We start from the raw sequence: 277,283 nt of genomic DNA on the forward strand, positions 1-277,283 counted from the left end.
CCTATGCTGTGTCAAATATTTAATCACAATCCAAATTCAGTGCTGTATCAAGCTTGAATGTTGTGTCCATACTTGCCCCAACTGTTCAGGGTTCGACCTCTGCGGTCGTATCAAGCTGCGCCCAGCGGAGCATTTTATTATTTTCTGTTGAGTGTGTTTAGCCTTCCTAATCACCTGAGATATCTATTCTTTTGTGTAGAGATCGGGTTACTCTTCTTTTATTTTTTTTAGGTCTGTTGAGTGTATGTACTCTTTCCGATCACCTGATTTCTCTGTTCTTTTTGTAGAGTTTGGGTTGCTCTAGACTAGCTTTAGTTTCTGTTGAATGTGTGTAGCCTCCCTGATCACTTGATGTATCTGTTCTTTATGTAGAGTTCGGGTTGCTTTATTTTTAGTTTCAGTTGAGTGTGTCACCTGTGGTATCTGTCCCTTTTTGTAGAGACGGGGTTGCTCTTTTTTTGAGGTTAGTTGAATGTATGTACCCTTCCTGATCACGTGAGGTATCTATTCTTTTTGTAGAGTTCGAGTTGCTCTGGTTTTAGTTTCTGTTGAGTGTGTGTACCCTTCCTGATCACTTGAGATATCTATTCTTTTTGTAGAGTTCGAGTTGCTCTGGTTTTAGTTTCTGTTGAGTGTGTGTACCCTTCCTGATCACTTGAGGTATCTATTCTTTTTGTAGAGTTCGAGTTGCTCTAGTTTTAGTTTCTGTTGAGTGTGTGTAGCCTTCCTGATCACTTGAGGTATCTATTCTTTTTGTAGAGTTCGAGTTGTTCTAGTTTTAGTTTCTGTTGAGTGTGTGTACCCTTCCTGATCCCTTGAGGTATCTATTCTTTTTGTAGAGTTCGAGTTGCTCTGGTTTTAGTTTCTGTTGGGTGTGTGTACCCTTCCTGATCACTTGAGGTATCGGATCTTTTTGTAGAGTTCGGTATGCTCTATTTTTAGTTTCTGTTGAGTGTGTGTAGCCTTCCTGATCACCTGAGGTATCTATTCTTTTTGTAGAGTTCGAGTTGCTCTGGTTTTAGTTTCTGTTGAGTGTGTGTACCCTTCCTGATCACTTGAGGTATCGGTTCTTTTTGTATAGTTCGGTATGCTCTATTTTTAGTTTCTGTTGAGTGTGTGTAACCTTCCTGATCACCTGAGGTATTCGTTCTTTTTTGTAGAGATTGGGTTGCTCTCTTCTTTTTTTTCTTTTTTTATGTCTGTTGAGTGTATGTACCCTTCCCGATCACCTGAGGTATCTGTTCTTTTAGTTCGGGTTACTGTATGTTTAGTTTCTGTTTGGTTTTTGTGTTCTGTGATTTGTCTGTTTTCTTTTGTCCATCATGTAGAAGTAAATCTACCGTAAATTATTTAAATAACAACTGTCTAATTAATAGAAATGATTAGGTAAACACGTATATTCATAAAACGATATAGTGCATGCTTAAAATACAACTGTACACATTATCTTTAAGAAATGAGATCAAATTCAGTTATTAATGATACAATCAAATAAAACAAAACAGTATTGTAAAAAAAAAACATGTCAAATGGTTGGCTAGAATAATTTTGCAGTGTTTAACTGATATGCAAGTAACATTTTAACAAGATTCTTAATTACTTATTTGATTTACAGGGTTTTAAAGGTGGAAGTACCACATTTTTAGGAAATTATACAGAGGAACGAGTTGAAGTTGTACCAAAAACAGGTACTTTTTTATAATAAAATCAAAACAAGAAAAGAAAAATGACAAAATTATATGATTATTCTTTTAAAACCAGCTTTTAATATTGTGCACCTGATATTCAGAGATATTTATTTTGAAACGTTAAAGCTAGACATACAGAACAGGGGTAGATACTGACCACAATCATCATTGGGGTATCTAACTGTAAAAAATGTGTCCGATGACCCCGCCTGCCAACCAAGATGGCTGAATGGCTAAAAATAGGACATAGGGGTAAAATGCAAGTTTTGTCTATCATTTTGAAAACTGTTATAAATTGAGAAAATCTGACATGGACGAAAATGTTCAGAATCATGAGCTCTACCAATTGTCTATATACGTCAAAACTATCAGACGACTTCTTATAGGAGTTATTTCCCTTGAATGACAAATTTTACCATTTTTGTTTATTTTTGCCTGTTATCTTGAACACTATATTAGATAGAGAGAAACTTTAAATTGCAAAAATGGTCAGCATAATAAGTTCTACAAATAAGATTGCACGGTCGAAATCATCAGTCGACTTCTCATTAGAGTTATAGCCCTTTGATGAGGATTTTTACCAATTTTTTGCGTTTTTGCCTTATATCTTAAAAATTATAATAGACAGATAGAAACTTAAATAAGCAAAAATGATCAGCAAGACAAGATCTATAATTTAGACGATATGGAGGAAATCGTTCAACGACTCCTTATTGGAATTATTGCCCTTTGATGACGATTTTTATAACTTTTTTTGCATTTAGCCTTATATGTTAAAAATTATGATAGATAATAGACACTTAAATCACAAAAAATGATCAACAAGGTAATTTTTACTAACAAGTCAAATTTTGCCGATATAGTTAGTAGACTGTCACTCTTTGTAGGAGTGATTGCCCTTAAATTAGGATTTTTTTTACCCTCTTTTGTGTTTTGAGCAAAAACTAAAGAAGAAAAAGGGACACTAAACAGACTAAATGATCAGCAATACAAGATCAACAAAACAGATTTTTGTCATGAATTCTGTTCTCATCTACAATGTTTAAAAGAGGGATGTTTTTTTCCTGTACGGCATATATATGAATACGAAGTCACGTCCGCCAAGAACCGGAACAATAAATCCAATGCCTTGTAGTTGTAAACGGAAAGTGCCAATCTCTTTGTATGCTAAAGAACCGTTTCAACAAATCATCGATTCGTAGGTGGCATAATGAAAGGTAAAATGTCCATCTCATACCTTTAATTGTGGCACTCGAATTTGCCAATCAATGGAATTTATTGTTAACTTGTTCCCTCCTGAATATGCATGACATATTTACAAAAAGACATTTATCGAAAACCCATGCATAATAAATCAATCCAAATGAACGATTATTTTGGCTGTGAACTGTATGTAATTTTGTACTTTTTATGTTCTGTCCTAGTTTTTGAACTGTATGCTATTTTTTTATTTTTTAGGTTCCGTGCTGGTTTTTGAACATCCTATACTACATGAAGGATCTGAACTTATTGCTGGAAGAAAATATGCAATAAGGACTGATGTAATGTATTCATCTAAAATATCAAAACCAAAGAAGGCAACGGATTCAGAGACAATCGCAAGCGAATCAGACACTCAGATTTCACAAAACACAGAGACTGTTCAATCAAGTGATAATACTAAAACGAAGTCAAATTTTCTCAGTGAACTATTTGGGTGAAATGTTTTTGACAGAAAGCTTCTGTGATTTTAAGATTCACCCTTCTTCTTGTTTCATTGGTTCAGTTTTGAGTTTGGTTAATATCTGAATCTTCTGGCGAAAGGGTATGCAGTACAAAAAAGCGGAAGTGATCAGAGACTTAATCTATTTTTTTATAATAGTTTATCTTTTCAAAGTATATTCATATTCTTTTCGTATCAGTGAAACTGTCTTGTATTCGTGTTTTTTTTTATGTTTTTTGCAATTGTATTTTTAATTGTGAATTGATAATCAATTCTGTGATGTTAGGTTTTTTTTAATGTTACTCATTGTTTATGATGTTGTTAATTTTAAGCTCAATGTTTGTTTTGTTATTTAATTAATTTATATATCCAATGTTATATTTAAGTACACATCTTTAAAAGTTGTTTCTATTACATTAGATAGAAGTAAGTGTATTGTCAACTTCGTTTTTATTGCTTTATATTAAAGTAAAAATTTGTGTAAACTTGTTTTATGTTCAATAGCGAGGCAGTTATGCACTTAGGTAGAGCTTATATCCACCTCTGCTGGTTGTTTGATAGTCACCAGTCCGGTTTTATTAATTTAAAAAAAAAAAACTTTCACATATTCTGCAACAACCGATTTGCTCTTTTCATTTTTATCAGACGAAAACAATAAGCAAAAAATATATATGAACCACATTAAATCTTCGATTTCTCTTTCTCTCAATTCAATTCGAAATATTAAAAACTGTTTCTGAAGTCCGTTTCACAAAAAAAACTTACGACTAAGATTGATCGTAAGTATACTGAATTGTTCATGACTTACGATCAATCTTAGTCGCAAGTATTTTTGTGAAACCGACCCCAGAATTGTAGACTATTTTACCCCCTCTAGGGTAAAATGAAATACATGTACATTTATTGTCCGTTTACAGTCCCATCCCTAAAATTACCACTATGCACATTGTCAACAGAATGGTACGTTTTAATGAATATTGAGATGTTTGATAGTATGATCTTTGATTCGTTCATGTGCCTTGCATATGTTAAATAAGAAAAATGCTCAACAATTGTTTGCCTAGCCTCCAGTAACAAATATTTCATGCATATTCAGGACGACAGCAAATTGACAATAAATTCAATAGGTAAGTTGAAAAGACCAGGATGAAATGCAAAAAGAGAGTGTTTTTTATAAGGATAGAAATTTTGCCTTGTAAAAGGGTATCTACAAACCCTTGAAAGAGTTTTTGCAACGGTTTACTTAAAAGATGAAGAGTGCGTAGTACTCTCCGTACATCAGGCATCGGATTTCGATCAGACATGGCAGTTTATTTGTACAACTTGCACAGCTAACCAATGTCCCCTCAGTATAGTTTTAAAAGTAACGGAATGTCCAGTTTTTCATATTTTTGTTTATCCAAGTCAAACATTGAGTTCTAAAATAGCTTAAGTTAAGTTTAGTCGAACTTGAAAATGGTTTAAAGTGACTGTTAGATATTGTTTTAAAACAAAATTATAAAAGAAAATAATTTCATAAAGAAATTTGAGCCTTTGGAATCGCTGAGATATAGAATGAAGAGATGAGAAAAGACGGAAATATTGTAGTACATGTAATATTAAGTTGTATACTAGTATGAGTTGCTATTTGTTTTGGCTGCCATGTATGTAAATAGTACCTTTGATGTACCATTATTCAAAACTGTGATAATAACGTATCATTTCACTGCTTTGTTTACAAATTTCCTTAAAAAAATACTTAACCGCAAGTTTGATGGTACAAGGGTGATTTGTATAGTTACCCTATACACTTAGGAAACATAAACATTGCTATTTTATGTATTGTATGCGATGGCTTCTCCATATTTGAGATATGTCAACATCTCGGTCAACATACGGATTCCAAGTTGTATGGATGCCAATGCCAACATTTTAACTTTTTTATCCTAAAGTATACTATTTTTTACGAAAATAACTGTTTAAATCACAGTGAAATGGTGTGAAGAATTATATTCATTTTTCTTCTGATTGTGGTGTTTTTCATTTACTCTCTCAGGACCATATGACAATTTATCAACAAATTTTACAGAGCTTTTTAAAACGGTTTCCGAACTTTTTGAATTTTCTTGAAGTCTAATTTTGATGCAATTAAGTCTTCAAGTTGCATTGGTGAGGCAATCAGATTTATGGTAGCTCCTACAGTTTCTTAGTTAATAGATGCAAATATTTTGCACAACCTATGTAGTTTAAATCGTACGAAGGGCTAATGACCGGAAAGTCGGAAATGAACATAGTGCATATAATCAATTTGCGGACTCCATTTATCCCTTTGTCAATCATATTTACAATGCCAAGATAAAATGCGTTTTTCAACAGACACAATTTTGCTAAAATCCCTGTACTACGTTGTAATATGCTGTTGTTTTTTTTTTCTAAATGGTGTTGATGATTCCACCAGTATGCTTTAATATGTATTTGATTTTTGATTGATCTATTTGCAATATCAAGAAATAAAGAAGAAGGACAATTATAACTGATTTTTATTCACACAAGCGGCATTTTAAAATAGTCATGCAAGCTTTAGTTTTCTAAAGTTCGATATGATAGAGTGTTGAGAGTTTATAACAACATTAATGTGATCTATATATCTTTCTGAACATATGACCACATTTTGAAAGCCTAGAGTGTAACATTTGGTTATGAATTTTTTCACAATTTTCATGTCGGGGCCTTTTATAGTCGACTATACGGTATGTGTATTTATCATTGTCGATGGCGTATAATTGCTTAAATCCACTTCATTTGAAATCTGGTGTGTACAAAATGGACTTGTCTCATTGGCAATCATTAAACATCTCTTTATTTTTATATGGTGGGTACAAAATGTAGTTGTCTCATTGGCAATGATTAAACATCGCCCTTATTTTTATAAAGTAGGCCAGTTTTAAACCGAAAATTTTCCGTCGTAGTATTTTTTATTCTCAAATGTCACAAATGTATTATGGGACAATTTCCAACAAAGCTGCGACTTTTCTTTTTCGTGTAATTTAATTACTCAAATGTGAGCGTTACTTTTACTTAATATACATACTATAAATTTTATGTTTTTTTCTGGATTTACCTTTAAACTAAAAAAAAATAATTTTGAAGCCTAGGTTGTATAAGTAGTTGAATACGTGAAGAGCTTATGACCAAAAGGCACCTTTAAGAATGGCCAAATTCATCTTAAGGCAACTTGCCTTAAGCAGTTGGAACCGCTGAGCCGGATTTTAACGTGCTAGTTCACAAGGTAACAGTCCGCAGGAAGACATGTCACTTTACCTGGACACATTATTCTGACTCCGAGCCGACCAGTCTTTGCTCTTACTCCTAAATGCCGCGTGCTTAGCGGAGAAGCAGCAAATACCAATTTTAAAGTCTTTGGTTTTACCCGTCCGGGGTTCAAACCCACGACCTACAGCACTCGAGGCGAACACGCTACCACGAGACCACCCAGGCGGTCTTGTTGTTCTAATCATAGCAAAAACCGGCATGTTCCGTGGATGGGGATTTTTGAATGAAATGTCAAGTTCGAATTGACTAGATAATTTCTACGATAGAAGAATTTTAAAATTGTTCAGGAGATTTGACGTACTTGAAATGATGACAAAAGCGCGTATACATATCTTTAAGCCATGTTGGGACCTAATATCCTAGAGCCAGGTGAGCAATTATAAATGTTTGAATATGAATGACTGCACATGACTTGTAACTAGATCCTTCTAGTTGACAAGGTCAACAAAGACGACATTATTTTTGTGATTTATATTGTACAGGGAAGTAAATTAAAGAAATGCAAATAATGTATTATCACTTGTGAAGGTATTTTTAATATTGGCTGATGTACCCGACCTAAACAGTGTTTCTGTGTAGGCGATTGTAAGGTATTATATATAGGATCGGTACATTCATAAAGTTTTATGTTAATTAGCAAAAAGTTATACATAATATATATAATTTAAATATGAAATATGGGGAAACATTTAGACTGTTTTTGGTTAACGTCCAAGGGGAAATATTTCATGTCTATTCAAGGCGAGAACAATTTAACAATGAATCTATTTGGCGGGCTCTGATAGTTGGGTCGACCGTTTCCGGTGTAACGTACAACACTGTTCAATGGTTATGAATATTATTTATACGAACAAATATCTAATGTAAGATGACAATCTTTGAGAACTAGAAACAAACAGATACACGTCAGATATCAGGTACATTTTTGTGGTCATTCGACCACATAAATCTTTACTCTATGAAGACAATGACGAAGATGAAGACGATGACGAAGGCGAAGAAGAAGAAAAAGGGTCTTCTTAAGAAGGGGAAGACGAGGGGTCTTCTTCTGATCGGCAATAAAACCCTTGCCAAAGTGGGGCGTCCGTTTGGCTGTGCGGGATGTACAAGCACACAGCCACGTCCGGTCATGATCAGAACGGGGACGTTAAATCCGATGCCTCTTTTAAAGAAAGCGCCACGCGCTCTGTACGTTAAGAACCCTTGCAACAACTCATAAGAGGTCCGTAGGTGGCTTGTTGCAAGGCAAAAAAAATTTCCCTATCCAGATCCAATTTACTTTCATTTTTCTAGTAGCAGTCCAAATTTCCCGACCTTCGTCTCGAACAGCCTCTATTACAGGACATACTTATTGTATTCATTGTTTATTTGTTCTAGTCCTGAGCATGCATGAAATATTTGCAACTGGAGGTTAAGCAACTAACAATTAACCAATCAATCAAGCTGGACAGCATACAGTGCAGAAGGCAGAAGTCGATAATTTGCATTCTCAGTGTGTTACAGACATTTAAAATCTGTTAAAAAGTTAAAAAATACAGGAGGGGCAATACAGTTCATGTTGAAAATAGCAACAACATGGAAAAAACAAAAAAGATGAAATACAAACATCATTCAACAAAACAGTACACAGAAAACTAAAGATTAAGCAGCACGAACCGCACCAAAATCTTGACAGAACTAGATAGCTGGAAGAAGAACACACAGTTTCTGCTTAACTTGTGTCATCCGTCTTAATTGGTGGTCATGGCAAGCGAAAATCCGGTGATAAAGTGAAAGTGATAACTTTATTCATTTTGTATTGGACTGCATTCTTATTTTTATTTCTCATCAGGAATGTTGCAGACCTGTCATGTTATAAGAAATCGAGTACAACGCTGCTCGTCGACTTTATTCAAGAGACTTACGACTCAACAAATAAAAAAGGAAGGTATAAATATACCTAGAGACTTCAGAGGCCATACTGCATTTGCATTGTATAATGTCCTAACACAAGAGGTATTTATTTTATAAATCTTTTTTTTTTGTTATTATATTAAAACATGCTATATTGAAAGGAAACGGGGAATGTGTCAAAGAGACAACAACACGACCAAAGAGCAGATCTAGAAAACAGCCCAAAGCCAACAATGGCTCTTCAACACAGCGAGAAAATCCTGTACCCGGAGACGGGCTTTAGCTGGCCCCTAAACAATTATGTAAACTACATGTGTAGTTCAGCGAAAATGGACGTCATACTAAACTCCGAAACAACATATTTCTGAAATTCCATATTGTATTAATCACACTCACAATCAGTTTGAAAAATAAATAAAAACAAAAATCTAAAAACATTATTCGAATGCAAGCTTTTTTTTATTGTTTGATGAACCTTAATAGCTTTTAATTACATAATATGTATGTTTCATAGGAATCCGTTCTTTTGATTGGCCGACAACAATCGCGATGCATTCCAAAATTAAATTTTATTACTCAATGAAATGCAACATTCATGACTGCACGGGTTTATGACAACGCCACAACAGTTCATAGGAAAACAAACGAAAAGCTTAATAATAAATAATATATAAAAGGTAAATTCGTGGTTGTAGCATATTCATGTAATTATAATAATTGAATGTTTCTTTTTGTAATTTTATAGGATTATAAAAGCGTTGATCGTGAGCTTCATACAGAATGTTCGTTGGTCAACGCTTTCAAACCTCAATAAAATTACACAAAGAAACATCCAATTCTTAAATACAGTTTTTTTATCATATAAGGTGTTCATGGAATTACATAACCGTGTTCTCTGTCTTAATTTTGTTATACCAGCAATATCAACAGAACTTATTTCGTGAGTATATAACTTTGTACCTCTTGTTTTATTATTTCATGTAGACTCAATTCAAGTTTCGAAATAATGACATATCTTTTATTTCTATTTAATCCTTTCCCTTAAATGTATTCCTGAAATTTGTCAAGGTTATTTTATCGTTATAAGTCGTCAAATTCCGTATTGTTTTCTACATTATTTAGATATAAAAATAAGAAGATGTGGTATGATTGCCAATGAGACAACTCTCCACAAGAGACCAAATAACACAGAAATTAACAACTATAGGTCACCGTACGGCCTTCAACAATGAGCAAAGCCCATACCGCATAGTCAGCTCTAAAAGGCTCCGAAATGACAAATGTAAAACAATTCAAACGAGAAAACTAACGGCCTAATTTATGTACAAAATAATGAAATCTAGATAGATATAAGGAAATGAGGTATGAGTGCCAATAAGACAACTCTCCATCCAAGTCACAATTTATAAATTTAAACCATTATAGGTCAAAGTACGGACTTCAACACGGAGCCTTGGCTCACACCGAACAGCAAGCTATAAAGATTTCTACTTTTAGGAATGTAATAAGTATATTAAAGTGTCAGAAGACATCGGATACGAAGCTGCCAAAGTCGGAAAAAAGTAAGGACAATTATTTTAACAACAGCAGACAGTTTTTTTTGTTGAAAAGACTATTTCTAGTCATATATTTAATTTATACAGGTCACAACCAACACCAACAACATTTTGACTGAGTACTTAAAATAGGAATTGGTGATCGCCAAAAAAGAGAGAAAAACAAATTTAAAAAGGATACCAAGGGGTAAAATAAATCATCATAAACAAATCATTAGACAGACAACACCATTGTTAAAAGAATAAAGAAAATAAAGTCCACAGAACATTATACATTTTCAATGAATTGACCACGAAAAAACACTTCATCCTACATAAGAAGTAGTAGGAACTATCCATATTGATGTTAATGTTGATGTAGGCGGTGTTTTGGAGTCGAAATCGATGATGATAATGCTATTTAACGTCCAGCGGCAAGTTAAATGCATATTCAGGACGACAACATGTTAAAGTAATATAAATATCAACCCTAATTTGTACTTAACCGATACGCTGAGCCGGATTTGTCACATGATAGTTCACAAGTTACAATCCGGAGGAAGACAGGTGTCACCCTTCCCGGACTCATTATTCTGACTATTTTTTGTACATTACAACGGTATCACACATATCCTTGTTATTTGAAACTGAGATGCTCACCGAAAGGGGCTGTTCCAAGTCAAAAGCGTTGCGGGAAGTCAGTTGCCGCTTGTCCGCCTACGAATCATTTAAAGCTTCCTCTTTTTGTTCGAATTTAGTTTTGCATGGTTACGGGACTCATACGCCAAACCCTTGAAAATTTTTTGAGTGGCCTTTTTTACTGACTTTATGAGCTTCTTTTTTTAATTTCCAATTTTATTCTTGCAACAAATTCAAAGCGCATACGACGCATCTTACGCAGCTGTTTATTTAATAATTTGTAGCGAAGAGCAATATTATTTATTTCATCCCTCATCTATGTAAATTTGTATATCTAAAAAAAAAATGAATGTAGAGCAGGAGAGTCGAATATTTTTTACTTAATGTATGTTTTAAATTGCAAGTCAGATAGTACTAACAGATGTTAGACAGAGCTCACGATGTTTATTGGATACATTTGAAGAGACAAATAAAATCTGGAACAGAATAAAGCCGTATATACCTGCAACATGGCAAAACCGGAAAGTAATAGGCTTGAATGAAAGGTAATTTAATGTACCACATTTCTAGTGGTAAAATATTAGATACAAGTTAAACAAGTTCGTTGTATGTACAGTATTTTATTAAAGTCAAATTTTATATAAGAAAAAAATATGATGATTTGCAATTTTAAATTATCATTGAAATGCACATAATATATAATATTTTAATTAATGTAAGATTAAAACAAAGGATACTAATTATTTTTTACTTAAATCTAGTGTATTCAGATTGCTGCAGTCAATGTATTTCTATTTCCTGATTCCTGATTTATCATCAAATGAAAATCGGAAATGGGAAACCACTTACTTGTAAATACTAGTATATCATTCTTTTAATTCATGAACATAGGGCTTGTGATATGCGATCTTGTTCACTTTGAATTCTCGGAATAATACCAGGAAAGGTATGTACATCATCTGGACTATTTAATAACCTATTGCGTTCCAATCTGTTCTTTAGCATAGAGAGAACGTGCTTTCCAAAAGGATAAGAGTATTAGGCTAACATTCGATGGCTTTGGCTATTGTTTTAGGTACCTGTCAGTTATGTACAATGTACTTCTCATTTAGGCAAGTACTGAAATAATGTATCTTTGGTCTTCAAATGCCTGCATTTGAGAGTTCCCGATGAAGTTAAATCCAGAAAAATGCTTAGGACGCATCAAGTTTATAAAGTATTATTTTAATATACAGGGTTGATACCGCAACTTTTGGGTGCACCGAACTTAAAAAGACTTAGTGTTATTTCTATTTTCAGTCCGATAGGGACAATTTTTAAATTGCAAGACGTGTTGTTGCTCGCGTCATGTTTCCTGAACATAGACGAACATTTGCAAGAGGTCCATAAAAGACTTGTTTTGTTCATTTGAACACCTTTTTTAGTGCCAGTAAATAATTAACAGCTCTCCCAGTCCTTATCCTATAGATGTATATCTTATATATACATGAAATGTTTGCAACCGGAGACGGAGAAGATTTTTCACTTTCGATGTGTGTCGATAGAAGTAGCTGCTCGTTTTGAAAGAAGCAGACGCTTTTCAGTCTCGTATTTTATTTGAGCTAATCTTGATAGATATAGATAAGTTTTTATTGCATGAAAAAAGTTTACACATTCCAATAAACAAAAGCGAACATTGAAGGAGTGGAATAGCAGCTCTTCTTTTTTAGTTATAAACCTTGAATAAAATATGACTCGGAGTAAATATATAATTTCGTTAGCAACTATACATGATACTAAGAATTGAATACTTCTTTTTGTAATTTTATTTGGGTGTAATATATTAAAAGGTGGCACGGTAGTATTTACATTCCGGAATTTAGGTTGCTCTTTTGTGTACCCAAGTCAATGTATCTGAACAGTGTGATTGAACAAAAAATACAGTATCTACTGAACATACTTTTCCAAACTGAGGGTTGAATCAGGTGTAGAAAAATATGAAATAATTTTACATATAGGTGAAAATGAATTTTTGAGATTTTTTTTAAATTTTGTATTCACTGCATGATAAAAGACATAAACGCACTAGTGGCCTTAGGTTAATAAAGATAGCAAAAAGAGTAAACGGTCATCATAAATATTCAAATTAATTTTTGAATATTATAATGAAAAATACTTCAGTTAACTGTGTATGTAGAATTTTGGGCAGTGTTAGAAAGGGTTGAACATTCTAAAAAGGCTATCATTATCCCTATGGGCCAGGAAATACTACCGTGCCACCCAATAGCGTTGACCGAAGTACATTTTTCCGCGCTTCATTCTAAAAATGTGCGCACAGTCAACGCTTTTACTAAAAGAAACATCCAATACATTTTTTTTGCTAGGATCATGGTTTTTCTTTTATTTACCTGTGCACTTTATTGTGGAAGCTCGTGTCATCAGGAATGTTACATTTCATTTTGAAATGAAGGTTAATTTCAGAATGACGCGAGATTATATATATTTATTCGAGATAAAAGGCATGAATTTTGACACAATAAATTAAAATGACATACAGATATAGCACTAGACATGAATAGTTACAGATACTAAAATGATTTACATGTTTACTAAACATTATGATTTAAAAAATAAAATTATGGAAATTGTCATGATATTTTAATATTAGACTAGATTTTAATAAGTAAATTTTATAGACTAGATTTTCACTGCAGATTGCTGTTACCCAATCAAAATAACGTATATAATGAAACATACATGTAATGTAATTATTTAAAAATAAATATAGTCCATATAAGTCGATAGACATCTATTTCATGTATATATGCATATGCATTGTTTCAGTTTATAAAATGTATGTAGATATAGGAAGATGTGGTATGAGTGCCAATGAGACAACTCTCCATCCAAGTAACAATTTATAAAAGTAAACCATTATAGGTCAAGGTACGGCCTTCAACACGGAGCATTGGCTCACACTGAACAGCAAGCTATAAAGGGCCCCAAAAAATTACTAGTGTAAAACCATTCAAACGGGAAAACCAACGGTCTAATTTATATAAAAACGAGAAACGAGAAACACGTATGAACTACATAAACAGACGACAACTACTGTACATCAGATTCCTGACCTAGGACAAGGGCAAACATTTGCAGCGGGATTAAACTTTTTAATTGTACCAAACCTTCTCCCTTTTCTGAAACAATAGTATAACATCACAACATAGAAAGACACACTATAAAATATCAATTGGAAGGCTTAACTCAATCAAAAAACGTAAATTAACACACAATGAACGAATAAATTTGATCTGTGATACCTGAATGCAAACACACAGTCAATAAAAATTATAAGGGACAAATGATTAATTAAGGTCAAAAGTAAATAAACAGGTTTAAACAAAGTCAAAGTATGATACCACTGTGAAATGCCAAACAATATTCAGAAAATCATCACTTTTGAAAAAACCTGCGTCATATTGTGTTTTTTTAGATTACGATTCCTTCGATATGATCCAGGGGAATATTTCAAACCTCACTATGATGGACGATATGAAAGGGAAACTGGAGAAAAAAGTTACTTTACTATACAGGTGTATCTCAATGAGGTATATAAACATTGTATTTAGATGGTTCAAAACAAAATACTAATATCTCGAATTTATGTATATCAATACAGAATCATTTAACAACACGGATTTTTAAATAGCTATACTAACTGAGGAACATGATTCTTTTTTCTGCTGTTCATCTTTTCATACGATACTTTATTGTTTCAACCCGAAATTTTTCGTACGATAAGACCCGTGCTGCGGGAGCGTCCGTTGAATTATGTTCAATGTACAAAATGGTAGTCACGACTGGTTGGAAAGAGACGTGATATGTCTTTGGAAAGGGCAAAGCTCTAGAAATGCTTAAAACAAACTGCAAAATCTGGTTGAGGGGACTGCAAGTGATCTGTAGCAAGTTAAAAATTTTGTTATTTCCAACATATCCTCCTTTTACGGCCAGTGATAGTCTGAAATTACCGCCATTCGTACCTACTTAATATACCGGTAAGTATTGGTCATTTTGTTCAAGTCCAGAATATACGTAACGCTCTTATGAATTGTTTGGTGAATTTTATCTCTTTTTAAATCCTTTTTTTGTGTGATAGCTATTTGTACTAAAACAATATTTGGTTCTTGACTTTGATCCGAAAATGAGCCTGGAGTTATTTTTTTTATTTTCAAATGAAGAATGTAACGATGATAATTCAATTTGGTTAGCATTTGTACAGCTATGCGTTTCTTTGCTTTTTTTTGAAATTTGATTTATTTGGTTTTTTTTTATCTTGACTTATGAATATACAAAATATGTTGTTCAGACTCACAAGCACTTGTCTCTGAACTTTTCCCACCTCCTATATATCTTAAAAAATAATTTCAGAGACAAGCGCCTGTGTCCAGACTTCCAAGTTTTTCTATTCATTTCACAGGGTTATAAGGGCGGCAGTACTAATTTTCTCAGCAGAAATAGGAAGGAAAAGATGGAATTTGTACCAAAGTTGGGTAAAGCATATTTCAATACGTACAATTTTGAAAGGAAATAAAAGAAGAATTACGGAAGTAATCACAAAGACATATACATATACTTAAAAACAATCACAGTTATTAGAAAGGACATTTCAAAAATAAAATAAAATCATTCCGATAAATCAATGTTTTACGTAAAAATTAACAATGTCCAATTAACAAAACAAATCACAAAAAAAACATCAAATGTTCTTTGGTAGTGTATACAAATATAATTCAGTTTCGATTTTTGATGACACATGCAAATACCGTCAATGACAATTAGCAATTTTTTACAAGCTCTAAGATTATTTTACGAGTATAAAATTCTGATACAAAAAACAGATGTAACAAAGTAAGAACTCGCATTTCCTATTTTCTAAAGACATATTCCAAACACACATATCTATATTGTTGACAGTATGATGACCATGCAATATTAGTCTTTTTTCGTGGTTTGCTTCGTTAGGTTGCTGTCTCATTGACGTTTTTACACCACATCTCTTTTTAATTTGTCTCTAATGAAAGTTATTGATTGAATTGGTCATAATTGATCGTGCACACATCTTTAGAATGAAGCGCCTTCATACAAAATGTGCTTCAGTCAACACTTTTACAACCCAATAAAATTACAAAAAGAAGGCTTTTAGCATTAATTTCTTAAATATTTAATAAGTATATATTTATATTCCAGGTTGCATTTTGGTTTTTCAACACGACATGCTTCACGAAGGTTCCGAACTAATTTCTGGTAGAAAATATACTATACGTACAGACATAATGTATAGTTCTATAACAATTTAATGTTTATAAAAGTACTTTAATTTTGATGCATTTTTATAGCATTGCAATGTTATTAATATGAATTTTTTGAAGCACTGAAATAAAGTGAATTATAGTATTTGAGTTGCAACTTCTGATATACAGAAAATTTTATGAGGCATTTTCCTTATTGTTATCTTTATTAGCGGTTTTTAAAAGTACTTAAAGCTTTTATTAAGATACTGAGAGCATTCTATGTATATTTTGTATATGTGTTGTTTAATTGATATTTTAGGTGACTTTTGGTTACTAGTAATTTTGTCTGGTTGCTGTCTCATTGACGTATAACCCACAACTCCTGTTACGTGTATTCATATTGATATTTATAAATTAAAGATAAAAATATATTACTAGTATTGAAGTCTTACTATATAAGATGGACGTTAAATTCTATGATTTGGGTAGGGAGAGTTCTACCTCCTGCGCAGGTTAAAATTACTCCTTGAAATAACTCTTTCAGGATTTGTATTAGGCCTGTTCTGCTGTCGCAAGGCAACATTTTCTGTCGCTATTCAACTACCCTTCTTTTTTAGTGGGAGTCCGAGTATCCTGTCCTTCATCTATGAACCAGGTCTGTAAAACCTACGCGTTATATTTATTCTAAACTGATATTGTCTTGAAAATGCCTGAAATAGTTGACACTGGACGTTGATTAAACAATCAACTAACCATTTAATCAATCGAGTTTGACACCGAAAAGAATAGCACAATGGATGGAAATGAATAACTGCTGTTTTCCTTAAAATGAACTAATGCCGCGGTGACAATGAAATATATATAAATTGTTTAGTGAGTGTCAGAATAGATAATAATGAGCAAAATTACAAAAGAAAAGGGCAAAAATAAAATAGAGAATAATTAGGTAATATATTATGAAGAACAGAAAATAATGGGCAAAATAAATTAAAAATGTCTAAAATATTAATGAAAAAAGAAATGAAGGACCACCATCCAGACCCTCTTAAGTGTCAGACATTATCTTTAATGTTTAATAATGTTATGTTATGTTGTGGTTTGTGTACTGTTGTTTGTCTTTTTCTTTTTTTAGCAATGAAGTTGTCAATATAAAAAAGAAGATGTGGTATGATTGCCAATGAGACAACTCTCCACAAGAGACCAAAATGACACAGAACTTAACAACTATAGGTCACCGTACAGCCTTCAGTTTATTTTCGACTTGTGAGTTTGAATGTCCCTTTGGTATCTTTCGCCTCTCTTTTATACTAAAGGAAATGTTATCTTGTACAGTCTTTAAGTTTGTTTAGTTTAGTGATGAATTTCAAAAGAGGTAAAACAGTAAATGTTCTGAACTCGGAATTGAAGTTAACGTCCATCACAAACAGTCATATTAATAATAAAATTGAGAATGGAAATGGGGAATGTGTCAAAGAGACAACAACCCGACCAAAGAGCAGAAAGCAGCCGAAGACCACCAATGGGTCTTCAACACAGCGAGAAAATCCCGCACCCGGAGGCCGGCTTCAGCTGGCCCCTAAACAAAAATGTGTACGAGTTCAGTGAAAATGGACGTCACACTAAACTCCAAAACATATAAATGAACTAAAATTAAAAAACATAGACGACTAACAAAGGCCAGAGGCTCCTGACTTGGGACAGGCGCAATATTAAACATGTTTTGTGAGATCTCAACCCTCCCCCTATACCTCTAGCCAATGTAGAATAAACAAACAAACAGCAATACGCACAGTAAAACTCAGTTTAAAAGAAGTCCGAGTCCGATGTCAGAATAGGTAACACAGTTTATACTAAAAATAAATAAAACTAATTAAAATTATTTCTCCGCACTCACTCATTTTTTATGCTTGGTCTCTGCATAGGAACATCGAGCAGGTATAAAAAAGAACAAGTGCGGGTAAGTCAAATTAAAAAAAATAGACTGTCATATTTATTTACCATAAATTCATTATACACAGATTTTTTAGTAAACAAGTCTTTGTTCAAAATTAAAAACAAAAAAGAACCATGATCAAAATAGGAATTTTCTACTTTATTTGTTTCACTCAAAGAGCAATACAGAAAGTTGTTTATAATAATAGTTTATTGAAAATAATGCACTATAATACTCCAAAGGGGTTGATGGCATACACGAAAACAAAATAACACATTACATAATACATCACAAAAATAATTAAAAAAAGACACAAATTATGTACATATCATGCAGTTGTTGAATCCACTCTCCTCAGTGACCAGGACTTTTTATTAAAACCGTACTGGAATTTGTGTATAACGAGCATATATATCAATATAGTTTATAAGACATTTTTTAACAATTTTACATTATTTAATTCCAAATAATCTAAATGTATATAAAAATCTTGTATTTTCTATATTATTCTTTAACAAAATATTATTATCCTATCTGTGTGTTTTGAATTGTATAAGTTTTAGTACTTTTTTGTTATTGAAAAAGTTAAGAGTAGTTAAAAAGCTTTGAATGTTTTTCTTTTTTTTTCTTTTTAATTGTTACCTTTTGATTTGTGAAATTGCTATATTTTAAGTATTGGGGTGCCCCTTGAGGGTCCATGATTGGTCATTTAATTCTTGAATCCTTCATCTCTTGTATCTTGATTTCACTTATTTGTTTATAAACTGTATACTGATAGACATTATATATTTTATTGATTGTAACGTTTGATTAATATTAATAAACAATTCATTAGTCATGCTCTACGGATACATAAACACTTTCACATCTTCAAATTTTTACGGTAATACCGGAATATGATACATGTCCATCGATATTTTATATATGTATTGACAGCTTCGATGAACCGAATGAAATGCTTCATATTGTGTGCTCCACTGCCCATGGAGAATGACCTGATAATCTTTCTCACGAACACAATACTATATAAGTAAACCTAGTTACCTACACAAGTTTAAGCTGAAAAAGATATATGAATGATAGCATGAATTAAAGAGGTAAGCATTTACGCAAATTGGATAAAGATGTGTAAGTTAACTATCTTGTTTGCCAAATTTAAGATAATATATACACATGTCATACTTAACGTTACATTACACTGGGAGTGGCAAGTGTAATTAGAAAAAAATGTAGCTGCTCGATTGAATTTATGCACATATAAGAATGAAAGAGATTTTAACATACAAAATTTTTTTAAAACTTGACAAAGCTTCAGCGTAGTTGTATCAAAAACAATTGAAATTTCCATTGCTATAAATACATGTATACATGAAACTGAAATCAGGGTGTCACTAAAGACCGGAACGCGTACCTGAAATGACCCCGGTGAAGTTCTATGAATAGATTTATTCAAATAACAAGAACGTTTTTATTTTTCATTCGTTCGTTTGGGAAAGTTAAATAAGTTATTAAAATGGAAAATAAAATAATGGAAAATATACCAAAACTCGGACCTGAATGGGGAGAATACGAAAAGCCCCGAATGAACTTAAACTTCTACGGTTAGATTCATTCAATTTTGAATATTTTTTGTTGTCGTATTTTACATTGAATTTCCTATTAATTTGGATAAAAAAAAATATCATCGTTTTATTAAATTTAAACATTTTATTTAAAAGAAAACATGTTTTGATGGAAAAACTTGGAAACGGACAAGGAATTGTAAGACAGGAATATACCTGAACTACGATAGATTTATTCAAACTGAAAGAAACAAAACAGAAATATTAATTTCGTTCTAATTTGGATTCTGCCAAGAAACGGACCCAACATTTGTTAGAATCATACAATTTTTGACTTAAAATATTGTTGATGACAAAACTTGAACCTGAAAAATAAAAAAAAAAAAAAACTGAAAAGACCTGAAATTCATATATAGAGTAATCAAGGTAAATAACTTTTTTCATGTGTTTTCTGTCTAAGGACAAGTATAAATAGTTAACCAGATTTTTTTTAATTTCTCAGTTTAGGTCCAAGTTTTGGCATCCACAAAAATTACTATTTTTCTTTCATTTTTATAAAATATGAATTAAATAGAATTAAGACTATGTGTCTAAAGAACACTATGCCAGGTGTCCTATAGCCATTTTTCCCCATGCTAATTTTTTCCGGGGGGAAGAACTGGATCGATCCACTTTTTTCCCCCGGAAAAATTGGCATAATCCCACTTTTCCCCCTCAGTGTGATAGGGGGAAAACCAGGATCAGGCCTATTCTTCCCCCCTAGTAACACGAGCAGCTCATTTCCCCCCCCCCCCCCCCCCCTTGTAGTAAAAGAGGGACGAAAGATACCAGAGGGACAGTCAAACTCATAGATCGAAAACAAACTGACAACGTCATGGCCAAAAATAAAAAGACAAACAGACAAATAATAGTACAGATGACACAACAAAGAAAACTAAAGACTAAGCAACACGAACCCCACCAAAAACTGGGGGTGATCTCAGGTGCTCCGGAAGGGTAATCGTGTTGCTTATGTTATTACAAATCCGGTAAATAGTCTAATTCGGTAAGTCACATTCGTGAAAAGGGAAGGGTATTGTAGTTACGACATAAGGAACATATCCGATATCATCTGTGAAACGGTTATTCCATAACGGTCAACCAACTCGTGATGGCGTCCGTAAAATTTACGAAGGGATGATTTCAACTTCACCGTTTGGAACTCTTGGCTTAATAGCTTCCTTGTGAGCAGCAATCCTCTATCAAGGAAATCATGATAGGAAACACAAGCCCGGGAATATCGTATCAATTGGGGGATATATACACTGTAAAAATTGTGCTTAGAGCCTAAACATTTCCTAAACATGTTTAAGTCTAAACATGATTAGGAAACTGTTCAAATGCTATGCACATATGATTCCATTATGTCATCAATCTAAACATGTTTAGAATTGCAACATGTAATGCCAAACATGCTTAGAGCCTAAACATGTCGTGACCTTTGCGATTCGAAAATATACCACGTGATTGAGAACGCCGCATGTTTCCGCCTGAAAATGCACAACAAAGGAATGAGGAATTCAAAATGGACCAGGAGAGCCGATTAAAAACACAACTGAAACAGGCATATATATATATGGTTATGACTTCTATTGTAAGTACAAATTGTGTATATATTATCAAAATATAACTGTTACCGTTATATACTTACGGTTTCAAAATTTTTTTACGTGATAAGGAATTTCACACTTAACCTTCCCCCTTTTTAAAGGATTCTTTCCAAAATATTACAAACAGAAAGCAAACTGTTGTATATACTTAAGATTTAGTGTTAAGTATAATAAATTGAAAATATTGTAGTAACGTCTGTGCTTTAAAACATTTACTAGGAACAAAGGTTTGAAAAAAAATATGAACTGATCACGTGATTTTCAAAATGGACAACGCCCCCCCCCCCCCTTTTTACAAACCTCAAATGTGCTCTGTCCAATAACATAAAATGAATAATGAAAGCAATAGTTTTCGTTTTATTTAAATAAGTTAGCATTCTTTATTTATTTCTCAAATTAATTAGTGTAGTTTTAATAATATTTCTGTAAATAATTTCAGAATACAGAAATGACAGATAGAGACATTACTTTTAGTTTGAATCTAGCTGGTGAACCAACAAATTACAGCACAATAGCCAAAGCAATACAAAAAAGTGCAGGGTAAGTTATTCTATATATTTTTTAGATACATGTAGTGCATTTTTTAATGTGTTATGTCTTTTGCAAAGGGAAGCTGTATTCTTTATCTTTTTCGTTCTTGATAATTTAAGACACACTTTTAGCTTCATATATTGATCACAGCCTATGAAAGCTGCTGTTTGGCAGAACAAAGAAAAAGTAAGTAGATACATATGTAGACCAAACAATTTTATTATTTCACAAAAACTGTGTTAGGAAATGTCCAGGACTTGAACACTGATTACTGAAAAGTGCCTATTTTAATATGTAGGATAGGCATGAATTTAAGGATAAAGGTGGGGCAGCAGGAAATATATGGCAATATTTATTTTCACACACAATAACGCTTTATGTCTTTTATACATTAAATGGATATGGTATGAAACAGAATGCATTGGTACAATTATTTAAGTGATGCATTTTCTATTTCAGTTTAGAAACTTAAACATGAGAAGACAGAAAGACACCTGAAAGATTATAGTGGAAACTGAAGCAAATTGATAAACAACTGCCACGGAATTGTGGAAGGATTGAAGATGGATTTAAGCCAGGACATTGATAACATCATTTTGAGACTCATCTTTTATTATAACGTATGGCAGTTATCCTATCCTAAGCAGTATCAAATTCTAGAACTTTTTAAAAGTACATTTTATAGAACATTATATGAATGCCATTTATGTAAATTGTAAAAAAGTAGAAGACATTACTATGAAGAATAACAAGATACATATATCAGATGTTTTTGTTTTTTAACTTGATGAATAAAATGTAAAGAAATCAAAATTGCTTATCTTATTTTTTTAAAATCTTTTTAAGTATGATTATTTAACATGATAGTTTACATTTATTGCATATACACGTTGTCTTGCATTGATGTAATGTGATGAAAGAAATATGGAAATACGAGGGAAAATAATGCATGTCAGACAATTTTCAAAGAGATAGAAGAATCCTACACAAATGCTTTAAAATCTTAAGTTTCAACAAAATTAAAATGAACTTAAAGTACAACTCAAAGAGGAGAACCCAGTGCCACCAGTGCTTTTACAGCAAAAGCTACAGTACAAATTTATGGAAACTATATGAATATATACATGATTTGCATTGAAAAAAGGCATGTATTGAATAATTTACATGTTTCAATTCTAAACATATTTAACCTAAACATGTCATCAGACTAAACACTTGAAGGACAAACACGTTTAGACTCTAAACACTTTCCTAAACATGTTTAGATATTAAGCATGTTTAGCCCCTAAACATGTAACCAATTCGTTAACATGAAATGTGCTTAGGAAAGTGTTTAGGCCCTAAACACAATTTTTACAGTGTACTCCGTATGCAGGCGCTGCTGGATTGTTGCTACATAGAAATGGAAAGTTCACAATTGGGAAGCTGAAATCATCTCTTTTGTCGTAAAGTTTTGTTTTCATCCGACCCTCATTGTCAATTTCTAGATGTAAGTCAAGATATGAGGCAGACTTAACTGTATCTGTAGTATCCTTTATTTCTAGTTCGATGGGATAGATTCGTTCAACATAGTCACCAAATTTTGTATTATTTAGTGAGAGAACATCATCTATATAGCGGAACGTAGAGTTAAAGGATATTGCTAACTTCTTATCTTTCTTCCTAAGAAGTTCCTGTATGAAGTCAGCCTCATAATAATAAAGAAACAAGTCGGCAAGAAGAGGGGCACAATTGGTTCCCATTGGAATTCCGACAGTCTGTTGAAAAACACGTCCTCCAAACGTAACAAATATGTTGTCAATCAAGACATCAAGCATCTTGATAATGTCAGTTTCAGATAATTTTTTGTTTGAAGAGTGATTCTTTACAAAGTAGGATTTATCCCTCCCCAAGACAAGATACTTGTATCTACGTTCGCCATTCTTTTTAATGAAACAAAGTGATACCAACTCTTACAATTTGTCTTTTAGTTTGGAATGGGGAATACTTGTGTAAAGTGTAGAAAAGTCAAATGTTTTAATACTATTGCAAGATGAGAGAGTCTTAGATTGTATGTACTCTAAAAGATCTTTGGATTTTTTTAGTATCCACATCTGATTCACGCCACCTCTAGAATAGGCAGTTTCACAATAACTTTGGAGCCCGGCTTTGATTGCTGATAAAATAGATGTTAATAATTTAGAAAGAGGTTTCGTGGAGCACTTTGAAAACCCAGCAATATACCGTTGTTTGTAAGGACACTTATGTAGTTTAGGTATCCAATACAGTGATGGAAGACCCAGTTCTTCATCTTTGGTTGAAATTCCAAAGGAACATAGAACAGACCTATGATTATCCAGGATTTCCTCTTTGGTAAGTGTCGTGAGGGTATATGTTGAGTTTCCAAGTAAATTGTCAATACCTAATTCATTTATCAAGCAGTTTATGTAATGATATTTACACACACAAACGATGTTGTTTGGGGCTTTATCTGCGGGGACAACAACATATTTGTCATGGAGGTAGGACAAGTGTTTTGCAACATTTGGGTCTTTAAAAATTGATGTAGCTTGGGTATTGATATGCCCATTTAGTTTCTTAATTCGGATTTGTATCAACGACCTCACAGCCTTAATCCATTCGGAAAGAGTATCTACGTCTTCTTTCTCGCGTTTAGCCCATTGCCTGGCATAATCCTCGACTGAATCCATCAGTATTTTGAAGTTGTATTTCCAATTGATGGATTTAGGCTCACGATATTTCGGACCGTTGGATAACAAATTTCGCAGGGAAGTGTTATTGACAATGTTGAGGTCTCCGGTAATAACGTGGCCAGCCGGATTATATGTGAATTGGGAACTAGCGCAGGTGCAATCAGGAGGTTTAGACTTGAAGTCGTCAATGTTGAGATCCTGCAAAACGTGTTTGTAATTGAAAATTTTAGTTGCAATTGGTTTGGTATAGGTAAAAGAAATTATTGGTACAGACTGATCTTTAAAATAAGGAGGTAGTTTCGACTGAACTAATTTATGATGAAGGATATTGCCTTAGTTGACGCCATCGAGACCTTTGTTGGCAAAGGAAAGTTTAAGAAAAGATCTTTTCTCTTTTTCATCTTTTCCAATGCGAACTGGTTTGAATGAGGGTTTGTAACAGTGGTTTCCAAACATAAATTGAACAGAGAATGAAGTTTTGAAAGGGGTAATGAATACAGTTTCGTAGTAACGTAGTAACGTCGGTGACGTCAGTTGGAAATTAATTATTCATTAAAAGATAGTAACCTTCTTTGATATAGTTTAGCGTTATCAAACAATCATCGTGAACACATAAACCGACCAGTGAACATATTGACAGACTGGTGGACCCATAAATAGACTAGTGGACACACACACAGACTGGTGGATGTGTAGAATTGCTGCATGTGGACCTTATATAGACTGGAGGATCTAGACAGACGTGTAGACATGTCGACAGATTAGTGGACACGTAGACAGACTGGCGGACACATAGATAGACTGGGGAACATGTCGAATGACTGGTTGAATCGCAGAGACAGACTGGTGAACATTTAGTGAGACTTGCGGAGACACACAAACTGGTGGACATGTAGACAAACTTGTAGGCATGTCGACAGACATCTGGTGATCATGTAAACGAATTTGTGGACATATACACAGATTGGTGGACATGCATTTTAACAGACTACTGGACATGAAGACAGACTAATGGACGTTTAGGCAGACGAGTAGCCATGCATAAATGAGCTTAGATTGGTGGATACTAGTATGTGATGACATCACCATTCTATCTGGCATGCACACGCCAGTGGACACAAACATAAAGTTCAATGTTTAATATAGGGTAACTCCTTTAAATAAGTTATATACATGTACCGATGTTCGTTCTTTCAGGATGTTAAATATATGAATGGATGGAAAATATTAACCTATCATATATTAATGGTTGGCAATTTTATTAAACAATACATCAATTTTCATGTAAGCCATACGAATAAATCGAATTTTTGGATAGAGTCAATATATGAATCGGGATATTTTCGAATGCAAACGGCACCCCTGTAACAAAATATAGATGACCCACCCCACTCCCCTGACCCCAGACATTTCTAGTGACACGCGTGTCACCAAAACGAACAGAGTTTGTACCAAACATTTCTTCTATGCAACCCAAGCCGAAAAACAGATTATTTTAGCATTCCAGGAATCAATCATTTCTTAAGAAAATACGAAAAATATTTGCAATAAATGGCAGAAGTTGATGTATTTATATATATATGGTGAAATCCATATTGTGGGGGAAATATTGGCATGGGGAAACGTTGCTATATGTATATGTATTGTCAAATTTCCGCGGGAGAAGAATGGCAATGATCAAAAATTTCCCTAGGGGGAAAATGATATCATGCCAATTTTTCCCCCGGGGGAAAAACTGGCATGGGGGGGGGGGGGATGAATGGCTATATAACACCGGCTCACACTATCACATTTCCATGTTCAATGGACCGTGAAATCAGTGTCATAACCCGAATTTGGCATTTATATTAAATATAAACATGTATACTACATTTAAGTTTTAAGTTCATATGACAAGGGCGGATCCAGGATTTTTTAAAAAGGGGAGGGGCGTAATTGAATAAAACGGATTATATACATGTACCACCAAGCGAAGCGATGCGAAAAATGTTTGGACGATTTTTATATACATTGTACATTGTTTTTTTATTTCAGAAAATGGAGAAAGTTAAATGTGAACCATGCAAAACCCGCGACAAAAACAACCAGTCAACTCATTGGTGTGTTATTTGTGAAGAGTCTTTTTGTTCAGACTGCACAGACAACCATCGTGCCCAGAAAATATCGCGAAATCATGAACTCATCGATATCAATAGAATGCCTATGCATACAATTATCGCAGACCAATGCTGTTTCGAACATGATAACTTGCCATTTGAGTATTTTTGTATCGATCATGATATTCTATCTTGCAAAGAATGTCTAGCAGAAAACCATCGTTCTTGTCAAAAAGTGATGTCTATTGATATAGCATGTAAAGGTGCGAAACAATCTCAGTCGTTTATAGATGCCATAGAACTTGTAGACCATGTTTTAGAAACAACACATGTAATAACCAAAGACAGACAGAGTTTTATTGAAAACATCGAAAAGGAAGCAAATTCAGTAAAAAATGCAATCAGGGAGTTGAAAGAAGAAGCGATTAGTCATATTGAATCACTAGAAAAGTCACTACTTTGTGATCTTGATCTTAAAAAAGACAAAATAATACAAAAATCAAAGGCAACAATTATTGAAACAGAAGATGTTGGAAAGATGGCAAAAGACAAAAAAGATGTCTTTGATCTTGTGGATAAACATGGTTCCGAGAAGCAAGCATTTCTTGCTGCGCATGCGTACAAACAAGATCTGACAGATCTGGAGGAAAAAATAACTGATATCACAGAAAAGTCGACAAATGCTACAATTAAACTGATTCCAGAGAGGTTACAGGAAGATATTAAATCTATCGGGTCAATAGAACTTAGCGAAGTACCTTCTGCCGTAAAATTTGTACAGAAGAAACAGAGTCAATCCCAAATGCCATTTGAGCAACATCAGAATTTGCCACACTTCATTTATAAACGAGATTTAAACATCAAGGACGATCGTACAAGTGTTAACGGAATGACAGTTAATGATGATGACGAAGTACTCATAGTTGACGGCACAAGAACTGGTGGAATATTAGTATATGATATTAATGATAGCTTCAAGTACCGAATCAATACCATATATAGACCATGGGATATTGCTATGATCCCAGGTACAAATGAAGGCGTTGTGACATCTCACCTAGACGATTTCTTACAGTTTGTCGACTTTAACGAAAAGAATATATCAAGAACCGTATCAGTTGATGGAGTTCACCAGGGAGGAGTTGCAGTCTCAAATGAAAAAATATTTGTTGGAACCAGAGGTAACATTAACATTCTGGATCTTCAAGGAAAATTTATTCGATCAGTAGAAGCACATTATAGGAAACTAACTTGGTTCATTACTTTGGATAAAATAGGAAACATCTATTACACCGACAGAGAAGTTCTGAGTTGTATTAGAAGCGATGGTACAGAAGTTTATACATACTCCACACCAGATAACGATACTCTGTGGAATTTAGCAGTTGATAACCATGGTTACATTTACGTTGGTGTAGATACGAAAGGTATATATAGACTGAAGCCGGATGGAACATTCATGGACGTCGTAGTAAAATATGAAAATACTCTTTCCTATACTGGAATTTGCTTTAATAGTGCCTGCACAAAAATGTTCCTCTGCCGAGGTGGAAGTGTTTCCGTTTTTAATCAGAAATAGAGAGACTATTTATTGGAAACTTAACAGATTCACATAATAATTCACCATAATTTGTCATTTATACAGTAGAGGAATTTGTATAAGTGACTAGTCACTTGTTTTCCAATTTTGTTTTAATTTGTATTTCTGTACATATTTATGAATTTGTTTTCATAAATAGTCTTGTAAAATCAAAAAGTTATTTTTATTGTCTATATCCGAAATGTTCGGATGACCATGGAGAAAGGTATCCATGCTAACAGTGCCAACTAAATTGACAAAAAGTGCAGCATTAATTCGATGATATATCATAATGGTACAATTGAGAAGGGCGTATTCAGGAGTTTCATTTGTTCACATTCACAAAATGTGTCTACTAGTTCCAGGTTTTTTTTTTGTACGAGTGATTTTAAAGTACGGACTAAGACATGATCTAGTCTACTGTCTGCATGATAATAATTTGGAATGGAATAACTTAGCTTTAGAAAGGGTTTGAGGGAGACCATCGAAACGAAAAATAGAAACATCTTTGGGAAGGTGACTCCAAAGTCAAACGGTTGATGCAAAAAACTATTCAAATAATTATAAATTATCATTGAATTTTAACTAATTATGTTTTTACTGGGTAACCAACCGACGAAAATATTCGAAAGGTACAGAAACACCTGCACAAAGTTTTATCCCTAAGATTGATTGATTGTTGCTTGCTTGATTATTTCATGCATATTCATGACGAGAAACAATTACGGACAAAAATGGATTGAAAAAAAATGGAAGATAATCAATACTCAGACTGGTTTATTTAGACAACAGTCAACTTGTAGCATCGAAAACGGACCAATTAAATGTCAATAACAGGATTTAATTATAAATTTTATTTCAATTCATAATTACCACTGGCATTGACCGGATAATTATATAAAACTGAGGAGCAACTTTAAATCTTTGAACTTCAACTTTTTGATTTACTACATTTTTTTTTGTATTTCACTCATACGCACAACTGACAATGAATGTTCCGTACAAGAATTGCTTTTATTAAATTCTGAAACCGGGAGTAGGTTCAAGTAGAAAACTGTAAGTAAATATCTTCTATCTTTTTTTTGGTTCAGAGTCAAAGTATGCCGATGGTGGGTTAATGGAAATCAAGCTTTCGTTTGTTTTGCTAGTACGTAAATAAAAGTTACATATTCATGGAATGAATGAAGAATTGAATGATGTATCATTATCAATCTACTTGAAAATGGATCTATAACGATTTCGAGAAACTTGCCTCTGGGTCGATACTTTTCATGTTTTCTATATGCTATAGAACCACTAATCATTGCTAATTGGGCCTGGTCTGAAAGAACAGTAGTACATATTTCAAACAAAATAGTTCCCCCAGCAGGCACTCAACGTTGATGCAACGTTGAAACAAGGTTGTTTCTCGACGTTGAAACAATGTCAAATTTATGTTTGATTTTGAAAATTGGAATTAACGTTGAAATTTCAACGTTGAAGTTTCAACATCCATTCAACGTTGATTCAAGGTTGAATAGTAGTTGAAAGTATATTAATAAAATTTATTATAAATCTACATACACATTTTTACCTGCTTTCCAAATTTGTGCTGTTGTTAGATGGTAGACAGGCAGCCTGACTGTACATGTTTTTTTTAATGTTTTTTTTTCTCCTCAAGACACATATGAACCAAATAGACAAGAGACATCTAAATAAATACATCAACTGCTACTGATACAACATTCCGTGTTTGTACAAAGTCAATAATCTAGACCAAAAACGTCATATCTTAAGATCCCGTTGGCTTCTGTGTTTCTCATATTCAAGTGTTAAATTTATTGAAACATGTGTATTTAGCTATTAAGAACAAGAAAAACTACAAGAAGGAATAGCTGAAATGATTGTGTGTGTCCACTTGTATTTAAAGATAACTATACATAATTATCTATATTGATATACAAGTGGACACCTACCATTTTTTGATATATTCTTAGTTGTAGTTTTTCTTGTTGTGAATAGCTATAAAAATACAAATCATTCAATGAATTTGATTACACAGTTTGCATAAAAATTATGACATACACTTTATTCCCACCACAGAAAGCATCACAAAACAGAAAGAAGATGTTGAATAGTTCTAAACAATTCTCACAAGTTCAAAGTAGTCCTAATTAAACGACTGACAAATGTTAAGCCCTTCTTAAAAGTAGTATATCCCAAGAAGAGTGAAGACATTATTAGATCCAACGTCTCTTCAGGATGATCGCAATACTTATGAAAATAAGAAGATGCTGCATGACTGCTAACCAGACAACTCTCCACAAATAAACAAATGTCCTTGATTATATATACATGTATATATATATATATTACCCTCACACCTATAATTGGTATAAACCATTAAATGAATACAAATTTACTGAGGAACAATATCAAATTTAGTAATACAATGATGTTTCGTTTGATACAAGATTTATTTTATAAATTCATTTGTTATCTTTGTCTCTTTTTGTCCTTTTTGCATGTCAACTTTCTTCCACCACTTCGAGATCTTTCTGCGGCAGACTTCAAGTTCAAGTCTTTATCAGATATGTGTTTCTCAGTGACATCTTTATACTTTTGCAGTATATTTAAACTCTGGAAAAGATAAGATGATAATAAATATAAATTGTATGTCCTGAAAAGATATCCTAAATTTGAGCCACTTTCAATTTGTTTCTAGAAGCAATAAAAATACAACAATAACGACAAAGCACATATAGTAATAAGGACTTTTTTATAAGGTAATCATTAATAAAAAAAATATACATCAATGTTTACTATTGGTACTTTTTGTTAATGAAGAAGCTTCTACCCTAAATTTGTAAGATTGCAGGTTTGACTATGTAATTGATAACCATGAAAACACTTTACCTATGATGTTTTTTATTGATGACTGCACAAGTCCATTAACACGAAATTGAGCTTTACTAGAATACTTTAGATAAGACAAACATAATATGGTATGTAAGATAAACAAAAATAAAATAAACAACAGATTAAACTTTGAACACAAATGATATATACAGACAAAAAAACTTACCTTTGATGATTTTATAGACTGGAATTCCCAAAACTGAATTTTGATTTTGCTCCACTTGATACATTTCAGCCATTGATTTGTTTGACAAGCTTCTGTAAAAAAAATAATACATGTTCACGATAATGGACTGCTAACATTCAGCCCAAGGTTAATTACACATTAAGGACCAGTACATGATAATGTTTTATGAGAAGGAAGTATATGAATTTTGAATGATAGTATTTACTGTGTACATGTATGTTCTCAATCATGCTAAACGCAATCTATGCTATGTCCTTAATACAGCTTATTCTCTTTGTTGTGTTATATGAGTAATAGTCTACCCTTCATAAATAATTGTCTTTGTCGAATAAACACATATTGTTGAATTTGTGTTTGCCTAGCATGTGATAATGCTATAATTTTTCTTAGTTAACTAATTGCTAAAAGTTTCTAATGTATGTCATAATGTCCTTTCAATGTTATTGTTTTCTTTTAAGTTGTGTCGTCTTTTTGTTTTTAATATTTCTATGAAGTTGTATGATGTTGTCATGTTGATTTTAGAGTAGTCATAATTGAATGTGCGCACATGGAGATGCTATGCTAACCTCATTTCTCGTATTACACAGAGATCACCTGAAGATCAGATAAGGGTCAGACTGACTTGTTTTAAAAATAGAATGACTTTTGTTGAAAGGTTAATTAGGTGAAAAGTTATCAATGAACATTCTATAGTTATCCTCTCATAGCAAGAAATAATACTATTTTGTTGAATTATTAATGTTATTGTAAAAATAGTATTATGATCGTTCAATACTTTATTGTCCAGTCGGAATTGATTGTTTATAATCGTCAAAAAGTATGTAGTTTACCAAGCCTTAAAGTTAAACCAAACAAGTACACATATATATAGTAAACACTTGGGGAAATTTACCTGATCACAGTAATGTGATCACAGTAATGTAAACGCTTGCGTATCCCCCCCCCCCTTTTTTTTCTTATTAAAATCTTTAAGAATATTAATGTTTCAATATTTACCTTAACTTTTAAATGAAAATAAATATGCTTTCCACATTAAATGCTCTTAAAAATAGTATAATTGGAGGAAATTATATATGATGATATATTGTTTATTATGGCCCTTCCATGTGTTCTGATCTGTTCTCTGGGCTACAATGTTGACGTTTTATTTTTCTCTAATTGTGCAATATTGATACCAATTCAGAGTTTCTAAATACAATTCATACATATGAAATACCGTGATAGCCACATATAAACATCTACATACCATAATGATACTTGATAAACGGAAGGTTTCTCCTCGACTTCGTTCTTTGTTGTTCTATCTTTTTAAAAACAGGAAAGGTGCGGGTTTAAATAATGCGCATGGGCAATCTTACTTCCTGTTCAAATCCCGCGAAAATATGAACAAAAATAATCGCGAGTTTTGTTAATAATTTACTATTTCAAATTTCTTTACATGTTATCTTTATGTTCAAAATATTCATTAATATTATGTGAAATAAACTAACGCATTCTTTTTCTTTTTCCCTAGAAATTCAGTATCAAACGATTTACCTCCCCCCACATACACACAACTTGAGATTAATAGTTGGTTCTATAAATAGGACCTTTTCAATGTAAAAATGTCATTATGAAATGCGGTCACTGTGTTTAGTGTGATCAGTTGTTGGCAAAAGGTATAAAACAACCCTAACTATTCGTGAATTAGAAGACCATGCATTAGCAGTCATCGACAATTATTTTTCAGTGACAATTTCAAAGAATTTTTATTTGAGATCTCATTTTATAATATTTTTGTAAAAACTGAAGCTCTATTTTATTCTTTTCTTTATTAATATATACTGCTACGGTTATGCATGTATTGCCTTCAGTTAATGATTTTTTTATAGGCCTCATATAGGCCTACCATGAGTAAATAAGTGAACGTTTATTCAATGTTGAATCAACGTTCCAATTTCAACGTTGAAATAATCAACGTTAATTCAACGTTGAATAGTTGTTTATTACTCAACGTTGAAAATGTAACGTTGTTTCAACGTTTAATACACGTTGATCACCATTTCAACCTCATTTCAACGTTTATTCAACGTTGAGTGCCTGCTGGGTCCTATGCATAGCTGTAACTTTTAAATTTGTTAAATATTTAGGTAATTTATTATCAAGTGAAAGCTGAATGACTGTGGATCATTGTAGAACCTTTGTTGAAAGATTAAATTATATTAAATAATAAAAAAGTTGTATGAAATTGAAACAGGAGGGCTTTATTGTCTGATTCTCAGATCTGAAGTACCTGTTTTTGTACTTCCGAACTTCAGGGAACCATTGCGATCTTATATGCAATTAAAGGTATGATGATTTTTCTAGCAAGGGTAACCAGAATGTATTGTTTTGACATGGAATGAGTGTCACTTTATTTGAACTTAAAACGAAAGAGCAATGAAAGCTTGAAATCAAGGAATTTAACATAGAAAGCAATGGGACCATTAATTAGTGGTTTTATTCCATATCATATATGGACTGCGCTCTGTCGTCGGACGTCAGAGCGATGTCAGACTAATTGTTTGCTATCATACCAGACTCAAGCTAGTGAACAATAAGATGAATCAAGCGAGAGAGTAATAAGCTAGCAAATAAAAAAACAACATCAAAAGCGCTACACTTATCCTGCACGAAAAACCGAAAGCTTACATGCAATTAGTGTGTTGTAAGTAAAAGCAATTAAATGCCAAATTGTAAAGGACACATTTTTGGAGTTATAATTTACTATTTTTTTTGTTTTGTACACAAAAAGTGTCATGTTTGTAATTGATGGACCTTAATGTTGACTATTTACTTCAAGTCATCATTATACACTTTTGTACCAAACAAAATTTTAATGCTCTTATATTGAAAGCATGATTCTTTGATTTCAGGATGACGGATTTGAGTAATACTTCACTACCCGGGACAAACACGCTGTTCTTTGATAATTTCCAAGTTGTGTAGAAGACAATTACAGTTGAACAAAAAAAAAGGAATTTGTATTCTATTATTCTACTAGCATAGAAAAATTGTGAAATTAATTACTGTTCTTATAGATACAGTGGAGATCACTTCTAACCTCTCATCAAATCTGTCAGAATCTGTCAGGAGAACTGTTCTAGGACAGTATGTAGAACTGTCAGCCTGACACCTTTTAGACAGTTCTAGCTAGAACAGTTCTAACCTAGAACTGATTTGGTAAGTTCTACCTAGAACTGATTTAGACAGTTCTACCTAGAACTGATCCTGACAGTTCTACCCTAGAACAGTTTTAGACAGTTCTACCTAGAACTGACCACATCTTTGGTCAGTTCTACGACTAGATGAGTTCTACGTCTAGAACAGTTCTACGACTAGAACAGTTCTACGATTAGAACTGATTTGGTCAATTCTACGGCTAGAATTGATTTAGTCGGTTCTAACCATAGAACAGTTTTAAGAACTCTTTGTCTTAAATATAAGGCAGTGGCTATTTAGCCGGCTCCAGCAAAATAGCATTCTTGGCGCTATTTTGCCGGCTCCGGCAACATAGCGATTTATATAGAGTTTTGCTATTTTGCCGGTCTTATTTCAGATTTTTAATCAAGACAACATGTTTAACCCCACCACATTCTGTATGTATGTGCCTGTCCCAAGTCAGGAGCCTGTAATTCAGTGGTTGTCTTTTGTTGATGTGTTAATATTTGTTTTTCGTTCATTTTTTGTACATAAATTAGGCCGTTAGTTTTCTCGTTTGAATTGTTTTACATTTGTCATTTCGGGGAGTCAGGATGACTCGTATAACAAAATTATTTGACCTCATTAACCAAATGTAATAACTTGTTTCCCAATCCACTATAAATAAATAATATGTTTAAACTAAAACTGACCATATTTGCACTTCATCAAGTAAATCTATATATGTAGCCGCACAGTAATTCAGTTATATTTTTAGGTCAGGATGGATTGTATAATACAAATGACAGCAAAATTGGAAAACAATGACTACAAAATTTTGTTTGCATCAATTTATAGTGCCAGCATGTCCTCTTTTTATTCAAAATATTGAATCGTAAACAAATATCAGTAGTTTTGATATATCAGACTGACTCGTTTAACAAAATTTTTTGACCGCATCAACCAAAACTGACCATATTTGCTCTTTTTTATGTAAATCTTATAGTCGCATAGTAAATCAGTAATATTTTCATGTAAGGATGGATTGTATAATACAAATGACAGCAATATTGGAACAGAATGACTACAAAATTTTGTCCGCATCAATCTAGAGTGCCATCATGTACTTTTTTTATTCAAAATATTGAATCGTTAAAAAATTTCAGTAGTTTTGATATCTCAGACTGACTCGTATAACAAAGTTATTTGTCCGCATCAACCAAAACTGACCATATTTGCACTTTAATATGTAAATCTTAATAGCCACATAGTAAATCATTTATATTTTTATATCAGGATGGATTGTATAATACAAATGACAGCAATATTGGAACACAATCACCAAAAATTTTTGCGCATCAATTTAGAGTACCAGCATGTCCTCTTTTTATTCAAAATATTGAATCGTAAACAAATTTCAGTAGTTTTCATACCTCAGACTGACTTGTATAACAAAATTATTTGTCCGCATCAACCAAAACTGACCATATTTGCACTATATTATGTAAACCTAATAGCCGCATAGTAAATTACTTATATTTTTATATCAGGATGGATTGTATAATACAAATGACAGCAATATTGGAAAACAATGACTACAAAATTATGTTCACATCAATTTATAGTGCCAGCATGTCCTCTTTTTGTTCAAAATATTGAATCGTAAACAAATTTCAGTAGTTTTGATATCTCAGACTGACTCATATAACAAAATTATTTGTCCGCATCAACCAATACAGACCATATTTGCACTTTATTATCTAAATCTTTTAGTCGCATAGTAAATCATTAATATTTTTATGTAAGGATGGATTGTATAATACAAATTATAGCAATATTGGAACACAATGACTACAAAATTTTGTTCGCATCAATTTAGAGTGCCAGCATGTCTTCTTTTTATTCAAAATATTGAATCATAAACAAATTTCAGTAGATTTGATATATCAGACTGACTCGTTTAACAAAATTATTTGACCGCATCAACCAAAACTGACCATATTTGACAGCATCAACAAAAACTGAATATATCTGAACTTTATCATGCAAAACTATACAGCTGCATAGTAAATGAGTTATATTTTGATGTCAGGATGAACTGTAGAATACAAATGATAGCAATATTGGAACACAATGACTATAGAATTTTGTTGGCATCAATTTAGAGTGCTAGCATGTCTTTTTTTTATTCAAAATATTGAATCGTTATCAAATGTCAGTAGTTTTCACATCTAAGACTGACTAGTGTAACAAAATTATTTGACCACATCAACCAAAACTGAACATATTTACACTTTATCATGTAAATATATATGGCCTCATTGTAAATCAATAATATATCTATGTCAGGACGGATTGTATGATAAAGATGACACCAATTTTGGAACACAATGACTACCATGACTACAAAATTTTGTCCACATCAATTTAGAGTGCCATTATTTCCTCTCTGTATCCATAATAATGAACCGTCACTAAAGTCAGTGGTTCGTGATGGTTTGTTTTTTAAACAAAACTATTTAACGGCATCATCCAACACTCACATGACTGATTCATATACTTTAAAAAATGAAAAGTATGAGAAGTTCTCTTTTTGGAATAGTATACTGTTAATAAATTTTGTCGAATGTTTGATTTTGTTTGTAGCATTACGTCCAGGGGCAAATATTTCATTCATGTTCAGATCGAGTATATTTTTCGGACGTCCCAGATATCATTTATAATCGTTATGGATAAGTCTGTCTAACAGGTCAGGAATAACCACCAATTGGTGGATTATACTTCAATTGACGTATAATCCACCAATTGACATATATTGGTATAGACCAATTGACGTATAATGCAAGTTTTTTGTTATAAAATGCTAGTGCGAGATAGGAGCATCATTTTGCAACTTACAACCTATTTTATGACCATTATTGAGTCCTCCGACAGTTTCAGTTTTGTCAAAGCCTGCTGCATCTCTTGAGAATGCATGTGTACAACAATTCTTTTGTTGAAACATCTGTACTATTGACCATGATTGACTTTTAATAATGAAAGTCAAGTATTAACAAAGAGCTCCATTCACCTGTGGAGTTGTACTCATAATCACATGACTACAGACAGTATTGATGTCTATTGACAGGTGACTAGTGGTAAATTTGCCAATCAAGAATTGACAAGATAACAATAGAAGAAACTTCAAATACAATTATTGATTAAATGCAATATGTTATGTCACTATACTAAACTAGGAATGTTTGACATGTTTTCATACAATAATATGGTTTTAAGAAAACAATGCTCCATTTTGGTTGAATAATTTGCTTTGAAAAACAAAGAATTATACGTCAATTGGTCTATACCATTATATGTCAATTGGTGGATTATACGTCAATTGAGGTATAATCCACCAATTGGTGGTTATTCCTGACCTGTCTAAATTGACGAGATGGTACAAATGTACATACTTATACAACACGTATTTCATTAATATCCCTATATATACACTGCACAATTTTCGTTTGAACATTTGGCAAAACAGAATCTTAAATCATGTAAATCCAAGGTAAACAAGGTGAATTACGATTAAAATTCCATGTATTAAATGCATAGAGTTATATTTAGGAAGAGACTGTTAAAAACGGGGAACGAAGCAACGTAAACCATGATGTTTATATCCCATCATATAAAAATATTTTCCGATGTGTTGGATAACCTTTCTATCCGCTTCGATATTTGTATTTGAAAAGTAAATATAGAAAATCTGCTACACAGTAAAGTTATTGGAACTGATTTTTTTCTAAATTCTAAGATGCCCTTACTGCAGTGACGTCATTTAGAACTGTTCTACAACCCTGACACTGACAGGTTTGGTCAGTTCTACGGCTAGAACAGTTTTAGACAGTTCTGTTGACAGTTCTACGGTAAGGACTGATTTAGTCAGTTCTGCTGACAGTTCTACGGTTAGAACTGTTTTGGACAGTTCTATCTAGAACAGTTTTAGACAGTTCTACCCTAGAACTGATCCTGACAGTTCTACCTAGAACTGATTTGGTCAGTTCTACCTAGAACTGATTTGGTCAGTTCTACCTAGAACTGATTCTGACAGTTCTACTTAGAACAGTTCAAGGGTAGAACTGTTCTAGGTAGAACTGTTCTAGGATAGTTTAGAACAGTTCTATGACAGATTATTCTGACAGTTCTAATGAGAGGTTAGAAAAAAGTAAAATCACAAAAATACTGAACTCCGAGGAATTCAATCGGAAAGTCATATTCCTGACTTGGTACAGGCATTTTCAAATGTAGAAAATGGTGGATAGAACCTGGTTTTAGAAGTGATCTCCACTGTACTTCGAGTGTTTTTGAAAATGTGTGTATTTTCAAATTAGTCTCGTTAGTTTTCAATCGAAATTTATCTGCTAATGTAGCGTGGAGGATAGCCTACCTTTCATGGTGGCAAGATATCTTTCTACTATAATTGTGTATGTAGTTTATATTTTCTTGATGCTAGTTGACATCAATTATGAAAAGTGCAATTTTCTACGCATTAGGCAAATAGTCTCAATATAATAATTTTAAAGGAATTGATGTAGAATTTATTTATTTTATATGATAACTGTAGAACGATTTTAACGTTGTAGTATTTAAAATAGTTGTTGCTATTTGCTAGCTATTTACGTGCTAGCAATATTAAAATTTATTGAATGGGTTGCCAAATATAAAACAAACAAATGTAGCAGTTAAAAAGGGGGCCTCGGTGGTCGAGCAGTTTAGGTAGTTGATCGACAAATTAAGCCTGTCAACTCTAGTCGTTTGAGTTCGAAACCCACTCGTGGTGAGTTAGTGTTAGACTCCAACCTAAATTGACAAGGATTGCCAGTTTTCCTGCCGAAGATCGAGGGTTCTGATCGGGTACAAAGGTTTTTTACACAAAATAAAACTTACGACCATGAAATGCCCAAGGTCACTGGAAGTGGCGTTGGACACGAACAAACCATGGCAAACAAGAACTTAATTTTTAACTCACACAATGGGAAAGAGGATTCATGCATATTAAAAAGAAACACAGAGAGAGAAAAATTTAAGATTATTAATGAAGAAAATACAAAATATAGACTTTTAACCATGGGAAAACTATTAAGATTTATTGTCAGTATAGCTACTTATTCCCTAAGAAAATCACATAATAAAAATGCATTGCAATTCTCAATTTATTCACTTTTTTGTAATACACTTAGTAATACGTAAAAGTAAACACATGATTTCTTTTCCCGTTGCCAAAACTTATTGATTGACTGCTTAATGGACGGGTCTTGCATATTCAGGGCTATTACATGAAAATGTATGGATATACCCTACTGCGTTTTAGTCCGACTCATTGAGCCCGATTTTACATAGTTGCATGATATACATGTATCAAGTAAACGTTTAATTCTGAAGAAATTTGTTTTTTCTTTCATAACATTTGTTCGGTTAAAGGTTGAAATTTTTGGTTTGGCAAAACATTGATTTCTCCTATGATGATGATGTTTATCCCATTTGGACTGGATACCGACTTTTAAAAATAATTTGTGCAAAGTATGAATACGACTACATATCAAATACAAAATGCATTCACAAGTTGTCTTTTATACACATTTAGCCCTCCCTTTTTTCTAAAGTGTTTTGTTTGAAATATATTTAGATACAAAACACATTTGTTGTCATAAAACTTTAATAAAAATAATTTTAGTACTATAAACTGTACGTGTCTTTGTTATTTAGACAAAGATATAAATCAAAATCTACTCTTTATAAGTTTCAATGAAAAAGTTGTTACCTTATTTTATTTATAATTTATTTATAAACTCATCTACGGAAAAAAAGAAAATATAATTATGATATCAATCATGTGATTAACGAAGCACCTACTACATGTCGTGGACCTAACAGTCTATAAGCAGAGGTATTGACTCAGTACTGGTAAATATAAATAACACTTCTTAAATTTGGTTTGTCTGAGTTAACTTATACCAAGAACGTCGAAAGCCAAAGTAGAAAAAAGAAAGACACCGTTGTATAAAAGCTAACGATCTACAGCTTATAGCCTGAACGTTGTCAAATCCTACTGGAAATTGAATTTTACAAAATCTTTATCATATACCTTTCTGTATATTTTTATATATTGATTTATTATTTTATATATTTCCATCAAATCAAAATCTTACTAAGCGCTTCATATTGCATTTCAATGTTACAAACAAGACAAGAACATAATTATCATAAATTTAAAGACATTTTCAAATTTAAAAAAAAATGGAATTGTTGAACTGCAAAAGAAAAGTTTATTGATAGATGTTTTTTGGTGTTTATCGCCTGTTTCAACAATATTATCTTTTTCGGGCGGGCCAGTTTTTATTTGTGAAGAAAAGCCGGAGTATATTGCATGTACTAACAACTCAATCATTAAACCCTGTTGGTCCCATACAGATAAAGAGTTGTGGTTTTTAAAGTCAAGCACTAGAGATGTTATGTTAAGAGCTTTAGATTTAAAGTCAAACGCTGAATATGTAAGGACTAGCACTGGAGATGAAACATCGGCGCTATATTTAAAAATCCAGCACTGTAGATGTAAAGTATAGCACCACTAGAGATGTTATGACCAGCGCTTTAGTCCACTGTAAATCGCTTGACTTTAAATCAACAGAGCTTGACTGTTTATCTACAGCGCTTGAATTTATATCTACAGCACTCGACTTTACATATCCAGCGATAGACTTTACTTCTTTCGCTAAACTTTATATTTGCAGCACCGATTGCGTTTACATCTTCAGCGGTGGACTTTATATCTACAGCGCTTGACTTATATCTCTAAACTTTGACTCTACATATATTGGTCTAGTATTTAGATCTATAACGCTGGACTTTACATCTACAGCGCCGGACTTTTGAACTACAGCGCTTGACTTTATTTCTACGGCGTTAGATTTTACATCACTAGCGCTTGATTTTAAAAACAACAACCCTTTATCTGTATGAGACCAACAGGGCTCCGTAAATAATGTATGCTTTGTCTTGTAGCAATTAGTTAATAAAGCTGATTTTATTGTATTATATAAAACTAAGGAGATGTGGTATGACACCAATCAGACAACTATCCACCAGACTTTAAATGACGAGGATGTAAGCAATTAAAGGTCATCGTTCGGCCTGCATCAATGAGAAAAACCCATACCATGTAGCCATCTAGAAAAAGCCCCGACAAGAAAAACAGTGAAACAATTCAAACGAGAACTAACGGCCACATTTATAACAATTCAATTTACGAAAATAAAAATGAGTGATATGAACCAACGCCAACCTCAGTGTATAGAATTGTTGCTGTTGGAGGCATATTGCATGATAGAAAATGCAAATTTTACATGTTTTTGTGAAATCTTGCATCGAAGGACGTTGCAAATATTAAATAGTATAACATGGTGAACATGGATCTTATTATCCGTAAAAATGAAATAATTTGTATCCGAAAGCTGCCATATAGCTTACCTTCAGCACAATTTGGATTTTGATTAACGATGTCCTTCATTTTTGGAATAAATACTCAAGATTTGTCAAAATCTGTCAACTTTGCGTTTTGGTCTTTCTTCAGGAATGTATATGCTCATGTTGGTGATCTGTTTAGAAATAAGTCACATTTGGCTGTGATACTATGAATTTAATTAATGATTGAAAACGCTTTTTGAAAATGGCCAATTGTGAAATAAATTGAGTGGAAATGATTACTAAGTAACCTCTTGCTGAAGCTGTTTCTAAATCTACCACCATCAGATACGCTCAAAACCTATAAATCATTTATCAAATAGATTTTTTTTATGAAAAAGGTTTAACATGGTGAACATGGATCTTATATTTCTTATAGATTTTGTTATGTTTTTTATCCATATACATTTACTGAATCATTTGCACAAAAAACATATGTTTGAGGACTATGGCTAGGCGCGTTAACAAAGAACGTTAACTGGGCAAAGCTTTGTTTTTTTTTTATTTGTTTCTATTTTTAGATATAGACCATATCTGAAAGGTGAAAGGTTTGTTGTTTTCCTTCCGGGTAGCCATATTTGAAGTTGACAAAGATAAAGGTAAGAATGATAAACATATGGCAAAATTTGGGGTAATTTGCTAATTTGCATAGCGGCCATTTTGCCTTATCATGACGGCAGCCATTACAATAGGATTATATAAGCCCTTTTAATAAAAATGCCAATATGCAAATACCTATGTCGAATGAACAATTTGTTCGCATATAGGTGAATTCTTCATGTTTTTAGGCTTCTGTCCGTGTACAAATAGACATTGTCTACTCTGAAATCTTTCGGCCTTTTTAGTTTAAAAATCGGAAGCGTAACCATTGTGTAATTGCTATATAAGATCAAATAAAATGACGTAAAATCGTAAAATAGCAAGATTCAAAACAGAAATACACATGCAAGAAGATATTGTTCATGATTTGTTCGCATATAGGGAAACACCTTGTAGGTTGAATTTTAAAGTTAAATAACTTTTAACTTACCTGCTTTCTTAAGTTTTCGGCCAAATTCTTTTAAAAACATGATGATTTCAACCTTCCCATTTCGTAAAAGTCAAATTTTAAGCATTTTCCCTTAGAATTACACAGCAATTTTGTAAATATCCGCCAAAGGAAGTTTTTAAAGATACATTAGTTGTAGATACATGACGGAAAAGGACTGGATTATCCGCAAATCTATAATAAATCATATTTTCAATTTTAAGCTAAGGGAAGTAATTTGATCAAAAGGGACAAAGTCACGTGGTGCAAATGATTTAAATAAAGTACCTTTGATTTTGCCATATGATTTGATATGCAATTGGAAATAAATACCTGTGTAATACCACGCAATATTGATTATAAAATATTGTCAGTTCTATTTGTAACCTTGATATTCATCATCCTCAACTAAACATGCAGCGCTATATACGAATAAAGTCTATTATTCATCAAATACGTTAACACAAATATTTGTACAAGTTAAGGTTGATTTAAATGTAATGGACCTTGAACCTTCACTTGGAATTGATTTTGTTAGATATCCGACAGCTGATATCTTTATAACCCTATCCAGTTACACAGTGTGAGAACGGAACTGTACGATTTTTTGTCTTGAATTTTTGTCATTTGAGAGACTGTCAATTTAGCATGGCTCCGACATTCGAAAATATAACTAGTTGCTAGATGGAAAGTCAAACTCAAATGTTGCTATACAGTCTTGCATCTAAACCCTTCAGAGTAAAATTTCTTATCTACTCTTAATTATAAAATGGTTAATTAGAGCTGTAAATCTATCGTCTATTGCTGATAAGGGAAAGATAACATTACTTAACAAACAGATGTTAAAAAAAAAGAAAAGAAAAAAGAAAAAACTGAGTTTCTTTTCCGAGATGATAATACACAATGTGTCCAGTTTCTGATATTGCCACTCTAGGACGGGAACAATGAAATTGAAATTTTGTTTATTTTAACATTTTTATAACACATCATGGAAATTCAATATTATAAAGGATGAAGGAAAGTTTCTGATGTTATATTTCCCTATATATTAAGAAAAAATTGAAATTTTAATGTGTCTTCCTATAATTTTTAATTTGTATTACACATGTTACATGTTTTGTTTGTAATTAACTAAATATTCACATTTATTAAATCGATAAGTGTTGTGTATTCACTATTAACTCCTTCATGCACATTGCAAAATATTATCAAGAAAACGAAACATGTGGTATTCATCAACAAACAAAGTTATAAATAATTGAAGTGACAAATTTATATGAAAGTTTTGTGTTTCTAAGTGGTGTATCTGATAAGCTGATTTTCAATCCAACATCATTTTGATTTGATTTCTTAGGCTTAGTTGTAGGACTGTATATTAAAATAAATTATGTTTCTGCTTCAAAATGCAGTAACGAAAACATTCTACATGTTATATAAACCAATCAAATAATAAAAGCGATATATGCATCCACACGTTTTTCTAGGAATGGTGGAGCTCCAAGTAAATCGACCAAAACTGGCACACATTCAGCGACAAAAATTAAAAAAATACATAGGAAAAAACAATTGTTGCTACCAGAATTTTCACATGTACCTTTCTGGTAAATAGATTTATATGTCTGAAAGTTTAAAAGCCATTGTTCCAGTAGAAATTTAATGAAATGCATCATCTCAATGTCGGATATTATATTGACTACAATCGCTTGCGCGTTTTTTTTTTTTTTTTTTTTTTTTTTTTGAGTTTGCCATTTGATTGGGGACTTTCCTTTTTGAATTTTCCTCGGAGTTCAGTATTTTTGTGATTTTCTTTTTTACTGTACAATCGCTTGCGCGTATACTAAACAATCGCTTGCGCGTTTACTGTACAATCACTTGGGCCTTTCCTGTACAATTGCTTGGCCAAATACAAAACTTTGGTAAACATTGGAAGGATATAGAAATTATGATAGTTGGTTGCATTTTCACGGTACTACAATCTGTTGATACCCATATTTTGACATTGCATAAGGTCGTGATTTTCTCTTAATGTTAGTTACGTCTTAAGCTTGACACTAAATGCATTGGATGCTGGATTTGTACTGATTGATATTTAAGTCTTAGATACATGATTTTTTTTAATTAGTTGTTATTGGCTTTGAACTAGCTGTCAATTACTGCAATTACTCTCAGATCTGTACTTTGTGTCTGTTTTGTTTGTTAATAATGTATAAATACCATGCCACGTCTGGTCTGTGTTTTTATGAGATGTTTTTCGGTTTTGTATCGATCTAATAAGTTAAGCACTTTTCTACTGTTTTTTATAGTTTGTTCTTATGTTGTGATGTAACACCAGTGTAACATGTTAGGAGGAGGGCTGAGCCCTCACAAACATATTCAAGCCCGTCACATTCTGTATGTGCATGTCTCAAGTCAGGAGCTTGTAGTTCAAAGATTGTCGTTGGTTCATGTCTGTCATGTTTGTTTTTTTTTCAAATTGTTTCAGTGCCTTGTATAGCCGACTATACGGTATGTGTTTTTCTCATTGTTGAAGGCCGTACGGTGGCCTATTGTTGCTTATTTCTACTTCACTTTATATTTAATGGATATTTGTCTCATTAGCAATCATACCACATCTCCTTATTTTTATACTGATTTTTTTTACTAATGATTCAAATATACTTAATAAAAACTGGCTTTTCACTGTTATTTTCGATTGCAGGTTAAGTTGATGACGAAAATGTCAGTAAAACTATCTTAAATCATCTTATTTTCGTGATATAGCTTTTAGTTTTAACAAGTTTAATTTGAAAGACAGGACATCACAATGTGATCTCATGCAGTAACACACAAAAGGATACTGAAACAATATTGTTCTTATATTAATCCGTCTCCGGGTCAACGGAAAAAAAGAAATAACTGCTTTTTAAATGTAAAAAAATCATCAGATCTTTTCGTTTCTACCGCCGGCGGATGTGTGTTTCAAGGCTGTACCTCTGAAATCCGAGATAAAGAGGGTGTCAATATAGTATAAAAAGTGATCTGATATTGTTATTGAGCAGAAGAGTTTCATTTTCGGAATATTTATTTTTGTAAATAGTTATGATGCATGATTTGTTATTACTAATTGTTTTTGGCATTTAACTAGCTTTCAGTAACTGCGAGTACTCTCAAATCGTACTTTCGTGTTAATTTGACCTGTTGATACAATTTGAAATGCGGTTTTGTTATTTAATGTTTACTTATTTTGTGTTATATCTCGTCTCACTATTTTTAATATATACCACCTTTGATAAGTATTTAGTATGACGATAAATTTTCACTTCTGTTCTCGTACTATGAACAACAAATTTATTTATTTTGTAAAAAATGTTTCCGTACTCCATGTACAGTAACTCCTTTCAAACACAATTATTTTTATTTACCTGTGTACGTTATTTTATTTAACGGCATTTTGTCCAAGGTCATAGTTGTCTTTCTGATTTTGTTTTACATCTCACCCCCCCTTTTTTTTTATTGATTTCGTATTTGCATTGTGTCATAGATCAAATTTATTCGTTCAGTGTATGTTAACTTGTTTTTGTTAATATGTCTTTTGATTGAGTTAAGCCATTTCAATTGATATTTTATTTTGTGTCTTTCTATGTTGTGAAGTTACACTACTATTCCAGGTAAGGGTGAAGGTTGGCGCCTGTTAAAACGTTTAAACCCGCTGCATTTGTTTGCACCTGTTCTAAGTCAGGAACCTGTTGTTCAGTGGTTGTCGTTTGTTGATGTGGTTCATAAGTGTTTCTCGTTTCTCGTTTTTTATATAGATTAGACCGTTGGTTTTCCTGTTTGAATGGTTTTACACTAGTCATCTTTGGGGCCCTTTATAGCTTGCTGTTCGGTGTGAGCCAAGGCTCCGTGTTGAAGGCCGTACTCTGACCTATTATGGTTTACTTTTACAAATTGTGACTTGGATGGAGAGTTGTCTCGTTGGCACTCATACCACATCTTCTTATATCTATGACACTCAGGCAGGAAATGCTTACTGTTATCTATTCTGTCGCATTCATGAACATTTTTTACTTACCGTGATATTTCTATTATGACCCCTTCACATACACGGATTTTTTTTACGAGTACTTACGGATCCGTCCGATTTTGCAACTTTTACAAAAAAAAAGTAAAATCACAAAAATATTGAACTCCGAGGAAAATTCAATCGGAAAGTCCCTAATCACATGGCAAAATCAAATGACAAAACACATCAAACGAATGGACAACAACTGTCATATTCCTGACTTGGTACCGGCATTTTCAAATGTAGAAAATGGTGGATTGAACCTGGTTTTATAGCGCTAAACCTCTCACTTGTACGACAGTCTCATCAAATTCCGATTTAAGAGTTTTTACGAGTTATTACGATGTGTTTTCGACAAAATTCTATGATTTATTACGAGTTGTCAAGGATAACTACGAGCAACTTACGGGCATTTTATCAGCCTTTTCCGGATTTATTCTAGTATATTACGGACTGTCATTAATCATCAAAGCTTTCAAGTGTTAGTTACGATCTTTTCTTCTTCTTCTTCTTCTTCTTCCGATGATAATGATGTTTGTAGATTATTCCAATCCCTGATGGTCCTTAGGAAGAAACATTGGCCATATGCATGTGTACTGGTTCTTTCTTGGTAGAATCGGTTTTAAACTCTGGTCCGGTTATCGTTTGGGGTCAGATATTGTTGACGATCTATGTCTACTAGATCATGCTGGATCTTGAATACTAGTAACATGCATAATCTGTTTGTTTTCCTGCGGTCTTCAAGGTTTTCCTATTTTTAAGTTTTGACCATATTTGTGACGCAGCCAGGTGTTCGGTCTGTGTAGTTATTATTACTACTCTTGTTGTTCTTTTCTGTACCTGTTCTATTGTCTTGAATTTATTTTGGTTTGATAAATCCCATACTGTGCATGCACATTCCATTGCAGATCCTATCTAGATACATATGCAGCCGCCTTATCAGGTTTTGAGCAGCCTTTTAGATTTCTGCAGATAAATCCTAGTACTCTATTCCCTTTGCCAACTGTGTTGACGGTGTGTTTTCCCCAGGTTAGGTGTTTACTGATTGTTACCCCTATGTATTTGCTGGCTTCAACTGCTTTTGGAGTATGACCGTGGAGTTTGTAAGTTTTTTGTATCACTGGACGGGTTTTCTCTGATATTCTTATAACAGGGTAGGCGTTTTTAGGAGTTGAAACTTGCCATTTATTATTCCAATCTTCCAATGATGTTAAGTCTTTCTGAAGAAGGTTGATGTCGGCTTGGTTGGTGAAGTTTCGAAAGAGTAGGTTGTCATTGACAAATAATTTGGTCTCTGATGTATTTGCTGTTTCTGGCATGTCATTTATGTAGATCAGGAAGAGTAATGGTCCAATAACTTTGTCTGGGGTACACCAGAGAGTACTGACACTTGCGTAGAGACAGCTCCCTCTAGTATTACGTTCGGCTTTCTATTATATAGGATTGAGAGAATCCATCTGATGGTTTGAGGATTTACGCCGTAAAATTCCAACTTGTGTAGTAGGCGATGATGTTGCACCTTGTCAAACGCTTTTGTAAAATCTAGTAGGATGATATCTACTTAACAAGTTCTTTTTAATTTTGATTCAATGTCGTTGATGGTTACAAAAAGTTGGGATTCGCAAGATCGTCTTTTGCGGAAACCATGTTGTGCATTAGGAAGGAACTTATTTCTGTCGATTATATTACTGTGTACGACATATTCTTAGACTTTGTATGTGATGGATGCAAGAGATACTGGTCTGTAGTTACATGCTAAGTGCCTTTCGTCTTTTTTGAAAAGTGGAACTACATGTGCATCTCTCCAATCTTGTGGGAGGATGTATACGTGTTGTTACGAATAGTTGCGAATCTATTCGAAAAGTACTCGTATCTATTCGTAAAATCCTCGTAACCACACTTTAAGTGCTCAGGATAACTCATAGCAATATGTAAAGCCATCGTAACACGATCCAAATGAAATCATAAGCAACACGGAAGCACTCGTAATAATCCCTATATAATCCGTTGACAAATCGTAAACTTACCGTTACAAATCGTTAAAAAGCATTGTTACGAGTCATTTACGGATTCTAGAGAACATTTAAGGATGGTTACGTGTTGTTGCGAGCGGTTTACGATACTTACGGATTGTTACGAGTTTTTGATGGAAAAATCAATCCGTGGACAATCGTAAGAAGATTCTTTTCACAGATCCTTAAGAGTGTCCGCGAGTTGTTGCGAGTTGTGACGAGTTATTTATGAATATCGACGAGTTATTTACGGATGTTTGGGATTGTCTACGAGTTGACAATCTGTAAGGAATCGTAAGAAAAATCCATGTATTGGAATATACGTGTCTTTTCTTGATTCCGTTTAGGCGTTAATAGCTACCACAATTTCACATTTGAATGCCTGTAGCAAATTAGAATATACTGATCTTCTGATGAAACTTTGTTTGTTGTATTGTTTATATGCATATATAGTATTTATTTAAAATGTTGATAAATTTACAATTAAGTAAACTTCAGAATATGCTTACCATTCGGGAGAACCTAGTTACCTGTCCGGTAATTTATTTTTACAAGCTGTATTTTTCTTATTAATGAATTCTTTACCTTTGTATTCTCCTTATTTGTCTTGTATTCCTTTTGTTTGAATTTCGATTTTGTCTCTTGATAGTGCCTTGAATAGAATCTTAATAGGCCAAATGACTGAATTTATGTAAACCTTTATTTCAAATACCATAGATGAATATAATAGGACAGACAAGGAACAAACAATGAAATACATATGCAATGTATTTTATGAATGTGGCCAAACGATTGTACAGGAAAGGCCCAAGTGAGTGTACACTAAACGCGCAAGCGATTGTGCAGTCAATAGAATATCCGACATTGAGATAATGAATTTCTTTGAATTTCTACTGGGACAATCGTTTTAAAAGTTTCAGACGGGTAAGACTATATATCAGAAAAGGTACATGTGAAAATTCATGTAGTAACGATTGTTTTTTCAACGTTTTTTTTTTGCATTTTTTGTCGCTGTTGTGTGCCAGTTTTGATCGATTTACTCGGAGCTCCACCATTTTAAGGAAAAGATTTGGATGCATATATGGTTTTTAAAATTTAATTGGTTCATATTTAAACGTAGAATGTTTTCGTTACCACATTTTGAAGCAAAAACTTTAAATAGTAACATACGAGTTAATCCAATTTTCCATATAGCAATTCGAATGTCGGAGCTCCAAATGATTAAAAAATCAAAAAATCGTACAGTTCCGTTCCCACACTATGTAACTCATTTCAAGAATGGTGAATTTAATTTGAATGTAATGCTTTGTTATCCATATTGTTCTTTGTCCTTTCGTCATTATTGCTTTTTGCCGATGTTGTCTGTTTTTATTGGACTTTTGATTTTCGAATGCCTCTTTGATATTTCTCTTTCTTTTTCACTTTAATTATAACTCCAAACAGGTTATATTCCTTGTTAAACTTGCCATGTTGCCAACTTCCAATTTCTCAACAGTAACATACCCTCTGTTTTACCTGGCGTTAATATATTTCAGTTTTGCAATGGCATTGTTAGTTTGTTCCGACCACGTCTACTCTGTGTTTTTGTTAGATGTATTTCTATTTATATCCATCTGATGAGTTAAGCCTTTTTCAACTGATTTTTATAGTTCGTTCTTTTGTATTACTATTACGCCACTGTCCCAGGTTAGGGGGAGGGTTGGGATCCGCTAACATGTTTAACCCCGCCACATTCTGTATGTATGTGCCTGTCCCAAGTCAGGATCCTGTAATTCAGTGGTTGTCGTTTGTTGCTGTGTTACATATTTGTTTTTCGTTTATGTTTTTGTACATAAATTAGGTCGTTAGTTTTCTCGTTTGAATTGTTTTACATTTGTCATTTCGGAGCTTTTTTATAGCTGACTATGCGGTATGGGCTTTGCTCATTGTTGAAGGCCGTACGGTGATCTATAGTCGTTAATTTCTGTGTCATTTGTTCTCTTGTGAAGAGTTGTCTCATTGGCAATCACACCACATCTTCTTTTTTTTTTATATATATATTGAGTTTGAATATCCCGTTTGGTATCTCTCGCATCTCTTTGAATACGTTACAAAAGTTAATTAGGTATTGATAATTCATTTGGAAACTCAACATATACCCTCACGACACTTACCAAAGAGGAAATCCTGGATAATCATAGGTCTGTTCTGTGTTCCTTTGGAATTTCAACCAAAGATGAAGAACTGGATCTTCCATCACTGTATTGGATACCTAAACTACATAAGTGTCCTTACAAACAACGGTATATTGCTGGGTCTTCCAAGTGCTCCACGAATCCTCTTTCTAAATTATTAACACCTATTTTATCAGCAATCAAAGCCGGGCTCCAAAGTTATTGTGAAACTGCCTATTCTAGAGGTGGCGTGAATCAGATGTGGATACTAAAAAATCCCAAAGATCTTTTAGAGTACATACAATCTAATACTCTCTCATCTTGCAATAGTATTAAAACATTTGACTTGTCTACACTTTACTCAAGTATTCCCCATTCCAAACTAAAAGACAAATTAAAAGAGTTGGTATTACTTTGTTTCATTAAAAACGAATGGCGAACGTAGATACAAGTATCTTGTCTTGGGAAGGGATAAATCCTACTTTGTAAAGAATCACTCTGATTCAAACAAAAAATTCTCTGAAACTGACATTATCAAGATGCTTGATTTCTTGATTGACAACATATTTGTTACGTTTGTAGGACGTGTTTTTCAACAGACTGTCGGAATTCCAATTGGAACCAATTGTGCCCCTCTTCTTGCCGACTTGTTTCTTTATTATTATGAGGCTGACTTCATACAGGAACTTCTTAGGAAGAAAGATAAGAAGTTACCAATATCCTTTAACTTTACGTTCCGCTATATAGATGATGTTCTCTCACTAAATAATACAAAATTTGGTGACTATGTTGAACGAATCTATCCCATCGAACTAGAGATAAGGATACTACAGATACAATTAAGTCTGCCTCATATCTTGACTTACATCTAGACATTGACAATGAGGGTCGGTTGAAAACAAAACTTTACGACAAAAGAGATGATTTCAGCTTCCCAATTGTGAACTTTCCATTTCTGTGTAGCAACATTCCAGCAGCGCCTGCATACGGAGTATTTATCTCCCAATTGATACGATATTTCCGGGCTTGTATTTCCTATCATGATTTCCTTGATAGAGGATTGCTGCTCACAAGGAAGCTATTAAACCAAGAGTTCCAAATGGTGAAGTTAAAATCATCCCTTCGTAAATTTTACGGACGCCATCACGAGTTGGTTGACCGTTATGGAATAACCGTTTCACAGATGATATCGGATATGTTCCTTATGTCGTAACTACAATACCCTTCCCTTTTCACGAATGTGACCTACCGAATTACACTATTTACCGGATTTGTAATAACATAAGCAACACGACGGGTGCCACATGTGGAGCAGGATCTGCTTACCCTTCCGGAGCACCTGAGATCACCCCCAGTTTTTGGTGGGGTTCGTGTTGCTTAGTCTTTAGTTTTCTATGTTGTGTCTTGTGTACTATTATTTGTCTGTTTGTCTTTTTATTTTTTAGCCATGGCTTTGTCAGTTTGTTTTCGATCTATGAGTTTGACTGTCCCTCTGGTATCTTTCGTCCCTCTTTTACACTGGTGCCAATATACGAACTTTATTAAAAAATAGGTTTAGTCCTTACACACAAAAAACCCTGCTCCAACAGAATTACAGACAAGAACCAATGCAATCAACACTATATATAATAGAAATTAAAAAATATCATTTGCCTTCCAACATATTTGTAATCAAACTCGATTATAAAGCTGGAAATTTTTATAAATTAAAGTAACACGTAGGTAACTATTCACTGATCACTAGTAATCTGCACTATAGCGAACCAGTATTAATACATGTATACTTCCCAGAAGGAGATATTTCGTATTAATTTGGGATTTTAGACTCAGATCCGGGCTTTTTTTAAGTGAATTTCAAGAAAGTTTCTTCTGTATTTTTGGCCCTCAATGCTCTTAAACTTCACATAAAAATAGGAAGATGTTTTACGATTTTCAATAAGACATCTCTCCACCAGCTGAGACCAAATGACATAGAATTTAACAACTGCAGGTCACCGTGCGGCTTTCAACAATGAACAAAACCCTTTACAAATAGTCAGCTATAAAAGGCATCGAAAAGACAAGTTTAAAACAATTCAAACGATAAAAACTAACGGCTTGATTTAGGTTCAAAACAATGAACGAAAACAAATATGATATACAGCAAAAAACGACAAACACTGAATAATAGGCTCCTGACTTGGGACATACAGAATGTGTCGGGGTTAAAAATGTTAATGTTATGCGGACGCATACCCCTTACCCTAACCTTGGACAGTAGTGTAACAGCACAACATATGAACAAACTATCAAAAGCCATTGAAAAGGGCTTAACTCATCAGATCGATACAAAGCAGAAAAACAAGTAACAAAAAAAAAACAGACCGGACGTGGCAGGGTATTTATAAAAAAACACTAAGTACCATTCTGATAGTTCTCGCAGTAACTAGCAGCTAGTTTAAAGCCAATAACAACTAATAAAAATCATGTATTTAAGACTTAATACTCATTCTCTGTAACCACTTAAACTTTTTCGGCACACATAGTCACAGATCTTTCTGAAAATTGGCTGATATGTAGATCCTATTAGACTAGTCAGAAAAATAATGTTAACCGATATATATATTGGTTGGTTACCATGGTAACAGCAGAGAAAGTAGGGATTTTTTAGAAAAATACAATATTTGGTGTAGTGTTGTGAAATTATGCGGCTACATCTATTAAAAAGAAACACAAAAACAATTAATTTCATTCTTGTTTTAGTCAAAATTCAAAAAAAGTTATGGGGAATCTACCTAGAGACATGCGAAATTAATTTCTAAAAAATGATCATTGTGCAATTTTCCTCACAATACGAATTATCTTCCTTTGATAGGTTACACTAATGACTGGACCAAAACAAAAACGCTAATAACTTTTTTATTTCTCAAAGGATTTATGTCAAATTTGAATTGTTATAAATTAAGACCATTCAATACATAAATATAAGAAAAAAAAATATAGAAAACTTTTTTAAATCTTCATTAAACGTGACCTGACCAACGCTGACAATGCCAGGACCAAATGAAAATGCTAATAACTTTTTTATTTCTTAAAGGGTTTATGTTAAATTTGAAATATAATAAAGTTTAAGCATTTAATATTTAAATTAATAAAAAAATATAGAAAAAAATATATAATATTCAGATAACGTGACCTTTCTAACGTTGACAATAACCTGACCTGACCGATGAAAATTTCTGTGTTATTTTATATTATTAAAAAAAAAAAGGAAAAATATGTTTTTGGTAAAACAAACTTGACCTGACCAACGTTGACTGTGTCCTGGTCGTTGTACTACCTAATACTTTATATATTATTGGATTTTCTTTAAATTTATAAAAAAAAATAGAATTAAGATTGAATGGTAAAAAACTGGGAAAAACAGTTTAGGGTACTATGACGAGCACCGAATTATTTAAACTTTTTATGGTATTGAGTAGTATATTGTATTTGACTGTGTTGTAAATTATGTTGTATATTACCGGTTATAATTTGACACGTTTGATCACAAATATAAAGTAACTCAAAAGGTGTGTTTGAAGTAGGCCATACATACATGTAAGTTAATAAATCCAATATAGTTTGTTTTTTAATATTTTCTAACAGTAAATAGTTATTTCCACGTACTACTTGAGGTATGCCCGAGCCCCTGCATGCACGATATCTTTGTAGTTTAAAATATTTTCATAAAATATAAGTAAACATATTCGCGGACTTAACTTGAGGGTTACCAGAGCCTTGTCTTAGTTTTAAATGTTCCCGAAATTTTGTAAAGCATTTTATATTTTCTTATTTGATAAAATTAATTGTTCAATCTAAGTGTTTCTATAAATTTGATGCAAAGCCTATTGCATTTAAATAGGTATAAAGTCATTTTTCCTGATCATGATAACGGTCAGAATATAGGACAGAAAGTCACAGACAAAAAGTCACATGTATAATATGTTATAAACATAGACTTCTGCTTCAAAGTAAAATCTAAATTTTTTTGTTTAAAGAAAGACAATTATATACTAATTTTGAGAAACATCTTTCTGTAATGGGCTTTCAGTGGAAATCAAAGTATATGTACATGCATATAATTCTTTTAAAGTTACCCTGTGTAAAGAGTTATCATATTGTCAATATTTTTTAATTTGCTGCTAAAAATCCATTAAAATTACTGTTATTTTCTCAAATTTCAATAATCCAATGCCTTTTACTAATGTAAATATAGTGCTACCAAAGGCGGATCCAGGGGGCCATGAGGGCCCGCCCCCTCCTTTCATTGGAAACATTTGGTTGATTACATATGGAATCACTGAAGCATGAATGTAGCGGGCATCTCTTAAGGCAGTCAGTGGTACCCCTGATATGACAATTGTCTAGATGGTATATTTTCCCCCTGCTGCTCGTTGTAAGACCAGCAGTCACCCGCTGACCGATTTTCCGTGGGTCCTCTCAGGGAAACGGAACTTTTTGGAAAATCTCGAAAATTCCTCCCCGGCCAGAATGTCAAACAAGAAATGTGTCGGATGAATAGCAGGGACCATCGGGTCGACGGCCGACCGTATTTTTTAAATTTTTTATAACTTTTATAAAAATGATCTTCATGTAGATACTCATCATCCAATAATACAATACTATTCAAAACGTATAGCTACATGTATCCATGCTTTGCCATTTCAACATTGAGTTTAAGAAAGAATAAGAAAAATAAACAGCTCATATATAATAAAGGTATTTTTTCCTTTACAGAAAGATTAGATGGTCAATTATCATTTATTTAGAGGATCAACGTCTGACTCTTTTGGTTCTATTTTTTATTGTGTTGAATTGTTTCAAATTATTGACTTAAATTAATTTTTTGTCAGTAGACTAGCACAGGACCTACAATGTTCCTATTAAATTTATTGGTTTTGTTCTCTTCTGAAATATGCATGAGATGTTTGACACTGGACATAAAGCAAACCAAAACTAATCGATCATTTCTTTTTTACAAAATTTTATACACTCTTTGCTATATGTATCGAAGTTCATTAAACGAATTTGTAAAAATTAGCACTTATCAGTATTTTTGCAAATGGACTGCTTGTTTCCATGGCAACACATTCAATGGCAAATATTGCATAATTGAATATATAATTTTTTAAATGATTTTATTTGTTTTTTCTAGATTTAGTCATTGTTTTTCTTGTACATTTTTCATGATCATAAAAACAGACTGAAATTTCTTCATAATCAGCACTTTTATCCAGATTAGAGAAATTGAATTTGTTTCATTCGAGTGGTAACACCATTATCGATATACTATACCAGAAAAATTATTTATATATACACATGTGTGTATACAGTGAAACTTAATAAGTGTTTTCGTTTTCCTACTTTTGTGCACATTTAAGAAACTAACTGAAACTTTTTCAAAATTGTTTTAAACTTGTGTATCATCATGAAATTGTTTCCATAGCAACACAGTTAAAACTATAATACCGTTATGTATCAATATGTTTCAAATTTTGATGATTACAATCATTTCTACAAATTGTATATTTGTTTATTTCTTTCTGACTGCAGAATTAGGTTTAAAAACATTTTTTTTCAAAAATTTTCAAAAATTTTTTTTTCTAAAAAAATGAAAACTAAGCATTTTGTATCCATGGTAACAAAAAAATGAGACATACTTCCCCATTACTTTTTCGCATCATTGATAAGATAAGACTATGGTATTTATGAATTGATGGTTGACTTTAACTCAGGTGTCCGCAAAAAATTATGGTGAGCATTCAAAAATGACCTCAAAAGGGTATTTTTTACCTAATGCAAACCACATAAAAAGGGGGGTATATGTGATTATGATTGAAAATGAATATGAAAATATCAGTTATTAAATTACATTAATAAAATGCACATATTTAATAAAATCATAAAAAAATATTCTTTCTTTTTATCATTTATTATGAAAAATTATGTTGAAAATAGCCATTTTCAGCTTCAAATCATAGATATCCAGAAAAGGTAACACTGGTCATCGGTTGCTATGGCAAACGATATGCTTAGCAACCAAAATTTTGCCATTTTTTGTTTGTTTCATCAAGACTAGTAAGTGTGTGAAGTTTGAAGAAAATCCATGACCATGCGTGCCACACTCCCTATATAAAAGTTTAAATAGTTACAGAGAACCAGTATTAATCCATCAGTTCACATCCAACATCTAATAGATTTAGCGTAAAGACGTCATTAACAGTCAGAGAGAAACATGACCTTTTGCAATGCCAAAATTCAGGTATCGACATATTTGGAAACCGTTCGTACTTTAATTGGCCTTTAATTTTTTTTTTATTCGAGCTTCACTGTTGAGTCTTTCAAAATTATAAGCCTGGTATCGTTGTTTTATACTAATTCAAGACAATTGTTACAATGAAGAAATACGATTTATTTTCTGTTTTTTTTTAGAAAATGGAGAAAGTTAAGTGTGAACCATGCAAAACTCGTGACAAAAATCACGTATTAACTCATTGGTGTGTTATTTGTGAAGAGTCTTTTTGTTCCGACTGCACAGACAACCATCGTGCCATGAAAATGTCGCGAAATCATGAACTCATCGATATCAATAGAATGCCTATGCATTCAAATATCGCAGACCAATGCTGTTTCAAACACGATAACTTGCCATTCAAATATTTTTGTGTCGATCATGATATTTTATCTTGCAAAGAATGTCTAGCAGAAACCCATCGCTCTTGTCAGAAGGTGATGTCTGTGGATATAGCATCTAAAGGTGCCAAACAGTCCCAGTCATTTATAGATGCCACGGAACTTGTAGACCATGTATTAGAAACAGCACACGTCATTGCTAAAAACGAAACGGGTTTTATTGAAAATATCGTAAGGGAAGCAAATTCAGTCAAGATAGCTGTAAGGATAATAAAGGAAGAAGCAATCAATCATATTGAATCGCTAGAAAAGTCACTACTGCATGATCTCGATCTGAAAAAAGACAAAATAATACAAAATTCAAAGAAAACAATAAATGCAATGGAAGATATCGAAAACAGAACAAAAGACAAAAAAGATATTTTTGATCTAGTGGACAAACATGGTTCTGAAAAGCAGGCATTTTTTGCTGCACATGTGTACAAACAAGATCTGACTGATCTGGAGAAAAGAGTAACTAGTATCACAGAAAAGTCAACCAGATTTACAATACGACTGAATCCGGAGAGGATACAGGAATCTATAAAATCTATCGGGTCAATAGAACTAAGCGAACTACCTGCTGCCGTAAAATTTGTACAAAAAGAAAAAGCGTCAATCCCAAATGCCAATTGGACAACCTAAGAATTTGTCGTACTTTGTTTATAAACGGGATTTAGACACGAAACTCGCACATACTTACGGAATAGCAGTAAATAAGATGGACGAAGTCATCTTAGTTGACAACAATGAAAATAATAGAATATTAGTATATGACAAGAATGATAATTACGAGTACCGAATCGATACCAAACATCGACCTTGGGATATTGCTTAAATCCCAGGAAAAAACTTAGGTGTTCTGACATCTCGTAAAGAAGATGTCTTGCAGTTTGTTGACTTTGATAAGAAGACAATTTCTAGAACCGTGTCGGTAAAGGAAAGTGGACAGGGAGGAGTTGCTGCTTCAAATAAAAACATATCTGTTGGGAGCAAAGGGAACATTAACATTCTGGATCTTGAGGGAAGATATATGTGGTCAATAAAACCAAAAAATGAGAAAGTGGCACCTTGGTTTATGACTTTGGATAAATCTGGAAACATCTATTACACCGACAGAAAAGTCCTGAGTTGTATAAGAGGCGATGTACAGAAGTTTATACATACTCCACACAAGATAACGATAATCTGTGGAAGTTAGCAGTTGACAACAATGGTTACGTTTATGTTGCTTCTCAGAGGGAAGGCATACATAGATTGAAGCCAGATGGTACATTAATGGACATTGTAATCAAGGATGAAAAATCTGTCTTTTATACTGGAATTTGCTTTAACATTCAATTCACAAAAATTATCATTTCACGAGGCGATAAGGTATCCTTGTTTAATCAGAAATAATACAAAATATACGCGTTTGTTCTATAAATGTCCAAGAGATCATAATTGTTCTTGTACATTTTATGTATACAGAAAAGCTTTGATTTTTCGAACAATATTATTTAAGGGGTGATCAACATCTTTCCGGAAAATTGCTTCGTTCTAGTGACACATGTTTATAGAATACTACATCATAGGATTTTTTCAGCTGTCAGGGGATGGAAGATTAGTTTAGAATGTATATTAAGGGTGTTTAAAAAAGGTAGTCGTAAAACTGGAACCGTTTATGTTTTAGTATGATATATATGTATTTAATTTCTGCAAACATACATATACAAATTAATGACTGTTGTATATATTGTAAATGGTGATCATAATTATCCTCAATAGCTTTCATTTTCAAGTACGGTTTATTATGAAAGAAAGTCGGGCAGGGCAGGTGTTGATATTTGGTGATGGAAATTTTAACAGCATGTTATGTTATCCCGTCCCCTTTTCCCGAATGTGACCTACCTAATTAGACTTATTACCGGGTTTGTACTAACATGAGCAACATGACGGGTGCCACATGAGGAGCGGGATATGCTTACCCTTCCGGAGCGCCTGAGATCACCCCAGGTTTTGGTGGGGTTCGTGTTGCTCAGTCTTTTGTTTTCTATGTTGTGTTTTGTGCACTATTGTGTAAGACCTAGTATTATAAATCGTATTTGGATACATACGATGTTTAATACAAGAAACTCATAGCGACATTTGCACTGTACGCGACATTGCCATTTAAAAAAAAGATCATTAAGATAAATAAAATTAGAGAATAAGCGATTTTATGTGTTTGTTGGAAATGTGTTGAAAGCATGTCAAGGTTTTTTTTTTAAAGAGGCGTTAAAATGATAATTAGTCTTGGCACCCCAATTTTTTGCAGGAAAAACAGAAAAGATAAAAAAAACCTCCTTTACAAAAAAAAAAAAAAAAAAAGGCGCGTCGGTGGCTGAGTGGTCTAAGTAGTCACTACTGTAATCACTAGCTAGTCAACACTGAGGTTGTGAGTTCGAACCCCGCTCGTGCGGGTGCACTCGACTCCAATCTTAATTGACTAGGATTGTCAGTTTTCCTATCGAAGATCGGTGGTTTTCTTCGGGCACTCCGGCTTCCTCCACCAAAAAAAAAAAAAACTGCCCAACACGAAATAGCCCAAAAGCGGTGCTTAAAAGTGGCGTTAAAACACCAAAAATCAAAAACCAAAAAAAAAAAAAAAAAGTCCGCACCTGAATATCTGTTTACGTTTTGTCATATGTCACGCCATCAAATTTATTATCTCTATAAACGAGCCTTTTAAATATCTTATATCATCATGAAAATGCTGTATTTTAAGAAAAAAAAAATAAAAAAAAAATGGATGTGACAATCAAAATTAACTCAATGTTTACTAGCACACACTAATAGTTTATTATTTACTTTTTTAAATGAAGAACAATTCAGGAGAATGTGCAACTATCCAATTTAGTGACAAGCTCTGTCGTGTCAAGGAATATTCCAAGATCTAAACATCTAAATCTTAAGAGTGTGTGCTTACATGCACATTTTTTCCAACATCAACACTTGGATTTAAGGAACCAAATAGACTTTAAAAAAGCACATAAGACTTTAGTTTACCACTAAGTCTATCATGCAACTGTAAACTCTGTTTCCATTCCGGTAACAGATAACTAATTTACTATTTTATCCAGATTTCGTTTTTTCGCGTGCTTTGCAGAATTTACTTATAGATGTAATATACCTAAACATATCAACATAAATTCTTTTGCTCACTCTTGTTAATCTCCGAAAGCGTATCTATATTTCATATGGATCCGAAATCTTAAGAACTTTTTTCATACCAGACAGGACGATGTTAACATGAATCAAATAGATATGACAGCAATTAGAAATATAATTACAATGGTAACTAATAAGTTTATTGCACTCTAATTGTTGACTGGGGTATAAACATATGATAATTCCTGGACTTCTTCCGTCCCGCAGTAAACCCTTGCTGAAGTTCGGTGTCTGTTTGGCTATACGGGATGTATGAATACGTAGCCACATCCGGTAGGAATGGGAACTTTAAATTCGATGTGTCGTGTGGGGTGAGTGCCACGTTCTCTGCATTTCAATGAATCATCGCAACAACTCTCAATGTGGTTCAATTGTGGCATGTCGCAGAGCAAAATGTTGCTCTAATCCAACGTACCTTTATTTTCCTGTATCTTTCCAAAAGTCCAACTCATCACCCAGTCGATCTTCTTTGCAGGACCTGCTAACTATATTTATTGTTTATTTGTTCTCGTCCTGAATATGTATGCAATACATGTATTTGCATACATGTACAACTATCGTAGATGAATTATATTTGAAACACGACTTGCTATTTGAGTAATTATTTATCGATCGTGATTTTCTGTTTCAAAGCATGTCCAGTCAAAATATGAAATGTTAAACCATACTGATAATCGAATATTTAATGATATTCACATACACATTACAACAATGGACACATTATCAATAATTTTCTTATTTCAAATGTTTCAAAAATTATATTCAGCACGAAATACTGCTGTTGAAGACAATTTTTCGAATTTTACACTTTTTTGTACAAAATGGCATTGACGGTTTTCTCAAACCAAAATGAATTAATTTGTATTCACAGGTGTGATTTGATGTGTACCGAATTCTGCCTCAGTCACAATTTCCCGCCCTTCATCCCTGTTGGCCAACAATACAGAACCTATTTATTATTGTGATTAGTCTCTCGTCCTAAATACGTATGAAATAATTGCCACTGGACGTTGAGCAAGCAACAATCAATTAATGATAATTTTGGGCATAGTTAATTTATGCAATGTGTACTCAAGGGTTTACTTGGGTATCAAAATATTTTCACGTATCCCTCCCGGAAGTAACACAGGTGCTTTGGTGGCTTTGAATTGGCTTGCTAAATGTACAACAGGAATACGTAGCCACCCTGGATCGGAATAGAGAAGTAAAATCCTATGACAGGTGTTGGGAGAGTGTCAAGTAAATAAGTCTTTAAACAACCCTGATGAGTCCGTAGGTAGCTTGTTGCCAGACTATATTATTGTCACAATCCAAATACCCGCCTTTTGTTCGGGTCCATCCATTTTCAAGAAGTTAAAAAAGAAGATGTGATTACACGTCAATGAACATCTGGAGCACCTGAATCCATGCTCAGTTTTTAGGTAGGGTTCTTGTTACTAAATCGTTCGTATTCTGTGTAATGTGTTGTTATAATTGTTGTTTGTTCTTTCGCCATTTTTCTTGTTGGTCATGTTGTTTCTGTTATCCTGGAATCATGATTGGCCTCTTGATATAATTTCAAAGATATATGGAATAACTTCAGTTTAATTCATCTTAGTTATTGCACAGTCATCATAATGCGGATGTGTTATTCTTTGTTTTGCGTTTTCTTGCTGTTATGGTACATGTTGAATGTTTGAGGTAGAACTCAAACGCAAACGCTAATTTATAAAATGTCTTGAAAATTAGGAATTGGGATTTTCAAGAGATTTTTTGAATTTAAGTCATAAGCAAATCTTAAATTATATGAAATAATCTGAACTACAAACAAATTCTATACGATATATCGTCAATGTTTACTCCTTGTGTGACCCATGATTATTAAAATTTGAACTTGGACTGTCAGCCATGTTGAACTAGACGCTTTTTTGTCGATTACCAAAAATAGATCGTAGAGAAAATACGCTTTCAAAATGTACATGGGTCAGCCGCGTAATCATGGTGGGGCTTGCAAGGCCTTTTTATGAATTAAATTGTGGTGGAAACACAATTTATCAGTAACCCAAAGACACATATAACCTTAAAATTTAACATATTGCGTTTGGCAATAGACAGCCTGTCTATAGACTATACTTAGCTGATCTCGCCCCAAGTCGACAAATAGTCGTGACTTATTTTGACAACAACTATCAACAATCTGTTATCACCATCTGGGACCTGCACGTGATTATATTTCGGAGTTTAAAAAGTTGGAGGAAATCTTGTGAAATACATTTATTTCATATTCGTACTGCGGTAATAACTTGTCATATACAACACAAAGACATATAAAAAATAAAAATATCAAAAATACCAAACTCCAAGGAAAATTCTAATCGAAAGTTCCTTATCAAATGGCAAAATCAAAAGCTCAAACACATCAAACGAATTGAAAACAACTGTCATATTCCTGACTTGGAACAGGCATTTCCTTATGTAGAAAATGGTGGATTAAACATGGTTTTATAGCTAGCTAAACCTCTCACTTGTATGACAGTTGCATAAAATTATATTATATTGACAACAATGTGTGAACAAAACAAACAGACATAAAAGGTAAAAATGTCAAAAATAGGGGTACAGCAGTCAAAATTATGTTATAATCTTAATCACTATAAAAACAAACAAATATGTCAACAAAGAAAAACAAAATGGCATATAGACAAAGCACATAAGCAAAAATGAAATTCAGCATACTGCCTTCGACGATAACAGTATAATATGGAGCTGTTTATATATCATATGTAGCTCATCTCGCCCCAATTTTACAAAAATCGTGACTTGTTTAATGTATAATTAAGAAGTCCAATAATAAGTAAAGGTATCGCAAATAAGATACACAGCTGAATAAAGAGCGCATGATACACCCTTGCTGTGCGTATTAAAATTATTGCTAGAATTAATAGAGTATTTAGAAGACATCTTATCTGGAGTTTTCTTGGAAAATGGCAGTGTCCAAGGTTATTGGGAGGCGCCCTCGATACATGCTGAACCCCTCCACATCTGTATGTGCCTGTCCCAAGTCAGGAGCTTTTAATTCAGTATAGTAGTCGCTTGTTGCTGTATGTCATATATGTTCTTTGTTTATTGTTTTTTACTTAAATTAGATCGTTGTTTCTCTCGTTTGAATTGTTTTACATTTGTCATGTCGATGCATTTTGTAGCTTGCTATGCGGTATGGGTTTTTATCATTGTTGAAGGTCATACGATGATCTATAATTGCTAACATCTAAGTGATTTGTTCTTTGGTGGATAGTTGTCTCATTGGCAATCATACCACAGCTTACATTACGATATGTGACAGCGTATACATATTGCTTTAAATATGGCTATTAAAAGTCCAATAGCTCTGGAATGACACACTAGCAAAAATTTCAAAATTAAAAAGAGCCTAATACAATCACAAATGCCATCAATAGCGTAAAGTGTGTAGTAGTTTGATCAACGCATACAAAAGCTAGTGCAAGACATGAAAAAAAGAGCACAATCAGGTAATTTTCTAAATCAAAAGGTATCTTACATTATCAAATATCAATTGTGTACAGCATGTGAAGTTTTTATTTTATCTGACTGTTAAAATCTCGCAACTCCGTGAAATGTGTAATATCAAAAGAAATTTAAAATGGAAAATGAGCTACTAGTATCCTTTATTAGTCCCTTTATTGTTTGATATTAGCATTCTCTGATTGTTATACGACACGTGAACGGAAACACAGACGGACAACGGTATACTCGTATAGTGGACCAAACGTTTTGAACGCTCTTCCTAATACTATTAAAAAATCAAACACAGTATTAGAATTTAAGCCTAACTACAAATCTATCTACTTTTAACATTACCATGATATTTGTACTGTAATGCCATATAATAACTGTTTATTGAATTTAAATTGTATTGCATCTTTATTTATCATTATTATTGAATGTGTTTTGCTTAATTTTTAATGTAATTAATATTGAATTAAGAGAGCCTTATTGAAAATTGGTGTAACCCAAATGAGTAACTCTTTCTAAATAAAGATATTAAAATTATTAATGTATTTATTAAAGTTGAGCATACACGTGTTTTCTATTATGTAAACAATCACACGTGATTGTGTGTCCGCATAGTGGTCATCTATTGGTGTTTATATTGGATAAACAGGTTTGTGTTTTAAATATATGATATTTCGGATTGGTCAATATTTGTCGCGTTGCGTAAATATATTGAGTATGATATTTGTTATGTAAATAGCACGGGATTTTAAAGCGCGAATAGTTGTCTTGTTTAAGTGATTTAAGATATATGGTCATTCGAAGCTCGTATACCGTTCAGTAAGGCAGCTTAGTTTAGGTTAAGATATGTCCGAACCAGTACTCGATCTGAATGAAGAAGATTTGTTAAGGGACCCCTTACATGGTCAGCCCGAACGTCTTAACGCTTCCAATTCACAAGCTAATCAATAAAACCGTGACTTAGTAGACACTTTTGGGCTTTTTAAAGACTATTTGGATAAGAAACTTGTTGATTTAAAGTCCGACATTCTGTCAGAACAAGACAATTTATCCAAGAAATACAGAGATGAGGCTAATATTAAGTTCAAATCAGAAGGGAATCGGATTCAGTTTCGTTTTAATGAGAACATTATGGATGGTCTTAACAAAATCCACAATGATCTTGTATCTGTTGCTTCCCCCTTTCTTCTATTACTGGTGATTTGGTGGGTAAACTTAAAGAAAGGAACAAACTCATCAGGATCGCTGATAACTCCACTGGGGGATGGGTTACGGTTAGAGAATATGAAAGTAACGATATCGCCGAAAATGATGAGGACGAGAAAAAGATTCGCCAGGCCGAGACTAGAGCACTCAACTTCAAGTCAGCCACAGCTTCTGCACCCAGTTACCAGCCATCCAAACAGCAAGGATACAGTTACTGTTAATGATAAGTATCTAGATATAAGTTTGTTATCTTCTAGCTATGAATGCAATAACGACGAACTTGACGAATTTATGTCACAAGGTCAATTTCTTGAAAAATTAGATTTTTCTGCTAGTCATAACTTTAAAGGTGTTAAAGGCAGGCTGCAAAACATTACGATTTTTGGGTTAAAATTGGAGCTAGTGATTTTGTTTTAGATACAATCAAAAACGGTTATGTAATCCCATTTTTAGTGCCTCCCCCTAGTATGCACATGAAAAACAATAATCTGCTGTTTCTAACTCAGAATTTGTGGATAAAGCCGTTTTAGAATTAGTTGATTCTGGATGTGCATATGAAATTCCCTTTACGCCTTATATTGTTAATCCTTTATCAGTAGCCACCAATAAGTCCGGAAAAAAGAGGTTAATATTGGATCGTTCAATTTTAAATAAATCCGTCAAAAAAGAGAGATTTAAATTTGAAGACTGGAAAACAGCTATTCAATTTTTCAAAAGAGGTTCTTATCTGTTTAAGTTCGATTTAAAGTCTGGTTATCATCATTACGACATTTGTCCTCAGCAACAAACGTTTCTTGGTTTTTCCTGGAATAACAAGTATTACTGTTTTTAAGTTTTAGTTTTTGGTCTAGCTTCTAGCCCTTACTTGTTTACCAAATGTTTGAGATCTATGGTCAAATATTGGAGACAAAATTCGATTGTTATTGTTTTGTTACTTGTGCATCGTGCAAAGATTGAGCTGGGATAAATTATTACAAATAGTTTATCCAGCTGAGATTTTGAATGAGCTTAAGTTCTGGAAATCTAATGTGCTTACTTTGAATAAAAAGAAATTGGCTATGTACAGCCCTTCTTCGATAGTAATTTTTTCAGATGCTAGTAATGTAGCCTGTGGGGCTTATACTGTAGAATTAGAAATAAGATTTTTCACAAAATGTGGAACGAATTAGAAAGATGTAAAAGCTCCACCTGGAGAGAGATGAGAGCAATCGAACAGGCCCTATTGTCGTTTAGTACTCTATTTATGGGCAAAAGTTTAAAATGGTTTACTGATAACCAAAACTGTGCACGTATAGTACAAGCTGGAAGCATGAAGGAAGATTTACAAAATCTTGCCTATTCTATATTTTGTATTTGTAAAGAGCACAATATATTCATTGAATTACAATGGATTCCCCGCACATTGAATTCAAAGGCAGATTACATTAGCAAAATGAGTGATCATGAGGATTGGCAAATTTCAAATGAATTTTTTGAATTTTTAGAAAGTTTATGGGGACCTTTTACTGTTGACAGGTTTGCTAGCGTGATGAATAACAAGACAAAAAGGTTTAACTCACTTTTCTGGAATCCGACCGCAGAAGCTGTAGATGCATTTACACAAAATTGGCATGGAGAAAATAATTGGCTTGTCCCCCCTATTTATTCAGTTATACGCACAATTAAACATCTGATTTACTGTAATGCTAAAGGGTCTTTGATGGTCCCACGATGGATGTCTGCGCCATTCTGGTCATATATTTTTAATAAAAACTTGACTTACAAAGCTTATGTTAAAGATGTGCTAGAATTTAAAGAAACGAATAGAATCTATTCAAAAGGAAGTAGTCCGAAGTGTATCTTTGGAACTGAAAAATTTTTATCAACTGTTCTCGCAGTTAGACTAGACGCTAGTCTGTGATTTTTCACATGGTCCTGATATCAATTTCGGTATTGCAGAGGCATGGTGAATGAGATTTTACGTTGTACATATTACTCAGTTGAGAATGTAAAAGATGAAGGATTTTTAGCGACATGGCCCTAGTATCATATGTTGTAGTATGATATTGTAGTAGGCACGGTTGATTGTTTAATGTCATATGCATTTTATTATAATAATTTATATGAATACTTGTTTAATTTTCCTTTATTGGGTAACACATTTTTCAGATGTTTTCAAAACCGAAAGATGGATTGATATTAGTTCTTTTCGTCAGTCACAATCTCCATCCATGCAGCTCCTTGTAGACCAGATACCTTCCTTTTGTTTGTCATCTAGAGCACCCAACACTCAACGACAGTATAGATATGTTTTCAACGCTTTTTGTAAGTGGTGTTTATCTATTAATATTTCAAACACGTTACCTGCTTCAGTTATTTCTGTCGCATCGTATTTAGTTTATTTGACTAATATTGGTAAATCTACTAGCAGCATAAATGAAGCTTTTTATGTTATAAGTTGGGCTCATAGATTAGCCGGAGTTGAAAATCCGTGTAAATCGGATTTGGTTATTTCTGTGAAGGAAGGATCTTTGAGATCTGTTGGATACATTGTGGTTAAGAAAGAACCTATAACACCAGAAATTTTGTATCAAATTGTTATGCTTTATGGTAACGACAGATCTAATCTTAAAGATGTTAGAATAGCATGTATGTGCCTTATAAGTTTTGCTGGATTTTTGAGGTATTCAGAATTAGCAAATCTGACAAGAAATAATATTGTTTTTCATGATTCGTACATAGTTTTTACTGATAGAGAGTAGTAAAACTGATATTTACCGTGAGGGTAGAGATGTACTCATTTCAAAAACGGACAAAATTACATGTCCCGTTAAAATGTTGATGAAATATTTAGATTTAGCAAACATCAAGTCAGACAGTAATGATTTGATTTTTCGTCCTTTATCTTTTTGTAAATCTGTAAATGGTTGTAAATTAAGAAATGGGAAGCTTTCTTATACTACTGCAAGAGAAATTCTGTTATCTACTTTAACATCTATTGGATTAGACAAAAAGTATTTTGGTTTGCATAGTTTGAGGTCCGGAGGCGCCACTGCTGCTGCAAACGCGCATGTGGAAGATCGAATCTTCAAAAAACATGGTCGCTGGAAATCAGACCGGGCTAAGGACGGATATGTCAAAGAGAACATTAGTGAACGTCTGACAGTAACTAAAAATTTAGGAATTTTAAAAACACACATTTGCGCCTTTCTTTGTTTTGTCGAAAATAGCTGCACATGCTGGCGAGCTATTCCTATGTAACAAGTGTTTGTTTTTATTTTATAAATACTTTGTATGCGTTTGAGGTGACGAATTAGAATATAAATGTATTTATTAAAGTTGAGCATACACGTGTTTTCTATTATGTAAACAATCACACGTGATTGTGTGTCCGCATAGTGGTCATCTATTGGTGTTTATATTGGATAAACAGGTTTGTGTTTTAAATATATGATATTTCGGATTGGTCAATATTTGTCGCGTTGCGTAAATATATTGAGTATGATATTTGTTATGTAAATAGCACGGGATTTTAAAGCGCGAATAGTTGTCTTGTTTAAGTGATTTAAGATATATGGTCATTCGAAGCTCGTATACCGTTCAGTAAGGCAGCTTAGTTTAGGTTAAGACCCCTCTCCCCCCCACCCGGATTAAGATGCTTGTATATTTGAAATGTTTTCACGCATAGATAGATAGATATTTATACTATCAGTAGGACATTGTTTGTTTGATTATTAAGATTTATATGTATATATGATTTCTGATTTTGTTTTTCTATTTTGTAGGCTGTCGTGTACTACGCAGCGGTGTTGCCGATATCATGACATCGGGACTCAATATTTTGTTTTAATAAAATTTAACAGTAAGCTGCACATGCTGGCGAGCTATTCCTATGTAACAAGTGTTTGTTTTTATTTTTTAAATACTTTATATGCGTTTGAGGTGACGAATTAGAATATAATTATTATTATACCATATATGTCGCCAAGATGACGTCTTATAAAAAATACAACAAAATCTCCACGACTTCGACTACTTAACACCTGTTTTGTGAGACGGACGTATATATAAATAAATATTACACGGTTATTTAAATTTTTGTATGAATGGGTAATCTTCGATTTAAATCATTTACATTGTATTGTGTTAAAAATTCTTTTATCTTTCATCGTACACACTAGGTTTAAATGTAGAATAGACAATCGTCGTCTTACATGACTAGCCAAAGTAAACAACGAGTTAACAAAACAAACGACTGTCCGGAAGGAAAACTCAACTAGAATTTTTTTTGAAGAAATCACTTTTAAGACATGAGCTACATATTAGTATTGGTTAATGCTATTGTTGTAGTACTGATGGCCATGTACGTGTACGAGAATGAAAGAAGAATGGGGGAAATTTTAGCCAAGCTTGATCGAACAGGTAATGAGATGTTAATCAGTTCGAGGACAAACAATAATTTGTTAATGTATTTAACTTATTTTTAAGACTTCCCATTTTTATATAGAAAATAAACACGAAACGATCAGGAAGCCCCTTAAAATTGCGAATATCTATAATACTAAATGAGGAGACTTGTGTGTGTGTTTGTCGCTTCCAGATCAAATAAATCAACATGACTCTCTTACTTAAGGGTAGTATGCAAACTGGAGCTAGTTATCTTCCCTAATGATCTCTCATTTTAGGTTAGTTGGGGAATAATTTGGAACACAAAATGATTTCCAAATTTCCATTTCGTCATTATATTGGTTTCATATTTAAGAAACTTGATCATCAATTGTTATTTTACACAGATAATTGCTTTGGTAACTCTTGATTGCCAAACACAGATAATAACCCTGGTTCCCCGTCACCTTACATAGATAATAACCTTTGTTGTCCCTGTCCGCCACCTGGCAGATATTGACTTTGACCCGTGGTCACTTAACACAGATATCGACTTTTGTTAAAACTCTAATCGCTTTACGCAAATATTGGATTTGGTTACCCCTGGTCAACTTAAACGGAAACGGCATTTGAATATCTCGGGTCACCTTACACGGATGGTAGTCTTGATTATCCCTCGTCACCTCACACAGATATTTACTTTATTCACCCCTGATAAAGAAACACAGATATTGGCTTTATTTACCAATGATAGCCAACAACAAATATTGACTTTATTTACCAATGATAACCAAACACAGATATTGACTTTATTTACCCCTGATAAAGAAACACAGATATTGACTTTATTTACCCTGGTAAAGCAACACAGATATGGCTATATTTATCGCTGATAACCAAACACAGATATTGGCTTCATTTATCGCTGATAATCAAAAACAGATATTGACTTTATTTATCGCTGATAACCAAACACATATATTGGTAATGGCTACTCTTGGTCACCTTATACAGATATTGATTTTGGTCACCCCCAGTCACCTTACACAGATATTGACCGTGTGACCATTGGTCACCTTACACATATATTGACTTCCGTTGCCATTGGTTACCCCTGGTCATCCTACATAGACATTGATCTATGTTACCTTGATCAACAAATACAGATATTGGCAATGGCTACACCTGGTCACCTTACATGTATATTTCTTGGTTGCTGTAAACTAATGGTAAGACTTTATTGATTTAAATTGAATCCAGATTCTGAAAGTTTGTGATGGTTATACACAGAATGATAATGTATTTAATAGGTACAAATGAAAATATACACCAGAGATTGGCGAGACCGTGTTTTGCTCAAGGTATATAGAGTAGCAGTAAAACATGACATTTTAATCTGTGAAGCATGTCGATCTTTCTTCTTTCTTTCGTCAATAGAAATTGACATTTTTTTGTATGGTTGCAAATCCTCTAATAGTGGTTATAATTTGGCTCCAATCACATCAACAGGTACATTTTCTTTGTATTTATTAACCCTTAATCTGTTGGTTACACTGTGATAAGGTCAGCATAACTGGAATTTGGTATATACTAGCAGTATCTCCCAGATGGGGTTCCTGCATTTTCATAATCATTTTTTGACGCCTTAATCGAGATCTGCTGACATTGTAATGGTATTGTTTACTTTTTGTCAATTTATATCAATGAGGTCAGTTAAGTGTTATAAAGTTTCAAGAAAATCAAGATTTCAATATTCTATTGAACACTTTGAAAGAATTATTAACTGTTATACGAGGCTGACAATGATATATGCATGCACTATATGTGACAAACAAACTATAAGATACAAGTGGCCTTATTCTCAACACCTATATAATTGTTTACACACCAAACACACCTAAAAAAACTATAAACATATAGTTATGGAAACAGATTATTTAATTTTATTTCATCCGGAGCAGCTGATATCATTCCCGGTTTTTTTTTTATGGGAGTTCATATTGCCCAAGCGTTAGTTCTTTGTGTTGTTGTGGTTTTTGTATGTATCCTTAAGCTTTGTATGTATCCTTTGTCTTTATTTTGTGTATTATGAGTGCCTCCGTCCTGTTCGGGTTTCGATTCTTGGTCTGGTACTGCATATTTAGATTTCTGATATCTGGCTTCGTAATTATACATTATATAGAGAATATCATATGACTTTTTCAATATCACATCACAACAACCCGAGACACCAATATCATCCCAAGAACTCTGCTCGAGGGTATATATTTGTTGAACGTTCATACGGTGTGTTATGTCGAAAAAAGGAATATAATATACACTTTATTATATACTTCAAGTAGATGTTTTTGACGTGACATGACGTAGTCCAGATTAGAATATTTTTGATAAAGCCTTTGCAACCGTGACTGATATCGATGACGTGACGTCATACAAATTAGCAGTTTGATTAATTATTTGTAATCGTGACTGATATCGAAATCCTCACGGATGTCTGATACAGCACGAGTATTGATTGTATTACACATACAATTTACTTGTATTTACTACTAAGTAAATGTATATAATAAAGTAGCGTAATGAGCCTTATATCCATTCGCTACATTGCAAGACAGGACCACATCTGTGTCCCGAATTTAATTTTCAGGAGATGTTGAATATCAAGTTGAGCCAATAAATATATCACTGAGGCACTAGTTAACAAGATGCAAACAAAGAAGGCTGTATGAAAACAACGGAAAAGAACAGCTTCAAAATATTTAAATCTATTTCAGTTAACAATAAGAATAAAATACAGTTGCAGTTCTTGGTAGAAAATTATTTCATGTTTTAGTATTTGTATGCAAAGCTCATGTACAGCTACAGCGTCATTCTGGTGATTTCTGAAATAAGAAAATACATTTTTATTTCAAATATCTTATATTCAATGTAATCTTAGACAAAATGAAGGAGTGATAACAGAATCCAATATCTTAGTAAGGTAAGCAAGAGTAACCAAAATCAATATCTATGTAAGGTGTCTATGAGTATCCGTAAACAATATCTGTGCAAGGTGGCAAGGAGAAAACAAAATTAACATCTGTGTGAAGTACATGGGTAACCAAAGTCAACAACAGATTTGTGTACGGTGACCAGGGGTAATCAACGTCAATATCTGTGCAAGGTTACCAGGGGTAAAAAAGTCAATATCTGTGCGAGTAACAGGGGTAACCAAAGTCAACAACAGATATGTGAAGGGTGGATATGGGCAGTCAAAGTCCGTATATTTGTGCAAGCTGACCACGCATTACCAAATTTAAAATCTGTGTAAGGTAACCATGAATAACCAAGTCAATATTTGTTTAAGGTGGCAAGGGGAAGGGGAAAGGGAAATTAATACCTGTGTGAAGTGCAAGGGTAACCGAAGTCAACAACGGATCTGTGTACGGTGACCAAGGATCAACAAAGTCATATATGTGTAAGGTTATCAGGGCAAGCCAAAGTCAATATCTGTGTTTGGTGATCATGAATATCCGAAGTCAACATAAGTGTCAGGTTGCCAGGGTGAAACAAAAGCAATTCCTGTGTGAAGAACAGAGATAACCAAGACAACAGCAGCAGATCTGTATACGGTGACCAGGGGTAACCAAAGTCAATATATTTGTGCAAACTGAACACGCGTAGCCAAAGTCAATATATTTGTGTGAGATGACCATAAGAAATCATAGTTGATATCTTTGTAAAGTGACCACGAGTTACCAAATTCAATATCAATGTAAAGATCAGGGGGAACATCGATCCGTGTAAGGTGACCAGGAGTAACCAAAGTCAATATCTGTGAAAGGTAGACAGTGATATCCAAAGTCAATATCTGTGTAATATTAGATGATTGATAAACAGAAATTAAGAATCCAAAAATGTTAGCTTATGAATAAAAAACATATACAAAAAAGGGACATTTGTTACTATAGAGTAAACAGAGGTAGCCGCAGATAACAGATTTAAATAAAAGTGACCAGAGGTAACTCAAAAGGAACATATTTTAATGTAGTGACCACATGTTACCCAAGGGAACAGGCTTCCAAAGAGTAACAAAAGGTAATCCCAGAAACCATATCATATGTAAAGATTTCATTTAAAAAACCCGGAAGTAACCCAAAGTAGCAGTTATCAATAAAATGACAAAAGGTTTCCCAATGATGACAATTTCAAAAATGTTAATAGAGATAACGCAATGGAGCATGTTTCAATAAATTGAAAAGAGACAACTCAAGGGACCAAATTTCAATAAAGTGACCAGAGTTAACCCCGATTAGCAGTAGCAGATTTCAATTAAGTGACAAAAGGTTTCCCAAGGATGAAAATTTCAAACAAATGTTGAAATAAATTGACCAGAGGTAACCCAATTTGAAAGGTAGCACATTTCATTTAAGTGACAAGGGTAAATATTTCAATATAGTGTCCAGAGGTACCTAAAAGAAGCAGATTTCAATAAAGTAACCAGAGTAAAGTGAATGACAATCCTATAAGCGTCTTGACAATCGGTAATGACAATGCAATAGTACTTAATTACTATTACAAAAAACTCCATGCCAATTTCTAATAAGAAATAAATAAATCGTATGGTATATCTTATTTGAAACTATTTACATTTGACGGTTTGATTGAATCGTGGAGTTTTTTCTTCATCATGTTTTTTTTACTTTAAGACTGTAATGACAGTGTCTTTTGACATAGTTTAATCATGAAGCTTAAAGAAAACTCAAATTCATATATTATATACCAGCAATAATAAGCTTTTTGCCCTGTTAGAACCATTCGTGACTAACAGCTTAAAATACAAAGAACTAAAACGTGAAGCACAGAAACAAATACGCAAGGCATATTGGAGATACATAGAGGACACAGTCACACCAAGCAATGAAAACGACGATAAATCAAATTGTCAGCGGAACTATTATTATTGTGCCTTCTAACTTGAGTTTTTGACGGAGTTTTACAAATACAAATACAAAAAGGCTTAAATAAGGGTCTATTATAAACATAACTACACAACACAAGCTCTAGCGAGATTTGAAATTGACTAGATTGTGCTGATTTAATTCCAGAACACGAACCCGAACTAATTCAATGGATCATCAAATAATCAATAAATATACAGTATTTTGACCCTAAAGAGACTTTCTTCATGCAGAGATAACCACACTGAGCAAGTTAAAAGAAAATAAAGACGACTAATGGGATTAATAATTGTTTTATTAGTTCGAGCAGGCACTGATGAGTCTTATGTAGACAAAATGCGCGTCTGGCGTTCAAAATTATTAGCCTAGTTATACTATAGTTGTTTGTAAACGTTTATTAACATAAACGATATGTACTCTTTTAAATTAATTAAGTAAACAGTGATTCTCTCTGAGAAACTTGACATAAATCCCATGCTCGAGTGACGTTCATACACTGTATGTACACTGAATTTTGTCATTTGTTATAGATTATATTTGGACAGATTGACTGCAAATATCGTGCAAGAGTAAGAGAAAAAGAGAAAAATCCCTTGAGGTGGGGTGGCAAAGAAATAAACACACGCCAAAAAAAAAAAACAACAAAAAACGACGGAGCGGATATGTTTGAAAATTAAATAGGAACATAATGTCTTCTATTTTGTCAGGTTTGTCTTCTGACATTGTTGTGTATGATGGTATACTGTGGTCTGTCATGTCTGTCTGTCCCTCCACACTTCATATAATAAGTAATGAATGCTTGATTATTGAATTTCTTGTAAGTTATATGGAATATTTGAATGGATGGAAGAAAGCTCCCAATTGATTTTGAAGAATTTTTGGTTGGCTGTTCGAGAGTTTTGGAACTTAAATTTGTTTGGAATGTTTGAATCGTTTGAAGAAAGCTGTCGATGAATTTATGAAATACTTAAATTGGTAGAATGAAACTCAATTAATGCATTTTACAAACGCCCTGTTCTGCTTCTGTAGTTTCATTAGACTTTTTCATGGTTTGAACAAGGGATCCCATATGTTATACTATGGAGAACATGACAATAACATTCAAAGCTATCATGCAGAACAATTAACTGAACAGGAGTCCAGCTAAAAAAGAACCAGCATTTAATCATATTTCTACACATGGCATGCCCCACCTATGATAGTAGAGGATCATTATGTTTTCAGTCTGTGCGTATGTCTGTCCAGTATATGTTTAAGGTTAAGGTTGAGGGTAGTTTGTTGTCACATCAATTTGAAACTAAGTACACATGTTCACTATGAAGTGAACTGTATAATATATATGACACATTAGGGTTTGAATCCTGATTTTGCAGTCCACTAAACATGGTAATGTGATAGCGCAAGTTGAGCATGGTGTTCTATCAAAACATACATGTATCTTATGGTTTCAATTTCAATATTTGATATACTGTCAATTTAGAAAATGTTGCTACGTTTTAATTATTGCGAAATTATTTTTTTTAAAGTCAATTTTAAATATTGATAGCTTTATCTAATTCTTTTAGGCTATATATTGTTTTATACAAAAACTAGGACAAACTTTAACAATTAAAATGAAAAAAAAAAGAATCGCCATTGTTTCAAGAGTTAAATGGTATAACGAAATGCATGATCTCTCCTTGTCTAAAGAATTTCGCACAAATGTCCAGACAAATTATCTAAAAAGAATATTCAGTGTGGTCCTACGTTTAACTTGTATACGATAGACCTCCATCAATCTCTTCGATTAAATTATAAAACTGTCTTTAGAACAAATACATCAGATGAAAAATAAGTTGCTGATGCCTGTCCAGGTGACATTCCTTCAAATAATTCTTTCAGATTTTAAAACTACTTTTGACGATCTATTGTGTCATGTGTCCAAATGGCTGTGTCTTTTGTGTGTGTGTGTGTGTGCATCATTGACGACTGTATATAGAGTTTTATAACGAAACCGTTATAAGTTTTAATTATTCAAAATCAGCAACTGAAATATTGTTTTTAGTTGTAAATTGCGGGTAAAAGTTTGTCTTTGTTTGTTTCGATTGGTATGATTGGACAATTTAATCATCCTTTACGTGAACGCATTTTCATTGGATACATGCGACTGAGCTACAAGTCTGGTGTCGATGAGTTTATTAGCTACTAAAAATCCGGCGTAAATGCATTTACGAATTATTGTAAATGCATTTACGGGTTATTGTAAATACATTTACGGGGTCCATTATATACTGACGATCGTTATTCCATTTACGGTCGTTAATCATAGATAGTCTTCGAAAATTTTGTAAATGAATGTGAATTGCTGGCTGTGTTTCATATGTATGCAACAACAACAAAGAGTACAAAAACAGATTTAAGGTATCATGTACAACTTTCCAGAAGTACATATTCCGACCTGTTTTGTATATTCAGAAGTATGCAGTTTCATCTTACTATACATAAAACTGTTTAATGCAGATAATTTGATAAAAACGCAACTTTCCATTCATGTTGTCAGGAATGGCACCTAAAGAAAAAACTACGACTGGGAAAAGGTTTATTAACTTTGCAAATAATATTTTCTCTAGTCTTCAATTAAAAGTACCCCTTTCTTAGTTTGTCACTCTGGTATAATATATTCTTGTGTGTAAGTAGTAATTGTAGACATTACGAAAAAAACACAGCGTTTAATACATTTTGATTAAATACACTAGATGTGCATGTATTGATCTATAACGGTTTTACTACCTCGCTCCATGCAGTAGTAATCTTCTAAACAAGATCCATCCATAATTTCTGCTTCATTACGATGTAAATTCGTTTAATCTAAAAAACAAATTTTTGATTGATAAACTGGAATATTATCCCCGAAGGCGTCATAATTAGATTATGAAACAAAAGTTAATAATCTCATTTGCTTAGGACTATGGTAGAAAATTAAGTTCCCGATTCTTACAATGGTGATTATATACTAGTATCACAGCTTGCGAATAAAAACTGCCATCAAAACTAAATTACCGTAAAGGTAAAAAAACACAATGTTTTCTTTTGTATTTTTTTGTTTGTTTGTTTGTTTTAGGATTTGATTTTGTCGTTTTTTTGTTTTTGTTTTGTTTGAATGGGTGAGGGCGGGATGGGGTATGTTGTTATAATTGAATAATCAACAGACACTTACTAACCAGTTTGTTGATTTCATTTAAATTATATTCCAGTACTTGAAGAAAAGATCTGCATATTTTTCACATTCATTATTTTATTGGACCAAACTATATGAAAAATATTACATTCGAATCAATACTATAGATAATGTCATATGGCAAAATTTGGGGTAATTTGCTAATTTGCATAGCGGCCATTTTGCCTTATCATGACGGCAGCCATTACAATAGGATTATATAAGCCCTTTTAATAAAAATGCCAATATGCAAATACCTATGTCGAATGAACAATTTGTTCGCATATAGGTGAATTGTTCATGTTTTAAGGCTTCTGTCCGTGTACAAATGGACATTGTCTACTCTGAAATCTTTCGGCCTTTTTAGTTTAAAAATCGGAAGCGTAACCATTGTGTAATTGCTATATAAGATCAAATAAAATGACGTAAAATCGTAAAATAGCAAGATTCAAAACAGAAATACACATGCAAGAAGATATTGTTCATGATTTGTTCGCATATAGGGAAACAACTTGTAGGTTGAATTTTAAAGTTAAATAACTTTTAACTTATCTGCTTTCTTAAGTTTTCGGCCAAATTCTTTTAAAAACATGATGATTTCAACCTTCCCATTTCGTAAAAAGTCAAATTTTAAGCATTTTCCCTTAGAATTACACAGCATTTTTGTAAATATCCGCCAAAGGAAGTTTTTAAAGATACATTAGTTTTAGATACATGACGGAAAAGGACGACTGGATTATCCGCAAATCTATAATAAATTATATTTTCGATCTTAAGCTAAGGGAAGTAATTTGATCAAAAGGGACAAAGTCACGTGGTGCAAATGATTTAAATAAAGTACCTTTGATTTTGCCATATGGTATACATTTGTTAAGCAATGCCGATTTATCCAATTGTTTTATCAAGAAAAATAATCGTATGACACCAGATTATTACACGTTTGACTTTCTAATTCTGTCTGATAGTTATTCAAGAAAAAAAATGTGTATACAACTTATGTATAAATAGTTGCACTATCTTATTAATTCTGTCACTCTTGAAACCTTGACTGTTATAGCTGTACATCATGCAAAAGATTGAAAAATAATCGTACAACCTATAACAATCTTTTTTTTAAGTTTTGACATTATGCATATTTTCAAACTAATGAGTTTTCTAAAGAATCAATAGACCACTTTCGAGTTCGTTGCATTTTCGAAAAAAACTTTGGTTTTAGTGGACATCATTCGTGCGTTTAGGGGCATCGCCAATTCCTTCCCATGTCGAGCGAGCGATTGAAAAAATATGGTGCTATATTGCACGAATTATTCGGCAGATTACATTCTTATAATTGGTAATCAGCATTTCTGTCATTAGGGAATTGTGATTAAGTACCTGCGGAATAAACATTATTTCTAGTTTATCCTGCATAATGACGATCACGAAGACGCCTGATGAACTTTAACAGTACAGGGATACAGGCGATCCCCTCTATCTGGTAAATGACGTCATAAAGGCGCGCATAATTGACAATTTTTTTCGGAGAAGGATATTACTCGAAAGTGGTCTATTGGTTGTTGTTAGTTATTTTTATTATGACAATGTCTTTTTCAGTGCAAACTGTCAACAGTAATTTAGAAGGAGAGCTAAGTTCAATTCGTTCAGCCATAAATCGTGTAGAAAGTCGTCAGACATCAATGTCCTCTGACACCAGCAGTGCTTTCAGCCGTCTTACAGAAAATGTGAAAAGAGGTAATTGAATTCATCTTCTGAAAGAATTCGTTATTTGTCATTTTTATTATATTTATGTTGAATTCAAGATGTAATTTTTACAAATATAAATTTTTATAGACTGTAGTACAAGTAATCAGTATTTGAACACCCACCTCTTTTCACTAATAGATACACTTATTTCCTGAATAAATAGCCAGACTGTTCTTGTAATGACAAGTTTTTCTTACATGAACCTTAAATTAAGCACTGCCTTCTTTCATATACAGATTTACAGAACAGTAGAACAGAGTGTTGTCAAACATTTTTGATCAAAGCGTGGACACGTGATCTGTGTTTAATTTATTCCATGGAAATATTTGTATTTCAATTCTGTACATAAATTAACTTCGGAAAATGATTTAGGTTCTGGTTTTCTAAATTTCCAAGACGTTTTCACAGTTAGGATCAGTAATTACTTTTTAGCTCACCGTTCCGGTGAGCTTTTGTCATCACTTGGCGTCCGTCGTCGTCCGTCGTCGTCGGTCGTCGTCCGTCTGGTGTAAACTATTTCAAAATCTTCTCCTCTGAAACTACGGAACCAATTCCAACCAAACTTAAGTTGAATGATGCTTAGGGTATTTAGAACAAAGTTTGTGTTTTATTTACTGTTTCGTCAAATAACATGGCCTAAAATAGAACATAGGGGTAAAATGCAGTTTTTGGCTTATATCTCAAAAACCAAGGCATTTAGAGCAAATCTGACATGAGGGTTAAAGTGTTCATTAGATGAAGTTCTATCAGCCCTGAAATTTTCAGTTGAATCTGATAACCCATTGTTTGGTTGCTGCCACTAAATTGGTAATTTTAAGGAAATTTTGCAGTTTTTGGTTATTATCTTAAATATTATTAATGATAAAGATAAACTGTGAAAAGCAAAAATGTTCAGCAAGGTAAGATCTACAATTAAGTTTTATATGATCAAAATTGTCAATTGACCCCTTAAAGAGTTATTGCCCTTTAAGGACAATTTTACACAATTTGTTTATCATGTTTTCTAACTTTAAAAAGTATTCTTCTCTGAAACTATTGAATCAATTCCAACCAAACTTAAGCTGAATGATTTTAAGGGTATCTAGAATAAAGTTTGTGTTTTATTTTCTGTTTCGTAAAAAAACATGGCCGCAATGGCTAAAAATAGAACGTAGGGGTAAAATGCAATTTTTGTCTTATATCTCAAAAACCAAAGCATTTAGAGCTAATCTGACGTAGGTAAAAATGTTTATTAGGCCAAGCTCTGTCAGCCCTGAAATTTTCAGATGAATCTAACAACCCATTGTTGGATTGCTGCCACTTAATTGGTAATTTTAAGGAAATTTTGCAGATTTTGGTTATTATCTTGAATATTGTTAATGATAAAGATAAACTGTAAACAGCAAAAATGTTCAGCAAAGTAAGATCTACAAATTTGTTTGTATTAAGGAGTTATTGCCCTTTAAAATAAATTTTTCACAATTTGTTCATTTAGTTTGCTTACTTAAAAAAATCATCTCCTTTGAAACTGCTGAATCAATTTCGACCAAACTTGGGCTGAATGAGTTTCAGAGTATCTAGTATAAATTTTGTATTTTATTTTCTTGTACGTCAAGAAACATAGCCACTATGGCTAAAATGAAACATAGGGGTAAAATGTATTTCTTTGATTTTGAAGAAAATATGATAGATACAAAGAACATTTCAATGGAAGTTTTAAGCCATTCATTAATATATATTGAAAAGCTAAAATAATCATTGATGAAAGAGTTAAGCAAAAAATTACAGGTGAGCGATTCAGGCTCTTGAGAGCCTCTTGTTTTAAACCTTTCAGGAAAAACGCTCTTCTGAAACAGTTGGAACAATTTCTGTATAAGAATTTATAAACATACTTAATATATAGTTAATAGATAATTTGTATTATTCTTTTTATTTTCTGCAAAGAAATTAAGGAATCCTATATATGATAAATGCTTAGTCCATCTGTTATTCCGTACGTCGGTCTGTTTCCCCTTCGGACAGTAACTTGGGTTTCCTTTGTCCGATTGGAATGAAACTTTTGCAAATAGAAGAACGAGGAAGATGTCTATAGATTTGAGAGTCAATAGGTCAAATTTCGAGGTCACTGTTATTAAAATTAGTAACTTTTTGACAATGTAGTTTCCTTGAACCTACAAAATACAATAAAGGCCATATACATTTAATTTTAATTCAACTCAATAAGTGATCTGTTCGGGAAGCATCTATTGGCAGTGCACGTATGGTTATTACCAGATGTATTATTGTTGTTTCTTTTTTGTTTTATAATATTTCGACTCTTCAAAATTTAGAGTCTATCCTTAATTGAAGTAAATTATATGGCCTTCCAAATACCGTTTCGATCCCTAACATCACTGAAAAGACATTAATTGTCGAAATCCGGATATGGTGTACTAATTTTTGCACCTTTTGCTTGCGGTATACCATCTTTACCGCAAGTTTATTGTTTTCTGTTTGGTATTAAATTTTTAAAGTTTGACCATTTTGTAACATCTTGTGATCCGTTTATTTGGCAATCGCCAATGGCAGTCAGCAGGGTTTAAGAACACCTGTTGTTCGACCTGTTAATCAAATGCGTTTTGTTAAAATACACTTTTTCACTTAATTGGTCTTTTGGAAAATGTTGTTTGTGCTGTATTTAGACCCCTCTATCAAGACATTTGATTTGCATGCACACGTATAAAAATTGCGGTTTTTATCCAACGCAATCATAGGTTTGAACGTTGTTTTCAATTTAGACTTTCAACTTCAGCAAGCTATAAAGGGCCCCAAAATGACTAGTGTAAAACCATTTAAACAGGAAAACCAACGGTTAAATCTATATAAAAAACGAGAAACATTTATGAACCACATCAACAAACGACAACCACTGAACATCAGGTTCCTGACTTAGGACAGGTGCAAACAAATGCAGCGGGTTTGAACGTTTTATCTGGCGCCATCCTTCACCCTAACCTGAGACAGTGGTGTAACAATACGACATAAAAGGACACACTATAAAACATTAATTGAAAAAGGCTCAACTCATCAAAGTATGAATACTAACAGAATTTACACAAAAGTTAGACCATGAAAACCAAATTACCAAATAGTTAAATTATAAACCACAGAAAATAATGTCAAAGCCACAACCAGTATGAAATATTATGTCAAACAAGCGGTCACTTATGGACCACTCAAAAAGAGCTTGTTGAGAAAGATCTCTAACGTGCAAAGAGCGTGGTACTCCCTGAACACGGGACCTCGGATTTAACATCCCCATCCGACGGACAATATATAGTTGGTTTTACTGTATGCAAAAATAAAAAGTAACCAAAAATTGTATAACTACAAAATTTAAAAAACAGAAATCGTTAAATTCTTTAGAATAACAACACACAGATAATATTTAAAAAAAAAAAAAAATATTTTCACTTTATTAGAACCATTCACAAAAACTAAGTTACTGTAACAGCTACGGTTAGAAATATTACAACTTCAACAAATATAAAATAGAAGATGATTGTGCTTAATTGCCAATGAGACAACTCTTCACAAGAGACCAAATGACACAGAAATTAACAACTATCAGTCACCGTACGGACTTCAACAATGAGCAAAGCTCATACCGCATAGTCAGCTATAAAAGGCCCCGAAATGACAAATGTAAAACAATTCAAACGAGAAAACTAACGGCCTAATCAATGTACAAAAAATGAACGAAAAACAAATATGTAACACAGCCAAGAATGACAATCACTGAATTACAGGCACATACATACAGAATGTGGCGGGGTTAAACATGTTAGCGGAATACCCCTCCCCTAACCTAGGACAGTGGTGTAACAGTACAACATAAGAACGAACTATAAAAAATCAGTTGGAAAAGGCTTAACTCGTCAGATGGATACAAATAGAAATACATCTAACAAAAACACAGAGTGGACGTCGCCGGGTACTTGTACATCCCAACAACAAAAAGACACTAAGTACAGATCTGAGAGTACTTGCAGTTGGTGAAAGCTAGTTCAAAGCCAATAACAACTAATAGAAAAAACAACATGCATCTAAGACTAAATTATCAATCATTACACATCCAACATCCAATGGATTTAGTGTAAAGACGTCATAAACAGTCAGAGAAAAACATGACCTTGTGCAATGCCAATATACAGGTATCGACACATTGTAGATCCATGAAAGTATAAGGACGTCATAAACAGTCAGAGAAAAAAAAAAAAGACTTTGTGTAAGGTAATGACAGATTGTAGATCCATGAAAGTGCATATGCATATAACAATAATATTTAATTTACTGATAACAAAATCAATATTTATACCAATAAAAACAATATTCAAAGATATAATTACAGTGTTGAATTGGTAACCTTTTAGAATAAGTTTATTTAAAGGATCGATAAGTTTACTAGGATCGTTTCTAAATTTCCGGGGACGGTAAACAACATCTCCGTAAAAATGATGATATGCTATCCTCTTTGAAATAAGTATTCTACAGGTACAACCAAACTTCAAAACCAACCTTCATATCTATGGAAGAATTTAGTAAAGGTTTTAAGTAATTTGTGGTAACGAAATCCCTGACTTAATAATTTACCAGTAATACATAGATTACGTTCATTAAAATCTAAAACGTCACAACATACACGGGCATAGCGAATGAGTTGTGAAATAAAAACACCGTAAGATGGTGCCAAAGGAACATCACCATCAAAAAAAGGAAAATTAACAATAGGGAACGACAAATCGTCCCTTTTGTCGTAAATTTTAGTGTGGAGTTCCCCGTGTAAAACAGAAATATCTAAATCTAGGAAAGGACAGTTATTACCGTTTACATTTGATTTATTTAAAGTAAGTTCCTTTGGGTAAATTTCGGCAGTATATTAAGAAAATCCTAACGAAAGATAACGGTAAGTGTTGTTGAATTTATCAATTAAATGCAATTTAGACGGGTCTTTCCTGAGTGTATGCATTTTTAAAAAAACTCAAAGAACAGGCCAGTTTTTTTAATAAAATACGTACAATATAAAAAACGATATAACTAAATATGGTTTACCTCTAAGTAGGGAAAATCTTCTTCCTTTACAATATAATATAGGGGAACATGGGGTAACTCGCCACCATAAGAACTACTCAAGCTACTGCATCTTCCCCTCGCAACTTTCGTGAAACGTTTTCATGTGATACTTAAGTGTATTCAGTGTTCTACAAATACCAATAGCAATTGTATGTTTATATTCAATAATAAGAGCTGGAACTTGAATGACTTTTCACATCTTATGTGGCGAATTACCTCATGGATTTGGGGTAACTCGCCACTATATTTCGAATTGTTTCGTTAGCCTGTTGGTCTTGAGTGACAGTTATTTCAAAGAATATTAAAACAAAATATATCACAGATATCCAAAGTTCACTGTTCAAAAAAGTCAATTGAATAGGTGGAGGGTTGGCCTTCGAACTACTCTAACCCTGCCACATTCTGTATGTGCCTGTCCCAAGTCAGGAGCCTTTATTTCAGTGGTTGTCGCTTGTTGCTGTGTTACATATGTTTTTTCGTTCATTATTTTGTACATAAATAAGACCGTTATTTTTCTCGTTTGAATTGTTTTATTTGTCATTTCGGAGCCTTTTATAGCTGACAATGCTGTTTGGGATTTGCTAATTGTTGAAGGCTGTACGGTGACCTATAGTTGCTAATTTGTAGATCATTTGGTCTCTTGTGGAGAGTTGTCTCATAGGCAATCATTCCACATCTTCGTTTTAAAATAATTGAAAGGTATTTATAGGTATATTGTAAATGAAATTCTTCTCAATATGTCATTGGAATTTGTATTGTTAAACTGCACTCAATCAAATAAAGCCATGGTATTTTATTATGAAAAACGATTGTTACTTTCGTTTGGTACAGCTTGGTTTAGTCCTTTCTACATCCGAATTGTCTCAAATTACTTCCAAATTTTCCAGTACAGGATTAGTGATACCAGTCTTGGCATTTTGTACATTTGACCCAGTCCTCAACATCACTGTTGTCGTCAAAATAGCAACCGTCACAAAATGCACAATATAAGCTATTATCTTTTTCGTTATCTTTGTCATCTTTGCTTTTTTTTCAAGAGGCGCCTTTTCCGATTTTTTTGCACTAGTTGTCTTCTTCGTTGTTCGTTCAGAACTTTTTGGCTTTGTTAGCAAATTAATTAGTTTTTCTTTTCTCTTCCCATCTCAATTGCGTCTTTTTTCTTCCTTTTCTGTTTCTTTCTGTTCCTTCATTTTTATTTTCTCTTTCATTTCGATGAGGTAGTTCTTGTCAGTTAACAGCCTTGCTGTTGTCATTGTTTTAGTTTTTTTCTTTGGTTGATTTTTCTTAACTTCGGGAATTACTAAAATTTCATAAAAATTCTCCCGTTCAGAGTTAGTATACGTAACTGTATTTACTGTCATTTCTGGTTGGTTTCTAATAGCGTCGATCATCGGATATGCTGGACAATCGGGTACTGCATGAACATCAGCGATGACAGCGATGGTGTTTGTCTATGTTTCTGCAATTTTATTTGGGGTAGATTGTGGCGTTTCAACCATGGGTGTACTACGGTCAGTATTTTCATTTTCTAGAATGTCCTCCGTTTGTGGTGACTTGGTATCTAGTACAGATGTTAAAGACGGTCCATACGCTTCTGCTGGTATGACTCTTTGATTAAAGGGATAAATTCCAGTAGAAAGAAAACCGCTAAAAATGTTAACCATATTCATTGAAGACTGAAATGCGGTATTAAATAGTCCACAAAAGTCATACCTTGTTACTTGTCTGCTTGGATTGTCTCTCATAAATTTCTGACATTGTTTGTTGTAATTTGTCTTCATTGGTCCGAAAATAGATCTGTATGTAGTATGTGGGGGGAGACAAAACATTTCAATATTGTTCTGTTTTGCTTTCTCTAAAGTATCAACATTCAGGTGGGTTTCATGACCATCAAGTATCAAAAGAACGGGTCTGGCTGGTGGCAAGTTTTTCAAGAAGATGTTGGTGACCACTTGTCAAATAGATCACTGTCTATAAATGAGGATTTGCTACATCCAAATTCTGAGCCAGGTGGTGCGTTTCCTTTCATAGCTTCACTTACCCGCTGCCCTTTAAAGATTATCATAGGTGGTAAAACCCGTGCCTCATACATAACAGAGTACTGTTACATTTTCACCCCTTTCTCCGCTTGTTATTTCATATACCCTTCTTTTCCCTCTTTTCCCGACAATCTTTTCTGGGTTGTGTACGGTGCTTATTCTCGAATCATCTGCATTAAATAGTTGTTGTTTTTTGTCTTTAACACCTGAAGATTCCATAACGGATCCTAGTTTTTCAAAATAATTAGCAACAACGGATGGGTTTAGCATAGATGATATCGCTGCAATCAATCATTCTGGGTTCCTAACCGACAAAATTGGATGTCTTTCAGAGAAGCTTATCCATCAATCATATCCAGCGGACTTCTTCTCTTCACTGAAGCCATGTATCCCAAGTTTGTTTGCCATCTGGTATGCTAGTTTCCTAATGTTAATCACTGTCAGCCCAAAATCCCGTTCTTCCATTTTCAAGATATAGCCGACTAAAATATTTTCTTGGTTTCTGTTCAAGATTGGTGGTTTTGTTGGAGGTGCTGTAATGTCTTCCATATTTAGTCTCCCTCTAAGCGTCGACCTTGGAACATTATATAAAACCGATGCCTTCTTTTTTGCCATTCCTCCTCTCACTGCCAAAATTGCATTTTCCATGGCTACCATGCTCTATTGTCCCTGTTTTGATGTCAAGCCTTTCCTTTTTTTTTGTCATATGTATTTTCTGGAAAAAAAAGAATAGATCAATAAAAACCTACAATTTATTTACTAGTAAAGAGTTATTTAATATCTATTTTAACATAATTTACGTGTAAAAGGTATTACTGTTCTTTTATTATTAAGGCTAATTTATTTTTAAAAGGATCAATAGATGATAACAGTTTTTTTTTTTTTTATTAAATCGAGTTATTTAATTTGGAAAATTTGGAAACGAACATTGGCGAGATTCTAAATTATTATAACGACAAACGTGAATATAAAGGTAATACTTTTCAACATACATGTATATAACTTGTTGAATATAATAATAATAATAATAATAATAATAATAATAAAATATACTTTATTTAAAGAGGGTAAAATCAGTAAAATATAACTTTGAGATGACAACACATGCGTCGAGTTCAAGAATTTACAGGTTCTCAAGCAGTGAATAACATGGCAACATTATGAGAAATATTTCAATTCTTCATTTTGTATTACTTACAAGTTACAAAATGTATGTCTTTAATATTCCGAAGTTTGTCAGTCAGGTAGTAAATTGATGCAATAATGTCTGTTTTCATGTGCAATTCAACCTGAATAAAAGTTGGTTATAAAAATTAATTATATTGAAGAATAACTCAGGAATTTCCAATTACTTGAATTAGTCACTAATTTTGAAAACAATGTAAATATCGGTACAACTGTGTATAATTTATAAATATACTGTCTGTTCAATTAATTTTTTGTTGATTTTTTATTGTTTTTTTTTTTTGTAAAATTATTGTCAAAAGCAGGAGGCTTTGTTGCAACACCCCTGTGTGTTTATGTTTTTAATTGCCACAATTATCTACAGGTTCTCCGTAAAAAAACCCCACTACAAACAGACAAGCTTGGGCAAAAAAACCCAATAAAAAGTCAACAAAAAACTTAATTGAATAGACAGTATATTTATAGTAGATCTACACGTACTTGCCGACATATTCTGCATGTAAAATATGTGTTATATTTTTAACACATCTTATTATGAAATAAAGAATAATGAAATGAAAGACATATACTTTTATCAGTCATTTGGGAAACCGTGTGCATTCACTTTGATGTCAACTAGTTGATTTCATACGAATATTGCTGTGGCGACTTACCCGATCCACATGGGGTAATTCGCCACCTTTCGTATTTGCACGTTTTCTGTATTCACCGATATGAAATGGCACACCTGGGGCTTAAAATCATATAATGTATATGTCGAAGACTTCGCTTGTCATTGATTTGATCACATAGAAGTTATTTTACTTTTTAACGTAAGCAAAACATTTGGTTCTCATTGAAATAATTGATTTCCATTACACCATGACGTCACAAGTCACAAAAATAGCGGAGCTTTCAGCAAATCATGACCACGGTTGCATGAAGTTTACTACAATATTTTACCACACAGCACTAGAATGTTGCATATTTAAATAAATACAAACCATATAACTATATTTATGCCATTTCTTATGTGTTTAAGTATATATTTTGTTGAAAAAATATGATATTGGTGCCATCCCCCTTTTTGCGGGAATATCTGAGACTGTGGTCCATAAGCACGTGAAATTAGATTAAAAATTGTAAGATTTTATTTTCAAAGCTTGCCATAAATCTTATTTTTGACATGTGCTTACACTGTTTTTGTATTTTGACACAATTTTCCAAAACTTGGAGTATTAAACTTTCAGTAAAAAATCTGAACTACGCCGTTTCAACATTCTAAGGAGTAAATATTCAGTTTCAAAATATGCTGAAATGTTGCGCATTTTTCTGTCTTACTATTTTTCCAAAAAATAAAATGCACTTACCTGTGAAGTGTCTATTCCAAATATCTTGACTCAAATGAGATTGATGACGACAAAGACGCGATGACGTAAGTGACTGCTTATGGTGCAGCTCTTTACTATGATTTGTTTTCTTTGATATGGTTAGCAGGTATTATTTTCGCTTGCATCTTCATACGGAAATATTTATTTTATTGATTCTATTAATCAGTATGTAAAAAATTTTAATTGCATAGGACTTACTCGACTTAAGGATGTTTGCTACTCTTATTTTTGACATTTTGTCAGGTATTTGGAATCCTCTAGTATTATATATGTATTCCCAATACAAATTTTGCCCGCTAAAATTAAAATAGACCACTTTCGAGTTCGTTGCATTTCCGTCAAAAATCTTTGGTTTTAGTGGACATCATTCGTGCATTTAGGGGTATCGTCACTTCCTTCCCATGTTGAGCGAGCGGTTAAAAAAATATGATGCTATATTGCACGAATTATTCGGCAAATTGAATTCCTAGAATTGGTAATCAGCACTGCTGTCATTAGGGAATTGTGATTAAATAGTACGGAATAAACATTTTTTTTCTAGTTTATCCTGCATAATGACGATCACGAAGACGCCTGATGAACTTTAATAGTGCAGGGATACAGGCGACCCCCTTTATCTGGTAAATGACGTCATAAAGGCGCGCATTATTGACAAACTTTTTCGGAGAAGGACATTACTCGAAAGTGGTCTATTGATGGTTGTTAGTTATTTTTATTATGACAATGTCTTTTTCAGTGCAAACTGTCAACAGTAATTTAGAAGGAGAGCTAAGTTCAATTCGATCAGCCATAAATCGAGTAGAAAGTCATCAGACATCAATGTTCTCTGACATCAGCAGTACTTTCAGCCGTCTTACATTAAATGAGATAAGAGGTAATTGAATTCTTCTTCTGAAAGAAGTTGTTAGTCATTATTTTTGTTATTTTTATGTTGAGTTCAAGTGGTAATTTTGAACAAACTATATTTTTTATAGACTGTTGTACAAGTGATCAGTATTTGGACACCCACCTCCTTTCACAGATAAACACTTTTGTCCTGAATAAGTAGCCAGATTGTTGTTTTCATGACAAGTTTTTTCTTACATAAACTTTAAATTAAGCACTGCTTTCTTTCATATACAGCTGCATAGAACAGTAGAACAGAGTCTGGTCAGACCTTTTTGATCAAAACGTGGACACGTGATCTGTGTTTAATTTATTCCATGGAATTTTTGTATTTCAATTCTATACATAAATTATCTTCGGAAAATGATTTAAGTCCTGGTTTTTCAAATTTCCAAGACGTTGCTACAGTTAGGATCAGTTTTTACTTTTTTTTAAACCTTTCAGGAGAAATGTTCTGACACATTTTGGAATAATTTCTGTCATTCGCTGTTTTACCCTAGAACTTGTTTGGACAGTTCTTTGGACAGATCTAATGAGTTTTTACAACTACTGGGTTTATGCCACTAATGGTGGACGCTTCGTCCTCGAAAGTATCACCAGGCTAGTACTTTTCTGGTGACATGTTTTGTCATCGTTACGGTCATTGTTATAAAATTTTACTGTTTATCATAGATGTTTGAATTGTTCGATATACATTCCGGATTACAGATTTTTTGCAAAAATATTCAGAGATTTTTGGTCCTCAATGCTCTTCTATTTCTTACTTGATTTAGACTTTGAACTATTGTGATTCCAGCGTCCCGGACGAGTCTTGTGAAAACGACACGAACGTCTGGCGTACAAAATTATAAGCCGTGTATATTATAGATGTGTTTTCATAACCACTGGGTCGATGACACTGCTTGTGGACGTTTCATCTCCCGGGGTATCACCAGCCCAGTAGTCAGTACTTCTGTGGCGACATTTATTATCATCGTTACGGTCATTTTTATATCATCTTACTGTAAATACACTTTTAGATCCGTCGAAAGATTACCTTGGACGTATTTGGTAACACTTTTCGGCATTTTTGGTCCTCAATGTTCTTTAGCTTCTTACTTAATTTTGCCTTTTAACTAAGTCTGAGTCTTGTTAAGGTAGATGGGGGTCTAAATCAGAATCCATCGATTTTTTTAATAATTTGTTAAAATGTAGTTTATATTATACCTTATTCAAAAATATAATAAAAAGTATGGGTCACCGGGCTTTTTTTCATGCTACGGGTTGTGCAAAATTGTCAGATTTTGTATAGATTATGCATGGAAAACCAAATCTTGTGTGGTAAAAAGAAAACTACACCATAGAATTTAAAGATAAAATTCGAGAAGCTAGCTCTAATAACATGCTTTCAGATAAGAAAAAGAAAAAATGGGGTCACCGAACTCGTTTTCTTGCTACACAATAAAAAAGGTAAATTTACAACACATTCTATTATAAAAATGACTTTATCTGAGTTACCTTCCTGATGTTGCAAAGTTGAAAAAAGTGATTCAAGCAAAAAATTCTGTTTTGTTTGTAAAGCCGTAAATATGATAACACACATAATTTTCTATGTTAAAAAGAAAAGTCTTGCACATGTATTACATACTAATCTCGAAATTTGCACATTTCATTTAAGATCTAGACCAATTGGTATCTGCTTTTTCAAAATCCAAGATGGAGGAAGACACCCGAGCCACCTTAAGACGAAACGCGCGTCTGGCGTACACAAATATAATATAAAATTAAGAAGATGTGGTATGATTGTCAATGAGACAACCCTCCACCACAGACCAAACGACATTGAAGTTAACAACTGCATGTCACCGTACGGGCTTCAACAATGAGCAAAACCCATACTGCATAGTTATCTATAAAAAGCCCCGAAATGAAAAATGTAAAATATTGCAAACAAGAAAACTAACGCCGTGATGTTTGTAAAAAGCAATAATCGATTGCTTGATTGATTGGTGTTAACGCCAATTTCAGCACTATTGTGCTATATGGCGGTCAGTTATTATTAGTGGAGGAAGCCGGTGTGAACGGAGAGAACCATCGACCTTCGGTAGGAAAACTGACAATCCCAGTCAATTAAGATTGAATTCAATTGCACCTGCCACGTGCAGGATTCGAACCCACAACACCAGTGTTGACAGGCTAGTGATACAATAGTTCGACTACTTAGACCACTCGGCCACTGAAGCCCCAACAATAATAGTACTAAATTCTGATAAAATGCCTTCTATATATTCCATTTTACTCCGGCAACAATTTAAATTTGCGCAAGACGGACACATCATGTGCTCTTGGCGCAGCTTCTGTAACTTGATGCGTTTTATTGGCGCAAGTATTTTTTAATTGAAAACGGCTAAAATTGAGGAGTCATCAATACTTCCCATTAGTAAAATTTTTTTTCAAATTTGACAATCAGAGCTCCTACAAATTGAACAGAAAAAAATACAATAGACATCTCGTAAAGTCGTGCAGATTCATTGCCCCAAAATATTAGAAAAAAAACCAAACCGAATTGGTAACGGCTTAATTATCTTGGTGATTTATCCATATACATTTTAACAAAACATTGATATTTTTATAACTAGGCTATGTTGGATGTTTCGTGGACGACAGCAATCGATTGCTGAAGCATAAGTTAATGGTCTTAGACCGGATTACTTTAGAGAAATGCAGACATCACTGCAGGGGATACAGATACCTTGGATTACAGGTAAAAACAGCAACTATTTTCAGTCGATGTTTGAAATTAATATTATTGTACAGGAAATGTTATGTTAGTCCGTATAATCAGTAGAGGTCGTCTATAATTGTCACCCCAAAGGTGGTTATTTCTAGAGGGGTTGGTCAGAGTTGGGAATTATGAAAGTGTACCAAAAATTCTGGTCACAGTTTCACAATAATTTAATTTTATCAAAGACTCATAGTAACATTTAAGAACTAGCAAAGATTTGTTTTAAAAAAGATTGTACACAGGCTATTGAAAAATCCAAATGATAATATAAGTTGAGACAACACCATTTCAAAAGAAAAAAAAAAAGAAAAAAGTCCAAGTCCACAAACACATGATAGAAAATTAAAGATTTGGTAAGAAGAATCCAAACAAAACAGGGGTGAACTCGGATTCTTCTGAATGATATGAAAAACCTGTTATAATAGTGACACTCTACGTGCTATTGTGTTCAGATCAGATACTAGTAGTTCGTTATCGGTGATGAGACATCATTAATAGCGGATTGGTAAATGTCTCTTGTTTTACCGAAGACATATACGTAACAATCGATAATTAAAAATTCTCTTACCCTTAAGTGTGACGGAATGTCAATATTAAATTGAGAATACGAAGTTTGTCAAAACAAAGGGCTGACAATGTTATGGCCGATATAACAACACATTGAAAAATATTAAAACAATGTTAACCTGTTTACAAATACGAAGAGTTCATACCAAATCCAAATACAACCCAAACGAATAGATCAACTTTCATTACATTTTGGTAATAGAAAACTTTATATTTTAGCATGGTCAATGGTGCGTTTGTGGAGACAGTCTCCATAGGCCAGGATATCCCCAAGCATCTGAATTGCTATGCAACACGCCATGTACAGGGGAAATAACAAGGATGTGTGGCGCGGCATGGAAAAATTCCATCTATGAAGGTCAGTGAAACTAGAGGGGTTGTCAGATAACGTTAAAGTCAGTACCAAGTTGAAATAACTTGGTAAAGCCGAATGGTTAACTGGATAAAGAAATATGACCACATGATCTTGTTCCGTCCAATGTTCAAACCGTTTGTCTATGCGGTATATATAAATACGCGTTTACGTTCGGTCGGAATGAGGATGTCACATTTGATTCTCTGTATTGAGATAGTTCAACACACTCTGATCGTACAAAAACGCCGTGTACTATTTATAGGACCCTTTTAATTTCTAGGCACAACTTCTGTCCATATTCAACATATCTTTGTTCTAGCAGCAGTCTATGTTTCCGCCCTCCATCCTGCACACCCAATATATGTTTTGTTAGACTTTTTCTTGGCTTGGATATGCATGAAATATATGTAATTGAACGTAAATCGAACATTGATTAATACATTATCTAGTTTTTGCTTTATATATTAAAAAGCAATACCGAGTTTTTGAATTTTATGAGAAATTAAAAATTTGTTAAAAATGCTGAAGAAACAGCAACCTAAATACTCAAAAAGTATTCAAAGGTCAACACAGTCACGGTCTTCAACAATAGACACATGTCTAGACAAATTTAGCTTTAAATCTTACTGAGTCTAAAATTGTAAAAATATTAAACAAAGGCTATTAAAGAAGAAAAAAAAGGCGGAAGATACCAAGGAGATCGTCAATCAATAATAAACTGTCAAAATGACAAACACGTTAAAATTATGACGAAAGACATGGATATACTGTATTAAAAGCACTCTAACAACGACAGATAAATCTTTCTGTCAAGGTTATCAGGTATAGTGTTATCTAATTGAAAAACAGATCCTGTGTCCACGCTTCGCTTACAAGGATAGGACAACGCTCCGTTCTATTCTCTGTTTTAAGGCCTTTCGGGATCCTCTGGTTTTGTAATGATACACATCTTCATAAATTTCATGGCTGAAATTTCATTAGCTGATGTAATAAATGCACCAGAACAAAAAGTAAAAAGGAATGTTGTCAGATCCTTGTAAGCAAATCGTGGACACAGGATCTGTCTTTTAATCAGAATGGTATAGTGCTGCTTTATATTGATAGAAACTCATAATAATAGCAGCATGAACCGAACCTAAATGAAGTATGAATAAAAAGACAAGTTTGAGGGTAATATACTTCACTTAAATCGCAATACAAAATGAAAAACAAAAGACATTTAGAGGTGAAGAACTGTTCTTTATACCATATATCAAGCTCTTTATAGCTCTAAGTCCAGATAAGCATGAATAAATTTAACAGATCATTAAAATATGTTATCAACAACAAACTTCCGACTTCTTTTAAAAACCCGTATGTCAAGAGACTTTAATCCTATTAGTCAAAGAATACTGCTATCAAATTTGATTAACGGAATGTGTGTTTCTGAAGTGACCATTATCAGATATGCTAGACGCCATACATTAGAACGCTAGATTCACATAATAGATTTAAAGCGTACAAAGAAAAAGAACAACAGTTAAAGAAAAAAAATTGGAACGGTGTGAGGACAATACAATAAATGCAATTACAAAGTTTTACTATTGATGAACGTTTCGAGTATATTTCTTAGCAATTTTCTATAACTTAAGTGACGTAATGCAGCTGATTGTTTTTTTTTTACAGTTTGAGTTCATCTTAAAAGCAACGACGTCATATTACAGTTGATATGCCTCGTCATAAATAAATAATAAATCAAAAACTTGATTTTATTATTATAGTTTGAGAATCAAAATTATTTGTACCTAAAATAAAATCAATGATTTAGCCTACAAAGAGATATGCATATTAGAGGCTAATGTTGTTCACCGATGTTCAAATCTCATAAATCCACTTAGAAGATATTTTCTCAGTATTACAAATAGATTTGACAATTTTTGGGTTGGTTCTGTTATTATTATGCATATGAAAATAAAAAGGTGACATGATTGCCAATTAGAGAAATAGCAACTAAAGACCACAGGAGTAATGTCTGAATAACTACACGCCAACCTAGCCGGCCTACGGTTTCCAACAACGAGTAAAAGTCATACCGTATTGTAAGCTATAAAAGGCCGCATGATGTTAAAATTTGTAACTATTTAAAAGAGAAACCCTACAACCTGATCTATACTAAAACAATAAACGGAAACAGCCATAACAGACAGCAACACACGATAACAACAGGACCACAGGTTCTTGGCTTGGGACAGGTCTGTAAAGAAAACATTACGGAATGTATCCCTTTAGAAAATTGTTTCATTGTTTCCAACTTTTTTATATAAATCATCTAATTTAACCAATTTTCGAGTTCAAGTTTCTATAAAAGATACATAAATGCAAAATGTAATGTAACATTAGGAGAATATTTATGACTTTCAATATTTAGTAATTCAAAGAAATAATTGTACATTTTTCCTTCTGTCTACAAATCTGATTTCTTAAAAAAAAAACCATTTCTCTTTCCCACTTATCTACTGAATTCATCTTAACTGACCACAATTAAACACAAAACACAACGTTAACTGATCACAAAAAGCCCCGCTTGCATTTAAATTTACACGAAATGACTTTGGGTTTCTCGATTGACCTCCATAAAGTATGGTAAAAAGACATATCCTATAGGGATATTTTGTGGAAAATGTCTTGCATCGAAAATATATTCTGCATATAGGTGACAGGAAGTCACGTGATCTTTTTTTTCCGCACATGGCTGACAAGTCGAGGGCCTATAAGAGCCTTAGGGTGGTCGTCACATTGGATTGAACTTTTGCGAATGCAAACCAAAAATAACTTTATTTCCTGCCTTTTTATAGGATTTGACAGAGAATTTACCGCAAGTTTTTCGTTGTTTCTAGGAATTTACTCTGACAGAAATCAAATGCTATTTTCCCGCACTTTGTTCCCTTTTTATGTTTACTTATTGATGAAACTGCGCTTTCATTTTTTTTCTTTTAATGTTCACAAACGGAGAAAAACAGGTTTTCCGTTTTTTATGTTCCTGGGTAATTTTTCAATGGAGGTTATTTGCATCTTTTGAGGATGATGTGTATGATAAGAATGACCGTTCAATCTATTTTAGCTTTCGTAGTTAGGACTCTTTATTGTCGTGAGTTTATGTCACATTAACTCACAACTGTTACAGTCAAAAAGGTATGCACATTTCACTCTTTTTGCCTTCCGCTCAGGGAATATAAGCCCCAAGCCGGAATGTCACATTATATACCCTGTCTGAAACCTGAGTTATTTTGCTAAAACTAACAATATATTTTTGTCTTCTATAATAACGTTTTTTTGGCTCGAGCGTACTTCAGGAAGATTTAAAAAAAAACCACATACTGCATGCACAAACGCCATATCTGACCTACTATATTAAGTGTTGGACATGTTTGGGATCCCACACAGTCTTAGGTCAAAAGTTTTTCACCACTCGAAAATACCGAAATTATTCTTATAATTGCTTTTTTTAAATATTGTCAAACTAATTTGAGGATCGATTTTGATGAACTTTTGAAAGTAAAACTCATTTTTATGGTTATAATGAAATACTTTTATGACATGACACAAATGAGAAATCATTATTTGTATGTACAAATAATGAAATTTAGTGAAATTCTTCCTATATAGTCGTGTGATTTTTCGTGAAGACATTAACAGTCATTTTCTTAAAAATATAAATCATAAAATTATTTCTTAATTATTGCAAGAAACTGCATAGTTTACATGTCTGTATTTAATGGGAAAAAAATCATTCAAGTCGGACAGGAAATATATTCAGTAGAAATGCTATTAAACATTGTGTTTTTTTGTAAAACATATAGAGAAATTTCAAATGGCGAAGCACTTTTGACCTCTGACTGTACATATCTGATTTGATTAGAGTGGAAGATTTACCTAAGACTGGTAGCGACTATCTATTTTTATAAAATTTATTATTTTGACATTTCTTACTTCTATCTTGATATTTCCTAGTTTCACCCAAATACTAAGCAACACGAACCCCACAACATACTGGGGCCATCTTGGGGTAGACTAAGAACAGTCAAGTCGGAAGTGAGAAATGTCTACTCGGAACTGAGAAATGTAAACTAGGAAATGAGAAATGTCAACTTTGAACCGAGGAATGTCAACTTGGAACTGAGAAATGCCAAATGGGAACTGAAAATTGTCAACTGGGAAATGAGAAACGTCAAATTTGAAATGAGATATTTTAACAATAAAACCTGTCCTTCGTACAGAATAGCAGAACCCAAGACATACATTCAATGATATTTTTGTTTGGTTGATTTATAAGTGGTTAAAATTTAGCGATATATATTGCATGCATCTTCAGGATGACAACTTGTCAAAAAGATAATTATGTAATGCATATGTAAAAAGTTCATTTTGTTCAAATATTTATTTACAAAACGTGATACGTATTGAAGAAGTTGATATCCCTCCAAGAAGGTATGCAAATCACAAATTTTAATCGATTAGTTTCAGTGTTGTGTGAAATAAAATGCCATTAACAAAAGTACTATAATTTCCTGTGTATCACTGAATAGTTTTAAAATGTATAATTATACTAGTTATATATGTTTGATTACATTTTATTTTTAAAATGATTGATAAAAACAAGTACAACTAAACTACTTTACAACAGTAAAGCACCGCAATTGGTTGATCTTTCCATTGATTTACTGTCTAGTCTTTGCAGGGAAAATTAAAAAGATATATATATATATATATATATTTATTTTGCATGCACACGTATAAAAATTGCGGTTTTTATCCAACGCAATCATAGGTTTGAACGTTGTTTTCAATTTAGACTTTATATATATATATATATATATATATATATATATAAACGCCTAAAAAGTGTACACAACAACACCAATAACAAAAAAAGGAACTATAAATGTAATTATTTATAAATATTTCGGATAACAGATATCCTTCATCAGTAAATATGATTGTGATGAAGGATATCTGTTATCCGAAATATTTATAAATAATTACATTTATAGTTCCTTTTTTTGTTATTGGTGTTGTTGTGTACACTTTTTAGGCGTTTATATAATTTATTTATTGTGTACGTGTATCGTTACTCGTAACGATCCAGCGCCCTCGTGGGAAAAATCGTTGACTATTATTCAGAATTTTCCCCATTCGGAATATGAAAACTTGCACCATCTTCTTAAGACTTATTTGTATAAATTTGTTATTTATAAGTCCCTCAAGAATATAAAGAAAGGGTCAATCGACCAATTAAAAATTATATCTATTAACAAAATCTATATTTATAATAAAAGAGGAATTGGATTGGTTTTGAAACAGCCTCATTAGAGTGGATAGGAATTCCTTTATAATCTGTTATTAACGTTGCAAACGAAAACGTTTACATATTTCATTCTCTCTTGGCAGTTGAATAAACAAAGTATTGTATATTTCTACTGCAAATAAGTATATAATGATAATAAGGTTTTATGTCTACTTTCTTAAAAAACAATATTATATAAAGATAAAGAAAGTAAATATTCACTTTTTCCGTGTATTTCTTTCATTCAATATGGTCAATATCAAAATAGTTTTACATAGTTACGTTTTAATATTAACTTTCATAATGAAAATGAATATATTTTCTATTTTTGGGCATATATCAAAAGAAGAAACCTTACTCATCGCTGGTGGAGAAAGTCTTAATTACATTATATTTCTGACATTGTAACCAGTTTTATAACCGGCGCTTCGGTATGGGTACCGTTTTAATTGTAAATTCTGTTTGTACATTTTCAGTACTTTAATCATTACTATTTTTATGATAATTATTATATTTATTAGTAGTAGTAGTATGTGGTTTTGTATATATATATATATATATTCCTGCTTTTGACACGTAATGCTATAAAAAGTCATCGTGTTTTCAAATAATATATGTCCTGCAGGTTTAGTATCGCAAAGCTTATTAATGATATTTGGAGATTGGTTTATGATGTAGTGGATTTAGTGGTCAAATCTGACTTACTTTAAGTTTGATTCTCTATTTAAAACAAAATTGTGTTTTTCTTTGTGTTTTTATTATTATTCTTAAATGTTTTCCATTATCTTGTGGAATCATGGGATTTTTATTTTGCTTTCACAAATATACATCAAAAGAATAATATATCTCATTACAATGAACATTGCTCGTAAAAAAATGTTCACTCGTTCTCATTTCTATTATTGATTTTGAAATTAGATATTAATGCCCATGAAATAGTCATCAATTGAAACTTTCATAAAGTAACATTTACTGTTGATAACTTACAATACTACAACCTCCAATAAACTAAAGACATTTATACATAAGATGTTGAATATAATTAAAAGATTGCTTATCTGCTATACATTTTTTTTATTCTCAGATAAAATGAATGTGCGAAGATGCACACAAATGTTGATTTCGACTACATTTTCGGCTTGTTAACCATGGTGAACAAATAGAATAAGATAAATACTGAAAATATTATAAAATGTATCAATAATAAGTTTGATTAACCTTTTCGTCTTTATTATTTTACTAAATCTTCAGTAATATGAAAAAGTAATGTCAGAATCCTAAATTACACATTTGAAATGTAATTCGATAAGTTTAGGAAAAATTGCAATCCATATATAGTTTAAAAACAGTTGGTAGTATCTTTGATATACATATTTTTTTATGTGCATATATTGCTTTAAATCAAAAAATCGTTTTATTGGTTCCTTTAAATATAATTACACGTTTGGATTGGTTTCTTTAAATATAATTACTACAAGAGCACTGGGAGTACTGTTTCACGGAGGAATATGTGTACAAACGGTATTATACATATACTGGAACAACAATTATGGCGATACAACAACATTTATAGAGCAAAATGTTTGAAGCGAATACTGAAATGACTTAAGGAAATTAATTAAAATACCAAAAAGATTAACATAAAAACAAATAACAAGTTTAAAGATACATTACCCTCGCATTATGAAAGTTGAGATAGAATGCTCTGAACATAATGCATTATCATGCTTCACATGGTTTACCTTGCTAAAGAATCAGAGTAATGTATTGCAGAGATTATTCTTAATTTTACTTAACAGTTTTGAGTATATAATAAAAAGTGTGTGCAATTACATTATTTTTTTTGCTCTTCAATTTTTAAATTAAATAAAATATTCCAATAATATCTGCAGACTAAATAATTATATAATGAATTTTCCTTGCAACTATATATTGTTAATGGAGCTAGACGAAGTGTTAGTTCTTTTCACGTATCGAAAATTAGTGAATGGTAGCTCTTTTTCGCCATATTGGAATGATCCTGCTCCATAAAAGGTACAGTCTTTTGCATCAAAGTCCGAACTGATCTCTGATCCGTTGTATCTTGTTTGACTTCTGTTTCTAGATGAAACCTTTTCTTTTTTGTGCCTATAAGAACAACATGTATTGCTATAGCTATTAAATACATATTCAGTTGATAAGATGCAACACTTGATAAATACAGATTTGAAATAATTATTAAAAATAAGAAGATATTGGCAAATTATACTTTTAGAAAAGATAATTTTAATCATACTTTTCTGGTAGCAGTACACTAAGTAATTTACGATTGAATGTGCAAGCATTTGTTTTGAATTTAGCATGTGTTTGTTTGGACAGATTCAATCTTGATTTCTGGTTCCGATAAAGCTTATATATTTTAGACGTTGTCCTTGTTAAATGCTGCATGTTGCCACTCTTTTATGTTGGTTAATCTTTTCAAATAAAACCATGCGACATTATCTTATTCTGATAAATATATGTATACAGTCAACTCTCATTATCTCATAGTTGATCGGATTGACAAAAATGATCTCAGATTTCAGTAGTATAAATATCATACAAATTTACAATTTTAAATATGAGATAACGAGAGCCAACTGTATACTTCAATCTATTATCTCCGAACTTAATTAATTCTTAATCAAGTTTACACAGTATAGGTCTGTTATTAAAAATGTACACATTTCATTCTTAGACGTCCTAGCTTTTGAATCTTCAGTTTTGTTACAGTTACCTATCAGGATTTCTATGTGTAATGCATAAACTTTTCCCCTGACAACACTCATTATCTTATTTTATCTAAAAATACTGTTATCATCTGAAATAAAATTCTGACAAACTATTTGAAAATAAAGCTTTTTCTACTATATTAAACAAAAATCTTGTGGTTCTACCAAACCATAAAAATAGTAGCATTTGAAAAATATATTGTGAATTGTGTTATGATATTGTAATGATCATATTTATTTATCTTGGCCTATTCTGTGGCCTTATAATGTTTATATAATTGGGTTATAATAGTTGTTTACAAAATAATGTTACAATTGTGCAGTTTAGAAATCACTGGAACAATCATAGATACTGATTGAATGATTAGAACTTTCTATTTGACTTACATCATAATTCCGGAATGATCATAATCAACGATGCGTAATTTAAACTTCTAAAGTATTCTTGAAGTTTCCCTTCTATAGTTTTCTAGGAGTTTCACTTCTACAGTGTTCTAGAAGTTTCCGTGACAACTATATATACAGACACCGAAATTAGACAGATGGACAGTAATATACTTGTTTTCTCAGAATTTCTCTGGAGTTGTTGGATTGACATTTTTATTCACGAACGACATCATACTAGATTGTGAACTTATTGGACATATATATTCCATTGGATTCCGTACAGTTAAGAGAAGAATTCCGGATAAAGAAAAGACAAAGGATCGGACATATATTCTAACAGTTAAGTTAACATTTCTATTAGTATAATTTTTCTTGTTAAATTTATTATTGATTTTTGTCTTTTGTTGGCTACAGTTTAAAGGTGATTTCTGACCGTAACAATAGTCTCGACCCATTATAAATTCTGAAATACAAAACATACCTGATACTTCTGTAGTAAAGGCTTACTATGGCAGTTACAATAAGGGCCACAGTAATAACGGCACCAAATGAACTTGAAATGACATAAACTACTCTCATTGTATCGCCTGAAAAAAGTTTTCATGCACATTTCACTTATTATGAATTGACAAAAATTGAATGCTTTCTTTTTAATTAAAAAAAACCAGTGGAAAATTGAAACGTTTGAAGTTTTATAAAATAGTGAAGTATTCGGTTTTAATAAATTACTGTTATTGCTGATCCAAATAGGACGGTAAAAACCCCCACTTTTGCAAAGAGTACAGGGAAAAATATTTAAATACTAAAGGCCGATGGAATTGATCATGGGCTTAAACAGTTGATTATTTAGTGCATACTTAATTCTAAAAGCGTTTAGTTTTTGTCCTTGACATCCCGATTCGTAAATAATTTATTGTATGATTCAAAGCCTGATGATTGCATATGTTTTCCCTTTCAGAAGGTATTGAACATGTTGAATGCGTGTCTGGAATAACTAAATGGCGAATACAGAAATAGGTCAATCATACCGTCACAAGTAAATCTTAACAACTTGAACACTAATGTCTTGATGAGCATACTTTTCTTTACAATTCTGAGGTGTTATACACATACTTACTATATCTAGACTGCAATGTAGATTGCATGTCAATTATATATCGAGTTGAATTCATAGAAATCTTGTGTCAAAAAATTAACTCCCTTGTCTGGTGACTTTGATGAATTTTTGTAAGCATACACTATTATGTTTTAAATCTGATGAATTGGACCTTCGTGTTGATAGATAGCAATAACTGGTTGTTACAGGTTCCTGACTTGTGGCAGGCACTCAGTAATTTGTGTACCTTGTCGAACCACCCGGCTTTGAGCTTCAAAAGTGTAAATTATGCATGACAATCTTTTTTTCCTTTAAAATTTTGTATTAAGGTTCAAGCATTTTTTTTTAACATTTAATCACAAACAGATATAATTCAATAATTTACTAGGTTTACATGGAATTAATAAGTTAAAACATCATTCTTTGTGAGATTACAAATCTTTAAAGAGTCTCCGTCATAGATCTAGTATGTTGGCAGGGGTCAACATTTAAGTTTGACTTTTCCTTTATTTATTATGATATTTATTTCTGGACTAGACTTTTGAATAATCAATTACAATATAAATTGTATAACAACAAGTGACGGATACACAGCAGTGCATTGCTCTTTTCCATTCGAATAATCATTCGGTCTGTCACCTCAAATGCAAAGCCTGCTGATGAGACCCATTGCATATGATTCCATTTCAATTAGTGTAAAGAGGAAGAAATTCACAAGGCCAAACAGACGCCAAATTCATTGATTAAATTTTAGGTATCATTTCCAAAAAATGATATTTTGAAGTATTAAAGTAAGATTTAAAAAAAATAGAAAGTTTATCAATACGTAGTTATCAGAGAAGATGATAAAACCCATCATTTTTTGTGAATAATTGTATGTGTTATATTTGTTTATTAGATACATCATAGATTACAGAAACAAAAAAAATCGAATTGTCTATCCAGCACCCAGCACTAATAAAAAGTAAGACAATAAAAAGTTTCGATACATTTGATTAATTTACTCTATGTGAAAAGAATTCTTGTTTGTTTATTTCAGTAACACTTTGTCATCATTTATGAATGTAAAAAAAATGTTTAAATCGAATTTTGTACATACGACAATGTCACGGATAGATGAGTGATGGCTTAGAAGGAGTCTATACTTATATAAGAAATGACTAATAGTTATCAAAGGTACCAGGCTTATAATTTGATACGCCAGACGCGCGTTTCGTCTACATAAGACTCATCAGTGACGCTCAGATCAAAATAGTTAGAATGCAAAACAAGTATAAAGTTGAATACTTTAAACAAAATAACAATTTAATATAGTACAAATTTACAAATAATAAAATTAATTTATACTGGTAAATGTTCAAATAAAACTGTTCCTTCTGTTTAACTATTTTAATTGAATTGCTGCATGAAAATTATACTTCCGGTTTACGGATTTGGTTTTTGAATGCTCATCAACACTGGCCCACTATAACGTGTAAACGTTACACTTTTTAATTTTAATTGTTTACTGTAAAGACAACTAATAAATACTGTATCAAAAATAGGCAACCGTAGTTTACCGATGTTCACAATTTGACTAAGTAGACAAGTTAAGGTAACAAACCAAACACTGAGGTAATCGTATGTGCTCTAAAAGACCGAGCCCTGGTGCGTCGATACGGTAAGTCTCCTGCTACGAATGCATAACTAATTCACACTCAGTCAAAATGTCTCAATCGTTACAATTACTGTTAGACGACTATTCTGGTACCTTAAGATCTAAGACTGCGGAAGTATGTCATTAGTGAGTTGCGACACAGACATATCGTATCGGTTAACCAATTTGTTGTGGTGACCGTATAATTGTGTAGTGTCGATTTCAGTCTTTCTACCGCATAACTCTGTGCAGTTTTTTGTGTATGGAGCATACCTCTGCTAATGAAATAAATCCGTATAGTGTGAACATGCACGAGCGTAACTTATCAATTGATATATGTAAACGTTTATGCTAGTGCAGAGGGTATGTTACTGCTGAGAAATGGTAAGTTGGAAAATTGAAATCATGATCACGTTTGTCATAGGTTCTAGCTGAAGTCGTTCATCAGTGTCAATATCGTGGAAAAGATCAAGATATGAGGCAAAACTTTTTGTTTTGGTATTATTCTTCATCTTAAATTCACTATGATATATGAAATGCCAGCACTCACTGAAACCTGTGTTATTGAGTGATAGGACACTATAATTAAATTTAAAAATGAAATTAAAAAAATTTGCAAGATTTGTTTTTTGGGTCTCTGAGTAGGTTTTGTGTCCATTCTGCTTCATAGGAGTACAAAAACAAGTCGACCCGAAAATGTGCACAATTGATACCTATTAGAATAGTCCGGCATTTGTATTACATCACCTTCGGTTGGTTTATTTTTGGAATCAGTGTTGTTTTTCCCAAATAAATTTTCATGACTAAAAAATAACAAAATACGTATTTACGAATCCCATTTTTGTAGAAAAAAAAACTCTGTTTAATGAGATTTTTCAATTAGACACGGGGATTAGTAGTACAGCGTGGAGAAAAAGAAAAAAGGTTTTGATATAACTGCAAAATTATAAAGAATGTGATTGAAGATTTTGCAGTAGATCCTTATATTTTGTAAGAATCCACATCTGATTGACACGGTCGGTAGAATACACCTCATCACAAGATGATTGGCGATAAGACTTTAGGTGTAAAAACCACCAAATCATAGTACGTTACATCCGGTTTCATACGAAAAAGGGTCGAAAAAAATATTCCCTCTAATTTTACTGTAGTAGGAAATTAACCCTGCATAATATTGCAGAAAAACATTGCTGAGTCATAAACATGTACCTTGTGTGTTTCAAAGCATCAATATTTTTTATTTGCTGTTCCTATAAAATATTTTGGAAACTTCAGGTGACATGGTTACTCAAGCTTGTTAACAGGCAAAGAAGAGGTGAAAATTTGATTGGTTTACTTCCAGTGATGGTTATTATCTTATATGCAATGAAATGTTATGTGAAATGTTCACTGTAGTACTGGACAGGATACATTTTTACTCATGCCAAGTATTTTTTTATTTGAAACAAAGATAAATTCTGCAATTTTTTTTGAAAAAATCCAATTCAACAAAAGTCATAGGGGAAATCAATGGTGGTATTACTCCTTAAGAAAGATGTTAAGTCGAACTTGTCACGACCCGGATATACATCGTTCTCTTTAAGGATTTTTTGATGATTTAGAAGTCCGGTATAAAGACGGGAGATGTTCATCGTTCTTTGATATGTTAATATCAAGGGAGAGAAGGACAGACTTGTGATTTCCTAAATTTTCTATCTCGTGAATGATTTAGGGGTTATGTTGGACTCCCAGTTTTGCTATGAATTCCGAGTTCTTTTGTTAGACATTCCAAATAATGACTTTTGCATATAAAAACAATATTGTTAGAGGCTTTTTCTGCTGAAACAACATATTTTTTTACGAAGAACGGATAAAGCACCCACAACCACGGGCTTCTTTAATGAGTTAAAAGGCCGTGTGCTCATTGTACATCTTAAAAGAAAATATATACAGTAAATACATTTTTAATCAATGATTAACGTAATTATTCTAATGCTTAATTGATTCGTCTGATACTTCATCCTTGATTTGTGTGCCTGATGTTGTTATTTTCTCGGTGACTGAGGTTACTTCGGCCTTCGTAGATGTATCTTCTTCCGGAGGTGAGGTTGTCTGTTCACTTCTTGTGGTTATTAAATTTGTTGTGGTTTGTGAGTTTGTTGTGGTTGCTAATGTTTCTAATTTTTGTGTTGTTCGAGCGCCTGCTGATGTTTGGTGATCTGTTGTAGACAATATCGTGAGTTCTGTATCTTCTGTTGTTACTTCTTGTGTAGTTGGTTCAAAAGTTGTTGATTGCGTTGTGCTTGTTATTCGTGACTGTTTTGTTGTGTCGGATCTTGTTGTATCACCTTCTTTTGTAGATTGCGTTTTAATAACTCCTGTCGTCGGATTATTTGTTTTTTCGAGTGTAGTTTTAAACATATAACTTGTCGAAGGCGTAGTTTCACCGGATGTTGACTGTTTTGCTTTGTCGGGCGTAGAAGTTTCCTCATACGGTATTGTCTGTGTTGTCTGGTCAACTGTAGACATCAGATCATTTCTCTTCGTTGTTTTTGTTGTGATTGTTGGTGAGGTAATTTCATCAAATGTTGTAGGCTTTGGTGTTAAATAAGCCGTAGAAGTCATCTGGGGTGACGTCAATTTTGTTGTAGCGTCTAGGGAAGTAGTTACATCATATGTTGTAGGCTGCGTTGTTAGTTCAGCTGAGCTCGTCAGCTGATCAGTTGTCAGTTTTGTTGTAGCCTCTGATGAAGTAGTTTGCTTATGTGTAGTCGGTGTCGTTAGGCCACTTGTTTTCTGTTTTGTCGTCACGTCTGATGTAGTAGTTGCATCATATGTTGTCTGTTGCGTCGATAGTTGAACTGTGGACGTCAGCAAATCAGTTGTTGTCAGTTTTGTTATTACAACTATGGAAGTAGTTGCATCATACGTTGTAGGCTTTGTTGTTAGTTCAGCTGTGGTCGTCAGCTGATCAGTTGCCTGTTTTGTCGTTACTTCCGATGTTGTTGTATCATCTGTTGCCTCTTGTGTTGTTTGTTGATCGGTTGACTTCATCCTATCAGTTGTTGCCGGTTCTGTAGTTGCTTCTGGCGTAGTACTCATGTTATATGCTGAAGTTTGCGTAGTTGAATCATCTGTAGTCCTCATCTCGATAGTCGTTGCTAGTTTTGTCGAAAGTAATGTAGTTGTTTTTTCATGTGTAGTCTGCTGTGTCGTTAGTCCACTTGCTGTCTGTTTTATCGTCACGTCTGATGTAGTAGTATTTTCTAGTGTTGTCGATGTCGTTTGATCACTTGTTGTCTCTTTTTTCGTGATGTCTGATGTAATAGTTACATCATGGATTGTTTGTTTTGTTGTTAGTTGAACTGTAGACGTCATCCCATCAGCATTTATCGGTTTTGCCGTAACTTCTGGTGTTGTTGTTACATCATACGTTGTGGACGTTGACGTTAGTTCGACCTTTGATATCGTCTCATCTGTTGTTGGATAAGTCGTAATATCTTTAGTGGAAGTTATACGGTTTGTTATTTCTTGCGTCGTAATTGATTGTGTGGTTGTTTGATCATCCGTTGTCGTTTCTGCGTTTGTTGTTGTTACATCATACGTTGTGGACGTTGACGTTAGTTCGACCGTTGATATCGTCTCATCTGTTGTTGGATAAGTCGTAATATATTTAGTGGAAGCTATACGGTTTGTTATTTCTTGCGTCGAAATTGATTGTGTGGTTGTTTGATCATCCGTTGTCGTTTCTGCGTTTGTTGTTGTAAAATATGGACATCCGTCCTATACGTGGAAAAAAAATATTATCAATTCGTTGTTATTTGAAAGTGTGATGCATTAACTATTCAGGTTAATCATTCAAAAACATTAAATATTTAGACATTTGATTTTATTCAATATTTGTTTCAATACTCATGATACTAGTCTAAAAATAAAATGTTCCTGAATATTACTACTGGCAGTATATTTGAAGGTTACCTGGAGTTATCTATGAACCTCAAAGGTTTGTAAAAAAAAGTTATATAGATATACATGATATAGTAATGTATGGATATTATTCTTAGTGGGTCTGACATTTTCGTCAGACTAAACACGGTGTAAGGAACGGTCACAACCATGTTTGTAAAAGCTATAGCTGACGAAAGTTGCAACTTTTATATTACTGCAGTATATTTACTAATACACTTATACCTTACAGTCAAATTGTATAACTTAAATAATGTAAATACCAAAGCAAATCCTTCTTAACAAATGGTACATTCAAGAAATGAGTCTAGAAACTAATGGTACAGTCTAAACAGTAATTACATAAACAAATAATACCAAATTTAGGTGCGAATGTGTTTCTGGTATGACCATCACATGTATCCTGAGATAAGAAAACAATGGAAATAGATAGAAGATCACAAGGGATAACATTGATATATCGAAGGACAAACAACACCGTGGCCAAAGGATATAAGTATAACAGGCTTAGCATATAACATTTAACTTAACATACATGTGTATAAACACACAAAACCTTTCAAACCGATACATACATTGTGTAATGGCCAATGGCCGTAAAACTTCCGAAGAAATTTCTTCAACCTTTCCATGAAAATTCTTGGATTAATAACTTCATTGTTAGGAAGAACCCTATATCAACGAAAGATTATACAAACACAAACTTTGGAATATCGTATCATCTGGGAGAATTATACTCCATATGCCAGTGCTAGTAGGATTCAGGTTTCTTATCTAGATTTTTCTGTAATGAACAACATATTGCACTACCGCTGTTAACAATTTACTTCACTAATCCAGCATTCTGGTGAAGAGTGCTTGGGTTGTTCTCTTCATATATATAAAATAGAACATTAAAGTCGTATCTTTTTCTCATAAAATGTAATAAAACCCTGTCAAATATTTCAAACAAGAACGTTCGCAAATGAAATTCAATTTTTATTTTAAGACTATCAAGATCTAATCCATGTTACTTTCACCATTAGTAATTATAACATTTACTTTATCATCAGTTTATAATTTTGATTAAGAGAAGAAACATAATAATCAAATTTTAACGCCCCCGGTTCTGCGGGACTTGTCTGGATGAAATATAGACAAAAAGGGATGCACAGCCATTTATGATGCAAATCAATGAGACGATCATTCTTAAACACATTATAAAAAAGAAGATCTACAAACTGTATAGGGCAACATAAGGTCTTTTAATGTGCCATTTCTACAAGCCAAGCTCTAAATCGTAACTTGTCTGGCAATCTTCGAAAAGTTGAATTTGTCAGTGTACGGTTGTCGTTTATGTCACTGTTATGAATGCCACCTACACTGCTATGAATATATTTTAAAACTTTATATTGATTGCCTGTTCAATATATAGTGTATAATTAAAAAAAAAAAAAACACATTTTTTTTACTTTCTGAATTTATATCCATGGACATACTGTAGATAAGTACAAAAGCAATAAAAGCATCCATTCATGTTCTGGTTCAAATGAAAAAAGAAAAATAGGAATCATTAAATGAAAATAAAACGTTATAAATTTGGTGCGTTCACTTTTGTAAAGAACGAGCAAACACAAAAACGTGAAAGCCAAGGAGAATAGGCGAGGAGCCATATGACCACATTGGAAATACAAAGAAAAGCAAATTTATCTAAGTTCAACTTCAGTAGTGTTTTATTTTATTTGCTTCAATGCCCGTTGCATCTGATTTAACTATGATTTGCATTTACTCAAGGATATCCAAATATTTAAGATGCATACATGATTACAAGAATTTCAGAGGACGTTTATTTAAAAAGTGTTTCCTACTTTTGCATGATGTTAAAGAGAGGCGGAAGATACCAAAGGGTTATTCAAACTCATTAGTCGAAACAAACTGACAATGCCATGGCAAAAAACAATTAACAAACAAAAGACAAACAACATGAACCCCACAAAAAAACCCCCCAAAATTAAAAAAACAAACCCGGAGGTGATCTCAGGGGCTTCGGAAGGGCGAGCAGATTCTATTTCACAAGAGGCACATGTCGTGTTGCTCGTGTAAGTACTAAAAACATGATATCAGATTCTGAGGCAGACTTTGGATCAATATATTTAAAAAAAAACATACCAATACTACGCAGGTAATTGTGGTGGAGTTGCATTTATGACAAATTTCATCATAAATAATAATTCTAACTGAATCTCCAAAGTGTATGCCATCATTTGAAACACTTATTTCATATCCTTCTGCAATTATCGTTTCTGCTGTCGATCTTTTCCTTCTCGAAGACTGGAGCTCACAGGTCACCATAAAACCATCTCTATATTCAGCTTTCACCACTGTTCCATTTGATATGTACACAGTTTCGTTCTCTAAAATCTGATATTTGTACAAGATATACTGGTTTTACTTTTACCAATAGTTCAAAGAGAGAAAATTTCAAATGAATGTAATCTTTTAAGAGCAATTATCTGTAACCACCAACCATTTTATATAGGGGGGTCGGCACGCATAGTCACCAATTTTCATGAAACTTAGCCAAAACATGTGATCATGTAAAAAAGTAAGAAAAATGCCCACGAAAATATCGCTAGGCCATGGTTGCCATGGCAACCAAGTGAATGAGATTTCCCGCAAATTTGGAGGAATTTAGCATCGAAAAAACAACTACTTTGCAGTCATTCATAATCAAAACCAGGTTTGTAAATATTTTTCAGAAACATGAAACAAAATAGCAATGTCATATATACAAAATATTTTTTGCTGAATATTGTCACAACCGCAGGAGCAGAGGTCATTTTTCATTGTAGTTGAGAAGACAAATTTCACACATTTTGCATGAACAAAATAGACATTTTTGCAACCATTTTATTAATGAATTTTGAAAGGAAATGTAATAGAAAGAGGCATACTATACATGGAGAAAATGTTCAGGACGTTTAAGCCACAATTTTATTAACATATGAAAAATAAAGAGTCAAGGTCATGTCAAAAGTGCTTAGCAATCACCCTTATTTGATAAAAAAAGTACCTAGCAACCATACATGATTTCATTCAGGACTATATAAACTATTACATAGACCTAACTTAAAAGGTCTGGGGTCGGGGGGGGGGGGGGTGTCATCACATAACATTTAAACAATCATTCATTTAAAGTGTAAAAATGCCTAGCAACCATTCATTTATATTAGGAAAGTGCCTAGCAACCATCTATTTATATTGAAAAAGTGCATAGCAACCATTTATCTATTTAGAAAAACTGCGCAGCAACAATATATTTTAGTTTTCATTGGGACAAAAATCAGAAAAAAAAATAATATTAAACATGCAGTTTTCTTTAAGAACACATGTCTAATCCAGAATAAGAAATAATATAGCAAATTCAATTTCATGAAACTGATTACATATTCAAATACAAAAATTTAAAAGATGTCGTCCGATGAGACAACTCTCCAGAAGACAACCAAATGTTATTTTTAAGACAGGTCCTTTGAATCTACAAGAAGAAGAGAAAAGGAATATAACTGCTAAGAGATCGACGAGTTTATTTCTTTGGTTGGGATTGGCCTTTCGAGCATAGACAAAATATTCATTTACAATGACACATTTTTGTTTCCATAGCAACCATTCTAGAACCAAATATCCCAGACATTTTGTTATAATTTATTGATTAGAAACATTGATACACACCGTTTTTTTTTTATTTTAAATCGTTTGTGGCTGATGTGCATCTGAATGTACAGAAAATTCCTTTTCAGCATGTTTTGTGCAATATTATTGATCTTCAGATCAAGACACAATCACATTCATTTCCTTAAACATCCATTATCCCCATCACAAAATATAAAATGGTCTTTCCTAACTAATAGACCTACCCTGTATCTGCTCATTGCTATGTTTGTATTCCAACAGTGGAAGATTAAGAAAAAAAATATTAAAAAAATACGTTGAGTGTTTTATAGCAAAAGTTATTTTTTAAAAGAGCCACAGAGCCAATTGAGATTTACTCATAACATTGGGCTAGTCGTCGTTAACTTTAAAACAAAATTCTCCTCTGAAATTAATAATCGAACAGACTAGGCCAATCAGGATCCTTTTTTGGCCCCAAAATATAGAACTAATACAAATTTGCTAAAAATGTAAACTCTAACGCTATTTATAAGAAAGTGGAATGCGTTTGTTAGATAAATATGAGTCGTCTTTGACAACCCAATGGACACGCGTCATTAATTGAATTATTATGCCATGCTAAAATACTGAAATTTTAGCATTTGTGCTAATTGTAAGACGTTTTTTGTCTTAAATGGAAGTGGTGGCACTTGTGTGCAGTCTTAATATTAGAATAACAATATTGCATGTAATGAAAATGCATTACATATATAAATGTTGAGATTGAACATGAACTCGGCAACTTACATTTTAGACAAGAAAACAAAACATCCTAAAAATGAGATTTAATAGCAAATTTGATAGATTTTCATATTTGAACTTGAATTTTAGCATTTGTAATGACCAAATCAGTTCAAATCTTTAATAACACAAACTGATTGATTCAAGTGAAGTACACACTTAAGTGTCTCAAATGTAACATTTTTGGCAAAATTATCTTTTACCAGACTTCTCCTTAAACCAGATTTGGACACAATCATCATTAGAGTATGTACTTTAAAAATGTATCCCATGATGGCTTTCATGGCTAAAATAGAATATAGGAGTAAAATGCATGTTCGAATTGTCTATCATCATGAAAATTGTTATAAATAGAAAAAACTGACAGGATCCTTAATTTTCCGAGTAAATGGATCTACCTATTATCTATTTACAGGGGAGTTTCTGGCCTGGAATGATGAATTTTAACCTTTTTTTATGCTCCGCAGAGGCAGACGCGGCATTAAGTTTTACCCTTGTACATCTGTATGTACGTCCGTACATCCGTCCGTGCGTCCCAAAGTTGGTTTCCGTTCTCTATCTTTAGTTTGCCTCAACCAAATGTTATAAAACTTTACACAATGCTTATTACCACAAAACACAGATCAAGTTCGAAATTGAGTGGCATCACTTTTACAGTTTAGGAGTTATGCCCCTTTATAAACATGTTTCCGTACTCTCATTTTAGTTTGCCTCAACCAAATGATATGAAACTCACATACAATGCTTATTGCCATATAATAGAGATCAATTTTGAAATAAGGTGGCGTCACTTTTACCGTTTTGGAGTAAATTAATGTTCCTTTATAAACACAATAATTGCTGAATTTTTCGTTTCCGTTCTCTAACTTTAGTTTGCCTCAACCAAATGATATGAAACTTATACACAATGCGTATTACCTCAAAACACAGATCAAGTTCGAAATTGGGTGTGATCAACTTTAAGTTTTGGAGTTACGTCCCTTTATAAACTTAGTTATTGCTGAATTTTTATACGCTTGTCAAAATTTTGACGGGACGTATTATGGTATACAAATGTCGTCCGTCTGTCCGTCTGTCTGTCCGGCGTAAACATGTCGCATCGTAACTTGAGAACGACTTATCCAAATTTCATGAAACTTAAATAGTTGTTTATTATGATGGTCAAACGATCTGTATACTTTTTGGTGAAAATAAGATTCAAACTTTTTGAGTTACGGGACTTAGTAACTAAAACAGGTGTGTGTGTTTTTTTTTCACATGTCGCGCCGTATCTCAAAAACAATTTATGATTATTGCTTAAAACTTTACACACTTCTTAGTTATATTAATCTTAAGATCTGTATACTTTTTGGTGACGATTCAAAATTTTATTTTTGATTTATTGAGTATTTTGTAAAAAAAGGGGGAGGGATTTTTCACATGTCGCGCCGTATCTCAAAAACGATTTATGATTATTGCTTAAAATTTTACACACTTCTTAGTTATATTAATCTAAAGATCTGTATACTTTTTGATTTTGATTCAAAATTTTATTTTAGAGATATTGAGTTTTTTGTAAAAAAAAGGCGGGTTTTCGCATGTCGCGCCGTATGTCAGAAACTATTTATGATTATTGCATAAAAATTCACACACAAGACGACGGGCGTATCATGCGCTCATGGTGCAGCTGTTTATTCATTATCGTTCTCTAATTTTAGTTTGTCTCAGCCAAATGTTGTTAAACTTGTATACAATGCTTATTGCCACATAAAACAGATCAATTTCGAAATTGGGTGGCGTCACTTTTACCGTTTTGGAGTTATATGCCTTTAAAACATAATAATTGCTGATTTTATCGTTTCCGTTCTCTCACTTTAGTTTGCCTCAACCAAATGTTATGAAACTAATACACAATGCTTATTACCACATAATACAGATCATGTTTGAAATTTACTGGCTTCTCTTTTATCATTCTTGAGTTAAGTCCCTTTATAAACATAAAAATTGCTAATTTTTTCGTTTCATTCTCTTACTTTAGTTTGCCTCAACCAAATGTTATCAAACTTATACACAATGCTTGTAATATTACCACAAAATACAAATCAAGTTTGAATTTTGGGGGTGTCACTTTTACAGTTCTAGAGTTATTTTTGTTTACAAATGGAAAAATTGCTGAATTTTTCGTTTCTGTTCTCTAACTTAAGTTCGCCTCAACCAAATGTTATAAGACTTATACACAATGTTTTTTACCACAAAACTCAGATCAAGTACAAATTTGGCTAGCGTCACTTTTACAATTCTTTAGTTATGTCCCTTTATAACTTCATCAATATGATATGCAATCGGGGGCATCATCTGTGTTCCACGGACACATTCCCCATTTATGTTTTGTCTTTTTTGCCTATTATCTTGAAAAAAATAAAAGAGAAAGAGAGACATTTAATTTAATAGATTATCATCAGCACCAGATCTAGGCGTTTTTGCCTAATATCAAAAATACCATATTATAGCAGAAGGATACTTTAAAATTCAAAAATTATCAGCAAGACACGATTACAAATAATTTAACATGGTTGAATTCGTTTGACAACCCCTAATTAGAGTAAATACCTTCTAAAGACGATTTGGGGTGTAACACTCGTCATTTAGTATTAACATAAATATATCAATATAGAATAAGCTATGTATAGCTACAAGAGTAAATAAACAAGACTTACATAATTGGGATAAGGAAACAAGAAAAATGCTGTTATTTGAATTTGTTTCCCTTAGTATTCATTTAAGGGCAAAACGCCTATAAGGAGTAAAATGAAAATTTCGAATATGTTGATTTAATGATTAGTCTTGTTGGTAATTTTTGCTATTAAATTGTTCATTTATCCATATAAGTTTCCATAGAAATAATGATTTGTTATATTACTTTCTATCCATGTATTGCAGTTTCAAGATTAAGAACATAAAAGTAAAACAGGAGGCCCCTGGGAAACGATATTTATGATTCAACTGGTATTTTTTCGTGAAATTGATAAAATACTTTGGAAAAAACAGCATTTGTAATTCAAGTAAGAACAGGAGACACAGAAGCTAGCGATAAACTGAAATGTACATGAGTAAACTCATGTATGTGAGTTATTTAAGAAACACAATTACTGTTCTTAAAAGAAATTTGAGAGTCTAATTGAAAGAATGAATTACAACTTTAGTTTCAAAATTTCAGAATTTTTACCTAAAGCACCAATACAAGGATGGTTGCTATGCATTTTCTAATTATATGAGAATGGCTGGTAAAGTTTATGTTGACAATATTGACCCCTTAACTTTTAATCAGGATCTATATCATAGTTCGTATTAATCTGAACCCAACTATGTATGGTTGCTAGGTACTTTTATATCAAGTAAGGGTCGTTGCTAACAACTTAAAACATGATCTTGACCTGTGGCATTTTGCTTTCTTCTTACCAAATAAAAGCAAAATTTGGTCTAAACTCTTTTTCTAAATACTTTTTGGGTTTATTTGTTACAATTTCATAACAAAATTAAATAAAAAAGACTGAAGGTCAAAGTCAAGGTCATTAATAAGCTTTGACCTTTAGGACAACTTTCAGGTCATTGAATACACAACATGTCCCAAGTGATTATTATTTTGTATCTGTCACTGTTTAAAGCTATTTTAATAACAATGTCAAAATTCTTTTTCAAAATACCCAAAATGACATTTTTATGTTCCCATAGTAACCACCCTAGCAACTAATTTCCCAAACCTTTATTGATAAATTATTTCTAGGCAACAGTGATAGTTTACATTTATTATCTTAGTATAATTGGTTGTGGATGCAAAAGTGTAAAATTATGACATGCAAAATGCCTATAATTTGCCTTCTTGAATACATTGAAAACTCCACTATTTAAATCAGTGCTGCCCCCCTTCTTCCCCTTTTGTCAGAAATAATTTTTATCTTTAATCTTACTCATAAAGTGTTATATTTTAATGACCAAAGTCAAAGTATTCATAAAACTTGAAATGTGTGCATGATTACTGCTTAAAATGGGTCATTTTTGTTGGTCAAAATATGCATTTTTGAGGCAAAATCCAAGGGGACCCGTTACCATGGCAACGGGGGCATAAACAAATTTTTTGTCAAAATAATTCTTGTTTGTTTATCGATAGCTACCAACAAACCAAATTTCAAAAAAATCTGAGACTATGAGTGCCGCAACTTGGTTGGTGGTTACAGAGAGTTGCTATTAACATGAACGAACAGGATTGCACATTTTTGATAGTTAATGGTAGAAAGTTAAAAAAAATTCAACTGGCTTATTTTATGGTTAGAAGACCAACTGATAAGAAAACAGTAGATATTGAGGAAGAGGGGTGTGGTAGTGTAAAAAAGAGAAAAGAGGGAAAGATGACTAAACTAAGCAGAAAGTGTTTGTGCATAGTAATGAACATTTTGTCAGTGAAAAGATAAAACATAAATTAATTGGATGACAAGTACTAGTATGCAAATGTAAGTGAAAGGACGAAGGCTCAATGGAAAATTGATCCTTTATTTATATTCTCATCTTCAGAATTTTACAGTGCAATCATTTTGATATTGCGTCCTATATGGTTCAAATGTTGATTTGTACACTGTAATTCTTGGGACCTTCACCGTTTCCTTACCAAAAAATTCAATTCCCTTTAAATTACTGTAATTTTTTTTATAGCTTACAATCCTGATATCTTTGATGAGATTTTGTTTATGTTAAAAAGACACATTCAATACTTTTCACAGGAAGACCTTCCTATCGCTTCGCGTATTCGGATTATAGACTTTTTTTCGACATGTTACGTCCATGGTGGCCTTACTTTTTTTTCACGTAATACGCAATGATGTTTACATTTCCACTTTGAAAGACGATTTAGGTACTATTTGTATATAAACAAAGATATTTTTTTTCATTGATTTACCCTGATTGCTTTTGTAAAAAAATATGTGGAGGTCATTTACGGAAAAAAGTAAAAAAAAAGATTCATTTACGTTCTTATCAAGTAATAACACGTTTCAACTAGTTAAAACAAATTCATTTGGTAAAAGACATTTTATTTTCAGATTATTAAGTCTGGTCACTCATTGCCTTTTCTTTTTAAGACGGAAATAATCAACTGCCTATCAGAGAAAAACTTCCGATTAATATCACTGTTTCATTTCCGCCGATCAATCACCAGAACGCAGACGATGATAAAGAAAGAAAATGGTAAAAAGTCTGATTTATTCTTTCCAAATACTCTCTTTATTTTTGGTAGAAAAAAGTTATTGTATGACAATTGAATACGAATTTGGATGAGAAATCAGAAATCTCATCAATAATGACAAAAATGCCTCGGAATTGAGAGTAAGATTAAATATGATATCTTGTACCTGCTTAACGGCAAGTTTCTTTGTGTAATCGAACATGTCGAAGAATACGAACTATCCAATAAAAGTGTTATGAGCTGGCTGTTTCTTTATTGTCCCTGGTAGAGATTGTCGATCAGCTGTATTGGCGCTCGACTATTTGGCTAATACAGCTAACTCCGAAACTTTACTACGGACAATGCAGAAACAGCCAGTCAATAAAACTATATTATTAACCCTTACATACCCGTTCAATGACATTCTTTTGTATTTAATACAGACAAAAGCATTCTGTAGTATTTCTATTCTAACCTGAAAATGGTTCCTTTTACACCATACATCTGATGTCGGAAATATTCCATATATATTTGTCCTCCTACATGCACGGGAACGTGTACCACATAATCCATTTTGCGGAATACTTATATTGGAAGGAGGAACAGAGATCTTTTGAGAACAATCCTGGCCTACAAATCCGTCAAAACAGTAGCAAGAACCTATGATATAGTAATGGTATGTTGCTAAATTGCATATTCTGCAAACATTACATCAAATTAAGTCATACACTAAACGGTTTGGAATAAAAAAAAAACGATTTCAAAAAAAGATATACATATTATGCTATCAACATTGGTACTAGTGATAATATGTTTTGAACTTTCCAATTGAATCAAAGAGGTTGTTCCTTCAATGAAAAAAAGGGAAAGGTTATATTGATTTCATACTTATCCGTTTGTGCAGTTCAATTATCCCATACAGTTACATTTGAATCCAACTTAGAAAAAGTCATATTTTTTGACATTTATATTTTGATATATTTTCCTTTAATATGTTTCGTGCATTTGGCCTCTCACACTTTTTTGTTTCAACCACACCGTTTTGTTTCGATGAAGGTAATTTTAGAAATACTTGACGTGTACACTGATATCATTACCATACCTTATCGTTCCGAAATATGAACATGTTCAAAACAACAAAACATTTGTATTATTGAATTTAGTTAGAACTCCCATAGCAAAACATGTACAAGATATTACACTCTACACTTATACTTGACAATTGAATTCAGTGCAGGGTTTTATTTTGAAGCATATATTGGCTACGAATGGTTGAGTTGAGGCTCAACTTATATAACCCAAATAAATATTCATTTGAGTAAATAATCTGGAAAGCAACACGTGAATAAGAATCATTATAGCTGTATGACCAAAAAGGACAAAATTTTGTTAACAGAAATATTTTTTATGGATGGCCAATTACACAAATAGCATGGTTTTTATATATAAGACTAAACACGGTTTAATTATCTGAAGATTGAATTTTATGTGCTTGCTGCTTGCTGCTTCTGATGGTAATGTTAAATAGTAGTCCTTCTAAACTTCATCCCCTTTTGGCAACAAAAATGTACAAAAAATGTTAAATCATGCCAATAATTAGTAAATATGGCATTTTTAATACATCTATGCATAACTTAATGCTAATCAAAACCGAAGACTAAAACCAAAATATGTTTAATAAGCATAAGATGTGTACATTTCTGTTCATTTTTCCTTTTCGATTATTGCATTTGCTTACAAGGAAGTATACCTATAATATATACTGAAGATTTGATACAGCTGAACTAAGTATTATACTACGTACTCACATCCACTGCATGTTGTGCTTTCAAGATAAAGGGAAAAGTTATTTGATTTTATATTTCGTTGATCACTGCCTTTTGTTTCGGCTTTGTTGTCAGTTTCTGCAACATATTATTTGTTTTCATTCATTTACATAATTACGATGTAACAATAGCCTGAATTCATATTTTTAGTGAATATGGTACGGTTTCTGTTGCTTAACCCTTTCTCTTCCAGATTTAGCTTTTGTGTTCGATTTTAGATAATATCTTGTTTTCAATGAAAAATCATATTACCTGATGTACAGTTTCCGCTTCCTGAACAATTGTTTGAGCATAGAAAACTTGTGGCATATTCTAAGATGGTTTGTGTCCCATTGTCTGTTTTCATTATAGAGAGAGTTTCATTTCTATAAGCTTCCACAAGTGTGATAGTTTGCATTGCTCTTGCAGTGTCTTGTATAAAAGTTGTGTCGCCAGTTATCTAGGAAAAAGACCAATAAAACATAATTAGAATGATGAATCAAAATATAATTTGAGTTAGAATTCTTTATCTGGATGTCACACAGTTCACTTTTACCATTAATAATTCAAGGATCATTCAGATCAGGAATCTTTCGATTGAATTTTTGAAAACTACTTTAAATGTTTCAGTTATCTTACCCAATAATACAACACACATACAGCTAAAATAATATTTTTTTGTTATATCAAGTCGTCAATGTAGAATGTTCTTTTCTTTAAATAGTTTAGCCTCAAACACAACTGAAGAGACATTCATTTCAAAATGTGCATCTGGTGCATAAAAACAGGTGCAATTTATGTTATCACGGTAACATGCTGGTATATATTAGTCAAATATAATACCTTTGTAACGAGTCATCATAACACATTTGGCGTGCTTTTGATTATGTGCAGAAATTGTTAAAGGTTGAACATCCCTGGTTTTTAAATATTTAAGCATTTTCGACGAAGGTAAACCCAAAACGGTCGACTCGAACGCACAAATTTATTTAGAATTATTTTCATTCAAATGCACTTATCATTTTATCATATTTTCTGTGTCTCATTATCTATGTTGTTTAGACGAATAAATCATCTTATTCATGAAAAGTGTTATAGAATAAGAAGTACACTGACACTTCCTTCAATTTTTCTCAAAACCGTTTCGATATATTTATATGTTTTGATCTAGATATTTCATAAGTTAAAATAAAAAAAAACAATGTTTTTGGTAGGTTATTTGTGACTGTTAGTTTTCAACTTTAGATAATTTCTAGTCTGCACTTGAATGTATTATTTTATATATATTTTAATGTTTTGTTACTTTCCAAATTATCATCCTGACAACAAATCAGTAAATTATGTTTATTAGTATAAATTCTTAAGCTAGCGAATTAGAAATTGTTCTTCAAATCTTTATCTTGGGTTAAATATACTTATTGAAAAAGATTATATCACACTGTTGTTGTTGAATCCCTGCGTCTGGTATTTTTTGGGATAGACAATTGTTCGCTTATTCAAAGATAGAAGATACAAAATAAAACAATAGTCCATAAAAACAGAAAAAAGAAAACTAAAGATTGAGCAATACGATATCGACAAAAAAACCAGGGTAAAATCAAGTGAGGGAACAGCTGTTTCTGACCCTCTAATGACATCTGTTTCAGAGATATACTTATATGTAATTTACTTAAAGGTCATGTTTACCCTTGCATTAATTACTATCCTTAATGATATTCTCAAATGACGATTTCGTGAACTACCGTAAATAAGATAAAGTCATGCAGTGGAAGCAGGTAAAATAAGCAATGTACACACCACGTCTTCACCGAGATCACAAGAGCAATGTCCAGTCGATCTGGAGTCTTAATAATGTGTTCGGGTAGGGTGCTTTATCTATATGAGGACTCACATAGCTTTCATGTACATGTATATGACCGGATTGATGTACTTGTCTTGAACAAACTGAAAGCAGGGTGTATAATGAATAGTCACATTATATGTTGTCGAACAGAATATGCATGACATATTTGCAACTGATCGAAAACATTAATCAAACAATCACTGTTCAACAGTTTGCATGCAGACAACGGCATTCTATTGAATACCGTGTAGATCTTAACTTAACATGCGCCAATGGAGTGACAGCATATATCAAACCGGTATACCATATTTGGGACTACTGGCCTGATGAATCCATGACCTCTTACGATTAATGCAAAACTTAAGCTTAAGATCACCAAAGCTACTATCATTTTCGTTCTATCTAGCTGTGTAAAATACATTCTAAACTCAAAGTATAACATCGATATACCATGACAGTTTCCATCATATATACCAAATCATACAGTATTATTGCATATATATCATAATGAATTCGCCTTGTCTGCTCGTCTACCAGCCTGGCGTCCGTTCGTCAACCCGACCATTATAACAATAAGCTTTTGCATAAAGGAAAATGTGTTTGGTTTTGAGTTTTTTGTAATGGGTTATATATCTATTGTTTATATCTTTATGACAAGCCAAATCGGGTAGAATAAAACTCGAACATTTTTTCTCGTTGGTTCAAGCGTTGATATAATACTTGTATTTAAAAAAAAGTCACATTTAAGTTGACAAAAAACGTAAAAAGGAGAATTAAAAAGTATAGATGTTTGAGTAATACGTTAAGAAGGTTTAATGTTAGATGTCACCTTTATATCCATTATGCAAGTCCTAATGAAATCTATATCCGATGCCCCAGCTATATCTCCGAACAATTCGGACGGTACAACATGTTTAAGGCGCTCCTGACATGTTTGGTTTGCGCTTTCCTCCGTCCAACCATTTCTAAATTCGAGCACCTGAAATAAAAATGCTAACTATTGATAGCACTTGGCTATGGAAAATAACTTACAGAATCAGTAATGAATCTGTAAAAGTCAGTTTATTTGTAACAGATTCAATATAATCTGTGTATCTTAAAACCATAGAATAATTTATGAAAATGGTTGAAATAAACGTACTACTGATTTCAAGAGTTAAGTAACTGAACTAAGCCAAGGTAAAAAATCTTAATCAGAAAAATTCATTTGTAGTTTTTTTTTAACCTTATTAGTGTTTGAAAATAAATGTTCTAGAAAATTATTTTAAAAACAAATGTAAGTTTACTTAATGTTTGTTTCCCCAGAAGATGTCTTTTGTTAGTTTTTGTTGTTGGGTGGTTGTCTTATTGACGTATAACCTACACATAATTTTAATAATAATTCTACGGGCAAAGATGGTACTTAGAAACTGTGTTTCTTTTTATAGACGGTCAGCACGTTTGCATATTGTTTGATGTGAAAAATTGGGCATGTATGTACATGTCTATTTAGGAAGTCATAGGCTTAAGTCTAGAAAAAATATAGCAAAATAAGATAAAGTTAAATTTTATGAGGAGAACAATCAAATGCTATAAAAACAGAAAGGCAGACATCAAAATGGCTAGTTAATACAGAAAGACTAACAGCTGTCTACACTACATAGAAAAATTAAATCGACATGAGAATCATAAACAAACCGGAGTAAACTCAGATGCTCAAGAAGGAAAACCAGTTACTGTTTCACTAATATAAACCATCATATTGGTCATGACAAGTTTGTAACAAGTAATAAGTCAAAGCTGGTAATGCTATAACCGCGGATAGGAGGATGTAATCACGAATAAAACACATGAAACATATCCGTGGTTTTAATGCACAGAATTTCCAGAAACATCAATAAAATTATAATAGAGTAAAACTTTGTTAGAGATTTCTTCATCTTTACTCACATGCACTCTTGGTTTAATACCTTTCTGGTCAAGAACAATCCTGCTTATTAATTAATAGGAAACGCAAGCACTGGAATATTGTTTCAACGGCGAGAAATAAACTATACAGACACATTTGATTTCTCAGATCACAAATGAATACTAAATTTTTTGCACGAAGCATGTGACACGTGACGACATTTATATTTGAATTGGTGATCACTTTTCGACCATAGACAGGACAGTACACAAAGCATTTTCGTCAAATGAGATTATGACAAAAGCATATATATTTTGTCAAAACTATTCTCTTGGAAAAACTTATCGCATTGAGTTTGAACACTGGTTTCCAGTTTGCTCAAAAGTTGGATTTTGTTTGTCCATTCCTAGCAGGCGCGGTGTTTCGTGATGATGTTATTCATCCCTGTAATATTCAAATTTTATAAAAATAATACCTAGTATATATGACATGCCAGAGAATAATACTGTAAATTTAGACCACCACAGTTACCAATTTGTTTTAACTATACAACATTAATAATATGTTGAGACCAACTTAATTTTGTTCGTTAAAACCTTTCCCTTGGTGAAATATTTGCATCTATCAAACAGACTTTTTTATTTTGTATTTACATTGTATCATAGGTCAAATTTATTTGTTCAGTGTATGTTCAATGGTGTTAATATGTCCTTTGATTGAGTTAAGCTATTTCAGTTGATATTTTATAGTGTGTCTTTCTATGTTGTGATGTTACACTATTGTTTCATCTATGTGAAGGTTTTGTACCATTAAAACGTTTAAACCCGCTGCATTTGTTTGCACCTGTCCTAAGTCAGGAATCTGATGTTCAGTAGTTGTCGTTTGTTGATGTGGTTCATAAGTGTTTCTCGTTTCTCGTTTTTTATATAGATTAGACCGTTGGTTTTCCCGTTTGACTGGTTTTACACTAGTAATTTTTGGGGCTCTTTATAGCTTACTGTTCGGTGTGAGCCAAGGCTCCGTGTTGAATACCGTACTGTGACCTATAGTGGTTTACTTTTATAAATTTTGACTTCTTATATCTATTGTCTTCAGAAAATACTGGAGTATTTTAAACTAGAATTTAACGACCAATTTATCACAGATACAACCGCTTACAGAAACATGTCTTCAACAGTAAATGCCATAACAAAATTCAAATTTAACGTGAAATGTATCTTATATCTCATAACTTTATGTTAAAATTTTAAATAAGTCAGACAACTTACTTTCATTATCACACGTAACCTCCACCCTCAATTGTTTGGATTAAGGTCGTTTTTTATTATCATCCAGAAACCGAAGGAAAACTTTTAAGGTTACTAAGGACGTAACTCGTGCACGGTAAGGTAAAAAAAAAAACATTTAAATCAAACATGACCAGTATTTTATGGTCCGTAATAATGCTTTTATGGAAACCTAAAAAAATCTATTTTTAAAAGTTACTAAGGAGCATAACTCTCGAATGGTAAATGTCAAAACCATCAAAATCGAACTAAACCTGTATGTAATAGTTCATGACATCATGTGTTAGTTTCACAAAATTTGGCGGAGCTTTATTTTCACTATCATCCGGAAACCAAGGAAACTTAACTATTTAAGGTTACTAAGTAGCTAGAACCATCCAAATCAAACTATAGTTAAGCTATTTCAGTTGATATTTTATAGTGTGTCTTTCTATGTTGTGATGTTACACTATTGTTTCATCTATGTGAAGGTTTGGTACCATTAAAACGTTTAAACCCGCTGCATTTGTTTGCACCTGTCCTAAGTCAGGAATCTGATGTTCAGTAGTTGTCGTTTGTTGATGTGGTTCATAAGTGTTTCTCGTTTCTCGTTTTTTATATAGATTAGACCGTTGGTTTTCCCGTTTGAATGACTTTACACTAGTAATTTTTTGGGGCCCATTATAGCTTACTGTTCGGTGTGAGCCAAGGCTCCGTGTTGAAGACCGTACTGTGACCTATAATGGTTTACTTTTATAAATTTTGACTTGGATGGAGAGTTGTCTCATTGGCACTCATACCACATCTTCTTATATCTATATACCTTTCTTAATGATCCATGACATCGTCTTCAAATAAAAAAAATGGTTAAGGAGTATTTTCATATCATTCAAAAATCAAATAAAACCAAATTTCTAAGGTTTCTGAGGACATTATCTGTCGAAGGTTAATGTAAAAAACCATCAAAATCAAACATGACCTGTATTCTATGGTCCGTGATATTGCGTTAACATTTAAAAATATTTAGACAAATGGTAATTTAATCATCGTTCGGAAAACGAAACTTGTGACTAATGAATGGACGGACATATGCATCACTATATTCCCCAATCCAACATCTATGTCAAACCAAACAAAATCGAACAACTGATATTATATGGTACAAGATGTTGTGCTTCATTTTAACAAATTTTGATCAAGATGTATTTAAGATAACAACCCGAAACAAAAATTAAATCGATTTTATAAGGTACATTGTATCTTAATTTTTTTTTTAACTGTAAATATCAAAACAATCAAAATTGAACTTGAAATGTATTGAATTTTCAAAAGATTTTGTCAATCATCGATAGAATAACCATCCGAGAACCAACCTTGTGACGAAAGGACGAACGGACGGACGGACAAATTGACAGACAAGTGCAGTAATTTATACCCCTTCTTCGAGTCGTGGTATTAAAATTTTTACACACATATACTGTTATACTAATAATAGATGCAAAAAATTAGAAAAGATACCAAATCAATTCAAAACCATGAGTCCATTAAATATAGACAACGCCATGAAAGAAAAAGAAAAACTGAGAAAAGATAAATAACAATAACAAATCATGACAACAAAAGATTTAGCATCACGAACTCCTTATAAAATCAGTGTTGAACTCCGGTGCTTTAAAAAATTTAAACAGTTCTTGATCCATTAGTAGAACCCGTAGTGTTCAGTGAAATGACATCTTCTATAAAGATAAAAGTAAAGCGAAGAATAATGCAGCCTATTTTCATTTTTTGTTAAAAGATCATGTAGGTAGTTTGCTTATTCAAAGACAGGAACAAGTCGAGAAAAAAAAATGGACACAGCTGTTTCCCAACGAATGTCGATAGTCTGTTAAAACACCAAACATAACAAATAGGTTGTCAATATAAAGTTGTGGTGCTGCCAGTGAACTGTTTCTTACGATCAAAGAGTGTTTTCTTTTTTTTTTTAAAAGATATGATATGTTCTTTCCTAAAAAAGGATAGTTGCATCAGCGTTAGACATTCTGTTTTATCAAGCAAAGTTTGAGTAAATTATTTCAATCTCTCTTTAAGTTAAGAATAATTAATACTAGTGTGAAAAGTAGACAAATATATTTCTATTTGACAAAACATGAAATACATGATTTTGGAAATTACTAAGGACATAAAAAGGGGTTTGACATATAATGGCAGTTGTTTTTTGTAGCATAAGGAACGGCCTGGATTAAGCCTACGCCTGTCAATTATCATGGGAGGGCAAACTTGTTCCCCAACTAGTATGTGCAGCTTGCGAATTATTATTTGCAGCAAATTGTCTTCAGTCTTAAATTACAATGGCACTTCAGGTTCTACAACTGTCAGTTTGTCTTAAACATACCTGGCCTTCATGGCCAGTGTGACCTATTGTCATCATTTGACATCCATTGTTCGTTAAATTCTATAAGAATATCATCTGAAATTACTTGGCAAATCAAAACAAAACTTACTTAAAATCCATTCTTATCCATAGAGTATCAAAATCTAAAAGTGTGTCCGATGATCCTGTATGCCAACGAGCATTGCCGCTATTGCTTACACAAGAACATGAGTATTATAAAATGTAATAATATTAACGTACCTACTCAACTGCGCCAGATTCGCATTTCGACAATTAAAGGCCGAGGTATAAGTATTGGTAAAAAATCTAATACAATCATACTTAATATGGATGATATTTCTGTTGTGCCAATTAGTAATTCATTTGATATAGAAAATACATGTATAAAGAACTTGAGAAAAATAAATCAGATAATTAACCATTAACCATTCGTATTCTGTATCTGTATTCTGATTTTTTATCGACGGAAATAAAAGAGAGATATTGATGAAATATTTTACCAGAAAAGGTTGTAGAATATCTTTGTTTCAAATTCTTATCTTCTGTTTTAACAGAAATTATACTTTTAAATGTCATTTTCAGTTACAAAATAGGATATAAATGTATATTTTGCGCACCAAAATGCGTCAAAATTTGAACATACTTAAAACGTATGCGACCGCAAGTGAATGCCATTCAATACCCCATGTCCCAGTACGGCTAATTTTCTGTGTTTTCCCAGTGCCAAAAACCTGTTAACATATTACGGTGAGGGCAACAATATTGCTCATGATTAAATATCTGTCTTAGGGCTGATTTGATAATATCCTTTAATAAATATACTTATTGCATACCGGTATCTCTGTGTTTAAGACATCTTCATTATAAGTTAGTGGCTCCAACTCAGTTACATCATCACTATCAGTTGTACTACGACGATATATCCTATGAAATAGACCCGATGATCTTCGCCTACGACTACCGGATGTACAAATTGAGGGAAAACCAGTAATAGCATTTCTTGTTTCCGAAGAACAGAATTCTGTTGTTAAATTACACTCCAGACTATTAAACTGATTAAATGGATCTGTCGATTTGGCTTCTTTTTCACAGATACAGTAACGTTTTAATGGGTCCGTATCTTCTACACCTTGGGAAAGGATTTCTGGCTCTTCCTTAAACAGTGTGTCCGGATCATTTGGATGAATCCTGTGAAAAAGTACATGATTTGATCTGTATAACATAATGGTCATCTTAGGTAGGGTGTTTTCGATTGATTTAAACCTATAAATTATCCAATAAGGTTGCTTCGCCCACCTGGTACATCTGCATATTTTCCTTTTCATATTTCTAGTACTTCAATGTGTAAAACACCCTTTTTTAATTCATTCAGACAACAATAGTTTGACATGGGTCATTTTCATCTCAACGTAGCACTTAAGCGCAACCTAGCTGCAAGTTAATAAATAATCTTCGAATAAATGTCTAAAATCTTAAACATGTTTGCCACCATCCAATATAAGCCCCGTAATTGCAGTAAATTTGTAAATTCCTGTTATGAATGTAGACAACTGTAACATCGTAAACAAATTTCTCAAATACAACCAAGAAAAAGGATAGGGATATCTTATTTTTCAAATTAATATAACTTATGGCATCTCTAATTAATGGTTAATCATGTTACTAGTCTTTATTATAAATTCCATTAACACGCGCATGATATTTCCCCCAACATTTGTAGTTACATTTTTGTGACGATGGCGGTAGGCTTTATGATGTGCTGGAGTTATCAAATACTTGTCTTATAGGTATCATAGTTATTGTTTTCTCTCAAAGTATGGTAGTATTCTTATTTGTCTTTAAATTTGTTTAGAATATTATAATTTTCGTCAGTTTTGTTAACGGTGCGAACCATGTCTTAAACGGTTGAGGTAATCAATTATAATTGCTAAAGTATGTAAAAATCTCTTTAATGAATTAGTACAGCAATTTGTGACAGGCAATTCAAATGTTCAATGATGAACAGAGTTTAAAACAAAAAACAAAATGTGTAATCAAATTTCTTTCAAAGATAAAACTACATATGGATAGTTTTATTGATTTTTTTGTAAATTTTTATCAGGCACCAGAAAAAATGTCTCAAATAAAGGAGTAACGACTAAATTAGGAAGAATGCTTCACAGTCTTTATCTTATTGAACAAAACTAAATACTAAAACAAACATGTCTCGTAAAAATGCAATAACATCGTCAACTATGCTGAACTCTGGTGATGTATCTTTCCAAAAACCTGCCATTTATATAATGATTGTTCGGCGGGAACATTTAATATTTTGAAACAAACATACAATGAGAACTACAGCCTTATTTAGTTTTAATCGAATCAGTTGAGCGAGGGAATATTTTTTAAGAAAGGTTACGACTTATAGCAGACGAACGATTTTAATACCTGCTCTTCTGCTACTTTTGGAGTTCATGCAATTTACCCAGTTTGTTTTTTTATCTTGATTTTAGAAAATCGGTAAACTACTGTTGACTAAACTTATCTTTACAATTTTCCCCGGAATCTAATAGAAAATCGCATAAAGAGGTACAGTTTGTGTACATAATAACATCTTACAATGACGAATTTCTAACATTCTATAACTAGTAATTGATTTATATCCAAGGGGTTGTGGAAGGGTATGGTGGTTGCCAAACTGTTAGTTCTTCCCCACACTTACAACAAATTGCTGTTTTGCTGTAGCAATACCAACATAACAGGTTAATTTAAAATTACTTTCAAATACAAATTATGATTGTGAACATTGAATAAAGAAGTCCTAAATATTGATTCTGCCATTATTTTTTTTTGGTTGCCGGTTAGGAAATGAAAATGTGTTCCCAAGATACCAAATTTAGATATGCTTGTCTATATTCACTGCTTTTGTGTGTTTCTATACAACGTTTAAAATATATCTATTTAATGTAGTTTTTCAAAAAGTAAATCTTAAAGGTGACAGAGATTAAAAATAAACGTCGTTAATCCATATCATTCTTTTATGTAAGAAAATTAGAGAAAAAAATGTACGTGTATCAAAATTACTTACTTCCAGGAATCCCCAAAATCTTTGATGTCATATGTAGTAATGCCATCTCGACGTTTAAAATCATCCTCTTTGTTAATTGATTCACTTAGATAACCGCAAAGTCCTTCTGTTTCTCCGATATCATAGATTGACGGTTTTATTGTTATTGGATTAATGTACGGGAAAGAAACTCCAATTCTTATTTCTGCACCAGTCGGTAATGTAACCTTCAATAAATATATTCCTCACCTTATTCACAATCTACAGTACACATCGCATACAACTAATTTTGTTTGACTAAATGCTTGTATATGATGAAAGAGAATAACTGTACGTATTTATGAATATCAGCTAAATCAAAAACAAAATAAGGCAACATACCAAACGCTACACAAGATATGAAAAAAAATATTAATTTTTGAAGTCTCTAAGATATCATGTAATTGTTCAAATCTTTGTCTTTGGATTATGAATAGTTGTTTTATTGGTAATTGTGTCATTGTTTTATTGATTTCTCATTATCTTTATATGGTTATCGAGAATCCGAAATCTAAACGAACAAAATTAAAAGGGAAATGGAAAATTTCATGCTTTTCTCTGATTCTTTATGGCGTCTAAATCTGTAGAAAGGGTAAATATCCAAGATTGACATCTATTGCAAAACTTATATACAAACGACGACCAATGACGAGATGTCCGTTTTGGATCTTGCAGCTGCATATGTAGTGATGATCAAACCAAAATGTATAGGTATTTATCGCGAATCCATTTACATAATTAATCATTGGTATAACAAAACATACACCGAAAAATGCAAAATTAAAAAGAAATCTAAAAATATATCAAATATGCATGTAAATAAGAACAAATAAAAAAAAATTGTGAAATAAGATACTGTTTATTTGCATTAACTATCTGCATCCCATTATCATAAGTTTCTATTAAACAATTGTCCGTCTGTTTTGGTATTTGGTTTTGGTATTTGTGCTAGCCCATACAATCTTTAAGATAGAAATATGTATACAATATGTAATATAAATGAAGAAGTTCCATGTAGTCTGTATCAATCTCGTGCACCCGAAATTTTTGCATAATATTGATAGAATGTTATAACATGAATAAGAGTATTTATAGTAATTCTTGTCAAAACATATTTCTTGATTAAATCATAAGTCAAGGGCATTAACTTCAATAAAGAATCCATTGATTTTTTCGGTATTGTCGACTTCTTTTTAGATCTTGTTTGGTAATCGTTTTTGTCATTTTCAGTTTCCCTCTTTAAACTATAGTCTCTGCCAAAAATATAAGTAAACATCTATATTTAGAGACAATATCTCTTAAAAGGAGCCGACTAGCGAGTTTGGCCATGTTGATTTGTGAATAGATCTTGTCTTGGTGATCAATTTTGACAGTTTCGTTCTATCTAATACAGTTTCCGCAAAAACAGAAATATTGGATAAAATCAATGATAATCTCTTGTACAAAGAGTCGAATGACGATTTTGGGCATGTTGATTTATTAGTACATGTAGATCTTGTTCTGCTGATATGTTTTGATACTACAGTTTCCGAAATCTAGAAGTTACTTCAAGAAAACACAAATATAGGTAAAAGTCGTCATTCAGAGCAATACAATCTATAAAGGGTCACCCGACTGACCATTTCAGCTATTATAATTAGTTTTTAGATCTTGTCCCGCTGATAATTTTCTTTATAGTTTCTCTCCAACTACTGTAGTTTTTGAGAGAGAAAAACAAGAATGGGTAAAACATATCATTCACCGGCAATTACTTTTGAAACGGAGATTTATGCTACGCTTGACTTATATGTAAATCTTCTCCTGTCGATTCTTTTTTGCCACTTACAATTCTCTTTATATACTTTATTTCTCCAGATGAAGGTCAAAGTCGTAAAAAATTGTCAAAATTTGTCATGTAAAAGCAAATACTCTTATAAAGAGTTGTCTGGCAGTTTTGATCAAAATTTACCATAGGTAGTTTTTGACATTCTTAACATTTCAGGCTTTTCACTATCTACAACATTTACAAGATAATAATCAATACTTTTATTTTACTCCTATGTTCTATTTTAGCCTTGGTGGCCATGTTTAATTCTAAGTGGGATCATCGATATTGTTTTAGGCAAGATACCAAAAGGAAGATTGTGGTCAGGTTTGGTTCTAATTATCCCAGTAAATTCAGAAAAGGTTAATTTACAAGTAACGGACGACGGATGCTATTTGACGAAAAAAAAAAACACTTTGTATTCACGCCATAGCATGTCGAAAGCAAAGTATAAACTTTAAATTACTTTTCGCGTATAGAGTAAAGATATACTAGCCTTCTAATAATGAGTAAAATAATAATCATTTTAACTAATTATAAAGCTATTCAGAATAATTAAAATTGAAGTTTAAAAGGAAAATAATTGCCCAAGAAAAAAGTAAGAATTGGGAGGATCTGGTGATGGCATCTATTGTTCCAGACACAAAATCACCACAATCACATAAAAAAGCAAAGGTACAGTGCTGTTGATACTTTTCTACATCTTAAAGCCATAGTGACGCCTTCAACACAATGAGTTTAAACTGTTTCCTAACTAGCCAGTTTGAGCGATATTCATTACTTGATGTAGACAACGTTACAACTGTGCTTTGAAGAACAAGTCTGTATGGTAAAATCAACAAATTGAAAAACACATCTGCTAAAGCTTCTGCCATTAATACATTTTGGTAATTCATTACAAAAAATTGAAAGAGAAATAGTGTTCGAAGGTTATTCGAGACAGTTTTATTCTTTAGGTTGATAAATAAGTATAGATTATAACATGCCCTTTTCAATATTGGCCCTGGTATCATCCCGATACTCCCATATCGGCCTCGAGGCTTTAGCCGAGGGCCGATATGGGTCGAGAGATGATACCAGGGCCAATATGGAAAAGACATGTTATAATCTATTTATCACATTTTTAAGTTCTGCAGAAAAGAGAAAACAAGTTCAATAGACCACTTTCGAGTTTGTCCTTCACCGGAAAAAACTCGTCAATTATGCGCGCCTTTATGACGTCATTTACCAGATAGAGCGGATCGCCTGTATCCCTGCACTACTAACGTTCATCAAGCGTCTAAGTGATCGTCATTGAGCAGGATAAACTAGAAATAATGGTTGTTTTGTAGGTACTTAATCACAATCCCTACTGACAGCAGTGCTGATGGTCAATTATGAGAATTCAATTTGCCGAATAATTCTTGCAATATAGCATCATAGTTTTCTAACCAATCGCTCAACATGGGAACGGAAGTGACGATGATCCTAAACGCACGAATGATGTTCACTAAAACCAAAGTTTTTGACGGAAATGCATCGAACTCGAAAGTTGTCTATAACAATTTAATGAAACATAACAGGTAAAATCTTAAAAAATCTATCACATTTTCAAATTTAGTTTTTATCGTTTACTCCATAGAAATTTATTGTAACATTTCCACTTATTTTGGAATATGGCAATACACAAACGCGAGAATTTGGCATAACTAGGGTTAAATCGATAACAGTTGGTTGTGCATTGTTACTAGTGTCCATTGTAGCAGAATTCTCCTTTTCAATACAAGAAACCATTGCATCGATATCGCTTTCCTCCACTGCGATGAAACGAGCACCGTTATTGTTCGCCATTTTCGTTAAGGACGCAATGACGTCACGTCATTTGGAATCGGGGCACAATAACCAATAACCTCTTTTTTGCCCCGCGCAATTTTGAGGTTATTACATATGCAAAACCCAACGTTATCGTAACAAATATGTGATAATGATTGAAAGATAACTAATGGTACAATATCAATTTTTACCCCTGTTTGTTGTTTGCATTGACATTTTAACATACATATTTTCAGGGACCTTGTGACACACAATAAAAGGTTGAATTGGCTTACTATATACTCATTTGTTCTGGTCTCAACAAACATATCACTTTCATCACAGTTAATCCTATATATTCTTGGCTGTGGGAAATAGTTAAAATGTGTTCTTGATATTTCTCTGCATGTCCGTATCACAAATAGTGATCTCCGACTTCGTACCGCTACTCCACAATTACAAGATGCTGATCCACAACTTGAGAATAAGGCATGGACCTATGAAAAAATTGGATTGGTAGAAAATCAACCTAAAACACATTCAGAAAGGTAGTTTTTGCATAATAGGTGACAAAATGGTGATAATTAAGTTACAACTTACTTTAACATCATTCAGCAAATTGTCAGTTTGTTTCTTTTCTAATAAAGACAAGTGACAACGAATCCCGTCAAATACTTATTACAAACACATTGCTATCAGAAACAACATAATCGTTTGAGTTTGTAAGTTGCATTACCATGAATCGCGAGAATCAATTTATTAGAAAGTTAATGTTTATTGTATATGTGTATTATATTATGGAATATTGCTGTTAACTAAATCAAATAGTATTTCTTTCTGGTTCAAATTAAACCGAGTTTCTATTATTGTCCAACACATCATATTATGGAATACTGTTGTAAATTAAATCAAATAGTATTTTTTTCTGGTTCAAATTTAACTGAGTAACTATTATTGTCAAACATTTTAAGTATAGATACAAGAAAGTTTCCGCTGCTATTTGTTATTTAAAATTAGATAAAAAAAAATTCGATCTCCAAATTATCAAAGAACACAAGAGTCGCTTACCTTTAAATTAAAAATGTACATGTAAAAAACAAACAAGTCATTTTTATTGAGTTCCACGATCTTTATACATGTATTATATAAACTTTAATCCAAATTGCAAGTGTGAACTATTTAACAAGATGTACAAAGTTTTAACAAACATGATAAAGGAAGACATCTGCTATAAAATCAATTTTCAAAATAGACAAATATTGAAAGAATAAACAAAAGGAAATTGGTTTGTAAATTCTACGTATCGACCATTCTGAACTTCAGGACCAAACAGCCTATTATTTACGCGCATTAGCTAACTAGCTTGATTGTGACATAAAACCTCTATGACGTTCTTTTCTGCTAGGAAAAAAGTGGCAGATTAGAACGTCCCATTTTGAGTATTTCACGGATTCTAATATGATCAACACGCCAAATTACATCTTGACACGAAAACTAGGATTGAGTGCCGCAAGTAACAAGTAAAATCTTAATAAAAATGAACACAACATATACTATTCCACCTGTAACCTTGACATTAAACGATCAACTACAAATGTTGTAATGTTTTACGTGTGTACATGGGTAAGTTCAAATTGACTAACGTTTAGAATGTGAACTCTTGTGATTTTCACAATTGAGCTTTTAAAAGTTTAGGCCGATAAAAACAATTCTAATAGTTACGATCTACTGGCGCAAATTTTGACTTTCTCTTGTTCTCTATATTGATTAGTTTAATTAACTGATTCTATTGTCGATCTTTTAATAAAGTTTGATTTTATCTAATTGCTAAATTGACTAAATCTGGTTAAACTAAAAAAGGTACATTGTTTTTTTGTAATTTGTTTCATTGAAAACTGTCTAAAAAGAAAAATGATAAAAAATTATCTCGCTCCCACTGACTCTTGAGGCCAAATGTTTAAGAAATCAGTACTTGAATGTGATTTAAAATAAAAATTTAATGTTGTTTAGTTGGGTAAAACCTAACTGTTGTAATGTTAACTTTTTAGAAAGATAATCCTCCAGGAATAATATCATACATTACATTTTTCCCTTTCAAGAAGCTAAAATGTAAAACCGAAAAGATAGAAAACAATTTCGATGTTCAGTGCCATCAATATTGAATACGTTGTCATTTTACTTAATTTCCAAAAAGGACAATTTAGATTCATAAAATTCTAATCATTTACATATACATGTATACTGTTTTGAGAAAAACATAGTTTTTAATGAAAAATTACTACTTAAGGTACATGGAGGGTCTAAATTAAAATCCATAGAATTTTTTATTAATTTGTCAAAATGTAGTTTATATCATGCGTTTTTAAAAAATATAACAAAAAGTATGGGTCACCGGGCTTCTTTTCACACTACAGGTTGTGCAAAATTGTCAGATTTTTTATAGATTAGGCATGAAAAACCCAATTTTGTGTGATAAAAAGAAAACTACACCATAGACTTTTAATTTAGAATATGAGAATATAGCTCTTATAATATGCTTTCAGACAAGAACATGAAAATGTGGTCACCGGACTCGTGTTCTTGCTTCATAATAAAATAGGTAAATTCACAACACATTCTATCATAAAAGTTATATTGTACTGATATACAGATATAACAATGTATAAGTATTCTCAGAAGATCTCTGGAGTTGTTGGATTGACACTTTTATTTATGTTAACACCATACTAGTTTGTGAACGTTATTGGACATATCAATATTCCATTTGGATTCCACAACAGTTATGAGAAGAATTCCGGTTAAAGAAAGGACTAGGTTTGGTCATTCAGATATTTTTACTGTTAAGTTGACAGTTCTATTTGTGTGATATTTCTTGTAAAATTGTATACTAAAACTTGTTAAATTTATTATTGTTTTTTGTCTTTCGTTGGCTAAAATCTAAAAGTGATTTCTGGACGTAACAATTGATAAATACAAATCTACAGTTTAACGTGAAAAATAATAATGATAAAAAACAACAAAATAATGTTCCTATTGGGGAAACACGAAACTGAGCTTGCAATAGCGACAAAACTAAGTCGGTGACCCCCAATGTTTTTCATCATATTTTATTTCCAAAATCATGAAATTCCTGCACACAAAATTTAAAGAAAAATCACTGGTAGAACTGAATAGGCTGTTTGGCCTTATCTCTGAGGTTAAATAATCATTTCGTTGTTGGCTGTTATTATTAGATGTTTTATGGTTTCTATCCCTTCTTAAGTCTCATTACGATTTTGATCTCATTTTCGTTTCTGTTCTTTTCCGTTACGTAAATATTCCTATCCGTCAAAAAACCTCAATGATATGGTGTAGTCATTGCATTCAGAAATGAGAAAATGCTTCCTTGCACACTCTTAACTTAAAGTAGACAGACGGAATAAGCTACTTTTAAACATATTTGCATTTTATCAAGCAAATTAAATGTGTTTTTGTTTGAATAGAAATCTTCCTGTTAATCGATATATTCTTTTAGATATATTTGATAGGACTACTTCATTAACATTCGAGAAATACAATACCCATAGTATGTAGTAATTGTTGGCCAAATTGAAAAGAGAAAAAACATGTGTCTGTAACACTCTAAAAATTGGATATAAATCAAGATTAGGTTTCTAATTATGTTATTTGTTGTATTTTATAACAATTACAAGAATATTAATATAGAATTATGTTAGTAATAGTGCAACTAACTATGTCGGCCTTTCTTCCAAATCAAACTGTGTAAAACAAATAAATCCTGTGCACATAGTTGCTTTAAACTAAAATCATACAAATGAACTGGGTGATTAAATATCTTTACTCTTACATACGAATAGAAAATAAAAGATAGAATCACAACTACAAACGATAAGACACAAAACAATATCCGATCAGAATTACAAAATTAATAAAACTTCGTAACTAAATACATGAACGCTTGATTATAAACAAATACCGAGACACGTCTTATAGCAATGTGAATTACCACTCAGTAAAACAGTCATATTCGGGAATAGGTCACGTTCGGTACTTAAAAGACCAGACGACGTAAATGGTAAACCATAATCCAAGACGTGGAAAATATGTCCTCAGTCAGTTTAGACACAGACACATCGTATGGATCAACCAATTCGTGATGGTGTCCATAAAATTTAATCTAATTTAATTTAAATTTTAATCTTTCCTCCTCATAACTTTGTTGGAGCAGTTTCTGCGTAAGGAACACACTCCTGTATACGAAGTCCGTATAGTGTGAACATGCACGAGCATAACGTATCATTTGAGATATGTAAACACCATACGAGGGGGCAGAGGGTATGTTACTGCTGAGAAATGGAAAATTGATAATTGGGAAGTTGAAATCGTCCCGTTTGTCATAGATTTTAGTGTGAAGTCGTCCATCTGTGTCCATATTGAGGAAGAGATCAAGGTATGAAGCAGTCCTATTAGTATCAGTATTATCCTTAATTTCAAGTTCACTGGGATATATGAGATGTAAGTACTGGCTGAAATATGGGTTATTCAGTGATAGGAGATCATCAATATATCTGAAAGTAAAATTAAAGAATAACGCAAGGTGCTTTTTCTTTTTGTCTTTTAGAAGGATCTGAATAAACATTGGCAAAAATATGATCACTTAAGCCAAAACGAGTATGTCTAGACTTTAGAGCCTTAGACTAACAGTGTATTTTTAGAAATATAAAATGTTCATGCAAAGCATTATTACAATGCACTGCAGGCTGTTTAACCGGTCCATGAGATTATTTGTAAAGTTAAACAATAACCTGTATCGTAAGACGATTTCAGGCTTATAATGTGGTATGCCAGATGCGTCTACATAAACTCACCAGAGCTCGAATCAAAAGACGAAGATGAAGAACAGTACACCCAAAATTCCCAAAAAGTTGTGCCAAATACAAGTATTTATGCATGAGTGCAGAGAAACCTTAGTGTTTCGAATAACCCTAACCCTAAACAGGAAATTTACAGAAATTGAACGTATCAATGGTATTTCATTTGAACACAAAAGTGTTCACTCATAATGCATAAAGCGGTCAATCGTTTTGGTGCAAGTCTTTCTTTTAAAAATATTTCATAAGTACTGTATAGTAAAGACCAAATACTCCTATTCAAGATAATCTAAAAACACAATTACACATTACTCACCCAAAAAGGCCCTTTGTCATTCCTGTACATAACAAATTCACCCACATTCATATAATCGTAATAACGTCCATCAAATGTTTTGAGGTGTGGATCATTGTAGGACTGACAAAGCCTTCCGTGAAGTACGTTATCTTTATCTAAAACCTTTACCTGAATTAAATAAAAAAAGGAAATCAATTATGGTAAAGAAACCTTTGAAATTATGCACAATCAAGACTTTAAGTACATTTGCAATGAATAAGGTTTTTAAGTATATACATGATATAGGCACGTATACAAAATACATTCGTTCTCATGTCATTAGTTAACATCATTCCTATTTATCATGAAAAGGTATGTCTCTTCTCGTTAAGTGTGACAGCTGTTCAGCAAAAGAAGACAAGAAGACGCAATTAACACAACGACGATTTTTTTCCCTATACGAACTTAACTTTTTAAATTTTGATAGAATCAGGGAATGCGGATGAACGTATGCAACTACTTTTGTCCTTTATTATTATTTATAGTTTTTATGTCTAATTAAATTTAACATATAACTGTCTCCCACTAATGACACCGTGAGTAAGAATACTGAGAATGTCATGTTGATCTTTAATTAGATATTTCTAAATTTTAGTGATGTTCTAAAAATATATCTAAATGTATATCAGTTCGAATTCTTCTATAGTAAAACACAATCCTCATGTCGGGGACTTTTACAGCCGGTATAGGTATTTCATTGTTGAAGGCCATACAGTTGCCTATAATTGCTTACATCCACTTCATTTTGAACTCTGGCGCATAGTTGTCTTATCGGTAATCATACCACACCTCTTTATTTTTATATACATACCCAATTATATAGTTAACAATAACAGAACAGTTGATGTCATTGAATTGCTTCGAATCTAAAATACTTTTAAGAATTGAAATTAGACTCGAAAAGATGTGTTGTATTGTATCAATACAAAATTGTTTAACGTAAAAACAAATACACGTTTAGATATTTTCAAAGACAATCACGAGGTTAATGTTTATTTTGCAGTTTGCATTACAAACGGGAAGTCTGATACAAGTATGTAGCAGACAATTGAAAAGACAGTAAAAAAAAAGACATGAAATGCTTGCCAAACCTATAAAGATATTTAGCAACATGAACTCTATAAAAACTAAGATTTAACTCGATTGCTTAAAAATGGTAAGAAATTTCTATTTTAAGATGGGAACGTACTGCTTTGCCTATACATGTATCGAGTTAATATCTGTTGACAGACGATAGGATAATGGGATTATATCAACGAATAATAAACATATCCGAGGTCATCTGTGACGTAACTATTTCATAACGGTCAAACAAGTCTTTTCGAAGAGATGGATTCAACTATACCATCTGCAGGTGCGGCCAGAATAATGATCCAGAGAAATTGGATGTAAACAATGGACAATTGATTCTATCGCTTTTGTTATACAATTGTTATCAACTCATCCTTAAGCGCTGAAGTTCGTCAGTGAAAGGACAACAATTTTACTGAAGAATGTGCAGTTACAGGATAAATCTCGGCACTTTTCCGTCGAGTAAATGATCAAAGTTATTTTCAAAGATGTTGGTTATAAGAATGCAATCATTTTGATTTTATGAATCTCAGAGAACTTATTACGAGCATATGAAGGTTAGTTTGCCTAATCCTTATGCAACATACTTTTTTTTTATCTTCGTGGGTAATACATATTAGCGACCAGTTTCATATATTTTAGAGCATCAGAACAAAAATGACCGAAACATAGCAGTCAAACGTCTAAGGTAAACTTTGTTTGCGGGTATACAAGAAGACGTAATACTTTTGTTATATCCAACTGTCGGGAATTACAAACTTCTATGCAGTATTTTGTGATTAGTAAGACATCAATTTTAGCTTAATGTTATCAAATGAAATATGAGCCTTGTAAGGACCAAATATTTGTAATGAAAGACACTCATTTCAACTTTGATAGAGCTAAGATAGTATTTTAATTGGATTGTATTTGACGCGTACATTTAAGTTAGAATACACAATTTGTGCATATCAAAAAGTACAAAAATGCAACTGATGTTAACAAAGCAGTTGTCAAAATGTTATGAGTTTTATTTATATAAAGATTATTCATTTCAAATTCAAATTCAAGTAGAAAATATAAATGGCCTCTTCTAGTTATATTCTAACCCACGACCGATTTTGACACACAGTAGTTAATTTAGATCCTCCTCTTTCCAAAAGGATATCTTGAATGCTCGTCATAATTAAATATTATTCCTTATAAAATGGTAATTGTTTTCGTCAGGGCATGCTGTAAAAGAGAGGCGAAAAATACCAAAGGAATATTCAAACGCAGAAGTCGAAAACAAACTGACAATGCTATGACAAAAAAACACGACCAATTGAAAAGACAAACAACAGTAGAAAAACACAACATAGAAAACTGAAGACCGAACAACACCAACCCCAAGAAAACTGAAGACTGAACAACACGAACCCCACAAAAAACCCCTGTAATTATTCAAACATTTCTTGGTAAACTAACTAGAAGTTGGCATTTCATTTCAATGGATAATTGTACTAATAAGTAATAAACAAAAAGTATGATATCACAAAACAAATGTAGTCAAAATTCTTTCGAAAATGGACTTAGTTTAAACTCTGATTTGCGTTATAAGGGGCTTGGTTACGTTTTATTTCAATTCATTGATTCCTATGAATCGTTTAATTTTATAACATGCGTCTATTATGCGGGTTAACATGGATGTATCGGTCCGAGGAACGGAAACTACTAGTACAAATGTATATTTAAATTATATCAGGGCTCCATTAATTATTTCTTTCTCTGCTTATTAAGACAATGCATGAGACTGTTAAATTTTGTTTTCATGTAATATATTTCTAGTTGCTTATGACTGGTTGATATACACAAATAGCTTTCATTTGTCAAAGTGGTTCTGTATACAAACACTCTAATACAGATTCTGAGATTAAATGTTCCTTACGTCATTGAAAACTTCTTATTTAATGATTGCCATTGAAGAGATTTATCTCACAGATATGGACGGGATTTATTTCTTGTATGCGACAATTCTAACAACAGCCTGTGCATATTATGAGGTAAATACCCTTCTTACTCCATGTAATATTATTTTCATCGTACAACAAAGCAGGTTAATCCTCTGACTGCGGCATTATAAGCAAAGTGTTTACTACAAATTAACCTGGGAAAACAGGAAGATTCATTTTTAGCTCAGTGTAAGCTTTCCCTATCCCTTGGCGTCTGTCGTCCATCGTCGTCGTCCTTCGTCCCAGGTCGTCGACCATCGTCCGTCGTCGTCCGTTTACTTTCACAAAGTTAATCTTCTCTGAAACTAATGCCTTAAATAAATTTAACCAAACTTAGCCACAATCATTATTCGGGTATCATGGCAGACCTGGCTACACATAGAACATAGGAATAAAATGAATTTGTCGTCTCTTATCTTGAAAACCGCTATAGATAGAGAAAATCTGACAAAAGCACTCATGTTCGACATGATGAGATCTCCATTTTGTTTTTTTTTACGTTAAAATTGTCAGACGACTTGTTGGAGTTTTGCCATTAATTGACAAATTTTACCATTTTTCTTAATTTTGCCTATTATCTTGAAGTCGAAAACAAACTGACAATGCAATAGCCAAAAATGAAAAACGACGAAAAGACAAACAACAGTAAATAAAACACAACATAGAAAACTAAAGACTGATCGACACGAACGCCACTAAAAACTGGGGGTGATTTCTGGTGCTTCGGAAGGATAAGCAGATCCGGCTCCACATGTGGCACCCGTCGTGTTGCTAGTGTAAGTATAAATCCGGTGATCAGTTTGATTCGGTAGATCAAATTCGGGGAAAAGGAGGACTATAATAGATAGATAAAAACTTTAAAAGCAAAAATGATCAGCAAGACAAGATCAACAAATAGATGGAATGGCCGAAATCGTCCGACGACTCCTTGTTGGAGTTATTGCTCTTTGATGACGATTTTTACAATTTATTTGCGTTTTTGCTTAATCTTGAAAACTATAGTAGATAGGTAGAAACTGCAGATACGTAAACATGATCAGGAAGACAAGATCTACAAATAAGTTTCTGGACCTCTTATTGGAGTTCTTGCTCTTTAATGACGATTTTTCGCGTTTATGCCTATTTTTTGGAAACTATAATAGGACAAAGAGAAACTTTGAATTGTAAAAGGATCAGCGAAAGAAGAGCTCCAAATAAATCAACATGACCGAAATCGTCACTCGACTCCTTATTTGATGTATTGCCTTTTAATGACGATTTTATCATTTGTTTTACATTTTTGTCTTTTATCTCAAAAATCTAGAATAGATAGATAGAAACTATTAATAGCTAAAATGATCATCAAGACAAGATAAGCAAATAGGTCATCATATATGATATTGTAAATTGACTTCTTCTTTGAGTTATTGCCCTTAAATGCTGATTTTTACACTTTTTGTGTGTTTTGGGCAAATGCTATAGAAGAAAGACAGAAACTATAGACAGAAAAAATATCATTGTAAAATACTAAGAGCAAAGCGATTTCAGTCATGAATTGTAGTCTACTAATTGTTAGAGAGTGTTCAATATGTAAGATACACATATATATAGATAAGCTACAGATGTTCTTTAGAGCCTTTATTTAAAAAAAAACAGTTGCTTACATCCACGTCATGTAATCTCTGGAGGATACTGGTCTCATTGACAATCTTATAACATTTCTTTAATTTTATCATATAATTCTATTCCTACCGTTATTTCTGGAACTGTTAAATTTCGCCAGATTTTAATTTCGGGATATGATGCAATTGGGTTTGTAAAAAGTCGTATATATGTCTTCCTATCTGCATCATTATAAATGCCATCACTATATCCACGAATTTCTAAATGCAATGGGTCAGTCCAATTCAGGCTAGGTAGTTCCATACCGCATCCGTCCTTGCTAAAAACGATTTCTCTCCGTTGAATGTTATTATGATTAGCGCAAGTTTGTTGCTGAGTTGGTGTGGAGATGTAGATATTTTGACTGCAATGTTTTTGCCCTGGATATAATGAGATAAAACAACCAACTGGTACTGTTGAAGTAAATGCGATGTTGAGGATTTCTCCTTCTGTTATGCTGTACTCATATGCATCGGCCTAAATTAAGTTCCATGATGATATAATAATAAAAATAGTAATGATAATAACAAAATAAAAATCAACAACAAGAATGATAATGATATCAATAATAACGTATTGTTTTGTTTTCGTTAGACAGTAGTCTAAGACGTTGTCACTTAACCTCAAAATTAATTTAAACATAACTCATGAAAGATACCCGGCTTATAATTTTGTACGCCAGACGCGCATTTCATCTTCACAAAACTCACCAGTGACGCTCTAATAAAGATAGTTAGAAAGGCAGAATAAAGCTCAAGGCTGAAGAACATTTAAGACCAGAAACTCCGAAATGTGTTGCCATATACAGCTAAGGTAATCGATTCCTGACGTTGAAAATTATACCATAATGTATAATTATTGATTTCTGAATTAGTTAGTACATGAATCAGAAATCTGCAAATTTAAGTGTTGTGTTTCCTTGAAATATGAATCAGAGGTCGAAACATTTACGTGTTGTGTTTCCTTAACATTCAAATTTCATTCACAATACACCTATAAGGCATAAAACCTTCAGCGGACGTGACCTAGTGTACGAGAGTAAATTTAGGTTTATAATCTTTACTTCCAAGCAGAAGACATCAAATATTTTCTCATCGAGATGGTGTACAGTGAAACATGGTATCGCCACACCTCTTCAATAAGTACCTTGATATATATGAAAGGCCCATATTTAAATTGTAGTGAGGTGTAAGCTTCGAGTTTTTGTTTTTTCTATGTGCAAAATGAATTTTAAATGTGCTTGACAAAAGGATATCGTATTGCCCCTTCAATTTTAAAACAAACATAGATTTTTGCGCCTGTCCCAAGTCAGTGCCTCTGGCCTTTGTTTGTCTTGTATGATTTTTAATTTTGGTTCATTTATATGTTTTGGAGTTTAGTATGACGTCTATTTTCACTGAACTAGTTCACAGTTTTGTGTAGGAGCCAGCTGAAGCCCGCCTCCGGGTACGGGATTTTCTCGCTGTGTTGAAGACCCATTGGTGGCCTTCGGCTGTTTTCTGCTCTTTTGTCGGGTTGTTGTCTCTTTGACACATTCCTCATTTCCATTTTCAATTTTATAGACAACACATTTTGATTTGAAAAGTTTATTCTCCAAAAGCTGGAATTGTAGACATAAATGCCTTGTTTTATGTCATGAAAAATCTTATTTTGCGAATAACCACACTCATATCAACAACTCAAACACCTATTATGATATCATCAAAATGCCTGACTCTTTGATCGATAATAGAGTGAGTGCTTGCATCTCATGTTTTCAAGAGAACTTGAGATTAATGATACTACCGAAACTATTTTTTGATCCTATCCTTGATTTTTGATACAGATCGACGACATTAAAAGAGAATCTATGACAACGTGACAATTTCAGCTTTACATTTCCCTGTAGTAGCATTCCCTCTACCCCATTGTTTGGCGCTTTTGTATCTCAATTCATAAGTTACGCTAGTGCATGTTCACGCTCTACTGATTTCATAAACAGATTTGCATCTTCTTAATAAGAATTTACTTACAAAAAAACCTGCATTGAAAGCACTACTTGTCAAGAAAGGTCCTGGTATTGAATGTCTTACGTATCGTAGCTTTATTGCACATTTAACCTATGAAATGGAAATAAATTAAGTAATCACAATGCATCATCTATTTATTTAAAACATTTATCAATTTGATTATTTTTTATAACAAACACATAAAGATCATGAAGATATTGCAGTTTATGAATTTAATCTGCATGAATTGTCTAGTTTCCTAAGATTTTTTTGGTCTTGTAGGTTCGTGTGCTAGCTGTTTTACGTTTAATGTATTTTAGTTTTCAAACTATTGGTCTCGATCTAACACAATGATGGTCATCCAAACATTTGTCGTGCACACTGAATAAGTACTAGTAGTAATAACATAGATGTGTTGATTGAGAAGGAGCACAGGGCCCCGGCGTACTCTCTGATAAAAAGCTCATATGTAATTATTTAATCGATCATTTATACTATCCGTGATAAATTAATTAAGCCATATCGAATTCAAATTTCATATTGCTAACTCTGATTTGCTTAGATAAATTGAACTTAAAAAGTCATTTATATATAATATATAGATATAAGAAGATGTGGTATGAGTGCCAATAAGACAACTCTCCATCGAAGTCACAATGTGTAAAAAGTAAACAATTATAGGTCAAAGTACGGCCTTCAACACGGAGCCTTGGCTCACACCGAACAGCAAGCTATAAAGGGCCCCAAGATGACTAGTGCAAAACAATTCAAACAGGAAAACCAACGGTCTAATCTATATAAAAAACGAGAAACGAGAAACATTTATGAACCTCATCAACAAACGACAACCACTGAACAACAGGCTCCTGACTTAGGACAGTTGCAAAAAAATGCAGCGCTTTTAAACTTTTAACAGGGGCCAACCTTCACCCTAACCTGAAACAGTAGTGTAACATTACAACATAGATAGACACACTATAAAATATAAATTGAAATGGCTTAACTCGATCAAAAAGACATATTAATATAAACAAGTAAACATACACTGAACGAATACATTTGGTCTATGACACAATATAAATACAATATTAATAAAAAAGGGGGGATGTAAAATAATGTCAAAAAGACAACTATAACCTGGGACAAAATGGCGTTAAATAAAATAACGTATACAGGTAAATTTAAATATAATAATTTTGTTGTGAGGTGTACGGAAATATTTTTTACAAAACAAATAAATTTGTTGTTTATAGTACGAGTACAGATATGAAATTTTATCGTCATACTAAATACTTATCAAAGGTGGTACATATTAAAAATAGTGAGACGAGATATAACACAAAATAAGTAAACATTGAATAACAAAAATGCATTACAAATTGTGTCAACAGGTCAAATTAACACGAAAGTTCGATTTGACAGTACTCGCAATTACTGAAAGCTAATTAAAAGCCAAAAACAATCAATAATGAAAAAATCTTGCATCAGAGACTATACTAATCATAAAAATATTATCATTAAATGTACTTTACTGTTATTTAAGAAAGTCTATGTATAAACTATGCAATTGGTCTGTGTTTATATCATGTATATACTGATTAACTTTAGAGCTACCTTATAAATTTACTTTCCTCCATTTTAAATCCCTTTTGATATTCGTAAATTCCTTTTTCTTATAATATGCATTAAGTACAGATAAAGCGATTGCTTTTTTTGTCCGTATTGTTGAGCAGTTAAATATCGTAAAAAGTATTTTTTGTAATCTGTAAACAAATAGATAATCGCAGCTCAGAAAAAAATGAAAAAGAAAACTTGATTTTGTCCAACATATTCAACGAAGCATCATTTGAATGTCTAACAAACTAAAAAAAGTAACGTTTTTAGAAAAAATAAAAAAAACATAAACATTTGTAAGTGAATGGAACTAAGTATTTCTGCATTTGGGAATACCATTTCTTTATTTTCTCTTAATAGCATACTGTCATATCCGAAGAGATAGATTTAATTGCATTTCATTACCTTCATATTCATGTTATACTGATCCTCCCATTCCGTATCTAAAAGATCGGTAGTATTAATGTTGCTATAAGGGATGTTTAAATGAACTGTTACATTGTTGCCGTTTATATACCAGTAAACATCATACACATATTCTCCATTTGAAACATCTTCGAATTTACACCTAAATATCGTTCTTAAACTAGGCGACGTTTGGTCTTGGTGAGTTATATTTTCCTTCAGGAACGGTTGCACCTCTGGTATTATTGTTTCATTTGGAAAGGATGCTGAAATAAAAAAAATCCTTCATGAAATAGAATTTGAGAACTCAATCGTGTAATCAGTCTGTCCAATGACTATTTTTTCATCAATACAGCTTACTTCGACGTAATATAAAACTGTATATTAAATCAATCCCTTTATAAAAAAAATGTACCGGGTTAATTTGGATTTCCTTGATTAATCATAATTATCGTTGCATTGTATGTCCTTTGCAACGCAACGTGTGTAACTAGTAGTGCAGTTTGTCTAATATGTATGTGTGGTTGTTTTTGCTCAATCTACGATCTAGTTTTTAGTGTAATGAATTGTGAAATAATATTGTGTATCTTGTGTTTGCTATTTTGCTCATGGTTTTCATTAGATTATGATTTTTGATTGCCACCATTGTATCGTTCTTAAGTGTAAAAACGTGATACATTTTGACCTCTTGGGTATCCTATTGCCTGGTGTCTGTCAAATTGACGAACACTATACATCTTTTTGATCATGTTATGTATTGAGGAAACCTGACGAATATTCAGAATAAAAGAACTGAAATTCTCCTGATTTATAAAAAACCTTAAACACCCCATCTTATGGAAGTAAAATTAGTTAGTATATTTAAGAACTTGATATTTGCCGTCTTTCAGTTGAATTATTTGCGATTTCCTATCATTATAATTATCATTTTCGTAAAGATTTTTGGTTGTAGTATTCTGCAACATTCAATTACTGTAAATTCAGAAATTATTGCGGGCATTTATTATTGCGATTTGTCAAAAATGGACAAGAATGCGAGTTTAATTAATGCGATTTCAGAACAATCTAGGTTTAGATCAACGTTTTATTTATCAAAATGCGAGTTCTTATTATTGCGATACTCACCGAATCGCATTATTCGCATTAATAAAAACCTCGCAATAATTTCTGAATTTACAGTACAATTATATACATCTAGATCACAGGTTTCTTACTCGTGAAAGGCACCGATAATTGTTGCAGGGTTTAATATGTTTTCGAGTGCTCAACTATTCCTGTCATTAAACATTTGGGTAACAACACAAGTATAAGAAAACACTGAAAAAATCAGTTTAAAGGACCTGGCTCATCAGGTCGATACTAAGAGCAACATCCTTGACAAAAAGACAAAAGGCACAAAGTATCGATCTAGCTGTTCTTTCCACACTGTAACTGTTATCATCTTTGTAAAAATGTACATTGGTATATGGGTTGCTGTCTCATTGGCAGTCATGCCTTATCTCCCTTTTTTATTGATTTGTTTTCTAACTTCTAGTTGGAATATATGTTAATAACAATGAAACGTTATCTGCATTTTTGTGTTTAGCCACAGAGTTCAATACTTTGTATCTGCATATATGTCATACGACAAGTGTAGGCCGACACATAGTCCAAAAACAGATATTATGGAAAAAATTATTTTATTTTAGAAATCATTGATTTCTCAATACCAAAAAAAAGTCTTCCCGGCTTGTCAAAACTAAATATTGCTTGAACATTTACAACCAATAATGTTAAATGCGTTAAATCGTATTTTAAACTTGAAATCGAAAAACGGGAGATGTTCCATAAGGGGCAACCAGAAATTTTAAGTTGAAGAAAAACAGGCAATATCATGCAAAAAAAAATCATCACAACACAACACAGGAAAAGAAGGATTGAGAAATATTAAAATCTGTATTGAGATCAGGTGATCACCCTGAAGGGTATATTAACGCTGCTCTAGTAGTTATATTCATCGTCTTACATATTGCGTTCAAAATTCATGTTCTTAATCGCATTCAATAATGTACCAATTGGGACAAAATGACAAGATTATGGCTATTCGAAGTGGAACATATAGAAGGTCATGTATTAAAAACATTTATAGAAGTCAACTGTTCTATACATTTATACTAGGTGGCTATATTGTATGTACTTTAAAAAAAGAATCTTGGATTATGTGGATAACAAAATCCAAAGCCTATCGTCCATTGAGTGCATGTAGGTAGTTTCACAGTACTGAAGTCTTGTTTCGTTGCTGACAAAATACAATTCAATAATTTAAGAAGATGTATTCTAGGGGCTCTTGCAGGCCCAACTGTATAACCTGATTTGGCGAGGATGCTTATCTTTGTGTCATATAGATTGATGGAAGATCCAGTTTATTGTTTTGCTGAAATTTCAAAGAACTTAAAATACACCTATAATTGTTTAGATTTTCTCTTCAGTAAGTGTCCTGGTAGTATACGTTTCAGTTTTAAAGTGAATTGTCAATTCACTACATATAGTGCGATTACTCGCATATAAGATATGTCAGAGTCTGAAATTTTGGTGACCGTATGTTGACATATAGATGGCTGTTACGGTTATTGTGCGGTTTAGTTGCTGTCTCATAGACGAATACCTAAATGCGTTTTATTTGTATTGATTTGATTGTCCGCTAAACTTTATATTTTATGTTATCGCAAAAACGTTATTTCATTACTGTCAGTGGGGAAAAAATAACTATTTAACAGTAAAATTAAAAAAAAAAAAAAAAAAAAAAAAAATAGCTACATAATTATTCGTACATTAAAATTAAAACTTACACGCACAACCGGGATAATACCCCGATTCCGATTCTAAACCTTTATCACATTTAACCGGTCCTTCACCTGAAAGAAGAATTTTGCTGTACACGTTGTCTTAATAGCTTAAGAACATGAGATAAACTTTACTGTATTTCATGTATTGTTGTAGAAATAATCAGGCCGTTTGTTTTCTCTCTTGAATAGTTTCTTATCTTGTCATCTTCGGGCCTTTTATACCTTACTATACAGTATGGGTTTTGTTCATTTTTTAAAGCCGCATGGTAACCCGTTATTGTTCACATGTTTGTCCTTGAGAGATGCGACATTAAAATAATCCCAAGTTCCAAGGGAGGTAATGATATAGGTAATAACGTCCAGATCGTTCACATTGATTGATTGATAATTCTATTTAGATGCAGTTTAAATTTTCTATATATGATTCGTTTAATAATGTTGTTCTGTTGTTCAATCAGCACGATAATGAAGTTAGAAATATTTATATTGTGGATTATTAAGGTCAGCCCAAACGTCAAAACGTTCACATACAAAAATATGTGTATTTTTTGTTGTGGAGGTTATTAGGTAAGGCTGTCTTTGTCCTGTTAAATCTTAATCCCACCACCTGCATTTTATAACATATATAATATGAGATTTACAGAAGCCCGGTTAAGTTAATATTGTTACTATAAATTATTTGCCTTTTTTACATTAGTATAAAAGCAAGGAGATGTGGTATGATCGACAATAAGGCAATTTTTCACTACAGACCAGAAAACTGGGAAGATGCTAAATTATGTACATTTTTACTATGTTGGTTTACTGTAAATGAATAACTTTTCATTGTATTAGCTTGAAAATATACATATTTGTTGTTTTTAGGAGACAACTACTTGAATATTAGTACTATTATAATCAAAAGCTATCAAACCGCACTTTTGTATACAAAGTATTATTAAAAACAGGTATTCCATAACGGTCAACCAACTCGTGAAGGCGTCCGTAAATTTTCGAAGGGATAATTTCAACTTCACCAGTTGGAACTCTTGGTTCAATAGCTTCCTAGTGAGCATATACTGGCGCTGCTGTAATGTTGCTACATAGAAATAGAAAGTTCACAATTGGGAAGCTGAAATCATCTCTTTTGTAGTAAAGTTCTGTTCCCAACCGACCTTTGTTGTCAGATTCTAAACGTAAGTCAAGATATGATGCAGACTTAACTGTATTTGTTTATTTTATCCCTTATTTCAAGTTTGATGGGATAGATGGGTTAAACACAGTCACCAAACTTTGAATTATTTAGTGAGAGGACACCATCTTTATAGCGGAAAGTGAAGTTAAGGGAGAGTACTAGCTTCCTTTCATTCTTACTATGAACCTAGAAATGCATAAATACGAAGAATTATTTTGAGCTATATGACCAAATCTAAATATGACATTAAAATGGTTGAAATTCAAAAAGAACATAGAACAGACCTATGATTATCTAAGATTTCCTCCTTAGTTAATGTCGTGGGGTATATGTTGAGTTTCCAAGTGATTTGTCAATACCTAATTCATTTATCAAGCAGATTATGTTATGTGATTTACACACAAAAACGATGGTGTCTGCAGGGACTACATATTTGTCATGAAGGTAGGACAGGTGTTTTGCCACATTTGGGTCTTTAAAGATTGCTGTAGCATGTGTATTCATAGATCCATTCTGTTGTTTACTTCTTATTTGTATCAACGACCTGACAGCCTTAATCTATCCGGAAAGAGTATCTACGTCTTTTTTCTAGCGTTTAACCTATTGCATGGATAACACATTTCGCAGAGAAGAACAGTGTTATTGACAATGTTTATTGCACCAGAAATAACGTGGCCAGTCGGATTATTTATGAATGGGGAACTATCACAGGTGCAATCAGGAGGTTTAGACGTGAAGTCGTCAATATTGAGATCCTGCAACACGTGTTTGTAATTGAAAATTTAAGTTGCAATTGGTTTGGTATAGGTAAAAGAAATGAAAGGTACAGACTGATATTTAAAATAGGGAGGTGTTTTCGAGTGAACTGATTTATGATGAAGGATATGCCCAAGTTGATGGCATCGAGCCCTTTGTTGGCAAAGACAAGTTTGTTGTTTCAAATATATTTAGGAAGGTAAAAATGTAAAAAGTTAAAAAAACACACTTATCGGCGAATATCAAAAAGGAAGGTTAGGAATGATTGATTTTGACAGTAATTGTTTAGCACTGAAAGCTGAATGGGTTTCCAAATTAATAACAACCAATTTGCCGAACTTGAAAATTATTCCTACAACATATTTTAACAATCTCGGTAAAAACTTTCTTGTCTTTAACATGAATTTAGATCAAATAAAATCAATAAATAAACTTGGGAAAATACCGGATTTTTATTTACAAGTAATTTCAAGTTGGGTGAAAACAGGAGGAGGTTTAGAAAAATTTACCGATCACTCTTCAGATATCAGAAAATAGATTGTTTGGGGGAAATAGATACATTAAATATTGTTTGTTCATCCAAAACTGGGTTACAAGTGGATTGGTTTATATTAATGATATATTGGATCGTGATGGAAAATTATCAGAAAGTTTTAGTTTAGAAAAGTTACTAAATAAGTCAAACTGGATTGCAGAGTTTAAGATGTTAAAATCTTCCATCCCAAAAGAATGGCAGCAAGTTTAAAAAAAGAAAACTCCGTTAAGAGTAACATCAATATATGTAAGGATAAATTAAGATGGCGAAATAAGCAAATTGAAGCAAAAGGTATTAACAATAAAATGCTTTGCAATATTTTAGTAGATTAAAATTAAACAAAGCCAATCAGTTTCAATATTTGGACAAGATATTTAAAATTGGAATACACACCACTTAAGATGTCATCTGTAAACGATTTTATTTTTAAAATTTTAAAAGAAAACAAGTTGAAAATTTTTAGATGGAAACTGGTTCAGTATATTATTCCTACAAAGCAGTTAATATTAAAATTGAAACTTTCTGAGGATAATAAATATAAAACAGAAGAAGGAGATTACTTTGCATTTCTTTATTACATGTTCATTTTTAATGATGTTTTGGAGAAAGTACATTATCTTCTAGAAAAAATCAATTTTCAAAAATCATTAGCAAAAGATATATTAGCGATTCTACCTGACGATATTGGGATATGAGTACTTTTTTAAATCTTAACTGGAAACAATGATAATATTAAAAAAAAAACAGACACGGTTTAATTAAAAAATAAACAATGTCAAAACGTTTAGGCTAGAATTAAGTCTTTATTTGGGTAAGTAGATGCAAGCAAACGATCTGTATTGTTTCTTATATTGTTAGAAGCAATTAATGTTTAAAAGACTACATTATGTTAATATGTAAACACGTTTATGAAAATCAAGTAGTTCAAGCATTTGTCTGAGTAGGTTTTAAAAAAATTCAAATAAATATACTTTATTGTAAGTTAGTATTCGTTAGCAGTCAATATCCTATAGATTTACAACACTGTTAGTTAAATAGATAATTCAGAATCGTCATAGAAGCTGGAGCAAGAATGCTTTTACAGTTTTGTTCACACATTGTTGTCAATATCATGGAATTTTATGCGACTGTCATATAAGTTAGAGGTTTAGCTAGCTACAAAACCAGGTTTAATCCACCATTTTCTACATAAGGAAATGCCTGTACCAAGTCAGAATATGACAGTACTTTTCCATTCGTTTGATGTGTTTGACCTTTTAAGTTTGCCGTTTGATAAGGAACAATCCGTTTTGAATTTTCCTAGGAGTTTTTTTATTCTTCTTCTTAATAATCTTTATAAAAATATGAAAGATTCTTTATATTGGTATTTTGTTTTGTTACTGCTGTGAAACCCCCTCCTCCAACACACACACACACACACACACACACACACACACACACACACACACACACACACACACACACACACACACACACACACACACACACACACACACACACACACACACACACACACACACACACACACACATATATATATATATATATATATATGAACAGAACACTATAACCACCACTTTATTCCAGAAACTTCAAAGTTATGTCAAATGCTAAGAAAGAATGTATGATTGAAACTTACATCAAGCATTTGAACTTTTTGAAAAATACTATATATGAAAGCCAAATCAGATTATCTCATCATAATGATAAAATGTTGAAAAAATTAACCAGAGTTATCTTAGATTAATCACAAAGAGTGGCTAGAGAACAATTTTTAATTGGAGCTGAATTAACGTTAAAACAATTTCCCATTGAAATTGAATGTTACTTTATTCAATTATAAGGACTTAGTTATTCAAATCTACTAATTTTATTGGATATTGTGAATTTTTATGACAATAGATAAACATGCTACATAGTATTTGGATACAAAATATCAGATCATGGGTACTATGGTTTTAACTATTTTTTGACAGTTTTAGGTTTTGTTTTCACAAGTACTACTATGTTTTCGAGCAAAAACTGAAATTCTTAGATGAGTATGATATGTTTGTAAAAGAACTTCTAAGAGTTATAAATGAGAACAAAACAGTATCTCAAAATGTATTTTTCATAAATTTATAAAGATTGATATAATAGAAAAAAAATGTTTATAATTTATTGTATTCTGAGTATTTTTCTGGATACTCAGAAAGCATTTCGAATTCACAGCGATACTTTTATTGGAGCTTGGACAGTGAAGTAAAATTGTAAAAGGCAATCTGAAGAATAAAGAAATTTTTTTTTATTAAAAAAGAAAAGTTTCAGAAAGATATTTTCTTTTTTTCAGCTTTTCAATGCAAACTGGCTTGAAATGTTTGTGACTGGCAATATCCGAGATGATAGCTGTAAGGTTCTATTGGCTTGAATAGGGGTTTGTAACAGTGGTTTCCAAACATAGGTTGTACAGAGAATGAAGTTTTGAAACGGGTAGTGTATAAAGCTTCGTGCGAGCGTGATGTATACCCAACGGCTTTTGTACAAATGGCAGACGGTCATTAAAAGAGACAGCATGGAGAGTAGGTGATGTATAATGACGGCTACCATATCTGCGTCTACGTCGAGGAGTAGAGTTGAAAATGTTCATCACATTCACCGAGCTACAGGAAGGACTAGATAGAATAAGTAAACTAAACATTGAGGTAAAAGGAGATATTGTGAAGTAAGCTTTGATTTAAACTTTTATTACATTACACTACAAAAGTCAAAAGTCTGAAAAGACCAATTTCTGTCTGAATGTGCATGAATTTTTACTCGACTCTCTCTCTTTGTCTGAAATATTTTAAGAATTCTTGACAAAGTCTGAATTTGTCTAAAATAAGTTCTTGATTTTTCTTGACATATGTCTTGACAGTATTAACATTGTCTAAAAATTTCTCGATACTTTCTTTATCATCTGATAAGTGTCTTGATTAGTATCGAACAATTCTCGATTGTCCTAAATTTGTCTCGATTAGTCTTGGCATATTCTTGACATTCTTAATAATGTCTGAATATGTCTTGACACATTCTTGACAGTCTTAAAGATGTCTGAATATATCTCGACACATTATTGACGGTCTTAAAGATGTCTTGACAATATCTCAATAGTATAGATTTCGCCTGAATTGTGTTAAGACACATTCCTGACAGTTTAAACACCTTATTGTGCTGTTTTATACATGTTATACTCATTTCTATTATCGCTTAGAAGAATTAGGATACAATAATACATTACTCATTATAAAAAGCCACATTTTGGTACAATATTGAATATTATGCATGAAAAATGTAATATGTCTACAGTATGATTTGTTTCAATCATTTAGCAATTATTTATAAGATTTATAAATCAACATTTGTAATTATTTACAAACCCACATTTAAATTGGTTTATATCAACATACTCACATTTGTATTTGTTAATATTTTATACCCATATTTGTATTTATAAAATATTTATATACCCAAATGTTTAATTATAAAAATATTTACATGAACAACTTTTGTTTTTGTTGTAATAAGAGTAACTTGAAATAACAGTATATTTTATAAAGAGAAATAAAGATAAAGATATATCAGGTATATTGGTCATGATTTGTAAAGCTCAGAATTGTCAAGTAAATTTAAGACACAATTCAAAATGTCCAGAATATGTCAAGCCATACTGAGAAAAAAAAGAATGTCAAGAACCTGTCGAGAAATTTCAAGACAGTATTCAAATGTCGAGAATTTGTCAAGAAATTTGAAGACCATATTCAGAATGTCGAGAATTTGTCGAGTAAATTTCATACAAATTTTTTATAAATAAGAAATTGTCAAGAAAAAATTAAGACACAAGTCATACTTTTGGAGAATGTCGAGTAATTATTCATGCAAATTGAGCCAAAAATTGGTCTTTTCAGACTTTTGGACATTTGTAGTGTTAGGAAGAAGATGACAATGGCGATGGATTGATCCAGTGCCAATTATTAAATGCATATCAGGATTAGAACATATTTATGCAACGTGAATATGAAAGCTGTTTCTTACTAGACCGACTCTCAAAGCCGGATTTATTTACTTGCTAATTCACATAATATCTCCTAAATGCCAAAAGCGTAGCGAAGAATAATAAATTAGTTTCCAAATTCTTTGGTTTGACCTTGCCTGGAATAGTAGTATGAAAACAAGGGTATATCACAAGACAACACCAACTATAAATATATGACGTTTGTTTTTTTTCACATTCATTAAACATTATTCTGTTTTCATATAATTACTTGGGGATCAAAATTCCATAACGATCAAAATAATAAACTAACTATAATAACTGTTTTTCATTTGGGTATAATGAAATTGATTAATCATGTTGTGCTCACGATTAAACGTCGTTTTTTATCTGTAATGTAGGTCATATCTAATAGGTATTTCTGAAACCCTACCTTTGTCTGCAACTTCAACTACAGGAAAAAACCTTGCAATCGAATTAAGAAATTTTCTCTACATATGACATAAGATGCTTTAGACGATCTTTTAACGGAATGATACGCATTTAAGGTAAATTCAGCTGCAATTTAATATTTACGTATAACCCCGCTTCAAATTTATATTGAATTGATTGAAATAAATTACTTCATTAATTTCATGAAATTACTTTGCGTATGTATTAAAACGTATGAGCCAATGAAACATCAATTATAAACACGACAAAATGAGGAGGGTATATCTTTTAATTATCTATTCTCTACATGTAGATATGTAATAAGTTATATTGTTTTAAAATTGTTATAAATAGTAGAGAACAATTTTCGCTGATGTGATGTGAATAATTGATTTAGATTATAATTACCAAAGCAGTAGGATGAGTTCTTTGTGGTATTTCTTAGGTAATATATGTAATATCCTTGACATAATTTGATATTCACGAGGAAGGAGTTTTCACATTCATTATTCATTGTTTGCACACATGCACTTTTAGTCACAACACCGTCGTCTTCAGTTGGTAAAGTTCCTAAAATGAATATCTTATATCTATTAAAACTATAAACAAATCTCAAAATACTTTGTACATGTACGTTGTAATCAATTGCAACTAGGCAACTACAATCCACAACTTTGTCTATTTTTCATTTCAAAACTCTTACTGGCACAGGAAGTGAATAAGAAAATGAATTTGGACACTTGATTTCAACATCAGACAACAACAAATACTGGCTCCAAGGAAGCCTTTTTGCACACATCTCTAAACTTTTTTGGATACCCCAGATATATGTATTGATCATCCGATTTATGTTATTTATAAATCATGTCAACGATGAAACAGGTACATTTCTATTTGATTAGATGCAGATTATATTTGCATTCTCACTTCATTTCTATGTTTTACGAATATGATGTTCTGTTCTATCTGCACACCATTTGTACAAGTGTAGGTTTTACGTTCTATGAAACTGTTTAATCTACCCCTTTTTCGAAACTCTCTGTTCAAATCTAGTCACATGCTGATTTCACGAGGATCGTTTGTCGCAACAGTGTTTAGAATTTTGTTTTTATTACACTAGTAAAGTTGATGTTTAACTGATCTGACTGTCTATGTTGATTTGAATCAAATTGATATTTTTTCTTCATTTTTTTTGTTATGGAAACTTTCATGATGGCTCATTTAAAGAATTTTCTTATCAATGAATATGAATACATTTGTATCTATGAAACTAAGGTTATCGCATGAACTCCAAATTAAAATGAGCTAGACCGGATGCCTCGACCGGATAAGCGTCAGTAACTCCTGCTATGCATGCATCACCCGCCATAGGAATCCATTCTCACTCAAAATATCACAATCGGTAATAGGAAACAATCGGTAATATTACAGACCAGACAATTAAACTAGTACCTAAGATCTAAGACCTCTAAAGTGTTTAACTGCACCTGTCTTAAGCTTATTAAAACAGGATACCACATCCTAACTTATTCTGAATGGTTAACAATTTAACACTATAATTACATCTTTGATTATAGTTTTAATCGGTATAAACCGTGATTTATTTCACAATAAATTTAAACATAACTATATATTATTGCTATACAGCTATGAACATCTATGGTCATACATTCTGTAGATACTTATATTTTGGAATGGCAAAAATAATGCTTTTCTCCGACTGTTTATGAAGTCTTTATACTTGGATGTGTACTGATTGATATTTTAGTTTTGGATTCATGAATTTTTATTTGTTGTTATTGGATTTGAACTAGCTGTCAGTAACTGCACGTACTCTCAGATTGATATTTTGTGTTTAAAGTCGTTTTGTTATTTGATTTTTTTTTGTTTACTTTGTGTCGATGTGATGGGTCGAGCATTTTGTTTATTTGATTCTTATAGTTTACTCCTATGTCGTCCTGTTACATATTAGGGGAGGGTTGGGTCCACTCAAACATGTTTAACTCCGCCAAATTCTGTCACATGTTGCACCTTTCCCAAGACTGTATATCATATTTGTTTTTCGCTCATTGTTTTGTACATAAATCAGTCCGTTGCCTTTTTTGTTTGAATTGTTGCACATTTATCATGTCAGGACCTTTTACAGATTGATATGCAGTATAGGTTTTGATCATTGATGAAGGCCGGACGTCGACCTATAGTTGTTCACATTTACTTCATTTGGTCTCTGGTGGAAAGTTGTCACATTGGCAATCATGCAACATCTTCTTATTTTCTTAATGAACGTGTCGATATTGACAATTTCAAATACAAAACCTCAAAGATTGACTGGAGAAAAGAAATATGGTCCTCCCAGGAATTGTTTCATCCGGCTGGTTAAATCTTATTAAATGGTTGTTTGTATGGCTATGCGGAATATATAAACACGCAGCCATTTCCGTTCAAAATGGAGACGTTAATCCGACGTCTTGTGTAGGGAGAGTGACACGCTCTCTGTGCGGTTAAGAACCTTACAAAACCTCCTTAGGAGGTCCGTATGTAGCAAGGTACAAGACACATTTTCTACCCGGCATACCCTCTTTTCCGCTGAAGTCAAAATTTCCGTCCTCATGCCTGTCAATCCGCTTTGCAAAACCTTCCTATTGGATTTATTGTTTATTTGTAAACAATAATCAATCAATCAATCAATATATATTACGAAAATAATGTAAAGCAGTCCAAGAAAGTTAATTACGTATGAAATAAATGTAACATAATCTTTTTTTTTTAAATATATACTATCAGAACTGATATGAAAAGTTCAGAGCGATTTGTCGATGTTGACGTTGCAGATATGCTATCTAAATTATGTGGAATTTAAAAAGTTTTAAGCATGCAACTTTGAATACGTTTCTGTTAAAAAATCAACTAATCAAATTTTTAAGTGGCCCTTGTTCGCCCTTCAGACATTTACTGTGATCATCTTGTGTGGCCCTACGATGAAAATTTCTTCAAACAAAAAAGGTATTGTTCATTTTTTGAATTCGTCTTTTAAAATCTTGATCCAGAATTATAATTTTTACAGAAATTGAATATTCGAAATATTTCTATTATAAAAATATATTTGCTTTCATTTGAAGCGAAGAAAATGAGTTACGAGATCTTACCATTCAACCATATAGGATTTTTCGTTCCACATTTTTCAACCCCTGGGTTAGAAATCGGCATGTGATCTCCATTTTCACTAATTATTCTATACCAGCCTGGCTCAAGACCTTCGTCGCTGGAATATTCTTCTTTTGGTGAACTAGGAGAATATCCGGTTGACCTTTTTTCTTCATTTGTTATCGTCACATAGTTGTAACAGTTTCCTGTTAAAAGATACACTTTTTTTCTGAAAGTCATCATACATGATAAGAAATATTATGTTTTGATATCGCTATTAGCAAAACAAAGTAACTTTTTCGTTTCTGAGTACAAACATAATTTTTAAAACAATGAAAGATAGGAAATAATTGTCATATAATAATTACCTATGTTAGATCTGTATATTTTTAAACCCATGGGATCATTTGGTTGTATTTCTACGATGAGTTCAGGAGACGATTGAGGTACTTTTGATATTTTAAATAATGCATCATGATTCCAATCACCAAAATACAGGTGATTTCTGTCAACTTCAATATCTAAAGGATGTCCAATAAGGAACGAACTTTGACGAATCAACTGAACATCAGTACCATCAAAATTAGCTGATTTGATTTGATGAAGCTGAGCGTCACACCAAAACAACCTCTCTTCTGTAAAATCTGAAATAATTATTACAGATATAAAAGCTTAAAAAGAGCAAAAGAAATTCTAAAGAAATATAATCACTGTTTAGTGTGGTAGGAGAAATATCTCTTCATGTGGGAAATAGATAACATGCCACAAAGTTTATTTTATAAGCCTGATTTAAAGTATATGGTGGATTATGATTTTCCTGATTGAATACTGCGATTGCAGAATGAGGCAATTGAAAAAAGATTTCATTTTATAAAAAAAACTTTGATGTTGGAACGAGTATTTTTTTCTTGCATGACCCCATTCTGCCACCATAAAGAATACAAACAAGATGGCTCTCTCTTCGGTACCATAAAGAAGTTTTGTATACTTATCATCACTTTCTTTTGTTTTCAACTAATTAAGAAATTCGTATTGCAGAACGCTCCAGTTTGAAATTCATATTTATATATTTTTTTTGTTTAGAATTGAAACAGGCAGCAACGCTGCATATCGCCGCGCCAGTATTGAGTGAATTTTATTATTTTAAAATCATAAAAGTTCATGTGATATCGACCTATTTTTCTAATTTTCTTAATTTTTAATCCCAAATACTCGATTATGTTCTGGCTAACTAAAATCACAATTTCGATATTTTTCTGTACGTGGCCAAAAGTCTAAATTCTAAAACAAACATTAACACTGCCATAGACAATAATTACAGTTTGATTAACACCAAATAAAAGTTTTTGTCTCTATTACTTACTGTAGTAGAGAAGTTCTTGGAATATAGTTCTTCATACATCCTCATTTTTGTTCTATGATGGATTGTTTTCTTATTTACATATTGCAACATTATTTTTGTTTTTATATTGACAACCCTTGTCTTGTGTGTTGAACTAAATAGTTATCTGACTGCAACCGAGAAGTCGGGAGTAATAGTACTGCCAGGCTTACCACAGTAAAAATATCTGATAATAAGCTTAAAATCTTAGCATACCGATACTATGTTCGGACATGGTATATAATATTTGATGTTGTAAACATATACAAATTAATTTATCTGACTATCTTTTCCTGGATGAGGTTCTCATTAATTCCGGATATTTTTCATATTTTCCTTTTCAAACTTTTCTTTTCAGACCGTATTTGCGTTACTCAAATTGGGTTCTTTACGATTTGTTTCGAGCAAAGAAATACCTGATGCTTGATATAAAACACTTAAATGTGAAGTACATCATGAATTCTGGATCATTCCGTTATATATGTTCTTGTTTAAACAATCATTGTTCATGAAATACGCAAATGCATATTTGTTTCCAAATAATATTACCCAACGCTATTCCATTTGGCCAGTAAATATCAGTTGTAACAATGGCTTGCCTATCACTTCCATCAAAGTTACATCTCTCTATTTTAGGATTGGAACCCCATTCACTAAAATAAATCTTCCTACAAAAAATAGCAGTTTTCGTAATGTTTTCTTCGGTGTTCAAACTTAATACAAAATCAGTCTTCTGATTTTACTTCAATTTATGTTGTGTTTCGACAAGATAGCACGTGTATTGCAATCTCTACTCACCGCGTTAGTCTTCAATTTTTTGATTTTCTTTCATCAAAATTTGAAAAATAGGTAAATCGTATCAAATTAAAAAAGAAATGTTTTACCTTGATTTATTTCGAACGTCTTTTTTAAAGCTTGCTTGTATTGTGTGTGACATATAAACTGGCGCTTGTGAATTTTGAAATATCATTTCTGCATTAATGGACTAATATATCTAAAATTACTTTAAGATATGTAAAACAATCAATGAATTTTGAAAAGCCAATTGGCAATTACTCATATAGGTGTTTCTAAATTCTTTTTAGAGATACAAAAAATCATCAGCAACCTTTGTCAATATTTACTGATCTTTACAGTCAATATTTGTGTTCGTATTCTAATTTTTCTGTTCGTGAACAATATTAAAGAATAGAGAGCTCTCAAGTTCACATTTGTATTACTCGATTTTTTTAGGGAAATATATATATTACCAGAAACTGAATCCGATATATTATATCGTGCACGAGTTTTACGTAAAGCGTTCGTTGTACTTATGCATACTTCATTTCATTAATATCTTTAGACAGTTGTACGCAATTGTATACATAATACAATGTATGCATCATGAGACGCTCACTCTATCTTCGCACACGGTCTCGTTCATTTCGAAGTTTATGCAATTTCTTTAGAGTTTGTGTGAACCTTGATTTGTCTTTTTAATCCATTTAGAATGAATTTCATAACAACATGGATCCAACATGGACACATAGTAATCAAATGCTATCGTGTGTATCACTGGCAGTCGACAACAAAGACTTCACGCAATTACAGTATGTCAGGGGCCTCTCAATGGGGATATACATAATTACTATCTTTACACATGTCCTTTCATAAAATATTTTTTTTTGCATGAAAGTTTATAGGAATTTGTTTTGAATATATTTCTATACTCACAACAAAAAGTTTCTTTTGGCATAATGAGTTTATTCACAGGTGATATCGCCAAGTAATCGAGAAAAAAATAAATCGTTATGTTTTTTCTTGCAAAAACGTTCTGTGGCTCCTTAAAAAAAATAAGAAAACATTTATTCGTAGCAGTTGATGTAGAGTAACTTACGATCAACTTTCATACTAAGATTATTTTTGTTGGTAATAAGAACCCCGGAACTTCAGAAAAAATCATTTTAGACCTCTGGTCTGCATAATTTTTTGCACGGAACAAATTTGAATTCCCATCGAAGACCCCAACGATCAGATTTTTGTGAACATTTAAATATCATTCTAACAAAAAATAACTCGTGAAAATATCAAGAAGCATATGAATCCGATCTTGTGTGCAAAATTTACATCGATTGGAGTCAGTGTGCTTTTGTGGAAACATTGATACATGTATTTATTTTAGATTTTGTTATACCTGAACACGTATAACAAAAGTTACGGGATCTATATTCTTTTACTACAAATTAAGCAGATAATTTTAATGAATTTGGTCTTACTCAACTATTTTTATTTGTCATTTGAGGACGCATATTTGAGACAATTCTGTATAAATGTTTATTTGCAATTTTATTCATTCTGATTTCAAAAGCCTCTTGCATAGCCACTCCTCCCTTCTTTTAACTGAATCAGGAATGATCGCCCCCTTACAATTTGAATTTAATGATATGGTCACAATACATTTGTTTTGGAATAATAAGTCATGTTCACAAGACTAAACTGGTCAACTGTAACACGAGATAATGTACAGGTGATTATGTCAACATAACAGTAACAGTGTAATAATAGCCTTTAAACTGGGTGCACTCGTTTAATATTCTAGTATAAAAGGTATTGTGAACATATTTAATTCATGGATAGATACTGAAACACAAATTAAAAAAAATAAGTACAATTCTAAATTAAATCGCTGTGATCAGTCCATTCGTTTTTCAAATCAACAGAACAGCTGCATTTAACAGGTCGGGCACATCTCCTTATACGAACATGTATTATTTAGCATACTTATGCCCCCGTCAATGCATGTATAAGTGCTTGTTTACAAATACAGATTTTTTTATTTATTTTGGCGATTGACCTATCCACTGAATGATTTGCAATGCATGATGGACTAAGTGTCTATAACTGACACACTACTAAATTTTTCATTTATTACCAGGAAAGAATTTTTCTTATTTTTTTTCTCTCGATTACTTGGTGATATCACCTCTGAATATACTCATTCTTTCAAAAGAAACATCATTTTGCTGTTAGTATATAAATATATTCAAAACAAATTCCTATAAACTTTCATGCAAACAAAAATATTTTATGAATAGACATGTGTGAAATAGGAACTATGTATATCCCCATTGCGAGGCCCCTGGCATACTGTAATTGCGTGAAGTCTTTGTTGTCGACAGCCAGTGACCGATACGATATCATTTACATGATATCAGGTCTCCATGTCCACACTGTTATGAAATTCATTCTATTAGATTTGAACATCTGTAATCTGCTGTTGTCTAATTTAAAGAGCAAGTCCTACCAACAATACCAAGAAAACGCTCTAACATAGATATATAGATCACCTCCGATGTTCCATTGATTGATAAGATGTTCCAAAGTTCATATCAAACACATAAAATCCAATATAATACTTCATATTAAATGTAATTGATAGATACCTTTTTTATAATATTTTCATTTACAAACTTGTGAGAAACATACTCATTTGACGGATCCAGTTCGATTGCTCTAGGTTTTTCAAGGTTCGAGTTAATTATAGTCGTTCTGTTTGAGCCGTCCAGATTAGCTCTCACAATCTGATCAGTGCCACTATCAGTCCAATACACATGGTTATGAATCGGATCGACTGCGATGCCTTCAGGGTTTTGAATGTCTTCGGAAATAATTACGTTTACTGCGGTAGTTTTATTGTCAATCAATGAAAAATGTAATCTGAAATCCGACAAAAAATAATGAAAATGGTCATAAATAAATACAGAACATTATAAAACTATTTCAATATTACACGGTATCAATTAGAGATAACAATATAATCCAAAGAGCTCTGTTCGATGTATTATATTGGTTGAGGGTTGAAACGGTGTGTGATAGTGAAAAACACATATCATTTACACATTTTTATATACATGAACCTCAAGGACGACTAATATAGAAAATTTTCAGTAGACATGATGTAATATATATATATATATATAAGTGGTTTGATAAAACAAAAACGATATAATCACGGATGGCTGATACAGCACGATTGTCATTGATTGTATTTCACATACAATTTACTTGTATTTACTACTACGTATATAATAAACAGTGGTAATACGCCATTTTCAGAGTAATAATCCAGGATTTTTGTTAAAAAAAAACATTTGTCTACAACAAGTAGATCATGTCTTCATGTTTTACAACACAGGTAACGATATTTAAAAGATAATGATTTATCAACCAAATAAACTGTCTAGACCACAAATATATCAGTTGAAGCTTAGCCACTGTGTTTCACTAATACGATAACATTTAGATTATGTCTTATTGTATTTATAAAGTTGCACAATGTAAATCATACTTGAGATTGATCATGGTGAGAAGTTTTAACCGTGTCTTTGAATAAATAGAGATGTTAAATGCATTAATCATGATTATAAAATATGCAATCACTTTATAAATCAACAAAGAAGATAACAAATGAAAAGAACAATTTTATAAATTTCGTGCATCCGAAGCGCTGTTATAGATTATCCTTCATCAGGACCGTTAAGATCCCAACACGTGACAGTAAAGTATGAATAACACCCGATTGATTACGTGAGGAGTTATATGACCAAAAAAGTTCCTTGAAGAATAGACAAATTAGTCTAACATGTCTAAAGTCAACTTTGACTGCGGGAGTTGGAACCTAAGTTTCCTAATAATTTCTAGGGTACAACCAAAACCAACAGACGAAAAATATCAGACACCACTATGGCCATGTGACGAACAATTATATGTAATGTCTGATTAATTACACGAACATTATCAAAACCTGGGTGAACTCAAAATGCTACAGGATGATTGGCAGTGCCTGTTGCTAAAGCATCACACAATAGCAGATTGGCAAATGTCTTTTACCCTAGGACATTACCATATTAGAGGAAATAAATAAACACCCATACATATACATTCTAACAGTATTTCTTATACGGTTCGCATCATTTTCCTTTCGGCTTTTGTGGATAAATTGTCTAAAGGGTAATAAAATTGCATCTCTTAACTTTGATATTAGATATATCGCTATCGATAACTAAAAAAAAAATACTGCAAAATACGAATACTATGCAACATAGCAGAATAGAGCACAACAATCAAACCCTTTAAAAAAAGTTCTGTAAATGTCTGTTCTTCATTAATGATTGTTTACAACATCTCTTCATTGAATAGAAAGTCCTCGCTATAACAATAATAATAAACACAACGATCGTTGAAAAAAATAGTCCGAAAAGTCCCACTGCAGATAAGTCAAACGTTTGTTGGTACACATTTGATAATAAGCACTAATGATTTATTACAGTGTCCGCGTATTTTGTATAATTGTACTTTGCATATCCAAAATCTACCTTGCATAAAAATCCCATCTAATAAGAGTTCTTACGTTTATCTCCCAACGTGACTCGGCAAATAAAAATAATTGGAATATCAAATTATCCGGAATCTTGATAAAACATAAAAACTGTTGAGGATAAAAAATATTCAGTTATTTACAAACCCAACGATAATTTGAAAGTTTTGGCTCGGTAAGCAAGGCCAAACGTTTTACGTGTTTATTACAATTTGAATCACATAACAGAGAGTGAAACACAAGGTAGGTTACACTCAATAAACATGAGATGACTCAGTGTTACATTTTTATGTAGATGTGAAATACTCCACATTCAATTCGGTCTATTTAAGTAATTCCTAATTTGTTAAAATTTTACGCATTATTTGCTTAATTTGCAATTTGGTTATAATTATTTCAATAAATAAATCTGGATGGACCACTTTTAAATATCAAATTAAAAACAAATTCAACCTTTTAAGAGATCACTATAAACATTTAAGAATTTTACTGAATTTTAATTTATCAATTAAAGTAGAAAGGACCTATTTTGGTGCCAAAAACTATCAATGTCCTTTAGGCAAAGCATTAAATATAGAAATAAGGAGGTGTGGTATAATTGCAAATGAAACAACTATCCATCAGAGTCAAAATGGCGTGTCAAAAATCTGCTTTAAAAAAATCTGACCCCTTCGGACAAGACGAGATAAGAATATATGTGTAACTATAGAGAATACATTGTGTCGGAATATTGGGATTCGGAAATATTGGGATTATACACTAAAAGGAAGATCACTTTAGCTGTTTGTTTTCGTTACGTTATGTGAATATTTCAGATAGGTGAATACTTAAAATCGGGGTAACATCTACAAAGGCGAAGCTTTTGATTCAAAATACCTGGATATTGATGGAGGTTCTATTCCTGTCCAGAAAATTAAGTTCCGCTCCGGATGATAATAAACAGCAATGACTTGAGATGATGGATCTGCTATCTCTGTCTCACTCAACGTGTCTGTGTACAAGAGAAGTATTTTGTCTCTGTTGGAATACAGTATTTTCGTACTTTCTAAAAGTAGAATAAAACATATTCTTGCTTGAATTATTATGAAGGAGTATATGAATCTCACAAAACCACTGCAATAACCAATGACTTTTATGCTTCATGCATACGTTGAGATCATTGGTGTCTATTGTGTTCTTGCTACAAGCTCTTTTAATAAACTGTTCTCATTTATAGGAAAAAAATATGTAATTTTTATCTCCAGCAATATATTCAAACCTCTTTCTGTTTGTTTATTAAAATATTTTTTGTATCTCTGATATGCAGTTAAATGTTAAAAAATACGAATTCTTGGTAAATCGGTGACTACTCATTTTTGGAAATACTTATTCGAATTAACAATCACAAGACTTGGTGTGATTAAGAGCTAAATATGTTGATAAATTATTTGAGTGTTTTTTTAAAGACAGCCTTTGAAAATACAGGTCTTTCTAATATAAATGATAATGACAATAACTAGATCATCACAAAAGCAATCGATTCTTCATGTAAGCTGTCTGTACAAACATCTTTCAAAAACATAATAGGAAAGGTAGTGAGAATAATGGTTCTCTAACAAAATCCGAATAGAAATTCAAGTATTTTTTTTTACCAAAATAGGACAATCAAGCTGTATTAGAAAATGCGAGAAGGTAAACTTTGTCTCATTTTGTTCTTATAGAATGAATCTTTGTTAATCGTTGTCTAGTTGTTTCAGATGAGAAATGGTCGTTTATGTGTAATGAAAAGAATGTATACATACAATTATAGATTAGTTTATTCCAGTTGATTTAAGTTGATGAACTTTGATGGGATTCTTGTTTCTCAGAACAAGTATGGTATGTGTAATAAGAGACAGAAAGTTTGCACTTTTCTAAAAGTCTTTTCTAGAGTCCTCGAGACAAATGTATGTTTTTGCGGTTTAGTTGTTCAACAGACCGCTTGACAATCGGTTATATGATTAACTGATAAAATATCACTGTATTCTTTTCGGGCTTATGAAGCGCTTTTCCTGATTTACCTTCACCAGGATACTCGAACCTAAACATTTGAAAGCTAGGAATGTATAAATACGTTGAATTGTTTGGAGCTACATGACCAAAATGTGATCTTTAAAGAAAGTCAACATTAAAGTATAAGGATAACAAATTTAGTCGCTGGTGTAGAATAAAAAAAAAAAAAAAAAAAAAAAAAAAAAACAGATGCAACATATCTAGTTTTCTTTGTAGAAACAGGCATCGAGAATTTCTATTTCATTAAAAATGTTTTAATATACGAAAGAAAAGATATTTCGACACCCGAGAAATTAATTTCACATGCATAAATTATCAGAGTTAATGCTTTTCAAAATAAACCGAACATACAACAACGAGTGTGTTAAAGAGTGTGGTGATGGGGGTAGTTGCTCAAAGGAAGTCTTTAATTGACCCAGTCTGTCTCAGTCAGTATATATGCATAAGCCTGGTAATCTAAGTGTGCTTAACACCAAAATGGACCGCTATCCTACGGCAACTTAAACCTGTATTTACCATACCTGCAGCCTTGCCATCTTAAAAAATTGATATCTTTGTCTAAATCCACGTGCTAAAATCATATGTGTTTAGTCAAAAACAATAACGCAAAAAACACACAAGAGAGATTTTTAAAACTGGTTTTGAACAATCAAAATATAATCGATTGACATTTTACCTGTATCCAAAAGTTACCTATAATTGTTTACAGGGTTAATATATACAGTCATGTAGTGTTCTTTTATAAAAAAAATTATCAAGAAAAAAATACGAAATCAAATTCGGTGTTACTTAACTTATGTCGGAGTGTATATTATAGTACTTTCATAACAAAAGATGCAGATCAAATTCTATTTCCGTTTGGGATGAGAGTTTTTTCTGAAGTCCCAAACTTGTTTCTGAAATGCCTGAATCAATTGAACATATATTTGGTGTATATTGTTAAAATTAGAACTAGAGTAGAGCTGACAAATTCATACATATACAAATTGGTTATTTACTTCGTAACCCCACCCCTCCACCAAATAACTAAAAAAAAACTAACACTAGAAGAACACACAAATATGATGAAAATAACCCTCAATCAACCCCCTAAAATAAGTAGTGCATAGTGACAGTATTTTTTATAGAAATATTATAAACTTCACCGAAATATAATATTATATGTAGTTGTGGATACGATTTTAGAGGTCTAAACCTTTATTATAGATATAAACAAGTCAATTGTTTTTTGGGAAACTTAATTATCATTTGATAAAAAAAAGATAAAGTAGGAGGTGTAAAAGTTTATCTGAAGATTTTCTAAAATAGAATAAATGAAATGAATTGTTCATTATATAAAGGATTCATTCGATTTTGAGGAATTGTCAATTTGATGACACAAACTGATAGCATACACACGAACGGACGGACAAATGGACGAACAAAAGTGATATCTTTATACCGACACTTCAGTATTCCTTGTTTATTCTTAAGTAAGCATCTGTATTGAACTCGATTGTCAATGTTCTTTTATTTCTTTTTATAATAGTTACTAATTTACGGTGTTAGATTAGTCATTTAAGTGATTTGTGTTGGAAAGTTTCTAGATGTAAGTGCAATGCAGACATATGTTGTTTTATTTTACAATATATTGAAATAACTCACTGACAATACAAATCGCATTTACATTCATAGCTCAGATTCATTTTGAAGATATAGATTTGCCTTCTACATTAAAACCGGAGTATATTATTGCTAGCCTAAAATACAAATAATGGTAATCTTACAGTTTCTTTAACAGAATTAAAGAAAAAGCGATTAAAAAAAAACATACCTTGAGCCTCTACTCTAAAAAGATACGGTAAAATACATATCAATAACAGCATCATTGTTAGATCCTTACAGAAGACTTATTGAATGAAACACTTTGCATTAATGTATGTAAATTTCTTTGTTTATTTCATGTCAAATGAAACTTTGTCAAGTATATTATAGTCAAAGTAATTCTTTATATGGATGATCGCAGAAAGCTACATAGTGTTACCAAATTATACAGTAATTTTATATGCATAAGATATCGCATTACGGTAAAAGTTGAACAACAAATTTATTTTCATTAGAAGGAAGTTTAATTTCATCCAATCGAAAATTCGAAACTTTGGTTTTTTTTTTGTTTATTTTGCACGAAGATACACTAAATTGGTATATCTTGGCTGTAGTTATATTTAAGTTTATTTGGCGCATCAAATGGAAGACTAAAATACACCATTACAACAAAAAGCTAAATTAAAATAAAGCAATATAATGTGTCCATATGATATATTATATTATTTAGACAAATTAGAGAGACGAACAAGCCCATTATCATCGACTTTCTATAAAACCGTTTGAAAATATTAAAATCGTTCGAAACAACTAGGGGTTTTCTTCCCTTCGCATACATTACTTAGATAGATTTCACATAATTTTTTTTGAATTTTTTTCAATGTCCTTCAAGTTTGTAATCGATTTTCCATTCCAACTGTTTTTTACTGGAGCTCCACTGAACGTATTATGTAAACGAAACTCATGTATTGCCTTTTTAAACGATAAGACTTGTATACTTCAGCTTTCGGCTTTGAGCGTTCTTGATGAAGGTAAATGCAGGAAGCGCTGAGGACGCATGCAACTTATAACGTGATGTTTTCAATTTTCATAGATTGTTAACACTGTTTATATAAATTATATAATGTATATGACAAAAATATCACATATAACACAGTATAATGATCATTTTGCCGATTTTCATCGATTTTCTTTTACTTATTATCGATCGTCCATGAAACCAGATTGAATTATTCCTGTTGTTAAAACATGTTTTTTACATATTGTAAACTAGTAACCCACACGTAGTTGAACAATGAATTTCACTATCAATATACCAAAATCTAAATACAACATTGACACAAAGTGTAAATATTAGACATACCAAAATTTAACCGCTACCTTTTGGGTACAGATGGCAAAATATCTCTTTAATGGTATTATCGCAGATACAAATTCATTGTATTGGGTTTTGACAAATCAACGATTGTAAATAAACTGCATATAGCAAAACAAGATTACAATTAAGTTACTTTATTTTTCATGTATATCTTATATATATATATATATATATATATATATATATATATATATAGAACGAGAAGCTTATATATGGAGGCATTTGTTTAACAAATCGTTGACCTACTTTAAAACGTTTATAAAGAAAATGCAAAAGCGATATGTGCATTTCGATCTTAAAGAATGTTTATTGGAAATAAAATTTTTCCTTTAACTTTTATTTCTTATAATTATCTTCACATATAAGTTGTGTCTGTACTTTCGGTCGTTTCATATTTCACCTCGTGCTCATATATTATAATATTTTATTACAACAATTACTGAGGAATGAAATGCTATACATTTCTTTAACATTTTTCATTTGATATCTCTTTTCTTATGAAAATAAATAGTCCAGCTTCTATTTTTAATTTTGATTTCATAAAATAACTATAATTCAGTTTGATCTTATACCAATTGTAAACAGCTTTAACCACCGTAATGAAAAAAATGAGAATTTTGCGACGGCTTAACTGAACGATATTCTTATTCGCTAAAGACAACAATGCTCTTACATAAAAACTAGAGGCCCCAATGAGCCTGTTTCAATCACCTGGTATTTTTGCATACAACGGATACAATGCAACAAGAACATTTGTGTTGAATCGAAATGATGTGATCGAAAAATCTGGTCTTTTTGCAGGACAAAGTGTTTGTCAAGATAATTGTCAAAATTCAAAAAGGATAAAACTGTGATTTAAAAGCAAATACTCTCCGTAAAGAGCCGATTGACGACTTCCGAGTTGATTGATTTGTAGATCTTGTGCTGCTGATTATTTTTGCTGGTCAAAGTATCAATCAATCTATTTTATTATACTTCGTTTCGAAATGCCACATTTTGATCGGTCAAAAGGAGGGCGATAATTATCATTGACTATCACATGGCTTATATTTTATTACTCAAAGAGGCGATTGATCAGTTGTGCGCTTTATTAAATAGTGATGGATGTTATATGCAAGACGTCATAGTTTGTTGCTTGCAATTTAAGATTTAAAAGACGATAATAACCGAATATTCAATATAATAAATTAAATAACACATATCTGAGAGGGTGATATAGCAAACGAAACGAATTTAATTTTGAAATTATCAATTCCCCCCACCTTAGTAGCAATATGCCAACTTCACCTGCATATGGGATATACATTTCTTAACTCATGCGGTATTCAAGACCTTGCAGCTGCTACTCAGACTTTATAAAACGTCACCAGTGTCTGAGCAGAAAGTTGATGAGCCAGGGTTATGTCAAAGAACGTCTCGTCCTTTTTCTAAAAAAGGTTCATCGGAAGATACCAAGACCTTGTAAATAAATATTCCGTATTCACTTCACAAATAACACATGATGGTCCTGAAGTATAGATTCTAGGTACAGACGTTGTTTATCATCTTATTTACGTGTTATAGCATTCTTTTATTTGACTTTGTAATTATTAACCTTTACTGTTACTCGGTACTTATACATCCCGCCATTGTGTTATTGTGCTATGGTCATTTTTGTAATCTTGTCTTTCATTTGTGCTTATGTGCTTTGTCTAAATGACATTATGTTTTTTCTTCTTTGTTGACATATTTGCTTGTTTTTGTAGCAATTAAGATTATAACACAATGTTGACTGCTGTGCTCCTATTTTTGACATTTTTACCTGTTATGTCTGTTTGTTTTGTTCACACATTGTTGTCAATATCTTGGAACTTTATGCGACTGGCATACAAGTGAGAGGTTTAGCTAGCTATAAAACCAGGTTTAATCCACCATTTTCTACATATTTATTATTAAGGAAATGTCTGTACCAAGTCAGGAATATGACAGTTATTTTCCATTCGTTTGATGTGTTTGACTTTTGATTTTGCCATTTGATAAAGGACTTTCGTTTTGAATTCTTCTTGGAGTTCGGAATTTTAGTTTTTTTACTTTTTGTGACCTCTTCGTCTCGGTTGACAATGTTTTCTCGTGGTAACAATCTTCTATCTCATCCTCTCAGCTATGTGTGATTTCTAATATAGTCGCTAAGATATTAGGCAAAAACACTAAAACTGGTAAAAACAATAAATCCTGTAAAGAGTCATCTGACGACTTCGTCCATTTTGACTTATCTATAGATTTCCTCATACTAATCATTTTGTTGCTTTCTGTTTCTCTATTTCTACAACAGATTTTCTCTAAATTCGGGGAAAAGGAGTAAAAATCGACATTGTCGGGCAATAATTCTAATAAGAGTAGAAAGACTATAATTTTTGTCATTTTGATGTATAAGTAGGTTTTGTATTGCTGTTTTATCATTAAATATTTCTCTCTATCTCCTGTAATTTTATCCCAAAACACAAAATGGGTACAATAATTGAGGAGCAATACATTTTACCAGGAATTGTTTGAAGATTTCGGCCATCAGAATTACTTGTAGTCTGCTCATGTCAATATTCCTGACACTATTTGGCCCTATGCTTCAGAGGAAAATAAAAGCAAGAAATTAACAAATCAATTCAATTGCTACAGTCGACCATGTTTCTCGGCTGATTAGAACAATATAAAACCTTTCTACCACCCTTCTTTTTACTGTAAAAGATGGCCTTTAGAAATGCTGTAATTAGGTATCTTCAACCAGCGATGTCAATCGGATGTGGATTCTTAAAAATTAAAAATTCGAAAGATTTATTCCAAAATCTACAATCACAATCTTTACAATTTTACAGTAATATCAAAACCTTTGATTTTTCTACGATTTACACTACTATGTTCAATGGAAGGCTCAAATACGTCGTCTCATTATCTTACTAAACAGATCTTTTTCTATTAAAAAAATTGGAACTGCTGATACAAATTCCTTATTTTAGATCATGAAAAATCTGACTTTGTTAACAGCCATACTGATTCCCACACGACATCACCAAAATTCTGGTTTTGGAGGATTGATATTTCGGCAACCAGTTGTTATTCCAAAAGGTACAAATTGTGACTTGTTTGTGTACTCATATGAAGCAGAATTCATACAGAACCTTTTTAACGACAGAAAAAGTATCTTGCAAAGTTCTTTAAAATTCTCTTTAAGATATATTGACAATGTTCTGTCACTCAATAACCCACATTTCATTGAGTCCTTACATCTCATAATTCCTAGTGAACTTGAGATTAAGGAAACTACCAAAAGTAGAATGTTTTCTACATATCTTGATCTTTTATTCGATATGGACACAGATGGACTACTTTTAACAAGACTCAATAACAAATGTGATGATTTCAATCTTCCAATTGTCAACTTCCCATTTCTAAGCAGTAACATACCCTCTGCTCCATCGTATGGCTTTTACATATCTCAGTTAAAAGGTCGTGCTTTCTACACTATACAGACTTTATTAACAAGAATGTGTGCCGTACACAAAAACTTCTTACACAGAGTTATCTTTGTTAAACATCTGAAATCCGAAGAACATCTGAAATCGACACTCCATAAGTTTACGGTTACCACCCTGAATAGATTGTCCGATAAGATGTGTGGGAGTCTATACTCACTAGCACCATGTTTTTGTAACCCTGGTATTTGGTAGGGTTCGTATTGCACAGTCTTTTGATTTCTATGTTGTGTTTTGTGTACTGTTGTTTATCTTTTGGTCTTTTTTTTGCCATGGCATTGTCAGTTTATTTTCGATTTATGAATTTGAATATTCCTTTGGTATCTTTCACCTCTTTCTTTGGTATCTTTCAACTCTCTCTTTGATAACTTTCACCTCTCTCTTAGATCTTAAGATACCGGTATCGTCGTCTGATCTGCATTTAACCGATTGTGTTCTGTCCCCTATTGTGACATTTTCACTGAGTGTGAATTCGCATGGCTATTGATGCATGTATAGCAGGAGATGCAATCAGTCTACCTCCTTCTGAAGTTCATGCTATTCCCTCAAGTTTGTATGTTACCTTGATTTGTATCTTTTTGATAGGGTTTTGTACCATTTTACAGCTCTTACTAAGATAGTTTGCAGCTCTTTGCCTGGACTGGTTTAGTAACGTAAACTAATTGTGGCTGTGCTTTTTTTTTGTGTTGTGCTTCTTTTATATTTCTGTACGTTTTTTTTTGCAAAAAAGAATCAATTCATTATTTGAAACGCCTTGTGTCATTATAGGGTGGGCTTTCTTTAGGCGTGTACATGTATAAATTGTTGATCTCTATCAATAAGTCACATTTGGCTGTGATACTACGAATTTAAGTAAAGATGGAAAATCGTTTTGAAAACGGCCAATATGAAAACAATTCTGGAAATTGGCACTACTTCTTTGGTGCGTCTTAAGCTTTTTCTAGATTTATCATCAGACACGCTTAAAACGTGTACATACATACATACGAGTGCGGGATTTTCTCGCTGTGTTGAAGACCCATTGGTGGTCGTGTGCTGTTTTCTGCCTTTTTGGTCGGGTTGTTGTCTCTTTGACACATTCCCCGTTTCCATTCTCAATTCTATATTTATATTAAATTAATTTTGTTTGTGAAAAAAGGAATAACATGGGTTCTTGTGAACCTCAAAATGTTTAGGATACCATATTGATGATATTTTATATTTTGAATAGATTTTATATGTTGTTTATACATATACTAACATACTGAATCATTTGCACAAAGAAAAAATCCTTTGCTTAATTTACCTTATTAATAGTTAGACTGTTAAGACACTTGAAAAACTATAAAACGAAAGAACGACAACTTGAAAAACTTTGTATAATTGTTTTTATTTATTTATTTTTAGATATAGACCATACCAGAAAGGTAAAAGGTTAGTTGTTTTTTCTTTCCGGGTAGCCATATATGAAATTGATAAAGATTAAGGTAAATTTGATAATATTGATATGCAATTGCGTATACAATATCTTTGTCATACCACGCATTATGTTCTAAATTCACTATGTTCAAACGAACATCAAGTATTTATGTGATAAATTTCTCTTGATTTTTGTATAGCATACATACCTGAGCACATTCAGATATGTATACCTTCATACGATAAAGGAATAATAGAAAACTAAATACATAGTTAGGTACTGTAAGGCGCAATGACCATCTCGATTTTTTATAAAAACAAGATCCAGAGATCACAATATCTTATCAAAACTAATTTTCAAACAGTACATATTTTGAATAACGGTAATCATGCACATCTACAAAAAAACGTCTCTTATAAACATCACAAAATCTCAATCTGATCAACAATAAAAGACTGCAATCAAGCATCTACAAAATATATACAAAACATTTTAATTCTGTACATACAACTTCAATACAGTATAAAACAGAATTCTAAATGAAAGTTAGACTTCAATACTAAGCAAACGTACGACAATGGTCAGTGTCCAAACCTCGATAACTAAATCTCGTGCAAACTTTCTTTATATACCGACTGCCAACACCGGTTTACAACTATTGTGAAAACACAATAGAATTAATTACATATTCAAAAATCATACGCGAACCGCACATAAATATATATATTGATTATTGTCAGTTCTATTTGTTAACAATTATATTCGTTATCCTCAACTTAACAGAAAAAGATAAATAAAGTATATTATTCACCAAATAAGAAAACACAAATAATTGTACTAAGTTGAGGTTGATTTAAATGTAATGTATCTTGAACATTCAACTAAATTGGTTTTGTTAGACAACGAACAGTTGATATCTGTATAGCCATTTCTAGTGACTTATTTCAAGAATTATGAATTTAATACTATGTAAAGTGTTGTCTTGTAGTGATAAGTTAATGAAGTTTTTGCTTAAGTTATACGAAAAAAGCCAAAACATGTACTCATCTATAAAAACGCTCCTAGAAAACTGTAAAACCATTCAAACGAGTAAACATAACTATTCAATTTACGAAAAAAAAATATAAAAATTTGATTAACATGAACCAACAACAACCATATTTTATTGAATTGTTGCTATTTGAGGCAAATTGAATGATATAAAATGCAAATTGTACATGTATGCTTCTGAAAAATAATGCATCGATGAAAGTCGCGCGGTATATCGTTAACCAAAATTAGATAATTTGTATCCGAAAAATTCACAGCTTTACTTTCGACATAGTTTGTATTTTGATTAACGATATCCTTCAAAATCTGTCAAATTTGCGTTTTGGGTTTGATGTATTAGTTGGTGATCTGTTTAAAAACAAGCCACATTTGGCTGTCCTATATGTACCATGAATTTGAATTAAGATTGAAAACCCTTATAAAAATGTCAAAATGTGAAATAAATTCAGGGAAAATCAGCACTAAACCTTTTTGGTGCGTCTGAAGCTTTTTCTAAATTTGCCAGCATCAGAAACGCACAAAACCTATAAATCTTCTTATTAAATAGATTTTTGAATGAAAAGGGAATATTATGGGTTCTTATTTTAAAATAGATTGTTGATGTTGTTTATTAAAATACATGTACTAACCTAATAATCATTTGCTGCAAAGAAAAACATCTGTTTGAGGACTAAGACTAGACCCATTCTTCGCATTATTCACTCGCAACATTATGAATAACAAAGAATGACAACTGGGCAAACTTCGTATATTTTTTTTCTAATTTTAGATATAGACCATACCTAAAAGTTTGTTGTTTTTTCCTTCCGGTAGCGATATTTGTAGTTGATAAATATTAAGGTAAGGTTATTCATATTGTTGTATGTCCTTTTGTCGTTATTATTTTTTGCCGATCTTGCTTCTATTGGACTTTTGATTTTCGAATGCCCTTTTTGCATTTCTCTCTCTTTTTTCATCTTAAGTTATAATTTGAAGTTATATCCCTTGGGGGGCAAAACAACTGCTTCGTTGCACTGAAGATTAATAGTCAACTATTAGCGATTTTTAAACAACAAACAATGGCAATATATAAAGGGTGCGCTCCTTACACAATAAAACTGCCCAAACAGAGTTATGATGAAAAACCAATGAAATCGAAACTTAATAGTTCTACGGCCACCATCACGAATAAAGTTGACTGATTCGATGTGTTGATGTGTTTACTCACTAGCTACATGTTTTTTGCGATCGTAATTCTTTAGATACCAGTATGCTGTCTGATCTGTAGTTTTATCATTTGTGTCCTATTATCGATTATGAAATTTTGACTGAGTGGGGATTCGCCCAAAACTTCTAGATGCAGAAAATCAATCGATACTAGTTCGAACGGAAATGTAGTTTTAATAGATTGCATCGGTTCAATTTCCCTTTATCTTGGTATCATATGTTTCAAGCATGAATATTCATAGTTGTTTTTAACATATTATACCAGTATAATCTGACTCTGGTGAGTGCCAAACTCTTTCCCTTTTCAAATGTCCCCTATCGTTATAAATAGAAATAAGAAGATGTGGTATTAGTGCCAATGAGACAACTCTCCATCCAAGTCACAATTTGTAAAAAGTTAACAATTATAGGTCAAAGTACGGCAACGAAGTTGTTATTGTGTTGTACATCTTTTATGTTTTAGATGCAAGTATCACTTTTTGTCTGATGTCTAGAGCCCGATCCAAGAACTCGTGTGCACTTTCTTTTGGTGATTGGGATAAATTACACAGTTCTTTAAATAACTCTGTTGTTGTCTTCTCGCAATAATGAGATTTTAGTATACCCATCAGTGTTGATAATGTTAAGTTACCCCTTCCTTCGAGATAGTTGGGTTAGCTAGATCATGCTGTTATAGACGATATGACGGCCTGGACTATTTCCAGCTCAGCATATCCCTGTTCAGTGCACGCTTGGACTCTTCTATTGACCGGAAATCTTAAAATCTTTGCTCTATGAGGAATATTTATCCTTAAATAATGGTGTAATTTCGTTAGTTGTTTTGGAGAAATTATAACTTTCTTTAAGAAATGAATATATAATAGAATTAAGCTTCTTACCTGGGAAAATATGAATGAATCATAATATATTTTCCTAATTCGTTCATAATACATTTTCATAATTGTTATTTTACATGTGTTATGTTGGCTTATCAGCATCATAATGATAAACCCAAATGTTTCGCAGGATACACATGCTACCGACGTTCATCTAAACCCTAATATTGACTAAACTTCATTATGTCTCAAAACTTCCCAAATGAGAAATACTTCGTATTCAATTGTGGTTTTAAACGCAGATTAGGCTTTCTGAAATGAGTTTCAAAAAAGTCCTACACTATCCACGACAATTAAAATGAAAAGTTAACATCCATTTCTTTTACTTTGTTTTCTGTTTAGGAAAATGAAGAAAGTTAAGTGTGAACAATGCACAAAACGTGACAGAAATAACGTTTCCATTCATTGGTGTGTATTTTGTGAAGAGTCTCTATGCTCTGACTGCACTGAAAACCATCGCTCCATGAAAATGCTTCAGCATCACGAACTCATAAATATCAACAGAATGCCGACGCACAAAAAAATCGAAGAAAATGTGTGTGTCCAACACCGTAAAATGCTATTTGAGTATTTTTGTATCGATCATGATGTTCTATCTTGTATGCTTAACAGAAAACCATCACTCTTGTCAAAAGGTGATGTCTGTTGATATAGCATCTAAAGGGGCCAAGCAGTCCCAGTCATTTATAGATGCCATGGAAATTATAGGCTATGTTTTAGAAACAGCACATGCAATTGCTAAAGACGAAAAGAAATTTGTTGAAAATATCGTAAAGGAAGAAAATTCAGTCAAAATGGCTGTAAGGAAAATAAAAGAAGAAGCAATCAGTCATATTGAATCACTAGAAAAGTCACTGCTATATGACCTTGATCTGAAAAAAAGACACAATAATACAAAATTCAAAGACAACAATTAGTGAAACAGAAGATATCGAAAAGAAGATGAAAGACAAAAAAGATGTGTTTGATCTTGTGTACAAACATGGTTCTGAGGAGCAAGCATTTATTGCTGCCCATGCGTACAAACAAGATCTAACTGATTTCGAGAAAAAAGTAACTGGTATCACAGAAAAGTCAACCAGATTTACAATACGGCTGAAACCGGAGAGATTAAAGACATCTTTTAAATCTATCGGGTCAATAGAACTAAGCGAAGTACCTTCTGCCGTAAAATTTGTTCAGAAGGAAAAATGTCAATCCCAAATGCCAATTGTTCAACATCACAGTTTTCCAAACTTTCTTCATAAACGAGATTTAGACACGAAGTCTGGAATTATTTCCGGAATGGCAGTAAATGAGAATGACGCAATCATCTTAGTTGACAACTTTGGAAGGGGAAGAATACTAGTATATGACCATAATGATAATTACAGGTACCAAATAGAAACCAAACATCAACCTTGGGATAGAGCTCTTATCCCAGGGAAAAACTTAGGTGTTCTGACATCTTATGAAGAAGAAGTCTTCAGTTTGTTGACTTTGATAAGAAAAACATTTCTAGAACCGTGTCAGTAAAGGAAAGTGACCAGGGAGGCGTTGCTGTGGCAAATAAAAACATATATGTTGGAACAAAAAGGAACATTAACATTCTGGATCTTGTAGGAAGATTAATTTGGTCAATAAAAACCAAAAAAGAGAAGTTGCCATCTTGGTTTATTTCTTTGGATAAAACTGGGAACATCTATTGCACTAAACAGACGTCCTGAGTTGTATAAGAGGCGATGGTACAGAAGTTTATACATATTCCACACCAGATAACGATACTCTATGGAACTTAGCAGTTGACAACCTTGGTTACATTTACGTTGTTGTTAAGGATAAAGGTGTATATAGACTGAAGCCGGATGGAACATTCATGGACATCGAATAAAGGATGAACAATCTCCTAGTTTTATAAGAATTTGCTTTAACATTAAATTCACAAAAATGATCCTTTCGCGAAGCACTGTGGTTTCCATGTTTAATCAGAAATAATACAAATCATGCGTATTTTTAATATAACTGTCTAAGAGAGCAATCCTTGTACTTTTTTGTCAACAGAAAAGCTTTGATTTTTCAAACAATATCATTCAAGGGATAGTCAACAGCTTTTCTGGAAATATGCTGAGTATAGGATTTTCTGCATCTGTCAGGAGATGGAAAATTGGTTTGAGATATATTATATTTTTGTTGTTTAAAAAATACAGTTTTTTCTGTAGTATGATATATGTATTTCTACACACACAATGATTGCTGTTGTAAATATTCCTTAATAATGACCGTACCCTCACTAGTTTCAATTTTCAAACTACAGTTTTATCAAATCAAATTGAAGCAGGTGGTGAACATTGTAATAAATCCAAGAATGGTATAATAGTTTTGGACAGTAATATAATCACATTAAAAAATCTTGAATTATTTTAGGAATGTCATTCTTGTATGAATGATATAGGATCATGCATTACAAAACGGACATTGAAATCATCATAGAATCTTATTTACAATTTGAATATAAGACAACAGATATTTTCATTAGTGTCAGTTATACCAGTTACTAAATGAGTAATGTGTCACTGTTTTTTTTTAAGAAAAAATTGTACTTAAAAAAATATTCAAAATAATAATCATACGTAAACATGGCAAATTTATTCGTTCAGTGTATGTTCACTTGTTTTTGTTAATATGTCTTTTGATTGATTTAAGCCGTTTCAATTGATATTTCATAGTGTGTATTTCTATGTTGTGATGATACGCTATTTTTAAGGTAGGGTGAAGGTTGGCGCCTATTAAAACGTTTAAACCCGCTGCATTTGTTTGCACCTGTCCTAAGTCAGAAACCTGCTGTTCATTGGTTGTCGTTTGTTGGTGTGGTTAATAAGTGTTTCTCGTTTCTCGTTTTTTATATATTAGACCGTTGGTTTTCCTGTTTGAATGGTTTTACAATAGTCATTTTTGGGGCCCTTTATAGCTTGCCGTTCGGTGTGAGCAAAGGCTCCGTATTGAAGGCCGTACTTTGACCTACAAAGGTTTACTTTTACAAATTGTGACTTGGATGGAGAGTTGTCTCATTGGCACTCATACCACATCTTCTTATATCTATAAACACAATGCTTCAAATTGCTATGAAAACAATCAGCAGAGATACATGTATTTTATCACATTTATGGAAAAGTTGTAAAACAATTTTATGATAAAATATTGTGAAAACTTTCATTAATCACACTCCACTTTTAAGGTGTATATCAATACAAGAAAACCTGAGGATCTCGAAAGGTCGTAATACATGTAATAGAGGGTCGAAAAGAGCGTTTTCGGTATCATTGTAAGCGAAGCATGGACACAGGATCTGTGTTTTAATCAGATTGGGTCGATTTCTCATGAATTTGATTCACTTCTGAAGCCACAATTTAATTGCTGACAAAACTTTATTTTGATTTGAATAGCAAAACATAATATAATTCAAAGATTTTTAAACAACTCTAATAACAAATTTAAAAAGAAAATTTTATTTAGTTCTATAGCTACTGTTTAGGACAAATTTGATACAATTTTGCAAGATATGCAAGTTCTAGATCTTCTACAATTTTGACATCAATGCACATATATAATATACCTGAACCAAATATTGATCTCATACAGCATATTTAATATACCTAAAATCTAATATTGATCTCATAGACAATAAATACATGTACAAATGTAGCTCTACTTAAGACATATTTTTGTTGAAAAGTCACCCTGATGGTTCCACTGAATGTATACATAAGCTTCAGTTTCTCTTTCTGTGGGATACAACTACCGACAAGAGTTGTTGCTTGTCTTATCGGGATGTATGTCCGGTGCATAACATTTGCACGCAAATATCAATACATTTGCTCGCAAATATCATTACGTGTACGCGCAACTTTTGATTACATTTGCGCGCATTCATTTTACAGGTAAACTTGGGTAAATACGTGTAGATTATAATTATTTATTTAACTAATATCTATTTATTTACCTATTTACAATTACTCCTTCCATAAGTCTAAGTCCCTTGCTCACCAACGAGGACAGAACCGTAAAAAATAGCACAAATGTTAAAACTGCGAAGATGTCAGTAATTTTTTTAGGAATTAATGATGCTAGTATCTGATGCATGTGCATTGTATTGTTAAAAAACAGCCAATATTTATGTAGCAAAAGTATTCTACTTTAAAATTTCCAATGGATATCTAAAAGTTTACATTTTAACAAAAATGCTATATTTTGAGGCCGAAAGGGCCTATTTAATTATAAGGGTTTCTTTAATATGCCTGATCTAGCTGTGTATTTATATTTATAATTTTGGGCCTCATTTTCAAATTGGTCCACATTAAGCCCCAAAGGGTCCAAAATTAAACTTAGTTTGATTTTAACAAAAATTGAATTCTTGCGGTTCTTCGAAATGCTGAATCTAAACATACATGTATATTTTTATTTTTGTTTTTTTTGCCAGTTTTCAAATTGGTCCAAATAGAGGTCCAAAATTAATCTTTGTTTGATTTCAACAAAAATTGAATATACGGGTTCTTTGATATGCTGAATCAAACCGTTTATTTTGATTTTAGATTTTGAACCATGTTATCAAATTGGTCAACATTGTGGTCCAAAGGGTCCAAAATTAAAATTGTTTCCTTTCATCAAACATTGAATTCTTGGGGTTCTTCGATAAGCTGATTAGATTTTGGATATTTGATCATAATAGGTAAACATCCAATTTCAATTTTTTAAGTTCTTAGACCACATTCATTCTTTGTCAGAAACCTATGCTGTGTAAAATATTTAATGACAATCCAAATTCGGAGCTGTATCAGGCTTAAATGTTGTGTCCATACTGCGGTCGTATCAAGCTGCAATTCAATACTAATTATCTATGAAGTACATTATGCAATAATCTTCAAAATACAGACTCCGGTATCGCGTAACATTGCGTTCCTTAAGAAATCTTAAGAATATTTAGGTTTTGCCTTCAGATATTGAAACAAAATTAAAATGTCCTTTACAGAAAAAAAAAATCGATCAAGGATGGATATGTTTCTCTAAGTCGGACAAACCATGCAAACACAGATATGAGATAGATACCCTTAGACAACGAAGAAAAAATGTGCGATATTATCCAACAGAGCTTGAATACCGATTCTTCATATGGAAATATTAATTTAAAAGGTTAGGCGCTTAGCTGAAACATTCAAATCGAACTGTAAGGCCCTAGCATCTTAAAATATTACTCTTTGTTTTGTTATTTACAGATTAACGCTACAAACAATGTATATGTTCTTAACATAATATTTTCTGTTATCTATTAATTTTACCACATGAAGAGATTTTTTCGAATCCCATCGAACAGAGACCGATAACATCATATTATCCTATTAAACGAAATGCAATATCAAATTGCGATATTTGCATTGACCTTCTTTGATGGACAGTGATTACTAGCAAAGGCCACAACGAAGTTCTTCTCGCGAACAACAGTTTGTTTGCCTCCCGTATTCGCTATATAGTCTGTATAATAATTTACACTGAACAACCATGTGGGAGGAAATAAAGAAAGTAGCCCATGTGCGTTTATACGACAAAAAAGTAGTGGAGATTCTTCCAACTTAAATGAAGAATGAAAAAGGCTTAAAAAAAATCTTCTTCTCTTAAACCATTTTGAAATAAATCTGTCATACTTACATGTAATAGGATTATTTGCCAGCATATGTTGTTGGCCTTATTATACCGTCATTTCGATTTGATCATTTTCACGGAAGTTTAGGAATATGTGATTTTTGAATATCCTACCACAATGCCTCCTTGTGAATGAAACTCCTCTGATACCGCTTGATAAAAAACTATCATACTGGTAGGATTGCTTGCCACCATGACTTTGTGCAGTTGACCATATTTATCTTATACTTTATCCGGCATTGCATTTAGGAGTATGAGAAAAGACTTGTTGGCTCGGAGTCAGAATATTAATGTGTCCTGGTATGGTGACATGTCTTCCTCCGGATTGTTTTAACTTGGGAACTAGCATGTTAAAAATCTGGCTCGTCGTGTCGGTCTAGTATAATGCAACTAGCTTTCAGTAACTGTCGCGAGTAATCTTATTTCGGTGCTTTGTGTATATTGTTTATATGTTAATTGTTTTTTGTGCCTCGTACCGATCTTTTGAGGTAAGCCAATTGCAACTGATTTTACAGTTTGTTCTTTTGTTGTGTTGTTGCACCACTGTCCTAGGTTAGAGGGAGGATTGAGCGCTCACAAATATGTTTTACCTCGCCACATTCTTATGTGCCTTATTTGACTTGCATTCCAAGTTAGGAGCCCGTAGTACAATGATTTTCGTTAATTCATGTCTGTCATATTTACTTTTCATAAATTGTTTTGTTATACAGTCGGCTGTAGTTTTTATCGTTAGACTTGTTTCACATTTTTCTTTTCGGGGCCTTTTATACCCGACTGTACAGTATGGATTTTCTCATTGTTGAAGGCGATCATGTTCTCGTCCTGAGTATATATGTAATTTGCAACTGGACGTTAAAAAGCCATCCATTCATCCATCCGTTAGTTTGATTCGATTATTTTTTCCGGAAATTATTTGACTGTTCCTATCTGACTTGATTAGAATAACAGATTTATGAAAGACTGGTAGCCACATTCTATCTTTAAAATTTCTTATTTCGACATTTCTTTCTTCTATCTTGACATTCCCTAGTTTAATCCAAAGACTGAGCAACACGAACCCAACAAAAAACTAGGACCATTTGGGGATAAATTTGGAACTGTCAAGTCGGAAGTGCGAAATGTCAAATCGGAACTGAAAAATTTCAACTTGGAATTGAGAAACATCAACTTGGAACTAAGAAATACCAACTGCATGGGAACTGAGAAATGTCAATTGGGAAATGAGAAATGTCAAATTTAAAATGAGAAATTTTAACAACACAATTTTCCAACCGTCTTTCGTACAGAATAGCAGAACCCAGGACAAAACTTACAATGATATTTTCGATTGGTTGATTTATTACTGGTTAAAGTTTAGCGATATATATTGCATTCATCTTCAGGATGGCAACTTGCCAAAAAAGATAATTATGTAATGCATATGTACATAGTTTATATTTATTTGCAAAATGTGATACGTATTGATATCCCTTCAAAAAAGGTTTTATAGCAAAATACAAATTAAATGTTAATTGATTAGTCTCCATGTTGTGTGAAATAAAAAGCCAATTACAAAAGTACTCTCATTTTTTGTATTACTTAATAGAATTACATTGTATAATTATATTATCTATGTTTAATTACATTTGATTTTAAAATGATAAGTAAACAAGTACAACCTAAATAAATACACTTACAACAGTAAAGTACAGCAATTGGTTGATCTTTCTATTGATTTACTGTCGAATCTTTGCAGAGAAAATGTCAAAGAAATATGAATATTATGATCACAATGAAATACGAACTTGTTGGGATATATACATTTCATGCAAAGATGCCAGAGAAATATCACCGCATGGAAATAAATATGAAAAATGTCGTCTCTTGTTATGACATTATTTACCGTTCGAGAGAGTATTTCCCATTCGGAATATGAAAACTTTCACCACCTTCTTACGACTTATTTGTATTTGTGTTTTTTTCATAAGTGTCAATCAACCATTAAAATAGATCAATGTACAAAGTCTATATTTATCACGGATAGTAACGTCGTCATATCGATAAACGTTTAGTACAGTGATTTTGTCATAGTTTGGTTAAGTTGGACATGATTGTCTTAAGTGATTTTAATAACAAACAATGACACAATATAAACATTCGGATTTTTGCTAAAGGAACTTCTAAAAATAAATTCAAGCTGGTAAGTATTTTTGTTTATGGCTAATATGTTAGTACATTAAAATTTGTATCATTTAGTTAATAATTTGACACAGAATAATGCTTGCGTATGTTAAAATTTCTAAATAATAATTTTACGTTTTGAAGAAATTATTTGTTAAACTGTATTATTAAAAATAAACATGCAAATACACGATGTTTTATGTTCAGTATTTATAGAGATAACCGCATTAGAAGTTTGTGAAACTGAAATCTAAAAAATGCCAGTCTTTGCTGCATATTGATAAAAAAAAATTGGAAAAAATCATGTACATACAAAATCTAAAGAATTTTCGGGTCACCAATCTTTTGAGTGTTCCACAATTAGCATTACCATGTGTTAGCATGTTACAATTTCCTAAAATATACTTAATTTTCACATTTTAAGTTTTCGAGTACACCGGTCTGCTCTTGTCACATGCAAATTTAATATAGAAATATTGTCTTTTTATGAATATAACAAAGGTCTGTCGGTGCAGGCAAAAAAAATAAGGATAAATATTCTTATTAAGAAGGCATTTTTTTGCTATTTTTTATACAATTTAAAGAAATGATCATCTCGATTTTGGTACATGTACATTGATATTTGCGGTCAACTCGATCTATTCACATTCAATTTATACATCGGGATAAGGTCCGTTTGAATTTTCTTAATTTAACTTAATTTCAGAAGAGCCAATCTTTACTGCATATCAATCGATTCTTTTTGGATTTTTTCCCCTAACTTTCTCTGATCTAGCTGCATATATATACGGATAATTAGCATGTTCAAGAGAGGTATACAGCCAGTAAAAATAAAATAATTGAAGTTGGTTCTCCAGGAATTTATTCGCATAGCAACATTTTAAAATAATTTTACACCAAACTCCTTTAGTCTGCTGTACTCGTCGTTTTCTATGTAAGGAGGGAAATGATAACATTAAATGGAAATTTTCTTTTTATTTCAACTTATTTCTATTTTTGATATTTAATACTTTAATATTTACCAGAACGTTTTCCCGTTAATTATTCATTTTTGCTAAAATGGGACAAACATTGAAAAGATTCAGTTTTTACAAAGGAGGTAATATTTTGTCACTTGATTTCCCACTGTATTCTCTGTTATTAAGAAAGATGCTTTCTCGTCTAGTCGGGTCAAAAATAAGGCCGTACACAGTTTAAATGTACTTGTTCTAAACAAAATAAACGTGTATCTTGGAATTCAAATTATTTTTTACAATCACATTTGATAATGTACATGTTCTCATACTTAATACTAGACCGACAGAGCGTTTTCTGATATTATCGAAACTTTATTGCACACAAGAAAAAGCTTAAACGGGTTAAGTGGTACTACACAATACACGTATTAAATGACAAAATCACAATTATTTGTATTCATTCGTAAAAATGGACATTACATCGACCTATTTCTAATTCGAAAATGTGATCTTTCATATATTTAGATTCGGAACTTTTAAAGTAATTTTCATCGCAATTTCACTTATAGTTTATTAAAAAATAAGTTTGAACTGTTGTCCATGTTAACATTTTGTTTCGTGACTGTGGTCCTGATGACTGTATGGTGCCCTCTCGATATCGTTTGGTTAGTTTCGTAGTTGGGTTTCTGTATCAAGGGCGTATAACACCCCCTTTTCTCCTTTTGTTCATCATAGATATATATAATCTGGTTCAAATAAATACAACAGATGTATAGTTCGCTAGAAAAAAATGTAAAACAAAGATTATTTTTTACTTGTTGCTACGATTTGCAACTCTAAGTAGACACCTTTAATAATTTGACTAGTGACGCCTCTCACGATATCCCCGGCAGAGTCCATCATGGACATATGGAGACAAAAATCTAGGTGAGAGGTGTAAGAAACGCATTCTGTTTATGTATATCTGCTGCCAGTTAAAAAGAGCAGTGGCTATATAAATTCTATCTTAGTAACACACTAAAAAGTAAAAATGTATAAATGAACGTTTTGCCGATTACGCCCACCAAATTTGGTTAAACAGGCTTATTTTCTTCTTAGTCAATTGGTCAATTGTGTAACTTCGTTTTTTCGCAAGCGCCTTCAAACGAACTATCAATATTAAGTTGAAAGAAATATGTATTAATTTTGATCTAAACCATGACAAATTTCTAGACACTTAACTGAACTATGTCAATCGCTTAAACAAACCAGACCAATTTCGATATTTCGTTTATCCTGCGCTTATTTCTAAAAAAAAACAACAATTACAATTAAGATCGTTTGACATACCATATCGATTCAAACATGACTTTGTTATTTGCTTTTTATTAGCTCATTTGAATAGAACTGAGGCAATCGTTTTGGGAAGTAACCTTACTAATCCATGACCAACTTAACCAAACTATGACAAAGTCACTGTACTAAACGCTTCTCGATATGACGACGTTACTACCCGTGTTTATAACAAAAGAGGAATTGGTTTGGCTTTGAAGGAATCTCACTAGTAACAATAGGAGTTCATCCTATTTTGGCGTTTGAATCAACAAAGAATGGTATGTTTTTAAGGCAAATAAGTGTATAAATTAAATGATAAATAAGTTTAAATAAAATTGAGAATGGAAATGGGGAATGTGTCAAAGAGACAACAACCCGACCATAGAGCAGACAACAACCGAAGGCCATCAATGGGTCTTCAATGCAGCGAGAAACTCCCGCACCCGAAGGCGTCCTTCAGCTGGCCCCTAAACAAATATGTATACTAGTTCAGTGATAATGGACGTCATACTAAACTCCAAATTATACACAGGAAACTAAAATTAAAAATGATACAAGACTAACAAAGGCCAGAGGATCCTGACTTGGGACAGGCGCAAAAATGCGGCGGGGTTAAACATGTTTTTTTTAAAGTCTGCTTTCTTAAAAGACAGTGATATATCAAAAAAGAAAACGAATATTCACTTTTTGCGTATATTTCTTTCATTCAATATTGCCAATATCAACATATGTTTATATAGTTACGTTTTAATATTTAAAAGTTTTAAAATGAAAACTAAATAGATGTTTAGGGTGAATTTGTTTCTTTTGTTTGTTATAGATTTTGATAGACGTTATTAAAACATCTGAAATAGTCATCAATTAAAACTTTCAAAAAAATAGCATTTACCGTTGATAACTTACAATACTACAGCCTTCAATTAACAGAGGACATTTATACATAAGATTTAGAAGATAATTGAAAGTTTGTTGTCGGAGTAAAAACAGAGGCTCTCAAGAGCCTGTGTCGCTCACCTGTATTTACTGTGGTTTTGGAAATCATGTAAAATAAGGTTAAAATCATATAGATTACTAATAATGATTGAGGCCAAGGTTGGTATAATTTGGCCCAGTAGTTAAATTAAAAGCAGAAGATTTTTGAAAAGATAATAAATTGCAGAAAATAATTTTAAAGGACAATAACTCCAATAAGATGTCAATTGCCAATTGGTCATGTTAACTTATTTGTAGATCTTTCTTTGCTTGATACTTTTGCTGTTTACAGTATATCTCAATCTATGATGATATTCAAGATAATTAACAAAAAATTAAAAAAAATCCTTTCCTCCGCTCCAAAATTTATTTCACCCAGGGCCTGTATAATGCTGAAAATGCCTTTTAATGTTTTTATGGAACATACATCAAAACAAAACTAACACGTCGGGAGGCATTCACCCAATATAAGTATGCTGAAAGAAAAGATATAATAATGGTTTATAGAAAAAGTAACACTGAATAATTCTGAAAATAGAACATATCAAGGAGAAATTATTAGCACCCACCCCCTGAAAAAAATGCACCCCCCCCTGGAAAAAAAAATCAAGTAATCCCATTGTAGTCTTACAATAGTTACTGAAGACCTCTTATCATTATTTAAATTAGTTTTCAAGTTGTGACCATTTGAAATTGTTTTTTTTACATTTTCCCCATAGAATTCTATAGTAAACCCCTATGTTCTATTTTTACCAATGGGGACCATGTTGGTTGTAAGGCAGGGTCATCGCATACATATTTCAATCAAGATACTCTTATATTAATTGTGTCTAAGTTTAATTCCATTTGGCCAAGTAGATTAAGAGGAGAAGATTTTTGTAAAAGATTAAAAAAATTACGAAAAATAGTGAAAAATTGACTTTAAAGGGCAATGACTCCTTAAGGTGGTCAATTGAAAATTTTGGACCTGATGAATATTTTAATTTCAGAGATATAAGCCAAAAACTGCAATTTAACTCTATGTTCAAATTTTAGCCATGGCGGCCATCTTGGTAGATGGGCGCGGTCATCAGATACATTTTTTAAAACTGGATACCATAAGGATGATTAAGCCATAATTTGGTTTAACTTGACCTAGTAATTTCAGGAGAAGATTTTTGTAAGAGATTACAAAAAATTATGAAAAATTGACTTTAAAGGGCAATAACTTCTTAAGGGATCAATTGACAATTTTGGCCATTCGACTTATTTGTAGATCATATTTTGCTGAACATTTTTTATGTTTACAGTTTATCTCTATCTATTATAATATTCAAGATAATAAATAAAAACTGCAAAATTTCCTTAAAATTACCAATTCAAGGGCAGCAACCCAATAACGGGTTTTCTGATTTGTCTGAAAATTTCAGGGCAGATAGATCTTGTCCTGATGAACATGATTATTTCATCAGATCTGCTCTAAATGCTTTAGCTTCAGAGATATTAAAAATATAAAATTGCATTTTAACCCCATGTTCTATTTTTAGCCATGGCAGCTATCTTGGTTGGTGGGCGGGGTCATCGAAAACATTTTTAAAACTAGATACCCTAAGAATGATTTAGGCCAAGTTTGGTTTAATTTGGCCTAGTAGTTTCAGAAGAGAAGATTTTTGTAAAAGTTAACGACGACGACTGACGACGGACACCAAGTGATGAGGAAAGCTTACTTGGCCATCTGGGCCAGGTGAGCTAAAAAATCATATCCGGTATATAATTTTTTTCTCTCAGATATAATGAATGTGCGAAGAGGCACACACATGTTGATTTCGACTACAACCATGGGGAACAAAACGAAAAGAAAATACTCAAAATATTATAAGATCTATCAATAATAAATTTAATTAGCTTTTATTATTTAACTAAATCTTCAATAATATGATTAAGAAATGTCAGAAACCAAAATTACACATTTAAAATGTGATTCGATGATTTAAGGAAAAAATTCAATTCATAGTTCAAAGGCATTTGGTAGTATCTTTGATAGGTGTATTTTCATGTGCATATATTGCTTTAAATTTAATAAAACCGTTTTAATTGCAATTTGTAAATTTTCCATTTGACCAACCAGTATAACGATGAAACAACATTTATAGCGCAAAAATTATAAACGCGAATACTGAAATGACTTAAGCAAATTAATCATAATACCCAAACGATTAACATACAAACAAATAACATGGAGTTTAAAGCCAAATTAACCTTGCAATATGAAAGCTGAGATAGAATGCCCTGAACATAATGCATTATCATGCTTCACATGGCTTACCTTGCTATGTATTACAGAGATTTAACCTTATTTTTTTTCTAAACAGTTTTGAATATAATAATACAGTGTGTGCAATAACATTATTTCTTTTGTTCTTAAATTTTGGTAAAATAAATATTCCAACAATATCTACAGAATAAATAATTATATAATGAATTTTCTTTGCAACTATATTTTGTTGAAGGAGCTAGACGAAGTGCTAATTCTTTTCATGTTTTGAAAATTATAGAATGGCATCTCTTTTTCATCATATTGGAAAGATCCTGCTCCATAAAAAGTCCAGTCTTCTGCATCAAACTCCGAACTGATCTCTGATCCGTTGTATCTTGTTTGACTTCTGTTTCTAAATGAAACCTTTTCTTTTTTGTGCCTTGAAAAAACAACACGTATTACTATAATAGCTATTATATACATCAGTTGATAAAATGCAACAATTGATAAATGCAGTTTAAAAAAAAATATATTTAAACATTAAAAAAATTGGGAAATAATACTTCTAGAAAGACAATTTTAATCATACTTTTCTGTTACCAGTACATTTAGTAATTAGCAATTGAATGTGCAAGCATTTGTTTTGAATTTAGCATATATATGCTTGTTTGAAAACATTCAATCTTGATTTCTGGTTCCGATAAAGCTTAATGTAATTAAGACGTTGTCCTTGTTGAATGCTGCACGTTGCCACTCTTTTCTGTCTGTTAATTTTTATAAATAAACCATAAACTATGCGACATTATTTTATTCTGATAAATATATGTATACAGTCATCTCTCATTATCTCATAGTTGATCGAATTGACAAAAATGATCTCAGATTTCAGTAGTATGAATATCATACAAATTTATCAAACTTAGCAGATGTTTCGAATATACCAACTGTATACTTCAATCCATTATCTTTGAACTTAAATCTTAATCAAGTTTATACAGTATAGTAAGCTGTAATTAAAAAAGTACATGTTTCATTCGTAGACGTCCTTTTTTTAATCTTATGTTTTGTGACAGTTATCTATCAGGATTTCCATGTGTAATGCATAAAGTTTTCCCCTGATAACCCTCATAGTCTAATTTTATATAAAAAAAAATACAGTTCACATCTGAAATAAAATTCTGACAAACTACTTGAAATTAATGTTTTATACTGCTTTAAAGGAAAATCTTTGTGGTTCTACCAAACCATAAAAATAGCAACATTTGTAAAATATATTGTGAATTGTCTCGACCCATTATAAATTCTTAAATACAAAACTTACCTGAGACTTCTGTAGTAAAGGCTTACTATGGCAGTTACAATAAGGGCCACTGTAATAACGGCACCAAATGAACATAAAATCACATATACTACCCTCATTTCATCGCCTGAAAAAAGTTGTCATGCACGTAGCACTTTGAATGCTTTTTTTTTAATTCAAAACACCCAGTGGAAAATGTAAAGTTTGAAGTTTTATAAAATAGTAAAGTATTCTGTTTTAATAAATTACTATTTTTGCGGAGCCAAATAGGGCGGTAAATACTCTCATATTTGCAAAGAGTACAGAGACAAATATGTAAATACTAATGGCCGATGCAATTGATCATGGGCTTATAAAGCGTTATATTTTTGTCCCTGACATCCCGATCCGTAAATAAATATTTGTATAATTCAAAACCTAATGATTGCATATGTTTTCCCCTTCGGAAGGTATTGAATTTGTTGAATGCGTATTTGGAATAACTAAAGTCATACATTCACAATGGCTAGAGATACATGTATAGGAGAGGGTTAAGATCTCAAAAACATGTTTAACCCCACCGCATTTTTGCGCCTATCCCAAGTCAGGAGCCTCTGGCCTTTGTTAGTCTTGAATGTTTTTGAATTTTAGTTCATTTATATGTTTCGGAGTTGAGTGTGACGGGATTTCTCGCTGTGTTGAAGACCCATTGGTGGCCTTGGGATGCATTATGCTCTTTGTTCGGGTTGCTGTCTCTTTGACACATTCCCCATTTCCATTCTCAATTTTACAAGTAAATCTTAACAACTTGAACACGAATGTCTTGATGAGCATACTTTATAACATTTTATTACAAACAGATAAAATTCAATAATCTACAAGGTTTTCTTGAAATAAATGAGTTAAAACATCCGATTCTTTGTGAACACGGATTTCTTTTTACTATTCAAGCAAGCATTACACAATTTGTGTGATATTTGTCAAAGAGGGATATTTTGACTTCCTTCGCAGGTTATCGGTTCAAACGTGGAGTTTACAAACTTTTGAATAATCTCCTCATAGATCTGGTATGTAGGCAGGGGTAAACATTTAAGTTAGACTTTTCTTTTATTTATTATGATATTAATAATCAATTACAATATACATTGTATAACAAGTGGCGGATACACAGCAGTACATTGCTATTTTCCTTTCGAATAATTATTCGGTCTGTCATCTCATATGAAAAGCCTGCAGATGAGTCCCATTGCATATGATCCCATTTCAACCACTGAAAAGGGGACGAAATTCACAAGGCCAAACAAACGCCAAATTGATTAATTAAATTCTAGGTATCATTTCCAAAAAAAAAAGATATTTTGAAGTATTAAAGTAAAATTTAAAAACAAATAGAAAGATTATCAATACGAAGTTATCAGAAAAGATGGTAAAATCCATCATTTTTTGTGAATAATTGTATGTGGAATGTGGTATGTTTGTTTATTAGATACATCATTGATTACACAAACAAAAAAATCGAATGGTTTATCCAGCACTCAGTACTACATGTAATAAAATTAAGGCTAACAAGGTTTTGATACATTTGATTAATTTACTCTATGCGAAAAGAATTCTTGCATGTTCATTTTAGTAACATTTTGCTAATCATTTATGCATGTAAACAAATTGTTTAAATCAAATTCTCACGGTACATACGACAATAGCACGGATAGACGAGTGATGGCTTAGAAGGAGTCTGTACTTTTATAAGAAATGACTTATACTTTAAACAAAATAACACTTTAATATAGTAAAAATTTACAAATAATAAAATTACCTAATACTGATAAATGTTCAAATAAAACTGTTCCTTATGTTTAACTATTTTAAGTTGAATTGCTGCATGAAAATTATACTTCCGGTTTACGGATTTTGTTTCTGAATGCTCATCAAAACTAGCCTAATATAACAAGTATACGTTACGTTTTTTAATTTAAATTTTTTACTGAAATGACAACTAATAAATACTGTATCAAAATTTGACAACCGTAGTTTACCGATGTTCAAATCTCATAATTCGACTTAGTAGACAAATCAAGGTAACAAATCAAAAACTGAGTTAATCGCATGTACTCTAAAAGACCGAAACCTTGGGCGTCGATACGGTTAGCGTCTCCTGCTATAGATATAAGAAGATGTGGTATGAGTGCAAATGAGACAACTCTGCATGCATCACAAATTCACACTCCGTCAAAATATCTCATAATTACTGTTTAGACGACTATTCTGGTATCTTAAGATCTAAGACTGCGTAAACATGTCGTTAGTGAGTTGCGGCACATACAAATTGTACCGGTCAACCAATTTGTAATGGTGACTGTACAATTGTGTAATGTCGATATCCGTCTTTATTCCTCATAACTCTATGCAGTTTTTGTGTAAGGAGCATTACCCCTCTAATGAAGTCCGTATGATGTGAACATGCACGAGCGTAACATATCAATTGAGATATGTAACCATATATATTGGAGCAGAGAGTATTTTACTGCTGAGAGATGGTTATTTGGAAAATTGAAATCATCACGTTAGTCATATATTCTAGTTGAAGTCGTCCATCTGGGACACTTCCGAGAAAAAGACCAAGATATGAAACAATCCTTTTAGTTTTGGTATTATCCTTTATTTAAAGTCCACTGGGATATAATTGATGCAAGCACTCACTGACACCTGGGTTATTGAGTGACAGAACAGCATCATTATATTTGAAACTGAATTTAAAGAAATTTGCAAGATGTTTTAAATTCATTTTGTCTCTGAGAATGTTTTGTATTAATTCTGCTTCATATGAAAATAAAAACTAGTCGGCCAGAAGATATGCACAATTAGTACCAAATTGGAATACCGACTGTCTGTTGAAATATCAAACCAACAAATATGTTGGCGATCAAAAAGTCCAGCATCAGGGTTACATCACCTTCGATTGGTTTGTTTTAGGAATTAGTGCCGTTTTTCAAAATATAAATTTTTCACAACTTAAAACAAAAATACGTAATTATGATTCCTATTTTTGTAGAAAAAAATACTTTGTTTATTGAGACGCTGTATTTGATATTTCAATAGGTCACGGGGAATTGCAGCGTGCAGAACAAGAAAAAGGTTTTGATATTACTGTAAAATTATAAAAAATGTGATTTTGCAGTAGATACTTATATTTTATAAGAATTCACATCTGATTGACACGGCCAGTAGCTATAGAATATACCTCATCACAAGATTTCTGAAAGGATCTGTTAATGTAGATATGATGGCGATAAGACTAAAGAAAGATGTTAATTCGAACATTTTAACTACCCGGCTATTTATCGTTCTCTGTAAGGATTTTTCTAATAAGTTAGAAGTCTGGTAACAAGACAAGAGATGTTCATTGTCCTTTTATATGTTAATACCAAAGTAGAGAAGTACAGATTTGTGATTTCCTAAATTTTCTGTTTGGTGAATGACGATGGGGTATATGTTGGATTCGCAGTTTTGTTATGAATTCCGAGTTCATTAGGTAGACATTCCTATGATTTGTGCATATAAAAATAATGTTGTTAGAGGCTTTGTCTGCTGACAGAACATATTTTTTATGAAGAGAGGATGTAGCATCCACGGGCTTCCTGAAAGGGTAAAAAAGCCGTGTGCTCATTGTACGTCGTAAAAGATAATATAGACACTACAATACATTTATAAAGCAATGATTAACTTATTTAAATGCTTACTTGACTCGTCTGATACTTCATTCTTGATTTGTGTGTCTGATGTTGTTATTTTCCCGATGACTGAAGTTTCATCTGCCTTCGTAGATGTATCCTCTTCCAGAGGTGATGTTTTCTGTTCAGTCCTAGTCGTAATTGAATTTGTTGTGGTTTGTAAGTTTTTTGTTTTTGCTGATGTTTCTAACTTTTGTGTTGTCCGACCGCTGGTTGTCGTAAGTTTTGTATCTTCTATTGTTACTTCTTGTGTAGTTGGTTCAAACTTTGTTGATTGCGTTGTGCTTGTTATTGTTGGCTGTTTTGTGGTGTCGGATCTTGATGTATCACCTACTTTTGTGGATTGTGTTTCAATAACTCCTTTAGTCGGATTTGTTGTTTTTTCTAGTGAAGTTTTGAACATATAACTTGTCGAAGGCGTAGTTTCACTGGATGTTGACTGTTTTGCTTTATCGGTGGTAGAAGTTACCTCAAACGGTGATGTCTGCGTTGATTGGTCAGCTGTTGACATAAGATCATTACTCGTCGTCGTTTTTGTTGTGATTGTTGGTGAGGCAATTTCATCAAATGTTGTAGGCTGTGGCCTTAAATAAGCCGTAGAAGTCATCTTAGAGGACGTTAAATTTGTTGTAACGTCTAGGGAAGTAGTTACATCATATGTTGTAGGCTGCGTTGTTAGTTCAGCTGTGGTCGTCACCTGATCAGTTGTCAGCTTTGTCGAAACCTCTGAAGAAGTAGTTTGTTTATGTGTAGTCGGTGTTGTTAGACAACTTGTTGTCTGTTTTGTCGTTACGTCTGATGTAGTTTGTGCATCATATGTTGTCTGTTGTGTGGATAGTTGAACTGTGGACTTCAGGAAATCAGTATTTGTTGTCGGTTTTGTTGTTGCATCTAGTGAAGTAGTTACGTCATATGTTGTAGTCTCTGTTGTTAATGCAGCTGTGGTCGTCAGCTGATCAGTTGTCAGTTTTGTCGTAACCTCTGATAAAGTAGTCTGTCTGTGTGTTGTCGGTGTGGTTACGCCACTCGTTATCTTTTTTGTCGTCATGCCTGTTGTAGTTGTATCATATGTTGTCTGTTGCGTTGATATTTTAACTGTGGATGTTCGCCAATCAGCTGTTGTCGGTTTTGTTGTTACATCTAGCGGAGTAGTTACGTCATATGTTGTACGCTCTGTTGTTAGTTCAGCTGTGGTCGTCAGCTGATCAGTTGTCAGTTTTGTCGTAGCCTCGGATGAAGTAGTTTGTGTAGGTGTAGTCGGTGTCGTTAGGCCACTTGTTGTCTGTGTTGTCATCACGTCTGATGTAGTAGTTCCATCATATGTTGTCTGTTGCGTTGATAGTTGTTCTGTGGACGCCAGCCTATCAGTTGTTGTCGGTTTTGTTGTTACATCTAGGGACGTAGTTACGTCATATGCTGTAGTCTCTGTTGTTAGTTCAGCTGTGGTTGTCAGCTGATCAGTTGTCAGTTTTGTCGTAGCCTCTGATAAAGTAGTTTGTTTATGTGTAGTTGGTGTCGTTAGGCCACTTGTTGTCTGTTTTTTCATCACGTCTGACGTAGTAGTTCCATCATTTGTTGTTTGTTGCGTTGATAGTTGAACTGTGGAAGTTTGCCAATCAGCTGTTGTCGGTTTTGTTGTTACATCTAGTGGAGTAGTTACGTCATATGTTGTACGCTCTGTTGTTAGTTCAGCTGTGGTCGTCAGCTGATCAGTTGTCAGTTTTGTCGTAGCCTCGGATGAAGTAGTTTGTGTAGGTGTAGTCGGTGTCGTTAAGCCACTTGTTGTCTGTGTTGGCATCATGTCTGATGTAGTAGTTCCATCATATGTTGTCTGTTGCGTTGATAGTTGTTCTGTGGACGCCAGCCTATCAGTTGTTGTCGGTTTTGTTGTTACATCTAGGGACGTAGTTACGTCATATGCTGTAGTCTCTGTTGTTAGTTCAGCTGTTGTTGTCAGCTGATCAGTTGTCAATTTTGTCGTAGCCTCTGATAAAGTACTTTGTTTATGTGTAGTCGGTGTCGTTAGGCCACTGGTTGTCTGTTTTTTCATCACGTCTGATGTAGTAGTTCCATCATTTGTTGTTTGTGGCGTTGATAGTTGAACTGTGGGCGTTAGCCAGTCAGTTGTTTTTGGTTTTGTCGTTACTTCTTGTGTCGTTGTTACATCATACATTGTGGACTTTGACGTTTGTTCAAATGTTGACGTCATCTGATCTGTTTCAAGTTTAGTCGTAATGTCTTGAGTGGTAGTCATATGGGTTATTGTTTCTTGAGTGGTAATCGTTTGTGTGGTTGTTTCATCTAATGTCGTTTCTGCGCTTGCTGTTGTAAAATATGGACAGCCATCCTAGACGTGGAAACAAATGTATTAGCAAAGCTTCTTTTTAAGATTAATTTTACGTATGGATGAAACTCTTACAATGAGAAAATTTAAATTATCTATTTTTCTTCTTTAAAATATATTTTTTAAAACATCGTAACTGTATATTTCTTGTTGTAAGTGAAGGTCTATTCTGACAAAGCTGCATCTATATTCAATGAAGTATGAGTTATTAACATAACACATACTAATTTTCTACTATGTATACACATGGTCAGTTACAATATGACTAAATTTAACAATAAATCCATCCAAACAGTAACATAATTTGTAGAAAAAAAGAAAGGTAAAACTAAAGTACAAAAATTTTAAACAACGCACCATAACGTTCTAAAATGAAACTAAATTCTCTTCTAAGACTAACAAAAATTGTGTCCATGCTACTTTTACCATTATTATCCTCAGTGTATTATTGGAATTTACAGAATAAATATGATAATTAAATTTAAACGCCCCTGGGTTGGCAGGTGCATCCTGGGTGTAATATTTTGCTGAGTTTTCGGGATGTATTATAATAACCAATGAGACGGTCATTATTCAACATAATAAAACGAGAAAGGAGATTTAATGGGCAACATGAGTTCTTTAACGTGCCATTAATATTCCCACAAGCCAAGCTCTAAGTCGTTAATTGTCTGACAAACGACCTAAATTTGAAGTAGTCAGTGAATGGCCGCCACTTATATAGCGGAACAGTAAGTTAAAGGATATATTATGAATTCCGCCTACAATGTTATGAATATATTGTAAAGCTTTATTTTTATTGTTCAAAATATAGTGTATAATAAATAAAAACAACACTTTAAACGTTTGGTGCGTCCGAAAAGTTTTCTCTTTCAACTTTATAAGGAACTCGCAAACATAAAAATGTGAAAGCCAAGGTTTATACCCGAGGAGTCATATGACCTTAATAAGAAAAAACAGAGAATAGCTTAATTCAATTCATCATTGGTAAACTTTATTAGCATTGTATTTTACTCGTTTAAAGTGGTATGGGGGTATACACGAAAAATGATAGAACGTTTGCATACTTTGCAAAAATGTAGTATATATTGTTTTCTGCCCTTTGGTCAGGTTGTTTTCTATCTGACACATTCCCTATTTCCATTCTCAATGTTATGATATGTTCTATACAAGCTATTTTTCAAGCTACAGGTTGTGAAAAAATGACGCATTTTCTATGTTCATGTATCTAAATTTTTCTAGAATTGATTCTATAAAAGGTGTTTCGGTTAAGGTCGTATGGACCTATGCCTATCCTCATGAGGTATCCCTGGCCAGATGTTTTTCCTTTTATAATATTAAGAATTGTTCGAATTTGATTTTTACGTATGGGGAGACTAAAGGTAATAATGTGTATATTTCAAATATCAATTGTCCTCCAAAAATGAGAGGGATGGGGTAATTATTCAGTTTTTGGACATAACTGTCTTCCAAGGTGAAAGATTTGAAAAAAAAATCTAATTTTAGACATTAAACTATATAGAAAACCAACTGATGATGTTCAATATCTTGAACGAACATCAGCCCACCCTACGTTCAGTATTTAAAGGCTTCATAACTGGAGCTATTATTCGCCTTACTAGGTCTTGCAACAACTGAAAAGACCTCTATGAAGAAGATCAACTTCTTAAGTCTAAACTTCTTAAAAGAGGACATGCAAAAATGAGATCGACATTATTATAACAAAAACAAGAGAAAAAGAAAGAAAAGAATTTTTAAAATCTAAAAATAAAATTAAGAAAAAGGCCTATCACTCGTTTTTGCAACACGATTTAATCTGATATTTAAAGGAATCGACAGAGCTATATGAAACAAATCAGAAAAGCAAAAATACTATTTCCAAAACCTCCGATTATTGCATACAGAAGATATAAAAATCTAAAAGAGTATCTAACACATTCAAAAATAAAAAAAGGATATATTAAGATAAAATCCAACAAAAGATAAAATATCATGCATAACAAATTAACAGAAAAAATATTAAATCAAAGGAATATAAAAAAAGAAAAAAAGAAAGAAACGAATGTATAAACAGGTGTCGTATCCCCATACGTAAAAATCAAATTCGAATAATTCTTAATATTACAAAAGAAAAACGTAAGGTCAGGGATAAAAAAAGAGGGACGAAAAATACTAGAGGGACAGTCAAACTCATAGATCGAAAACAAACTGACAACGTCATGGCCAAAAAAAAAAAAAAAAAAAAAAAAAAAGACAAACAGACAAATAATAGTACAGATGACACAACATAGAAAACTAAAGACTAAGCAACAAGAACCCCACCAAAAACTGGGGGTGATCTCAGGTGCTCCGGAAGGGTAAGCAGATCCTGCTCCACATGTGGCACTCGTCGTGTTGCTTATGTTATTACAAATCCGGTAAATAGTCTAATTCGGTAAGTCACATTCGTGAAAAGGGAAGGGTATTGTAGTTACGACATAAGGAACATATACGATATCATCTGTGAAACGGTTATTCCATAACGGTCAACCAACTCGTGATGGCGTCCATAAAATTTACGAAGGGATGACTTCAACTTCACCATTTGGAACTCTTGGTTAACTGATGAGGATAGGCATAGGTCCATACAACATTAACCGAAACACCTTTTATATAAAAAGGAACGCAGACTCAGCCCTGTGATTCTCTTCTAAGAATACACACACTATTAAAATTATAAGCACGCATGAATGTCTTTAATAGTACAAAAATAAATACTGACAAAATATTCCATAACAAAAAATTATTATTATACACTGAGTAAATCAATTCTGTATTACTCTAGATATACGTACATAGAAAATAGAATTATTACACAGGATTATAATAAAATATATTCGATTGGTCCTGGACCCGTCTGATTTTAATATAATTCGATGAGATGAAATATAGTATGTACCATTTCTTCCAAATTAATCATCATTCACTGTAAGTGAATTTTTGAATTCAAAACAGTATATATTGCATACGTACAAAAAATACAGGTTAAAATGGGAAAAGGTTATAAAGTGAGGTAAATGTTCATGAGACAATATACCTCAAGTTAAATGAAACCCATTTTCAGATATATCAAACACATTAATATTTATTTATGGTGTAGTTTATATATTATTTAAAGATTTGGGAAGTTTTCCCGAAAAAACTATGAAAAAAAGAAATTTTGTAGAATCTGGTGCCTTTTATAAAATGGTTTTAAAGACCTGCCGAGTTATTTATTTTTAATACATTGTAGGTCAGGTACAAAAGAACAAACCATTCATTTTTGTCAGTAACTAGGCTGAGTTATTTATTTTCAAACTACAAAAGAACAAACCATTCATTTTTGTCAGTAATTAGGCTGAGTTATTTATTTTCCAAATCCTACTGACCCCCCCCCCCCCCCCCCCCCCCATATTATCAAAATCAAAAAGTCGTCCCCTAATGATGAATGATACCAGATTTCTAAGATATACTTTTGAATCATAATTTTAAGGAAACATACCAATACTACGCAGGTAATTGTGGTGGAGTTGCATTCATGACAAAGTTCGTCATAAATGATAATTCTAACTGAATCTCCAAAGTGTATTCCATCGTTTGAAACACTTATTTCATATCCTTCAGCAATTATCGTTTCTGCTGTCGATCTTTTTCGTCTCGAAGACTGGAGCTCACATGTCACCATAAAACCATTTCTATAGTCAGCTTTTACCACTGTACCGTTTGATATGTACACCGTTTCATTCTCTAAAATCTGATACATGTAAGACATTTATTAGCTTTAAAAGGGAACTGATCAATGTAATCTGTTAACATGATTCAAGATTGTACATTTTTGATGGTAAGTGATTTAAAATTTAAATTTTCAACTGATTAACTTATGGAACGAAGAGCAAACGATGAGAAAATATAGGATATGTGCTAGAAGGGTGCGAAAAGAGAAAACAAATGGCTATGGTATATATTTTCGATCAGCTGTATTGGCCCTCAACTCTCTTGCTAATTCAGTTAACCTCGAATCTATACCAGGGCCAATACATAAAAAGCAAATTACATTGTAATAACCTTACATACTCTTCCAATGTCCTCCTGTTGCATTTAATACGCACGTATTCTGTAGTATTATTATTCTTACCTGAAAATGATTCCTTTTACACCACACATCTGATGTTGGAAATATTCCATAAATATTTGTTCTCCTACATGCACGGGAACGTGTACCGCATAATCCTTCTTGTGGAACACTTATATTAGAGGGAGGAACATTTACCTCTTGAGAACAATCCGGGCCTACAAATCCGTCAAAACAGTAGCAAGTACCTATAATAACATGATGACATTTTGGGTAATTGCATATACGGCATACCTAACATCAAATGTTGTTATGATTTAAGATTGGATACGAATTAAAAGTTACAAAAAATATATGCATATTGTAATATCAACACTAGAATGGTAAAGATATGTTTGATTCTTTTCCAACTATATCAAAAATTTTGCACCTCCAATGAAATAAAAGGGGATAGGTCATATCGTTTATAGTCCAATTAGTCTGTGCAATTTGGTTATCCCGTACAGTTAAATTTGAATCTTTTGTCGAAATATCATATCTTTTGGCATACCCTTTCTTTTCGGTGCAATGTATGGTTCATGATTTTATTGTTTTGTTTTAGATATAGTCTTGTTGTCAACAAAAGAATATATTACCTGTTGTACAGTTTCCGTTTCCTGAACAATTGTTAGAGCATAGAAAACTTGTGGCGTATTCTAAAATGGTTTGTGTCCCATTGTCTGTTTTCAGTATGGAAAGAGTTTCATTTCTATAAGCTTCCACAAGTGTGATAGTTTGCATTGCTCTTGCAGTGTCTTGAATGAAAGTTGTGTCCCCTGTTAACTAGGAAAAAGACCAATAAAACATAATAAGAATGTTTAAAAAAATAGATTGTTTGAGCTTCAAATTCTTACCTTAAAATCACAAAATTTATTTTGATGATGAAAAAATTAGGGATCACTCAGGTCAAGACTCTTTCAACAGAACTTTGAAAACTGCTTTAACGTAACTTATACGATTTTTTTTATCTTACCATATATTAAACCTAAAGACATAAATACATATAGATATTTAATCTGAAAAAGTGACGCCCTACAAAGCTGCAAACCTATCTAAATAACTGGTCCCGTTAGATCAACCAACCGTGCAAGGGTATTCGTTACAAATGCTAAATAAGCTAGTCATTACTCTCGTGAATAAATACTGCTGCAAATAAGAATAAAACAAGTTATATGTTATTTGGAACAACTTAAAAAATTATAGCAATAACATCATGCTATAAAAATATTACCACAGCGACAGTGATTCACAGTTTTTAGCCAAACACTAAATTCGGAACATATCCTAATCATACATTTTTTTATAGAAAGTATAATTAACCAATTGGAATGTTTTAATAGTTAAATGCAACGTCGGTTTATTGGTGATTTCTTGTTCAATGCAGCTTTAAATATTAAAAGTTTTGGTATGTTATAATTCTATTTGTATACAAATTATGTTATGGAGCTCAGGAAATAAAGGATTTTGTTTACATTAAAGACAAAAAGTTGCAAACAACTAATTTTGAAGGGTGAAAAAATATGATTTTTTGGGGTTTTGTTTAAAGCATTTATAAAATCGGAATTTTAAAATAATATTTCGCCATTAACATTAATTTTAGTTCAATTTTGTTAAAATAAGCTCAAAAAGATTTCTGGTGTATCATTTGCTTGCAAGTTTATAATTTAACCTCATTTGAATCCGTATTCATGCGAATTTTGATTTTAAGTTGTGCTCAGCATGTTAAGTGATTAAATGAATGTCAGCCGAAAAAAAAAATGATGAAGGCAGCAAAGTTTCAATTGCACATGTCGATATTTAAGTAGATGACGTTTTGAATAAATGAAGTGGACATGGATATGACAACTAAAAGTCCTTTAAAAGATGCATAGTCACATTTCATTATATAAAAATAATCTGAAAGATGAAACATTGTTCTATTCAAACATCTATCTGAATCGCTACTCCCGTCAAAAGAAAATAAGTACTTACAAAAATACCGAGCTCCAAAGTAAACTGAAAAAAGGGAAATCCATTAAACCAAGCAAAATCAAATGCTCGATTATACCAACCAACGGAACGAAAGGAAAACAGCTGCCATATTCCTAACTTAGAACAGGCATTTTCAAAGAACATGTAGCGTAACCCTGGTTTTATAGCTTACTTTACCGCTCACTTGTATGGCAGTTGTTTATAGTTCCGTTATATTGACACAATTGGGGGAGCAACCCAAATAGAAATAATTGGTAAACGTGACAATAATTGGGACCAAGGAGTCAAAACTGAGTAAACATACATCACAGACATACAAACACAACTGACTTAAAAATGCAAACACAAAGACAAATATAAATCTGACAAAGGCGCCAAAAATAAAGGTTTGTTAGTACATACATTATCGTAAAACATAATTCCATTTACACTTTCCCATTACCATAATGATACAATAGATTTTACCACATCACCCGGTTGGTGATTGAGAAAGTTAAACTTTTCAAATTTAATTCATTTGTATATATCGGCTCTTCAAAGTCAAATGTTTTGCTTTTGAAAATACTTTGACCTCAAGCATCACTAAAAAGATATAAATGTTGAAAGGCACATCAGTTGCATCTTGCTGCCGTAAATGTTACAAATGTTGACATATATGAGTCAAATACAAAACATATGTGATGAGTAGTTTTATCATTGTAGCAGAACTGGTGCATTATTATGTTTCATAAAAGTGCATAAAACCTGTCAAAGGCAAACGCTCGACTATTTTAACCAACGGAACGACTGGAAAACAACTCATGTATTAGACCTTATCATACTCATAACGAATTTTATTTGCTAATTGAAAATTAAGCTGAATAAAATAATTTAAGACAGCAGAGAAGATAATTCTATTTTTAATTGTTTATTACTAAGACTTAAATAAAGAGTGAGCTATTTATACTGTAAATTTATGATGTCTCTAGTCTGGTCAAAGGGTCAGAGTGTCATACTTAACCAAACGATAAATTGTTGAAATTAGATAACATGTTTTCACGTGCAGAGAAATTACTTATGACCAGTGCATGATTGGATTACATCTTTTTTATTGGTCAATGATCTTGCGGGGTCAGCACGAGTTCACGTGTAAGTGCGGTGTGGTCACTTCCTTTTATCATCAGCATTTGATGTGTTACCTTGTGATTCTTATCAAACAATTTGTTAGAAATTTTAATGTTATGGATAATTTTGGACTGGAGTGATTTCATTTTAGCAATTTGAGGTAAAATCGAGCTATACTTTTATTTTTTAGCTATTTTATGCTTACATTCTGAACAAACGTACAGTTAATTTTTTACCATTCTTCCATTCGGATAGATCTCACGATTTTGATTTATGCAAAACATTTAAAGCAGTTAATTGGTCAAATTCATTTCTTTGTCAAAGAGATAGTGGGTCAAATTCATTTTGGTGTTGGTTGCGACACTGTGCGTTTGCGATCAAAATGTAATTATTTACCATACTTATAAAAATGATAGCTGATGATTAACCCGATGTTGTAATTTTACAAGTAACTGAATCCTTAATACCATCCTAATGTTTGCAGAACGTATATCCGCCTTGTGTATCTGTAGGAGACATGGTTCATTTAAATTTAACTACAAATACAAATGTTTTGCATAACTATAATAATACCATACATGTTAGAATGCAAAGTTACACAAACTTATATACAATGTTATTCACGATTCCATACATTTAAACACTCTCATATGAAAGAGCAAGACAGTTTAAGTTTTAAGGCTATGCTATTATTTATCTGGCTACAAACCCATTTGCCTTACTTGTTTGGGTAAGGTGGACGATATTTCAATTGGTGCAGAGAGCTTGGTTGCTTATACTTATGACCTCTGTGTATTTTTTTTTGCAATTATGTTTAAACATACACAAGTTTCTAAATTGTTTTTTAAGTGATTTAAACTTATTTTAACAATCATGAAGTGTTCTTGAATCATTTACAAGCAGTTTCAGCTTCTGTTTGATGATGGAAATCAGGTTTTTCCAAGAAAAAAACCGCAAACGACCGCACACGATTTGAAATTACCGGAGTTTCATTAGACCTTTTCTAACAGTTACAAAAAGTTTTTTTACCTGAAATTTCGTGGGGAGAAGGGGGTGCGGACTATGTACCATCGCGAACTATACAAGCCCGATTACGGTAGTGTTCATTGTTTTATGCTATGTCACGAAACTCATGCTTCTTTCGTAAATCTCGTCACGGTGGTTTGTTTGGAGCTTATAATTTTGCAAGTTAGCCTAATCGCTATAACTGTTAGTATTTTAATTTATGCAGGTGTACCTCGTTTGCTTAATGTTAGCGGTATAAAAAGGATATGTCTCTTACCTATATCGCAACCCAATGGTTATTTATTACGAACCAATTTACCTGTCTTTGCCTGTTTCGGTAATGTGGACGATATTTTAATTTTTGCAGAGGGCGAGGTTGCTTGTACTTATGCCCTCTGTGTATTGTTTTTGCAGAGGTCTAGTAGCTTGGTATATGACCTCTGTGTATTTACTTTTGCAAATATGTTATTATGTAGTAGGTATTGTTTTATGCCTCGTCATGAAACTCGTGCTACTTTTGAAGAGGTCGTAGTAGCTTGGTCTATGACCTCTGTGTATTTGCTTTTGTAAATATGTTAGTATGTAGTGGGTATTGTTTTATGCTTCGTCATGAAACTCGTGCTACTTTTTTTGCAGAGGTCGTAGTAGCTTGGTTCATGATCATTGTATTGTTTTATGCTTCGTCATGAAACTCATGCTACTTTTAATTATTATTTCGTCATGGTGATTGGTTTGGAATAAATTATTTTTGTAATCAATCCTTTTGCTACATACAAAATATTGCGATTATTTTGAGACATGTAGCTAGATTCACATGTTTGTCAGTTTATAATACATGTTTTTAATGTATTATTTTATAATAATTCTGTTTACTAGTATCATTCATGTACATGATATAGTTTGGGTTGCGATGAACGTAATTGATAATTTTTATGCCAATACTTATGCATTGTAAGGTCGTTTGCTTTTACTTTATACTAGATTTACTATTAAAAATAACAATGGACAAGGCATATATATTAGCTTGTTTTGGGGTCAGTATTGCCTGCCAACACGTTTATTATCTTTATTTCATATAATTACAACCGTATCTTGTTCTGGGTCAGTATTGCCAGCCAAAACGTTAATGATCTTTATTTCATACGATTGGGGTCTATATTGCCTATGCCGATGCTGTCTTTACACATTATTCAGACTGTCAATGTGGACATTTGATAGGCTACCATTAAATTGTTTTTTAAATTTTATGGCTCGGTTTAACTTTCTGTATGTATACATGAATTGTTCGTAAATCATATTATGGTTTTTAATGTTGCCTATTTAATTTAAATTCGTAATTATTCAAATTATATATATATATATATATATATATATATATATACAAGTCTAAATTGAAAACAACGTTCAAACCTATGATTGCGTTGGATAAAAACCGCAATTTTTATACGTGTGCATGCAAAACAAATTTCGTGTTAGAGGGGTCTAAGTACAGCACAAACAACATTTTCCAAAAGACCAAAAAAGTGAAAAAGTATATTTTAACAAAACGCATTTGACTAACAGGTCGAACAACAAATATTCTTAAACCCTGCTGACTGCCATTGGCGATTGCCAAATAAACGGATCACCGATGTAATAAATGGATCTTAATTATAAATGTAATACTAAACAGAAAACAATTAACTTGCGGAAAAGATGGTATACCGCAAACAAAAGGTGCAAAGGTTTTTGTACACCATATCCGGATTTCGACAATAAATGTCTCTTCAGTGATGTTAGGAATCGAAACGGTATTTGGAAAGTCATACAATTTACCTCAATTTAGGATAGACTCTTGAATTTTGAGGAGTCAAAATAGGATGAACGGATCATATAAACCCGAAGGCAAATATAATACAAGTCCAAACGAAAAAATATAAACAAGTCTTAATTGAAAACAACGTTCAAACCTATGATTGCGTTACAGCACAAACAAAATATTTGGCAATCGCCACTGGCAGTCAGCAGGGTTTAAGAACATTTGTTGTTCGACCTGTTAGTCAAATGCGTTTTGTTGAAATATACTTTTTCACTTTTTTGGTCTTTTGGAAAATGTTGTTTGTGCTGTATTTAGACCCCTCTAACAAGAAATTTGTTTTGCATGCACACGTATAAAAATTGCGGTTTTTATCCAACGCAATCATAGGTTTGAACGTTGTTTTCAATTTAGACTTGTTTATATTTTTTCGTTTGGACTTGTATTATATTTGCCTTCGGGTTTATATGATCCGTTCATCCTATTTTGACTCCTCAAAATTCAAGAGTCTATCCTAAATTGAGGTAAATTGTATGGCTTTCCAAATACCGTTTCGATTCCTAACATCACTGAAGAGACATTTATTGTCGAAATCCGGATATGGTGTACAAAAACCTTTGCACCTTTTGTTTGCGGTATACCATCTTTTCCGCAAGTGTATTGTTTTCTGTTTAGTATTACATTTATAATTAAGATCCATTTATTACATCGGTGATCCGTTTATTTGGCAATCGCCAATGGCAGTCAGCAGGGTTTAAGAACATTTGTTGTTCGACCTGTTAGTCAAATGCGTTTTATTAAAATATACTTTTTCACTTTTTTGGTCTTTTGGAAAATGTTGTTTGTGCTGTATATATATATATATATATATATATATATATATAAGTGCCTATAAATAGCAGCACATGACATACAAATCTATGGGAGTGTGGATTAATCAGTACAGAGATTAATTCAATTACACAAATAAAATTATAGATTGCCTAACAATGTAATTTTAACACACTATTTAGTATGTAAATATAAGAATGTTTAAAATATTTACAAAATGATGAAAATAAACGCAATATTTCGCTAGACTAACTAGCTTTATCAAGCGTGCATCTATCCAGGTGAAATCGGATGTAGATGATAAGAAACTTTTGCAGCTCAATGTATATGTTGCACTTGAATTTAGCTGCCTTGGACAACTACGTAAACATCTAGTTGTTCGAGGATACAATAACAACATCATTGATAGCGCTTTCGAAAGAGCAAACAAAACTAGTCGCCAAGAACTTCTAGAGTACAAAGATAAGAATAAAGCAGCTAACAGAACACCCCTTGTACTCACTTACCATCCTGATTTTAAAAATGTGTCTTCCATTGTTCAGAAGCATTGGAAAATTATAGAAAATGATTCAAATCTTAAAAAAGTATTTTCCTCACCACCAGTCATGGCCTTCAGAAGACCTAAAAACATCAGTGACAAATTAGTGACATCTGTATTAGCAAAGCAGCCTACTCCATCTCCCGGTTGCTACAAACAATGTGGTCGAAGGAACTGCTTGTGTTGTAAAGCTGCCAATACAAGCAGTTCTTTCATCAGCTCCGTTACTAAACAAAATTATACCATCTACTTAAATTCCAACTGTAAAACGGAGAACTCAATTTATATATTAACATGTGACACATGTGGCATTCAGTATGTGGGAGAAACAATGGACAAATTTAATATTCGGCTCAATAACCATCGTTCATGGTACAAAACTAACAAAAACTGTCCTCTCACAAGACATCTTCGTTCAACGAAACATTCTTTTGATAATGTTACCTTCCAAATCATAGAAGTCAACACCGAGTGGGACACCACGGCGAGAAGGAGAAGAGAAAATTTTTGGATCCACCAACTCCACACTTTAGAACTTGATGGTCTTAACGAAAAAGATGAGAAAAGATACAGGAAAGATAAAGAATAATTTAGTACACAGCATCGTCCTTTCTATCCTGTAATATTGGCCAATGGACGTTGATAACTTCAACTACCAATTTTGTAAAAATCTTGAACTTCATCCACATAATGTATTATTTTCAAGGCAGCTAAATTCAAGTGCAACATATACATTGAGCTGCAAAAGTTTCTTATCATCTACATCCGATTTCACCTGGATAGATGCACGCTTGATAAAGCTAGTTAGTCTAGCGAAATATTGCGTTTATTTTCATCATTTTGTAAATATTTTAAACATTCTTATATTTACATACTAAATAGTGTGTTAAAATTACATTGTTAGGCAATCTATATATATATATATATATATATATATATATAAAAGGACTTTGTGGTTAATCCCAATGATGTACTAAATGCTATGGTCTTTAGAGGTAAACTCATTACAAACTAAAGTTTTTATATTTAACTAATTTAGTTATTAATTAAATGTTTTTTTCTCTTTCGAGAAAAAAATTAGAGTATGTGTCAAAAGTTATAAATATTTACTCGGTTAAAATTTACATCATTTAACTTTCATCATGTTCATCGCAAGGTAAATAAAAATTATACGAAAAATTACTTAAAGCTGGAATATTATTTCAAAGATATTTTTCATTTTATAACTTTATTACGACCATATACAATATAAACCTGTTAAAATGTATTGCATTGGAATATCAGTATGTTCAGAATAAGTTCTGTAGCATGTCAGGAAGAAAATGAATATGAATTTATTTTATATATTTATATTTTTTTATTTATTTATTTTTTATTATTATTATTATTATTATTTTCTTTCAATAGAAAAATCAAATTCCCGATGTATATTTAGTATATTTCAAGTGTAAATTAAAAGTCCCCAAGCTTATCAGTGCTGGATAAGTAAGTTTGGTGGATTCCCGTTATTTTTATAGTGGTATTATCGATATAAATTATTACTATTAATATTGAATGGTGGTATTCACCAGTCATTAAATTTCTAAAAAGCTGTATATTCAAGATTATGACTAAAGCTTATTTCTTTTTACCGAATCATGAGTCTCGCAAAATATTTCTAAAGTCTCATATCAATAATAACAAAAATAACTGAGAGTTAAAAAGGTCTTCATTAGACACTTATTTACTAATTTCAATTTAAAACCTTTTTCCTTAAGAAATTTAATAAATCTATGATCTTTATACAATTTTTATTGAAAATGTGAAGTGAAGTATGAGAATCAGTTGCTCATGATCCCATTTAGAAATAGTCAGATATAAAACTTTGTATTTAGAAAACATCCAGGGCTTCGTATAAATGTACTTCTATTTTGTTTGAAGATTTAAGATTGAAGATAAAGTTTCGGTTAATTAATGTACTATTTGTCCGTACTAAAATATTTAGGGGATACTATTATTAAATGTCCAGATGTAAGACGAAATATGAATTCTGAAACATATACTTAACGACGATTATATTGTAACTTTATTGTTTTCTGTGGTCCTGACCGGATTAAGATTTACACCTTTAATCATTTTTATCAGTAAGAGATAATTTAAAAGTAATATCTTGGTATATGATCATATGAACTTTTAATATTTCTGCTCAATGTGGAAACGTTTTACAAAAATAAAGTGTTATTTTTTGGTGTACATGTATGTGAATACATGAGGGGGATCCACTCTTTCAGCCTAAGAGTGGATTTGGGATCCACTCTTTCAGCTTAAGAGCGGATTTGTGGCAGATTTTTCTCCCCACCTTTGCTATTCTTTGTCATTTATTCAATTGATATGATATTAGTTGATGTAATTTCGTATTAATTATGTATTAATATTTCATATCAAATATGAACTTTTATGTCAAATGTTTTATTTGCAAAATGTATTTTTTGCATTTTATGATTTTGAATAAATGACCTTTTTTCGTCAGTTTAGTTTTTATATCATATAGCAAATCAAGCTCAGACTCTGGTCTGTGTATACATACATGTAGTATGTTTATGGTATCTAGTTGTCTGTCTTAAAACCAATTTTATTTGCTAATTGAAAATTAAGCTGAATAAAATAATTTAAGACAGCAGAGAAGATAATTCTATTTTTAATTGTTTATTAATAAGACTTAAATAAAGAGTGAGCTATTTATACTGTAAATTTATGATGTCTCTAGTCTGGTCAAAGGGTCAGGGTGTCCTACTTAACCAAACGATAAATTGTTGAAATTAGATAACATGTTTTCACGTGCAGAGAAATTTCACTTATGACCAGTGCATGATTGGATTACATCTTTCTTATTGGTCAATGATCTTGCGGGGTCAGCACGAGTTCACGTGTAAGTGCGTTGTGGTCACTTCCCTTTATCATCAGCATTTGATGTGTTAATTTGTGATTCTTATCAAACAATGTGTTAAAATTTCCCACCCCCATACCTCCCTTAATGTTATCTTTTGAAGTAGATATGTATATATGTTTATTTGTTGGGCAGATTTTTCTCCCCACCTTTGCTATTCTTTGTCAATTTTTCAATTGATATGATATTAGTTGATGTAATTTCGTATTAACTATGTATCATTAATTCATATTAAATATGAACTTTTATGTCAAATGTTTTATTTGCAAAATGTATTTTTTGCATTTTATGATTTTGAATAAATGACCTTTTTTCGTCAGTTTAGCTTTTACATCATATAGCAAATCAAGCTCAGACTCTGATCTGTGTATACATACATGTAGTATGTTTATGGTATCTAGCTGTCTGTCTTAACTATTTTTTCAGTCTTAATTGAGGTCAAATGGAAAGATTATTTTTACATTTACAGGTATCTTTTTCCGCTTTGTTTTCTTTAAGCAAAACTGATACAATTGAAAGCTGAGGCAATGTTTTTCACTATAACGTTGTTCTTGCGCATGTATTTTCTTTATGTAGTAGTACGTTTTTTTTTTATTGGATTTTGAAGGACAGTCCTTTATTTATTTTCAGCATTCTCAGCTTGTTGTATATGGGATATTTATGGTTATATATACCAGTCTTATACATGCATTTATGCTTTGCATATGTTTATTTGAAACAACATACAATGCATCAATTAGTATAACTTACATTAAACATGGATGCGTGCCTGTTCAAAGCTGTTGCACTTTTTCATGTTCAGCAGGATTATAATTATTTGATCAGACTACACGAAGTTGTAGGTGTTGCTGCAAGTTAACCATTTTATCCTTGCAAATGTTGAGAAAAGATTAAACTGGGTGTCAGAGAACAAATTGAAAAGCAAAGTAATGTAATATAAGAACTAGGATACTAGTATGAGATATATACAATAAGAATAACCGAAACTATGTATATTTCTAATCGCTCGCTTGCTTAAAAAACAAATACAAAAATTTAGCTCTCTCGCTACCGTTTTCCAAAGGAAAGAGTCCGAAAAACTAGAAATTAATGTAGTGTGGCCTAATGTACAGTTGTCAAATAACAAGACTGAACGTGTGAACAAGTATGTTGATCGTCCCACTTCTACCAAAAAGAAATATTTTTTGTGTGTTATATATTCGGATAATTTTTAATCCTGTCCAGGGCAAAAAGTCATTACTGTAATGTGAATATCAACGTCGGCACCTCTTCAACCTGAAATTAGGGTTTATGGTGATATATTATCGTCAAGAATAAGCAGGGAAACTTTAAAATTTGGCGTCAATCAAACAGTCACAATGCACCAGTCTGTTATTAAACATACATGCTATTCTATCGTAATCAAATTGTTTTTTATTCTTATTCTGATACATCAACGGATGGACAGCAAAAAACAATACTTGGTTCTATCAGCCAATAATGAAACAACAACTTCTCACATTTGGTGAAGTAATTTACCACCAAATCACGTAGGCGATTAACTTTATTTAGAAAACATGAAATAAATTCTATAAATATGTCACATTTTTTTTTCTATTAAGGTGTCTTCGCTTAAGGATGAAAACTTTTACCATGCAGATTATAAAATTATAATGAATTCACCTTGTGTGTTCGTTCGTTCGTTCATTCATCATGCTAATCATCTATTAAGTTATTATGTATGTTTGGTCTGGATATTTTCTTTTGTGATAGGTATGTGGTTATTTCCTGTGTATTTTTGATAATTGCTACCCAACTCTTGTAAAAAGAACTAAAATTATCACATCTTGGTCTTAGAGATAATACATTACTGGAATTGAAAAGAAATCACATCCAGTTTAAAATGTTGGAAGAATATGTGTAACAATGGTTAACCGTATAATATTACCTTTATATCCATAATGCAAGCTTCTATAAAATCTGTATCCGATGCTCCTGCTATTTCACCAAACAAGTCGGACGGCACAACATGATTAAGGCGCTCCTGACAGGTTTGATTTGCGCTTACCTCCGTCCAACCATTTCTAAAATTTATCTCCTGAAATAAAAAAAAAATACATTAACCGAATGTGGGATAGGTTTGTGATAAGGAGAATGACTTTGAAAATCTGATATGTTTCTGTAACAGTAATTTTCATCAATCTTTTTAAAGCATTTTTCAGAAACAAAATTTAACGTTTTTGTTTTTCTAAGAGGTTTGAAATCTATTTGTGAAATTAGTTAAGACAGACGTACTTCTTCTTTTCAACATCTTTGTCATTTAATCAAAGCTTACCATATTAATCAGTAAATGTTTATGTAATTTATGACATTAAACGTACTTGAGTAATACCTATTCTCTACTATTATTTTTGAAAACTAGAATTAATTATATTCTGTTTGTTGACCGACCAACCTGTAGACGTCTTTCGGTTGGGTTTGAGGTTTGGTTCGTGTTTTATTGACGTTTACTCCATACCATTTTATTCACAATTAGCTGAAAAAGGTGGTATATTTAACCAGAAGTTTTCTTTATAGACGGTAGGTCTATAAAGAAAATTGGTTAATGTGAAAAACTACCGGACTACCGAAACATGTACATGTATGCACGTGTCAATTCAATAAGTCAAACCCTAAATGATATGATAGTTTTAAAGAAAATACGTCAAAAGTAGATTATAGAAAGAAGATAAGCAAATGATATAAGACGCAGAAAGAAAGACATGATAATGGTTGAAACGATAAAAGGTCAGACGGACTAACACTAAAGTCTGAGCGTTACGAGACTAACAATAAGCCAGAGCAAACTGAGATGAGTCTGAAGGGTAACCGGTTCCTATTTCACTAGTGGCAATCGTCATGTTGCTCAAGACAAGTAAACTTATTTGGAAATGAGGATGGAATCGTGAATACAAAATGAAACAAATCCGTGGTTTCCGTGACACAGATTTCCCACGAATATAAATCAAATTATGGATAAGAGGAAAATTACAAAGACTTAGCTTCAACTTTTCAATTAATACGTTTGGTGTAATACTTTTCTTGTTAACAAAAGAAACTACTATTTCTCACGTGTCGAAAGTAAAGGGAGAAATTACTGTATACACTACACTAGAGAACAGTTCTTTTAAGTTTATGTCACTAAGTTCTCAAACTCTTTCAAAATTTCATTCAAACCAGTATAAACTTACAGCTGTTATTTCGGACATTGCCAGTCACTGAATGTTCATATCATTTGTCAATTGAAAAGAAAAATGTAACGGAGAACAGATTCTTTATTTAAATCGTTGCCATCAATTTAGGCAATATCCTTCATCCTTAATCAATTCAATATGAAATACCTCCGTACTTTAGAAATCAGTCTATACATGTCATCTCTTATGCAATTATATGCTTAACCAATTGCGACTAAAATTTTCCATTACAGACATGTGTTGAATGATCTCAATATTGACGACGACTTCAAATCTAAACCTCCTGTGCTAGGTCCCTATTCATATATAAGTGGGCTGAATTAAAAAAATTATTACAGATGTAACCCTAAAATAATACCCAATGTTTTCAATTCAAGGTCTGATCTTGAAAAAAGAAGTAAACAAAGTGAAACATTTGACAGAAAAAATTACCAGCAACACAAGCAAAGGGCAAACATGACCAAAATCACTAATAAAATGGTTGAAGCAGTAATCACCTGTTTTCGTTGTTTAGATATAGTCTTAAAATATTATATAAGTGTGTCAAATAAATGGAGGTTAGTCTCTTACTCCCTCGCGTATCATGTATGATATTCAGGCTCCTTATGTAATGAAATAAGCAGATTTTGACTGGAAATTATGCATAATGTATATGAAAACAGTATTAAACCACCTTAATTGTCGTAAATTTTAGGAGAATTTCGATTATCCAATCTAGGTAAATTTTCGAAAATTGAAAATGAGCACAAGCTTTAACGCATTTTAGTCCAGTAAGAAGGGTAAAATGACAATACAATGTATCATTTAAATGAGGTGTATCCTATAGACATGACACCTTCAATCAAAAATATTTTTGTCGTTGAAATTGTCAGAAAAGGTTAAGGGACATCACTAGGAAGCACAAGTTCAAAGAGTATTCTTAGCTGAGAAAAGGTCAGCTGGCTGACATGATAATCATAATGGAACCAACGCACCAGGGGGGACCCGGGATGATCACGGAATAAAGGAGTAGAGAGTAAATAGACTGAACAACAAGAAATTCTTAAAGAGGATGGAACAGAAAGCTTGCAGGAACAAAATAAATTCGGATGAAAAATTTTAAGTTGACCAACCTCAGAAAGCTTTGAATAGTGTGCTTATAGTATATATGATTACCAAATGGACTATCTAACCAATATTTCAGATGACCCAGAAACATTCCAAAATTCGATGCCACTCAAGAGGATCGAATTTGTGAATGAATTAAAACTAAGAGGGAAAACATAAACGTGATAATGAACAGCATTTGTGTTAAGATCGGTTACACACAATGAGCATAGACTCTAAAGAGCCTTTGTATTTTTAACCATGGGCACTCTCCAACATTATGGACAAGAATAAAATTCATGACAAAAATCTCTTTTCTGTTTGTCTTCTATTGCTGGTAATGTTTTCTGTTTACAGTTTTTGTCTACTAGTACCTTCTTTAATAGAAAAACAAAGGATATGGGGTATCCATCCATGCTACAAAATCAGTATATGAACGTAAAAAAAAAAACACACAAAAGGCATAGGAACAGCTCTTCTATTGATGTTCTTCATCTTAAGTAACAGTGAGGCCTTCAACTCGGAGCAAAAAAAAAAACCAAAAAAACTCTCACCTCACTGCAAGGGTAAGTCGGCCCTTAGCTCCGGCTTAATCGGAATTCTTTGCAAATTGATTTGGATAGACTTTGTAAGATACAACACCACCAAATCGGGCTCGGTCAAAAACCAAATTCCCTAAGTGACAAAACTATAAACAATAACTAATTCTGATTCTGATATCGGAGAGGTACATGAAAATATGGTGGGCATAAGCTGTTTTTTTTAGATCTCAGTCATCAATTTGACGATGAATAGAATAACAAAACTTTTAAGAAGCATGTCCGATAACTTTTTTTATAAGAAAGCACGCATTTAACATACCTTCCGAACATTTTGTAATTTATTTAAAGTAGATACGATATTGATCGATTTCAGAAGTTTGATTAAAATAATAGAGGCGAAATATACCAAAGGGACATTCAAACTCGTAAGTTGAAAAATGAACTGACAACGTCACTGCTAAAAAAGAAATAAGCATTCATATTAGGTACAATGATACATAGTACTTACCGGTATCTTGGGAAAGAATATATGGGAAGTTGTTGAACAGTGATTCCGTACCAGACGGATCAATCCTGTAAAATAAATGCATGGACTTAGGCCTTATATTACCAGGTATGATGACCTGAATTTCGACTCTATGAACTGTCTAGAACTTTCTTAGAAATATAGACTTTATTTTTTTAATTCATTATGAATAAAGCATGAATTGATTTATATTATATCAGATCATTCCATTTTTTAAAAATTTTATACATGTTGTTTATAATATATGTCTCAAAAATTTCAAATTAACCATAAACAAACAACATATTCAATAACATTGATTTTTCTAATGTGCATGTAGAATACACGAACATGTTCTGCATGTTGCATACGCATTCTTTTCAACTTTTGTATTCCATTGTGAAAGATAAAACATGTATTAGACATCACTGATGTCAAATTATTCTGGTTATTGCAATTCTTGTATAAATGAAAACAAAGCTGAGTGGTAAATCAAATCTTTGAGCTCGATACATTTGAAAATCACAAGACCCTTGCATATTAAAGAGCATTAAGAACCGAACATTACAAAAAGTTGTGCCAATTATTTGCCATGTAATATGTGCCTCTAGTAGGGCTTGAAAACCGTAGAGTTATGAATACGTCAACATTTTACATATAACAGTAAATGAACACTATTACTGTTATCTTATTAAAACTATTCACTAAAACTTTCAAAATGTGGTTGTTTTATTTTGTCAGTTTGCGCATATTTTTTTAGTAATTTCTGTGTTTAAAAACCCACAAACGAATTTCAGTCATACTAGTATATTAAACAAATATTAAGTTTATGAAGGAGAATAAATATAGCTTCATTGAAGTAAAAATGAGGACTTTATATCTGAAATGTCCGAACTTATTTTACACTAGTAATAATCAATCTTAAACCTCTCTTTTATTTGTTTGTAAGTTGACACAAAGAAAATAAAAACATTTCCCCGAGATAAAAAATCAAGTTTTTTTTTTCAAATTCCAACCTTTTTTTCGTTATTTTATTTTTATTTGTATAATCAATAAAAGTCTAAAAGGTAATTGGCATATTTTATGGTACTTATCATCTGTACTATAGATTGATCGTTTACTCTAGTAATTGTTCGTGTAAGAAATAATTTACTTCCAGGAATCCCCAAAAGTGTAAGTGTCATCAGTATGACTGCCATCTCGTTGTTTAAAATCGTCTGTTGCATCTTTTGTTTCACTTAAATGTCCACACAGCCCCTTTGTTTCTCCTATATCGTATATTGTCGGTTTGATTGTTATTGGGTTGATGAACTTGGACCCCGATGAAACGTCAATTCGTATTTCTGCACCAGACGGCAAGGTAACCTTTAGTATATATATATATATATATGATCATTTAATATATGTATATTAGACTATACAGTTTGCACAACAATATGGCTAACAATAGTGCTTTTCAACCTTAAAACAATGGCAAACCAATTACAAATACATTAGATAACATGCGATTTGTAATGACAGACAAAAGCTTACTCAATAGATTCCAATGGCTATTAAAAGTCTGATCACTACATGAAATAAAAGAAACGGAAAATGAGATTAATACGATTTTCTCTTAATCATTGATATAATTTATTATATATTTAAAATAGAAAATAAAAACCAATCCAGTAAACACTGTACAAAATCGGTAAAATTAAATTAAAAAAGTGCTCGATTTAATCAGGTTGAATTGTATTAAAAATCTACCAAGTGCATGACCGTAATCGCTGTGGATCTTTAAGTAATCGTCTTGCAATCGGGCATTTTTTAAATTGTTTTGTGATTTTTATTTACAAAACGGGTGACCTTTATAAAAGGTATTTCCAGACAAATGGCTTCTGTGAATCCAGGAATCTTGAATATTATCGCATATGCTATAGTTTATTATCAAAAAACAAGCTGTACGTTTTTATTTACCCGGCACATTCATACGGAACCATTGTAAAAAAAAGTAATAAAGATACACTACACCATTTAGAAGAAAATGAAATAACAAAAATACCGAAATCCAAGGTAAATTCAAAACGGAAAGTCCAAATGACAAAATCAAAAGCTAACACCAAACGAATGGAAAACACCTGTCATACTCCTGACTTGGTATGTAGAAAATGGTGGATCGAACCTGATTTAATAGCTCGCTAAACATCCCGTCATTGTGTTAGTGTGCTTATTAACATTTTGGTATTTTTGTCTTTCGTTTTTGCTTATGCGCTTTGTCTATATGTCTTTTTGTTTTTCTTTGTTTACATATTGTTTGTTTTAAAGTGATTAAGATTATAACACAATGTTGACTACTGTACCCCTATTTTTGACATTTTTTACCTATTATGTCTGTTTGTTTTGTACACACATTGTTGTCAATATAATGGAATTTTATATTTACAACAATGTATGAGCAAAACAAACAAACCTTATCAGTAAAAATGTCCAAAATTAGGGTACATCAGTAAACATTGTTAATCACTATAAAACAAACAACTAACAAAGAAAAACAAAATGACATATAGACACTATAGATATAGACAAATCACATAATCAAACATGAAAGAAAAGAAAACAAAAAAATACCATAGCACAATAACATTATAGTATTGTTATACACATATGCACTTTAACGGTACAACAATCTTTCGATACCTTTATTTTAGCATTGCACAAGGTCATGCTTTTCTCTGACTGTTGATGATGTATTTACACTAAATCCATTGGATGTTAAATGTGTACTGATTGGTAATTTAGTCTTAATTACATGATTTTTTTTTATCAGTTTAGTTGGCTTTGAACTAGCTATCAGTAACTGAGGGTACTCTCAGATCTGTACTTAGTAGATAGATATAAGAAGATGCGGTAAGAGTGCCAATGAGAAAACTCTCCATCCAAGTCAAAATTTATAAAAGTAAACCATTATAGGTCAAAGTACGGTCTTCAACACGGAGCCTTGGCTCACACCGAACAGCAAGCTATAAAGGGCCCCAAAAATTACTAGTGTAAAACCATACAAACGGGAAAACCAACGGTCTAATCTCTATAAAAAACGAGAAACGAGAAACACTTATGAACCACATCAACAAACGACAACTACTGAACATCAGATTCCTGACTTATGACAGGTGCAAACAATTGCAGTGGGTTTAAACGTTTTAATGGTACCAAACCTTCATCCTTATCTGAAACAATAGTGTAACATCACAACATAGAAAGACACACTATAAAATATCAATTGAAATGGCTTAACTCAATCAAAAGACATATTAACACCAGTGAACATACACTGAACAATTAAACTTGATCTATGATACAATGTAAATACAAAATAAATAAACTAAGTCTGTTTTGTTTTTATGGAAAAGGACTGGATAAATATCCTACCACTTCCGATCTGTGTTTTTGTTAGATGTTTTTCAGCTTTGTATCGATCTAATGAGTTATGCCATTTTCAATCGATTTTTATAGTTTGTTCTTATGATGTGCTGTAACACCACTGTCCCAGGTAAGGGGATGATTGAGCGCTCACAAACATGTTTAACCCCGCCACGTGCCTGTTCCAAGTCAAGAGCCTGTAGTTCAGTGGTTGTCGTTGGTTCATGTCTGTCATATTTGTTTTTCGTAAATTGTTTTGTTATTATATTGTATATATAATTAGCCTGTTAGTTTTCTCAATTGAATTGTTTCATATTTTTTCATGCCGGGGCCTTTTATAGCCGACTATACGGTATGGGATTTTCTCATTGTTGAAGGCCGTACGGTTTCTAATAACTGCTTTCATCCATTTTGAACTTTAATGGATGATTGTCTCATTGGCAAGCATACTACATCTCCTTATTTTTATAACAATGGCGGGATGTATAAATACAGAGCCACCCCAAAAGGATATTACCAAAAATGATTAACCAGTAAAGAATAAAAATAAACAAAGACAAAACAAAAGGAACACTATAACGCGTAAGATATCTAGTCGGTAGTAACTATTTGTAACAACTATTTTAGAAAATTAACTTGTAACGTTAACACTCGTCATTTATACTGTGACAATCAAAATGAAGTCATCATAGCTAAAAAATTATAAATAAGTAACACAAACGAGTATTATTAACTGCATAATCTTTTAGACACAACTCATCAGTTGCACTCGAATAAAAAATTGGGAATGCCAAATGAACAGTTTAAAACAAAAACATTCAAACAATTCTTTCAAGGACATCGTAGATGTATACAAAACAGGATACGGTTCCCTGGTAAACTCACACGATGTCGCTGCCTTTAGAGTTAATGAATTCCCACATTTTCCTTGATTAGTATCTTCTTTTTATGTGAATACGTAGATTGTGGTATTGACTAAAAAAGGATGAACTAATTGTGGGCTGTTATAAGTACAGAATAAATTACTTTTCCCGTGTGTTATTTGAATCTTTGAAACTAAAAAAAAAAAAAAAACAGTTTGTAATGGATGATGGGACACAGTGTAATTAATTGTATGATCTTACAATATATCCATTATCATTGGGATCTATGAACATGTCATTCTCATCGCAATTTATCTTGTATGTTCGTGGCTGTGGAAAAAAGTCAGATTGTGTTCTAGATATTTCTCTACAGGTTCGTATCACAAATAGTGATCTCCGACTTCGAACAGCTACTCCACAATTACATGACGATCCAACCCATCCCCATCCACAGTTGGTGAATAAGGCATGCACCTTTAAAAGACAGATTGATAGATAGAAAAAGTCATCACAAAAAATACAGTGGCGTTCTCATTTGGGGGGTTATCATTGTGATAATAGTGATTGTAATTTTATGTGTCCCACGCTTCTTCTTATCCCGCTTTAATGCAACATAATTTGACTTTCATGTGTCACGCTTACAAAAATTTGGCCTATCCTGGATCCCACTTACACCCCAATGAAACCCACTACAGTGATTTCCCTATAAGATGTTAACAATATGATGATGAAAAGTATGTTACCTTATTTCAAACTCAGTTAGGCTGAGGCTTACTTTTCCTTTTTTACACAAAATACATTCGACGAGGGAACAATAATGCAACAAAAAAACTCACTCAACACACAGACTTCTATCAGAAACAGTAAAGTAAAAATAACATACAAGTCACATTAAGCTTTCTTCGGTGCACCATTATATAGTTATTGTTGTTTTTTATGGGTTTTAATATTATATTTAACAGATTTTACTGACTAAATTGATGTATTCGTGTTTCTAGATGTACTTCTAGGTGTACATTGTATCCTTTGATCTTCAAATGATGACAACACTTGAGAATGTACAGTAGTGAGTATAGTTAAACTAGACAATACGTCTTTGTGTCTGTCTCAAATCCTGGAGTCTTCCTGTCATGTTCGCGTTAGTTTAGTGTTCGGTATATTTCGGATATGGTGTAAGTGCCCAATAAACATGATATAGTTTGTGTTCGTCTCAACATTTCAATGTATTCATATCTTGTCAGGACGCAAGGTAACATTATCAGACGATATGGCACTAGCCGATTTCCGAATGTGGTAATGTGCCTTTGATTTTTGATTAACGGTATTGTTGAATATTCATTAACGAAATAGCATCCCAACAACATTAAACAATCAAGGGATATCGATAGAAGATCGAAGGTATAACTTTTTAAATCAAATATATACGAAGACACTTTTGTATTTGATAAGCACATGCGTTGATCCCTGAATAACTAAATGGGGTTATCATGTTGTTGTTTTGCTGTTTTATTGATGTGCACCAATCATTGTGTCACTCATATCGACGTAATATAAAGAAGATCTTTCCTGCTGCTATTTCTTTTTGATATTATATATGTTCCGGACCATATGAGTATTTGGACCATACGCATATGCTCATGACCATATGCGTATATTCACATGGTTATTAACAAGCTGCGCCAAATCAGTTTTAACATTATAAAGGTATTTTTAAAAAATAAATTCTAATATCCTTCACAGGAAGACACAGTTCGTTCTCCTATCCAAAATCGGCTCAAGTTACTAAATAAAATCCTTTATATTTGACAAATTGTCTCAATCTTGGTGTATCTTTTGTCTTGTCTTCGCTAGAGTCAATTTAGCTGGCCTTATCATTTTCTTCCATAAGTAAAACGACAGGCGTTTACCCGGTGAAAAGATTAGTTTTCTCTCCTTTTTAATTTCCAAATATTTTCACTGCTCCACTATTTTTTTTCTATATAAGATTAGCTAGAGAGACAACACGTTTAAACAACTGACATTGTAAAATTGTATGAACATTATATAACTAAAAGTAATTTGAAATTTTTAAAGAAATTTTAAATTCTTTAAAAAAAATTAACATAAAAACAAGATAGAAAAAAAAAAAAAAAAAAAAAGGGTTTAATGCCCCAAGTTCATGTGAGTAAAACAGTTGACTTCCTGTTTAATGGTTCATCTAGATATTTCTTGAAGACGACATATTATGTTCCGTAAGGAATTTCAAAAATTAATAATTTGTGAATAAAATTCACTTTATTTTCCATAACCAAAAAAACCATGATGTTATTTAGTCCAAAATTCTCTTTTAAAACCATTTATATTTGTAAACCTTGAAGAGTCATACCTATTGCAACTGACACTAGAAGTAACTTTCAACGTACCCACACCGTACACGTATGGTCGGACGATATGAGTATATATATATATTATACCTTTTTTTTTGTAGTTTAAAACAAGAGTCAGTTACTGTTTATACACATTTAACAGCAACGTAGTTATAGGGTTTTCAGCGCAATAACGAAGTACAGCATGTTTGATACACCGTTTATGAGATGATTTCAATATTATAACAATAAATAACAACAACAGGTGGTCCATTGTTATGTTCTGCGGGTATGCTTTCAGTCCCCGAGGATATCATCAGCTCAGTGGTCATTTCTTCGGTACTGGTCAAATACATATAGCTATACAACTGTTTCGGTTCTTATACATCCTTGGTTTTCAAATGTTCGGCTTTGAGCTTGTCTAGTGAGAGGATTAGCTAGCTATAAAACCAGGTTTCTACATAAGAAAATGCCTGTACCAAGTCAGGAATATGACAGTTGTTGTCCATTTGTTTGTTGTGTTTGAGCTTTTGATTTTGCCATTTGATCAGGGACCTTCCGTTTTGAATTTTCCTCGGTGTTCGGTATTTTTTATTTTACTTTTTCCTGATGCAGGTTAGTACAGAAAAACTTTTCGGATGCCTGAAATTTATAAAGTGTTCTTTTCATTTCGTTAATGTTTTGTGTCATTAATAACCTCATCGTAGATACCAGGTTTAAATTCATGCACGCCAGACACACGTTTCGTCTGCAAAAGACTCCCTAGTGACGATCGAATAAAAAAAGTTAAAAAAAGCATAATAAATATAAACAAGAGAACTTACTTTAACTCAATCTAATATAAACAGCAGTAGTTGCCCTTTTCTAGATTTGGACATTGCAATCTCTAAAGGAAAACTGCAAACTAAAATTTACGACAAAAGAGACGACTTTTCATTCCCTATTGTTAATTTTTCTTTTTTTAGACGGCGATGTTCCTTTGGCTCCATCGTACGGTGTTTATATATCCCAACTCGTTCGTTATGCCCGTGTGTGTAGTGATGTCATACATTTTAACGAACGTAATCAATGCATCACTGGTAAATTATTAAGTCAGGGATTTCGTTACCATACATTACGTCAAACTTTTACTAAATTCTTTCATAGATACAAAGATTTGATTAGTAAACTTGGCTGTACCTGTAGAAAACTGATTAAAAACGGTATTTCACATCCTCAATTTTACGGTAATATTGTACTTAAAGCGCGGAAATCACTATGTGATCCGTGTAAACTCATCGAATCTTTAAATAAACTTATTAGTAAAGATTATCTTACCAATGTAGTAATTAGATCATTAAATATAGTTTACATTGGCACTAATATCGATTTTGTCATCAGCAAATTAAAACATAACTAAATTTGTTTTCTTTTCAAACGGGATGTATAAAGACACACTCACGTTCTTTTTTTTTATCTATAAAGAGGTTAACTCCTCACTATCCTACTGCCGGTCGATACATTTATTTTCGGCATTTCACAAGTCATGTCTTCATTGACTGTTCATGACGTTAAAATACTAAATCCCTGGGGTGTGTTTTAGTTGATTTTAGTCTCTGCTGCATGATTTTTTATTATTAATTGTTTTTGGCTTTTAACTAGCTTTCAGTAACTGCGAGTACTCTCAAATCGTACTTTCTTGTTTATTTGACCTGTTGATACTATTTGTTATGCTTTTTTGTTATTTAATGTTTACTTATTCAGAGTTATAACTGGCCTATATACCAGCTTTGATAAGTGTTTGGTATTACTATAAATTTTCACTTCTTCGTACTATGAACATCAAAATTATTTATTTTGTAAAATTATTTCCTTTCTCCGTTTGAATTGTACATGTAAACCTAACTACAAAATTATTTTCATTTACCTGTGTATTAATGCAAATGGTGCATATTTTTGTTCTAGCCTATTTTTGTTTTTCTAAAATTGATAAATATTTCATAGCGGTATATTTTATCAATTTTATATTTGTATTGTATCAAAGATCAACTTTATTTGTTCAGTGTACGTTGGATCGTGTTAATTTGTCTTTTGATTGAGTTATGCCATTTCAATTGTTATTTTAAAGTGTGTTTTTCTATGTTGTGATGTTTCACTATTGTTTCAGATTAGGGGAAGGTTTGGTACCATTAAAACGTTTAACCCCCTGCAATTGTTTGCACCTGTCATAAGTCAGGAATCTGATGTTCAGTAGTTGTAGTTTGTTGGTGTGGTTCATAAGTGTTTTTCGTTTCTCGTTTTTTATATGAATTAGACCGTTGGTTTTCCCGTTTGAATGGTTTTACACTTGTTATATTTGGGGCCCTTTATAGCTTGCTGTTCGGTGTGAGCCAAGGCTCCGTGTTGAAGACCGTACTTTGACCTATAATGGTTTACATTTTTAAATTTTTTTTTGACTTGGATTGAGAGTTATCTCATTGTCACTCATACCGCATCTTCTTATATCTAAGAATAAAGTATAAAGTTGAAGGGCATTGAAGACCCATATTCATGAATCTAATATTCACAGTCAATGGAAGTTGTATTACAGGCTGATTCCTTCCCTGAAAGATCTTTACGATATTTTCATACGAATAAACATTAGAACATTGAAACAAGAAACATTTACTTTTAGGTTACCTTAAAATACTATTTCAATACTCACCCAATAAGGACCATTATCATTTCTGTACATAACAAATTCTCCGACATTCATATAATGATAATAAAGTCCATCAAATGTTGTAATATGTGGATCATTGTAAGAAGAACAAAGCCTGGTGGTCAATACATTATCTTTGTCTAAAACTTTCACCTGAAACAAATTGAAAAAAGAACCAACAATTATGGTAAACAAAACTTTGAAATAAATTAAATATGAAGTTTGAGTTACATTTGCCAAAAATTACGGTATTTTGGTAAACATAACATAGTATACAGTTTCTGGGTAATACTTCCTCTTCCTCGTTTCGATCAGTTAACATGTACGAAAAAGATGTGCAACTTTGGCATTGATGTGAATTTCTTAAAGATTTGGTAATGGAATTAATTTCGTTTTTTGTAGGTGACATATTAAAACATTATATCGTGGGATATATTCTGCATTTTCAACTGTTTCCTTTAATATGAATCACATTGCACAATGTATAAGGTACGTGACTGTCTGTGTCATGTAGACCTAAGATTCTACTATACATTTAAGTAAAAAAGAGAATAAAGGATTTTGGATTTTATAAATTGTTCAAAGGGGCATTAGCTGTCACATTCATGTTCACTGTCGACGGTCATAACATAAATATAGATACAAATAGATAGCGAACACGTCCAATTGGATTTTTCTAGGTTTGTTTGATTTCATATTTATGGTTACAAAAATATGTTAATTATAGTTTTTACTTTTATAAAAAAGAGTTTTTGTGGTTCGAATCAGTCAATCAAATGGTTTACCCTTTTTTTACTTTCAATATTGACATTCTTTTCTTTTTAAAAGCTGAACACGCCTAGTTTATGTGTAACCCATCTCTAGGTAATATATTAAATTGAAGGTCACATGAATACGGATTCAATGAGGTCAAAGTATTCACTTGCAAGTGAATAATTCATCAGCTATTTTTCTTAGCTCATGTTGATAAAATAGAACAAATTTGGTACTTAAAACGAATTATTATTTCACTATTTCAGTTTCATTAGTGATTGAACCAGAAAAAAAAACATATTCATTTTTTTTTTCATATCTCGTAGCTAATGCCCTTTAAATGTCATTTCAATTCATTCTTACCGTTATTTCTGGAACTGTTAAATTCCGCCAAATATTTGACATATTTAACGTTGAATTTCCGGCATTTGGATTCGTAAAAAGTCGTATATATGTTGTCCTATCTGCATGATTATAAATCCCATCGCTATATCCTTGGATATCTAGATACAATGATTTATTCCAATTCAGGCTGGGTAACTCCATTCCGCAGTTCTCTTTATTAAAAACGATTTCTCTCTGCTGAATGTTATTTCCATTACTGCACCCTTGTTGCTGAGTTGGTGTTGAAATGTAGATACTTTGACTACATAAATTTTGCTCTGAGCTAAAACAACCAACTGGTACTGTTGAAGTAAATGCAATGTTAAGGATTTCACCCTCTTTTACTTGGTACTCGTATGCATCAGGCTGAATGAATAAAAATTACAAATATGAATCAATTGTTCGAAGAAAAAAATGATAAACCGCCTTTCCCCTTTTGAAATATGTTTGATTGATTGATTGATTGAGTGATTTGTTTGTATTGTTTGTTTGTGGTTGCTTGCTTGCTTTGTTTGTTTGTTTGTTTGTTCAATTGATGTCTTAACGTATAAATTCAGTTGTTCACAATCAAGGAGAAAACGGCCCACGGGTAAAATACACACATCGGACTTACCTTCCAGTGACAGATATGTCTATTTATTAGAACACAGTAATAGAAAAAAAGGTTTAATGACCCCCTTTCCTAATAAAAAGGCAGTACCCAATTTTTACATTTCATACAAGGAACTGCATCCTTGATTTGGTTACGTTTCTTTTTTTAAATAGGGAATGTTTTATTTTATTTTAGTTCACGTCACGTCACGAGACTGAACTATATTAACGAATAATACATATCGTATTTCTTTTGTTACTATAGGTAACTGATGTTTTGATAGGAGTTCACGAGCAGTGCATCATGTTGATATATTTTATCCTATGTAATTTAACAACACGTTTATTGATTATTTTCGGACAGTGCACATATTTCAGTAGCAGTTTGCATTTTAATAAATGATCAGCAATTTATTGTATGATTTCACTGATATTAACGGAGATCGAAAGCGATTTCTTTGGCATTGAAATGCGTTTCCTCTTTGAAATGCTTGAGAGGTAGCTATGCAACGTTGTTTGATAAAGATGCAATACATGCATACACTATTGGCTGCAAATTTTGAGATCAATTGGATGCGTAGTTTCAGAGAAGTTAGGATAACTTGCATTTCAAAAATATATGTTTATTTTTGTAGTTTTGTCTGAAATAAGGGAGATTATTATCTACTTCTAGTTAAGAACATGTTACTTCCCATCTCATAAGATAGCTTTATTCACACTGATGTCAAATATATATACTGTTGTCTGAAATAAGAGAGATAATTTGCTTCTTTCGGTTTACCGAATGTCACGTCCGGTCTCAAAGGATATATTTATGCATGCCGATTAAACAAATATATGTTTTCTAGGTACTTTTGCATGAAAGAAGTGCAAAAATTGCTACTTCCGGTTTATTTAAGGTTATATCCGGTTGACATTTTTCAAGGTAATAAGCCTCCAAACATAGTGCGAAAAATCCTAATGCTTTATCGTTACCGGTATGATATTAAAACAAAGGTAAAAAACTAGAACGTCCAATTCTGATTTGACTTTGCTCTCAACTTCAAGGCCAAAAAGGAAGGATCTTAAATAAATAAAGCCTAGCTCTCGACTATGTAAAGTTCTTAAGTTTTATCTTCATACAACTTATTTTAAACTTTCGAGGGAAGAACATTTTTATTTTATGGCGCAGTATCCTTTCGACAAAAAATCTTCACATCATCAAATCATACGGTGTTTATATATACCAACACGTTCGTTATGCCCGTGTGTGTAGTGATGTCATAGATTTTAACGAACGTAATCAATGCATCACTGGTAAATTATTAAGTCAGGGATTTCGTTACCATAAATTACTTAAAACGTTTACTAAATTCTTTCATAGATACAAAGATTTGATTAGTAAATTTGGCTGTACCTGTAGAAAACTGATTAAAAACGGTATTTCACATCCTAAATTTTACGGTAATATTGTACTAAAAGCGCGGAAATCACTCATCGCACCTTTAAACAAACTTATCAGTAAAGGTTATCTTATTGATGTTGTAATAAGATATTTGAATATTGTTTACATTGGCACAAATATCGATTTTGTCATCAACAAATTAAAACATAACTAAATTTGTATTCTTTTCGAATGTTTTTTTTTTGATGTATCAATACATATCTACGTTCATATTCTATATAGAGATTGCTTTATCTATCTTCACCATTATACATATTTATCATATGGTTAAATCCAAACTATCCTACTGCTTGTCGATACATTTTTTTTGGCTTTCCCTGGGATGTGTTTTAGTTGATTTTGGTCTCTGATGTATGATGTTTTATTAATAAATGTTTTTGGCTTTTAACTAGCTTTCAATAGCTGCGAGTACTCTCAAATCGTACTTTCGTGTTAATTTCACCTGTTGCACAATTTGTAATGCATTTTTGTTATTCAATGTTTACTTATTTTGTGCTATATCTCGTCTCACTATTTTCAATATGTACCACCTTTGATAAGTATTTAGTATCACGATAAATTTCCACTGCTGTTCTCGTACGTACTATGAACAAAAAATTATTTTATTTTGTAAAAAATATCTCCGTATTCCTTACAACAAAATTGTTATATCTAAATTTACCTGTGTACGTTATTTTATTTAACGCCATTTTGTCCAAGGTACTAGTTGACTTTTGTTTACTTGTTTTTGTTAATATCATTTTGATTGAATTAAGCCATTTCAATTGATTTTTATAGTGTGTCTTTCTATGTTGTAATGTTACACTACTATTTCAGGTTAGGGTGAAGGTTGACGCCTGTTAAAACATTTAAACCCGCTGTATTTGTTTGCATGCCTAAGTTAGAAACCTGTTTCAGTAGTTGTCGTTTGTTGATGTGGTTCTTAAGTGTATCTCGTTTCTCGTTTTTTATATAGATTAGACCGTTGGTTTTCCTGTTTGAATTGTTTTACACTAGTCATTTTGGGGACCCTTTATAGCTTGCTGTTCGGTGTGAGCCAAGGCTCCGTGTTGAAAGCCATACTTTGACCTATAATTGTTTACTTTGTACACATTGTGACTTGGATGGAGAGTTGTCTCATTGGCACTCATACCACATCTTCTTATTTCTCTTTATATCCTAATCTATATCTAATACAATCAATCTATTAATGAAAAGTTTATCAATTTATATGTAATAAGATCTTTCAATAACGGTTTTATCGGTTCTAACATTGCTTTTGTTGTTTATACAATAAAACATAACTATAAATATATTAGTAAACAGTTATGACCACTTAAAGTCCTTCATCCTGTCCATACATATATTTTGGCATTGCACAATGTCATGTCTTTCTCAGACTGTTTTATGATGTTTTTACGCTATATTTGCTTATATCTGTGTCATTTAGTTCTGTTGAACAGTAGTCTCATTTACAATCGTACCACATGCTTGTACTTTTAATCAATGAAATCTTAAAATGAACAACAATGTGTTTGTTTTTCATTTGGAGATTCATGTATGTATTCTTGTAATGGTAAAACATAAAGCTCTTCTTGTCCATTATATTGACAGAATGGCCTCTCGCCCAATGAATACGCCACAAAAAGTTTAACAGTGCTTAAAGTTTATACCCCTATAACTCTTTTGTATGAATCAATAAACAAACTTTGAATATTTGTATGGTCACTGTTTAAATTTAAAGTTTTGATTTATGTCTTTATCAAAATTGTTATGTAGTCCTTTCGATTTTTTTGTTCTTTTCATATGATTTACTGTCGAGTTAACTCTCATATATTTCGATATGAACCATGGTTGTCTGTGCAATTTTCTATATTTTACAATGAAACTATCAGAAAATTATTGTTACTGTGTGACATTTTTTGACATACATTTGTACGCTATATACTTTTTGATATTAACTCGTATATGTGTGAATTGTCAACATGTTACAAACATTCTGTTGTAACTGTTAGTAGTTTTAAACTTTTAGTGAGCTTTTAATCCTGGATATGACTTTGAATGGAAAGAGGCAATACAAGTGTTGTTTTAATTTCAGACTAGCTTAAATTGACTGCTGTATCCCAATTTTTTACATTTTTACTTATTATGTCTGTTTGTTTTGCTCACACATTGTTGTCAATATAATGGAATTCTATGCGACTGTCATACAAGTGAGAGGCTAAGCTAGCTATAAAACCAGGCTTACTCTACCATTTTCTACATAAGGAAATGCCTTTACCTAGTCAGAAATATGAAAGTTGTCTTCCATTCGCTTAATGTGTTTCAGCTTTTGAAATTGCCATTTGATGAAGATCATTTCCTTGGAGTTCGGTATTTATATTGTTATTCTACTTTTTATGCATGGATTTTGTGTCATTAACCAAGGTACCGTGTTTCATCTTCTCTTAAGGGTAGATCGGACATCACCTGAGATCGGTATCCTAAGCGATTGTCTAAATTTGCAGATAATCCTCAAGCAAGAGATTTTTTCTTTTAGTTGTTGTTGCACATAATACAAAGAAACAATATAAACCTTATAAGCAGTATCCGTCATTGGTATAACATGACAAATCTGCAAAAAAAACTTAGTATTTGTCAACTTAAAATTCAATACATATATCTGTTTGAAAATAATTATAAATTTGGAGGAGGAGCTTATAGCCTTCAAAAATAATATATAACAAAACTAAGTGATACGCTTAAAAAATATTATTAAAACAGGCGAAGTTTTACTTACAAAAAATCCTGCATCAAACACACTGCTTGTCATGAAGGGCCCTGGTATTGAATATTCTACAAACCGTAGTTTTATGGAACATTTGACCTGAAAAAATTGAAACAGACGAAGGAATTACAATTCGTCTTCTACTCGTTTGAAATGTTATAAATCGATTATATGTGATTACAAATGAATTTTGATGTTAGTAGTTGATAAATTTAATCTTCTCGGACAATTACTAATATACACAGAAATAGTCATACGGATTTCGTGCCTACTACAAAATTGATATCTCCCGCATAAAAGGTAAGGTTACATTAGACAGCCTGACGTGTTCTTATGCTTATAAACATTTATATGTTTAATGTTCCTAAATTTTGCTCTCGATGTTTGAAGGTCGTCCAGACACTTGTCATGAGCATATAGTAAGTACCTTTTATCACAGATGTTCTGACAAAGGATGACTCTTAAATCCTTGCTTACCATTTGAAAAATTATAGATCGTGTGCTTTTATTTATTAAGTAATTACCATTAAGGCCATTCGCGATAAAATATTAAAAAATGAAGCATATCGCATTATAATACCAAATTGCATAGATTGCATAGATAGCTTGAGATAAATGAATTATATATAATACAAACATCTTTTCATCACGAAAAGATTATCATTTATGGAATTTGTTAACAAGGAAAGCCAACTGAATTTGTGTTCTTTATTTTACTTGCATTCACCCAAGGGTATGTATTATAGTAGCAGGGACAGATAATAACATATCTAATTTAAACACGTTGTTTTCGCGACCCTCTAAATGATATGCATTTGTATTTCATGGAAAACGCACGGACGTCATCAAATCAGTTGAGCGGTTTAGAAAACAGCAAAACAGAACGGCTGGTTATATGCAATCACATAAAAAATCTACTTTTGGACAAATATTCGAGTTGAAAGTTAGGTCATACTTGCATGAACAAATCAATGGAAAATTTTTTATTCATCCATTTGTCATGGTTGTACTGGCAAAAAAAAAAACAAAAAAAAAACTCTCCTTAGGTTCCTTTCACCAACAATTGCATGATTTCACTACAATTTTATCTTATTTTACCTTCCACTTGGTAACTACCTCAATATCAAATAAGCAAAAAGAGAGGCAAACGATACCAAAGGGATATTCAAACTCATATGTCGAAAAAAACCGACAAAGCCATGAAAACAAAACGAAAAACGACAATAAGAAAAACAAAAGTACACAAAACACAACATAGAAAACTAAAGACTGAGTAACACGAACCCCATCTAAAAACCGGGGGTCATCTGAGGTAATCCGGAAGTGTATGCAGATACTGCTACACGTGTTGCAACTGTCGTGTTATTCGTGGAAGTACAAAACCTCTAAGCTAAGCTAAGGGACGCTTTACAAAAACTGGGTAAGGCATTTCTTTCTTTGAAAGTTTTGAAAGGTGAAAAATTATTGATTTAACATCAAGCAGACTAAAATCAAAGCGACATATCTCGAAAAGTAAGTCATGAAGGCATTTTTTCTTTCCATATTTCGATAGTGCATATAACACAAGTGGCATATAAAAATTGACTTTCTATCAAATAAAAAACTCAACGTTGGATATTTTTTGAATTGTTTGCCTTTAGGTATTTCTTTAAAGTTAGGTTATAAAAACAAGAAGATATGGTACATGTATAATTGTCAATTCATCAAATACACCAGTGTCCAAAATACGTGAATATAAGCAACCTTATGTCACCGTGTGGCCTTTAATAAAGAGGAATAGAGGATTTGATACTTTCCAGAAATCAAAATAAATCTCTGTTAGCTGAAGAGAAGTAGGTCTTTATAAATGTAGAGATATACTATCTTTTTTCTATCTGCATAGTCTACTTTTTACACCTATAAAGATAAATTTAGTTGGCTGTCGTTACCTCCATATTCATATTATATTGATCTGCCCATTCGCTGTCTAAAAGATCGTTAGTATCAATTTTGTTAAAAGGAACATTTTGATGAACTGTTACACTGTTGTCGTTTATATACCAGTAAACATCATACACATATTCTCCATTTGAAACATCTTCGAATTTACATTTAAATGTCGTTCTTAAACTAGGAGACGTTTTTTTCTGCGTACGTTATATTCTCCTTCAGGAACGGTTGTACCTCTGGAATTAATGTTTCGTTTGGAAATGATGCTTAAAGTAAAAAAAAAATCAAAAATGAAATAATATTTTGAGAGCTCAATCGTCTGTGGCTATTTTTTTTATCATTCAAGCTTACCTCGATGTAATATGAAACTGTATATACAATCAATCGCATTATGACATAAAAGGACATGACCAGTGTTTTTGACAGAATTTGCTTGATAAAGGATCGCAGGAAATCCTCTTAATTTTCCTTGTTTTTTATGTCCTGTGCAACGTAACGTGTGTAACTAGTAGTGCAGGATGATGTCTTCTGTTAAGGACAGGTTTTTGTTGCTTCATCTACGATATAATTTTGAGTGAAATGCAATTTGAAAGAATATTGTTTTCCTCTTGTTTGCTATTTTGCTCTGAGTTTTCATTAACCTATTTTTTTTCATTGCCAACATTGTATCGTTCTGAAGTAAACAAACGTGATACATGTTGACTTCCACATATAATTGACGTTTAGTCATCTTGGTGATTGCTGTCTGTCTTATCAACGAACACTCTATATATCTTTTTGTTCGTTGATATGTATTTGCCAAACTTGACGATTATTCAGAATAAAAGAACTGAATTTCTCCTTACTTAAAAAAAAAAACCCACTTAAAACATTCATGTTATGAGAGTAACATTAGTTACTGTAAATTCCGATTAAATGAATGCATTTATTATGGCGATTTTTGAAGAATTCATAAAAATGCAAGTTTAATTATTGCGATCTAAGGAAAAGATTCTTACATATATATGTAACACATATCAGAATGCGAGTTCGTACTATTTCGATACTCAAGGAGTCGCAATATTAGCATTAATAAATACCTTGCATTAATTTCTGAATTTATAATAGTATGTTTAAGTACTTGTTATTTTCCGTCTTTCAGTAAATTTATATGAGATTTCCCATATCTATAATCATCATTTTCGTAAACGTTTTCAAATGTGGTTTTCTGCAACTTTTAATGACAATATACCTCTGAATCACAGGTTCCTAACTTGGGAGAGGAATAAGATAAATGTTGCAGGGTTTAAAATGTTTTCGAGCGCTTAACTATTTCTGTCATTGAACTTTAGGGTAACAACTTAAGAACAGCATAAGAAAAAAAAAACTGAAAAAAAATCAAATTGAAGGGGCTTGGTTCATCAGGTACTTAAATGTAGCACAACATCAATTGACAAAAAAACAAAAGACACATAGTATCGATCTAGCAGTTCTATCGGCAATGTAATTATTATCATCTTAGTAAACATGTACAATGTTATGTGGGTAGTTGTCTCATTGGCAGTCACGCCTTATCATCCTTTTATATGACTTTTTTCTAACAGGAAATATATTATTAAAATACCTATATATTTATATTGATAACAATGACATGGTGTATATGTCTTTAGTGTTTAGCCACAGAGTTCAGGACTTCGTATCTCCATATATGTCATACGACGATAAGTGTAGGCCAACAAATCCAAAACAAATAATATTATGAAATGAATATCATTATTTCATTCTAACGTTCAATGATTTCTTAACACTCAAGAATGTCTTCCCAGTTTATCAAAATTAGATACTAGTATTGCTTGAATATTAACAATCAATAATGCTAAATGCGATAAAAAAAACAATACAACACAACTCAAAAATAGGATTGAGAAATATTGAAACCAGTGTTAAGGTCAGGTGGTCACACAGAAGGGTATATATACCGCTAGCTTTGCTCCAATAGTTGCATCCAGCGTCTTACATATTGCATTCAAAAATCATGTGCTAAATCGCATTCAATAAAGTACTAATTGGGATAAGATGACAAGAGTATGGCTACTCGAAGTTGAACAAATACAACATGTACAAGGTCATACATTAAAAAAAAACCTTTATAGAAGTCAACTGTTGTATACATTTATACTAGGTGGCTATATTGTATGAACTTTAAAAGATTCTTAAATTATGTTGATAACAATGCCAACAAAATTTGATAATTTAAGAAGATGTATGGAGCTTTTGCTGACCCAACAATATACCATTATTTGCCAGCGATACTTATAGGCGAGTGACATTTTCCAAAAAAGACACTTATTCAATGACTAAAATACACCACCCTAACACCCAGCTACATTATAAATCATTCGAAAGATTATCATCTATACGTTCTGTTTTGACCGATCGTACGGTGCAACTTCTGTTAAATCAAGGTCAAAGGTAAAAAATAAACATTTAAAACTTTTGCTAGAATTGAACAAAATGTTATTATCTGGTTCTTGTACAATTTTTCAAAATATTATCTGAACCTTATAGAACAGGATTTATGATTTATATTTCAAACAATTATTAAGAAGTTATTTGCGCAATAATTATAGAAAATTGCAATTCTTAAAGAATCCGCCAAAAGTTTTAAAAAGAGCTCTAAAAGTAAAACGTTTCTTGTGTGATCGATATTTATATGACAAACATGTATGGTTTCTAGGTGAATAATTTTTGTTCATAATTTCAAAATGCATCCTATGTATGTTGTTCTTGAAACAGCCTTAAATTGTAGGTTTTGCAGTTGCCCCAAACACCGAAAGTTGATCATCTTGCTTTTCTGTTTTAAGATAGCATATCGATTATTGTCAATATTAGGGAGACATTAATTTTCCATAATTTTAGGGAGGTAAATAAACTAAACACAGAAATTTTGCTCCGTACGATATTTTTACGACAGGAAAAAAACAAAAAGTACAGATATAAGCTTTCAAATGATATATTATTTAGCCGTGTGTTAGGTGGGTGCATTAAAAATAAAATGTTATGGTAAATGTCACTCCACTACTATGTTATCTAAGTATCATATAGATTGATGGACGATCCAGTTCATTGTTTTGATGAAAATCCAAAGGAACTTAAAACACACCTAAGATTGTTTAGATTGTCTCTTCAGTGAGTGTCCTGGTAGTATATGTTTCGGTTTCAAAGTAAATTGTCAATTCACTACATATGATGCGATTACTCGCATATAAGATATGTCTGGATCTTTCTCAACATATTTGTCATAGAAGTAGTGCGGCTGTTGAGCAATAAATACCTATTACGTTACACATTTTACTCTGTTCAAAGCACTAACAACCCTAATACATTTGAAAAGAGTATCTACGTCTTTTTTTTTTGCGTTCTGTAATTGTCCGACATAGAAGTATAAACAAATTAATACTTTAAACCCACATTTGTTTCGACATTGTCGAAGAACATTTGCTATCAAAAACAACATAGTTAGCCCTGCCACATATCTATGTCCCTATCCAAAGTTAAGAAATATTGATAGTGGTTGTCTATTATATCGTATTTTTAATTCTTAGTGAAATTTGTTATTGATAGCATAACGTTTATGGTCACTGACTGATCAATTTGTTTACCACATTGTATGACTTCGGGCGAGTAAATTCTTACCTTATTCTAAAGACAATTGTATGTTGTTGAATTTGACTTATCATCTTTAGCTTCTGTGAAATTTTGATGACTGATGTATGTCTTTTTGTCGTTTTTGGCATAATGTTATATCTTTTTCTTTCGACTTTAAGTTTTTAATTGCCCATTTTGTATATTCGCCTAAAATTTTGGTGACCGTATGTTGACATCAAGATGTCTGAGTCGATAGTTGTGTTGTTGGGTTGCCATCTCATAGGAAAATACCTAAATGCGTTTTATTTTTATTGATTTAGTTGCCCGTGTAACGTAAGATTTTATTGGTTGGGAAAAATTATATATATTTTCTTCGATTTCATTAACACAACAGTTAAATTCAACAAAAAGAGAAAAACAGGTAAATAATTATTCGTACAATAAAATTGTAACTTACATGCACAACCGGGATAATACCCCGATTCCGATTCTAAACCTTCATCACATTTAACCGGTCCTTCACCTGAAAGAAGAAATTTTGCTGTACACGCTGTCTTAATAGCTAAAGAAAAATCAGATAAACTCTACTGTATTTCGTGAATTGATGTAAAAGTAATCAGGCCGTTTGATTTCTATCTTGAATAATTTCTCATTTTGTCATCTTCAGGCCTTTGTTCCTTACTATACAGCATGGGTATGCTCGTCGTTGAAAGCCATGCAGTAACCTGTTATTGTTCACATCTTTGTCCTTGAGAGATGCGACATTAAAATAATCTCAAGTTGCATGGGAGGTAATGATATAGCTAATAACGTCCATACAATTCACAATGAACGATTATTTTATTACGATTCAGTTAATGTTTCAACTATATGTGATTCCTTTATTAATAAAATTGAGAATAGAAACGGGGAATGTGTCAAAGAGACAACACCTCCACAAAAGAGAAGAAAACAGCTCCTTTCTAGTCACAACATCGTCGTCTTCAGTTGGTAAAGTTCCTAAAATTGATATCTTATATCTATAAAAACAATAAATAACTCTTAAAATACGTTGTACATACGTAGTCAATCAGGATTAGGCTACAATAACTGTTTTGTCTATCTTCTATTTTTTTGTGCTTCAAAACTCTTAAAGACACAAGAAGCGAAAACGAGAGTGAATTCGGACACTTGACTTCAACATAAGAAAAAAAACAAATACTGGCCCCAAGGATGTCCTTTTTTAGTACCCATCTTGTTACCCTTTTGGATATACCCCAGGTATATTTATTGGTCATCCAGTTTATTTCTATTTCAAAAAACAACGGCAGACATTATCTGTTAACAAAGCTCTGTTCATTACCGGTTAATAAGTTAAATAAAATTTTAGAGGATTGCAACACAATTTCATATAGCAGTCCTAAGTATGAAATCGTTCAAATTATAATGGCATATTGTTATTCTAAACTGTTTCCCAAAATTGATCGCCCTGAAGATCATAAAAAACAGTTTATTAAAAAAAAGTATGTCAATAAAGGTTTTGATTTTGTAAATATTGCCGGTATTTTTAACGACCATTCTGTTAAAGAACAAATTCCGGGATATTTTGATAATACTGAGCTCCCTCTTATTTGTTATATTTACAAGAAATCTACCCGGAAATTTGTGTTTAATTATAGCCAATTGTGTAAAGATGTTAATATCAGTGAAAATACACCTACTTCATGTAATTGCAGTAATTCAGAATACATTTATGGACCCATTTCCCATGTTATAACAGGAGATCTTAACATCGTTCAAGATCGAGAGTTAAAATCATTCCTCAGTAAAGGACCTAAATATCGTCCCCCGTCAATTATTAATTGGAATGAGTGTCGTAATATCATCCACGACTCACTCCATACTTACTGTTTGAAATGGATAAAACGGGAAAAAGCTGACAAAAAATCTTTGGACTCTTTTTTTAATTCAGTAATGAACATAGTTGATATACGTATTCAACATTTTAAAGAACATTTTACTCTTAACAATAACCACAATAAACCTATTTCTCGTATCAAACATAAACTAAAAGAACTAGCCAAGGAATTTGTTTTTGTCCCGGCCGATAAAGCTGCTAATAATATTAATATTGTTTGACGTAAATGTTACATTGAGGTTCTGAAAAAAGAAATCACCAATTCACCAACATTCCAACTGACTCCATTTTCAGAAAACGACATCTGTAACAAACATAAACTTTTAGCTACCGCTTTACATGCAGAACCAAATACAATGAAAGTCCCAACTATGTATTGGCTTCCGAAGCTACACAAAACACCTTACAAATATAGATTCATTTCGTCTTCAAGCCATTGTTCCACTACTAAATTGTCTATTCTTCTTACCAGTACACTTGGTACAATCAAAAACCTGATAATAAATTGTTCAAATAAGGCCTTCGAAAATAGTGGAATTAATTACTTTTGGAGTGTCAAGAACTCGTTGGAAGTACTTGATAAATTACATGCATATATTGGTGATTTTGAATCTGTTAAAAGTTTTGATTTTTCTACCCTATATACCACATTGCCTCACATTCTCATTAAGAAAAAATTCACACACCTAATTAAATGGGCATTTAAAAAGTCAGAATGTGAATATATATGTTCAAACTCTTTTAGGTCATTTTTTAGTAGCAATAAACAAAAAAACTATGTCAATTGGACATGCTTTGATACTATATATGCCCTTGAATTTTTACTAGATAACATTTTTGTTCGCTTTGGAGATTCCGTATATCGTCAGGTTATCGGAATTCCAATGGGAACTAACTGTGCACCACTTATTGCGGACCTTTTTTTGTATTGCTATGAGTTACAATTTATGACAAAAATCAGCAAAGACCCATCGAAACAACATCTGATACACAAATTTAATAATACTTTTAGATATTTGGATGATATTTTGGCTCTCAATAATGACGACTTCAGTATGTATACTAAAGAAATTTATCCTGTTGAACTTACTTTAAATAAAGCTAATACTAACAATGACCACTGCCCTTTCCTCGATATTGATATCTATATCATTAACGGAAAGCTTAATACTAAAATATATGATAAAAGAGATGATTTTTCATTTCCTATCGTTAATTATCCATTTTTAGATGGTGACGTTCCCTTGTCACCATCTTATGGTGTTTATATATCTCAACTTGTACGATTCGCTCGTGTATGTAACAATGTTTTAGATTTTAACGAGAGAAATTTATGTATTACTGAAAAATTATTACACCAGGGTTTTCGATATCACAAACTAGTCAAAACATTTACTAAATTTTATCATCGGTATAAGGACATCATTCGTAAATATAGCTCAACATGCAGACTTCTTATACGATCAGGTATTTCACATCCAATATTTTATGGAAATATTCTTTATAAAGCACAATCATATATTACATAAAATTGAGAATGGAAATGGGGAATGTGTCAAAGAGACAACAACCCGACCACAGAACAGACAACAGCAGAAGGCCACCAACAGGTCTTCAATGCAGCGAGAAATTCCCGCACCCGGAGGCGTCCTTCAGCTGGCCCCTAAACAAATATATATACTAGTTCAGTGATAATGAACGCCATACTAAACTCCAAATTGTACACAAGAAACTAAAATTAAAAATAATACAAGACTAACAAAGGCTAGAGGCTCCTGACCTGGGACAGGCGCAAATATGCGGCGGGGTTAAACATGTTTATGAGATCTCAACCCTCCCCCTATACCTCTAGCCAATGTAGAAAAGTAAACGCATAACAATACGCACATTAAAATTCAGTTCAAGAGAAGTCCGAGTCTGATGTCACAAGATGTAACCAAAGAAAATAAACAAAATGACAATAATACATAAATAACAACAGACTACTAGCAGTTAACTGACATGCCAGATCCAGACTTCAATTAAACTGATTGAAAGATTATGTCTTCATCATATGAATATCAGGCACAATCCTTCCCGTTAGGGGTTTAGTATCATACCATCATAACATATATGAGAAGAACATAACCCGTGTCATGCCAACAACTGGTTTTTAAATAAATGTGTTAAGTGCCGATGCAAAGACCCTATAAGTGAATCAATATTAACGCCAAAATATGCAATCTTTAATGACCTGACAACAGTATCGTAACTATATCCCTTCTTAATAAGTCTATTTAAAGGTTTTGTTAGTTTCAGAGGTGAATACTGACATTTTTGTGCTTTATAAAGAATATCAGTGATGCAACAGAAATATATCTGTTTCATTCGATGCAGATTATGTTGACATTCTCACTTCATTTAAACGTTTTACGAATATGATGTTCTGTTCTACCTTTATTGGAGTGACTTAATATCACTGAACAAATATCAGTAGAAAAACAAATTAGTAAAGACTTAAAGTAATCTTCAGTAATTTGTTCATTTATGATTGTCATTAACACAACCAACTTAAGTTCATAACGAACATGCAATGACGAAATATTTAATCGTATAACAAAATAGTAAGTAAGCATTTAATTAAGTGCTTGTAAAATTATCTTTATACAACATACATACTTAAGCTATGAAACATCACATTTGATACATAACCACTCACATTTTAATTTGATTTTGAAAAAAAACACATACACGTTTTCTTTCTATAAACTTTAAATTTCGACCACGATATCTTATTTTGAATTGAATGTCATACAACATGTGTACAAGTGTAAGGTTTTACGTTCTGTGAATTTTGGTTTAATCAACCACTTCATTCGAAAGTGTCCCAACTCAGTCACGTGTTGATTTCACGAGGATCGTTTGCCTCATCAGTATTTAAGAAACCAAAAATTGGATTTATTGCCCTAGCTAAGTTGATGTTTGACTAAACTGACTGTCTATGTTGATTTGAATCAAATGGGTATGCTTTCTTTATTTTTTGTAAACTTTCATTAAGGCTCATTTAAAGAATTTTCTTATCTATTCAAATCTTATAAATCGTCGAAAAGAGCCAAATAAAGGTAATAAACAAAAACTAAGGGAATCGCATAAACTGCAAAATTAATATTGAACGAGACCAGATGCGTCGACCGGGTAAGCGTCAGACTTTCCTTATATGCATGCATCACCCGCCATAGGAAGCCATTCTCAGTCAAAGTATCACAGTCCGTGATAGAAAACAATTGGTAATATAATAGATCAGACGATAATACTAGTTTCTAAAGATCTAAGACCGCTAAAACATATCACTTTTGTGTTGAGACAACGACACATCGAATATCTGACAAACGATTCGTTATGGTGACTTTTAAAGTTATGAAGTGTCGATTTCAGTCGTTCTTCCTCATAAGTCTGTTGAAGAACAGTTATGTTAGGGATTTCGTTACCAGAACTAACTTACAACTTCTACTTAATTTTTTGATATATTAAAAAAACGAGACATGGATGTTTAAATACAACTGTCTAAAACTTGTTAAAAACGGGATGTCACATCCTAATTTATTCTAAATGGTTATCAATTTAACACTTTAATAACATATTTGAATATAATTTTTTTCGTTATAAACATTGATTTAGTTTACAATAAATTGAAACATAACTAAATGTTATTGCTATACAGCTATAAACATCTAGGGTCATACATTCTGTAGATAGTTACAGTTTAGCATTACTAAAGATAATGCTTTTTCCGACTGTTTATGACGTCATTACACTAGGATGTTTACTTATTGATATTTTAGTCATACTTGCTATACAGCTATATACATCTACGGTCATACATTCTGTAGATATTTACAGTTTAGCATTACTAAAAAAATAATGCTTTCTTTTACTGTTTATGACGTCATTACACTAGGATGTTTACTTATTGATATTTTAGTCTCGGATATATAATCTCTTATTTGGTTCGGGGACACAGTTATCGTCCTTTGGTTTTCGTTGTCTACAAATAGAGTCCCTAGTGTGGACAGTGTACAACATGCAAATGTTTTCATACACCTTCCAAATTTATTTCTTTATATTTTATGCATAAAATAGCAAGTAGTGGGATGAAATTACAAGTTCAATAAATTTAAGGTATGAATTTTTAGGTAAACTAGTGATTTGGTCCAGTTTGAAAAGGTCAAAAACTAGTATGTCTGAAGCTGTCAAACTGAATTACAGACCCCTTTAACTTAAAATTGTCCATATTTTGAGTTAGAGCCCATGGACCTTTCTTTAATTTTTATATAATTTGTCACAAAAGTAGTACACTACACTGTAAAAATCTTTTTTGGATAGAGCAGGTGCGATTTTTTTAATTTGCGTTTTTTGTCTAAAAGAAATGCACAACGAAATAACTGACTGTGTTCTTGGGCCTAAGAGATAAATTCAGTAAATGTAGATTCTGTACTTTGGCAACTTCCCTGAATGATTTGAGGGTATCAACTTGTCAAACTGAATGAAAGTCAAGGATTTTCATCTTATTTGATAGAAATTCTGTAAAAATGTCAAATTTTAGCATTAAATGGCTGAAATAGGCATTTTAAACCAATTTTCATTTTTATGCTTGAGCGGCAAGCTGACTTTCTGTCTGACAGGTATTTTGATATTTGTGTTTCTAGGCTGAATTCGAGTTTCTATAATCATTTGTGAACCTTGAATATAGAGAAAAGTAGATTATCACAGAAAAAATGTGCAAAATGTGTTGTATTTATAGTCCTGGTCTAACGGCCTGTTTGAACGAAGTGAAATATAAGGAGCTGTCTACATAAAAGTTGAAGTCCATCATAAAGAGTTCACTAAATATGTATAGGAAGCACTTTACAATGATTGCTGTGCCTATTTACTTTCATATGACACCTTTTTTTTCTCCTGTAGAGTAGAAAGTGGTTCAAATATATGCCTGTTAACACCAAAATTTCATGCAAGTTTTCAACTGAAAAGTGAAAAAACTATGCATCAGACTAAGCTGTCTGCAAAAAAATAGAATGCTTGAGTCCTATTGAACTCAGACTTCTTGTATCATGTAACCTTAGTATAGAAATGACCAAAAAGAAATAAATCTCTATTTCCTATAGATTCTGTTTGCATTTTTATATGTAAATATGTGTTACAGCCTAAATTGACACTAAATTATTTTAAGTCTTACATGGCCTAGGACCATTTTATATTCATGTGGTATGCTATTTGCAACTTTTCTTTCCAGTTAAATTCATTAAGTATATATGGAAGAATTATTTATAGCAAAATTATTTAAAAAAATTTGATTTGATGGACAAAACTACAAATTTATATAAGTCCCCCCTTTATTGGAAAATCTCTATTTTCATGCACAGGCTCATATAAATTTGACTTTTGAAGAATTGTTATAAATCTGAAACATCAAATGAGTGTTAAGCTGCTTTTAAAACATGCTACATTATATATAAAGGCATTTAAAAAGCAGTTTCTTGCAATATTTAAATTTGGTATGCCCAAATCTTGATAGTTGAAATTGTTCAATTAAAACGTCAAAATTAAACACCGAAAGTTCAAATATAAGAATGACCATATGGTCTTGAATATATATTATATTGCCATGACACTGTCAATCCGTCTTATAATTCCCTAATCTTAGATCAAACCAAATTTGATTAAAATTGGTCAAGTTTCTCTATCCAATTAGGTCCGGGGATAAAGTTATCGTCCTTTGATTTTCGTTGTCTACAAAAAGAGTCCCAAGTGTGTACAACGTTGCAAATATTTTTTATACAGCTTCCAAATTTATTTCTTTATATTTTATGCATAAAATAGTAAGTAAGGGGATGAAATTACATGCTAAAAAAAATTGGGGCATGTTTTTTTAAGTAAAGTAGTGGTCCAGTTTGAAAAGGTCAAAAATTAGTATGTCTGAAGCTGTCAAACTGAATTACAAACCCCCTTAACTTAAAATTGTCCATATTTTGATTTAGAGCCGATAGACCTTTCTATAATTTTGATATAATTTTTCACAAAAGTAGTACATTACACTGTAAAAATCTATTCTGTATACAGCAGGTGCAATTTTTTTAATTTGCGTTTTTTGTCTAAAAGAAATGCACTACGAAATAACAGTGCTCTCTCTGGCCATTTGTTTATTGGATTTGACCTAGGTTTTAGTAACTGCAAGTACTCTCAGACTTATACTTTATGTTTTAAATCTTTTTGGTTTTTTTTTTGTTTTTGTTTTTGTGTGCTTTATGTCGATGTGATGAGTCAAGACTTTTGTTTATTTAATTTTTAAAGGTTACTCTTATTTTGGTCTGTTGCACCTCTGTTGCCGGTTAGGGGAGGGTAGGGTCCTCCGAAACATGATTAACCCCACAAAATTCTATTTCATGATGTACTTATCTCAAGACAGGAGCATATAACTCAGTGAATGTCGTTTGGTACTGTTTATAATATTTGTTTTTTGCTAATTGTTTTGTGCATAGATAAAGCCGTTGCGTTGCTTTTTACGTTTGAATTGTTGCACATTTGTCATGTCGTGATCTTTGACAGCTTAATATGCGGTATAGATTTTGGTCATTGATGAAGGCCGGGCGTCGACTTATAGTTGCTCACGTTTACTTCATTTGGTCCATGGTGAAAAGTTGTCACATTGGCAAACATACAACATCTTCTTTTTTTTGTAATAATCGTGTCAATATTGACCATTCCAAAATAAAACCTCAAAGGTTGACTGCAGTATAGAAATATTGTCCTCCCATGACTTCTTCATCTGGCTGTAAAACCTGCTAAAAATGTTGTGTGTATGGCTGTGGGAAATGTAAAAACACGCAACCACTTCAATTTAAACGAGGACATTAATCCGATATCTCGTATAGGGAGAGTGACTTGCTCTCTGTACGGTAAAGAACCTCACAAAAACTCTTAAGAGGTCCGTATGTGGCAAGGTATGAGGCACATATTCTACCTTATCCAACACACCCTTATTTTTTGGTGGTCACAATTTCAGTCCTAATACCTGCAGACCAACTTTGCAAAACCTTCCTATTGGATTTGTAAAAAATAATCAATCAATTAAATCATATATATATATATATATATATATAATGTCTAAAAATAGCAACGATCAACATTCAATCTATTTAGGCGTGGATCAGTTTGTGAAAATAAACTGATACAGTTACTGAATAAAAATTATATAAATGTCCAAGAATATATATTAAATACGCTAGTTAATACATAAAAAAATTCTATTAGATTTTAAATAGAAATACGAAATATTTCGCTAAACAAATTAGCTTCATCAGGCGTGTGCATCTCTCAAGGTGAAATCGGATGCATGACAACAAATATTTTTGTAGCTTGAACTACACAAAATTTGAGTAAAAGTTTAACATATTTATTGATGTTCTATAAGAAATATATTTGTTTGTAGCTACAACTACATACAGTTGGAATAAAAGTTTAACATATTTCTTGATGTTCAATAAACTGTATGAATTTCTATAAATTAATTTGTATGATTTCAAGATTGTTATTTAGATTTGTTTTTAAATCTTTTTTTGTCTCTTTCATTGAGTCCATCAGGTTCAAGAGTTCGTAACTGGTGCATCCAAAATCCCTCTCTCTTTTGTCTTCCTTGTGTATCCCAATTTTGGTTTTTCTCAATGATTTGAAATGTGACGTTTTCAAAATCATGCCCTGCTCTTAAAAGATGTCTTGTGATTGGGCTGTTTCTTTCTTTTGTATAAAATGACCGATGGTTATTTAGTCGGATGTTAAATGATGTTTCTGTTTCACCAACATATTGCAACTTGCAAGTTCCACACGTTAGAACATAAATGCAATTTTGCGTTTTGCAATTTGATGTTATAAATATGTTGTATTTTTTCTTTGTGACTGTGCTGACAAATTGGGTTTCGATGTTGGCGACTTTGCAACACTTACAATTGCCCATTCCGCATGGTTTATAACCTCCTATTGTCGATATCTCCTGTTTAGATGATTTAGATGTTACTAGAATATCTTTGAGGTTTTTTGGTCTACGGTAAGCCATGACGGGAGGTGATGGAAAAATCTCTTTTAAGGAAGGATCATTTTCAATAAGACGTCAGTGTTTGTGGACAGTAGATGAAAGATTTGTCAGGTCAGGATGAAAGCTGACAACAAATGGAATTTTATTTGTCTGGGCCGTCTTCTCTTTGTATTCAAGCAGGTTTGTTCGGTCTTTTTCTTTTGCTTTACAGAAAGCTTCTGAAATATTATTGTTCTTATAACCTCTTGATTTAAGCTGCTGTCTGAGTTGTCCCAAACGGTGATTTAATTTTTGTTTATTTTGTTAATTATTGTCCACAAACACTGGCGTCTTATTGAAAATGATCCTTCCTTAAAAGAGATTTGTCCATCACCTCCCGTCATGGCTTACCGTAGACCAAAAAACCTCAAAGATATTCTAGTAACATCTAAATTATCTAAACAGGAGATATCGACAATATGAGGTTATAAACCATGCGGAAGGGGCAATTGTAAGTACTGCAAAGTCGCCAACATCGAAACCCAATTCGTCAGCACAGTCACAAAGAAAAATTACAACACATTTATAACATCAAATTGCAAAACGCAAAACTGCATTTATGTTCTAGTGTGTGGAACTTGCAAGTTGCAATATGTTGGTGAAACAGAAACATCATTTAACATCCGACTAAATAACCATCGGTCATTTTATACAAAAGAAAGAAACAGCCCAATCACAAGACATCTTTTAAGAGCAGGGCATGATTTTGAAAACGTAACATTTCAAATCATTGAGAAAAACCAAAATAGGATACACAAGGAAGACAAAAGAGAGAGGGATTTTGGATGCACCAGTTACGAACTCTTGAACTTGATGGACTCAATGAGAGAGACGAAAAAAGAAAAACAAATCTAAATAACAATCTTGAAATCATACAAATTAATTTATAGAAATTCATACAATTTATTGAACATCAAGAAATATGTTAAACTTTTATTCCAACTTTATGTAGTTGTAGCTACAAACATATATATCTTTTATAGAACATCAATAAATATGTTAAACGTTTACTCAATTTTGTGTAGTTCAAGCTACAAAAATATTTTTTGTCATGCATCCGATTTCACCTTGAGAGATGCACACGCCTGATGAAGCTTATTTGTTTAGCGAAATATTGCGTATTTATATTTAAAATCTAATAGAATTTTTTTATGTATTAATTAGCGTGTTTAAGTTATATTCTTAGACATTTATATATATATATATATATATATATATATTACGAAAATAATGTATCGTGGAAAAAAAATAATTAAGTACACATGACAATGAAGAGAGGTGAATGTTACCAAAGGAACATTCAAACTAAAAAGTAGAAAATAAACTGACAACGCTAAAAACGAAAAAGACAAAAACAGTATAAAAAACACAACATATAAAACTAAAGATGTAACATAATTTTTTAAATGTATACTATTAGAACTGATATGCAAAGTAAAGAACAATTTGTAGATGTTGACGTTGCGGATATGATATTCAAATTATCTGTTATTCCAAAGTTATGATTTAGGTCGAATTCTTGGTACGTAGTTGGTGGCAGTGGGTATATAAGGATTTTTGGAAGTTATGTGCCGATAGCCTAATAGTTTCTCCAACATTTGTATATGTGATTTTAATTCGAAACTGTATTTTATGTAAATATTTATCTAGATTGGAATTATAATAAACAATAGATAAGTCGATTTACTCGTATATTCCTATTTACCAAGACTACGTATTACTGGTTAATCTGTTGTCATATCGTCGTACCCTGAACCGAAAGTTTCGTTATATTCGACCGCCATGGAATTTATTCCTGGTTCGCTTTTTAGGTACCTTCAAACATTTTATAAAGCCTGATCATCTAGCGTAGCCCTAGGATGAAATTTCTTCAAAAAAAAAAAAGTTATCATACAATTTTTGAATTCGTCATTTAAAATCTTAATCAAGAACTATTTTGTTTTTACAAAAATTGAATATTTGAAATATTTCTCTTACAACGATATATTTGCATTGATTTGAAGTAAATAAAATGTGTTACGAGATATTACCATTCAACCATATAGGATTTACGTTCCACATTTTTCAACCCCTGGGGTAGAAATCGGCATATAATCTCCATTTTCACTAATTATTCTATACCATCCTGGTTCCAGACCTTCGTCGCTGATATATTCTTCTTTTGGTGAACTCAGGGCATATCCGGTCGATCTTTTTTCTTCATTTTCTAAAGTGACATAGTTGTAACAGTTCCCTTTAAAAAGAAGATAGCTACATTTTTGTTTTCTGCAAATAGTAATAAATGATAAGAGACCTTATGTTTTTTATCGCTGAAGGGAAAACATAGTTACCTTTTCGTTTCAGAGTACAAACATAATTTTTAAACAATGAAAGATAGGAAATAATTCTCATATAATAATTACCTTTGTTAGATCTGTATATTTTTAAACCCATGGGATCATTTGGTTGTATTTCTACGATGAGTTCAGGAAACGATTGAGGTACTTTTGATATTTTAAATAATGCATCATGATTCCAGCTGCCATAATACAGATGATTTCCATCAACTTCAATATCAAAAGGATGTCCAATCTGAAATGAACTCTTACGGATCAACTGAACATCAGAACCATCGAAGTTAGCTGATTTGATTTGATGAAGCCCAGCATCACACCAAAACAACCTTTCTTCTGTCAAATCTGTAATGGTTATAACATGTATAAGCTTAAGTTAAGCAAGAAAATTTCATAGATAGAAACTGAGAAATGTAAACATTATTGAACTAGTATATATATTTGTTTAGGGGCCAGCTGAAGGACGCCTCCGGGTGCGGGAATTTCTCGCTGCATTGAAGACCTGTTGGTGACCTTCTGCTGTTGTCTGTTCTATGGTCGGGTTGTTGTCTCTTTGACACATTCCCCATTTCCATTCTCAATTTTATTATTGCTTATATGATAACAATTATAAAATGCAAATAAACAAATAAATTAAAGGATATTGAAAAAATAAATAGTTCCGATTTCAAAACAGAAATAAGGCAACAAAAACAATAAATTTTCTAAAAATACGTATATGTGTACTTAATTTTTTCTGCACTGAAATTATGTGCAAATTTGTTTTTGGAAAAGACGCCAGATTGTGTCGTCTTATGATAATTATGATGTTACTGTATGCAATTATAAAAGTACAGCCACTGACTTTACATTGTAGGAAGGCTTCATTTTATATCAAGAGGTTTAGTACTTTGAGGTTGTTTTCGTTTAAGTAAAACTGCTACTAATTTTCTCAATTTATGTTTTGTTTTGTTTGTACTTGTATTGTATGTTTTTGTTATTTTCTTTCATATTGGTATTACAGAGCTCAGTTTTTGTCCTGTAATGATATTAAGACAATTTTGGAGTTACTTTTGAAACTTTATTGTCATTGAGATTAAAAGAAGTGATTGACTTATTGATGTTTGCTTTACGCCGCCTCAGCACAAAAATGCTGTGTTGCGACGAATAAAAGAATCAAGGTCAGACCTGAATAAAAACTGATTTTTACACGCCACACAATCACCTCCCTGAATGTAAAAATTCATGTACGGAGTAGTTGTCTTGGCTATATCGTATTGTCTTTTTGTTGTGATATGGGAAATCCGTATTGACGACATGTTTTTGAAAGCTCCCGTTAAGTATTCACCACTTTCAGGGTGATTAAGAACTTGACACATGTAATAGACACGATCTATTATTGAAGACCATATGTTGACCTTTTCGTGATGATTATTACATGTTAACGTCTCAATGAAATATACTCCATGTCTCTTTTATCTACGGATTTGTACTAACATGAGCAACATGACGAGTGATTCATGTAGAGCAGGATCTGCTTACCCTTCCGGAGCACCTGAGATGACCCCCAGTTATTATTGGGTTTCGTGTTGCTCAGTCTTTGGTTTTCCATGTTGTGTTTTGTGTACTGTTGTTTGTCTGTTTGTCTTTTTCTGTTTTACCAATGACGTTTTCGGTTATTTTAGCATAAAACTTATTTTTTTAGCAATATAAAGTCATATCAAAATTAAGGATGGTACAAAATGCTCTGGAAAAGTAGAACATTCGGCTATGCATGCTACAGCCGTATTTTTAATGGCAGGAATGAGTTTAATTTTAAAAGGGTTACAATCAGAGTAAGAACCATAAGCGTTTAGGAATATATGTATTCAGTTATTTATTGTCAACAAGCATGGTAACAATCAATCAAGTCTTAACTAAATATTTTGTTATTATACATCATTTTAAAATTCCAATTTTAATATTTGATTGGTTAAGACTCTGTTAACATTCTAATCTATCACACTGTTAAGTTGGTAACATTTTTAATGTTCATAATAACCAAACGACTATGGCAAAACAATCAATAATTTATTAATAGAAAATAACCGAACGTTTAGTTTAACAAACATTAAAATAGTTCTAGTGAGAATTTAATGAGGATAGAATTAAAAACATTGAAAAAAAATTTTCCGTCTAATATAACAATGTACAATACTAAAAAAAAATTCAAATGATTGTATTAACTTTCAATACCATTTCAAATTTTAAAATCTTCTTTAGGTTTTGACAAACCGTTTTTATATTTATTCAATTTTCAGATAGCTTAGATATCTTGTATCCTATATATTTTAAACAAATACTTTATGCAATATCATGTATAGTGTTTAAGGTATCTTTGAAAAATATATAAGCTATACAAGATATCGTGTATGATTGCAGATGTCTTATTAAGTTTATAAGATAACTTATTAAGTTTATAGGATGTCTTTAAAATGAAAAAACAATGGATAAGATATTCTTTATAAGTTTAAAAGTTTGGTGTAAACATTCAAATTTAAAACCCTTTGGTGCAACTTTTGAAATGCTTAATATGATATGACAAAACAGCGTGTTATTATCTTCAATAGTCCGAGAGAAGCTCTCGGAATAAAGTTTTTGAAACATCATTGATCTTTGTTCTAAGGTGGATTGTCGTTTCCTTGACAGTCATTATGAACGTAATTAATGGATAACTGGTAAATTATTAAATCAGGAATTTCGTTACCATACATTAATTAAAACCTTTACCAAATTCTTTCATTTATATGAAGATATGGTTTGAATATGTTATGCTGTACATTAAGGATTCTTACATCATAATTGTTAAGGTGATGTTTTTAATAAAGCCCGTAATTTAAGTCACAATTTTTGTAAACTAATTAATCCTTTGATTGAACTTATTACCAAGGTTATTAATTTAGCACAGTAGTAAAAAATGTTTTTATCGGTACTAACATTGATTTTGGTTAAAAAAAAAAACATAATTGAAGATATATTGTTTTAAATGTACGACATTATTTTACATATCGAAACTATTAACCTATATTGTAGCATTACACAAGGTTTTGCGTTACTCGGTCTAACACTTAATCCGGTGGATGTGTACTGATTGATACTGAACTCTGGGAGAACATGATTTATTTATCAGTTGTAATTGGCTATCAGTAACAGCAAGTATTCTAATTTCGGTGTTTTGTGTCTATCGTTTTTATGTTTATTGTTATTGTGCCTCGTACCGATCTTTTGAATTTAGCCAGTCGCCAGTTGTACAGTTTGTTCTTATGTTTTGCAGTTACACCATTGTCACAGGTTAAGGAAAGGGTTAAGCGCTCACAAATATGTTTAATCCCGCTACATTCTTAATGTGTCTGTTCCAAATCAGGAGCCTGTAGAACAGTGGTTGTCATTGGTTCATTTTTGTCATATGTCTTTTTTGTTTTTCGTCGATTTCTTTGTCATAAACTACGCCATAAATTTTCTCGTTTGAATTGTTTTTACGCTTTTCATGTCGGGGATTTTTTTAAATCGGCCATACGGTATGTGTTTTTTCTCATACGGTGGCATATAATTGCTTACTACCACATTTTAAATCGGTTTGATAGTTTTCTTATTGGCATTAATACCACATATCCCCATTTTTGTAATCACTATCTCTATTTTAACAACTTTGTTTTTGGCTTGTAAATAACTGGCTAAAACATATTGCAGATAATTGCTTGGCTTCAATCGAAATGTCGGAGCACTGTCCAGTATGTCGAAAGAAAAATATCTTAAAACAATTTAACCGTCATTCAGACATTACATACACATTAACGTTTTAGACTTAAACCTAAAAACTACTAGCTTTTCTTTTTTTGTATGATGATTCTTTTCTAATTAGGTTCTTAAAAGTTCCTAATATTTTCAAATGAACAAATACTTAATGCTGGATATTCAAAAACATGTACGGTACATTTTAAATTCTTTAAAATTCCTTTACACATATGAACATATTTTGACAATTTTTCATCGAAAACATAATGCCTATTTTTCTCAGACATTACATACCCAAAGCTATTCCATTTGGCCAATAAACATCAGTTGTAATAATTGCTTGCCTATTACTTCCATCAAATTTACATCTTTCTATTTTAGGATTTGACCCCCAGTCACTAAAATAAATCATCCTGTAACAAAAAAATAAAATAAATGATTAGTGTACACAATGTTCTTCTGCATTACACTTTACTGTATCTTTTTAATTGTGATTTAGCAATGATAGGTCTCAATCACAATGTACGTATCGGAATCACTACATTTTATACTTTTAAATGAAAAGGATGTTGCTTTTTCAAAAAAAATTGTCGGCCGGTTTTTTTTTCATACTAACAAATGCATTGCAATCTCTGCTACACTGCGTTAATCTTGACAATTTTCTTCAGTATTTTCGAAATTGGCAAATGAATTTAATAAAAAGATGCTTTTCCTAATTAATTTAAGCGACATGTTTTTGCGATTTTTATTCTATGGATACCAGTAAGTCGTCGGAATTCTAAATTTTCATATTGAATTATATTCTCTTTCTTCATATTTTGTCTGAGTACGGATTCCCATGGCAGATGATGTATTCATATCCGTAAAGAAAGGATGCCAACCCCGTCGATGCATTCGGCCTGCTTCATTTCGAGCTCTTGTGGTTCCTTCGGGTCTTGTTTACCTTGTTCTGAGTATTCTTAAGGATTTTACAAAATAAGAACATACTACTGTAAACTACGTTTGTCTCTGATTTGGTTTAAACGCCGTTTTAAAAAAAAACTCGTTGATTCATTGTGTAAGATATAACTGGAGATAGATAACTTAATTAAAAAAAATTATAGATTGAAAATTACCTTAAAGTACTAACAAATCATTTCCCCTTTGAACAGTTTTCATAAATATTAAAAACAAACTTTCTAATTTCCATATATGCGAGCCAATTTTTAACATGGTAAAATATCTAAATTACTGTTCTGCATTCTGTTTGAGAGGAAACAATTGTTTAGCAACCTCCCTCAAACCTTCAAGACATTTATTGTTAATTTTTCTTAGTACTATTCAAATTTTCATAAAATATTGTAAAAGAAAATAAGTCAGCCCTATTTATTTGAAATCATTTTTTGAGCAAAATCAATTAATCATAAGAAATCCACGTTAGTGTATTATATTGAATTATTATTTTACTTAAAGCTTTCGTATTCTTATGCAAGTATATTCATAGTCTCTTCGAACAATAGCATACTATTTCGATACAGCAAGGCATGTCTATAGTTCAATTAACATGATAAAAGCACTGAAACGTTGAACTTTTAATAATTTCCGATTTATTAAATTTTAACATTTTGATCAATTACCTTTACTCTATATATGATATCATTCGTAATTAATATTATATATAGATTTACTTTTTCATTGAATAAAATTGTGTTTTTTGCAGCTGTCTTGTTTTCGTCATTGGCGACAAAAGAAGCAGTAAGGTTATATTTCTGGGATTGTTGTTTTGGTTTGCTTCCTTTCTTTATTTCTTACTGTGTTTAATTAACAATAATGACTCTTTGATGTAAGTTACGTATCGCGGGTTCAATAATTAATGAAATTAAATATGATGTTTCGAAAAAATGAGTTAGACCAACAAAGCTGTGTATAAGTCGTTTTAAATTTCATATGTTGTTATGTCATACATTGCATTCCTGATATATAACTTACTCAGAATCTCATATATAGGCAACATATAATGTTTATTCATCATTATTTGTATTCTTCTTTTATTTGATATTATTTTGTAATGCGTCAGTTATTTGAAGGAAATGTCCGATCAACTGTAAAATGATTATGAAAATAAGACACTTTTGTTCTATCATTATAAAAATAAGGAGATGTGGTATGATTTCAATGAGACAGCTATCGAGACAGCTTTCAAAGTCAACAATACCTTCTTGTGTGGAGAGGAGTACTCAGGCTAAACTGGTTGTCGAATCGAATTTAATGTATTTTGACTAAGATTTGCTATTATCTAAGTTGTTTTTACTGTGCATTCAACAAATTAATACGGGAGTATAAGACTCATAAGTGGCGCTTGAAACAAAACAGATTTATGGCCAAATCAAATACAAAGCTTAAGAGCAATAAAAATCGAGAAATCAGAAAAGTTGTTCCAAATACGGACAAGGCAACAAAATACATGGGGGTAGAAAATTCATAAATGTTCGAATAATTCAACATTTTATGAGCAATAACTTTACAGAAAACAGATTATGCTGACAACTATGCAAATGATACCCTCAAGGACGAAACTTCCACCAGTATTTTTCTATCCCCATGCATAGGTTGCCTTATCCGTATTTTGCATATTTTTCGGACTTTTCAGTTGCTCCTCAACTTCGTATTTGACCTTCGAACTGTTTTTCAACATTGGTTAAAATTTTCAACAAAGTGAGAAAATATACTCATTTGAAGGATCCAGTTCTATTGCTCTAGGTTTGTCAAGGTTTGAGTTTACTATAATTGTTCTGTTTGAGCCGTCAAGGTTTGCTCTCACTATCTGATCAGTACCACTGTCTACCCAATACACATGGTCATGAAACGGATCGATAGCGATGCCTTCAGGATTTTCAATGCTTTCCGAAATAATAACTGTTACTGCAGTGGCACTATTGTCAATCAATGAATATTGTAATCTGAAATACAATAAAAAAAAAATAACGGTCTTGTAAATATAAACATTGATAATACGCCATTTTCTCAGAATGATGGTATAAACTAATTATTGCACTTTTCACACAGGTTAAAACTTTGTTATATAAAAATAACCATTTAGCAAACCAATCCAGAAATAACTGTAAAATTTGAATTATGCAAATAAATTGTATATGATAAATCTTACACAACATTCTCACTACTGACGACTTATCATCGTTAAAGGTTTTAATCACTTCTTAGAATTACGTTCATAAAAATTCGTTCAATCAATGAAAAAGCAGACAACTTAATGCTCAAAGTAACAAACAGGCAACAACTATGACAAAAAAAAAAACGAATTGAAAATAGTCAAACTCAATCTTCTCTTATAATCCGTTGATGGAAAATATTTGATAAGGCGTAACACATTAGTTAATTGGTAAGTGTCTTATTCCGACACTAAGACTGTACAAAAGTTAAAACCATCGGTGTATTTAAATTTTCAAAAAGTAGAACATAACCGCATACGAAAGATTTAAATGTAAACAGTATTTCTAGACATATTCCGTAAGTCCTTGTACTGTGGTCTTTAATGGGAAGTTGTATCAATTGCAATTATCCCATACTTCGTATTTCTATTTTCGATAGCTTACTTAGACTGCTCTCGACAAACAAGACACACAATGAAAAAAAAAAACCCTGGACAGACACACTACCGAAAACTAAAAACAATACGTTATTCAAACCCCTTACAAAACTTAACTTAGAGACGTTGGTTTTCCGCTAACGGATTGTAGTAATTTTTATCTTGAATGCCGAGGCCTATTATAGCTTACAAGATATTTCCAATAAATAATATACATACGTAACACGACGTTGTGACCTAAATGGACCGGTTTTTGTCAACCAAAGTATTTTGTTGAATACGCCGTTCAAGGATTAACAAAGTATTTGAAGAGTATAAAAACCATACACTTAAATTTTCGTCAATATCATATTATTTATGGGGGATGAAAAATGAAAAAAAATCATGAAATTTTAATCATATACGTGATTTTCAAGATTCCCGCCTTAACTTCATTGTCATAACATCACGTATATATACGGGTTCCTTACCTATCATACGATTGATTTGAGTTATATTTCATGGTCTTTTTATGACTTGTTTTATATACTTTACAAATGGACGTTGCATAAAGGTGTGCATAAAGGATTCTTGAAGAAAGAACGTGTTCAGCTAAATCATTACACAAAACTCATATTTGTTTTGAAACATCGATGCAGACATTGTACTACGATTGAAAATTGACATTTAGTGTAAACTGTATGTTGGCCTTTATGTGTTCTTTCGTCATTTGAAATTGCCGTTGGGTTGCTGTCTCATTGTCGTATATCTAACATCTCCTTTTATTCATTCGTGTCAGATCCATTTGATGTACTTTAAAATCGGTTCATGACAAATTGCAATTGGAAAGGCTATCGAGTGTATTTCCTTCTGTAATAATATGTTCAGGCGAAAACCAAATGAACAAAGTAAAACGGAAAAACTTATTACTTTTCACCTCCCACTTTCTCTTTTCCATTTTTGAACTGTATTCGGCGACATGCCAAAACTTAACTAGGTCTTTTGATCTACATCCTTTTTTTTCCTGTTTGTGCATATACTTGAAATATAATCCTCAATAAATTCGGTCCAAGAATAGTTAATGTAAAGGGTCAGAAATAAAAAGATATCGTTTTAAGTTCAATTGAGCACACAACTAACCAAAATCAAATTTCAATTATTTTGATTTTCATAAACTTACATCTTATTCTCAGAAATTGGACTTAGGGACACTGACCTGCAAATTTAAGGAAAAACTTCCTAAAAAATTCCAAGTTTTAGGACGGATTCTTTCCTTAGTCCCTATCATATTTTCAACTTTATTTATATTCATATTTCGAAACGACGAAGCGTGTACAAATGTGTTAACTGTTCAACTATGCAAAATTGTAAGGTAAGCGTGCATTTGAACTGTCCAGTATATCTGAGGTATAGTTAATGCACACATGAGCTGTGAATTATCCAATTATAGAAAATTATGAACAAACAGATTTTGTCTATTACATATGTTAAAATTGATTTGGATGATTATAGTTTTTCACTTTGACGATGCATTCTCATCAATTATTTTTTTTAAATTTATAACTTATAAAACAAATAAAATGAGAAAATAATTTCGCTACAGATTCTATTATTTCTATTTTTTCAGACTAAATTTTAATTTAATAGTTATAAAAAAATCACCCTTTGAAAAGAACTAAATATATAGGTCGAGTGAAATGGCCTACTTATTCTTTTCAAAGGCTGTTGTCAATAAATCATTCAACTTTTAACTAAAATATTTAAATATTTAAAATATCAGATCGGGTTAATTTTAAGATAAAATATATTCCAAGAAAAGTGCATTCAACGGGCAAATATTTCATGCAGTCTATGTCTCCCTCCGTCATACTTCTATGCATTAGACAGATATACGTTAAGATAGGTTGGTTATGACGAGTAATGTCATTTGTTTAGAAATCTCTACTAAACGGTGTGTGTTTTGCTCGTTGTTAAAGGTCATATAGCGCCATATACCTGTTTATATCCTCGTCCTTTGGAATCTGCGGACTTTTACCTAGTGAACTAGCATATTTAAAATTTCCGTACTTTGTCTGCTTGTGAAAATGTACCACCGCATTCATAGTTGTCCCGTTATAAATACACTAACCCTATTTGATACCTGCGTAACTAAAAACTTTAAACATATCATTCTAGTATTCTGTTTTGTTTAATGTTGCTCAAGTGATAATAGGCGTTTATTTAAACAAAAATTTAAGTTTGATAAAGCTTCAAAATCATAACTATCCAATGCTACGATTAATTCACTTTACCGAATGTGAACTTGTGTTTTTTTTGGCGTCTTTGTCAGATTAATTTTCAACTTCAATAATGTTTTTGTTGGCGTCTTTGCCAAATTTATTTGTATGTTTGTTTGAGTTTTTTTAGACAGTTGCGTTGTATGTCTTTGATGTATGTTTACGTAGTTTTGGCTGCTGGATGCCAATTATTTTCACATAGACTAATGATATCTGTTTGGGTTCCTTACCCAATTTTGTCAATATAATGAAACTATAAACAAGTGGGAGGTTGAACTAGCTATTCAAAAAGATTTAACCCACCACTTCTTCAGAAAATGTAAATAATAAAATAGTTGTTCTGCGTTCGTTCCGGTGGTCGAAATAGTCTAACATTTGATTTTGTAAGGTTTTATGGACTTCCCCTCTTTTTGAATTTACCTTTGAGTTCGGTTTTTTTAATTTATATTTTTTTTATCTATTCTGAAAGGTCAAGAAGTCTGCTGACATATTACATTTGGCATAACAACTCCATAAACAAGTTCTATCACTTAAATATCTAATCAGTATGTTATCTAAACTCCCTTTTCAAGTAAATACACCAAAAGAAAGGCAACAAAATAATAATTGACAAAGTAAATGAAACAATTGAATTTTGATAGGAATGAATACAAAATTTAAAACAATACAAAAACATCGTATTCATTGTAGGGTCCTTGGTGGCCGAATGGTCTAAATAGTCGAACCATTGTATCACTAGCTTGTCAACTCTGATGTTGTGAGTTCGAATCACGCACGCTGCAGGTGCACTAGACTCCAATCTTGCTTGACTAGGATTTCAGACATCTAATTGTTTGATAAAATACTTACAAGAACAATAGAAGCGTGGACACAGTATCTGTGCTTCAATTAGATCGATTAAAAAAATACTAGTTTTGTGACGTATAGGTTAATAAATTAATGACCTGAGTGTTTTTGGTAAAAACATTAAAATCTACAGTCAAATTATTGGACAATTCTTTTACACCAACAAACTATTAAAACATGAGCTATTTCATTAGTATAGATAAATGTTAGGTCGAAATGATGGAAATTTGAATTAATTATTAGATATTTGACTACAGAGAAGATCGAGTTAAAATTATGATGTTATATAAATGCTTAAAAAAAAACCAGATGATTTATTTAAACTTCTTTGAAAAATTAGAAAGACGAATCTTTTATCACATTTTTTATAAAAATATACCTGGATATTGTCGCAGGTCCTATTTCCGTCCAGAAAATTAAGTTCTGTCCTGGATGATAATCAACAGCAACGACTTCCGATGATGGATCTACTATTACTTTCTCACTCAACGTGTCTGTGTACAATAGAAGAATTTTATCTCTGTTGGAATAGAGTATTTTTGTATTTTCTAAAATGAAATAGGAAACATTCGAATATAGTTTGTTGGCAATTGAAGCCAAGCACCAATCTGTTGCAAATTTATTTGCTCAGAATTCGTGACTAGCATTATATTGTGAGTCTAAATCTGGACACGTTTTCTTGTATCTACCAGTGTCTTTACATAAAGTGTTTACAATTTCTTTTTATAATTTTATAATTTACTACTAATGATTTGATTATTATTCCATTCACCAATATCAAACCATCAACCAAGAAGTCGGTGCCTTCAAAAGTGTTTTGATTTCAGCGTTCCTGATGAAAGTAAATCCAGGAAATCAAATCGGAGGCACACAGTTATAAAGTGCTCATTTCTTTATCTAGCACTGGGTGGATACCGCTGCTGAGTGACAATTAGTCTCCGATGGAATCATCAGCACAGTAGTCAGTGACTCGGTACTGACATGATTTAAAACATATACCTATTTAAAATCCTTGTTCATGAATTAAAAACTTTTTAAGACACTAAGGTTCCAACTTATTCAGGAAAAAATTATTTCCAATGAACTTTGTTTACGTCCTTTTTGGTTATATAGCTCCTAATATAATAAAGAGGTATGATAACCAATGGAACAACTATCCACCAGAGTTCAAATGAAGTAAATGTAAGCAATTATATGTTACCAAACGGCCTATAACAATGAGAAAATCCATATTGTAAAATTGGCTGTAAAAGTCCCAGACTTAAAAAAATATGAATCAATTCAAAACTAGAAAACTTACGGCCTAATTTTTAACAAAACATTTTACGAAAAACACATATGACAGACAAGAACCAACAACAACCACTGAACTACAGGTTCATGACTTTGAATAGGCTCATTAAGAATATGGCGTGTTTTAACATGTCTGTGAGTGCACAACCCTCCACCTAACATGGGCTAGTGGTGTAACAGCACAACATAAGAACAAACTATAAAAATCAATTGCAGTTTGCTTAACTCAAAAGATTGGTACGCAAAAAACAGTATAACAAAAATACCAAAGTCTAAGGTAAATTCAAAAAAGGGGGAAATCAATATAAACTGACAGAAGCAAACGTCATCAACCAACAGACAGAGTGATAAACAACTGTCATAATCCTGACTCGGTACAGGCATTTTCCGATGAAAATGGTGGGTTAAACCTGGTTTTATAGCAACTTAAACCTCCCACTTGTATTACAGATGTTTATATCAACAGTAATTAATGCTGGACAATTCCATATTTTTATTAGTATGAAAACACATACTTAATAAAAAAACTGGGCATACAATCAAAGATTTGTTTAACTCAGCAATGTTAAAATTTTCGACTGCGTTCAGTTTGTTTGTCGTTCCTAGTTCAAATGAAAGCTTAATTCCGATTCGCTAAAATTCCTCATTAACATCCATTCAAACACAATGTATTGAATTTTGACATGCATTATACGAAAAAAAGGAGAAATGTACTTTAACGGTAAAATTACAGTATATACATTTTATAACAGAGAACACACGATTCTGCTGAATGTATATTCGTCATTCTAGTTATTACTTGCAACCTAACGTTTCAGCAAATTAACGCATTCCTGGCTATAAAATGTCAGGGTTTGGACGGTCCTGATGAAGGTAAATTCAGAAAAGGGCTAAGGACGCACGGATTGTTTTAGCGTTTATTTCATTTTAAACTGAGGGCCTCGGTGGCCAAGTGGTCTAAGTAGATAAACTATTGTGTCACAAGCCTGTCAAGACTGAGGTTGTGATTCGAACCCCGCACGTGTCAGGTGCGTTCGTCTCCAATCCTGATTGACTAGGATTGCAAGTTTTCCTGTCGAAGGTCGGTGGTTCTCTCATGTATTTTTGCTTACTCCACCAATAAAAAATGGCCGCCAAGAAATAACCAATAGTGCTTAAAGTGACGTTAAGCACCAATAAATCAACCGATCTCTTTAAACCCGATTTTGACCGTTATTTCGAGTTCAAATTGTCTCAGTGGTTTCCAACAATGATATTGCCTGTCCCAAGACTTAGAGTACGTCTGTGGTTGTTTTACGGAAATCTGATGATGAATACAGCTCTTTGGTAATATCTGTTTGAATAAGGAGTCAATTGGACTTTGAGCCTGATAATGGTTGAATATTTGTTCGTGATTTTTGAGGCAGGATGATGTCCTGTTGCATTGTTTTCGAACTTTTGGTTTGCTGTGTCGTTGTCGAGTACATTATATTTACGAGTAATTTAAAGTATCGATGTTGAACATTTCCTATGGAGTATTTAAAGATTGTCCTGGTTTTGTTATAATTAATAAATGTATTGTAAAGGTTTTATTTTTAAATCAAACATATAAGACTCCTTAATAGTTGTTGCGATGGTTCCCCTTATTTATTAGATACAACAGGTGAACACACACACGTTTTTATATTTCGTTTGTTGTGATATGCAAATCATTTCAAAAGGAACGATTTCGCAACATAGTGGACTGATTAGTTCGACGCCAACAATGAACCACGATTATGTAAATGAAATGTTTCGTTTTTATCTTATTCTCTTTTTCCAGATTTTTTTATTATATTCATATATTATAAGTCAATTTCAGGACTAAAATGTATGATAAACGCTGTTGTATGTTTTATTATGCAACATTTACAAATCACTTTTCAAGCGCTCATGGAGATTGCAGGTAAAACATCGTGTCTGCCTGAATAGACGTAAAAAGTAAAAAATAACAAAAATACCGAACTCCAAGGAAAATTCAAAACGGAAAGTCCCTTAATAAATGGCAAAATCAAAAGCTCAAACGTAATTAATTGTTGACTTATCAATATGAAACTTGTAAATAAAAATAACATTTTATAAAGGCGGAGATATGATAAAAACTATTATTTGGCACCTGCTATTGCAAAAATAGTTTTTTTCCCTTTTTAAAATTATATTAGTTTTACTGATCAATAAATATGGTGTTATAATCTGGACATATCAGATTAAAAAATTCAGTTGTGATATCACTATGACGTAATAAACATGTTGAAATTGACATATTTGATCTACAAAACCTTTTTAACACATAACGTTTGGTCAAATTATTAATGAGCAATGGTCTCACCCAAAAAAAAATGCTTGACCCGAATTACCATCTTTTTGTAAGACGTCTTGTAGCCAAATATCACATGGCTAAACCCATGACTCATATAATAAATATTCATAACAAGAGAATTATAAAGTGATATATTTTGTTTTAATGAACACTTTCTGTGTGTTTATTACAAGACAGATATTTGGATAACACAATGACCATATCGTTATCTCGGTTAGTGCTTTTATACCACGAACTTACACGTTAAACAATTATGACAATGAACAATCTTGTGTAATAATCAATTTTTGGTTTAATATCATTATCTAAATTTTAGTATACTCTACTTACAATAGTTCATAAAGCAGCAAACCACCTTCCCTTCCACCAAAACGAAAAAATAATAGTAAATTAAAAAAATTGAATACTCCGTAATTTTTTTAATCGTAAAAAGTAACAACGACATATTCTTTTTGAAGTAATTACAACACAATTCAAAAGGTTGAAATTGAAAAATAAAAAAATAATCTAAGAAATTATGAATACATAAGTATATAAATAGATACAACTGACCGAATCTGTTCTAGAGATATAACTGTCAGGGTATTTTCTGGAGTAGAACTGTTGAAGCTAGTTCTATGAAATAACTGTCAGAGTTAGTTCCGGTGATGAACTGTCTTAAACAGTTCTAGGGTAGATCTGTCAAAAAATGGTCTAGGGTAAAACAGCTTCTGTCAGAAACTGTTCCAAATGTATCAGGAGAACTGCTCTAGGAATTGTTCTAGAGCAGTTCTGCTGACAGTTCCTCGCAGATTTTAACAGAGTTTAGAACTAATCCCAACTGTAAAGATACCGCGCTACAAAAGAAACCTACCTTGCGCTTCCACTCTCAGAAGATACGATAAACTATGTAGACATAATAGCATATACATCACCATTGTAATGTCCTTATGTGTTAAACTAGGAAGAGCTGTATAATTAAATTCTACGTAATAATGATTATATATGCAAATGCTCTGTTACGCAATACAATGAATGCATATTTCTTAATGGATGAACGCGGACCTGTATCTTTGCACAAAATATTGTATTACGGTAGCAGTTGAATGACAAAGCAGAAACTGATTTTTTTTTTAAATTCCATTTCCACAAGAAGGAAGTTGTACAACTTTCAATAGCTAGTTAAACAAGTTTATAATTATATAAATATCTTTTAAATATGCGCCCGACTTCTGATTGGATTACTATAATTTGGAATGTTATGGTTGAGTTCGCGCAGAAACAAAAATACGATATTTAAGATTTTAATTGAGGAATATTTTTTTTTCATATGTTGTGAATAAATCAGAAACAGAGGAAGAATAATTATACAACAAAACCATAAAATATCATTAATGTTTTTTTTCTGTAAATTTATTGTTTAAAACTGGGACCATAGTTTTAATCCATATTCCAACCCAGACCTTAGCCATATTTAACAAACTGGTTTTATTTTCAATTTTTGGTGTTCAATGTCCTTCGAAATCGATTTAGCGTTCTAACAGTTTTGATTGCAATACCAAAAAAAGAATAGAAATAAGATAATGGTAAAACATAATTGCAACATATCTTGGAGAATAAATACACAATACAGTAATAATAAAACACCCCTATATGTGAATTTGTATATGTTGGCCATTCGTTTTGTATAATCACTGAAGTGATTAAGAAATCATAAAATCCCTGATTTTGACTAGTGATTTAACATAATCACTGAAATATTTGAGAACTGTTTAACAGATTCACTTGTTGAATTCATGGAATTTAGAAAAAAATAGCAGATTATTTTTTACCACACTTGTCACCCCAACACTAACTGAAAATGAGACAAACTTTATAAAAGTGTATTAAACAATATAAGTAAAAAGTGGTCGTTTTAGTCTTGAACTGCATATATAGTTATGTGTTTCATTAAAAATTATCACAAAGACAAAGGATGGTTAAAAAATAAAATAAAATAACCAAAATATGCGCTATTGGACATGCATTTTAAAGCCATATGATACTTCAAATCTAACAAAAAAGTTGAATATGTTTTAAATACTTATATGGTTATGTGGTATCATAAAACACATGTACAGAGATATAACTAAAAGAAAAGCCTTTATTTTAACTAGATCTGCAGAAGTGTACTGGTATTGAATTATTGTCTTCGCCAACATCTTTTCTGTATGCAGCTACCTTAACCATGACACCTTCGTTAGAAATTTGACAACCGTTTTTCTCTGATTGTTCATGACATATTTACACTAAATCCATTGGATGTTAAATGTGTACTGATTGATAATTTAGTCTTAGATACATGATTTTTTTTATTAGTTTGGTTGGCTTTGAACTAGCTGTCGGTATCTGCGAGTACTCTCAGATCTGTACTTTGTGTCTTTTTTGTTGTTAGGGATGTATAAATCTCCAGTCACGTCCGGTCTGTGTTTTTTTTATATGTTTTTCTTCTTTGTATAAAGTCAGGCCCTTTTCAACTGATTTTTATAGTTTGTTCTTATATTGTGTTGTAAAACCACGATCCAAAGTTATTGAGCGCTTACAAACATGTTTAATCCCGCCACATTCTTATATGCCTGTCCAAAGTCAGGAGCATGTAGTTCAGTGGTTGTCGTTGGATCATGTCTGTCATATTCGTTTTTCGTAAATTAGTTTGTTATAAATTAGGCTGTTAGTTTTCTCAATTGAATTGTATCATATTTTTCATGTCCGGTCTTTTATAGCCGACTATACATATGGTTTTTTATTCATTGTTAATCATGAAGGCCGTACGGATGCCTATAATATTTGCTGACATCTACTTCATTTGAACTTTGGTGGATAGTTGTCTTCTTGGCAATCATACCACATCATCTTATTTTGATATGCAAGTTAATTGCGATTATCAAAGAAAGTAGCAGTATAGTAAGGATATATAATAATGCTTGTTTATATTAAAGTACCTGTAAAGTGAATGGCGACAAATGTTATACAAACTGCGCGAAATTTTTTTCCCCGGGGAAGTGTAATGCACGGTCATTGGTACCCTTAAATGTCTGAAAAACACTCTTAACGGCAGACTAAATATTGAGTTTTTTTTTTAAATCCATTTAACCAAAAAAAAATGGAATGCAATATTGAAGTATTTGTTTTCAATTTTCGAAAATTTAGACTCTGCCCGGTCATGAAAATTATTCATGATTTAATGTTTTATTGATTTTTTTTAAATTCACTGCCTTGAAAACCAATTAGACAATAACAGTAATGTTATGCATGTGTTTTAAATAATGTAAAAGAAACAGTTGTCTTAAAATAACGTTCAATTAGGGGATGTATTGATGAAATGTGTGAATAATACTATAGATTTCTAAGAGCTATAGTAACAGCGCGTCTTCTCTGCAATGCACATCTTTTCCTTGATTTAGAATCAATAGCATTAATGGGGAGACAATTCTAGCGAAGATGAAATTTGACAGTACTTAAGTCAAGCTTTCAAGTTCCTAATGACCATTTTCCTCATAAATATATGAATGTACACAGAAGCAAATCAAAACAGTATCAGAATAAAAAAACACACAAGGGGCAATCAACAATATTTCAGCTGAGGAGAAGTGTAAACAGCACTCACTTTAATATGTAATGAGTCGTCTTAAAGAGCCATCTTGACTTGAAGATATTTAGTGTGTCTGAACATTAAGACAAACAGGCTTATCAAGATTAAAAAACACCACCATATGATGACGTTTGCGTATTCCAGCTATGTTTATGGATGTATATTGCCGTTTACTCACAATGCTCAGATATTTACATCATTGCAATGACTTTTCACTCAATTCATCATTTATTATTTATCACAGTTACAGTGACAGTGGGAAATATTATGTCTTTAATCATGTCTTATCCGTCGACTTGGTACCCGATATACATTTCCGTATACATGCAGTGTGGGATTATTGATTTTATTCGGAGGAATGGTAATGAATTAACTCTAATTTGCTTATTCCATATGCAGTTTTTAAGTCATAAATACGTTGATCAATAATTTCTCCTTGCATTTGTTTTAATTGATGTTTTTTGAAATACTTATACATACAAATTAACACATGTTATACATTTCGTTTGTTTTAGTTTCTGTACTCTTTGATACTTTATTGATACAGTTAAACCTGTAGTTGATTTTTTACATGTGAAATACCATAATGATTGCATGTAGTATGATATAAAACTAGAAGATGACCCGCACAAGCGCGGGAATGAAAGACATTTTAAAAATAAAGCTGGTATACTAAGACATTAGAGTTATTAAAACAGAATGGCTGATTTTTGAAAAATGCGAACGTCATACCTTATTTTTTTCTTAGTTTCTGTTTGGATCACTTTTTCGGCATCATAAATTTAAATCATTTAAACGACCAACATTAATGTTTAAAAAGACCTGTGATGGAATGTACCATATGCATTAAGAGATGTGAGTCTAATGTCAATCAGACAACAACACACCAGTAAAAGAACCTTTTTAGTAAGCTCTTTTTTATTAGTTTTTCTAGATATATCTCATATTGAAGCAATAAATATCTTTTAGCGACATTTGACGGTTAGGGTCGTACTGTTGAGTGACTTTCTCACAAAAAGTGTATGTAGTTGTCTTCCGACAGTATCAGTATTTGCTGAAGGTGATCACATGTTATGTGCACTAAAATTGGTAGACCGTTGGTTTTCCCGTTTGAATGGTTTTACACTAGTAATTTTTGGGGCCCTTAATAGCTTGATGTTTGATGTGAGCCAATGCTCCGTGTTGAAGGCTGTACCTTGACCTATAATGGTTTACTTTTATGAATTGTTACTTGGATGGAGAGTTGTCTCATTGGCACTCATACCACATCTTCCTATATCTATGAAACGTTTTTTTATAAAATACTATTATATAAATAACATATAGCTGAGAGGTTGATAGAGCAGATTGTTACCCCGAGGAAACATTGTCAACCGAGGCGAAGCCAAGGTTGTCAATGTTTTTTCGAGGAGTAACAATCTTCTCTATCAATCTCTCAGCTATGTGTTATTCTATTTATTATATTGAATGTTCTGTCATTATTGTCTTTTAAATTTTATAATGAAAGTAATCATGACGTCATGTACATAACAACGTTACAGTTATTAGAAATTCAATTCATTGTCCTTAAAATTATCGATTTTGATTGGTCTGCACGAGAGGGTGACATTCAAAAAATTGTCTCCCGCTGAGCCATGGGATAGAGTAAATTATATCCCTCGTATTAGCCAATCAAAATCTGGCATTTTAACGTGAAGTATAATAAATTGAATTACACCTCAAGGCAAGTTAAGATTTTTATTAAGTATAGAAGCTGAAATTGGATTATTTATCGTTTTATATCAATAATAAAGAATAGCCTTAAATGAAGATTGCCATGTAACCCAATTACACTACAACGTATAATGAGTAAACGGATGTGGAAAATAACCAAAACATTTATAATCTACCATCCCTTACAAAATCATTACTTAGGCCAACGAACCTCTGCTTCAGTATAGTTTAGGACTGGACATATATCTGTAATAACAGAATGACCAACGGAGGTACACATTTATTATGTTTAGTAAGGACAAATCAAACTTGAAAAAGTAATAAGTACTGCAAGTTAAATAATACAAAGTGGCAAATTACAAAGCAATAAAATATATACGTTACTTATTCTATGGTATTTTGTCTATCTTTTTTGTCTCTTATACTTTGTATATAGAACGAGTAAATTATCTCCCTCGAGAGGCTTACATTGCGAGATTTAATACGCTGAAGTACTTGAAATATAAAGTTTCCTGATTGCAAAAGATACATGTGCATTACGATTTTAAAGAATGTTAAAAGTAATAAAACATATTCTTTAATTTCTGTTGTACATAACTATCTTCATCTATAACTTAAGCCTATACTTTTAAATAGTTTCATATTTCATAGCGTACTCATATATTATGATATTGTATTACTGATTGATGAAATGTTATACAAGGTAATTATTAGTTTTAGATTCTTTTTTTCTGTATACTAGAGATATCATCTAAATTATATTTTCAATTTAAAAAAAGAAGTGAATAAAATGACCTTTCAGTATTGATACCACATGTGCAGCTTTGACGGTACGTGCATTGAGTGAATTGTGTTTTTTTTTTCCTGACGGCTTTACTTTATCGACACGGTGCTCTTAAATCTAATAAAAAGAGAAGTGGCGCTTTCAAAACGGAGGCGAAAAAAAAATATTATTTTTTTTCCAGTTATCACAGGAAAGATTTTTTCGTCAACATAGAAACGATACACGTAGAAATGAATATAATTTTCAACATTACAAATAAATTATAAAAAAAAAGCTAAATACATTGTATTACAAAAGTCACCCCCACAATATGGCAAACACAACAAAATGTGTAAAAATGAAGATGGACATAAGAACGGATGGTTAAAAGTTGCAATACGCAATTTGATTTTGCGGGATTCAGCTGATATCGGGTATGACCTTAATAACTTGACGGAAACACAGCTTCAAATATTCCACGCATGAACCATTTAGCCTATTGATAAACTTGGGCATGTTGTAACATTCCCTCAGTGCAGACATTTACAGCTGTTTAAGTGTTTCCGTTGCATTTTGGGCAATAGCGGTCGCACATTCGAATTCATTCCGTAAATGATCGATAGGTGACAAATCTGGTAACAATGATGGCTTTGGAGGTTCCTGCAGATGGTGTGCTTTACTGTAATTTAACGTCGACATTGTCACGAATAACGCCAAACTGTACACGATAATGTTATGGCATACAGCGGTATACTACTGTTGCATTTATTCATATAGGATTAAATTAATGCTTTGGGATCAACGTTATTTCTTTTGGGATATAATGTATCCTACAATATATAAAAAAAACATCACTGGTGATCGTAAATTATTTATTACATGAACACATTAACCCGGAGAAACATAAACTTGTAGTTCGTGATAGAATTGACTTCAGCGTTCTCAGGTTTAAGTGAAACTTCAAGATGGGATTTGTATTAGATAATTAAAAATAACCACTGATTAACAGGTTCTTGACTTTGGACAGGCACAAAAAGAATGTGGCGGGATTAATATAAATTAAGGAGACGTGGTATGATTGTCAATCACAACTTTATGTCACATTTTGGCTCTTTACAGTGAGGAAAACCCATACCGTATAGTAAGCTATGATTGGGTTCGTCTTGTTAAATATGGTAGCGAGCATTAACCCTTGATAAACCATGAATATAATTAATACTTGACATTAAGCAAAGTAACTTCGAATATTTCCGTAAATTTAGTGATAGCGATATTAATAAAAACAATGTTTATGTACATTACTGTCAATTGCATTCAAAAACCACAAGGTTGCATTAGTTGTGTTTCATATTTGATTTTGTGAGTAAAATGAGTACAGAAAAATTTGATTCTACCTCTTCACGGTATTAGGGACGTCGTTTATGATTCTACCCGATGATCTACGTTAGTATAGATTTTTAAAAGTGACATAGTCCGTTGATAGTAAACTGTAAACATATTTTGTAAACATTTTCTCGTATTCATATAGTTTTTGCAAATATAATTCTCTATCTAGTAAACATGATTCAACAATAAAAAAACGTCATCTGTAAATTCAAGAGTCAAATATGGGTAATCTCTGAATATAATTTAAAGACTCAAACCGTGAGAAGAGCACTTAAGAAACGTAATGTGGCAAGCGTTAAGTATTTCTTGTGAGAAGAATGCAAATACTATTTATTTTCATAAAAATCATTTTTATAAGTCAAATTATATGTCAAATCGAAGATATTGAATATGTACGATCCTCAATTTGACCAATTTCACTGCTTGAAGGGGTTTCCAAACTAAAAGGTTTTTTTTTTGTGCCAGAAGCACAATCCTGTTAGTGAAGTCCGTATGGTGTGAACATGTAAAAGCGTTCCGTTATCACCCTAAAATGTGCAGTTGAACTACTGGCAGTAACAAGCAACAACTGGTCATTATGAATATGTTTTATTTTAATTGAAAATTGAAAGCAAATGCAAATAATCGTCATTTCACGCACTAACAAATGGGTATTTACTACTTTTAGCAAGAAAAAACCCTTTGTTCTTTCGATTTAATTTGTCGGTTTATTACGGTAATGTAAATTGCTTAAGTCAAAGTTAAGATACTGAATATGTACGATCTCTAATCTTGAACCATTTCACTACTTGAAGGGGTTTCAAAACTGAAAGGCCACATAGCATATTAAAGAATTTTATTTCTTCCGACTGAAATAAATTGAAGTAGCGTCAACATTGATCCTACAGTAACATCTGCATTTTATAGATTCAATAAGTACAATTGTCTGTTTTATTTCTAAAAGTACCTCACAAAAGGAACACTAACAACGCTTTTCATTTTCAAGACTTGAAAGAC

At 32.2% G+C, this 277,283-nt stretch overlaps 7 protein-coding genes and 2 long non-coding RNA genes across 21 annotated transcripts in view; 4 read left to right on the plus strand and 5 right to left on the minus strand.

Annotated features, from left to right (window-relative positions):
* Positions 1 to 3,875, plus strand: part of LOC127702908 (uncharacterized) — a 20,393-nt gene extending 16,518 nt beyond the window's left edge. For all 3 annotated transcript variants that reach the window (XM_052207215.1, XM_052207232.1, XM_052207224.1), the window contains exons 6-7: positions 1,616 to 1,688; positions 3,147 to 3,875. In XM_052207215.1, the coding sequence (XP_052063175.1) occupies positions 1,616 to 1,688; positions 3,147 to 3,388 (315 nt within the window). In that variant the 3' untranslated portion in view covers positions 3,389 to 3,875. The remainder of the gene's footprint in view (positions 1 to 1,615; positions 1,689 to 3,146) is intronic.
* Positions 3,876 to 7,163: 3,288 nt separating this feature from the next.
* LOC127704449 (uncharacterized) lies at positions 7,164 to 16,207 on the plus strand. 9 transcript variants are annotated; one of them, XR_007983289.1, is made up of 8 exons: positions 7,164 to 7,292; positions 8,534 to 8,697; positions 9,514 to 9,535; positions 10,093 to 10,157; positions 11,174 to 11,314; positions 14,242 to 14,356; positions 15,226 to 15,298; positions 15,996 to 16,207. XR_007983289.1 is itself a non-coding variant. In XM_052208534.1 (7 exons), exons 2-7 carry the CDS (start codon positions 8,536 to 8,538, stop codon positions 16,103 to 16,105), a joined length of 666 nt encoding a protein of 221 aa, XP_052064494.1. In that variant the 5' UTR covers positions 7,164 to 7,292; positions 8,534 to 8,535; the 3' UTR covers positions 16,106 to 16,207. The 9 variants fall into 9 exon arrangements, 4 of the variants coding, with proteins under 4 accessions (XP_052064494.1, XP_052064513.1, XP_052064502.1 ...); XR_007983291.1 differs by lacking the exon at positions 9,514 to 9,535 and having other exon boundaries at positions 15,177 to 15,298; XR_007983290.1 differs by lacking the exon at positions 9,514 to 9,535 and having other exon boundaries at positions 11,178 to 11,314.
* Positions 16,208 to 18,668: 2,461 nt separating this feature from the next.
* On the plus strand, positions 18,669 to 183,854 carry LOC127704119 (uncharacterized). Of its 2 annotated transcripts, XR_007983152.1 has the most exons (3): positions 18,672 to 19,069; positions 26,442 to 26,738; positions 181,973 to 183,854. XR_007983152.1 is itself a non-coding variant. In XM_052208019.1 (2 exons), exon 2 carries the CDS (start codon positions 26,445 to 26,447, stop codon positions 28,080 to 28,082), a length of 1,638 nt encoding a protein of 545 aa, XP_052063979.1. In that variant the 5' UTR covers positions 18,669 to 19,069; positions 26,442 to 26,444; the 3' UTR covers positions 28,083 to 28,611. The 2 variants fall into 2 exon arrangements, 1 of the variants encoding a protein (XP_052063979.1); XM_052208019.1 differs by lacking the exon at positions 181,973 to 183,854 and having other exon boundaries at positions 18,669 to 19,069; positions 26,442 to 28,611.
* LOC127704644 (uncharacterized) lies at positions 30,642 to 32,494 on the minus strand. Its single transcript, XR_007983439.1, has 3 exons — positions 32,414 to 32,494; positions 31,147 to 31,238; positions 30,642 to 30,701 (listed from the first exon to the last, which is right to left on the minus strand). It is a non-coding gene; the product is annotated as an uncharacterized LOC127704644 (long non-coding RNA).
* Positions 69,846 to 95,930, plus strand: LOC127704479 (uncharacterized). The gene is made up of 6 exons (XM_052208587.1): positions 69,846 to 70,065; positions 79,759 to 79,896; positions 90,330 to 90,467; positions 93,097 to 93,221; positions 94,029 to 94,167; positions 95,830 to 95,930. The coding sequence occupies exons 1-6, from the start codon at positions 69,954 to 69,956 to the stop codon at positions 95,832 to 95,834; spliced, it is 657 nt and encodes a 218-aa protein (XP_052064547.1). The 5' UTR covers positions 69,846 to 69,953; the 3' UTR covers positions 95,835 to 95,930.
* On the minus strand, positions 99,328 to 218,373 carry LOC127703992 (mucin-3A-like). Of its 2 annotated transcripts, none has more exons than XM_052207999.1 (7): positions 218,229 to 218,373; positions 206,728 to 206,914; positions 206,156 to 206,340; positions 205,523 to 205,774; positions 199,668 to 202,005; positions 195,970 to 196,075; positions 99,328 to 101,614 (listed from the first exon to the last, which is right to left on the minus strand). In XM_052207999.1, exons 1-7 carry the CDS (start codon positions 218,238 to 218,240, stop codon positions 101,413 to 101,415), a joined length of 3,282 nt encoding a protein of 1,093 aa, XP_052063959.1. In that variant the 5' UTR covers positions 218,241 to 218,373; the 3' UTR covers positions 99,328 to 101,412. The 2 variants fall into 2 exon arrangements, with proteins under 2 accessions (XP_052063959.1, XP_052063958.1); XM_052207998.1 differs by lacking the exon at positions 99,328 to 101,614 and adding an exon at positions 193,378 to 195,087.
* On the minus strand, positions 119,408 to 123,635 carry LOC127704669 (uncharacterized). The gene is made up of 3 exons (XR_007983455.1): positions 123,404 to 123,635; positions 121,005 to 121,191; positions 119,408 to 119,586 (listed from the first exon to the last, which is right to left on the minus strand). It is a non-coding gene; the product is annotated as an uncharacterized LOC127704669 (long non-coding RNA).
* LOC127721293 (von Willebrand factor D and EGF domain-containing protein-like) lies at positions 218,365 to 242,941 on the minus strand. Its single transcript, XM_052228055.1, has 9 exons — positions 242,868 to 242,941; positions 238,783 to 239,049; positions 236,867 to 236,953; positions 232,053 to 232,439; positions 230,940 to 231,089; positions 226,173 to 226,385; positions 222,800 to 223,011; positions 221,650 to 221,714; positions 218,365 to 218,378 (listed from the first exon to the last, which is right to left on the minus strand). The coding sequence occupies exons 2-9, from the start codon at positions 238,792 to 238,794 to the stop codon at positions 218,365 to 218,367; spliced, it is 1,140 nt and encodes a 379-aa protein (XP_052084015.1). The 5' UTR covers positions 238,795 to 239,049; positions 242,868 to 242,941.
* A 10,779-nt stretch (positions 242,942 to 253,720) lies between these two features.
* On the minus strand, positions 253,721 to 269,753 carry LOC127704223 (low-density lipoprotein receptor-related protein 8-like). Its single transcript, XM_052208180.1, has 6 exons — positions 269,669 to 269,753; positions 265,564 to 265,732; positions 261,206 to 261,436; positions 258,792 to 258,910; positions 254,814 to 255,089; positions 253,721 to 254,644 (listed from the first exon to the last, which is right to left on the minus strand). Exons 1-6 carry the CDS (start codon positions 269,730 to 269,732, stop codon positions 254,460 to 254,462), a joined length of 1,044 nt encoding a protein of 347 aa, XP_052064140.1. The 5' UTR covers positions 269,733 to 269,753; the 3' UTR covers positions 253,721 to 254,459.
* Positions 269,754 to 277,283: the final 7,530 nt, after the last annotated feature.

The sequence above is a fragment of the Mytilus californianus genome, unplaced genomic scaffold (assembly GCF_021869535.1).
Source record: "Mytilus californianus isolate M0D057914Y unplaced genomic scaffold, xbMytCali1.0.p SCAF_1, whole genome shotgun sequence".
Lineage (NCBI taxonomy): Eukaryota > Metazoa > Mollusca > Bivalvia > Mytilida > Mytilidae > Mytilus > Mytilus californianus.

Excerpts from the sequence above, each read along its gene's own strand:
- LOC127703992 (XM_052207999.1), bottom strand. Across the intron at positions 206,341-206,727 it reads AAACGGAAACTGTACAACAG|GTACTTGCTACTGTTTTGAC; the intron begins GTAATATATTCT and ends ATGTTATTATAG. Across the intron at positions 205,775-206,155 it reads GTAAAAGGAATCATTTTCAG|ATTTTAGAGAATGAAACGGT; the intron begins GTAAGAATAATA and ends TACATGTATCAG.
- LOC127704449 (XM_052208534.1), top strand. The coding sequence starts at position 8,536 with ATGTTGCAGACCTGTCATGTTATAAGAAATCGAGTACAACGCTGCTCG. Across the intron at positions 14,357-15,225 it reads TACAGGTGTATCTCAATGAG|GGTTATAAGGGCGGCAGTAC; the intron begins GTATATAAACAT and ends TTCATTTCACAG. Across the intron at positions 15,299-15,995 it reads GGAATTTGTACCAAAGTTGG|GTTGCATTTTGGTTTTTCAA; the intron begins GTAAAGCATATT and ends TTTATATTCCAG.
- LOC127704223 (XM_052208180.1), bottom strand. The coding sequence starts at position 269,732 with ATGGTGATGTATATGCTATTATGTCTACATAGTTTATCGTATCTTCTG. Across the intron at positions 255,090-258,791 it reads GCCAAATGGAATAGCTTTGG|ATTTGACAGAAGAAAGGTTG; the intron begins GTATGTAATGTC and ends TAACCATTACAG. Across the intron at positions 254,645-254,813 it reads AATATACAGATCTAACAAAG|GGAACTGTTACAACTATGTC; the intron begins GTAATTATTATA and ends TTCTTTTTAAAG.
- LOC127704119 (XM_052208019.1), top strand. The coding sequence starts at position 26,445 with ATGGAGAAAGTTAAATGTGAACCATGCAAAACCCGCGACAAAAACAAC.
- LOC127704479 (XM_052208587.1), top strand. The coding sequence starts at position 69,954 with ATGAGCTACATATTAGTATTGGTTAATGCTATTGTTGTAGTACTGATG. Across the intron at positions 90,468-93,096 it reads TACATTAAATGAGATAAGAG|GCTATGTTGGATGTTTCGTG; the intron begins GTAATTGAATTC and ends TTTTATAACTAG. Across the intron at positions 93,222-94,028 it reads ACAGATACCTTGGATTACAG|CATGGTCAATGGTGCGTTTG; the intron begins GTAAAAACAGCA and ends TTTATATTTTAG.
- LOC127721293 (XM_052228055.1), bottom strand. Across the intron at positions 226,386-230,939 it reads ATGATAATGGTCCTTATTGG|GTGCATGCCTTATTCACCAA; the intron begins GTGAGTATTGAA and ends TGTCTTTTAAAG. Across the intron at positions 223,012-226,172 it reads CCAATGATAATGGATATATT|GTTACCTTGCCGTCTGGTGC; the intron begins GTAAGATCATAC and ends TATATACTAAAG.